This window comes from Canis lupus, chromosome X, assembly GCF_048164855.1.
Source record: "Canis lupus baileyi chromosome X, mCanLup2.hap1, whole genome shotgun sequence".
In the NCBI taxonomy this organism is placed as follows: domain Eukaryota; kingdom Metazoa; phylum Chordata; class Mammalia; order Carnivora; family Canidae; genus Canis; species Canis lupus.
The window spans coordinates 7761832-8050189 of record NC_132876.1 but is presented as its reverse complement, the minus strand read 5'-3'; the positions used below and the strand labels follow the sequence as shown (position 1 = coordinate 8050189).

The 288358-nt window shown below is 36.4% G+C and overlaps 1 long non-coding RNA gene and 1 pseudogene across 4 annotated transcripts; one reads left to right on the top strand and one right to left on the bottom strand.

Moving 5' to 3' along the window:
* Nucleotides 1-104334: 104334 nt before the first annotated feature.
* LOC140628397 (uncharacterized) lies at nt 104335-223170 on the bottom strand. 4 transcript variants are annotated; one of them, XR_012026648.1, is made up of 15 exons: nt 222911-223170; nt 217338-217387; nt 157600-157725; nt 156742-156889; nt 144933-145023; nt 143513-143700; nt 137804-137851; nt 137637-137681; nt 135809-136088; nt 126038-134961; nt 122722-122895; nt 120795-120896; nt 112731-112929; nt 108495-109838; nt 104335-104472 (listed from the first exon to the last, which is right to left on the bottom strand). It is a non-coding gene; the product is annotated as an uncharacterized lncRNA (long non-coding RNA). The 4 variants fall into 4 exon arrangements; XR_012026649.1 differs by lacking the exons at nt 217338-217387; nt 222911-223170 and adding exons at nt 178028-178110; nt 181609-181792; XR_012026647.1 differs by lacking the exons at nt 217338-217387; nt 222911-223170 and adding an exon at nt 178028-178236.
* Nucleotides 205549-206820, top strand: LOC140628396 (SWI/SNF-related matrix-associated actin-dependent regulator of chromatin subfamily E member 1 pseudogene; annotated as a pseudogene).
* Nucleotides 223171-288358: the final 65188 nt, after the last annotated feature.

Here is a 288358-nt window from a genome sequence, read left to right as displayed (position 1 = left end):
GAATATACAATTTTCTCAAGTTCACATGGTACATTTCCAGGACAGACCATATGTTAGACCACATAGCAGGTCTAAATTAATTTTAAAAGATTGAAATCATACAAAGTATCTTCTCGAGGCACAATGGAATGAAAATATAGAAACCAGGAAATTCACAGATGTGTGGGAATTAAACAACACAGTCTTAAACATCCAAGAGCTCCAAGAAATGATCATAAGGGAAAGTAGAAAATACCTTAACAACAAAAACTATATGGCAGAGCAAAATGCGTGGGATATGGTGAAAGCACTGCTTAGATGGAAATGTCAGCTTGTGAAAGCCTACATTAAAATTAAGAAAGATCAAATCAATTACCTACCATCACATCTTAAGGAACTAAAAATGAGGAGACTAAATCCAAAACTGTCAGAAGAAAGGAAATAGTGAAGATAATAGCAGAGATAAATGAAAGAATATAAAAACAATAGAATTAATGAAAACAAAAGTTGGTTCTTTGAAAAAAAAATCAAAACTGATAAATCTTTAGCTAGAATTATTCAGAATAAAAGAAGACCCAAATTGCTACAATCAGAAAGGAAAGTGGTATGATTACTACAAATCTTACTAAAATAAAATGGATTATAAAGTAATACTATGAACAGTTGTATGCTAACAAATTATTTAACCTATTTTAAAATAGGCAAATTTTTTTAAGCTCATATATGTTTTTAATGATGTGCAAATGTAAAAGGACTATAAGTGAGCCCTTTTCCCCTTAGTTCCCTTACTCTCTTCTTTTTTTTTTATAAATTTATTTTTTATTGGTGTTCAATTTGCCAACATATAGAATAACACCAAAAAAAAAAGACTAGGACTTTTACGTCTATGTTAAATAACAATGGTGAGAGTGGACATCCCTGGCTTGTTCCTGACCCTGTAGGAAAAGCCCTCAGTTTTTCACCATTAAAGTTGATGTTACTTTTGGGTCTGTCATATATGGTCTTTATTATGTGGAGATATGGTCCCCCCATCCCTACTTTGTTGAGAGTTTTTCTCAAGAATTGGTGCTGTACTTTGTCAATGCTTTTTTCTGCATCTATTGAGAGTATAATACAGTTCCTATCCTTTCTTTTATGAATGTGGTATATCATATTGATTGACTCACAAATATTGGACCACCCTGGAATAAATCTCATTTGATTATGGTGAAAAAAAAATAAAAATAAAAAATAAAATAAAATAGGCAAATTACTAAAAACACACAAACTACAAAAACTGACTTAAGAAAAAGTAAAAAATCCAGAGACTTATAACGAGTACAGATACACCTTCCAGCAAATAAATCCCTGGAGTAGAAGACGTCACTGGGGAAATCCACCAAACAATTAAAGAAGAATAAATACCAACCCTTCTCAAACTCTTACAAAGAATGTAAGATGAGAAAACACTTCCTAATTCTGTCTGCGAGGCTATCAATACTTCGATACCCAAACCAGGAAAATACGCCACAAGAAAAGAAAAATCTAGGTAGATAACCCTTATGAATATAAATGAAAAATCCTGAACAAAATACTAGCCCGCCAAATCCCACAGCATATTAAAATGTAACATGACTCACTGGGATTTATCCCGGAAATGCAATGGTGGTTCAGCATAGGAAAATCAACCAAAGTAATATAGCACATAAACAGAATCAAGGAAAAAACATTACACAAATGATGATTTCAAATGATACAGAAAAAAAAAAAAGCATTTGACAAAACCCAATAACCTTTGTGATGAAAAACAAAACAGCGCTCTGTGTACTAGGAATAGAAGTGAACCTCCTCAGCCATCGGCAAAAAAATATATGAAAAATCCATAGCTAACATTTTATCTAGACTACACTCAGCTACTAAAATAAGCAACAAGATTCCTGATTATGCCAAACAAACAAACAAATTATGTTACAAAACCAAACAAAGGTCTATGTTAAGTAAAATAAAATGAGGAAACGTGTATTTTACCTTACTTGGCATCTCATCTTTACACTCACCTCAGGTCTCCTTAGGCTTCTAGCAAATGATTGAGTACTGCTGGTTATTAATACAGGTCCATTCCTGTGGAAGGTGAGATTCTTCTAGCAAATAATTTGACTTGAGGATTCCCCATCAACCTGGGCAAATCTTTCCTAGAAATGTACTGGCTTATGAAGCTCCTTCCACCCACTTTCCGTTTCTTCCCCTTCCATGTCTCTCCTTCACGTAAGTCACACCTGCTTTGTCATCTGAAGCTCTCCCACTTACACCTGATTATTTTCCCCCAATGGCTTGGGAACATCTAAATGTGCCTTGGTGTCTACGTCTGAGAGGACCTGAACTAGTATACCCTGTGGGCTCCAAGAACACATCTCTCTATTATACATACTTCTGTTGTGGCATTTCTCATACAACACTCTAATGACGATTTCTTTATCCTCACTCTCAGTGCACTGCAACCTCAGTGAAAAAGGTACTGTATTCTACTCATCTTCCTAAACCTCAAAACCCAGCACACTGCCTATAACTATAGCCTGTATTTGCCTTTTTCCATCTTCATTTTTATTTTATGTTATTTTTTTTCCTTTTTCCATCTTCATATACCTGAAGGTTATGTTTGGATAACCCACTAGCTAAGTGTGAAGAATGGAATAGGGCAGAGGCACGTGGTACAAATGGTTTACAGGTGTCTGAATATATTGATGAGGTTAGTTGATTGGGATCCAAGGCAGCTGCGTCTCCTGGGTTGATTAAGTACCCCTTGCTGCCTTGTCCATTTATCCCAGGGGGCTATGGGGAAAGATATTATCTTTCTATTGTTGCCATCACGTGAAATGCTTTGGGAAAAACTGCCAGAGAACATACCAGAGTCTCTGTCAAGAGGCACTTCTGCAATTTGGAAAAAAAAATAAGAAGTTGTAGATTTTGATGTGTCCATCCCTTCCCACAATGGAAATCACTGGCTCTGTATATTGCAGTTGTTCATTAACTGGTTAATGAATTAAATATGAGTTTCTCTCTGCACAAAACATTTTAAAGTCACAATAAATAAATAGGTACAAGCACACAGTGGGTTTAATAAGCATTTGCTAAACTGAAAATTAAAACTGGAAAGTAGAAAATATTAGGATGAAAATGAGCTTCCCACTCTCAGATGAACTTTACAACTTTTTGTTATCAAATTATCAATTAATTGGCTCTGCCTTTAGAGAGATTTTCTGCTAAGGGGGGCTATTTCCACAAAGATCAAAGTTCTGAATAAGGTCTTAATGCAAACTGAAGAAAAAATAAATTTGCCTGAAGAAATTTATATGCATGAATAATCCATAATAATGAATTGGCAAATAGGATTCCTAGATGAAAACATGACTTTAGAAATTATGAGGCTCCTTATTTAATTTTCAATATGTTAAACCTGATTTCTAGATAGAATCGGAAAGCACTGAAGCTTGAAGGGCCTCAGAGATCTAGTCCCACTCTCTCATTTTATAGAGAAAGAAACAGGGACTTTGAGAAGTGGTTGGGCAAGGCCACACAATGAAATGGTGACATAGTCAAAAATAGAACACAAATTTTCTGAATCTTAGTCCAGTGTTTTGGTATGTCCTCCCAGCATTATTGTTCTAGAAAACATTCATACTTAGGATGATTGATAAACTGTCTCACACAGATGATGTCTGGATGTCACAAAACCAAATAGGTGGGGGAAAGGCAGAGACTAAATTAGAAAAGCAGGGTCACCTGGGTGGCTCACTGGTTGAGCATCTGCCTTTGGCTCAGGTCGTGATCCTGGAGTCCTGGAATCGAGTTCTGCATCAGGCTCCCTGCAGGGAGCCTGCTTCCCCCTCTGCCTATGTCTCTGCCTCTCTCTCATGAATAAATAAATAAAATCTTTTTTAAAAAAGTTGCTGTGGAGGAACCAGATTGTGAGGAAGGAGGAAAAAGGAGGCTTTGGTTCTAACTCTTACATTTTAACCCAAGAATTATATACTAGTATCTTCTTTCAGAATGCAGACTTATAGGTAGTTATCAATTCTTTTTTAAATTAAGGTATACTTTACATACAATAAAATTCACACCTTTGCATTATTGTGGGTTTTCACAAATGCACATAGTCATATAAGTATGGCCACGTTCAAAGTAGAAAAGAGTTCCATTACCTCAAAAAATGTACCATTTCCATTGATAATCAACATCTTCCACCTCCATGTCCTGGAAGCCACTCACTTCTTTTCTGTCCCTATACTTTTGTGTGTGTCAAACTGTCTCATTTTGGATCTGATTTCTTTGACTTGCCTAATGCCATTCAGATCCATCCATGGCCTTGGGTATCAGTAATTAATTCATTTTCATGGCTCTGTAGATTCCAATGTATGAGTATATCAAAACCTGTCTATTCCCCCAGATTGGGAACATTTGGATTATTTAGTTTTTTATTATGAATGAAGCCAGGAACATCCATGTGCAAGTCTTTGATTCACAAATGTTTTCAATTTTTATAAATTTTTATATTTTATATTTTTATAAATTTAATAAATAAATACCTAGAAGTAGAATGCTTGGTACCTATGGAAAGTGTACATTTCACTATACTAGAAACTGGCAAACTGATGGCCTTCTGAGCTCACTGTCTTCCTACCAGATGCAGAAGATAATCATGACGGTAAAAATAGCTCTTCTCCAAGGACAGCCACTCCTTCAAGAAAGCCAGCATTACAAGAGGGGCAGCATAATTTGGCCCTTACCACAGGCTGAATGAAAAACTGAATCAAAATCTGCCAATTCAGGATCAAGAGACCCGTGAGAACTTCACTCCAAGTGAAGCTAATAACTATACAGCGGGGGCCAGATACCTCAGATCTTCTGTATTCCCAGAAGCCTTAAATGGACAACCATGTAGAGACTAAATATTACAACAGAATACAAAAATGGTGATGAATAAAATAAAATCAACAAGTTGTGAAAAGACCTTCCTTCCAGGGGCTGTGTGTGTGTGTGTGTGTGTGTGTGTGAGAGAGAGAGAGAGAGAGAGAGAGAGTTCTCTGATGGTGAGGAGAAGAGGACAAATAGGTGTATGAATGTAATCCTGCAGGGGTGAGGACTATATCAGCAGGTTCACAACTAGCCAGACCCTGGGGGTAAGGACTGGGTGAGGACTGAGCATGGAAGACAAATTGCCTCCTCAGCACTAACACATCGACAACGTTGTGGTGACTCTATGTGTGTTTGGGTTAGGGGGTGACATCAGGGCCTAGCCTGCCACAACCCATATGGAAAGAGGGTTTGAGGTGTGGAAGGGGACAATAACACTCCGCCAAAAGAGGCAAGTTGAGAAATTGCCCACATGATCTACCTCGTAGTGATATTTGTTGCACCTCACAGCATGCTGTAAGCATCTAAAGACCCTCTGTGGGCTCCAAAAACCCACCCTTTCCAAAGTCACCGAGGACTGAAATAATGGTGTTGGAGAGGCACAAACCCAGCACCGATTAGACTGCGGTGGCCTCCCAAAGGTGAGGTGTGAGAGCAAAAAATCCTCAGTTCAGGCAATAAAGCAGAGCATTTTCTTCAGGCATTTTATTTTATTTTAAAGATTTTATTTATTTATTCATGACAGAGAGAGAGAGAGGCAGAGACACAGGCAGAGGGAGAAGCAGGCTCCACACAGGGAGCCCGATGTAGGACTCGATCCTGGGACCCCAGGATCAGGCCCTGAGCCAAAGGCAGACGCTCAACTGCTGAGCCCCCCAGGTGTCCCTCTTCAGATATTTTAAAGACAAGAATGAAACAGTGTAAAAAACTAGTCTTGTTTTTATTATACTATATTATTTCTAAATAATGTCAGTGTGTAAATGTTTCCCCTAATAATCTTTTGTTGATATAAATTCTAAGACTGTTATGTTTAACATTTAATATTTATTATACATAGCACAAAGTTTTATATATATTTGCATGTCATTATATACACATATATAATCATTACATATCACAGACACATAAAATTTATATATACATGAAATTATGCGTGTAAATTCAAATGACTATATTTTTGTACTTATCTTTAGTCATTGTTTTTTTTTAAGATTTTATTTATTTGAGAGAGGGAGAGTGAGAGAGAGAGAGAGAAAGACAGCAGGAGCAGGGGGAGGGGCAAAGGGAGAGGGAGAAGCAGACTCCCCGCTGAGCAAGGAGCCGGATGGGATGCGCAGGGCTGGATCCCAGGACCCCGAGATCATGACCTGAGCCAAAGGCAGTCAGTTAACCAACTGAGCCACCCAGGTGGCCCTTGTACAAGGTATTTTACTTGGAGAACTTTCTGTTAGACAGCTGGGCCCAGACACAGGCTTCAGCTGCCCTGCTCCTTTCTGAAGCACAGTGCTCATGATGGGGAACAGTTGAAGCTTGCTTCATGCACACTTCCAGTCTACAGTCCCTGTGGAAATGTATGATGCACACACACACACACACACACACACACACATCGCTCATATGCAGTAGCTTCTAACAAAACAAAACACACTGATTATATAAAAGAACCCTCAGGTTTTAGAGTTCTTTTTATGTAACCACTTCCTTTTACTTGTGTCTAAATCAGTGAAACAAGTATGAGAGCTGCAAGGTGTAAATTGAAGGGGCATGCAAAATTTTACTGGATTAGAACAGAAAGTGTTTTACTGAATGTGAACAAGATCTTTCAAAGTGAAATGTACTCTTCTTTAATTGTTAATTATGTTTTTAAAGCGCAGGACATAATCAGAAATGAAAACACTGCATTTATGACTTAGTAGTTACCCAAATTGTGCTATTTGCAGTCTTTGCTTTCCTTAAAAAATTCCTTGTTTTTACTACCACAATTATATATGAAACGTTCAATAAAGCAGTACTTACTACATCTTTCCTGATATTTTAATTCATGAGTATTGCAATTTTTTTTTCCTATTTAAGAAGATGTGTTAAAAAATACATCTCTCTGAGTGTCAAATACACTTTTTATGCCACTGGAGGGGGATATTTTATTGCCTAAAATCCTTCATGATTTAGCCCTCGTTTCTGGGTTTTTGTTTTTGTTGTTGTTTGTTTTCATTTTAAACGGCTTTATTGAGGTCTAATAGACTTAGAATGAACCACACATATTTAAATTGCACAGCGTGATAAGTCTTGATGTCTGTATGCACCCCTTAAACCATCACCATGGTCAAGAGAGGGAATACAGTTGACTCTTGAACAGTGAGTATCAGGCACATTGACCCCTGATTGTCAAAAATCTGCATAAAACAACATTACTGATAGCCTACTGTTGCCTGGAAGCCTTACCAATAACATAAACAGTTGATTAACAGGTATTCTGTATATGTATTCCATACTGTATTCTTACAATAAAGGAAGCTGGAGAAAAGAAAATGTTATTAAGAAAATCATAAGGAGAGAAAATACACTCACAATACTCTATAGTAAAAAATCCAAGTGTAAGTGGACCCACACAGTTCAAACCCAGATCGTCCAAGGATCAACTGTATTTTCACCACCCCCAAGAGTTTCCTTTGCCCCTCCGCAATCTCCCTGTTCCACTCCTTGGGACTCCCTCACACCCAAGCAACCATTCATCTTCTGTTGCTGTAGGATACATTTTCTAGAGATTTATATAAATAGAATCATGCAGTATGTACTATTTTATTTCTGTACTCTTTTACAGTGAAATTGTTTCAGTCAGTATAATCATTTTGAGATGCATTCAGGTTGTTGCATGTATCAATATTTTATTCCTCTTTATTACTGAGTAGTGGTGTTATATTCTATGGATATCCCAAAATGTGTTTATTCATTCACCTATTGGTGGGCACTTGAGTTGTTTCCCTTTGTTTTCTATTACAAGTAAATACTATTACAAGTATTCCCGCTTTGTGTGCAAGTCTTAGAGCGGATATATGCTTTCATCCGCCTTAGATAAATATCTAACCGTGGAATACCTAGAATCGAAGGTAGGTGTATGTTAACTTCATCAAAAACTGCAAAATATGTTTCCAAAGTGGTTGGGCCATTTTGAATTTCTACCGGCAGTTTGCAAAAGCTCCAGTTCCTCCAAATCACACTTGCTATGGTCAACCTTTTAAATTTTAGGCATTCTCATAAAAGTGTCAGTTTCTCCCTGTGATTTTGTTTGTATTTCCATAATGGCTAATGATATCCAGCACCCTGTTCTGGTCTTATCGACCATCTCTAGATCTATGCTTTCTCAAGTGTTTGATAGACTCCTTCCTTGACGCATCTAGGCCTGCATTAGCCTCAGGAAGTGGGGCCTTCTCCATGGTGCTGAACCTTCCCAGCTTATAGGATTTTTCTAATGGTTTCCAGCAGGATGGAATCCTACTCTTCTCCAGGAACACAGGGTTTTCTTCTGTTCCCTTCCCACAGTTGTAATGGGTCTTCACCTGTACCCTGAGGACAAAAGGGGTTTTTGCACTTCCACCAGGGGTTTAAGATTATGGTCTCATAGGGGACGTGAAATGGGAGGAAAGTCCAGTCAGGGCCCTGTGCCTTTCCCAAAATAGCTGCTGCTCTGCACCTCAGGCCTGCACTAAGAGGGAGGCGCTCTCCACGCTCTCTGCCTTCTCTTAATTCATTCTTGTAACCACCCAGAGAAGTTGTGGAGAGGACTCTGCAATTAGGTCTGCATTTTCATTGTGTCTGCAGATCCCAGGGGTTCTATACTTTCGTGCTAGCCCACGCTCTGCCTTTAGCATTCTTACAAAATGTTAGCTGGATTTCTCTTATAGTTTATACATGTAGCATCTATGCCAGGTAAGTAGTGCTCACAGCCTGGCTCTCCTTGGGGACACCTTTCCTTTAGATTTCAGTTAGTTGTTTGCCTATAACCGTCAGTTTTCAGGTGAGTTCAAGAGAAGGTGAAGACAATTACCTAGCATTTTAAGGTGGAAGCAATGCTCTTTCTAGCTTTCTGCACCCTAAGCAGAAGATAAAAAGCTATTCTTTGTTTTTTATATCTAATAATATTGCATTATAGTCAGTATATTTTGAAAGAGGTTGTTGTTTATTTGGAATTAAGTTGGGCCTAGTATATTTTTGAATGTTCTATTTACACTTAAAATATGCATACTGTTATTGATGGGTGTAAGGACATATATGCATGGAATCAAATATTCTATGACATATTATAACATTAAAATACCTAGTGTTTGTTAGACTTGTACTAACATTGCTACTTTTTCTCCATATTTACTGAATTTTGTGTTCTCGATCTGTCAGTTTCTAGAAGGCTGTGTTACACTCTGCAAAAGCAACTACTGACTAATTCTTTCCATAATTCTGTCAGATGTGCTTTATATTTTGAGTCTGTATTTTAGTTTCACAATTGTTATATCTTTTTGATCTATTATTTCTTTACAAGCACATGCTCTCCTTCTTTATCCTTTATGATGTTTTTGGTTTCATATCTTATTCACCAGATAGTACAATGTTTACCTTGGCTTCCTGTTAAAATGTTAGGATTTTTAAAATTCATTTATTTTCCTCTTCTTTTTTTTTTTAACTTTAATATTTGACCCTAGTACTCTCATCTTATGCTATGCTTCCTGATTTTTTGCTATTTTGATCTTTTACCATATGGCATCTTTTTATTTTCGGTCTCTGTATCTTTTTTACCTCAAATATGTCTCTTATAGGGGCACCTGGGTGGCTCAGTGGTTGAGCATCTGCCTGCCGCTCAGGGCATGATCCTGGGGCCCTGGGATCGAGTCCCACATCGGGCTCCCCACCGGGAGCCTGCTTCTCACTCCGCCTATGTCTCTGCCTCTCTGTGTGTGTCTCTCATAAATAAATAAGTACAATCTTTTTAAAAAATGTGTCTCTTATAGAAACTTCATTTCTGGGATCCCTGGGTGGTGCAGCGGTTTGGCGCCTGCCTTTGGCCCACGGAGCGATCCTGGAGGCCCAGGATTGAATCCCACATCAGGCTCCCGGTGCATGGAGCCTGCTTCTCCCTCTGCCTGTGTTTCTGCCTCTCTCTCTCTCTGTGACTATCATAAATAAATAAAAATTTAAAAAAAAAAAAAACTTCATTTCTAGATGGTATTCCTCCTCTCCTTTGCTTTTATCTTCCATTCTATTGAATCTGTTTTCCTCTGTTTGCTTAATGATATATGTTCTACTTTTTCTTGTATTGGTTACTTTCATCCTAAGACTTAGACTTCTGTTTATTGTTCATTATCAGTGTCTCAAGCTTGTGAAATGCCTATGTCTTCCTCCGAATAAGACAAGAAGTTCAGCACTTCAAATGGTGTTTTTCCCTTCTCCTCCTCCATGCCTATTTAACTCACATTGAAGCTTCCGCTCCCCTCGCCCATTTGATACCAACATACTTTCTTATGTCTTAATCTGCATTTTCCCTTCAACTTCTTCTGGTTCTTTTCCTCGTCATCTTCATCTTTATCTTTTTTCTTTATTATTTTCTCTAATCTGGCACTGATGGTGTCCAGGGAAATGTGTACAAAAGAAACAGCTATAAAGATTCCTTCCCCTTTTACCCCACACCCCCTCCCAACACCTCACATTCCACCACCATCTTAGTCAGCTTGGGCTGCTATAAGTTACCATGGACTGGGTGGCTTAAATAACAAATATTTAATTCTGGTAGTTATTACTCATAGTTCTGGGAAGTCTAAGATCAACATGGCAACAGGTTCAGTTCTTGGTGACAGCCCCCTTTCTGGTTTGCAAATGGCTGTCTTCTTCTTCTTGTCTTCACACGGCAGAGAAGAGAGAATGAAGCAAGATTTCTCTTGTCTCTTCTTACAAGTGCACAAATCTCAACATGAGGGCTCCACACCCATGATTTAATTAACCTCCAAAAGGTCCCATCTTTAAATACCTTCACATTGGAAACTAGGATTTTAAAACATTAATTGTGAAGGGACACTAACATGCAGTATCTAGCATCCCCCCCCCAAACACACACACACATGCACACACACATCCAACTATATTGTATCTCATAAACATCTCCATCTCTTTCAAGATTGGTTAGTTGCTAAATGCATCTATGAAATTGACCAACTTCCCTACCTCACCTATGCTATCTTCAGGATTGGATTAACAAAGTGAGGCAGTAGCCTGGGCTCATTCACCATCTTGCCAAGAGCAAGCTTCTCATTTATTCACTTCAACAAAAGCCTCTATGTCAGCTTTCTCTCCAGTTCCCTGAACATCCTCTTCTTCCCCTCACATCAGGCTTGGGTTTTGAACATTATATTTTAAACATATTATCAAACATGGGGGTAGAATAATGTAGTGGAAAGAATGTAGGCCCAGAAATCTTATATCCAAGTTACAACTCACCATGACCTTTATTCATTCTCTTGTAATGTGGGGAAAATAATGAAATCACTGCTATCCTAAATGGGATTGTTGGAAAGTACAAATCACATGATGGATATACAAGTTTTTGGATAAGGATACATAATATACAAATGCTATGAGCTGTATCAGTTTTTATTGCTATAGTCATGTGAGATGTGGACCTAGAGCTTTTCCTGAGCTTAGCCATAGACCTCCTATGAAATCCAACAACTCAAATGCTACTTTCACTGGGAAACCTCCTCATATCTTCAAGAAAAAATTGCTCACTTTATTGTTTGGCTGCTTATACTTAATTATTCTTCAAACCTGAGTTTAGTGCTAAATCTGGCCTTTCATCTCATCTGGATTATTAGCACCCTTCGTCTCTCACAAAAGTTCTTGTATTTACCTCTACTGCAGTTTGTATATAGCAAGGGCCTACTTTTTTCTCTCTGACTAAATACTCAGACTTCCATGACAAAGACCATGTATCTATATCTCTGATATCCAGGATAGTTCTTGGTCCCAATAAGTTACTGAGTAATTATTTCATGGCACTGATATAGAACAGAATTAACTTTTGAGGATGCTGGTTCTACTTTGTGTCTAACCTATGCAGCACTGAAAAGGTTTAAAAGTTAACTGTGGTAGGGAGAATGCACAGGTGGCTCAGTTGGTTAAGTATCTATCTGCCTTTGGCTCGGGTCATGATCTCAGAGTCCTGGGATAAGCCCTACATGGAGCCCCAGTGGGGAGCCCACTTCTCCTGCATTCTGTCTCTCAAATCAATCAATCAATCAATCAATCAATCAATCAATCATTTTTTAAAAAGTTAACTGTGGTGGGAAAATAAGGGCCTCCATGGACCACATACTAACCCATTTCTGAATCATCAGTGAATCCATTTGCCCTTTTGTTTACATCCAAATGCTCTGAGCAGATTTCCTTTCCTCCATAACTCTTCTCCACAATGTCTGTGAGAGTAGACATGAGATTCGTATCATAACAATTGAGGCTAATAAAAGAATATATTTCTTGGGAACATAGAGTGCCATTTAGAGCAATTAGCTGTAATCCAAAGGAATAAATTCATTTACTAATATTCCTGCTGATAGCACTGAAAGAACAATAATTTATTTTCAAATTACATTGTAAAATTCTTCTAAAATTGAAATAAATGAAATTATTTAAAAAAGAAAATCTAATAATGTTTCAGAAGACAACCTATATTAAGCATCATGCAAGTCAAATAATAATAGTCTCAAGGACAATGAAATTAGTATTTTTATATTTGAAAGCAATTGAGCTGGATGTTTTTAAGTACTCATAAATCTTTGTAGTTACAATTGAGTTGAATAGATGAAACAGATTAATTTTAACTGAAGATAATAGAATAATAGAGGGAAGAGATTATAGATGTGATCTGTTTGGAATAAACATGATTTGTTGGGGGGTATATAATGAAGGTAATGCTAAATACATTTCTTCAAGAAGTGGGTGTTGGGAAATTGAATCTGAAACAATGAACATTGCATAAATACCCATTTTTATTTTCAAGACATTGTCAAGAGGAATTTTCTTTATATTACATCTTGAAAACATAAGAACTTATCTAAATGAAAATAGATTATCTATTATATTAACAATAGATAATTACTGGGGATGGTTTTTACTGAGTCTTGAATAATACTATTTAATATGCTTGGTTTGTTGCTGTTAAATCTAGTACTTGGAAATCTTGAGCATTAAGCTTGTTTTGTTTAATACTGAAAATATGTGCTTCCTCAACCCAATTCAACCAAATATTTTCAAGAATGATTCTTTTGCCATGAAAACTGTGAATGCTTATTGAACCATCCTTAGTGATTATTTCTTTGTGAAAATAGTTAAATAAAAGTAATGATAATTGGTACACTGTATTTTGTGCCTTTTATGTGCAAGACTCTAGACTAGATGTATTATTTTCATGCATCCTTTTTAGTGGTAATGTAATGATTTATGCCATTTTGAAATTGTGACTCTCTTATTTGGTAGTATAACTACACATGCCAAACATGAGGCTTATTGGACCCTCCCCAGAAGACTAACTTTGGGTCTAAACTGTAGGATCCCCTATTTTGTTTGAGAAAACCTCTCAACAGGACATCCAAACACACCTCTCACATAATATGTGGCATGACCCTAATGTCCATGTCCTGAACACTATGCTAATTTCCAAAGTCAGCTCTTGAATAATCTTACCTGAACCCATACCTCATACCATATACAAAATATAACTCTAAATGGATAAAATATCTAAGTGTAAGAAGTAGCATGAAACTCTTAGAAGAAACCAATAAATTTAGATGTCACCAAAGTTTTTAAACTTTTTTTGCATGAAAGGACACTATTAAGGCTTTAAAAAGTTTAATAGTGCTGTATGGTGACAGATGGTAGCTACACTTGTGGTAAGCATAACAGAATATATAAAGTTGTTGAATCATTATGCCATACACCTGAAACTAATGTAACATTGTGCATCAATTGTTCTTCATCTAAAAAAAAAGAAAGTGGAAAGACAAACCACAGAATGGAAAAGATTACAAATCATGTATATGTTAAGGTTCTAATACCTAGAACTTATAAGAACCCTTAAACTCAACAATAAAAAGGTGAATAACCCAATTTAACAATGGGCAAATATCTGAACAGTGACATATCTCCAAAAAAGATATACAAATAGCTAACAAGCACATGAGATATTCAATATCATCAGTCAAAATCACAATAGGATATCATCCCACACTGACGAGGGTAGCTGTGATTTTTTCTAAAAAAGTTAGAAAACAATAAATGTTGGCAAAGATATGGAGAAATACAGTACTCATACATTGATGGTGGGAAAGTAAAATGGAGCAGCCACTGTGGAAAATAGTTTGGCAGCTCCTCAAAATTTGAAAGAGAGTTACCATAAGACCAAGTAATTCTACTCCTGCCTATATATCCAAAAGAATTAAAACACATGTGCACACAAAATATTTTCCATGGATGTTTATAGAAGTATTATTAATAATATCTAAAGAGTGGAAATGATCCAAATAAATGTCTATCAGATGATGCATGGGTAAACAAAAATGTGATATATGGATACAATGGAATAGTATTTAGCCATAAAAAGAATGAAGCACTGATACATGGTCCAGTATGGATGAACCTTGAAAATATTATGCTAGATGAAAGAATCCAGACCAAAAAGGTCATATATTGTATTATTTCATTTATATAAAATGTCTAGAATAAGAAAATCTATAAAGAGGGAAAGTGGATTGGTGGCTGCCTTGAGATCAGTGGGATGAGGATCAAGGGAATAGCAACTAAAGGGACTGAGGTGTCTCTTGGGTAATAAAATGGTTGTGAGATTAGAGAGTGGTGGTGGTTGCACCATCTTATGAATTTAAAAGACTTTGAACTATACTTCAAAATAGTAAACTTATGGTATGCTAATTATATAACAGTAAAAAAGTGAGGGTGAAATAAAGGCATTCCCAGATTTTTTAAAAACTGGGAGAATGTGTTTCTAGAAGACCCACTTTATAGGAAGTATTGAGAGAACTTTTTCAGGCTGAAAGCAAATGCTTTATTTGATAGCAAGGTGATCATTTGAATCCAGAGGAAATAACAGACCACTGGTAAAGCTGATTATGCAGCTTTAATACAATTCAATACAATTCTGTTTACTTGTCCCCTTTTCTGTGACACAGGCATTTCATGAATTATTTCAATATATTTTAAATCTCAAGATTATTTTTATTTATAAAATACATGCTATTTTAATCATCTCATGAATTCCACTTGCCATATGATGTCAGTTCCTTATTGAAATACAACTCTTTTCCACAACTCTCTGTTCTATTGTCAAATATATCATATTTCTTTTTATTTATTTTTTTTTCAAATATATCATATTTCTATATGCTATAGGCTCAGTCATACATTTATATACATATTGTTTTATAAATTGCTTTTGAAAGCCAATTAAGAGATGAAATAAGAAATATGCAATTATGTTATCTTTTATAATTACCTATATAGTTAGCCCTACCAGTGGTCTCTGTTATCTCCTCTGGACTCAAATAATCATCTTGCTTTTGAAGCCAACATTGCCCATTAAATAAAGACTCCTAGAATTAGGTAAACTGAGGTTAGAAACTCAGATCTATATAGATGAAAATAGGCTCAGAGAAGGAATAAATGAAGGTAAAGCTCAATCTTTTTTCTTATTCTTAATCTAAAAACAACTGCCTAGAGAAATAAGAGTAATAATGTATCATGTGATTGTAACACATAGACAAGTGAAATGAGTAAGAGCAAAGCCATAAGGTACTAAACAGGGGAATTAGGAATACTCTGTTATAAGGTACCTGCAATAAATATAAAGTGGCATCGTATTATTTCAAGGTAGACACCCATTAGTTGTAAATGCAAATGACAAACTGTAAGGCTGCAACTTAAAATATTTAAAAAGGAACACAAATATAGTATCTTAAGGTTCTGGAGGTCAGAACTCTGAAAACATGCTTACAGAATTAAAACCAAAATGTCAATAGATCTGCATTCTTTCTGGAGGCTCTAGGGGGGAATTCAATTCCTTGCCTTTCCTTGGTTCCAGAGACCAAAGCATTCCTTGTCTTGCAGCCTCTTCCTTCATCCTCAAACCAGTAGCATAACATCTCCACATTTCTCCCACACTGATCTCGGCTCAGCTCCCATAGTGACATTTCCTTCTCTGACATTCTTATCTTCCTTATATAAGGACTCTTGTAATTGCATTGGTTCTACCCAAATAACCCAGGAAATAGCTCCATATCAGGATCCCTATCTTAATCACATCTGCAAAGTCTCTTTTGCCTGTGTAAGCTAACACATTCACAAGTTGTGGGGATTAAGAAATGGAAATAGTGGAGGGACCATTATTCACATCACAATCATAGTTAAGAAAGGTAACATAAAAAAAAAAAAAAAAAGGAAAGGTAACATTACTAGGATTCTAGTATCCCGCAGTACCACTCTCCTTTCCAAACAGATTATCACTATCCTGTTTCTTGACATAATAATAGTTCTCTTGCTTTTCTCTACATTTCTGTCCCCTTAAGTGTTCCCGGAAAATAATTTGCTTTGTGTTGAAAAACAATTAGCAAGCACAAATCTAGCCATGTTAGAAAAGGGTAATATTGCCACTATTAAAGACTTCCAGAATTAGATAAGCTAAAAAATTAGGTTGTTTCTCTGAAAGGTTGTAAGATTCCCTGCTGGGGAAGTCCACGTATAAAGTCACTAAAAGCCTGGAAAGCATAGGCCCACCAAAGTCAGGGCATCTGCTAGACTTGTGTGTGAACCAGGTATTGAATGTCTGGCAAAGATATAGTTGGGTTGGAAAGGTGTTTCCTTCGTGATTTAGAACTCACTGCTTCCTTATCTTGACTCCAGTGGTACTTTTTGAGATTGTTGTAAATGTGAGTGCCTACTGAGGATTAAAGCTTGTTGAGTCTTTTGTACTTTAAGTTAAAATTATTTCCTAACTACAGCTGATTTATATTGCCTATCTACACTCATTTACAGTTGTGTCTTACATTTCTGCATTTATTCTATGTGAAACTTTAGGAATTATTATTCTAATCAGACATCGATTCTCTCCTAAATAATGCCTTGTCTATGAGGTTAAATGGATTCAAAGATAACAGCAGGCTATGTTATTTATTTACGACTGATATCATAAGGTCACTTCTCCTCGTCCTTGAAATACTGTTATTCTCCTATCCAAAAGTCACAAATATACTCATAGGTACGCTCATACACAACCAGTTCAAGCAGAGTTGCTGCTTATTCTGGACAACTGCTTCCAGCATATATAGAAGGTTAATCTAAAAAAAAAAAAAAAGAAGGTTAATCTGCTTTCCCCATAGGCTGGTATTCCCTGTGATCACTAGAGGGTAGCAGAAAACTAGGTGGAGATTAGAGTGTGCTGACTGAGAAACTCAGGTTAATTTCTTGTGGACAATCTAAGTTGGGTTTTATTGAGTCAAACCAGTTGCCTAGAATAGGTTTTTACGGAAGGCATCAAAAAAAATGGTGCAATGAAATCAGAGATGATTTCCAAGGACTGAATTTTTTAATTTTATATTATCCACGAAACATTATATTGAGAAAATAAAGCCTTTATGGGCCTTCTGGGACTTTTAAACAAGAACATACGTGCAAGAAAAAGTGATATGACAGACCGTTATAAAACTTTCCAATATCACTAAATAAATGAGGCTGAAGTAGTGGGAAAGATGTGGCTGTTTACATGGAACTACAGTACTTTATTAGCATTGATGGGGAGAAGAAAGCATATAAAAGTACATATCATGCATAGAAAGTACCTTATTTTTATGACTGGTACTGGTGCATACACTTCTATTAGCTCTTCAAGTTTCTTTAAATGGAATCAGAGAGGAAAGCTTGTTAGTGGAGTTCCACCATTTAAGTATATAAAATAAAAATGTCTTTAGGAATGAGCCAGATCTTCCGTTTCACTCTTTAGTCTAGATCGGTAAAAGCAAGGCAAAGAAATGACCTTGACCTCAAAATGCCACCCTATTAAAGATGGATGCCTATTTTTTTTTTTTTTTTTTTAGCATGAAATAATCCTCACCAGCAGAGCAAAAGGCAAGGAGACTGAAAAATATTTTCTGATATTTTCTTTCCCCCATATCATAGCTACAAAGTCAAAATTAATCCTGGCCTTCTTCATGGTTGGATAACTGAATTGGATTTGACTAAGCTACTGCCTTTGGGGCCACAGGCTTCCTTCTTAAAGCCCCTTAAAATATAATTATCTTCAGTTGATCGTTCACTATGTCACAAGCATTATGCTAAACATTTTTAAAAGATTTATTTATTTATTTTAGGCAGGGAAGGGGCAGAGAAAGAGGGAAAGGATCTTCACAAAGACTCCCCGCTGAGCATGGATGGAGCATGACGGGGGCTCCATCCCAGGATGCCAAGATCATGATCTGAGCCAAAACCAAGAGTCAGACAGCTCAACTGACTGAGTCACTTGGATACTCCTTTTATGCTAAACATTTTACATATACTACCACCCTTAACCACAATAATCTCCTTATGACAGAGAAATTCTCATTGACTTTATCCCTATTTAACAGATGATCATAGTTGTGTTAAATAAGGTAATTCACACCACAAATCTAAACTAAACCCTGATGGCTCTACTTTGAAGATTTATCCAGATTCCCACTATTTCTCATCATAACTTCTGCTACCAACATCATCCAACATTTGCTAATTATAATAGTCTTTTATCTAGTCTTACAATAATCTTATCATTTTCCAGTCAGGTTACTGAAACCAGAAAGGCTGAATGACTTCCACAGAATAATTTCAGCTGCTTATTACCTGAACCAGAACAATACATGTATTGCTATTCATTCCCAACACTCTGAAAGTTTTCTATAGCATCATGATGCTTGGAGTTCTAATGAAAAATATCTCATATGTGAAGTTGGTGTTAGAGAAATGATCTTTGCTTTGAGTGTTTTTTGCCTTTTTTATTCTTAGAAGACAGACACTCTTATGGAGTGATGTCCAACAATACTTTATATACAGATATCCTTTCAAAGATTCAGAAAAATTTGGCAGGAGATATATGCCTGGATGTTATTATTATAAAAATAGGTAAAAGTGAAAATTGGGCTATTGTGAGGTCAGATATTAGAAGCAATTATTTTCTTTATAAACCCAAAAGTACTCAAAAGACAGTTTTTATTACTCATTTATTAATAAATGTCTATGGAAAAATTAAGGGCATGTAGATTACAGTTAAAAGTTGGATAATTAAAGTGTATTTTATATGTATGTTAATAGAAATGTTAATTGCAATATGGATACAGTTTAAAGGTTGGTGTTATTTATTTTTCTAAATTCCACAGGGCCTCTCCTGTTCCACCCATGGCCTGCTCCACCTCCCTCAACCTCTCCCTCTAAGCTGCTCCCCACAGGGTCCTACAGCTGCTACTAGGGGGTCCCCATTAGCAGGGCCCCAGTCTCCTCCCCTTGGAGCCTTCTAGGCCATGCAAGTCAGTTCCTGACAAGACCACCCTCAAACCTTGGCATTTATAGTATATTGAGTAATACAGGGAATGAGCCACATACCTAAAATATATAATTAAGCATATGCAACTGATAAATTATTGAACACTACATCTGAAACTAATGATGTACTATATGTTGGGTAATTTAATTTAAATCTGAAAAATTAAAAAAAATAATTAAGCATTCAGCAACAGCAAACATAAATTTTTAATCCAGAAACCCATTTTCAAGATAGACAGAGGGACACCTGGGTGGCTCAACAGTTTGGCACCTGCCTTCAGCCCAGGGCATGATCCCGGAGTTCCGGGATCGAGTCCCACATCAGGTTCCCTGCATGGAGTCTGCTTCTCTCTCTGCCTGTGTCTCTGCCTCTCCCTCTGTGTCTCTCATGAATAAATAAATAAAATCTTTTAAAAAAAAACAAGTTAGAAAGGAAGTTGTACTGCTGGAGTACACAACTAACTCTCCTGTTTTGTTTTTGTTTTCATAATTCATTTGTATTTTTTTCACCCTGCTACCACTTATAACACTTTGTTGTCAGAGTTTTCCAGATGTCTGCCCTTGATTGTGCTAAATTGGATGACTATTCTCGTGTGCCAGAAAATGATTTGTCATCAAATCCCATGTGGGTATCAAATTAAATTTTATCCATTTTTTTTGGATATTATGTGAATACAACAGAAATTGGCAAACCATTAATTTTCTTATTTAAAAAGATTCATTTATTTATTTGAGAGAGGGAGAGAGCATGAGTGTGCTTGCATGTGCATGAGTGGGAGAGGGGCAGAGGGAGAAATTCTCCAAGCAGACCCCCACTGAGTGCAAAGCCCCACGACCACCATGGGGCTCATCCCATGATCAATGAGATCATGATCTGAGCCGAAACCAAGAGCCCGATGCTCAACTGACTGAGCCACCCAGGCACCCCAACCATTAGTTTCCTAAAGTAAGTGGGTGAAGACATAAATACCAAACAACTTTCACAGGTGATATTCTCACTTGGAGAACATGGTTTTAGAGGGAGAGAAATAATTCATAGAATTATCAGTTGGTTTTATATGCTAATTAATCTGGTTTTATTGAACTTTTTTGTTAGTAGAGGTTGAACTTCCTGTAAGAGTGACATATCAGAATAAAATTTCATATTATTTCCCAACTACCTAAAAGAATGATCTCCAAGGGTAATTGGCATCCTGCTCAGCCATTCTACTCTTCTCTTCAATCTGCTTGCAAGAATCATTTGAGGAAGTTGAATAGTGATATATACAGGAAAAACCACTGAACTAGAAGTGAGAACATTTAGATTCCAACCTTAGCTTTGTCTTCTAATATCTGTCAACTTGGTTGAATTACTTGCCTTTTTTAAAGCACAACTTTCATATCTTTAAAATGGGTATGCCAGCTATCTTATTATAACAGTATTAAGAGATAATATTTCCAAAAACTTCCTTGTGAGATGGTAATCACTGGAAGGCATTGAATAGTCCATTATTTGCAGATAACAGACAAAATAGGGGAAACCTACATCAGAGTTGGAAATTGAAGAACACTAGCATATACATTCTAAAATATTAAAGGGATCTGTGGGAGGGAGTGAACATGTTGCCTAAATGAAGAGAACACATACTCACTAGAATAGAAAAGACTGGAAGTAAAAGTGGACTAGAAACATAAAGGGATCTAGCTACCAAGAATTATTTCAATGGCTACAAATTGTTATCTGAAATCACCTAGTTACATCAATCACAAAACAAGCAGGGCACAATAGTTCATTCTGACACAATAACAGGACCTCAACCCAGTTACCTACTATACATGGAGCATATACAGTACAGTAAAACATGCAGCTGAACATGAAAAAAATGTTTTACTGATACAATTGATGATATAAAAAATTGCCCTCTCTCCTAAGAGACTGGAGTAACAACAACATCCAGGAGAAAAGTCAAAGGATCAAAGAAAAAACTACTCATGTTAACTCGAGTCAGTCACAGATCCACACATCTCAATTATTTTTCTAAGATAAGTAAACCTAAAACAAAACAAAACCAAAACGATATCTGCATTAAAGTGAGTTGTCCATACAATTCAAAATAGAAAGTGTATTAAGTATTATAGGAAAAAGAATGTGTACTTTTAACTACATCTCCTCTTAGACTCAGTATCAATCAAGAGCACTATTAAAATGAAAATATAAAGAATAAGCAACAAGATGAAATTTAAAGATAAAGAATAAATGGGAGGTAAAAAATTTAAAATGAGATGGAATAAATTCCACAAATTTCTGGAAATGAAAAATTAAGAACTGCATGTAAGAACTCCTACATTGAAGAACCAATGTGGCAGAAGATTAAAACAGAGTTCTAGAAGACAAATTTAAGAAACTTCCTGAGCATGCAGATGAAGAGTATAAACAGGTGGTAATTGTACTATTAAAAACACCTGGGCAGCCCAGGTGGCTCAGTGGTTTAGTGCTGCCTGCAGCCCAGTTTGTGATCCTGGAGACCCAGGATCGAGACCCATGTCCGGCTCCCTGCATGGGGCCTGCTTCTCTCTCTGCCTCTCTCCCCCCCACCCCCGTGTCTCTTACGAATAAATAACATTTAAAAAAAATCTATTGCTATGTTACAACTTTTTTTTTAGCTATGTTACAACTTAACTCAAAGCATAGCAGATTTAAAAATATACACCTTCATTAGCTGACAAAAATTGGTGGGCCCAGAAACTGGAGACAGTTTAGCTAAATCCTCTGGATCTATGTTTCTCACAAGGCTGCATTAGGGTCTGGTCTCACCCAAAAGCTCAACATGGAAAGGTTCTGTTTCCTAGCTCATGTATATGGTTGTTGAAAGAATCAGTACCTCAAAGGCTGTTGAACTGAGGTTTCACTTCCTTGGGAGCTACTGGCCAGAAATCCTTGATTCCTTGACCCATGGGCCTCTCCACTGAGTTTCTGACAGCATGGCAGCTGACTTCACCAGAATGAGAAAGTACCAGCAAGATGGAAGTCAATCTTTTGTAACCTAATCATAGAAGTGACAAACCATCACTGTTGCTATAATATCTTTATTAGAAACAAGCCACTAGGTAAAGCCTACACGCAAGGAGAGGAGGTTACACCAAGAGTCAGTATCAGGTAAGTCATTAAGACCCATGCCAAAAGGTGGTTTCCACAGTAATAATCCTAGTAAAGATAATAAAAGTAAGATTATATTTTTTTTTCTGGGAATGAAATAAACATATTATCAGAAATAAATGGGGGCACCTGGATGGCTCTGTTGGTTGAGTGTCTGCCTTTGGTTCAGGTCATGATGCCAGGGTCCTGGGATGAAGCCCCACATTGGGCTCCCTGCTCAGTGAGGAGCTTGCTTCTCCCTCTCCCTCTGCCTGCTGCTCCCCTGGCTTGTGTTCTCTCTCTCTCTCTCTCTCTTTCTCTCTCTCTGTCAAATAAATAAATAAAATCTTTTTAAAAGGGGAATAAGTAGAACATTGTTTTAAGAAATTTGTAATTCAACAACTAGTTATATGAGTATAGTTTTCATATATTTAGGTAACAGAAAGGCAAATACTCATAATTTTAACCAAATTATAACTAAATGCTCATAAATTATAACCAACCATTTAAGGCCTTCAAGATTTAAAAAAAAGTACAAGTGTAATCTAATCAAAATAGAAGCAAATTAAAATTAAGAGCTTAAAAATAAGAGAGGACTGATAAAAATATCTTGTCAATGAAAACAGAAAACATTTACACCTGTAATTAAGTTAAAATATGAATATATGACTGATTGAAATACAATATGCAAAATTCTTGATAAATAATGTAAAATAAAGAGAAGGTAAATAATGTAAAATAAATAATTTTAGATAATCAGATAGTTCCCAAACCCCAAATTATATAAAATAATTAGGAAATAGGGGAAGCATGAGAAAAAATAAAAAATGCTAAACTACTTGTTTCTACAGAAAGTAGTAATGTACACTTGTTGTGCTTCATCTTTGTAATAAAAATATGTAAGTTCAAGGCTGTTTTGAAAAACGTAAGCATGATGAAAATATAAGATCTATCTAAACTTCAAACATTTGATAATGTAAAAGATAAAACCATAGAAGCAGTATAGAAAACTATAATGAACTAAGAGTCAATGACTTAAAAAACAGTGAGAGATAAGGAGGCATAAAAATAGAGTTCATAAAACAGAATTATAGAATTTTGATCAAAAATAGCAATAATAATACTGAATATAAATGGATTAAATTATGCTACTAAAGAGTAAAGTCTCTCAGACTGAGAAATGACTAAATATAACATCTATATCATGTAATGAAACTTACAAAAAAAGTTTAAAGTCAAAGGTTGGGTGCCATGCACCTACATCTGACAAGCCGGTCCTCATACTAAAACCATAAAAGTGAAAGAATATAAATGAATGAGTCCCTGGCTCATAAAATAAGACAAAGAATAAAAAAGTGAAACAAAAGACAGTGCAAAAAAGAACGATAAAAGAATAATAAAGATAAAAGGAAAAGCAAATGAGGTGGAGAAGAGATACATATATATATCTAAATACATCAAAATCTTGTGCTTTTTTTTTTGAAAAAAAAATATAACTGACTACATAACATGATCAAAAACCATGGAGAAAGCACAAATTTGCAAAGTAAAATATAAAAAGAAAGAAATAACTATTGAAACATGACAATTTAAAAAAATCAAAAGAGACTAATCTGCAAACACCTTTGCAAATACATTTAAAAATTAGATAAAATGATAATTTCTTAAGGAAATATAAATTGCCAAAAGTTACCCTATTTTATTTTAAAATAGCTCAAGCAGATCAATTTCCAGCTGAAGAAATAGAAGCATTTATTGAGTAAACCAAAAGCACCAAGCCAAGGAAGTTGCACAGAGTAATTCTAGAAAGTCTTCTGAGACCAGATAATCTAATGCTCTAGAGATTATTCTGGAGCACTGAAAAGAAAAAATAAATTTTTCTTAGTTCCTATTTGAACTAAATATAAAACATTGTCCCAATTAGATGTCATAAAAACTAGACCAACATCACTCATGAGTATCAAAACAATAATATTAAATAAAATATTAGCAAATAAAATCCAATGCCACATTAAGAAAATACACCAGATGAGTTGGGATTTATTCTAGTAAAGCAAAGTTTGTTAAATATTAGACAAACCATTAAAAGCATGTACTAAATTAATAAATCTAATTAAAAGATATATTATTCTTTACATTGATCCTAAAAAGACATTTGAGAAGTCCTCACAATAAAATAAGATACTAGCTTTAGGATATATAAAATACATAGGATAAATATATCCCAAAGCCAGCATCTTATTTAATAGAGAAACACTGGAATTATTTCCATTAAAAGGAAAAACAAGGCAAGGATTTCTACTCTATCAACTACTGTTTAAAGTTGTATTAGAAGTATTAGCAAATTTAATTAGTCAAGAAAAAATCAATTACATACATAAGAATAAATGAAGTAAAACTAACTTTATGTGTAGATAAGTTAATATATTGAGAAATGTTGAGAGAACCTCAAACCGTAAACAAAAGTAAAATAATAATATACAATTTAACATAAAAATCAATAGTTTTCATAGACAGGATATAATGATAGAGGAAACCCTATTTACAGGAGTAAATGGGAGATTAATTCTCTTAGGAAATAATTTAACAAATAATCTACAAACTTATAAGAGAAAAAATTTAAAATACTCAAAAATAGACTGGAAAAAATGGAAAAGCATCTTTTGTTCTTAAATTAGGTAGCTCTGTGTTAAAAAGATGTGTAGTCTGGGGATCTCTGGGTGGCTCAGAGGTTTTGCACCTGCCTTTGGCCCAGGGCCCAATCCTGGGGTCCAGGGATCGAGTCCCGCGTCGGGCTCCCGGCGTGGAGCCTGCTTCTCCCTTTGCCTGTGTCTCTGCATCTCTCTCTCTCTCTCTCTCTCTCTCTCTCTCTATGTCTGTCACAAATAAATAAAAATAAATCTTTAAAAAAAAAGATGTGTAGTCTTATAAGTTAACTTATAAACTCAATGTAATCCAAATAAAAATATCCAGAAACTACATTATAGTGTTAGACAAATTGGTACTAAAGTCCATATGGGAAACAAACAGGCAAGACCTACCAAGAAATTACTGGGGAAAAAGAACTATAAAAAGGGACCACCCCCCCTTCCAAAAAAAAAAAAAGGGACCACCCCATCAGACATTAAATCATAATATAATGTCTGTGTAATTAAAGCAGCTTGATAATGGTGCATGAATGAACAGAGACCAAGGGAATACAGTGGAAAGTTCAGAATTATAGCCATGTCTATATGACAATTAAGTATATGACAAAGAAGGCATCTCAAATCACTGGGACAAAGATTAATTTTCTTAAATAAACTTTGGAATAATTGAGTAGCCATTTGGAAAAAGATGAAATTAGATTCAAATCCCCCAACCTAAACAAGAAAAATCTCCAAGTAGATTAATTATCTACACAGTAAAAATAATAACAATAGTAGCAATAACATAATAAGAATACTAGAAAACAAGGCATGAGTACATTCCTCTTTAATCTTAGCATTGGAAAAAGTTTTCTAACAATGACATGAAACCACAGATTTAAAAATTTGACCATATGCATACATACATGTATACAATATGCACATAAATATATACATGTAACATGGCAATAAATGCCATTAAAAAGGTAAAAAGACAGATGGCAAACTCGGAAAAAATATTCACAACATACCACAAAAAATTAATATCTCAAGTATATAATGGATTAAAAAAGAGACAAAGTCATGAAGCCCAATAGAAATAGGAAGAAAAGATAGGAACAGATAATTTACATCTATAAATGTACATAGAATATATACACTGCACATATACTCTCAAAGTTAGAGGAATACAAATTAAAACAATACTGTAATTTCATTTCTCACTTACAAATTGGTAAAAATTAAGTAGTGTAACAACAAATCTTGATAAGGCAATGGGAAAGCGGGCACTCATACATTGTTGATGGGAATGCAGACTGGCATGACCTTTCTAGAAGGAAATTCAGTAATACTTAACAAAATTAAACACACAACTTATCCTTGATCCAGAAATATGACTTTTGGGAAACTACCCTGAAGATACACTTCCACCAGAACAAAATACATATCCATAAGTTTATTCATCGCAGCTCTGTTTGTATTTGTCGTGTTTAGGAAATAATCTAAAGGCTCTTCCCTAGTAGTGAAATGGAATAAACTATGATCCATCTCCTCAATGTAATCCTAATACAGATGTAAAGAAAAAAAAAAGGTAGTGATTTCCTTCACATAATAATTTTAAAAAGCAAAGTACACAGTGTCTTCGGTAGGCTACTCTCCATGCCTGAAAGAGATATAAAAATATGCATGCACTTGCTTATGTGTGCACAACAAATACAAAAAGTTAAATCAGAAACTAAAGAAATGAAGTATTGGGAGAAGGTGTGAAAGAAGGGGAGAACAAGAATGAGTTAGTGGGGATGAGGACAAATAACATTTACCTGAACATTTCTGTATGTATGTATTTTTGTATAGGGATGACTCTTAGAACCATAGTAATGTTTCACATATCTCCAAAACACACAAACTAAAGTAAATTGGAATGTGGGGGAAAATAAAATGGAATAAGAACTGGAGCAAATAAGTATAGCAATATTAGAAACAACTGCACTGAAGGGTGTGGGGAAGAAATGACCTAAGCTAAATTGCTTCAGAAAACATCAGTTTTTAATTAAAAAAAAATAATTTATTTAATTGATGTATAGATGACACACAATGGTATATACGTTTCAGGTGCACAACAGAAAAAGACCCACAACTACAGAGAACAAACTGGTGGTTTCTGGTGGGGCGGGGGCAGAAGGATGGGTGAAATTGGAGAAGGGGAATGGGAGATACAGATTTCCAGTTATGGAATACATAAGTCATGTGAATGAAAGGTACAGCATAAGGAGTAAAGTCAATGGTGTTGTAATAGTGTAGTATAGTGACAGATGGTAGTCGCACTTGTGACAAGCATCGCATAACATATAGAGTAGTGGAAAACAATATTTTGAATGGATACTGTCAGGCTACAGACAAAAAAAGAATTGTAGATACGTATCACTAAATCTGTTTCCCCAGGAGCGTGGTTACCAATTCTGAAACTAAGATTGAAAAAATCTGTGAATGTCTTGTAGGTAATGAGAGCCAGGTGTGGAACGGGGGACTCGGGAGAGGTATTCTGAAGGGACACAGTGTTACCAATCTCTGTCCTCCACTCACGAGCTAAAACACTTGCCAATTATCCATGATCTCTTATGTCAAATGTAGGGAATTGACTCAACCAAATGAACATCTATTGCTCATCACCTTAGGGGGCTGAAAGACCTCTAATGTAATTGCTGATGGGACTGTTTTGTCACCATCAGTGCAAGCACTAGCATTGCTTGGCTCAGGAATTTCAAAAAGAAGTTCCCCTCTCCTTCTCTTTCTCCTTCTCTTCCACCTTTTCTTTGTCCTCCTTTATCAAGACATCTTATAAACCCCTTGCAGGACATCAGAATTTTGCCCAACCCTGGATGAGAAATGCTGCTCTTAAGGTCACCACTCAACATGGTAAAATAATACACAACGATCTCACGAGTCTTCCAAAGGCAGGTGCTGAGACGCAGTTTGGACACACGCAAATGCAATACGCTTTTGGGATCTGCAGCAGAGTTGTGGAGTGAGCACTTCCCAGTAGAGTGACCCACCTTGGACTGAGTTAGCTGGGCTTTTATACTCCAGCTTTGCTCAGTCACTAGATGTGGCCTGCCCCAGTGAGGACATGACCTTTTGGCAAGGCAGCTTCTGTAGCTAAGGCAGACCCTGAAGGGGCGGACAACCTGAGGTTCTCGGCTAACCACACTCCTCACAGCTGGGTAACTAGTCCTTTCTTGAAGAAGATTCTGAGTGGTGGATCTCCATGTTTACCACAGTCCATCTCACATACCTTCTGGATCCATTCTCCCACTTATATTTGGGGACCTTCTCCTCTAGGACTCTGGTGGGCCTCTCTTACTATAAAAAGGAAACTTAGACAAGGAAGGTTTAATGGAACAAACTATAGCCTCATTCACTGCAGTTGGCCTTTGGATCCACAACTGATACTCATTGTCCGTCCTCCAAAATATATTCTAGATTCTCCTGATGCTCAGCTATGGTCATTACTGGCCTCAGTGCCCAACCCAGACCCCCATTCCCAAGGGGCCAGAACCCTTGGTAACCATTTCCACCTTGAGCCAGGGATGTTTCACTGGTCCTTTTACAATCATATTTGGCCAAGAAAATAACCAAGAAGAAACTAAGTGGATCTCCAAAGTTTCATACCCGTTTCTCTCTGAAAGTATTCTATAGCAGCTTCGGTAGGCTATTTAATTGGTTTGATCCATCTCAATTATTCTTGATAAAATGGAAACTCTTCTTCTCACCTGCTGTACCTGGAAACAGGGAGTCTAACATACTTGGACAGCAGTCATATCTTGTAGTTCAATAGGATACTTGTATCCTCAGTTGAAATTGTGTTCCCTTTGGGAAACATGGCCTCCAAGCTTGAAGAGCCTAGAATAGGGAGGACAAGAAGCAAAATATCCCCTACTGGATCCATTCTTGATTCTTTTTGTTTTTCCTTCAAGTTTTTATTTAAATTCCAGTTAGTTAACATATAGTATAATATTGGTTTCAGATGTAGAATTTAGTGATTTATCACTTACATGCAACACCTGGTGCTCATCACAAATGCAAGCCTTAATCCCTATCGCCTATTTAAACCATCCCCCCATCCACCTCCCCTCCAGTAACTATCAGTTTGTTCTGTATAGTTAAGAGTCTGTTTCTTGGTTTGCCTCTCTTTCCCCCCTCCAATGTTCATTTGTTTTGTCTCTTAAATTCTACATATAAGTGAAATCATATGGTACTTGTATGGAACCACAAAAGACCCTGAATAGCCAAAGCAACCTTAAAAAGAAAAGCAAACCTGGAGGCATCACAACTTGGAACTTCAAGTTATATTGCAAAGCTATGGTCATCAAGACAGTGTGGTACTGGCACAAAAGCAGACACATAGATCAATGGAGCAGAATAGAAAACCCAGAAATGAATCTGTAACTATAACCCAGGAATGAATCCATAACTATATGGCCAACTAACCTTCAACAAAGCAGGAAAGAATATCCAATGGAAAAAAGACAGTCTGTTCACCAAATAGTCTTGGGAAAACCAGACAGCAAGATGCAAAAGAATGAAACTGGACCACTTTCTTACCACACACAAAAATAAATTCCAAATGGATGAGACCTATATGTGAGACAGGAAACCATCAAAATTCTAGAAGAGAACACAGGCAGTAACCTCTTTGACCTTGGCCATAGCAACTTCTTACTAGATACGTCTCCTGAGGCAAGGGAACCAAAAGCAAAAATGAACTACTGTGATTTTAGCAAAATAAAGAGCTTCTGGACAGCAAAGGAAGCAATCAACAAAAGTAAAAGACAGCCTATAGAATGGGAGAAGATATTTGCTCATGACATAGGGGATAAAGGGTTAGTATTCATTCCCGCTTCTGTTGGGAAAATAGTTATCATGTAACTTTCTGCCCATCTCCAAGATTACCTTGCAGATTAGTGCTGTAGGCCTAGAATATCCCCCTAATTTAAGCGGGCACTGAGCTATCACTTGGTCCCAGATTCTTCTTCCTAATTAGAAGAAACCTTTCCTCTATTCTGGATATGCAGTGAACTTCCTGGTTTTGCTTGAGCATGTGCTTCATAGGGCACCTGGCCGGCCCCACCGGTGTATCTGGCCATTGTGGGAACAGAACAGGGTCTTCGCCTGTGGCACGAAAGGGGTGCATGCTGTCCCATCACTCTGCATAGGCCATCAGGAGTGACCCACTGGCCATGGGAGACCAGTGCACACTACCAATGCTGACCTTGCTGTATCTCTTCTGTGTGTGAGGAAAGCCTTGCCCTAACCAGTGCCTTGAGTCCAACCAGCGTGTTGAGTCCTCTTTGATGACTCCAAACCTATAGAAGGGTACAATGGGCTGAGGTCTGTGGTCTCTAGCCTCTGGTGGTGGCCATTGTTATGATCTTTGCCATCTTTCATGATGGGAATCTTCATTTGGGATTGGTAGCTAGGTCTTATTAACACCCCTTGGTTCTCACATCTGTATATTCTTCCTATGGGAGTTGCAATGCTACATAAAGGTACTTTATGATGAAATGCATGTGTTCTAAGAAAAAACCCACCACATACATGCAGAATGTTTATTACAATGTGATGGCTAGGCCATGCATTCATCTGGCCATTCTTACACTTTTTCTGACTAGCAACTTCTGGGTAGTGTGGTATGTGTTATTATAAAAAAAAAAAAAAAAATCAACTGTCATGGGCTTACTATCACATCTCTTTTGTTCTAAAGTGGATCTTCTGGGCAGCCCCGGTGGCGCAGTGGTTTAGCGCCGCCTGCAGCCCAGGGCATGATCCTGGAGACCCTGGGTCGGATCCCAGGTCGGGCTCTCTGCATGGAGCCTGCTTCTCCCTCTGCCTGTGTCTCTGCCTCTCTCTCTGTGTGTCTCTATGAATAAATAAATAAAATCTTTAAAAAAAAATAAAGTGGATCTTCTTTGGCCAGTGGGTCAAACACTGAGTAAACCATGAACGCTCGTGCTGAATGAGGCCCTGTGAGCAGGAAAGGCAAACACCTATCTAGAGTGTGTCTTTTCCGTGAAAATGAAACTCTAACACTTTCAGGATGAAAGGGGCCCAGAAACTAAGCAAGAGATTGTATCTGTTTATTGTGGTGACCTTCCTTAATTTTATGGCCAATGCTTTTCGATTGCTTCTACTCGTATAAGGTGAATAGTACCCATCTGTTAGCTATGCTTCTATTTTATCCCTCAGCTTACTGGGTTCTATTAATCATCTACATTAATCATCTATTAATCATCTAAGTAGATGATCATCTATTAATCATCCCCCTCTTATCTACAATTTGACTTTCCGCAGTTTCAATTACCTGTGGTTACAGTGGTCTGGAAGATGATGCTCCTTCTGACATATCATCAGAAAGTCAATAGTACCCTAACATTGTGTTACAATGCCTACGTCATTCACCTCACTTCATGTCATCATGTAGGCATTTTATCATTATATCATCGCAAGAAAGGCGAGTACAGTACAAAAGCATATTTTGAGAGAGACCACATTCACATAACTTTTATTACAGTATATTGTTATAATTCTATTTTATTATGACTATGCCCAATTTATAAAATGAACTTTATCATAGGTACATTTGTATAGAAAAAAAAAGTCTGTATAGGATTTGGTATCATCTGTGATTTCAGGCATCCACTGGGGGTCTTGGGACATATTTGTGGGTAAGGGGAGGGACTACGGCATGATATTCTGCAGATCAAGACCACTTGTCTGCTACTCTAATCTTGCTAGTCATTGTGATAACTCCACCCTCTGGCTTCTGGAGGTGATGCAACACCATCACTACCCGGTCTCTGTTATCTCAGAGCACTATCATGGTTGTTTTTTTTTTTTTTTACCATCTTGATCACATTTGAGTATACAGTTCTATAGTGTTAAGTATATTCACCCTGTTATATGACGGATCTCCAGAACTTTTCATCTTGTAAAACTGAATTCTATACCCATTCAACAACACTCCATTTGCCTCTCCCCTCACCCCCTGGGAAACCATCATTATACTTTCTTCTTTTTAGGAGTTTGACTACTTTAGACACCTCGTAAATATAGAATTATACAATATTTGGTTTTTGTGTGACTGGCTTATTTCACTTAGCATGATGTCCTCAAGGTTCATCCATGCTGCAACATGGACCAGGATTTTCTATTTTTAAAAGATGAATAATATCCCAGTGTATACCTACATACCACATTTTCTTTATCCATTTATCTATTGATGGACATTTGGGTTGCTTTCAGCTCCTGGTTATTGTGAATAATGCTACAATGAACATGATATTTCAAATTTCTCTTTGAAATCCTGCTTTCTATTCCTTTGGATTTATATAGCAATTCTCTTTTTAATTTTCTGAAGACCCTCCATACTGTTTTCCATAGTGACTGCACCATTTTCCTTTCCTGCCAACAGTGCATAAGAGTTCCAGTTTTTCCACAGCCTTGCCACTACTTTTATTTTCTGGGTGTTTTTGATTATTTTTTAAATAGTGACCATCCTAATGAGTGTAAGGTGATATTTCATTGTGGTTTTGATTTGCATTTCACCAATAATTAGTGATGTTAAACATGTTTTCATATACGTGTTTACCATTTATACATCATCTTTGGAGAAATGTCTATTAAAATATTTTGCCTATTTTTAATCAAATTTGGTTATTGTTGTTGAGTTTTAGGACTTCTTTATATTTTATGGATATTAACCCCTCATCAGACATATACTTTGCAAATATTTTCTCCCATCCTCTAGTTTGCCTTTTCACTTTGTTGGTTGTTCACTTACATGTGCAGAAATTTTTAAGTTTTATGTAGTTCCATTTGTCTTTTCTTGCTTTTGTTGCCTGTATTCTTTGTGTTATATCCAAAAAATCATTGCCACATCCAGTGTCATGAATCTTTTTCTGTATGTTTTCTTCTAGGAGTTTTACAGTTTTAGATCTTACATTTAGGTTTGTTTTTTCCTTTATATTTTATTTTATTTTATTTTACATTTTTTAAGTTTAAATTCAATTTGCCAACATATAGTATAGATCTTTAATCCATTTTGTGTAATTTTTGTATAGTGTAAGGTAAGGCTCCAACTTCATTCTTTTGTACATGGAATTCCAGTTTGCCCAACATCATTTGACCTTTAAGATATTCTCCTTTCTCTATTGTGTGAATTTGGCACTCTTGTTGAATATTGTTTCACCATATAAGCAGGGTTATATATGGACTCTCTGTTTTGTTCCATTGGTCTATATGTCTGTCTTATGCCAAAACTACACTGTTTTTATTAGCATAGCTTTATCATATATTTTGAAATCAGGAAGTGTGATGCCTCCAATTTTTTTTTTTTCTTTTTAAAAACTGTTTTGACTATTCAGGGTGCCTTCATATACCATATTGAATTTTAGGATGGTGGAATGGAATTTTTTAAAAGATTTTTTTTGAATTCCAGTTAGTTGACATACAGTGTAATATTAGTTTCAGGTGTACAATATAGTGATTCAACATTTCTATACAATACCCGGTGTTCATCACAACAAACACACACCTTAATCCCAATCACCTATTTAACCCATCCCCCCTCTGAGTTCCTTAATATTCTCATGTTGAATAATCCTTCTTTCTCTCTTTTGTTGAGCTTCATTATTTTCCATTGTTGAGCTTCATTATTTTCCATTATTTTCTCTTCTGTATCACTAATTTGTTCCTCTGCTTCTTCCAGCCTTAAGCCTGTTTCCAATCTCGTTTCTTGCATTCTTCATCTCTTTTTAACTCTTTTTATCTCTGTGGTAAGGGTCATACTGATTCTTCTATTCTTTTCTCAAGCCCGGTAAGTATCCTCATGATTGCTGCTTTAAATCCTCCTTCAAGCATGTTACTTAAATCTGTTTCACTTAGATCTCTGGCCATTGCCTTATCTTATTCTTTAATTTGGGATAAATTCCTTCATCTTCACATTTTGTATATGTGTCTGTGTTGGAAAAACCAGTTATTTCTCCTTCTCCTGAAAGTAATGGCCTTAGGAAGAAGAGGTCATGTACTGCCCAGGGTCTGACACTTCAGGGAGTGTCTCCAGTGTGTGCTTTATGTGCTCTGCTATTGTATTTTGGCTTCTCTATCCTTCAGACCAGTCATCTGCAGAGGCTCCCCTTGCCTGGTGCGAACAGTGTTTGGTCCCTAGCCTGAATATAGCAAGTTTTAACTAGGTGTACTCTGGTCTGCTTATGAAATGAGACCTGACACCACCTCCAGAACTGAAGCCCTGCAGAACTCTCTGGTCAGGACATGGTGTGGGCATGGATTTGCTCTGGTCTTCTGGGGGAGAGGTCCGCCACATTGGGACTGAGGCAACCTTGACTGAGAAATAAGACTGACCCCATCAGACCTGGGGAGGAGGTGGCGGGGCGGGGGCAGTGTGGTTTGGAGCCTGGTATATGCAAATTAGGTAGTCTATATCTGCACTGGGTTGCCACTTGCAGGTGGCTCTGTGTTTATGCTGAGGGACTGGGGAGGGAAATGGTGTCAGCTGGCTCCTTTGTTCCTGGAGAGGCATCTCCATGAATGCTGCCTCTCAGGGACACACTCCAAGAAGAGTGAATAATCTCCCCACTGTGTGCCCCAGGCATTCCTCAGATAGCAGTTTCCACAACTGTCTGCCTGTAGGTTGTTTTCCTGTCTTCTCTTCAAAAGCCATGCTGTGCCCTCTGGGCTGTATCCCAGTCAAGCCTGCTGACCTTTACAGCTCCAGATTTTAAGACCAGTTGGGTGCAAGAACTCATGAAATTCAGCCCCTCTTGTGTTCCAAGCCAATGCCTTTAGGAAAACAGCCTCCTGGTGTATCCCCCTGTGTGCTCTTTGTCTCACCCTTCTCTGTGACCACAACTCCCTTCCACACAGCAACTGTGATCACAGCAACTGTGATCCTTTCTCCCCTAAACCACATCTCCACACTTTGTATCTTCTTCAATGTGGCCTTTTCTCTCCCTTTAGTTGTGGAATTCTGTTAGTCTTCAGGTCAATTTCTAGGGTATTTAGGATGATTTGGTAGTTCTCTATTTGTGTTCATGGGATAAGGCTAGTCTCGGGTCCTCCTACCCCACTGCCATCTTCCTCTCCCTCACTGGAATGGCATTTTTGATGTATTGAAAGAAAATAAAGAACTACTCAACTTAGAATTCTATATGCAGCAAAAACATTTTGCAAAAAATGAAAGAGAAATAATGACTATTTCAGATGATCAGAATAAGAAAGTATAAAACATCCCTCTCAATAGCTGATAGAACAATTTTTTAAATATTTTATTTATTTATGCATGAGAGACACACAGAGAGAGACACAGAGACACAGGTAGAGGGAGAAGCAGGGTCCATGCAGGGAGCCCGATGTGGGACTTGATCCCAGGACCCTGGGATCATGTCCTGGGCTGAAGGGAGGCGCTCAACCGCTGAGCCACCCAGGTGCCCCTGATAGAAGAAACTGAAAGGAAATTAGTAAGTTATACAAAATCTGAAGAAAACATGAAAACATTATAACCTACTTGATATGTGTTTCTGCACACACACATACATACACACATATACACACATCTCTCCATCATTTCATTCAATGATAACAGAATTAATGATGTTTTCCAATGCATGTGAAATATCTACCAAAATACACCATATACTGAGCCATACAGAAATCCTCAACAAAGTTCTAATGATTGAAATAATTTAGAGCATGTTCCTTGATCACGGTGCAATTAACATTCTATATAAATTTCTCCACACAGCATGGCCCTTGGAGTTAAAAGTAGATGTGTTCAAATGTCTATTCTGATGCATTATTCATTCATTCCCTTATTCATCTATTTGGCAATACTTTTAAGTGTGTCCTGGATGCCTTATTCTATGCATGACTCTGTGAATAAAAAAGACAAATATTATACAGTCTCTATCATCAGGGAACTTAAAATGTATTAAGGTACATTGGCTTTAAGGCAAACGTGGTATTCAGGTGAAATGTATTAATGTAAATTTGGCGTTGCCTCACTGAGCCTAAACTCTTTCTTTTGTAAAATGGAAATACTAATATCTAAAATATATAGAAGTTATGAGGGTTAAATAAATACAAAACACCTGCACAGAACAGGCATAATGTATGTGCTCTATCAATGATGGCTCTTCCTTTTCTTTCCCTTCACTTTCCACATTTTTTCTAAATAACATCATTGGTATGATAAAATTGGTGAATAAAATCCTTGTTTCTTCAGAGAAACTTTCCTTGTTAAGCATGTTGTGGCTTCACCCAAGATGCATTTCCATGATCAGCTCTTACTCATTCTCCACCTAATTTCCACTAACGAAAAATGCACCAGGATCCTGTTAACATGAGGCATCCCTGGTCTGTTTCTTAAGCAGGATGAGACAATGCGACAGCCCCCTGGAGTGTGTGTCCTTGTTATAGTTTCATGAATTCAACCAATGTGTTTTACAACAGAGCTGCAGAGCAAGTGTGTTGAGTGTCAGAATATTATAGCTGCTAGTTATGCACTTTTCCAGGACAAGCATTTCATCAGTAAAAGACTACAGTCGACCCTCTTCTGGATGTGCCCACAACGTGAAGGCAATTTACAAGTTGTCAGAAGTGGGTTCTGCAACTTCTAAGAGAAAACATTACATTATTACTGAGAGTCATAAATTTATCCTTCCTGTATTTTTACAGTTTACAGAATGTGTGAGCCATGTAAGAAATGAGGTGATTCATACAGCTAAGGTTTAATGTCATCACAAATAACTGAGTAACAGAATCTGTATTTCTTAGGCATAGGCATATCATTAATTATAACTTTACGTGCCTCCTGGACAAAGTACTTATGGCCTTTTCTCATTTGTTAATGTTGCACACCATCAACATGCCACCAAAAATAATTCCCTTAATCTTTTTCCTGCCCAAATACCAACGCAACATCTGTGTGAACCAGCTTGTCTAACCTAATTTTACTTTTCTGTCTTAGCCATACTTTGCAAAATTAGTATTTGCTTTCTTATTTTCCACAAAATTGCCTCTTGGTATTGATATGTGTCTCTAAAGAAAGATAATATAAATGGGAGTAATAATTTACTATGAATGAAATAAAATATTGATAAGATGATTATTAACTGTAATTATTGGCTATGCCAGTTTTCTACAGTCGCTCAAAACCCAGCTGTAATCTTCATTATATGTGCATGTTTTAGAGGTTTATATAAAAAGTATATTGATGAATAGACAAGAGAAAGACTTGTGTATTAAGAACATAATTTTTTCATTGCTTAATATTTACTTGGGGATATTTTCTCTATCAAATATGTCTTTATGGGGTGCCTGGGTGCCTCAGTGGGTTAAATGTCTGCCTTCAGCTCAGGTTATGATCCCAGGGTCCTGCGATTGAGCCCCACCATGGGCTCCCTGCTCGGCGGGGAGTCTGCTTTCTCCCTCTCCCTCTGCCCCTTCCCCTGCCTATGCATACTCTTTCTCTCTCTCTCTCAGATAAAAAAAAATAAATATATTTATTTATATTATAAAAAAATAAAATATTTTTAAAAATCCAAATATGTCCTTAAAGTCCATTTACATTTCATGAAGTTACAAGAATTTTAAGGAAGGCTAAGATAAGTATTGCAACAAATCTGACAGTTTTTTTTCCAGAATACACATTTAATTTATAAGATCTTGAACCAATAGCTAACATTGTACATCTGGATATAAGGACACATCACAGCTGAATTCCTGCCTGATTAATATTTAACATACATTGATTAGAAACACCAAACACCCTTCTAAGCACATTATATGTATTTACACAATTTGCACTCTTTATAGTCTATTAAGGAAGTACTATTATTATTTTTCATATTTAACAGATAAACTGAGGCAGATAATTTAATTGATTTGTTTCAACTAACAGAATAAAATAAAAATCAGTTGCTGGTTACATTTATTTACAAGTCAACAGTGCCCTAAAGAACATTTCAAATAAATGATTTTCTCTTACGTAGCTTATTCTATGACCCTGCAATTTAATTATTCTTTCTTTAGCCACTCTCTTTTGAAGCTCATCGCATCATCGCATATTCTAAATAAATTTATAGTGCAATGATTCTGGGTTTCTATAGTTCATTTTATGAACACAAGACCTCCACAAATATTGAATTAAACTAGAGATCACAAACTCATGTCATTTAAAATGATTATTATGAGGGCTAATTTTATGTGTCAACTTTACTGGGATAAGAGATATCTAGATAGTTGGTAAAATCATTTCTGAGTGTGTCTGTGAGGGTATTTCCTTTATTTTATTTTTTATTTTATTTTTTATTTATTGGAGTTCATTTGCCAACATATAGCGTATCACCCAGTGCTCATCCCATCAAGTGCCCCCCTCAGTGTCCATCACTCAGTCACCTCAACCCCCCCGCCCACCTCCCTTTCCACTACCCCTTATTCATTTCTCAGAGTTAGGAGTCTCTCATGTTCTGTCATCCTCACTGATATTTTCACTCATTTTCTCTCCTTTCTGTGAGGGTATTTCCAAAAAGACTACCATATGAATGAGTAGATTGAGTAAAGACCACAGTCACCAATGTGGGTGGGCATCATCTATTCCATTGATGTCTGCTTAACCTGCAACAGCCATCATCTCCTGCCCTTGAACATCAGTGGCTCCTGGTTCTCTAGCTTTTAGGCTCAAGCTAGGACTTACATCACTGATTCTTCTGGTTCCCAGGCCTTCAGGTTTGAGCTTGAACTACATGGCCAGCTTTTCTGGGCTTCCAGTTTGCAGATGGCAGATTATAGGCCTTCTCAGCTTTCATAATCACATGACTCAATCCCTCATAATAAATCTTTTGATATAACTATATATATATATATATATATATATATATATATATATATCTTATTTGTTGTTTCTCTGGAAAACTCTGACTAATACAATCATATGCTGTTTATATCCTACATATTTTATAGTGGAAAAAAAACTGGACTTGTATCAAGACAGATGAATGATTTGCAGCTCTATCCTTAAAATTTTTATGACCTTGTGGAAATGACTTAAAATGTCTGAACCCTAGGGCTACCACCAATGAAACGGGGAAAAAATTCTATGTCACAGATAGAATTTATAAAATATATATGATGGTACATGACATATTATATATGTTGAATGAATCTAAATAGTGTAATTCCTATTTAATCTCAAGACTTGATTTTTGTAAATCAAATTCCCTAAAAATTTACCTGAAGTTTTCCATCCCATTTTCTTGCACTTGCATATAATCAATGAATATTTAATTTTCACTAAGATCCATTAAATTATTATGACTAAAATTCTGGATGTTTGTACATAATTTTTCAGCAACTATTTTTGTTTTGTTTATTTTTGTTTTTGGTTGATCAGCAGACTTGCTGAATTGTTCTCATTACTCGATAATGTTCTGGGAGATAGAGTATAACTCTAACTGAACATCCTCTTTACCACCTTATGTTTATTTCTGTTTTGATTCAGTTATTTCATTAGAGGATAGCTTTAACATTTTTCCTCAGGTAAAGATGTATGGGTGGTATACACATGAATACACACATGTCTAAAAATGTATTTTCAAATTTTACCCTCCAGATTACTGCAGTTTGGGATGGGTATAGGACTTTAGGATCACAGTCTTTATCTTCTAATGGCTTGTAAAGGGTGTCTTACTCATTTCCTGTTTTTGGCATTACAGTTGAGAAAACCAATACTACTCTGACTCCTTTGTAAATCATCTTGGAAGTTTTTAAAATACTATTTCACTATTGGAATTCATAAATTTCCCTAGGGTATCTCTATCTTTTCTTCAATTCTTCCTAGAAGCCCTTTCAATTTGCTGATTTGATTGAACCTTTTTATTCATGAGTCCCTTTAGTTTGCTAAACCCAGTTTTTGGCTAAAGCTAAATTTTTCTATCATTTGTTTCATTTATATATTTCTTCCATATAATCCTTTCTATTCCCCAGGAATTTTTCTTTTCCTGTATATATCTTTAAAGTTTATTTTTCTTTTCATGATTTTTATTTTTGTATGTTTTTGCACTATTTTAGATTTTCTTCAACTTGATTTTTTTAGTCTACTAATTCAGTTCAGTTTTCATCATTGTTCATCTTCTCTTTCATTTTATCTATTGCAATTTTAGATTCAAAATCATCTTCCAAAGAAAATTTTGATATATTCTACATGCATTTCTTTAAGACCTCACTTCTACCTTTTTCATTAATTCTATTTAAATGAAGATCATCTGATTTCAAAGTTACATTGAATTTTTTCCTCCATGTTACTGAGACCCTATGAGTTATATTTCTCGTGACTTAATCACAGTTTCTATTCCCCTGCATCCATACGTCACTTAAAGGCTCTTTTTGAGAAGTGGCAAACCATGCAATATTAGAAGGCACTAGTTTTGTGAGTCACCATTGAATGAACAGAAAACCACTTGACAACCAAGATATAGGAGTTGAAAACAAAGAGCAGTTCCCCCAAATAAGCACATTCTTTAAAATAACTGCCTTTTCAATATGTATAATGGACAATAAGTTGATACAATGTTTATCACAACTCTCAGGAAAGAATGTTACGTAAAACACTGAAGGCAGGTCAGTAGAATTCAAAAAGAACATAGTTAACGAGGCTTTTTAGCTTTCTCCTACACTAATCAGCCACAAGCATAGGCAATATCCTTGAACTTCCATTCAGGATCCTTAGATTTACTCTCTCTGATATTGAATCCTGGGTGCCTCTTGGTGTAGCTTAGGTCTCTGTCAACCTTGTACTGGGAGCCACCCCAGTTTTACTGGGTTCACCAGGGATCTGGAAAGACAATCCAGCATTATATGCAGAAAATTAGTCAACGTACAAATTTAGTCCTTCTTTGAAGAGATTCCTTAGGAAAACCTGAAACACTGGTCTTTACCTCCAGGCTTTGAAGAAAGACAAAAATCTCCCTTCTGCTACTACTCCCTCAGCCCTCATCTGGCCTCAAGGAACTGAAATAATTTGGATTATCTCTGTCCAAAGATCTCAGGGAACCTGTTATTTTATTCAGATGAACCCTCCACGCTCATAAACATAGTGATTCTACTCACTGTTTCACTCCAAATACAAAATCAGAGGAAAAAAATGAGTCAGTACTGGAAGATCCACCTTCTCATACCATCAAAAGGGGCATGGAATACAGAGAGAAAAGTAACAGAAAATATTCCTTTATCAGCGAAATGGCCAAATTCAGATGCTTAGCCAATTGATTGAAAATCTATCATATTCATTTTTAAGATATGAAAATGGTGTCAGGGGAAAATGCCATTGTTTCTGACGACTGAATGCAGGTGTGTAAGTAGTCAACATCATTGAACCTAAATTAACCATGAGACTCAGAATACATTTTAAAGATGTTTATGATAAGTAGTCTGTTTTGATTGAATCTATTTATACTAAAATGCTGCACTAACCAATTACCACATAAGAGCATTTTTACTGAAATGCTAATTACCTACTACTGAATTTATTTGTAAATTATACTAATAAAAGAGCTCTTGATAAAGAAAAAAACGTGTAAATAGGGATGAATCCAAACAGAGTTAGTAATAGCAATATTAATTTCATTGGTGTCATGTTTTAAAATTGTTGAAGAATTCAGCTCTAACTTTTGTACTAAGTAGAAACAGAAAAGAACATGAACCTAGAAGAGAGTAGAAATAGGATGATGTATCCTTTTCATTTTTCCAGCTAAAATTTAGTTTAGCTTTCCAGGATATCCCAAGTCAAATAATATTTAATGCTTAAATCTGTTGATTGATTTAAATTTCCCAACAATTCCCATGGCTAGAAAACCCCTTGTTGGCAATATTTTAAAAAAATAAAACAAGGAAAATAATCTGTTCAATGTTAATTATAATTCACTTGTCTCATTTGCTTTCATTAGGAATGTCCCAGCAAAACATGGATCATAGCCATGAACCAGGCCTGAACATTCCAAGTACGTTCTCTGGGTTTGACCTCCATAGGAATGAGCTTTAGGAGGATGATGTTAAGAACCAGAGAAGTCATGCAGGTCATTGCCAAAAGCTTCTTTGAAATCACAAATATCCTATTCAACAAAGTATCAAAGGTAACTCAACGGAGAAATGATAGCCTTTTAAATAAATGATTCTGAAACAATTGGATATGCAAATTTTAAAAAGAATCATTATATACATTCTACAATTTCACGTAGATAATAGACCTAAATGTAAAATGCAAAATTATAATACTTTTAGTGGAAAGTAGTGGAGTTTTGTTTGTTTGTTTGTTTGTTTGCTTGTTTGTTTGTTTTTTTAGAGAGAGAGAAAGAGAGTGCATGAATGCAAGCAGGTGGAGAGGGCAGAGGGAGAGGGAGAGAGAAAATCTTGCTTAGCACAGAGCCTTACTTGGGACATGATCTCACGACCCTGAGATCACGACCTTAACTGAAATCAAGAATCAGAGATTTTCCTGATTGAGCTACTCAGGTGCACCAAGAGTGTAGTTTTTATATACAACACCGAAAGCACAACCAATAAAAGAAAAATTGATAGTTGGGCTTTTCTAAAATAAAAAAGAAACTTCTCCTTATGTCACAGACTGGAAGAAAATATTTGCAAACAGAGTTGTTAAAGGGCTTGTATCTAAAATAAAGATATTAAAAATAAAAAATAAGAAGACAAATTAAGATAAAGGAGAATTAATATTGTTCAAATGTCCATAAGACTCAAAGCAATCTATAGATTCAATGTGATCCCTATCAAAATACCAAGGGGGAGATCCCTGGGTGGCTCAGCAGTTTAGCACCTGCTTTTGGCCCAGGGCATGATCCTGGAGTCCCGGGATTGAGTCCCGCATTGGGCTCCCTGCATGGAGCCTGCTTCTCCCTCTGCCTGATGTCTCTGCCTCTCTCTCTCTCTCTCTCTCTCTCTCTCTGTCTCTCATGAATAAATAAATAAAATCTTTAAAATAAATACCAATGGCATTTTTCACAGAACTAGAACAAATTATCCTAAAATTTCTATTGGAATCACCAAAGACCCCAAATAGTCCAAGCAATCTTAAGAAAGAATAACAAAGCTAGATGCATCATGCTTGTGTATTTCAAAATATATTACAAAGCTATGATGATCAAAACAGTATGGTACTGGCACAAAAATAGACCTATAAATCAATGGAACAGACTAGAGACCCCAGAAATAAACTCATGGTTATATGGTCAATTAATTTATGACTAAAGAGGCAGAAATATACAATGGGGAAAATACAGTCTCTTCAATAAGTGGTGCTGGGAAAACTGGGCAGCTACATGCAAAAGAATGAAACAGGACCACTTTCTAAAAACCATATACAACAATAAACTCAAAATGGATTAAAGACTTAAATCTAAGACCTGAAACCATAAAACTCCTAGAAGAAAACATAGGCAATAGTCCCTTTGACATCAGTCTTAGCAATATGTTTTGGATCCATCTTCTTAGCCAAGGACAACAAAAGCAAAAAATAAATAAATGAGACTACATCAAACTAAAAAGATTTTGCACAGAGAAGGAATCCATCAACAAAATTAAAAGGGAGTCTATTTATGGAAGAAGATATTTGCAAATCATTTATCTGATAAAAGATTAACATCCAAAATATATAAAGAACTCATACACCTCAATATCAAAAGAACAAACAATCTGATTTAAAAAATAGGCAGAGGACCTGAATACATTTTTCCAAAGAACACATTCATATGGCCAACAGGCACATGAAAAGATGCACAACATCTTTTCAGGGAAATGCAAATCAAAACCACAATATTACCTCACACCTGTCAGAATGTCTATTATTGAAAAGACAGGAAATAACAAGTGTTGGTCAGGATGTGGAGAAAAGAGAACCTTCATGCACTGTTGATGAGAATGTAAACTTGTACGACCATTATGGAAAGCAGTAAGAAAGTCCCTAAAAAAATTAAAAACAGAGCTAGTCATTTGATCCAGCAATTTCACTTCTTGGTATTTATCTGAAAAAAAAAAAACAAAAACACTAGTTTGAAAAGACATAGGAACCCCTGATAAATCCCATAGGGGGTTTATTATATTTATTTATAATAGCTACATTATTTGTAATAGCCAAGATATGAAAGCTAGTTAAATATCCATCAACAGGTGAATGGAAAATGTTGGAGAGGATGTGGAGAAAGGGGAACCCTCTTGCACTGTTGGTGGGAATGTGAACTGGTGCAGCCACTCTGGAAAACTGTGTGGAGGTTCCTCAAAGAGTTAAGAGTAGACCTGCCCTACAACCCAGCAATTGCACTGTTGGGGATTTACCCCAAAGATTCAGATGCAGTGAAACGCTGGGACACCTGCACCCCGATGGTTATAGCAGCAATGTCCACAATAGCCAAACTGTGGAAGGAGCCTTGGTGTCCATCGAAAGATGAATGGATAAAGAAGATGTGGTCTATGTATACAATAGAATATTCCTCAGCCATCAGAAATGACGAATACCCACCATTTGCTTCGACGTGGATGGAACTGGAAGGTATTATGCTGAGTGAAGTAAGTCGATCGGAGAAGGACAAACATTATATGGTCTCATTCATTTGGGGAATATAAAAAATAGTGGAAGGGAATAAAGGGGAAAGGAGAAAAATGAGTGGGAAATATCAGAGAGGGAGACAGAACATGAGAGATGCTTAACTCTGGGAAACGAACAAAGGGCAGTGGAAAGGGAGGTGAGCAGAGGGTGGGGGTGACTGGGTGACGGGCACTGAGGGGGGCACTTGATGGGATGAGCACTGGGTGTTATGCTATACGTTGGCAAATTGAACTCCAATAGAAAAAAATAGGTGAATGGATAAATATGTGTTACATATAAACAAGGAATATTACTCAGCCATATAAAAAGAGATCTTGCCATTTGTGATAACATGGATAGACCTAGAGGGTATTTTGCTAAGTGAAATATGTCAGAGAAAGACAAATACCACATGATTACAAATGAACAAACAAAACAAAACAGAAACAGACTCATAGAAAACAAACAGATGGTCGCCAGAGAGGAGTGGGTGAAGGGATGGATGAAATAAGTAAATGGGATTAACAGGTACAATCTTCCAGTCATAAAATCAATATGACACAGGGAGGTAATGGATAACATAGGGAAGATAGTCCATGATATTGTAACAGCTTCATACGGTGATAGATGGTGACTAGACTCACTGTGGTGATCAGTTTGTAATGTATGTAAATATTGAATCACTGTGTTGTATATATGAAACGAATATAATATTGTATGTCAATTAGTCTTCAATAAAAAATTTAAAAGGGAGAAAGACCTGAACAGAACCTTACCAAAGAAAATATATAGATAGCGAATAACCAAGATCATGTCATAAAATTGCAAAGTAATCAACAATGGTATACTACTAGACATTTATTAGGATGGCTAAAATGTAAAAAAAAAAAATGGCAATAATATTTTCTGGTGAGGATGTGGAACAACACAAACTCTCATTCATTGCCGGTGGGAATCCAAAATAGTACAACCATTCTAGAAAACAATTTTGCAGGCTGTTACAAAACTTACCACAGTTTACCATGGAAGCTGGCAGTTGCGCTCCCAGGCATTTACCAAACTGATTTGAAAACTTGTATTTACACTAACACCTGCATGTGAATATTTATAGCACCTTTATTCATAATTACAAATATTGGAAGTGACCAAGACGTCTTTTTATAAGTGAATGGATAAGTGAATTGTGGAACATCCATTTGATGGAATGTTATTCAATAATAAAAAGCAATGAGCTGTCAAGCAAGGAAGACATGGGTAGAGCTGAAAGGTATACTGATGAGTGAAAGAAGCCAGTCTGAAAAGGTTTCAAACTTTATTATTATAATCATATGACATTTCAGGAAAGGCAAAAATATAGAGACAGTAAAAAGGTAAGTTATTGGTACAGGTTCAAAGGAGGGTGGATAAGTTAAGTATGTGAAGCCCAGGAGATGTGACCACTGTGGAAAATTGCATATAGAGTACGTGGGATTTCTTTGTATTACTTCTTGCTGCTGCATGGGAATATACAATTATGTCCAAATAAAAAGCTTAAATAAAAAATAGGCCAAGTGAAATCAATTGCAGTAATACATTTTATATAGCCTCATATATCTAAAATATCAGTTCAACATGTAATCAATATAAAATCTTAATAAGATGTTCTACATTTTTTTGTACTAAGCTTTCAAAGTCTGGTATATATTTTACACCAACAGCATATCCTAAATCAGATGCTTATTTTCCTCAGGAATGCTTAATCTACATTTACCTTTAATGAGATTTAATGTTGAAAAATTAGATTCATATGTTCAAGTAATCCCAAACACACTTAAATATTTCCAATAATTGACACAGCTACCAAAAAAGCATTTTCCTTTAATATCTCTATACACATGGCTAAAATCAGCTCATCTTTTTTAGAAAAATTGATTTGACTTTGAAGCAAAAACACATTAGTTTCGAACTACATTTGTCCAAGTGAATTAAATTCACTAACTGTGTCAGCTCAGCATTATTAACATTGAATTCAAAGGAGTATAAGTTGAATGTAACTCTAAATGCAACAATATAGGGCAGCCCAGGTGGCTCAGCGGTTTAGCGCCGCCTTGGGTCCAGGGCATGATCCCGTAGACCCAGGATCGAGTCCCGCGTCGCGCTCCCTGCGTGGAGCCTGCTTCTCCCTCTGCCTGTGTCTCTGCCTCTGTGTCTCTCATGAATAAATAAATAAAATCTTTTTAAAAATAAATAAAGAAATAAATGTAACAATATATAGAAAATGCTCTTTGTGTTTGTCTTGTAGTTTGTACATCAATGTATATAGTGCTGTCAATTATAATGAACACTTCCCATATGTGAATTCATAATAGGAAAAGGTGTAATGTCATTATTGATATGTATTATGAAAAGTTTCTATTTTGTATAAATTTTTTTAAAGATTTATTTATTTATTCACGGTAGACAGAGAGAGAGAGAGCGAGGCAGAGACACAGGAGGAGGGAGAAGCAGGATCCATGCCGGGAGCCCAACGCGGAATTCGATCCCGGGACTCCAGCATCACGGCCCTGGCCAAAGGCAGGCGCCAAACCGCTCAGCCACCCAGGGATCCCCTATTTTGTATAAATTTTTATACTTCTCTACCTAAGTCACAAGATTTTCCTTTGTTTGGAGCTTCTGTTCCTTCTCATTGAGAAGCAACGTAGCATTGGTGAGAAAATATAAATCATAGCATCAATTTTGTCTTTGATTATTGAATATTTGGCAAGTATTCTTTTAAAAAAAATTTGAACTGGAATTAGTGGTACAGTAAATCTTTATAAATCTCCACAGCTCAACCAATGAGCATTGGCACAGACCATAAGATCATGAAATTTGCTGTCTTCCATTATTTTTATCAGTTCCATAAATTGGTGATGATTTAAAATATTGCAGGTATATACTAAGCAATTTCACCACTGTACTCTTGATATAGAGTCTGCTTCAGAAAATTGATTTATAATATTATTAATATGTATCATGCAGGAAATAAAGTATCAAAGGAAACACCATTCAGTAAATCCAGACATCTTGCCTAAATAGCTGGAAACCACCTTTTGTGATACAAACTCTTTTTCTTACCTAGTCAAAATTCTTCTTTGACAGATGTAAAATACTTAAAACTGTCCCACGAGTTTGATTTTGGGGGCTGAGAATTTACATTTCGTCACAAATTTTCATGCACTTTGCCACAAAATATATTTAAAGTGTTAATGGGGCCTTGTTTCTTATAATACATGGATTGGTGACCTATGAGTTGAAACTTGTTTCAGTAGATATTTTGGAGTACTGTGTAGGCTCTATAACCAGAAGCATAGTGTAAACAACAGAAGAGTCCATGGTCCGGATGCATTGTATCCTAAACTGACCACAAATTTAATCCAAGAGCTCTCTAATGATTACAGCTAACTGAAAAATGGAATGTACTACATGGAAGGATTGTGAAGTGTTCAATTCCAGCCAGAGTTTTTACTTGGTAGAGACCCCTCTTGTTCTTTTTGATTGATACAGATTTTTCAGCAGCAGGCATAAAACCAGCAATATAACAAAAATGGGTTTTTCACCCTTGTCTACTTTCAGTACTAGCTAGAGACTGTGGATCTGGTGCATCAGAAAAAAATATCTTCTCAAAGCCTCCTTTTGCTTGTAGTTGTCACTGAGTACTTAATTCTAAACATCATCCATAATGATAGGATCTAGACAGAGTATTGTTTCTTATCATTTTGAAAATAATTCGTATCTAATTCTTTTTCCTATGTTCATAACAATTGTAAATACATTTAAATGCATATTTGCTCATGCTGCATATCTTCAGCTTCCTACATTCTCACACAAAGATTATGCCTCACACAACATTCCGTCAATTCATAGTACCTAAGTTCAACATAGCAAAACAGGCTACTCATGACAGTGAACACAATTGGTCTCCAGGGACAGGGTCATCAATCAAATTATCTTGTTTCCTCTCCCATCCTTGAGCATTTTGGGACCAGGCTATTGTCTTTAACAACAACAAAAAAATACACTTTGCTGGAAAACCAGTGAAAATATCAGATGTTACCTGTGTCTTTTCTTGCCTATGCAGTAATCTTCAACTCTTAGCTATTCTGCCAAACTGTTACCTGTGAGGACAAGTATGTATATATAGAAGGATATAGTATACTGCCTGGAAACTAAGAGACATCTAAAAAAAAAAAAAAACCAGAAAATATTATTAGTAAATCCTACTTTGCTATGGGCCGCACACATTTTAGAACAAGAAGTATCTCCTTGACGCTGAAACGGAATATTTGTTTCCATGTTACCAATATTTTATCACTAGAAAAGTCAATCCCCTCCAGAAATGTCCACAACTTAGTAAATGTCAAAGATGAATGTAAGAAATTTGGGGATTCTCTGCATTGCCTTTAATAGCATGCATTAGTATTATTTTTGTGTATAGGTTCATACTTTCAATGACTCACCAAATACTTGACAGGGATGCTGATCAATGCCTTCAAATGAGACAAAGGGAGAAAAAAGGCCACATATGGCCTTGGCATCATTAGAGAATAAAGAGAGAATCTGGCACATTTTGTGGGTCCCTTAAATTCATTAAAGATAAAATAAATGTTCACAAGTTGTTACATCATGGGCCATTTAGTAGAATCAACATCTGAACCTGTACGTGGGTATCTATCTATAGGCTATCTATTGTCTTTCTGAGTTTCTATACTTGCTAAGTATTGAAGCCACAGGCATATAGAGTCTTGTCTTCTTCCTGGAGTGCTCTCCTAACATCTCTCTGCTTACCTAAATTATATTTCCTCAGTTTAATTTCCTCCTCCCTGGAGAGGCTTCTTTGATGGCCTAGGCTTCAAAACTCAGAAAGTCTACAGCAATTTTTGTATGTGCCACTCAAGTGGTATTTATCATGTGCTGGTGCCAAGCCTCCTATCCTTTGGTGGACCCAGAACCTAACACAGGACCTTACAAATAGGAAGTACCTAGCACACCTATGCTGCTATACTCAGATAGCCTCTCACTGTTCCAGAGTGAAGCATTCCTTTTATTGGTTGGATAAAAAATTAGGTTGGAATATCATAGTGAAAGAGAATATTCTATCGTATTTGATAATTTTGAATATATGAAATGCTGCCTTATTCACAGCCTATGCCAGACCTAAATAGAGGCATACTAGCATCCACATTGCCAAAATAAATGTAAATGCATAAACAAACAAAACCCCTGCACAACATAATATTGGAATTGTTTTTAGAACATGACAGCAAGCTGTTTTTATCATTAGCCCAAGCTGACCATTAACTTTGCCTTGATTTCACTCCCTCAGAGTACAGTCTGAGCTTGGTGAGGACAGAGACTACAGTTTAGAAGCCTCTCTAACTTCCCACCACTCACTGTTTAACCTACAAATTTATACACAGTCACAGTCAGTGAATGCCTGCTAAATTAGTGGGGGTTTAATGTGATGAACATACCCTTGAAGTACATAGAGAATTTCTAAGTGGTCAACAGACATGGCTACCCTCTACCTCTTTATGGTAAAAACTAAATAAACTAAAACTAATAGTTTTAGTTTATTCTAAAACTAATGTCTCTGAATATACCTCTGGTCTAGGCCTCATACTGATTCTGCTTTCACATGTCCACCTCAAAATTGTCCTTCTCCCACTTTACAAAAGAAAGGCATCCAACTCATCCATCTGGAATGTTACTTTAGTGCCTTAGGTTATACCGGCAGCTTCTCAGGTGCCAAGCAAAGAAAAAATTTGGAATATTAGTGAAACTTAAACAAAGAATGGTTTAAAATGTGGTATTTGGACTTATATTGGGAAGTTCCAAATCCAGATATATTGTAGAATAAGGTAACGATGAAACAAATTTTTGTTTAATAAACTCTCTTCCTCCATATCCCAAGTATTTTTTAAAGAATTCATTGATCAGTAGAGTTTTGTGAGAGCAAAACAAAGAGAGCATTGTTAAGAAATATGGGTGGTGAGAATGCTTTATTTCAGATATGCGGCAAACTCAAGGTAATGCTTTGTGATTTAAAATTCAAAAGTTAGATGCAGTCATGGAGGCAGTATTAATACACTTCTATGAAATGGGAAAAAATGAAGTCGGACTTTTTTTGACAGTCTGATTGGTTTGACAATGAAGACTGCCTTTGGTAATTAGTTTATTTGACAAGTCAATTTCAAAATTTTGAATAAGCTAAATCTGGAGCCCCACAATTTTGAAAAGCAATGTATTCAAAGCTTGTGATGAGATAAATCACTTTATATAAAAAACATTTTCTTTTCAAAAGCAGTTGAAATTAACAATATTTTAATTCCTCAAAGCTTTCTAAGTATATAAAAGCAGAGGAAGAATACATTTAACTAGGATGCATTTACAATTTTCATAATAGTTACAGGCACGTATAACCCATGAAGGAGGAGTTTCTATTTTATTTGGTTCACTGTTCTATAATTTTAGCCTATAGCAGTGTCTGACACATAGTAAGTGCTCAATAAATATTTGCTGAGGAATGAATAAAGTTTTTTGTATTCCCCTGGTCCCCAGCATGTTGGAGAAGAAGCACTACATCAAATTTTGGAATCTTCTTTTACTCTTTCACAATTTGCCACTACGCAAAGTTGACACAATTGAACTTTTCAATTTAATTTAGTGCTGTTTAGTTCAGTCTTTTTCTCCTGAATTTTACTCTAAATTTGCTCATTTTTTTAGGTTTAAGGAAAGAAAGATTGGTGATATGCCTTTATTCAGTAATCTTAGAAATCCAAGGTTTGCAAAGACTTTTATGTCTCCCATATTTATTTTAAAAATGAAGACAAAGGGAAAATTAATGACTGCTCTTGATGGTGATCATAATGTGTTTCCTAGTGGACCAATTATCCCAATAATAATTGCATCAAAAAAATCAGATTCTTAGGAATAAGTTTAACTAAGGGGGTGAAAGAACTATACACTGAAAACTATAAGATATTGATGAAAGAAATTAAAGAAGACACAAACAAATGGAAAAATATTTCATGTTCATGGATTGGAATAATTAATACTGTTAAAATGTCCATACTACCCAAAGTAATCTACAGATTCAGTGCAATCCCTATTAAATTCACATGGAATTTTTCACAAAAATAAAAGAAACCATCCTAAAATTTGTAAGGACCACAGAAGATCCCAAATAGCCAAAGCAATCTTAAAGAACAAAGCTTGAAGCATCATGCTTCCTAATTTCAAACTATATTATAAAGCTATAGTAATCATGGCAATATGGTACTGGCATAAAAACAGACACATAGATCAATGGAAAAGAAGAGAGCCTTCGAATAAATTCATACATGTACAGTCAATTTATGACAAAGGAGCCAAGAACACTTGGTGGGGAAAGAATAGTCTCTTCAATAAATAATGATGGGAAAACTGGATAGCCACATGCAAAAGAATGAAACTGGACCATCATACACCATACACAAAAATCAACTCCAAATGAATTAAAGATTTGGACATAAGACCTGAAATCATAAAGCTAGAAGAAACATAGGAGGTAAACTCCTTGACATTGGTCTTGACGATGATATTTGGATTTGACACTAAAAGCATAGGCAACAAAAGTAAAAATAAATAAGTGGGACTGCTTCAAACTAAAAAGCTTCTGCATGGCAAAGGACATCATCAACAAAATTCAAAGCCTGCAGAATGGGAGAAAATATTTGCAAATCATATGTCTAATAAGGGTCAATATCTCAAATATATAAAAAACTCATACAACTCAATAGCAAAACAAACAATCCAATTGAAAAATGGGCAGAGGAAGTGACTACACATTTTTCCAAAGAAGATATACAGACGGCCATCATGTACATGAAAAGGTGTTTAACATCATTCATCGGGGAAATGCAAATCAAAACAACAATGAGATATTGCCTCACATCTGTTAAAATGTCTATCACCAAAAAACAAGAGAACCCTTGTGTACCGTGGATGGGAATGAATGTTAATTGGCTCAGCCCCTATGAAAGACAATATGGAAGTCCTTAAAAAATTAAACTACATATAGAACTACTATATGACCCAGCAATTCCACTTCTAGGTATATATCCAAAGGAAATGAAAGCAGGATCTCAAAGAGATATCTCACTCCCATGTTCACTGAAGTATTATTTACAAAACCCAAGATATAGAAACAACCTAAGTGTCCATCAACAGAAGAATAAAGAAGATACGGCATATGTGTGTGTGCGTGTGTGTAAAATGGAATATTGTTTAGCCATGAGAAGAAAAGAAACCCTGCCACTGGTGACAGCCTGAATGGGCTTTGAGGGCATTATGCTAAATGAAATAAGCCAGAGAGAGAAAGAAAAAAGAACCTACATGGTATTAATCTAAAAGACAGATTCCAACTCTTAGAAACCGAGTAGGAAAGTGGTTGCCAGAAGTTAAGGGATGTGGGAAATAGGGAAGTTGATAAAAGGGTACAAACTTTCAGTTAAAAGATGAATAAGGTCTGAGGATCTAATGTAAAACATGGTGAGTACAGTTGATATAACACTCTATTGTATAACTGAAATTTTCTAAGAGAGTAGAACTTAAATATTCTTACCAAAAAAAAAAAGAGATAAATATATCAGGTGATGGATGTGTTGATTAACTAAGTGGTGGGAATCCTTTCACAATTAAAACACAATTGATTGTACACCTGAAACTAATATTACACTGTATGTTAACTAACTGCAATTAAAAAAAAAAAAAAAAACTTAAAAAAAGTGGCCTAACAGAAACAAACCCAAGTTTACTACTCTTATTTGTGTTTTCTTCAAGTGGATTATTCAATAGTCAAACAAGAATTATATTGTTTGGGGCACCTGGGTGGTACAGTCAGTTGAGCATCCGACTTGGTTTTGGCTCAGGTCGTGGCTCAAGATCATGGGATGGAGCCCCATATCACGCTTCCTATGCAATTCGGAGTCTGCTTGAGACTCCTCCATCTGCCCCCTTCCTCCACACTCTATCTCTGTCTCTGTCTCTGTCTCTATCTCATATAAATAAATATTTTTTAAAAAATTATATTACACTTAAATTTTGTTGTTTAAAAACCAACAGGGATGCCTGGGTGGCTCAATGGTTGAGCATCTGCCTTCAGTTCAGGGCGTGATCCCAGGATCCAGGATTGATTACCACATTGGTCTCCTCCAAGGGAGCCTGCTTATGTCTCTGCCTCCCTCTTTGTGTCACTCATGAATCAATAAATAAAATAAATAAAATCTTTTTAAAAAAACAACAACAAATCTAAAATCATCTTTTCTGATACTCGGGGTAGGATCTGTAGAATTTCATAAGTAATACAAGTTATATGCTTTGTTTATTTTGAAATTAAAGTTTTGTGCCCAGATATGAATAGGTATTGGTACACTGGATTTTCTAAATAATCCCACCCAGAACAGTAAAGATCTTAAAATCATGCAAAATGAATAAAAGTTGAAACTTATGGGGCCCCTGGGTGGCTCAGTGGTTGAGCATCTGCCTTCAGCTCAGGTCGTGATACCGGTGACCTGGGATCGAGTCCCACATCAGGCTCCCCTCAGGGAGCCTACTTCTCCCTCTACTTAATGTCTCTGCCTCTCTCTGTGTCTCTCATGAATGAATTTTAAAAGTTGTTTTTTAAAAAGTTGAAGCTTACTAATTATTACCCTGAAAAATAGAAAATTCATGGTTGTTTTACAGCTGTCATTTTAAAATGTGAAAGATGGTCATTTGTATACTTCAATAGGACTTAGACAAAAATTACAGGAATTGTAAATTAAAAGGAATATTCCTAACAATTCGGGCATATAACTAGAGATATTCAATTCCCTAAAACTAGAAAAATTCAAATAACCTTTTCAAGGATGGTATAGGTTGTATTCACTTTTAAGAATAAAATTAGGTCTCTTTAATGCCTGTTTTTGAAGTAAAATCCCATAATTCTATGAATCCTATGATGCTACTACTAACTTGTATTGAACATTTATTATAGGTGCCGATCACTGACTGACAGTGCTATCTATTTTTTTCCTTTAGACCTATGTGATAAACCTTATTAACATCATTATTTTTAATATTAGCAAACTGAGGTATTTTAACAAACCTATCTATACTATCACAGGAAGCAAGTAGGCGAGCTAGGACTTGAAACACTTGCAGACTGCCTCCAAGTTTAGATTGACTGAAATAACTCACTTTTATTATCTTATTTGTAAGATTTTATTCATTTATTCATGAGAGACAGAGAGACAGAGACACAGGCAGAGGGAGAAGCAGGCTCTATGCAGGGAGCCCAACGTGGGACTCGATCCCGGGTCTCCAAGATCACGCCCTGGGCCAAAGGCAGGCGCTAAACCGCTGAGCCACCCAGGGATCCCCTATTATCTTATTTTATTGTAACAACAAAGTAGTTGGTGGTTGAATATAGTAAATCACCATCACCGTTTTAGAACAGGGAATGTTTAAATATGCAAAATCTATGTCAATTTGTCTAAGATTACATCGTTAATTACCGGCATCAAAACTGGACCTTGAACTCCAAACCCCCAACTCCCAGCATAGATTTTTACATTAAAAAAAAGTATAAGAAGGAAAAGCTAAACTCTAAACTTTTTTTTTTGTAAATACAATGAATTCAAAAACCCAATGACAGTTGATGTAGGAGAATTCTTTAGTATTAGCAATTATAATATTCTCACAGGGTTGAGCCTTCAAAATCTCTGCCTTTAGCCATGATATATGAACTGAGACAGGGAGAAAAAATAACTGAAGGGCTTTGGGAAGATTTATGCGGTCAGCACCTGTGCTAAACTATCCCATGGATTCTCAGGTTCAGTGAGTTTTATATTATGTGAAATTTTAAATCCCACTGCTGAACTTTACAGACATTTTTGTCTTCTGTCTTTGACAGAAATTGGGAATAAGTCATCTAAAACTTGCATGATAATCCTCATCCTGCAAACCTTACACAGTTTTAGTAAAGCCCAAAAAAAGCAAGGCGAAGTGCTCTGGAAACTTCCTACATCTACAGAAGGAAGAGATCATGTTACAAGAAAACAGCAAAAGACCAGGCCTCTTTCCTTAGGGAGTCAACAATTTATCAGTTATCTGTTTAATATGATTATATCTTGATTAAATGGTGCCTTCATTTTGTTTGCTCAGAATAAAAGAGATTGATTCCTTGGAGTGATCCTAGAAAGTCTGAAGACATCTTAAAGACATACTGACTGAATCAAGAGCTTTGTCCTCTTAACCATTGGCTGCTTGGCTAAGACATGTCCTGCTTTTCAGGGAATCATGTATCACATTAGCAATCTCTGAGATCTCCAGTCACATTCTCAAGATTAAGCTCTGAAATGAGAGTCTTGTGAAGGTTTATACTCAGCAACAAGATGCTACCCATGGAAAAGAGTGCACATGAATTAATCATCATCAAAACTCAGAACGTGATAATTACACTTCATTTTTTAAAAAACTCACAAGCTACATTTCTCAACACTGTTTGAAGCCATTTTGCTTAGCTGTTGATCGGATTTTTATTTTTTTATTTTTTTTTTAAACATTTTTTTTTAATTTATTTATTTACGATAGTCACAGAGAGAGAGAGAGAGAGGCAGAGACACAGGCAGAGAGAGAAGCAGGCTCCATGCACCGGGAGCCTGACGTGGGATTCGATCCCGGGTCTCCAGGATCGCGCCCTGAGCCAAAGGCAGGCGCCAAACCGCTGCGCCACCCAGGGATCCCTGATCGGATTTTTAAATTGTGGTTTTGCCACCACAAAATTTTTTAAAGTACAATAAATTAAATTTAGAATACTTGTCATATTGGAAAAAGAAAGGAGAGCTGTCAGTTGAAAGATCATATTACTTTTTAACCCACAATAAATATAGGCAAAATGCAAGCTGATAACAGTTTTAAATCTCTTCTAACTTTTGGTAAGATATAAGCTTTAATACTGCTGCTGCTGAAGGTCATGGGTCTCAAAGAAGTTGATAAACCAACGGCCTAGTGGTTAAAAGAAATCTGTCAAAAGCATACCTACCTTTTGTAGAGAAGTATTGTCATATAATGTCACAACACCACAGAGTGGTTGTTCCCAACACATTGGTGGTACGGAAAGAGCACAGGTGACAATCCAGTATGTCCTTTAAGAACAATGTATTGTCAATGGAATATTCCTCAGCCATTAGAAATGACAAATACCCACCATTTGTTTCAACATGGATGGAACTGGAGGGTATTATGCTGAGTGAAATAAATCAATCGGAGAAGGACAAACATTATATGGTCTCATTCATTTGGGGAATATAAATAATAGTGAAAGGGAATAGAAGGGAAGGGAGAAGAAATGGGTAGGAAACATCAGGAAGGGAGACAGAACATGAAGACTCCTAACTCTGGGAAAGGAACTAGGGGTGGTGGAAGGGGAGGAGGGGAGGGGGTGGGGGTGAATGGGTGATGGGCACTGAGGGGGGCACTTGACGGGATGAGCACTGGGTGTTATTCTGTATGTTGGCAAATTGAACACCAATAAAAAAGAAATTTATTATTAAAAAAATAAAAAATAAAGACTGAGAAAAAAAGAACAATGTATTGTCTTCTCTTTGCAATGAAGCTATACAATTTTTCTCTTTATTCAGTTCATTCACTGTAGGAATATGATGACAACTATTTTCATCTTTGAAAATAGCCAATTTTTGCATGAGCTTATTTCTTTCTGAAAATATTTCATTAAAATATTAGAGGTCTAAAACAATACAAATATAACAAACGCATGTTTAATTCTCCTCACCTCATCTCCTTGGAGCTATAGAAACAGTAGGCCTATGTTCTGCTTTCTAAGATCTAACAGGTCAGGATTTTATCAGCTATTTCCTATGGCATACTACATTGTATACATTCTAGTTTATCATATGTTTTCTCACCACCTACTGCTAGATATAAATCTATAATCTATGCCACAGATTTTAGTTGTTTGTTATAGAAGCTCTCCATTTTTGTGTCACTAGGTTTGTTAGGCAGAAAAGAAATGCTAGCTGCTATAACAAAAAGTAAAAGCTACAAGCTCAGTGGCTTAGCACAATAAAAATATATTCTTACTCATGTCGCAATCCAATAAGGTGTGTTCCAGGCTGGCAATTTCCGTTTGATCTTTCAGAGAATGAAGCTTTACCTATCTTACCAGTTTTCTCCCCTCTAGGTCATTGATGTCAACGTAATACAGAGAGTCAATAAAGAAAGGGAAAGAATATGATTACTCATGCAATTTTATGGACCAAGAGTAGAAGTGCTGTATATCACTTCTGTCCATATTCTATTGGCTAAAATTCAGTAGAAAATTGGCTTATAGTAGGAAAAATGTATCAGAGAAAAGAGATACATTTTGCTCTTAAGAAGATTATAGGTGGATAATACCAGCATATCATCTTGAAGGATGGATTCAGATCATGGAATTCTCCTTAAAAATCTTTGACCTTTAACTGATGCATCTACATATTTTGCAATTTTACATATTTCCTCATATGTATTCATAATAGTCAGGCACATTAGGTCCTGTATCTCTTAAGAATTTACATAAATAGGAGAGGAAATTTTTATGGCAAAATTTCCTAGTGATATCATTAATAGAGAAAATTACAGCAACAGGGTAACCTTATGAATTTTATGTTTTCGTGATTTATTAAAAAGTGAAGTAATCCTGTCAAACTCAAATAGTGGGTAATTTTTTTGAGGAAGTTCCATCAGGCTCCAAAGGTTACTCAAGCAATGTTAAAAACACTGAAAGTCAATCCCAGAATACCAAAGTGTTGCTTTCTCTTTTTTTAAGATCTATTTATTTATTTTAGGGAGAGAGAGAGAGAGAGAGAGAGAACGCATAAACATGAATGGGAGGGACAGAGAGAGAGGGAGAGAAAATCCCAAGATTTGGCACCAAGTGTGGAACCTGATGTGAAACTTGATCTCCCAACACTGAGATCATGACCTAAGTCAAAACTAAGACTTGGACACTTAACTGATTGTGCCACCCAGGCACTCCTAAAGTGTCTCTTTCATAAGAAGGTATTCCACATGAATTCAAGCCAGAAATAAAATAATAATAATGATAATAATAATAAAAGATAGTCTAGGGAAAATGAAACAAAGAAAACTGAAGGCAAATCCTTCATTAATATTTGACGAATCTTGGCTTATCAACTCCTCTGACCACACAGGCCAGTCTTTCTCTAAATGTTGACCATCACCCTCTTCCTGAAACTCATCCACTTTGACTTCAACAGACTAGTAAGTCCTCTTAGTTCTAACCTGTGACTGTCCTCAATCTGTTTCAACTAATTTCATTAAAAATATATTTAGTGCCTAATATGTGATTTCACTGTTAGTCTTGCTTATATGGAATCCTGTGTAGACTATGGTATTGGTTCCCCTACAAGGAATTTACATTTAATTGAAGAAATAGACATGCTCAGAAACAAGTAAAGACTACAATAGCAAGTAATTTTCCCCGTGCTTATTATCTTCTAAGAGCTCTTATAATTTACAGGTGTTCTCTTATATGACCCTCTAAAGTGCCATTTATCTGTGTTGTATTAAAACAACTTCATGAAGTATTATTGTTATCCCTAGTTTATAGCAGATCAAAATAAGGTAAAGAGAAGTTAAGAGACTTCTCCAAGGTCATGAATTTAGTAAATATATTTTTTAAAAGGTGAAAAGTAATAAAAAAATATAGATATACACGAAGTATTATAGCACAGAAAAAAAAAGAGATTTGTTTTGATTAGGGAACACAGAGGTGGCTTCCTAAAACAGGTGGCTTTGGGGCTGGGCCCTGGATATTGCAATCTGTTTTTTCTGACTGTTTTTTTACACAGCAGTTCACTAGCTCCATTTCTTTTTCTTTCTTTTTTTTTTTTTTTTTTAAAGATTTTATTTATTTATTCATGAGAGACAGAGAGAAATGTAGAAGGAGAAGCAGGCTCCCTGAGGGGAATCCGAGGTGGGACTCCATCCCAGGACCCCGGGATCATGCCCTGAGCCAAAGGCAGATGTTCAACCACTGAGCCACCAAGTGTCCATCACTGGCTCCATTCCTATTGCTCATCGATTAAATGTTGGCACCAAAGTTAAGCCAAGACCTTTTTCTATTTTTGTCTATTCCCTTCCTTTTCCATATACCCATGATAATCTGAAGTATTAGTGGAGTTTATTTCATTCATTCATTAACACTTTACCTCCCTAAAAATTATAGAAGACTCCAAAGAGGTTTTATTTAAGTGCGTCATCAATATCTTCCATATTTGAAATTAAAACTGGGAAAATTAATACTAACTTATTAAATTTAAAACAATAATAAAGTGATTACATCTTAACACAAATATTTCCTGAAGTGATTATACTTTCCAAAATAATGATGAAAGTAGTGAGAACAGTAGTATTCATTTTTAAAAATATCTTTAAAGTTTGCCTTAATAGAAGACTGTTTTTTTCATTTGTTCTGCTGTAATAAAATGCCTTAGTTGAAAAATATAAAACTAACCTCATGCAGATATCTAGTTAAAAAATGAAGGAATTTTTAATAGTCGTCTCAGATAATTAGATATTTCCATTTGATATTACATAGAAACTTAACAAGCAATGGGGTGTTGTTAATTGTTGAACAGAAAGAACTTTATTTGTGGATACTGAAATCATTTGCTGGCATATACAAAATTAGAGAAGTAAATATGAAGTATGCAAACAATGCTTTTTTTAAAGGTTAGTCACATTGTGGACTCTGAAGCCATATGGTTGAAATTTTCATCCTCAATTACATTAAAGTTCATTGGCCTCTCGCACTTTCAGTGCATCTTTTGAACATAGGTGATTTCTTAACATCATGTGTGGGTCATTTGAAAAATGTTCAGAGTTATGCAGATCTTCCAAATATTGAAATATTCCGAGATACAACATCAATAATCACATTCGTTAATACAATCATTAGTCTCATCAGAAAATATTTCATGTATTGAGAAGCTGTCAAACCGATATTGATAGATACATATTTTCCAAAATTATATTTTTTTTCATTTGAAAGCTCACATTTTACCATTGGGAATAAATGCTGTTATTTTCCTTGAAGCTATAAACTCACATATAATTTTCAATAAAATATCTGACAAATACCAGAGTCTGATAACCATAGCTTGTCTGTCAGTTGTTCTTTCAATAAAAGAAGGCAGCTAGTTTGGCTCTCAACTTAGTCACACAAGTCCTTTCTGTGAAGGGACAACTGTGATGCTGCGGTGTGTGGCAGAAGCAGTTGAAGCAAAAGACCTGGCTTTCAGTCCCCACCCTAAGAGACAAGTTGATGGAGGGAAGTTCCTCCCTTCTGGTGAGAGCCTTTGATGATGTCAGAAGCCTCAAAATGCCCAGGTGGAGACCAGTGAAAACTGAATGAGCCACGTAATAGAGCTCTATTTAGCTCCATTTAATCTCCAGGTTCTGACCAATGCTAGAAACTTGAATTTGGAAAAACAGCAGCAGCTGAAACCTGTCGAGAGGTAGACATGAATGAACTGTTCAACTTCCTGTTTTCTGCTATTGGGTTCCTTCCTTATAAATGTTCTGCTATTGGTACCTTCCTTATAAATGTTACTTACAGGAGAGCTTGAGACTCTCCGGAAGCTTTTGAATTTTTATTTTGTGGGGGGAGGTGTTAATGATAGTGTATATCCTATGTTTCAACCCACACTCAATATGTTCAGTCTTTTATTAAAATGCCATGTGCTTCCCTCATCAGGCCTTTAAAAAGTTCAATTGGGGGGATCCCTGGGTGGCGCAGCGGTTTGGCGCCTGTCTTTGGCCCAGAGCGCGATCCTGGAGACCCGGGATCAAATCCCACGTCGGGCTCCCGGTGCATGGAGCCTGCTTCTCCCTCTGCCTATGTCTCTGCCTCTCTCTCTCTCTCTGTGTGACTATCATAAATAAATAAAGAAAAAAATATTAAAAAAAAAAAAGTTCAATTGGGGACATATGTTATAGCATTTAAGTGCTAGGATATTGTATTTTCTTTAGTAAACCTTTATTACTTCAGATCATTGTAATCCTATTGCCCACTTTCTAGTCTCTCATATCTGCCATTGTGAGGTCATGCCACAGAACCATATTGCCAGTATTGTTCTAAATGCAGCTTTGAAAACATCCCTTCCTTGTTCATAAAGTTCTCTTTACTGCAGCTTGATAGAAACTCCCTCACTCGTCTTCTCTGCCTCATGAAATTAAAGCTCATTCTTCAAGGTCAAATATTTGCATTGCCTGAAAAACAGCAGTGCTTAATCAATGGTAATGATCTTGAAATTCCTAAGTTAAAATATTATTTTATTCCTGAAACCCTCCATGATTACCCAGTCTGTAAGTCACCTTAAAAAATACTGAATGGTTCATCTATAAAACACACTGTTCTAGCGATTCATAGAGCAATGAACAACACATATAATAATCCTGCCCTCAGGAAACTTTGTCTACTGCAGAGATAGTTAAGCAAAAAATAAATCCATAATATAATGTTGGGTAGTGATAAGACCTGTGAAGAAAGATAAACAAGTAACTGAGGGTTACAGTGGTAAGCTCACTTAGATGGGTGTGATAAGCAGAAAGCCAAAGAACCAAGTGGCTGGCTATGTAGAAATTCAGACATATTACAGTAATTCAGACAAGGGGTAGAAACGAAGTAGGTTGATAGATTTTAAATAACTTATCATTTTCATCAGCACTTCTAATAGCACTTTAGTTTTATGACAATTACCACATAATGCTTGACATATTGTATACAAATCAGGATTGCAAGTTACTTGAAAGCAAAAATCGCATCTTGTCTCTTTGTATTCCCAGTGCCAAGAATGGTGCCTGTCCGAGTAGGTATTTGGTACATGCTCACTCTTTAACTTCCTAAACCTTCTGGCTGCACAGATTTGTGACATCTGCATGAGACTTCCTGTATAGGTTGAAATCTATTCCAAGCCTCTCTCATTCTCCCCTCAGTGTTCTAGGCAGGCTTACAACACACCTTTGTAATAAATGAGCTTACACAGCCATTCTATTAATCACATAACAATTGTCAGTTCCAAATTAACTGCATGTGGAAAAATTAGATCCTCAAATAATTATGTGTAATCGGCTGCTTGAACTAAATAAGATTTAAGTGGTCATTTGCTCCAGAAACTAGCCCAAAAAGCCAACAGTTGGCTAATTTCATGTGTAATGAACTGTGTCTATTATTTCACCACCTGCAGCTAATCGCCTATAGATAATTATACCTTAAGAATGGAAAACTGCCCTGGGAAAGTTGAGCCTAAGTGGTGTCCAATATACTTTATCCAACAGGCCTCTTATTTTAAGCAAGAAAAATAATCAGTTCAGAAACAATTACAGAGTGATGAAGATTACTCAAGTGCCAGGGTCTTTTTAAAGACATTGGTGTTTCAAGTTGGTTTACATATCTGCATTTGTGTTGACCTAAAGTTTGTCTGAAAAGCAACAGCCATAGGTCATCTCTCAGCATTTCTACTACCATCTCTCATTCACATGATCTGAAGATGTATCCAGATGATTATGTAGAGTAAAAGACCACGTATTCATAAAATATAACCAACCTACTCACTGGGCTACCTTTCATTACTTCACTATTCCAATCAACCAACTGGGATTAAACATTCTCATGTCAAAATAAAATAGCTTTTTTAGCAGATGTCTGAGGAGCAAACAAAATAAAGAGGGATGTGGGACTCAAACCTTTGACTTTATATATTTGATAAACTATACCTAGCATAAATTACAGGACACACACAAATACTTACAGAACTTTAAAATGATGGCCAAAATAACTGCCTAATATTCCTAAAAGAAGTCTATGTTAATTACATACTTCATCATTTAGGTCTGAAACTTTTGCATGACATCTCACACCAACTTGAAATTCAATGCCAAAAAGTCATTTAAAAATGAATGGATTTCAACAGCATTCATATTTCAAAGGAGATGCCTCAATTCACTACTCATATAATGAGAAAGAAAAAAGCCCACAACCCTAAAGTAGTTTAAATTAACATCTCAGAAGTTCTTTGTAAATGAACAGTGCCAGTGTAAAGTTTTTTATTTCATTTTTAAACCAATAAAAAGAGTTCAATTCTGATTGAACTCCATCTGATTGAACACATTACCTTTGTTATTTGGGGCAAAATATTTAGCCCCTCTGAGCCACATCTGTACAATGAGAAGAATCTTGACAATTTACCAGAGCATTTGTGATAATTGAGATAAAACTATATATTTAAGTGCTTTATGAAATGTTATATCCATAGAAATGTAAGATATCTTATAAAGGTATGATAGAAATAACACTAAACAAAAAAAAAAAAAAAAGAAAGAAAGAAATAACACTAAACAGAATGAGAAGAGATGTTTTCAGGTCCTAACACTCCATTTATTGGACATGTTCTCTTGATAAATGTGTAGACAAATAAATGCATAAATGAATGAATGAATAAATTTCATTAACCATTATTCATTGAGTCACATGGTACTTGACATTCCAATAGCCACTGTTGATATAAAAGTATATCAGGAATAACCTCTTTCCCACAGGGAGCTGACACTCCAGGAAGAAAGAGTAACAAGAAAACAGATGGTTTGTTATGCAGCAATAGATAACGGTAACATTATGGAACACATTCACTGACATCAAACATTGAATCCAGTTTCACTTAACACTTTGATGTTAAGCATATCACTAGGGATAAAGTGTATACTAATCAACTATACATGAAGTGATTTAAAAATTATGAAAATTCCCACATACCAGGTAAAGGTAAAGGCAACGCATTCTAAAAGACAACTATCTACTGGTTATTATCACGTGTCCTGGGTTAAATGAAAAAATACAGACAGGATCTGGTAAAGTTGTAAAAATTAATAATATTGCAGAACAAAAGGAAAAATAATTAACCAAAGCATATCATGCCACAGATTCATTAGCCAGTTCAGCATGGCTCTTTCAATTAAATGTGAAGTCCTTTTCAACATAAACCTCAAATAAAATTTATCTTATAATTATTTCTTTTTCTTTGGACTCATTAATTTTAGTCCATTTAGGTTATTAATCAATACAATATACTACTTTACCTACCCATTGATAATTTCCTGTTTTAACACTTACATTTCTTCGTAATGAGAAAGAAATAATTTTGTGCAAAGTTACTTATAGTCTTTAGAAATTATAGTTAATTTCAAGAAAAGAGACGCTTGCTTTCTTTTAAATCCCAGATGGTTTTTTCCAGGTAATTAAAATCCAAGAACAGAATTTGAATACACTCAAAATGAAAAAAAAGTATGGTTCTTAAACCTATGAATGGCAAGCTGGGTTATATAATTTCCTCTGATTCTCATAGCATTATTATAAACATGGAGAGAACAGAAATTCATCTGCTACTTTAAAGGTTAATGCCTATATAATACGGGAATTGATAAAATGCAAGAAAAAGACTACATCTTTGAATATCATATGCTTCAGGTTTTTCATCTCTAACCATTTCTGCTCATCAGTATGGAGCAAAGATTCTCCTATCTGTTGTGAAGGAAGAATTTCCTCTACCCTTCAAGGTCCTCCTATCTGGACTAAGAATCAAATGGACATGAAACAGAGTAACAGGAGAAAATCAAATTTAATAGCATACACACAGGGAATCCACACAGACATGGAAATCCCAAAGACACTGAGGTAACATGATGCTTATATGAGCTCAAGAGAGGAGTAAGGTTCTGTGGCCACAAAGCAGACAAGAAAGACCATTAGCAGGAAGCTGAAGGGTGGGGTTTGGAAAGCATAGATTGCCCTATTACACAGATAAGTTTCTTAGGTAAAGAGGAATCTCTGTTACTAGGTCTTTTCCTGGTATCAGAAAGTATTTGAGGGGGAGGTGAAGAGCTTTTTCTGGATCTGCTAGGTTTGAACTGCTTTTAACTCAAATAATGTTCATGCCAAAGGGGCCCATATTGGGGTGGCCTGCCTTTAGCCCCTAAAGGACAAATTTTTTTTTTCCCTCAACAAAAACCCATTCCTATTCCTCCTGTATTTTTTAAACCAAAAACACATATCTTACTTTCCTTGCATACAGCATCGTTTCCTTTATTATTTCTAGTAATCTTATTTACTAGAAATCTTTTTTATAGATTTTTATTGAAGTTCGATTTGCCAACATATAGTATAACACCCAGTGCTCATCCCGTCAAGTGCCCCCACTCAGGGCCCGTCACCCAGTCACCCCATCCCCCCACCCGCCTCCCCTTCCATTACCCCTTGTTCATTTCCCAGAGTTTGGAATCTCTCATGTTCTGTCTTCCTCACTGATATTTCCCAGTCATTTTCTCTCCTTTCCCCTATAATCCCTTTCACTATTTTTTATATTCCCCAAATGAATGAGACCATATAATGGTTGTCCTTCTCCAACTGACTTACTTCACTCAGCATAATACCCTCCAGTTCCATCCACCTTGAAGCAAATGGTGGGTATTTGTCGTTTCTAATGGCTAAGGAATATTCCATTGTATATAGAGAACACATCTTCTCTATCCATTCATCTTTCGATGGACACCACGGCTCTTTCCACAGTTTGGATATTATGGACATTGCTACTATAAATCATGCTCATGGATTGGAATAATTAATATTGTGAAAATGTCAATGTTACCCAGGGCAATTTACACGTTCAGTGCAATCCCTATCAAAATACCATGGACTTTCTTCAGAGAGTTGGAACAAATCATCTTAAGATTTGTGTGGAATCCGAAAAGATCCCAAATAGCCAGGGGAATATTGAAAAAGAAAATCAGAGCCGGGGCCATCACAATGCCGGATTTCAAGCTGTACTACAAAGCTGTGATCATCAAGACAGTGTGGTACTGGCACAAAAACAGACACATAGATCAATGGAACAGAGTAGAGAACCCAGAAGTGGGCCCTCAACTCTATGGTCAACTAATATTTGACAAAGCAGAAAAGACTATCCACTGGAAAAAGGACAGTCTCTTCAACAAATTGTGCTGGGAAAATTGGACAGCCACATGCAGAAGAATGAAACTAGACCATTCTTTTGCACCATGCACAAAGATAAACTCAAAATGGATGAAAGATCTAAATGTGAGACAAGAATCCATCAAAATCCTAGAGAAGAACACAGGCAATACCTTTTTTGAACTTGGCAACAGCAACTTCTGCAAGATATACCTATGAAGGCAAGGGAAGCAAAAGCAAAAATGAACTATTGGGACTTCATTAAGATAAAAAGCTTCCGCACAGCAAAAGAAACAGTCTACAAAACTAGAAGACAACCTACAGAATGAGAGAAGATATTTGCAAATGACCTATCAGATCAAGGGCTAGTATCCAAGATCTATATAGAACTTATTAAACTCAACAGCAAAGAAACAAACAATCCAATCATGAAATGGGCAAAAGACATGAAGAGAAATCTCACAGAGGAAGACATAGACATGGCCAACATGCACCTGAGAAAATGCTCTGCATCACTTGCCATCAGAGAAAAACAAATCAAAACCACAATGAGATACCACCTCACACCAGTGAGAATGGGGGAAATTAACAAGTCAGGAAACAACAAATGTTGGAGAGGATGCGGAGAAAAGGGAACCCTCCTGCACTGTTGGTGGGAATGTGAACTGGTGCAGCCACTCTGGAAAACTGTGTGGAGGTTCCTCAAAGAGTTAAAAATAGACCTGCCCTACGACCCAGCAATTGCACTGCTGGGGATTTACCCCAAAGATACAGATGCAATGAAATGCCGGGACACCTGCACCCCGATGTTTATTAGAATTCTTAACTCTTAGAAACTTTAGTTTCTAGTAGTAACTGAGTAGTCGGCAATTGTGAGTTGTTTGCTATAACAGTATTCTTTAGCAAATTTATGAATGCATTTCATAATTTCTAAAAATGTGCTTCTTCATAATACAATCTTTCAATAAAGCACAAAACATGTTTACTAACAGATCAATATTTATCTTCCATTTCTCTGCAATAAGAAAAAAAGATAAAACAAGGCACCTGGGTGACTCAATCAGTTAAGCATCTGACTCTTGATTTCAACTCAGGTCATGATCTGAGGGTTGTGCTGGGCAGAGTCTGCTTAAGATTCTCTCTCTCCTTCTCCCTCTGTCCCTTGTTCCCTCTCTAAAAAAAGTAGATAAACTTATGTTTAATATTTAATGTTTCATTATTTTATCTTATTTAGAAGTGATCTAAATATTCAATAAATTTGGGATCCCTGGGTGGCGCAGCGGTTTGGCGCCTGCCTTTGGCCCAGGGCGCAATCCTGGAGACCCGGGATTGAATCCCACATCAGGCTCCCAGTGCATGGAGCCTGCTTCTCCCTCTGCCTGTGTCTCTGCGCCTCTCTCTCTCTCTGTGTGACTATCATAAATAAATAAAAAATAAAAAATATAAAAATATAAAAAATAATTTAAAAAAATTTAACCTAACTCATTATTTAACTTAGGAAAATTTTAAAGTGCCAGATTACCAAAGATTTTGAAGCTATTTAAAAGTTTTAATTACAGGGCAGCCCAGGTGGCTCAGCGGTTTAGCGCCGCCTTCAGCCCAGGGTGTGATCCTGGAGACTCGGGATCGAGTCCCACATCAGGCTCCCTGCATGGAGCCTGCTTCTCCCTCTGCCTGTGTCTCTGCCTCTCTTTCTCTCTCTCTCTCTCTCTCTCTCTGTGTGTGTGTGTGTGTCTTTCATGAATAAATAAATACAATCTTTTTTAAAAAGTTTTAATTACAAATGTTCTAGTTTTATTTATATCTATTAAATTTACTTGTTCTTAACAATTATGTTTGAATTACTGGCAAAACTTTATGAAGCATTAGACATAGTCAACCATTATTCTAAGTGGGTTTTTTTGACAAATTTTTGCAACAGAAATAACATGAACTCATTTGACTTTTGGCAAATACAGGTTGAATAAGTCTTATATTTAATTCTGAGAACTCTAAAGACATGTCTATTTTAATTAAACCAACAATCTTAAATTAGTTTTAATAACAAACATCTTCCCAGATGACATGAACTAGAAAAGCATTTGGGTTAGTTTCTATCATTGAGTCTTGCAATGCCCAATCATTATAAGTGCTTGCCTTCAAATCAACTAAATAGGGCTCTTTTACAAATTATCAATACAACCCAGAGGTAGAGAAAATATCTCACATAACATATATGGACACACCAAAGAAAAGATACAAACAAAAATCTTACAGCTTTTGCTTTTGCTAATATTTGTGGAGAGATCATTAAGGGACTAATTTCTAAATGCCTCCCTCTTTTTCTTTTTTTTTTTATGAAAAACTTATTCTTAAAGTTTGTATCTCAAAGAATGGTTCTTAGGTCCTAGAGAAGATGAGGGGGCAGAAAATTTACACCACAGAGACATAGAGAAATTATTCAAGTTTTCAATTTTTCAAGAAATTCTCCAAGGTGATTTGAAGCACAATTGCCAGTTGTCAGAGGTATTAGAGTCTGGGTACAAGAGTCCTTTTAGCAGTTTGTATTTTAAAAAGGCCTTTCCCTTTTTTTATTTCGGTCTCAATTCATGATGAGCTGGGTTTATATTTCAAAGACATGATAAGATTTATAATTTCAAGGGGTAGAGAAAGAATGCAAAGTTTCCCCCCAGAAGTTTAGGGTAATTGTTATTTAAAACTTACCTTTTTAAAAGTATAAGACAAAAAAAAGTACAGGATAATTTTGTTCCAATAGTCTGATCTTTTATAATATCTACAAACATGTTAAGAGGAGCATGTTTGATGATTGGTAAAGATAAATGGGCTTTGACTTGTTTCTAGAGTTGCATCTCTGGTTTTGTAGATATCTATAAAACAAAGATAGCTGTTTCAAATTCCCCAAAAGATCTGGATTACAGCCTGAATATCAAGGGATTGACCTGCCTTTTTAACTAAATTTACTTCTTTATATCAGGGAGATTTTATTTTAAAGATTTACTTATTTATTTGAGAGAAAGAGAGAGCACATGTTCCTGCACAAGTTGGAGGAAAAGCAGAAGGAGAGAGTCTCAAGTGGGACTTGATCTCTGGACCTATGAGATCATGACTTGAGCTGAAACTAAGAGTCAGACGCTCAACCAACTGAGCTACCCAGGTGCCCTCTATCAGGGAGATTTTTAACTAAAATGGGAATCAGAAAATTTACATCTTTGTAAAATGTGAATAAAGTATTTTAACTAAAGTCTTCTTTCTGTGCATCCAATTTAAACTTGGTTTCTCTTAGCCCCCGAATTTTGGCCTTTGGGAGGTCATTTGTAGGAGGGCCTAGGAGAAACTTTCGTCCTGTTTTGTCTGTGAAGGGGGACTATGAATAGTCATGAATTTCTTTAGTTTTTCTCTAAATTTGGTAGGATCTTCTCAAAGTACAGATAAAAAGACTGTAATTTAAAAGATTCTGCTGCTGTCCAGGGACACAAAGTGCTTTTCAGTGGTAGGGTCTAATATACACCTATAAGGAACATTGTATAGCAATGTTGATGTTGGCAGAGCCTAACTGTCAATCCCTAGAAGGTGGGAGCAAAGTGAGCCTTACTGCATCTTCAATTCCCTTGTTAAATTCATTTTCTGGCTTTTAGCATTTACATGAACAACCTATATACTTTGAACCTAGAGATTAGGCTAGAGTACTCCTTATAAATCTTGCAGGGAAAAAGAAGTTAAAACATGCAAATGAGACCTGATTTTAAGGGGACTTTATGTTGAATGTGCACATTTATTTTTTAAGTCTTAAGTTTAATTTCTAGGATTTCATCTTGTCAAGAGAGTCCCTAAGGCTAGACATTATACTAATAAGACAATTGAGAGCTCTCTATAAAGAATATTTTTTTGTCTGAAATATAGCCAATTTAAAAGGATCAATTGTCTGGCCATTGATGAGTAAGATCTTCTAATGATTCAAACTAATATGCATTTTAATTGCTTAATCAAAGACACAGGAGGCATCCAAAGAGGGCACAGGTGATACAGCCCCCACAATCCAAAAGTTTATTCCCAAAATTTTTCTAAGAAAGCAAAGGCTTTGGTTGTGGGTTCAAGATGGTCATGTAGAAAGACTGAACTCACCTTCTCTGTGGAACACACCAAATTAAAGCTATTAATAGAACAATTCCTACTGAAACAGAACTGAGGGCTGATTGGGCACCTGGGTGGCTCAGTGGTTGAGCATCTGTCTTCAGCTCAGGTCATGATCCCGGGGTCCTGGGATCGAGTTCCACATCAGGCTCCCTGCATGGAGCCTGCTTTTCCCTCTGCCTGTGTCTCTGCCTCTCTCCGTCTCTCTCTGTGTCTCTCGTGAATAAATAAAGAAAATCTTAAAAAAATAAAAAATAAAAGATATATGAAAGAGAAAAGAGAAAACACAGGATGCCTGGGTGGCTCAGTGGTTAAGCATCTGCCTTCAGCCCAGGTCGTGATCCTGGGGTCCCGAGATCAAGTCCCAGGCTCCCTGCATGGAGCCTGCTTCTCCCTCTGCCTGTGTCTCTGCCTCTCTCTGTGTCTCTCATGAATAAATAAATCTTTTAAAAAAATAACTGAGGGCTGACTGAACAGCTACTGAACAACTGAAGATGGAGGGAATGGCAAAAGAATAGCAAGAAAGATGGGGACATGGTAACAAAGGGAATCCTCACCCCAATGCTATGAATGGCAATGGGGATAGTACTGAAGAACTGGAAACAGATCCCTTTGTCCATGGGCACCAAAAAAGCCACACTTAAAAGAGCATATAAAAGAGAAAACACTAGAATTCTGCCAACCCTCAGAGGAGCCACAGGAAAGTTCACTAGGTCAGAGGGACTAGAGAACGACATGGCTTACACACCACAGTACCTTAAAAGCCAAGACCAGAGCAGGGTCTGGACACCATAACTGGTGGATCCAGTCATCACAGGGACCTTGTGATCTCAGAATGCCCAGGGCCCACATCCCACACCAGCCCTAGTAGTGCTGAGACACACATGCAAAAATATGGTCTAAGTTGGGGGAGGAACTGCTGCAGGTACATTCTCTCCACCTCAAAAGCCCAGACCAGAGCAGAGTCCATCTCACAGTGGACCTGTGACCTCAGGGAGGCCAACCAAGTCACCAAGTGCACACAGTCTATATAGGGGACACCATATGCAAGACCACTCCTTCAGCTTAAGGAGAATTAGCCATTTTGCCTGACCCATAGAAAGAAACACAGAACAGAAAGCAAAATGGGGAGACAGAGGAATATGCTCCAAAAGAAAGAATAAGAAAAAAAAAAAACTTAGAAAAAGATATAAATAAAACAGAGATAAGCAATATGTGTGATAAAGAATTTAAAGTAATGAATATAAAGATATTCACTGGGTTGGAGAAAAGAACAGAAGAATTCAATGAGACGTTCAATAAAGAGACAGAAAATAGGAAAAAGACCAGTCCACAGTGGAAGAATACAGTAAGTGAAATAAAAAACAGGCAATAGAGAGAATCCACAATAAATTAGAGGTTGTAGAAAAACCTATGAGCATTCTGGAAGACAGGGTAATGGCAAGCACACAAGCTGAATAGCAAAAAGAGAAAAGAAGTCTTAAAAATGGGGATAACATCTTGGACAACATCAAACAAACAAATATTCATATTATAGGGGTCCAAGAAGAAGAAAAAGGTGTAGAAAGCTTATTTCAAGTAATAATAACCAAAACTTCCCTAACCAAGGGAAGGGAATAGACACTGTGGCATATAATAAGTAAAATATCAAAGATTAAACAGAAAGAGAGAATCTGGATACCAAAATCAGATAAAATACCACACTAAAAAGAAAAGTATAGAACAATGTCCCTGATGAGCATAGATGTAAAAATCCTCAACAAAATATCAGCAAACCACATACAACAATGCATAAAAAGATCATTTACCAAGATCAGGTGGGATTTATTCCCAGAATGCAAGGATGGTTCCATATTTGCAAATCAATCAACATCATATATCACATCAACAAAATGAAGAATAAAAATCATATCATCATCTCAGTAGATGTAGAAAAAGCAATTGGCAAGATTCAAAATCTATTCATAATAAAAACTCAATGGAATGAGGTTACAGGGCACTTATCTCAACACAATAAAGTCTAAATATGAAAAGTCCCAGCTGATATCATCCTCAATGGTAAAAAACAATATGGAATTTCCTGAAAAAAATAATAATAGAAATATCATATTATACAATCATTCCACTATTGGGTATTTATTCAGGGAAAACGGGACCACTAACTCAAAAAGACATATGCACCTCTATGTTTATTATTATTTACAATAACCAAGACATGGAAGCAATCTATGTGTCCATCAATAGACAAATGGATAAGGAAAATGTAGTATAGATACACAATGGAATATTACACAACCATAAAAAAGGGTGGGATCATGCCATTTGATACAACATGGATAGTCCTAGAGGATCATATCCTAAGTGAAATAAGTCAGACTGAAAAAGACAAACATGATATGATTCCACTTGTAAATGGAATCTAAAAAATGAATAAACAAAAAGCAAAATCAGAACTCTAATATAGAGAACTGATGGTTGTCAAAGGTTTGGGGGATGGTACTGGGCAAAATGGGAGAAGGGCAGAGGGAGGTAGAGGCCTCCAGTTATGGAATGAGTAAGTCACAGGAATAAAAAGCAGAGCGTAAGGAAGACGGTCAATGATATTGTAATACTGAGGTAGCTATACTTGTGGTGAACATAGCATAATGTATAAACTTGTCAAATCACTAAGTTGGACACCTGAAAGTGATGCAACACTGTGTTTCAACTATTTTCAAATTTAAAAAAATATATATTAAAAAAGAAATAAAGTGGGCAAGAGAGAAATAAGAGAGAAAAGAAGGAAAGAAAAAAGGAAAGAAAGAAGAAAAAGGAAAAAAATACATTTCTTCATCTGATTTCTTGGCTGAAGATTTTAAAAGAGTATTTTTTTTCTTTTCCTATTCATCCCTGTTTAGAACTACCTCTTGTACAATTAAAATTATATATTTTATCTATATTGTCTACTCAAGTATTTGCGAATTCAACTTCCAAATTTGCAAAAACATTTTCATTTGTTATGGTCTTGTATTTATGTGCTCACAGTCAATAAATATTTCAGCTGTGGTATTATTAAAAAAGAATAGCATATAATTTTTTGAAAGCACTTTGAATATCTGTGATGTTTGTTTATCTCCTTGGAAATTAATGAAGGATTCATTTCCTCCCAAAATGATGGTCATATAACCCAGAACCTAAGTAAATTATCAATATCTTATCTAAATTAAAATCTATATTAAATCTTTAAAAAGGCAAAGGCCTTCATTGCACAGGTGGTAGGGATGGTGTAGTAAAAATGGTGTCTTCAGTCTCCCACAAAAACGTGAGATGTATCCAGTCACAGACTCACTATTCTGTGACACTGGGTGGACACTATTGGAATGCGACTTTCCAACACTAACAAGCAGCAAAGGTTGAGACTATAAAGTTCCTGTGGGCTGGAACCACATTGTTATTGAAACCCAAGTTTGGCTGCTTGTCACTTAGAAATCAACACTTGTGAGACAAATACTGGTTGGAAAGGAAAGATTGCTTTATTCAGGAAGCTGGTGGACTAAAGTCCAAAGACCATCTCCAAAGTTCTGCATCAAATAGGCAACTTTTTAAGAGGGAAGCCCCCGGGAAGTCGTGGGGGTTGATGTGCAAGGAAAATAGTTGTACTTGGTTAATCATTCTTAATTTGATCTTAAGCAGACCTGCTGACATCGGGGAAGGCTAGTTTCTACTGTGGTCCAGTTTGACCTTCTAGGAACATTGGGTTCCTTGTTTTCCCAGGGTCAGCGCTCTACTGAAATTTCAAAAAAGCTATAATTAGTGCAGTTATAAGCTAGAGGGAGGGCACAGATCAGTGATTTGCAGATATATAGTCTTTAGGCTTCTTGGAACACAGTTATATCATGACAAATACCCAAAGGGCTGGCACAGCCAGATAGAGAGAAACTGAGCTCCCTAGTCTATTTGACTGGCTGCCAAGGTTTGCTCCAATCAATGCACCCTACAGATGCTGGAGACCAAAGAGAATATTTTTAACGGTCACAAAGTTCTTGTTAGGATATAGAACAAGACAAAAGAAAAAAAAAAAGCCCATCTAGTTTTTCTTTTGGCTAAGCCTTGGTCTCTTATAGTCACACAAATACCTAGGAGGTATGAACAGTGGGGATGGGGACTGTATGTTGTTTTATAGTGTATCATATTGTACAGTTTTCTTGAGGTGGGTGGGTGACCTAGTGTCAATCTAACTCATTCTGTCACCAACTTATGCTATGGAGACACCATTTTCACTACTACTTTGCTTTTTTTAAAAAAATATTTAATTTAGATTTTTATTTAGATAAGCTTATAACTTGATTAATTATAGTTTCTTTGAAATTTCAACAGAGCCTCTCCACTTAGCAGGGAGTCTGCTTGGAGCCGAAGGCAGATACTTAACTGACTGAGCAACCTAGGCGCCCCTGGCAATTCCCTTTTATGACAAATAACAAAGAGGACATTACAAAAAAGAAAAACAAAGTCCATCTCTGTGAAGAAATGGAGCAATAACCAAAGAGTACCGTACTAAATTTAACGAAAGCATCACTAAGCCCAAGGAACTAGTTCCACAGATATTTTATCTTGGTACTCTAAATTTAGAGAGAAAAAGGACTCTTAACCACTCTCATTCCATCAGACTCTGCAGATAAAGATTCTGGGAGGCTGACATGGGACGAAACCTTACCTTCTGCCAGCTGAATGTCAGATTTCCCAAGGTTTCTCAGTTGCACCGGTGTCCTAGGCAAGTGCTGTCCAGTGAATTAACACGTCCTGTTTACTACACCAACTGTCAGGGAGCAAGAATTTCCTCTGCCCTTCAAGACCCGGAAGGACCTTAGTTGGACTAAGAATCAAATGGACATGAGACATAACAGGAGAAAATCAAGTTTAATTTTGTACGTACAGTGAATCCACAGAGGTACGAAATTCTAAAGGCAGTCAGGCAACATGAAGCTCATATGACATCCTGAGCTAAGGGTCTGAGGATACAAAGGGAAGGAGGGCCATTAGCAGGAAGATGAGGAGATGATCTGAAGACAAAGGTTGCCCTATGATACAGGTAAGTTTCTTAGGTAAAGAGGAATCTCTGTTAATAGGTCTCTTCCTGGTAAGGCAAGCAGTTGAGAAGGAGGTAAAAAGCTTTCCCTGAATGTTCTGGGTTTGGATTGGTTTTAACTCAAAATAATGTTCGTGGCAAAGTTGTCGGTATTGAACTGGCTTGCCCTTGGCCCCTACACATCCATCCTAGTCCCAACTCATAAATCTTGCCTTGAATCGAAAGCCTCAAAGAAGATGTCAGGAAATGTATCTATTTCAAAACTATGCTTGCACACAGTCTGCAAATAGGGCCTGAAGCTCTTTTTAAGGAGTGCTGTCAGTATGACAGAAGCACAGACCATGTTAGGGCTGCACAATCCTCTATTGCTCCCATCAAACCAGATGACTTTTCTCCTTGGTTTGACCCCAAGTCCCAGGGGCACCCAGAGTCACTGTCTTGTCTCTACTTCACTGTCTGTGCACTAATTTGTGCTTCTATTTTTGAATTTTCAATGTGGTATGAAAATAGAGCAGTGTTTCCTCTCTAGAAGGTGTACATGTTAGCATATTATTATTCCTAAAGTGAGCAACATGCTTTCACAAACATACTTGACTCTTGCTTATCCCTTTATGTCCTTGTTTTAAAGTTTTTCTTTATTTGTTTCATCCGTCAGACATTTATATAACATCTCTCATAGGCCAGGCACTATCATGTGCTTTATAAGTATTAACTTGTTTAAACTGAATAATGATTCTGAGGTAGTACTGTTATCATACAACAAGGAAACTGAGGCACAAAGAAGTTAAGCATTGTACCCAAAATCACAGAGCTAATAAGCAGGGTTCAAACTCAATCAGTCTGGCCCCAGAGACTCTATTTTAATCAACATGCATTCTATCTGAGAGTCAAATATTGTGCTAAAAACACAAAAGAAGGATGTGAGGGTTGTTTATTGTGCTGGTCTCATGTGGAAGTGGTTATTGATATTAGTTTAACTAATGTTAATTAATATGGACTTTTTGAGATGAGTGATAAATATTTTTCTCATCTCTGGAATGATAAATGATGAGTTTAAGAAAATGTAGGGTGTGGGGGGAGTACAAGCTAATTCAAATCTTGTAGCAATCTTTATCAACTTCTAATCAGAATTAACACTCTTAGTTAAATATAGAGTTTATTTCTTCAATTCTCTAAGTATGTGGTAATAAGTTATTGATGTTGACAAAAATCCTCTCCAGAAGTTATTGCACATTCCATAAGAAAAGTAATTAGAACTTTATAAATCCTATCAAATAGAAATATCTTTATTTCTGTATAGTACTATGTAAGACAAATTTGATCTCAATTTTAGAAGAGCCCCAAAATGTTGTTCTCTATCCATCTCTTAATAGTCTTTATTATGAGGAGTTGTATCTGTAAATCTATCTGGTGTATTTTTCTTGGGTTTAGATACCATTTAGAATTAATTTTATCATTTGTTAAATCCATCAGAGTATATAGCACATTTTATAAAATATAACTAAAGACAAGCAGCTCTGATTTTGAAGAGTATTAATACATGAGAATGATGGGCTCTTTCTCCTCTTTTTTGTTCCTGTACTTAAAACAAATGAAAATCCTAAAATCTTGCTTTGGAACTAAGACTATCAGAATTTTAAAATACAGAATTTATTTTTGGACAACAGCTAGAGAGAAACAATACTGGGGAGTGTCACCTAAAGTATGCTCTGTAAGATGCTAATAAATTTTCTGTAAAAATCAATCTTTTCCATACTCCCACATTTTGGCAAAAATACACATTATATGTCCTTTTTAGATATTTACTCTGCATGTTGGCATAGAAGTTCTGCGAAACCCTACGATGAAGACAAATCTAATTATGTTCATCCATAATTCTCAAAGAAGCAGTCAACTGAAATTTCTTAAGCATATAATGGGTACTGGGCACTCTACTAGGTGCTAGAAATACAGTGGTATAAAAAGAGGCGGCTTTTCTGGAGAGGAGAACTGGGTATACAGGGAAATGAATGTATAGTCTCACAGAAAAAACATGTGGACTCTACCACTCGGTAGTGTTCCACACAACCATTGCTCCCTGAGGAGATTTGATAAATCTCTGAATTAGAAAACTACAGCAGTTGTCTCGGAAAAATGTAACCCAGACCTTAACAAGAGTACTGGTAGCTAGAGTGCAAAGAAAGGGCAAGTATAAATGGCATTGTTTACATAGATCCCATAGAAATACCAAAATACTGACTATGAGAAGGAACAGAAGATTTTACTCAGTTTAAAATCTGCCAAATTATGTTCCTGCAAGTATCAATTCCTCAGGAAAAATTTCTCTGGTTAAATAATTTGGGGAAGTGTCAAAGTTTGTTCTCTTACAGACTGATAATGTACACTAGCATTTGCATGTAAAAAAGCATGTTTAGATTTATTTAAACTTTAACCCCTAAATATATGTGTCCACATAACCCCTTCTATTATTTCAGTATATTCAGTTGAATGGGGGATAATCTTTAATTGATTTTGTTCAAATAGCTTGAATTATATAGCAGCTTAGAACTAGAAAAGGCATAATTATCTCCAAGGAAATCATACCTCTTGATTTCCAGGCAGCATTTTGTTTTAAACCAATATAGTTCTACTTTTCTACCATAAAGATAGGGCTTAATGAAATTCCTCAAAAATATCCTAATTCATAATGGAATGAGGAAAAGAAGAAATGAAAAACCATCAATTAGATGTGTAGAGGCCAAGAGCAGGCCACCTCAAGATGGGCCACATTAACATGAACATTATTTTGAGTTAAAAGTGACTCAAACCCAGCAGATTCAGAAAAAGCTCTTCACCTCCCTCAATTGCCTGCTTATACCTGGAAGATAACTTATCTACATCCTAGGGCAACTTTTGCTTTCCAAATGCCCTCTCTCACCTTCCTGCTAGTGGTCTTTCTCCTCTTTGTGTCCTCAGACCCCTCCCCATCTCCTGAGCTCATTTGAGCATCATGCTGCCTCACTGTCTTTGGGATTTCCATGTCTGTGTGGAAATTCTCCATATGTATGCTATTAAATTTGGTTTTCTCCTGTTCATCTGTCTCATGTCAATTTGATTCTTTTTTTTTTAAGATTTATTTTTATTTATTTATGATAGACATAGAGAGAGAGAGAGGCAGAGACACAGGCAGAGGGAGAAGCAGGCTCCATGCAGGGAGCCCAACGTGGAACTCGATCCCGGGACTCCAGGATCGTGCCCTGGGCCAAAGGCAGGCGCGAAACCGCTGAGCCACCCAGGGATTCCCTCAATTTGATTCTTAATCCAGCTAGAAGGACCTTGAAGGGTAGAACAAATTCCTACACCCCTCCACAAGAGCTCCCAGAAGTGAATCCCAAGTGTCAATATAACTTTAACCACTGAGTAATACATAGAATTGTTGAATCATTATATGGTATGCTTGAAACTAATATAACATGTTAATTATACATGAATAAGATTTATAAATCTTTACTGACCTTCGGTTTCTTTAGTCTTTTTTTTTCCACTTCTCTGATGATTTAATGTTCTATTTCTTTTTTTTTTTTATTTTTTTTTAAATTTATTTATGATAGTCACACAGAGAGAGAGAGAGAGAGAGAGAGAGAGGCAGAGACACAGGCAGAGGGAGAAGCAGGCCCCATGCACCAGGAGCCCGACGTGGGACTCGATCCCGGGTCTCCAGGATCGCGCCCTGGGCCAAAGGCAGGCGCCAAACCACTGCGCCACCCAGGGATCCCAATGTTCTATTTCTTTTATAAATGATTAGCTATTCCCCACTGATGGCAGCAATGTCTAAGAATTTGGTTTTATGGTCTGATCATTTGGCGGTCTCCATAAATGGATTAACAGATTATAAAGTTCTTGTCTCTGGTGGGTAAAAGACAACAAAGAATCTGGCCTGTTAGCTTTTGTTTGTCTATTGTTTATTTTGAGATCAAATAAATTAAGAGTTTTGCACCCACTAAGAAGGAAATGGGCTCTTTGGTATCTGAACTGGTGAGTTTATTGTGTTTCTAAGTCTCTTGTGTTTCTGATGTTGAACTAAAATTGAAGAATTTTAGCAGCAAGTTCTTTCTCTACCTGTATGGTAACATGCCTGTAATGAAAATCTATTAATTCTCATTATGTTGAGCAAGCAATGTTTTCTTATCTCCAAAGAGAACTAACAAATTAGATTATAAGGTCTCTTAAATGAAAAAAGATCTGTTCTCATTGGTTTATACAGATAAATAAGTACACATAAAATCAAATATACCTAAAATTCCCAGAAAATAGACAAAGCAAACTTCTAATGCAATAAATAAGCTATACTTTAAAAATAATTATGCTTAGAGAAACTAACTCTGAAAACTTTTACAAATCCAATTTTATATAACAAAAGTAAATCCTTGGCAAACAAGAGTAGTTTAATAGATTTAGTTAAAACATCCATATCCTCCATGACTTATCAGCATTAAGTATATTACAAGCATTATTTTATTCCACTCCATTTGGATTTGTTTTTTGATCAAGTAAAGTAACATCACTCTTCGGCAATTAAGATTATGAAAACTGCAACTTGTGCTCAACAATACTGAATCATTATTCTGACAGACTTTATTTCAACAGTAATTATGTTTTGTAGTATGTCAGCTTGAGGATAATTGCCAAGGTAGTTTAATAACTTAAAACCTGGAACTCTTACTAAATTGAGCAAAAATATGAATATTGTTGAATATCTACATAATTACTAAGTAGAATATGGAAACATTGATTACTAAACATAATTTAAGTTTATATGGTTTGCCTCTTATTTTTATATGCTATTGAGAGTTTAAAATATGGATCATGTTAATGTGCTGATTTTTGTAACTTAAGAATCTGTGTAAAAGATATGTGTGGCTATAAAAAATACTGCTGAGTGTGCTCCTGAGCTTTGGTAGTTGACAAAAATTGTTCTATAATACAGTTCTCTATTATTACTCCCCAGTTTACTCTGTGAAATAGTATTTTGGTACAATAGTGAAAGACTACAATTAATATGCATAGTTGACACTGTATTTTGGAGCAAAGGTGATAGAAAAATAGAATTGCGTTTATCCTTTTGGAGGCATGAATTTGGACTTGCCCAAAGAGAAGTTCTGGCCTTTACACTTGGTATCTGGGAGCTAATCTCCAGGCCCTTGGAACATTTTAGGAATATCTGTTTTTGTTTGCCTAGGTGGCTTGGGTCATACCAGGTAGCCTAATGATGTAATTTTGTCTGGAAGCTAGCCACATCCATATAGCCATAAGGTAGAGGCTAGCCACACCAAAAAGACCAACAGTGTCATTTAGAGTGAGGGCTCTAGGTCATATGGCATCAGTCCACCTGGAAATTGAGATTAACCACTTGGGCAGTCATTCATTCATGCCTACACGATGATTCCCCTCAAAAATCTCTGGACACTAAAGTTCATATGAATTCCCCTGGTTGGTAAATTCCATGTATATTATAATTCAAATCAAGTCCAAGAGAGTAATATGTCCTGATTTCATGGGGAGAAAAAAATGGAAGTTCTTCACTTGGTACTTCTCCTGGACTCCGCTATATGCATTTTTTCTCTTGCCTAATTTGAGTCTGTATCCTTTCCCTGAAATAAACCATCACCATAACAGTCTTTGGTGAGTTCTGTGAGTCTTTCTAGTGAATTATCAAACCTCAAGCTGATTTTGGAAAATTCCTGAATTTGCAGATGTTGTCAAACGTGAGAGTGGTCTTGGGGGCTGTTTTCTCTCATTTAATAGTTGATCCTAGACTTCATTGCATTTCACAAAAATAAAAAAAAAAATGTCATTTTGTCTAAACCAGAAATTCTCAGCCTTTTTTGTTTGTTTGTGGATCTATTATATTCTTGGGCCTAATTGTACATTCCAAAGAGCTTCTATTCATCTAGATTATAAAAGTAAATACTGCATTAGAAGTTTAAAATTGAGAATTTAAAAAAATGCTTATTTATTGATTTCATGTAAAAATTGCAATAATTAATGTTTAGCATAAATAACCTTTTAGAATTATTTTGAAATTAGTTTTGACATCATGGACCCCAGAAATACATCCTAAAGTAAAGTATCACTTTGTTCCAGAATATAAAAGAGCATAATGAATGTGAAACCTTGGAAAGAATTTTTACCATGGTTTATAATAACTGTCACTGAAAGGAAGCTATTAAAATCTTAGTAAAGTTCACTCAGTTTTGATGGGTTTGCTTCTTTGGCTTACTAATTAATGTCTCAGCCTACTGTTTCTATATTTATTTTTAAATGTTTTTGTCACTTTGGTTAAATAGGCAACTAGGTAATTTCTTAGGCACCTATGGTCCTATCCTAATCTAGTGTCCAAATCTCCTCTTAACAACTTCAACAATTTTTTTCTTTCCATATCTTAAATCCTAAATAGAAAAACAAATAAAGTAAACTTTCAGGATATCTCTACACTGTTGGAGCCAAGGACAGGCTGCCCTAATGTGAGCTACTTTTGCAGGAAATACTGTTTTGAGCTAAAAGCAATACATTCAAGAAAAGCTATTTACTTCCCCCCTCAACTGCCTGCTTATATCAATAAAAGAGCTATTAACAGAGCTTCCTCTTTACCTAAGAAGTTTCTTTACACAATAGGGCAACCTTTTGTTTTCTAAACACCTCCTCTTTACTTCCTGTTAATGGTCTCTCTTGCTTTTGTATCCTCAGATCCCTACCCTTCTGCTTAGATCATATAAGCATCATGTTGCCTCTCCTTGAAATTCCACGTCTGTGTGGATTTCCCATAAGTACACTATTAAATTTGATTTTCTCTTGTTAATCTGTCTCATGTCAATTGGATTCTTAGTCTGGCTAGAAGGATCTTGAGGGCAGAGGAAATTTTCTCTCCCCAACAACCTAAAACTATACCTGTGATTTCATAAATGGAGAGATTTGTGTGTTTTTGTCTTAATATAAGAGATGCTTAAAAATAATTTGCTCAATATGTCACTCTTTGAAGTGTTACATGAGAAGAGCTGTCAAAATCAGAAGATAAGATCAACCTTCCCTAGGTTAAATTTGTATAGGTAAAATAGTATCAATATAAATATTTTAGAATAAAAAATAAAAAAAAATAACCAAATATTTTAGAAATTGTATACTTTATAGGAAGCCCTTGGAGATTTGCCTTCCATAATATGTTGTGACTTCAGGAGAAACATTAATCATCATTCTTAAGAAATAGTTCTGCCAACTTTTCCTGTATATATCAGAGCCCTGTTAGTATTTTGTCTGATGATAATACACAACAATGTTAATGTCACTACTCATACTTTTAATTATTATCTAAAATGATGATTAATTACAATTTTACCTCTTTAATTTGAATCTAGCATTTTCAAAGGCAGTAGTTTCCAACTGTAGATGTACCTCAGACTTAAATGGGGATTGTTATAAAAATGCAGATATATAGGCCTTACTCCAGAATTAATGAATCTTCTCATACTCCTATTATTAGTAAAAAATTATTTGATGTTACATCTTAAGATTTTTTTCCCTCTAAGTACTATGTCCATCCATTTTTATAAAGTAGTTCTAAGATTCGCTATCTTCTTTGAAATTGGACTTAATCATTTTACTTGGATACATTTTGTTCAATTTTTAAAATAACTTTATTACCTTTGTTTTATATGTCATTGAAACAACCAAATTTCCTTGTCAGTTGTATCATTCTCTTTAAGAATTTCATGAGAACTTTCGCTCTTGAAAAATTGTCAGTAATAAATTAACCACAGCAATTTTAAGTGTCTGCTTTCTACACATAATTTTTGCTTTCTTTTGACATGTGTATGAAGGCTCTGCTATAAGCTATAGCCCATAGTTTGTGTTTTCAACAAAGGGCAGTCTCAAAATCTATAAAAAATTACCAGAGATACTTCAAACTATTAACACTTGAAAATGAAATTTAACTCTTGTCAACTTTCAAACTGACATCAGACAACTTTTAAATCATACCAGTAGACTGGGTTAGGATATCTAGGACTCTTTTTAGTAGAAGAGTAGATGGCTTCATGGTCAAGATCCAGAAAAATGAGAATTAATTATGTATGACTGATAAACTTATGACAAGAGTCTTATTGCAGTTATTTGCTTGAAATATTGATATTGTTTAATGTTTTGAATATGTAATACAGTCTTCATAGGCTATCTCTAATCCACAAAAATTTCATAAATTCTGCTTTTGTAATGTGAAATTAAATATTTTAAAATATCTGATTTTCATTCATTTCCAGAATTCAAAACTTATCAAGTGTCTCCTCACTTTTCATTGCAATACTGGTATTTGTAAGTAAGAAAATGCAGTAAGAATATTCCTTCCTTTTTACCAGGACATTGTTAACAAATTAATTATATGACCAAGGCATTACCTGAAGTGTCATATAGGAGAAAAAAGCTTTTTAAATCAGGTAGGACAAACCAGTGTTAATGAACATAGGTTTGTTCTACCTTTGAAACCATTGCTTATAAAATTCTAGGAAAACTGGCCTACTATCTGCCTTTCAGGGTACTAGATTTAGTGCTCGCTTCGGCAGCACATATATTAAAAAAAAAAAGGGTGCTAGATTTATAGGCTTTAAGGAAAGAATCTTCCCATTAGGCTAGAACCCTTAAGACATGTTGAGAACATCGATGAAAGAGTAATTCACTCAATAATACACTCAAATCCATAGGAAATAGAAGTATAAACTGTTAGAAGGTTTCTTGGGACTTATTCCCTAGACTTGGGATAGCAAGATATAGAGTTTTAGAAACTCCAGAGCTTTTTAAAACTCAGTCTGAGATTAATTATGAAAATATCAGACATAGAAATTAATTTTGTGACCTTAGTTATTTTTTTTTCATTTTTTTTAACCTTAGTTATTTTTCAATACAGTATGGCTCTAGATTTGCAAAGCAAACTCAAGGAAGACTATGTGGTAAATTAACGCTATTGCTGTATGTATATAAATCAGGACTAATGTACTGAAATTAGCTTTATTTTGTGAGTAAGCATAATCTTTCTTTAAGATTATTAAAATCAAATAGGCAGCAATGTTACAAAAATTTTGAAATAGACCAAAAAGAATTGTGTCTACAATGTAAGTCTTAGATGTTGCCTAAACCTGGGTGTTCTGATTTGATGAGTTTTGCTTTTAAGCTTTGAAGAGTTCTTTACCTTGTAGATAACTGATAGTCATGCAAATGTATCTTGTCCATAGACATGCAAATGAGTTCTGTGCAGTGGAGGAACAATTTATTTCCCTTTGTGGGGACAAAAATGGATTTTTTTTGTAAATTAAATTCAGTGTTCCTGATTGACCTACATAGATGTGGCACTTTGAATTCTCCTTTGAATTGGTCATTACATCTTGTTGGTTCCTTCATTAATTAATTACTTAAATAAAATCACTAAAATGTGTTCTATTTATACTTGCATGAAAATCATGATCTTATAACAACAAAAAGCTATGTTTTAACAAGTTTTTTGAGTTCCTTAAGTCTGTCACTATACCTAGAATGTGAACTCATTCAAACCTTCAAATATGGGACAAAAAAAGTTTCCATTTTTGCTTGATATTTCTAATCACTGGATATATAAACTGTTCATATTTTTAGACAAAATACTGAAACATTTTATGAAATTAGGTAACATTCCTTAAGACTAATTTTCAGATCACCTCCTCCCAAATATTGAAACCTCACGATTATGTAATTAAAATCACAGATTGAAAAGGTCTGTAGAGATCTTCTAGTCCAGTATTTCTCAAATGCATCACCACTGGCATTTTGGGAGGGACAAATCTTTGGTTTGCCTCACTGACCTACATATTTGTGTCTATAGCTCCTCTGACTCTAGTGCTAAAATGCCAGTTCATAATCCACACACATTTTGAAAACCAAACAAATTTTCCACACATTTCCAAAAGGCCCTGGAGGACAAATGTCCTACTTACATGTTCAGAAGAACTGGTTAGGAAGTACTTACATGACCTTTCCAGAGGTTGTGTGGCATTTTATGTAGAGGAGAAAAATGTTCCCCTTCCTTCCTTCTGTGGAGGCCGAGAAAAATCAAGGCCATTCCACCTCAAGTTTAGTGTTAGCACAAGTACAGCCATCTCAGGCCCCCGTGAATAAGAGCTGAAATTTACATTACTTCAGTTACAGGAAGAAAACAGCTTACAGCTTAACATCCTAGAAAGCCCCATATTAGAATAAGAACACAGCCCAAGCCAAGGGCAGGAAGCCCCTATTAGAATAAGAACAGAGCTCAATGCCCTTGAAAGCCCCATATCAAAATGTAAACAGAACTTGAGAAATTCCTCCACCCCTTCTGAAAATCCCCTGGATCACCCTATTAAAAAACCCAGCTGTGGGGGCAGCCCTGGTGGCTCAGCGGTTTAGCGCCGCCTTCAGCCCGGGGCCTGATCTGGAAGAGCCTGGATCGGGTCCCACATCGGGCTCCCTGCATGGAGCCTGCTTCTCCCTCTGCCTGTGTCTCTGTCTCTCCTCGCTCTCTCTCTCTCTCTCTCTCTCTCTCATAAATAAATACAATCTTAAAAAAAAAAAGGAACTTTAAAAAAAATCTTAAAAAAAAAAACAGCTGTAACCTATTTCAGGGTCCAAATCCCAGCTCCACTGTGTCGGGTATCCTTGGACCCAAGCTCGAGCTTGTAAATAAACCCTCCTGTGCTTGCATCGGTGTCAGCTCCTTGGTGGTTTCTCGGATTTGCAATCTTGGGCACAACACTTCTAGGTTCTTTGGCTGGTCTAGTAATTAAATTGACGTCAGACAGATTAACAGGAAAAAGATTTAATCTCATGTATGGGAGCTCCAAAGATATGAGGCTCAAAGAAGTGACCAAAGCAGGCAGCTTTCATACCTTTCAAAGAAAGAACAAATTTGTGAAGAATTAGCCAGACAAAGAAGTACCTGCCTAGTGACCAGACAATCTTTCCAGTGAAGATAGGATTCTTCTTTTGGTAAGGTTTCTGGATGCAATAACACATTGAAATACCTGGACAATGAGAATTGTAATTGAGAATAGTTTTTGGAATGTTAGTGTATTTTTTTGAGGTTGAGTTGTTTATTAAAAATGAAGACCTTAGAATATATCAATCATGATTGAGGAAATTCTATGCTATTCAAATTAATATTGTTCTTTTTATTTGAAGAGATTAACCATCTAGTGTCTTATGTGGACTGTTATAGTGTTGTGCTGGGGTGTTCATATTTTAACTAATCAGTTAGTTATTGAATTATTTCTTCAACTCCTTAATGCAGTAAAAATATAGTAATTCTTTGAATCTCTAGATGAGTTAGAGTAAGTTGAGAACATGGTCCATTTTTCCACATTAGCAGCTTGGAAAGTAGTGTACAGATAGTTATGCAAACCATTCTGAGCCTAGAACTAGAAATTCTGCATGCTAGCAAAAAATTGACACAAATATCTCTTGAAAAGGAGCATTTTACATTTTACAAAAAACTGTATTTGAAAATGAAGTACATAAAAGATTTTTAATTCACAATAATACACAAATGGAAAGATGTCGATTTTTCAATCCCATTTGCACAGTGGGGACCACATTTCAGGGCAGAGACCCCAAAGTAAAAGTATCTTGTCTCTTGCGATCCTGTAAAAAAAAAAAAAAAAAAAAAAATGCTGTAATCCCACAAAAAAAGCAATTCAAACAATTTCAATGGTTAAGCTTTGAGCTGTTCTTTCTCGTCACATTATATGATGTGACAAGACTTTATAAAGCTTAATGGGATGTAAACACTGTTATGTCACCCATTTGCAGAAGAGAGACAACTCCATTTATGTTACATCTATTTTGTAACAACGAGATGTAATTGAAATAGAGCAAACACAATTATCTTCTTCCAGCCAGCCAGCGAAATGTTTCTCCCATATACAGAACATGAAGAAATGTACTGAAAAGTGCCAAGAAGAAAGAATTAGGCTTCACTTCCTGCTCCTGAGAGTATCAACAGATATTTCAACAAATATCTATTAAGTACCTATTAAGTACGTACTATGCACCAAGCCAGAGAGAGAGAGAGAGAGAGAGAGATGATGATGATGATGATGATGATGATGATGAAAGTACAAATACAAATCAGGCAAACATCTGGCTTTCACTCATTATCTGGTATGGGGGACAGAAAAAAAAGAAAAACTATACAGTAGAGGAATGTATAAAAGATTGGGGAGCACAGGACAACAATCAGTTCAGCTGAGGCAACTCAAGGAAGGCTCTAGGGAGGAAAGGATATTTGAGTTGAGTATCTAAAATAAGTAAAATTTCAATATGGAAAATGAAAAGAATCAACATTTCTACACTTTATAAACTTTCTTTTTTAATTTAAAATGTGTTTCCTATCAAGTAGAAACTCTCTTTCCTAGTTAGAAGAATCTGTTACATAACTTAGTTGTTTTTACTTTAATTTTGATTATTTGCTTTTGTCTGTCATATTTTATTGTATTCATTGAATATTGATTTTTCTTTATTTATTATTGGAATTGTATCTATTGGGAGGAATAGAAGTAAATTTATTTTTTTTCCAAATGGCTATTCATTTTCTCAACATCATAATTTAAAATCCATTTTTGATAAAGTGATTTATAGTAGTGATCTACTATATTGTAGACTAAATTTCTGTATGTAGTTGGATCAATTTCTGGATTTTCCATTCCTTTCCTTTAATCTTTTTGTCCACTTGTATGCTGGTACCACACTGTTTTAACTATACAGACTTCATTTTATATTTTAATATCCCATAGGGCTATAACCCATTATATCCCTTTATTTTAGTGTTTTATAGCTATGTGTATACACTTATACAATTCAATATTAACTTCTCTAGTTCCCAAAAGAAGTTTGTTAGTATTTTCACTATGATTACATTATATTTTTAAAGTAATTTAGAGAAAATATTTATCATACGGTTTTTTTATTATGTATAGTATTTATGTTCTATAAAGTTGCTATGAACAGAGAATTAGCAAATACTAAGCTATTGCTCCTAGGGAAAGTGCAAGTTTAGTTTCCCGTAAACATCGGGCCAAAACATTTTTATCGACTTATCAATATACAATATTGTTTTATAGGTGTTTCTGTTTACATTTTATTTAATATAGGATGTTGGTTAATTAATTTTGAACTCAGTCAACAGCAGTATAACTCATTCCTGAATGGGCATAATTTCACACACATATTTTTCATACATAAGATACATCACAGACTTTTTTCATTTAAGAACGTAAGACAATACTTAGCACTATACTTGTGGGCCATTATAAACAGCAAAATCACCCATAAAAAGCAAAAGAATTGAAAAATGTAGCACTGAATGTACTGCAAAAAAGATACTTGCTTGCAGTATGAGAGGTGAAGCAAGAAAGTAGAGTATCCCCTTATTTGCTCTAGGTTAAAAATGTGGATGTCAGGTGACTCAATTTTTTTTTGGCACTCTATGCATGATCACAAAACTGTAGTAACTACTTTTTTATGAATTACAAAAAAATAAAAAAAATAAAAAAATAAAAAAAAAAAAAAAAAAAAAAAAAGAATTACAAAAAAATTTTTACTAAGTAGGAGAAATCATAAAGATGGAGTCTAAGTAATAAGGATTGACTGTATATACCTCTGAATGTGTAATGAGGGATTGAGGTTTTAGTAGGATCAAGAAAAAGCAAAAGTAATCTGTGATTATACAAATCACAGCATTGTCTTCCTATTTGTGGGGCATTGACAAAACAAATTTCTGGGATGATGGAAATGTTTTTTAATATGAATTTGGATGGTGATTTGAGGTTTTAGTTTGCAAAACTCATGAAACTGTATACTTAACACTTGTATGTATTTCAGTAAAAAACATGGACAATAAAATAAACCTGTTTTCATCATACTTCTGTGGAGGCCGAGAAAAATTAAGGCCATCCCACCTAAAGTCTAGCATTAGCACAAGTACAGCCATCTTAGGCCCCTGTGAATAAGAGCTGAATTTTACGGGAAAAACTGCAGAATGTCCTCAATGTCCTCGGCAGGTAATCTCATAACAGAAAGACAACAGAGCCCACGCCCATGGTAGAAAGTCCCATCTTAGAAAGAGAACAGAGCTCAATGCCCTTGAAAGCCCCATATCAAAATGCAAACAGAACTTGAGAAATTCTTCCATCCCTTCTGAAAATCCCCTAGACCAGCCCATAAAAACCCAGCTGTAACCCACTTCGGGGGTCCAAGTCCCCGCTCCGTTGTGTCGGGTATACTTGGACCGAAGCTCGAGCTTGCTAATAAACCCTCGTGCGCTTGCATTGGTGTCCGCTCCTTGGTGGTTTCTGGGATTCGCAATCTTGGGCACAACATTTCTTTTCATCTACATCTTATCATCATGAAGTCCCTGGTGTTCAGCATATAGTTGACTAATTTTATGCAGTCTAAAAATCTTTTTCTTTAATTGGAGTGTTTATTCTACTTTCTTTTAATGCAATTCTAGGATTAGATTTAAGCCTATTAACTAGTTATGTTTTTTATTTCTCCCACCTGATATTTCTTAATTGAGTCTTCATATCTTGCCTAATTATGGACTAATCAAATATTTTTTCATTATTCCATTTTTTCTCTATTTGCTTTAAATTATCATGATCTTATGTTATTTTTCTATAGTTTCCCTAGTGGTTAAAATATGTAACAATAACTTATTATAGTCTAACGTAAGCAAATATTTTTACCACTTCTGGAAAGAGCCTTATAATACATATTATCTAAATTGAATTTAAATTAAGAAATTTTAAAAAATTTACTTCATTTATTCCTTCCTGTTCTTGGTTTCATTTCTGTCCTATAATTCACTTCCATATATAACATAAATCTTTTCAGATATTTTTGTATAATTGTTTTGTACAGATTTCATTTATATTTACCTACATATCTTCCTTTTCCATCTTAAAAAAATAAAGACAAAGAAGGATGTATTCTTTCCCTTCTAGTACCTCATTTCATATTGAATAGTTATATTTTTCTATAATATTTATGACCCTAACAAATACTTTTGTTCTATCCTTAAGGGCATGCAGATCCCTGAGAGTGAATTCTTGTATATGCCCAGCACCTAGTACACCCCTCATCCTAGAGAAGTGGGTGCACCGTCAATATCTGTTAAATGCCCTGGGCACTCCAGTTTGGCTTTAACTTCCCATGCCCACCCCCATAGTTTCATCAGCTCCCCAGGTTTGTGATGCAATCTCCACAGAAGATTAGAAGACTGAGGTGGAAGAGGGAGAGCAAATAGAGAGGACACGGTCCCAGGGGAGCAGTCAATCCCCACATGCAGGACAAAGAGGGTAGGGAAGGTAGGAGTCCTTCTGAGGGGTTGATGTGGTGGTGGCACCTGCTGCTTGTGGACTGTGCTGCCCCACTGGGAACAGCCTCTGGGGAGGTAGCTGCAATGAAGAGGTTCCTACAACAAGCCTCCTTGTAGGTCTTGGGAGGCATCTCCTTAGTACTTCTGCCCTCTTACATGTTAGCGAGATAACTTGTTCTATAGCCCAGAAGGGGGACAGGTACACTGGAATGAAAAAATATGATGTAACAGTCTCTTCCTACAGGGACTTCTAAAGAACAGACATCTGGAAAACTCAGCATCAGCGGGAAGGAAGGAGCTCCTTGGCTTCAACAGCCTCAGAGCTGCGCTACCTAAGGCAACACTTAAATTCCTCATGGACGTTAAGAGGGTTGGTGTGAATGGCCTCAGAAGACTATGCCATGTAGACTCCTGTTTCTCATTCACCATTTATGGTTAATTAGTTGGGCTGTTTTGTCTGTGAGACTCTAATGAGAGGATGGAACACCCCCTGATCATCTTCCCCTCTGTCTCCTGGTCCCTGCACATATTCACAGATTATTATCTAGATCCAGGGGTGAGAGGACTATCTCTTAGGGGCTGGGAGGTGTGGGGCACTGAGGGCTGTGGTGGGGGAGTCTGAGGGTCCACATTCCCTCTCAGGCCTGAAAGCCAGTGTGTTAAGGGTCAGCAGGTGAAAAGGATACTCAGGAAGAGGAAAGGAGGAGGGTGGGTGGGGAGGGTGAAGGCCAGATGCTTGTGTCCATTCCCACACTAATCACTCCAGGGGGTGAGATGAGAGTTGCCTTGGGCCGGATGGGCTGGGCTGGACAGAGCTGGGCTGGGCTTGGCAGGCAGGGCAAGGCAGGGCTGTGCAGGGCAGAGCAGGGCAGGGCTGGGCAGGGCAGGGCCTTTTTCCTCCAGGGGCTTAGTAGGAGCAAGATTCCTACCCTCTCCACCCTAATGACTCATAGGATCGGGTGGGTGTGGGGGGAGATACCCTCGGGGCACTTTTGAGGTCCTTCACTTTGTGCATTCAAGACCAGTTCCCCCAGAGGCTATACTAGTATTAGGAGGCCCAGATAATCCCTATGGGCTTTATTTACGCTTTTGTTGTGTATATGGAAAATCTTACTTAGGGAGAAGCGTGGATCCTGTGCCAGTGTGTTTACACATTCCAAAGGCCCCGCACAGGCTGTTTCCCATTCATAAGGAGCATCAGGGTCCAGTGTCCAGCTGTGGCTGAGATGAGAGGGACATCCGTGTCCCTTGTGGCTGTTTTACTCCTTCATGGCAATTGGATGCTTGCCTCTAATTTGCAGGGATTGGGGCCATGATGCAGATGGACAGCTGATGTGAAATAGGACCTGCATCCAAGCACCTGCACACATAGGGGAAGAGGAGGCTTGTACACAGACAGGTGAAGTGAAAGGAGGGCATGACAGAGATGGAGGTAAGAGCCCCTCCCGCCCCACTCATGAGGGCACCTGGGAATGAGGACCCCTGGGCTTCACATTCCAATTTCTCAGCAAGGTAAAGTGAAACCACCGTCTGTCCTCAGTTGCCCAGTTCCACTTGGGAAACATAATCGGGCCTTGTTTGTCTTCTCCCTCCCAGGACACAGTGGACACGGGGCCTGGCTCCAGAGGAGAATGTTCCCTCCTTCTCAGTGGTAAAGATGCTGTGTCTTATAGAACAGGGTGTTTGGGTTGTAGTGACAAATGGATTTCCTAGGCCAGCTGTGGGAGGGGCCCACCCCATCCTCCCCCCCAATCCTCCCCAGACATGACAAGGGCACCGCTGGAAGAATGACAACACGTAGCAAGAGAAATGGGGGCCTCAGTGTGGACAAGAAGGAAGAACAGCTTGAGAGACTAAAAAAAGGACCAGCCCAGAGGAAGGGGATGGTTGGTGATGGGCTCTGATTGGCCAGTTTTCCTCTGATGCTTATTTCATCCTCTGCCCAAAGCAATCTTGCAAGCTTCCATGGGGAATGATGGGCATTTCCATGGTGATGGTGATAATTCTTGATCTTCTCCCCCTCCAGTCGATTTGCTGAGGCAGCTGGTGAGAGTGGTGAGGGTGGGAGGAGAATGAGGCACAGGCACCTTGCCACTCTCTGAGTTCTTGTGCCCTTCCCCAGAGGGGCAGAGAGGGGCAGGCCAGGGGCAGGACTGGCTTTGCGTGGGGTGGGGTGGGGGAGGAAGGGCAGGTACGGTAGCCCTGGTGTTCTGTGTTCTCCTGACTCCCATGCCTAGCCTGGTAGCAGCTTTCTTTAATTTCTCAGTCCTGTCTTCATTTCCTCCCTTGCCGTTCCCTGAAGTCTCTGCTCTCAAACATACCCATGCAGGATGCCAAGAGAGGACATCTCAAAGCTGTCAAATAGTTGCTGCAGGGTTCCAGTCAGCCAGCTCAAGCTCTTGTCCTCAAAACCATCCCAACTCCAAGCCTTGTCACCACAAGGAAACCTGCCATGGGAGGTCACTTGTGTGAGCCCTAGCTGCTTTGGTCCTCACCACCAATGATGGCCACTGAAGACAGGGAGGGTAGGACTAGATGATTCACAGAACAACTAACTTCCTCCCTTGGCCAAAATGGCAACACATGAACCAACAACTCACTTTTGTCAACACCTATTATCTCGTCTTCTTGGTAATAGCCATTCTAACACGTGTGACGTGATATCTCATTGTGGTTTTGATTTGTATTTCCCTAATTAATGATGTTGAGCAGCTTTTCATGTATCTCTTGGCTATTTGTATGTCTTCTTTAGAAAAATATCTGTCAAATCCTTTGTTCATTTTTTAATCAGACTGTTTTTTTTCCTGCTGTTGAGTTGTATGAATTACTTATATGTTAGAGATATTAACCTCTTATCAGATATGTTTGCAAATATTTTCTTTCATCCCACATGTTGCCTTTTCTTTGCTGTGCAGAAGCTTTTTAGAAGAAAATGTGACCTAAAAATATGAGAGCAACAACAAAACCAAATACATAACGATGAACCCAATTCACACAAGCACACTTGAATACATACACAGAGGACCTTACACAAACGTACATGCACTCAGAAATATAGGCAACTGCCACAAATAGCCCCCAATGAAGTCTCTCACATGCAAAAACCAAGCTTCATGTTGAGTATAAGCACAAAGGCATACCAATTACTGAGAAATAAATAAAAACATCCAAAAGGAAGAAAGATTTATTCCACAAGCAAATAAAACAATCAAATTAAACACATACACAAAAGATGAAGACAAAAAGCAGTCTAGTCCCATAAAATGTCATATATAAATGCTACAAAAATAAATAGCTACAATATAAAATTTTATGAAACACAGTGTACAAAATAAAACACAGAAATGCATTGGTAAGGACTGAAGTGTGTCCCTCCAAAATTCTTCTGTTGAAACTCTTATACCCAGAGTGATGGTGTTTAGAAATGGGGCCTTTGGGAGTAGGTTTGGATGAGCTCATGAGGTGGGGGGCCTTCGCTATGGGATTATTGTTAATTCTACTTCTAAGAAGAGACACCAGAGAGCTTGCTCACTGTCCAGGTGCACACACTGAGGATAGGCCAGATGAACACACAGTGAGCATCTGTAAGCCAGCAGGAGCACTCTCTCAAGAAACCAATCACACTCATAGCTTGACATTGACCTTCTAGCCTCCAGATTATGAGAAAATAAATATCTGTTGTTTAATCCACCCAGTCTATAGTATGTTGTTATGTCAACCTGAGCTAAAACATGCATAAACACAGAAATGAAATCAAGCCAAATAACAAATGGGAACACATATCGAAGTGGCAAAGATGATACTTGAATTAGTAAGAAAAATACTCTATGATTTAACTCATATGTGGTATCTAAAAAGTCAAACTCATAGAAACTGGGTGTCAGAGGCCGAGGGGTGCCAGGGATGGGGAGATGTTACAGGGTACAAAATTTGTTAGAAGGTGAGTAGGTTCTGGGGGTGCAATGTACAGCACAGTAACTATAGTTAGTAACGCTATTACATAGGTGCTGGAAAGTTTCTAAGATTGTAGATCTTAAGTGTTCTCATTATACACACAGAAGATAATTGCGAGGTGATAGATGTGTTAATTAACGTGACTGCGGTAATTATTGCACAATGTATACATATTTATGTTGTACATCTTAAAAATATCACATCCAACCTACATATGTACAATCTTCATTTGTCAATCTTACCTCAATAAAGCTGGACAAAAATAATAAAATGTTTCAGTTTTGGAGAGAAAAATGGACTTCAAGGTTACACAGTAGAGGAAGCTGAGAGGCAGGAGTGTATTTTTGAAGCTCTAAAGGTCTTGCAAATGATAAGTTAGTTGTGAAAAAGTGTTAGGGGATTTGGCAATACAGAGGAAAAAGAAATCTCAGCTAACAAAGGAGGGCTGTATTCTCAATACAATGTATTTCCCACTGTAGTGAAGCCTCATTTGGCAAAAATATATCAATCTTTGAGGAATCTAAATGGAGGTGTTTTCCCAAGAGTGCACAGTTCCTATGTATGTATATCCTCTTATAAGGCTCAAAATGTCCCTTGAGATAGTCCAGCACTGAAGAGTGAATGCCCAGGCTCTAGAAATGGCATCTCTGTGTTGCAGCTACAACACCATCCCCAGGGCTACCACTTAGGCCCTGGATGTTGTACATTACTCTTCTCCATTCCTGTTCGTCCATTCATGTTTCGTCCACATGAGTGACACCTCCGTGTGAAAGGTTCTGTACACTGAATGGCTCAGAGTGGCAGCCTAAACCAAATAGTCCCATCCATGCAGCTTTCATTCAAGCCTTTAGAAGTTTCTCACTTTGTATGGCATTGAGAGAGTTGTGGGCCCATCAAAGGACATCTTTATCTCTGAAAGTGGTTTGTTGTTTCTTATTTATAACATTTCCTCTGAACTATTTCGTATAGTTTCTATCTCTGTGCTAAAATTCTCCATCTGCTCATGCAAGATGTCTCCTTTTTCCACTGGATGCTGAAATATGTTAATCATAATTATGGGAAAGTCTCTGATAGTTGTAGTATCTGGATTATCTCTGAATCTGGTTTTATTGATTTGTTTCTTGATACTAGGTTTGGTTGTCCTTTGTAAGTTTTTTATTTGATGCTGAACATCACATGCACAGCAGTAGAGAATAAGGTACATAATATTTGCACCTGAAAATGAACATGCTGCTTCACTGTCGGGTTTTTCTTATGTGATAGGGCAGTTGAGTCAGTCTGGTCAATTATTAGCCCGAGATTGGGTTTTATTGTTGTGGTATTTAGCTTAAGTGCATTACAGACTTCGAATTCCTCTAGCATTGTTTTGTTCTTAGGGTGATAGCCATGTTCCAGAGGATTTTTCTCAGTGCTCCTGCTTTACTCATTGACCTCTGACATTCAACACACCTAAACCACATAGGGCTCTCTCTCTAGGTCCCTGACCCTTTCATAGTGGGAGACTGCTCTTGCTTGTTCCTTGGGTGCTGGCCAGGATAGTACAATTACTTCACTTTCTCTGTCCTTGGTAAGCCATTCTCTGCATCTCATTTCTCCTTGGAGGGGCTATCTTCCCTTAAAATCAAGTTAATTAATAGATCTATAACATTGGATCTCTAAGGTATTCAAGAAAAATTATGAGTATGGAGTTTATCTGACCTTTTCATGTTGTTATGTTGAAATCCACACCTTCCATTGCTCTTCATACCAGGCAGAAGCAAAATTCAATGTATGCTTTTTTAGTTGTTGCCTCTTTGTTTTTCTTACATTTCTTTTGGGATAATTTTAGATTTACGGAAAAGTTGTAAATGTAGTACAAAGAGCTCTCATACACCTATCACTCAGCTTACTGCAAGATTACCATCTTATATAACCATGGTGCATTAGTAAAAACCCAGAAATGAACAGTGGCACAATAACATTATCAAAACTACAGACGTTATGGATTTCACCACTTTTTCCACTAAAATGTCCTTTTTCTGTTCCTCTGATCAGTAAAATTTCCCAGCCTTTTTTTTGTTTCATATCCTTTATAGTTTTGAAGAGTACTGGCCAAACATTTTCTAGAATGTTCCTCAAATGGGTTTTTCTGATGTTTTCTTTGGATTCCACTGGGGTTCTGAGTCTGGATAAGAATACCACAGAGATGAAGTTCCCTTCTCATTGCATTATATCAGGAGGTATATCCACATAAGCTATCACTGCTCATATTAACTTTTAAATTCTTGGTTAAGATGGTGTCTGTCAGATTTCTATACTGTAAAGTCACTACTTTTCACTATCCATACACTATTCTTTGGGAATGAGTCACTAAAACCAGCCCACTCAACTGGAGAGGTATTAAGCACCTCTTGGAGAAGGGTATCTACATATATTATTTAGAATTCTTTCTTGTAATAAAGTTTTATATCTTTTCCCACATATATTTACCTATTCAATAATGTATATCAGTAGGGACTCCTGGGCATTAAATTTATTATTTGGGTTTTAACCAAATGCTATTTTTATTGATTTTGCTGATAAGCTTTGGCAACTGGAAGTTCTTTCAAGTTCGGTCATCTGTCATGCCCAATCTTTTTTAATACTTCCTTAATTTCTGGTATTCCAAATTACTCAAAGCTCATTTTGTATTTAACCTAGAATCAACCATTTCTCTAAGGACTTTAAGTTCCTTTTATTAGAAAATGAGATACGAAAACCGAGATCTGGAGTATAAATTTTGAGATAATATTTTCCCATCGTTATACTATGAAAAATATGTTCCAGGGGCTATTTACCTTGACCAACTAAGATTGGGATATGGTGTAAGGATATACAACTGAGAAGAGTTATAGACATCAAGATAGTTTTAAAAATAATGTACTACACCCCCATCTCTCATACCATCAATGCCTTTTTGTTCAAGAAAGGCTCAAAATCCATCAATTTTCCAATGGCCTTAGCAAGTGGTTTGGCACAAACTATTAAGTAATAAGAATAATATCCTTCCCAAAAAGATATGGGTTGGGCTAGTATCAGGCTGCTAAGATGAAAGATGTCATATAATTGAAAAGACCATGAAGTTCCATAGTAGAGCTAAAGAACCTAACAGGTGGAGAAGCTCTATGGATAGTGGATTAAGTAGCTATTTGATGGAGTTTGCTTTATTGCTTGCATTTATGTTCTAAGGGTAACACATTTCAATTTTTTAGGAATACCACCAATCAATAAAGGGTTCCTAGTAAATTAGTTACTATGCATTGTATTTGTAGGAGAACTGAGAAAGCATGTGTGCACACACACACACACACACACACAAACACACACATATACTCAAACCTGGGGCCAATAACAAAATAATGTACTATGAATTTTGGGTGCTAATTATGGATCAGTGTAGGTTCATCAGTTATAAGAAACGTACCATCCCGGTGACTAATGTCAATAATGAGGAAGGCTATGCATGTGTAGGGGCAGGAGATATATGGGAAATTTCTGTTCCTTCCTCTCAATTTTGCTTCGAACCCAAAACTTTTTAAAAAGTCTTTAAAAATCAAAGAAAATAGTTTTAAAATTGCATATAGATGAAAAAAATAACATGCAGTAAAATTGAAATTTTGTGTATGTATGTAGTCCTATGATTTAAACACATGTGTAGATTCGAGTAAATATTATCCCTATCAAGATAAAGAGCAGTGGAATCACATTACATATTCTCCTTGTGTTATCATTTTCTAGTTACACGCACCCACAATCCTAAGCCTTGGCAATGATTAGTCTGCTTTACATTAATATAAGTTTATCTTTTCAAGAATATCATATAAATGGAACCATACAGTATATAACCTTTTGGGAGTGGCTTCTTTTAATCAGAAAAATGGTATGGAGATTCAACCAAATTACTGTGTATATCAGTGGTACATTCCTTAATATTGCTGAATAGTATTCCAATGAATGGATTTACCACACCTATTAAAGGAAATTTGGGTTTCTAGTTTCTTTATCATTACAAATAAAGTTCTCTAAAAAACATGCAAATGACAAGTAAGCACATTTAAAAATGCTAGGCATCATTATAATTATTAAGGAAATAACTATAAAATAAAATAAAATCATGATGAGATAGCACTTTATTCCCACTAAGATGGTTAAAATCAGAAAGATTAAATAGACTAAGTGGGACCCCTGGGTGGCTCAGCAGTTTGGCACCTGTCTTCGGCCCAGGGCATGATCCTGGATTGAGTCCCACGTCAGGCTCCCTTCATGGAGCCTGCTTCTCCCTCTGCCTGTGTCTCTGCCTCTCTCTGTGTGTCTCTCATGAATAAATAAATAAAATCTTAAAAAAAAAATAGACTAAGTGTTGCTTAGGGTTTGAAGGAACTAAAATTTGATAATATAAAATAGTAAAACCACTTTTGAAAGCAGATAATCAGTTTCTTAAAAAGTTAAACATAAACCTATAGTATAATCTTGCCATTCCAAAACAAATGTACACACACAGAATTGTACACCAATGTTCACTGCAGCATTATTCAAAATAGCCAAAAGCTTGAAACAATCAAAATGTCCGTCAGCAGGTGTATAGATGAACTAAATCTGATCTATACATATATTGGAATACCATTCAGCCATAAAAAATATTTGAATCATTGATACACACAACAACTTGGATCAATCTGCAAGTTATATAATTTTTTTTCTGAAAACCAAAGCGTAACAAAGAGTAGTTGCCAAAGCAACATATTTGCTTGAGGGGATCACTTGGGGGCAAAGGGGTAATAGGATATACTGCTTTTCCTAACATAGGTATATAAAGTATAAAACCTCAGTTTCTGCCTTCTGGGACCCTAATATTAGTAGGGACAACCAAAGAAAAATAAAGAAGCAAATGAAACCAATACAAAATCTCCTCATTCGTAAGAGTTCTAATCTAATACTCAATGAAATGGTAGCAAACCAAATCCAATAACATATTAAAACCAAACTAAAACATATAACAATAATACAAGAAAATATAAAGACTAAAAGCCATAAACTAAATATCAAAATCGATGCCATAAAAATATCCACACAACATAAGCACACTCACTTAAAATTGAAACCCTAAACCAAGATATATATATATATATATATATATATATATATATATATATATTACTCTTACCACTACCATATAAACATACCAAACTGAGAAAAACTTCAGAGTAGTCACTGTCACAAACAGGCACATGAGCCATGGTGAGAGTTCAGAAAGGGGCATGGAAGATATGGTCACTTTCCTACAACGTTAGGTGACAAAGAAATATTTCTCCATATAACAATCTAAATCTCCACACAGCTTGAAGTGAGGTAAATTATGTGATTATTAGATTTGGGCACAAAAATTCACAAACATATGTGTCAAAGCTAAAGTCGTTTAAATGAAAATAAAATAAAATAAAATAAAATAAAATAAAATAAAATAAAATATAAAATAAAATAAATAAAATAAAATAAAATAAAATAAAATAAAATAAAATAAAAAATAAAATAAAATAAAATAAAATAAAATAAAATAAAATAAAATAAAATAAAATAAAATTGTTTAAATGAGCTTATACCAGTTTGGAACACCTGCACCCCGATGTTTCTAGCAGCAATGTCCACAATAGCCAAACTGTGGAAGGAGCCTCGGTGTCCATCGAAAGATGAATGGATAAAGAAGCTGTGGTCTATGTATACAATGGAATATTCCTCAGCCATTAGAAACGACAAATACCCACCATTTGCTTGATGGAACTGGAGGGTATTATGCTGAGTGAAATAAGTCAATCGGAGTTTTGCCCCATTTCCCAACAGAACAATGTAATATGTACAATTTACCCTTCAGACATTGTTCCAATCCCGTGATCATGTCCAAAAGGGTAGCTTGTGAGCAATATTCTGTCTCTATCCTCATTCTCTTTTAGTCCTGTGTTATGAAGGAACAACCCAAGAAAAATTAGGGGAAGAAAGCCAATGGATGATTTATTCATACTCAAGAGAGCTACAATATTTATTCATATTCAAATGGTCCTTTTGTTACTTTCTCCCTTTATAGATAATATTTTAAAAACTTGATATTAGAAATGTTTGTGAACTATATGTAGCTTCCAGAACCATAACTACAGGTGAGTTTGGAGAAAGCACTGACCATTTCTTTTTTTTTTTTTAAGATTTTATTTATTCATGAGAGACACACACACACACAGAGAGAGAGAGGCAGAGACACATAGGCAGAGGGAGAAGCAGGCTCTCTGCAGGGAGCCCAATGTGGGACTTGATCCCAGGACTCCCAGATCACACCCTGGACCGAAGGCAGGTGCTAAACCGCTGAGCCACCCAGGCATCCCGTACTGACCATTTCTTTATGTTCACTACCAGTGGTGACTAATCTGCTTTCTGGGGGAAAGAGCTACCCTGAGAGTGTGCATAATTAGAATCTAAAAAATAGGGTATGAAGTTCTCAACTCAGAATTTACTATAGCTTTTCAGCACTGAGCACAAGTCTTTTACCCAGGTTTATCAGGGGAGAAAGGACCTCCCCCAAATTCTGAAACAGTCTAATTCTGCAATATCTGAGAGGCCAAATGCTAGTGAAGTGGTGAGCTTTGCATGAGATGGGGAACTGAATGATCTCAAATGCTGGGGTCTGGTCCACGTGAACAGTTCTGAAGCACTTACTTCCATCTCTACCAAGGGAGAGGCAATTATTCTCTATTTTACCATATGATCACAGGTAGATAACTAATAATCAAATTAATCCTTTAAAACTTTTCCAGCTGATCAACAGATATTTTCAAAAGAACTGTTAAATACTAAAGTCCTCAAAGTCCCTTGGAATTGCCCCTTCAGGCAGCCCAGCTATACCATCTTTCCCCAAACTGTGGACTTTCTCACCCATTTCATTTTGTAAATTATACATGTACACATTTATGCACACCATGACATTATGCAATTATATGTACATATGTATTAGATGGAATATATTCACATTATACACATATCTGTGTACGTGTACAGATATATGTATTCATTTACTTATGTGTGTGTGTGTGTGTGTGTGTGTGTGTGTATTTCACCTGATTCAAGTCACAAACTGAAGTTTTCCTCTGACATACTCTGGGAGGCTTCAAGCTTTGCATCTCCCTCTTATTTTTTTTAAAGATCTTATTTATTTATTCATAAGAGACACACAGAGAGAGGCAGAGACACAGGCAGAGGGAGAAGCAGGCTCCATGCAGGGAGCTCGATGCAGGACTTGATCCCAGGATCCCGGGATCATGCCCTGAGCCGAAGGCAGACGCTCAACCACTGAGCCATCCAGGTGTCCCTGCATCTCCCTCTTAACCTGCCAAACCCTCACATCAAGAAGCAGCATAGTGTTGTGGTTTAGACTGCAGAATCTGTATGTTTTCTGGCTATTTAGAAAAACAGCTCTGTCATTTAAAAAGTGTACAACCAAAAAAATAATAATAATAAAAAATAAAAAGTGTACAACCTTGAGTAAACTGTGTAACTTCTCTGTTCCTCAGTTTCCTCAGCTGTGTAATAAATAACAGTAGTTGAGTAATCAAATGAGTTGATACACTGAAAAGAGCATCTGACATATGGTAAGTAACCAATACGTATTTTATTTTATTTATATCATAATCATCTAGACTAAATTCATGAAATATATCATTAAAAATAAAACACAGATTTGCCACAAGTGGCTGATTGCTCCACTGCAGTTTCTTAAAAATCAAGATGCTTAATCTGTCATTTGTTCAACAAAAAGTTATTGAATGCCCAGTAGGTGGCCAACACAATGCTAATCTTGATAGATAAAAATAATGAATCTCCTAAAATAGTCTTGAGGATCACTGGGTAGCATTTATCACTTTTATATTTCTTTGTATTATCAACTCTTTTATTGGTAGTAGTCACAAAAGCTCATAAAGCTGCTTTCAGTTACAATTTTACATACAAAATTATACAGGCATGCAGGTATACTGTTGTCTCTACATTTTCTCCCTCCTTTCAGTTGGCATGGCTAGTACGACAGGCTTCCAAATGTTCAGAGAAAACAGTATAAAATCATTATTCTGCTCCTAAAGTGACCATCAACTACACAATAGCTATATTTGTAGGTATAAATACCAATTATTTCTTATTGTTCACATTTCAATATGTGTCATAATTTCTCAAAATCTTTGTAGAGAATAACATGGCAGTAAAACCCTTAAGTGATTCACCTGATATCCTGGCATGAAGATTCTGCTTCACGGAGACAGCCTCAGGCCAAGAAAGGGACTAGAGAATTGTTACAGCTGACATTTGGAGTATATGATCAAAATAATACTTTATTGGGGAACACATTGAAATATTCCCCAATTTCCATGTTGGTCTCTAAGGGGGTCATAGCATTAAACACAACTGGGTAATAAGCATCTCCATCTCTTGCCTTCAAGTATCCTGAAAGATGTGACTCACACCTAACCAACCATTATAACTCGATCACCATTTCTCTTGAATCTAGGTAATGGCTGATAGGCAGTGTCAGAAGTCACGAGAAGACATGCTGCTCCCAAGGCCAAGAGACACACAGAGCTCTGGCCAGGTAACAGGGTAGACATTGTGACCCCAAGGACACCATGAGGCCAGTTGGGGAGAAGTACGGCCTTCCTCTTAACTTTTCTTGCTCATGGAAGAGATATCTTTATATATATTATGTTGATTCTCTCCCCACTGTTATATATGTGCATTAACAAGTGGTTTGCATCCCACCCCCCCACCCCCAATCCAATAGCTAAGCAGGAAATACATTCCATCTTACTCCTACCTGTCACCATAGATCTGAGTCCCTCTCCCTGAGTTACTTACCTCAACTCCTGAGACCCAAAAATAAGCAGGTAAAACACAGAATCCTGGAAGCAAAGGATGAGAGAATAATCAGTAGTTGGTGAGATGAAGACAGTAGAGATCATTTTTCCTCCTCAGACCCTGGAGTGAAAAAAATACGAAACAAAACTTTTTTCTTTATCAGCAGTGCGCAACAATACAGAAAATGTTCTAGGTGCCTAGGGATGCCCTTATTCTCCTCTCAGCTCCTGGTTTTTGTGAACCTTTTATTGGATGCATATTTGCTATGAGCAGCATATTTCTGCATTTTCGCACTCTGTGACACATGCTACTATTAGGTGCCTGTGTTTCCCTCGACAGATTGAACCTGAAAATATTAGAAGGAAACATAAGGGAGAATACTAGACTGAAAGCAAGTTTGATTTAAAAAACTGGGTTCTAGAAGTTCTTGTAAAGAGAGAAATAAGAGGATTTGTGTAAGTGAATTTATCTAATACAGATATAGTAATTTAATATTAGTTACATTTATTACTTTTGAAATATAAAGTAAGGGTGAGGAAAATGTAATCTGGATGTCCCCTGGTCCTCCAGTCTATATGTGTTTCCTTGCCTTCAACTGTCCATAAAATAAATTCCCTCCCTTAAATGCAAGAAATGCCACACATTTCCTAAAATTTCAGTGTATTACAGGAAGACATCATAAACTAGGACCATAAATTTATGCTCTTAAGGGAAATTCCCAAGACAAACAGGCCTCCTAGACTCTGTTTTCTTTCTTCCTGGTCCTAACTCTAGATACATGACTTTCTTCCTAATTTCCCAAAGCAGCCCTAGTAGAAATAATAGAATACAGTAGAGAGATACCCTAGCTAATGTAGAAACTATAGACATGATGAAACTGCATTGGCAAAAAGCCGGGTAATATTCCCTCCTTCCAAGCATATACTACTGGGCTTGATCATTTTGCATTTAGTTTAGTAAGGCTAAATGATTAGAAGCATCTTGCACAGTAGCCATGTACTTTTTTACATTGATATGGAAAAATAATGATGATTTTCAGTATCAGATATACCTGTGCACCATTTCCATCAGTCTATTAAATGTCTACAACCCTCAATAGACTGAGAAGCACACAGCTCAGTCTCAGAGATTAGTCATAGTCAAGGAAACGTATTTCAGGGGACAAAATAATTCCAAATAACTTGATCCTTTCCTTTAAATTTGTTGAATTTCATGAATAGTAACTGAAGCCTGATTCTACAGAAACATTGACATATATCAATTTCTCTTTTGTCTGCTTCTCTCTTCCTTGAAGTATTTGGGCCCTTGACGTAGCTCTCCAAACTTCTCAACGGAAAACAATAGCACCTCAGAACTGTTTCCTTCAACCACCAGCATCAGTATAATTTTTTCTTCTTTGCTTCACATACCCCTCAGTAGCTTCAAAAAAGTCTTTGCAGCAACCTAACACATAACAGGAGACTCTAAGATCCATTACCCCATGAAATCACAAGCACACAACCACCGTGTGCCAATGTAAAAGAGGTGCCATTCTATTTCTGTCTGTGTCCCTCTCAAAAGCTGTGGTTTAAAAGGAGATAACTCCCAAAACCTAAAGGAAAAAAGCCCAATACAATATTTCCTAATTTTCAAGAGGTCTGAGTGGGACGTTTCTGTGCTTGCCAGTGTGACTGATCCTGAGTACCAAGGAGAAATTGGACTACTACTCCCTAGTGGAGGCAAGGAAGAATGTGTCTGGAATACAGAGGTCCCTTAGGGCATCTCTTAGTTTTAGCAGCCCTGGAATTAAGGTCAATGGAAAACCACAACAACCCAATCCAGGTAGGATTACTTATAGCCCAGACCCTTCAGGAATTAAGGTTTAGGTAACCCCATCAAATAAAGAACCAGAACCAGCTGAAGTGGTTGCTGAAGGCAGAGGGAATATAGCATGGATAGTGGAAGAAGGCAGTTATAAATAATAGCTACAAACATATAACCAATTACAAAAATGTGCAACTGTCATGATGTCATGCACACTAATGTCATGTCTTCCTTAACTTATGAATATATGTATGTATACTATATAGCAAATTTGTTTATTTTCTACCCTCTCTTGTCACCTTATCATGTAACATAAGATGTATTGACTTCATATCAGAGTAGTTTAATATTTTAAGTGTTATATCATATTTCAGTTAAAGGATATCAAGGGGAAGAGCAAACGTCACTGAAGGACTTTACCTCCTCATCTTGGGAAGAAGTTAGTGGATTTTCAGTTGCACTCAGGATAAATGTATCATGTTGGGCAGGGCTATGTCTTCATTTGGAGATTAAGGAGGCTTTAAGGAGATACATATGGGTTCCAAGTTGACAAGGAATGGACTTGTGACAGTTAATTTTATGTGTTGACTTGACTGGGCCACATTGTATCCAGATGTTTGGTCAAACATATTCTGGGTATTTCTATAAAGGTGTTTTTGGAAGAGACTAATAGTGAAATTGCAGACTGAGTAAAGCAGGTTGCCCTCCCTAATGTTGGTGAGCCTCCTGAAATCAGTCGAAGGCCTGAATAGAACAAAAAGCCTCACTTTTCACTGAATAACAGAGAATTCTTCCTACTTGACTACCTTGAGCCAAGATCCCAGTTTTTCCTGCCTTTGGGCTTAAATATCAACTCTTCCTGGGTCTTGAGCCCACATGCTTTCAGACCAAAACTACACTATTGGTTTTTCCTTGGTCTCTAGCTTGCCAGCTCACCCTGTGATTTAACAACCTCTCTAATAATATGAGCCAATTCTTTACCATCGATTCCTCTCTCTGTCTCTGTCTCTCTCTCTCTCTCTCTCTCCCCCAATATATGAATATCTTATGATATGATAGCATTACCATGAAGTTACACAAGCATATTCAAAGGAATTGGAGAGCATCACTCCATGACGCATGTAATTCAGCAAGGGAGGACAGAAAGGTATTTGGGCTTCCTAAAACAGAAAGCTTGACTATTGGGAGGAAAGCAAAGAGGTATCAAGTTTTTGGGAGTTTTGAAGGCAGGGTGTGTATTTGTTGTGCATTGAGGAAAAACTAACCTATAACCAGAGAAGGGGCATATCGTTCTAAGTGTGGTTGGTCCTTTTGTGGACAAAGAGCTATAATTACTTGAAGAATCTACACAAGAGAATTTTCCTAGGGGGTCCTTTAATTCTAGATTGAGTTTCACAAGAGGTGCTTCAGAGAATACTCGGTGGTGGCCTGTCACTGAAGGTACCAGGGCTCAAGGAAGTGTGGCTCTGTCACTAAAGTTCCACCCACCATTGCCAATGCCACCACAAATGTTGTCCTCATTGTACATTACCCTACTCAAAAAGGTGCCATTCATATATCAACTTATGTGAATGACGCCTCCCTGAGTAGGGCACTGAACACAGATAAGCCGAAGGCAGCAGGCCTGACTTTTTAAAAAGAAACCTACAAATGAGGTTTTTCCTGGGACACTCCCTCCTTAGATTTTAGAGGGCTCTTTAAAGGGCCCCATGAGTTGAACCAGCAGGTTCTTAGAACCAGGTGGCTCTAAGACTCAAAAAATGATACTAGTGTGCAGCTATTGCCTCTTTCAGGGCCAGCACTGATGTTGTACCTGTTGCACATTGCTACACTCAAAGAGGTGCCAATCATAGGTTTTAGCTACATGGATGGCACTTCCTGAAGTGGAGCACTGCACACACCATAGGTAAAGGTGGTGATCCCGCACAAACCCCAACACCCTCATCACTATGCTAGGACAATCAACGCTTTAATACTCTCAATGAGGAATCAGCAGAATACAACCAAAAGGCCTGGAAAGCAGCCACTATGCTCCCCTCTCATTTGCCTTCCCCTGAGTACCTACCTGTGCACTTGCTATGCATTTCACGGGATAGATTTTAGGACTGAGAATAAGGCTTCTTCCTTGCCTTTTCCCTCTTCCTCTTAGATTTAGGATACTTGCTGCATTATTCTACTTCTCAATTTAATATAGTTGGCACATAGAAAAACCACTTTATTTCCCCAAAGTCAGTTTTTAAGTAGAAAGGATAATTTAACTCACTCATTATACGCAGATATTGCAGATCTAGTAGAGCTCAATTAGAACAGTGCTGGACAGAATTTTTTTTTTCTTTACACATTGATTCTTCTTTATACAACCATGTGAGCTTTAGCTTGGCATCCTATGAGAAGAGATGGAGGTCTGAAGCAGCAGAAAGGAACAGCATTATGTACTTAAAAATCAACACACAGAAAAAAGTAACACATACAAACACATACAAATACATGCAAATAAACATGCAGATAATGAAACCAAAAAAGAAAAACAAAAAAAAACAGCCCCAATCCACACAAAACAGTACAGTGCAATATTCTAAATAACACATTATTTTTTAAAGATTTTATTTATTTATTCATGGGAGACACAGAGAGAGAGAGAGAGAGGCAGAGACACAGGCGGAGGGAGAAGCAGGCTCCATGCAGGGAGCCCAATGTGGGACTCGATCCCGGGACTTGGGGATCATGCCCTGAGCCAAAGGCAGACGCTCAACCTCTGAGCCATCCAGGCATCCCAATAACACATTAAAAAAAAAAAAAAAAAAAACACCACCAGCAGGAAACTAAAAAGAATGTATAAGATACAAAGAATTCAGATACACAAAACCCACAGGAAACAAACCCAAAAAGCAAACAAGCAAACAACAAAAAAGAATGCACCAACTAAATTTCAATGAACAAAAAGATCATAAAAACAAAAAAAGAATTCCATAAATAAAAAATACCCCACACCAAAAAAAAAAAAAAAAAAACAAAGAACAAAAAACCATCGAGTATATCCTTACAAAAATACAAAACTCCAAAACATACACACCAAAAAATGACTTCACACCAAAAAATGACTTCACTCCTCAATAAAATCAAAAGCTGTGAGCAAACACGAGTCCCTCTTACAATCCAGCACCTATTAGGGATAAATGACCCTTACTGCACAGGGAAATTCTGAGAATTCAGGAAAGAGAGAAGTGGACAACACCATACGAAGTAAACAGATGTGGTGCCCTGGTAGCAATGTTAGAACACAAAGAAGAAAAATTTCTCTCTTCTTCGCTACAGCTGAACTTTCTTCATGGCTTTGGGTGAGGCTTTTGGGTTATATGACGTTACAGAGATTGACAACAAAATCCACAAATGTCAGTTGTCAACTCAATACCCTGATGATTTAAGAGAGATTACCTGAGAGGTGATACGGCACAGGTTACCAGGTTCTATCCCATTCCCCCACATAGAAATGTAACATTTATACCTTGGCTCCCAGGTTGTTCTTCAGTCCAGCAATGATCTTCAGGGGTTGGTGCTTGCTCACTCTCTTGCTCTCTCCTCTGAGAGCCCAGAGATATGAGTGACACTTAAAATGAACAAGAGAACTGGCATAAAAACAGACCCACTGACCAAAGAAACAGACTAGCCCAGAAATAAACTCATACACATATGATCAAATAATCTTTGGCAAGGGTGTCAAAAACAGACAATGGGGAGAAGACACTAAAAGTTCAATAAATGGTGCTGTGAAAATTAGATATTCATATATATATAAAAGTATATATATTATTATACTTATATTTATATTCATATATATGAATATATGTTATTCATATATATAAGTATATATATTAAGCCATATAAAGAAGAAAATTGCCATTTGTGACACAAAGTGCATTATGCTAAGTGAAATAAGCCTAAGAGAGAAAGACAAATTCTGTACGGTATCACTTATATGTGGAATCGAAAAGAATTTTTTAGATTAAAAGAAATAAGAGCAAAAAGCCAATACAATATTTCCTCATTCTTGAAGGTTCTGAGAGGTCAATGATCACATCTTGTCATGCCTTTACACAAAACTTTACAAAAAAGTAAATCTATTTATTGCATGAAAATTTCTGCATGCCATCTTAGTCTCCTACTGATATGGTGACCAGAGAAAAATGTAAAATGATATTTAAAGGAAGATAGAGGGGGGCACCTGGGTGGCTCAGTGGTTGAGCGTCTGCCTTGGGCTCAGGTCGTGATACTGATACTGGGGTGCTGGGATGAGTCCCGCATCGGGGTCCCCACAAGGAGCCTGCTTCTCCCTCTGCCTGTGTTTCTGCCTCTCTCTCTGTGTCTCTCGTGAATAAATAAATAACATCTTAAAAAAAAAAAAGAAGAAGAAGAAAAGAGAGCTTCTAGACCCTGAAGAAACAGCTAGGTTCAATCCATGAAAGAGTAAAGAGCTTCGGAGTTCAGCAGAGGGGGATTCTAGGTACGGTAGAAAATGAAGGAGAAGGCTTCTATGAGGAAATTTGAAGGTTGAGAGCAGAGCAGTAGCTTTGAGCACAGGAATTTCTTCAGAAAGAAGGAATTCTGGGTAGCCCCAGTGGCTCAGCGGTTTAGCACCGCCTTCAGCCCAGGGCCTGATCCTGGAGACCCGGGATCGAATCCCATGTCGGGCTCCCTGATGGAGCCTACTTCTCTGCCTGTGTCTCTGCCTCTCTCTCTCTCATGAATAAATAAATAAAATCTTAAAAAAAAAAAAAAAAAAAAAGAAAGAAGGAATTCTGAGACTATAGAGAGGGACCCATCTCCAAAATTCCCTCAAATTTGGTCAGGCCTTTCTAGAACAATGGGGTGGTGCAAATCCCTAGAGAAGGTATATGAGAAGATTTTCCAAGAACCCTCTTTTGCTTGATCAGGCCTCTCTAGATGTGCTTCTGAAATAGCTCAGCCCTGAGGAGGTGGCCCCTTACTCAGAGGAGGATAGCTGTCCTTGAAGCTCCACCCCACCCCCAGGACTACCACATGTTGATGAACATGTTGTACAAGACTCCTCTTCAAAAAGGCAAAATTCACAGCTTTGTCATGTGAATCACATCAACATGAGGAGGGCACTGTATACAAAGTGGCCGGATGTGGCAGCCCTGTTCAAAGACCTGTCTCATGAAGCTTTTTTTTTTTTTTTTTTTTTTTAATTTTTATTTATTTATGATAGTCACAGAGAGAGAGAGAGAGAGGCACAGAGACATAGGCAGAGGGAGAAGCAGGCTCCATGCACCGGGAGCCTGATGTGGGATTCGATCCCGGGTCTCCAGGATCGCGCCCTGGGCCAAAGGCAGGCGCCAAACCGCTGCGCCACCCAGGGATCCCTCATGAAGCTTTAACTCCACTCTCACACCTTTAAGCCTTTGAATAGACACCGACATTTGACCAAAGTGCCTCTATTACCCCCATGCCACTGCTCTTCTTCTTGTATCCTCTGGGTATCCCTCTGGTACTGCATCCTTAATGAGCCAGGTTTCAGGAGCAAAGTAGAATAAACTCCCTCCACCTCCTCTTCCTTAGGAAGAATAATCTATGTTGGCATTGTCCTGTTGATTTTCTAATTATTACTGATATTAAGGATGGTTCATTAAAAACTATTTTGCTACTCCCAAAGTAATCCTTTTTTAAAGTTATTGTTTTATTTTATTTAAATTCAATTAATTAACATATAGTGTATTATTCGTTTCAGAGGTAGAGTTCATTGATTCATCAGTCTTTCTTTTTAAAGGTTTTATTTATTTATATGACAGGGAAAGCACAAGGAGGGGGAACAGCAGAGGGAAAGGGGGAAGCAGGCTCCAGCCAAGCAGGGAGACTGATGCAGGACTTGATCCCAGGGCCCCAGAATCATGACCTGAGCCCAAGGCAGATGCTTAACCAACTGAGCCACCCAGGAGCCCCTCATCAGTTTTATAGAACACCAGTGCTCATTACATCCCACGCCCAAAGTAATTATTTAAGTAAAAAAGTCAAACACCTCAGTCCTTCAGGCTTCTGCACTGGAAACCAGGTACCGAAGTCCAAATAAACAATTATTACTAAACAAAAACATCTGAAAACTCAAACCAAATTCAAGCAATGCAATATATGCATGAACCAATCAACTAGTTTATGAACACCAACACACATAACTCTCACGCCTTTTCAAAAATAAGCACAGAATCAAATTGAGAACAATTTACAATGGCATCACTGTCACTGCCTGGTACAAATCTGAGGGTGTGAGACTTTCTGCCCAGAGAAACCCTTAAAGCTCAAGAGAAGGGAGCACACCTCTTGAGCATTTGACACTGGTTGTATACAGGTAATAATGTAATAATATTGGTAGATAAATTAGAGGAATTCGCTTCCTCTTGGTCATAATCTAAATTTTCCTCAAGATTTGGAGTAAGACATATAACTGGTTTGAGATGACAGCAAAATTCCACAAACTTCCACTTGCCCATTCAATGTGCTGATGCAGTGTGGTTTGTGGGAACTCATTTGGAAGGGGGCATCATTATGGCAGCTCCCCAGCTCCATTTCCCAGCACTATAGTGGATACAACCTGCTTCCCAGTTACTTCTCCAGTCCTGCAGATCATCTCCAGCAGTCTAGTGCCATCCATTTTTCTATGACTCTTGCTTTTTCTTTGTGAAGACCTTGAATTAAGAAGGAACAACTCAGGGAATGTAGAAGGGAAAAGACAAAGTTACATGTCTTCATTCTCAAGAGTTCTGAGATAAGTACTTTCTCCTCCCTTCATCTTTTTGCAAAATTAAAAAATATAAAACATTAAATACAGAAAAAGGAACTAACCACATTAAATGTTCTAAGGACATTCTTCACCCCTATGGTTATGGTGAATTCAGAAAGAATTGTATGGCTATACATAAACATGTATTTTAAGTAATATTTAGATATAAGTTCATATTTATATACATATACTTTGGAAGAAAATGTGTATACTTTTCTGTGTGTGTGTGTGTGTGTGTGTGTGTGTGTGTATACTTTTCTAAGTAGGGAAGTGTATCTAAACCCCTGAGAAAAGACTTGTCTTCAGTGCTAGACAGGAGAGAAGTTTTGAGTATAAAGGGAAGCTTCTGAGGCAGGAGGGAATTTGAAAAGCCCCAAAGGAAAAGGGAAAGGCTGGGGTACTATATGGAATGTTACTAGGAAAAATCAGGGGGTCATAAAGAGTTCATGGGCTCTGCCTACAGTAGAAGCTCTGCATGCACAAAAAAGGAAAGCCATATCCTCACTACAAATTTTTATACCTGCATGGGCATACCTCTCATAAGGGTATACCAATCCCTGGAAAACCTCAATGGGTGATTTCCCAGGAGTCCCCAGTCTCTAAGTTTTGCTCCTCAAGACATGCTTATGAGAGTCCCAGCAGTGGGAGGATGGTGCTTGGACTCAAAGTAGGGCAGCTCTGTGTATGCAGTTCAAACACTCACTACTATAGCCACCATATAGATTGTATATAATGTGCATTACTGTACTCAAAAAAGGTGACAGTCATGTTCTAGTATCTATGAATGTCACCCTCTCAAGTAGAGCACTACACTCAGCTGAAGGTGGTGGCTCTGCCAATCACATACACGCAGTTTTCATCTGATACTTGGACTCAAAGGAGGGCAGCTCTGTGTATGCAGTTCAAACACTCATCACTATAGCCACCATATAGATTGTATAAAATGTGCATTACTGTACTCAAAAAAGGTGACAGTCATGTCCAGTATCTGTGAATGTCACCCTCTCAAGTAGAGCACTACACTCAGCTGAAGGTGGTGGCCCTGCCCATATACATACACGCAGTTTTCATCTGATGCAGAACTTCTAGCATGTGAATGATGACACCACTGTCCTTCTCTTACCTTCCTTTGAGTGAGCATCCCCTGATTTTGCTGCATATTTAATGTGCTGGTTTAGAAGCTGAGAGAAAACAAGCCTTCCTCCCTTTTTCTCTTCCTCAGGTGAGAAAGAACCTTATCAACATTTTCCTGTTGAATTTCAAGTTGTCAGAAGTGGCATATTAAATATGGTTTTCTTTCCACTAAAGCTAAAGCTTCTCCCAACACACCCACCACATCCCTCTGTGCCCCAACCTTCCCAGTCCTTTGGTCAGAATTCTATTACAACTTAACTCCAATACCTGAGAAGAAGCAAGGTAAACATGCAGGAAACTCAAAAGAGAAGAAAAGACAATTTAAAGGTGGTGCTAGAATTCATAGGACAGAAATCCCATTTTCTTCACCATTCCTGGATAAGTTATAGCCCATTGACCTTTCTGGGAATCAAGAGAGAAGATAGGCTTAGGGCCTATCTTAGGGCCCAGGAGTGTACAATTTTTCCTTCCCAGCTCTGGATTTTCTCCACTTTTCTTAGAGTTCCTGCTGTTGAGAGATCTTTTCCAATCTTTCCATTTGGAGGCACAGGCTTCCAGGTGTCCCTCTTTCTCTTTAAAAAATGAGGCTGAAAGATGGTGGAAGTAAGTAGGTGAAAGAAATCCACACACACCCCAAGTCAGTTATACTTTAAGTGCTAGGGAGATGAGTTTTACAAGAGTCTGTAGAGACAGAGATGGGTGTATTGAATAAAATACACAATTGGCTAAATTACTTGCCATGGGGAGGGAGAATAAGCTGAGGGACATTTAATCTGGATGGGCCTAAGTCCCCGAACATTGAGACTAAAATTTTATTTAGTCCATATACTACAATGACTCAAGTCTAAGTCTCAAATCCAGTCTCAAATTCAGTTTTGATTTATTAACATATATTAACATAATATATAATATTAATATAATATATAATATATAATTCAGTTTTGATCTCTTAATATATAGTAATATATAAAGAGATCAAAACTGAATTTAAAAGTATTTTTTAAAAATTTCCAGTCAATAAGCACAAAGAAAGATTATCAAGATCACTAATCATTAGGAAAATGCAATTGAAATCACAATAAGATACCACTTCAAATCCATTAGGATGTCTATCATAAAAAACAAAAACAAAACAGAAAATAACAAGTGTTGACAGGATGTAGAGAAATTGGAAACTTCATGCACTACTAGTGGGATTGTACAATGGTGGAGCTGCTACAACAAACAGTATGGTAGTTCTTAAAAAAAAAAAAAAAAAAAAAGAATTACCATATGGTCCAGAAGTTCCAACCCTGAGTTTATAACCAAAATAACTGAAAGCAGAGACTAGAACAGATATTTGTACACTCATATTCACACAGTATTACTCACAATAGCCAAAAGGTGGAAACAATTCAAGTGTCCATGGTGGATAAATAGATAATATAAAATGTGGTATATAATACAAAGGAACATTCTGCCTTAAAAATGAAGGAAATTCTGACACATGCTATAACAGGATGAAACGGGAAGGCATTAAGTGAAATAAACAAGACAGAAAAGGACAAATAATGTACAATTTCACTTCTATGAGGTACCCAATATAGGCATATTCACAGAGAGAGAAAGTAGAATAGAGGTTACCAAGGGCGGGGGATGAGGAGATAAATGAAGAGTTACTGTTTAATGCAAATAGAATTCCACTCTGGAATGACTAAAAAGTTCTGGAGACAGATAGTTATAACGGATGTACAACAATGAGAATGTACTTAATGCCACCGGATTGTACACTCAAAAAGGGTTAAAATTTATGTTCTATATATTTAACCACAATTGTAAAATTCCCCTTCCAAAAAATCCCAAATACATAACATGCACAAAAACATAAACACCTTGGCAAAAAACACCAGCAAAACTAAAATGAGAAATAATTTAAAAATTATAAAACCCAAAACAAAAGTACTCTAATTACATACATGCTGTTCAATGTTAGCAATGCTAGTACATAAAATAGTGTTTTTCTTCCTCCTTCCTCCCCAACCCAAATTTCCTCGTTTAAGGTAGGCAGCAAATTTCCCTAAAAAGAAGTCGATTCAGCCTTCAGTGTAGATTAAAGGAGAGGAACATCAGGAAGCCCCCGTTACCCCAAGAAGAAATGTAAAATGTGCAACCTGATTCTCACACACTGCTCCAATCCTGAGGCTTTCAGGCTTATAGACCTCTCAATCTCTCTCTTCCCCTCTTCCCTCTCTCTTCCATCACCCGTTCCCACTGTCCCACACACGAGGTTAAGAAGGGACATAAAAGTGGGATATAAAAACCAACTTAATATTTCATCGTATAAGGCTCTCTGAATACTGGTTTCTCCTTGCCCTTCCTCCTTTCACATATATATATGGGGTGGGGGTGACAAGAATAAGAGAGTCTTAAGAGAGTAAAAGTTCTGGATCATTTGGTAATGTCATATAATATCCAAAAGTATATCCAGAAGAATGGAAAGACTTTTAGGTTCATAAAGAAAGAAGTAGCTTCCATCCCTGAGTTACAATAAAGTTTTGGTTCAGCTGTGAGGGAAACTGAGAAGCAGAAGAGAATTTGGGGAGCAAGAAAGGAAAGTTTTGAAAATAGTGAAGGGAACTGATAGGTGAAAAAAGATTAAGAGTTTGGGGGGGGTGAAGGGAGAAAATTCAGAACTACAGAGCAGAAAAGGACTCATAAAACAGAAGTGAGGGCTATGTTCTTCTAGCAAGTCTTATTTCCATCTGGTCAGGTCACTTTCAGACACAGGAATTTAAATCACTATAATAATCTATAGATGATTCTCCCCTAGAATCTAAATCTCTACATTTTGCAATTTAGGAGGCATTTAAGAAAGCTCTCTGAGGCAGCCCAGTATCGAAGTGTGGGAAGGGTACCTAGACTCAAAAGAAAGCAGCTCTCTGAATGCTGATAAACATTTGCCAATTTTAGAGCCAGCACCTAAGTGTGCATGTTAGCCAAGCTGATGTTACAGGAAACTAAGTTATCCTCTCACCTGAAATAATGAAAAATACCTGCCAAAATATAGGAAACAATAGTTTACAAGTTACCAGAAATCAGGCATTGAAAGACAGTGATCCTGAGAGATGGCAGCAAACCATAAGTAGTATCTCTATATACTAGCAATGAACAATTATAATTTAAATACTTTAAATGGTACCATAATGTAGAACAAAATTATACACTTAGCTATAAATAAAGACATATACTGTTCTCATGTATTGGAAGTCACTAAGGTAAGATGTCAGATCTCTCCCACATGGATCCATAAATTCAACACAATCCAAATCAAAATCTCCTTGGAAGTTTTTGTTAATATCAATGATGTGCTTCTAAAATGTATAGGGAAAACAAAAGAACCAGAATAGCCAAATCAATTTTTATTTCTATTTTTTAAAAATATTTTATTTATTTGAGAGAGAGAGAGAGAGAGAGAAGCAGATTCCCCACTGAGCAGGGAGTCCGACATGGGACTGGATCCCAGGACCCTGGGATCATGATCTGAGCCAAAGGCAGGTGCTTAGCCAATTGAGCCACCCAGGTGCCCACCAAATCAATTTTTTAAAATAGGCACAAAGTTAGAGAACTAACACTGTCTGATTTCAACACTTAGTATCTAAAGCTTCAGAAATAAAGAAAGTATGGTATTGGTGAAAGAACAGATAAATAGATCAATGGAATAGAACAGAGAGTTCAGAAATAGACCCATATAACTAAAAATCAAAAGTTAAAATGTGCATCAACTGGAGATATCAGACATTTCTGGTGGTAGTGCAAAATGGTACAGCACTTTGAATGTTTGGCAGCTTTTTACAAACTTAAACATACATTTGTATGTGGCTCAGCAATCCCACTGCTAGGCATTTACTCCAGAGAAATGAATACAAAAAGCTATATTCAACTGTTTATAGCAGTTATATTCTTAATTGCCCCAAGTTGGATAAAAACTAAGTATCTTTCAAAGGTGAATGGATTAAAACCACTGGTATATCCATACCATGGAACGCTACTTAGCAATAAAAAGGAGCACACACAACTTCATGAATAGTAATTGTATTATGCTAAGTAAAAATAACCAAACATATAAAGACTACATTCTGTATGATTTCATTTACCTGAAATTATGAAAAAACAAACCTATAGTGACAAAATGTAGATCAGTGGTTTTCAGGGTCCAAAGGGAAGGGAAGGGGATTGATCACAAATGGACATGAAGGAATTTGAGCGGCTGACAGAAATTTTGGGCTGTTAGCTACATTATTGAATATGTTTATAAAAGTTCATTAAATTACACAACTAAATATAGTAAATTTTATCATATGTAAATTTTACTTCTAGGAAGATTATTTACAAAACTTCACAGAGTTTTCCCCAAAATAAGAATATTGTTCTTCATCGATCCAAAGCCCAATACCATTTCTTCTGCCTTGCCCCATCTTTCTCTCTCTCAGTAACCTCAAATTATTCATTTCAACAGCTTTATACATTTCAGGGACATCTGAAACTAACTGCCAAGAGAAACCATAAACAAAAACTCGGAAACAAGCAAATGACAATGACAAAAAACAAAGGAATGAACCCAAACTCAAATAAAAGCAAACGAATCCTCAACACATATAAAGACCATTCTAGCAAACAGAAATACAAAAACAAATCATGACTCAGATAATCATATACACTCACGGAATAAACCCAATTAAAATGATAATAATAACAAGAAAAAAATTGCAAATTCCTAAGCACACACATGCACACCACACAAATCAAATAATCAGTAGCAAAGAACATAAAAAATCCAAATATAGGGCAGCCCGGGTGGCTCAGCAGTTTAGCACCACCTTCGGCCTGGATCGTGGTCCTGGAGACCCGAGATCGAGTCCCATATCAGGCACCCTGCATGGAGCCTGCTTCTCCCTCTGCCTGTGTCCTACCTCTTTCTCTATCTGTGTCTCTCATGAATAAATAAATGAAATTTAAAAACATCCAAATATAAATTCACACACACAAAGTCCTAAAACAACAAAAAACAAACACACAAACCAAAATATAAATGGACAACAAACAAATCAAGACCAAACAAGAATCAAATCCATATATCAAAAACACAAAAAATGAACAATACGGTGTACCCTCACAAACACAAGAGTTCCAAAAACATAGGTGCATACGTACACATACACACACCCTCCCAAATATACCCAGTTTGAGAACAGATATCAAGTAGTCACTTTCACAGCCTAGTTCAAATCAAGAGTATCTGAGACTCAGTGTAGGAAAGAACGGAGCAAACACTCAACAGCAGACACATATTGTGCATTCGTAAACATATTTAGAGCAATTTCTATTCTCTTCATTACAACCTAAATTTCCACCAAGGCTTGAGGTAAAGACAAGCAGCTGTGGGGAAATGGACAGCAATATTGACGAACACCAATTGCCAACTCAATGCTCAGTTGTAATTCAAAGCCTGAGGACATCAGGTTATACTAATTTCCCAACGCAGGAATATACAATATGCATAGTGCTTCCCATGAATTGCCACAGTTCTGGAATGGTCTCCAGGACTGTGTTGCTTGCCGTCTTTTACCTGTTTGTTTCTCTAGTCTTCTAGTCTCTCTTTGAAGAAGCTTGATTAGGATGGGATCCCATAAGAACAGAGAGAAAAGTCTACGCAATATGTCTTTAGTTCCAAAGGTCTGAGAGGCAAAACCTCTTATCGTTTCAATAAGTGTTTATATTTCACAGAAGACACAAAAAGTAATTAAAATAAAACGTGTTAAGAGACTAACTAGGGGATCCCTGGGTGGCTCAGTGGTTTAGTGCCTGCCTTTGGCCCAGGGCACGATCCTGGAGTCCCGGGATCGAGTCCCACGTTGAGCTCCCGGCATGGGGCCTGCTTCTCCTTCCTCCTGTGTCTCTGCTTCTCTCTCTCTTTCTCTATGTCTATCATAAATAAGTAAATAAATAAATCTTAAAAAAAAAAAGAGACTAACTGTATGAAAAGTTCCAGTCACCATCAGAACTGCTACTGATACAGTGATATCAGAAAAGATATTAAAGTAGGAAGAGCTTCTAAGGTCCTAAGAAAAGTGGCTTTAATGTACAAGAGGAAATGGCAAAAGAGAAGGATGGTGATGGACCCAATCCAAATCTCGTTCCAAGGTCTCAGGCCCTTTTTCAACAAAGATATGTATGTCTTTGGAGAAACTGAATGGGAACTTTTCCCTAGGGCCCTCAGATCCTAGGTCTGTTCTTCCAGAGGCATTTAAGAGTCTTCTGAGAGGATGGTGATTTGGCCAAAGTGAACGCAACTCTGCACAATCATGACACCTCTTCCTAGGGCCACCACTTGTGGTTGTACATGTTGTGAATTACCACACTCAAAAAAGTGCCAATCATATTTTAGTATACCTGAATGGCACCTTTTTGAATGGGGCACTGCACAAAGTTTGGTTAAATGTGGCAGCCCTGCCCCAACGTTCCCCAGCCAGGTTAACCTTCATAATACCTGATGCTTCCAGCCCTCACAGGGCACCCAGGATTTATCCAAAAAATCTATGAAACACTTACCCCAATGCCCTCCCTCTTCCATCTCTCCCTGGATTAGTATCACCTCACCTGCTGCATGCTTGACTTGCAGGTTTTCAGGCTGAGAGAGAATGATCCTTTCTTCTTTCTTCACTCACTCAGACAAGATATATCCTCATTTGTGTCAATCTGCTAAATTTTAAGTCATTAGAAGTGATGCTTTATATATTATTTGTTTTCCTCCAAAGCTGAAGTTTCCATCAACACACCCACCACATCCTTCCCCAGCCCAAACTTCAACCTCAAACTTGCAAGTACCTTTGTGGAAAGCAGAATTCTAAGATAGCATCACGATGAGTCCCTATGCACGTGCCCTGCATACTCTTCTCCTCTTTTGTGCAAGCAGAACTTTTGAATTTTATAGGATATCATTAATATGATTATATTATGTTTTATAGCCAAATGGATGTTACAGATGTAATTAGGGTCACCAATCTTTTGAATTTGATTTAATCAAAAGGTAGATTATCCTGAATAGATCTGACCTAATTAGGTAAGCTCTTTAAAAGAGGGTACAGTATCTCTTCACCGACCTCTTTCTCTGAACATGTTCATTACCATTAGGATATTTTGGACAGCTGGTATGGTTCAAGTAAGTGGGGATAAGAAGCTGCCAATATGTTATCAATATCTTGAGCTTAAAAAATGTGTCTTTGGATTATCACCAGAATGAAAATTTGCATATAATTACCCCCTTTCCATCTCCTTTTTGATGAAATCATTAAAATGTGAGATGAAATAATCTAATGGGTTGTCTGAATGTTTTTCCTAGCCCTGTTGGAAATGACTGATCCATTGGCCCATCACCATTACCTCTGAAAAGGCAGTAACACCCACCTCGTGGGGATCCCAGGTGGCTCAGTGGTTTAGCGTCTGCCTTCAGCCCAGGGCATGATCCTAGAGTCCCGGGATCAAGTCCCACATCAGGCTCCCTGCTCATGGAGCCTGCTTCTCCCTCTGCCTGTGTCTCTGCCTCTCTCCCTGTGTCTCTCATGAAAAAATAAATAAAATCTTTAAAAAAATAGCACCCACTTCGAAAAAGGGGGGCTAGAGACTAGAGAGAGTGGCCTTAAGAAAGCAAATTGCTGGGGATCCCTGGGTGGCTCAGCGGTTTGGCGCCTGCCTTTGGCCCAGGGCACCATCCTGGAGTCCCAAGATCGAGTTCTGCGTTGGGCTCCCGGCATGTAGCCTGCTTCTCCCTCTGCCTGTGTCTCTGCCTCTCTCTCTCTCTCTCTGTCTATCATAAGTAGATAAATAAATCTTAAAAAAAAAAAAAAAAGAAAGAAAGAAAGAAAGCAAATTGCCGGGACGCCTGGGTGGCTCAGTGGTTGAGTGTCTGCTTCAGCTCAGAGCATGATCCTGGGGCCCTGGGATCGACTCCCACATCAGGCTCCCCGTGGGAAGACTGCTTCTCCCTCTGCCTATGTCTCTGCCTCTCTCTGTATGTCTCTCATGAATACATAAATAAAATCTTTAGAAAAAAAATAAAGCAAATTGCCATGTTTTGGATAGAGTCAATGGCAAGGAACAACAGAGCTTCTCTAAAAAGTTAGAGTCTCAATTCTATAGCTGAAAGGAAGTGAATTTTGCCAATTTTGAAAGAGAACTTTGAGTTCAGATGAGATCACAACTCTAGTCAAGACCTTTATGTCAGCCTTGTTAGATTTTGAGCCAAGTAAACAGTTAAACTGTGGATAGATGGACTGCTGACCTATAGAAGTTACAGGATAATAAATATGTATTGTTTTAAGCTGTTAATTTGGAGTAATTTGTTATATAGCAGTTGAAAATTAATACACCCTTATTGGGAGTTCCAAATCTTAATGACAAAACCACAAAAGAAGAAGAGAATACATGCATAAATAATGTCAAGGGAGAGAAGGAGAGAGACACTGGTAGAAAGTAGAAATGTCTTTTCTCCTCTTACCCCAGAGAGGAAACAAAATGTTTAACTTACCTGGATTAATTTCCAAGAAAGAAAATAGCTTAAACCCTAGAAATGCACTGTTCCATCTCTCTGAAATTCTCCGCTTTTTATCAGAGGTCTTGTTGTAGAGAGGATCTTTCCAAATTTTTCATTGTGAGCCACAGGCCTCCATGTGTATGTATTTTTTTGGCCTAGACAAACATCCTAAGATAACATAGAAGGAAGTAGGTAAATAGATTTCCAGACCAAAAAACATTCTTGGTTTAACAGTGTGAAAACCAGGTTACCAAAAAGATTGTGGATTAGGAAGGTGAAAATTTGGAAAAATATAAACCTGTCTATGTTATTCACTACATGGAGAGAAAGTAAGTTAAAACTAAATTTTAAACTTAAACTGGGTTTCCCCAAGTCATCTTTGGCACCCCAAGTTGATTCCTATTTGTGGTCAGAGCCCCTTCTCCTTTATTCCCACTAGGGATATTATCAGATGGAACAGAGTAGACAAGAAACTTGCTCAATATCTATGACTCTGAAGGTCTTAGAGAGCTGCCAGGCAGAGAATTTAACATCAATCCCTCCCAACCACCCCCGCTCAGCCCTTTACATTCACATATGGTATTAGCTTAGTCATTTAATTCATCAGGAAGAGAACTGAACACTTAACAAGAAAAAAAAACAAAAGCTGTGGATTTGTCTCTATCTATCTATCTATCTATCTATCTATCTATCTATCTATCTACCTACCTACCTATCTACCTATCTACCTATAAATAAGGAGATTATGGTGGTTTCAGTAATTTATACCAATTCATATCTACCATTACCTATTGTAAAAGGAAAAGAGGCAAGGATGAAGCCTCCCTCTCTAGCAAGCCAGGGAAAGGTGAGTGTTTTCTATTTGTTGAGACCTAGACTGCCAATGCCTGAATGTCAGCCAACAACAAGAATGGTATTCTAGGTTTATTTATTTATTTATTTATTTATTTAATTTTTTTGGTATTCTAGGTTTAACCTACATAAAAATTCACTACGCAAAGATGGGAACATACCTCGACTTCAATCTAGATCTGGTCCAAGATACTGTCTAGTAAACCAACATTATTTAAGTATCTCAAAAACTTTTTTTGCTGTTACTTTGTTGAAAACCCTGATGGAAAGATTTTACTTGTAGTTCTCTGTGCAATGTTCAAAACTTTCAACTTTCTTCTCTATCTCATTCCATTACATCCAATGATGTAATCCCAAGGAGAAGCTGGTAGGCAAAACATAATAAGACATCCTAGTATCCTCAGATAAGAGTTAAAGATCCTGGATGCAAATGTACCCCATTCCAATCTAGGTCATTTCATATTCAGGCATGAGTATTTGCGAGTTTTCTCAGACCTCCTTCACCTTGTGATCAAGGCCATTATCCAAACTCTACATAGGAGACTACCTGCCTCAGATGTTCAATACATACTACTGCTAGATTTAGAATCAAGGGACTTGAAGTAGGGCCATATATTGACTTAAAGCTTGGATACTGGAGAGTGTCTGATTGGCTTCAAATAATACTTTTGCCTCTTGCCAGATGTGTAATCTTAAGGCAATTATTAAACTTCTTTTTCCTTTTTTTTTCTCACTAGTAGAATAAGGGTGATTACACCAGTTCCCACTTTAGGGGGTTCTGGTAAAGACGAGCTGAATACATGTACATTAACAGCTTAGAAATATTCCTGGCACATAGGAAATATGAAGTGAAGGACATGAAGCATTGTGCAAATGTCTGTTTTTACCATGATTATTGTTGTTATCATTCTATTCCAGGTTAGCATGTTTCCTTAGGCAAATCCTTCAGCTGTCTTTGATTCAGTTATATGACATGTGCTATGAAGATTGTTATGGACAAAATCCCCATGGGGATATAAATGTAACAGAACGTATGCAGGACCTCTATACTGAAAGCAGCAAAACACTGATGAAAGTATGAAAGTAATGGAAGAAGATATAAACAAATGTAGATATGTCATGTTCATGTATTATAATAAATATTATGAAAGTATTATTCAGAGCAATAGTCTATCATATGCCCTAAATGTCCCTGCATGCCTTTACTGAGTATGACAAACTGCAAGTATCAATGCCTTCCGAAACTGAGAAGTTTCTCCAGCTGATCACATAGGCAACTAAGTAGGTCAAAATGACTATAGCATGACTAACTTGCAAATATTTACCCATGGGAGAAGGGGACTTGGCTGCTGCTTGCTACAAAACATGCTAAACTGCTGTACTTGTGTTCCTCAGTTGCAGCAATATCCAAATGATACACAACCATCTGGTCTACTATATCACCTAATAGTATTCAGGGGCAAAAGGAAATGGGGCAATCATGCTGACACTCCTGCTATTTGCTATGTTATGAGAAATGAACTTGTTCTGTCCACTGTGTATTATTACCACTTAGGGAGTTATAGTGTGGTTATTTCTTGTTCTTCTCTACGAGTTTGGGGTTCTTCTATGACAGGTATTAATTCTCCTTTAATTCATCTACTAATTCATTTCAATCCCAGTTGGATTATATTGTAGATATCCACATACTAATTTTAAAACTTATTTAATGATATACGGGAATTGGAATAGCCAAAACAATTCCAAAAAATAGAATTTCAAGGACTCACACTACTCAATTTCAAGACCTATACCAATGTTCAGGATAGTTTTTTACTGACAAAGGGATAAACATAGACATAGGGAAAAAAATAGTCCCATAATAAACTCACAGAAATATAGTCAATTCATTTTCAATAAAGATGGAAGGACAACTCATTGTAAAAAAGACTGGCCTTTCAACAAATAGGCTGGAACAACTGGATATCCATATGTAAAAAAATCAATCTTGAGAAATACATCACACTGTATATAGAACATAAATAAAAATGGATTAAAGACTTCCATGTGAAAAGTAAAATGTAAAAATCATAAAAGAAAAAAAGAGAAGATCTTTGTGACTCTGAGTAAGGCAAAGAATTTTCAGATATCTCATGAAAAGCACATCATAAAATTTAAAAATGATAAATTATACTTGCTCACAACTGAATACTTTTCCATTGCAAAACATACTGTTATGACTGAAAATAACAACCACAGACAGAGAAAATTTTTGCAAATCACATTTCTGCAAAGGACTTGTAATCAGAATATAGAAAATCCACTGAAAACTCATCAATAAGAACTAAAAAAAAAAAGGAAAAGATCTCAATAAACACTTCATCCAAATAGATAGGTGAATAATAAAAAGTACAGGAAAAGATATTTAACATCTTCAGTAAATAAAATAATGCAAATTAAAACCACAATGAGGGAGCACCTGGGCAGCTTAGTCAGTTAAGCATCTGCCTTCAGCTCAGGTCAAGATTCCAGGGTTCTGGCATAGAGCCCCACCTCAGGCTCTCTGCTCAGCAGGAGTCTGCTTCTCCTTGCTCATTCTTTCTCTCTCGATAAATGAATAAAATATTTGTTAAAAAATCACAGTGAGATAAAACTATGCAGATAATAGACTGAATAAAAAAATAATATGTGTTTATGGCATTGATTATGATGATAATTTCATAGGTATATAATTATCTCCAAACTCAAGTTTACACATTAAATATGTACAGCTTTTTGTGCATCAATCATACCTCAATAAAGTCGTCTAAAAATAACCATAAAACAAAATAAACAAAAAGGCTTATAAACACCTAGTGCTTATGAGGATTTGAGCAACTTGATCTTTGGTACATTTTTCCTGGAAACCCAAAATGGTAAAGTCATTCCGGAAAACAGTTTTTATTCAGTTTCTTATAAATTTGAACATATACTTTCCACATGACTCAGCAATTCCACTCTTAGCTATTTACATAAGTGAAATAAGACATATTCACACATGCATCTATATCTAAGGTATAAAGCAGCTATAGTCATAATCAACAACTGGTAACAACCCAGATTTCTTTTGCCTGTCACTGGAATGTTAGTCAGAAAAAAAAAAAATATATATATATATATATATACATAAATCTCGACAAAAAAAAATATTGACAAAACTCAAATGTATTTTTTTAGGATACAGAAGCCAGACCCATGAGCTACATATTATATAGTTGCATCTATATGACATTTTGGAAATGACAAAATATTAGGATGGAAAACAGAGCAGTAGTTTCCAAGGTTTAGGTTGGATGGGGGTTGGCTACAAGGAACATGAGAAATTTTAGAAGTGATGGCACCATTCTGCATTATGACCCTGGTAGTAGATACAAAACTAAAGGAATTTTTAAAAACACATTGAACTCTACACTATTAAAGGAGTGTTTTAATGTATGTTATATTTAAAATTCATATTTCTAAGGATCAGTGTCCCAAGAGTAAAATTCTGTCTCTGTGACATTGTGGAAGACAGGGAAAGCCCTGGGGCATGCATCTGTTTCATATACCAATTGCTTTGAAAAACAAACAATAACAATCAACTAGTCAGTAATTCAAAATTAAAATAAGAAACCACCTAAAAAAGCACATTTCATACCCAAACCCCATACATAAAACATCCAAAGCAATATAGCTTTCCTCAAAAACATGCATGAAAAATAAATCAAATGGCCAAAAATGGAAAAAAAATCATACAACAAAGCACTGTGCCCAGTAGACATAGGTAGAGGAGGCATAAAGGCAAAAGACAAGAGAAGGCAATATCCTGTCTCTTGGTAACTATAATTTTCCAAAGTATTGAATTAGGGTATACATATAACTTATTAATACACACAAAATATCACAAAGTGTTGTTTCTGATTCAACTCCTTCATCAGAATTAGAGGAGGGAGGCATCTGGTCATCTCCCTTTGTTCAATATAAGAATGTAAAATCAGTGTCTTATTCCCCAGACATTTCTCCAGTCCACATGATGCTACCCAGGCATATGGTGCTTATCATCTTCAAACCCCTTCTCTTAAGAACACTAAATGATTCGTAAGTTTTAAAATAAACTAAATAAAATAATACTGAAGAGTAAAATTGTCTGGGTACCTATGCATAATCCTTAATAAATTAGTGATGTATTGAAGATTTAAACATATTTTCATAAGACTGAGTGTCTTCTAAGCCTGTGAAGAAACTGAAGTTTCAATACCTGAGATAAAAAGGACTTTAAGCTTCAGCAGTGTAGGTATCCTTACTGTTTAAAGGACAAGACTTGAGAGGCTGGGAAGATGGCAAAATAAGAGAATCCCAAGCTCATTTCATCCCATGAAAACCACTAGATAAATTTATACAACTAGTGTAACAAATACAACTAGATAATTTATACAACTATTGTAAAAAAAAACCATAAAACAGGGAGGCGGGGCAAGATGGCAGAAGAGTCGGATCCCCAAGTCACCTGTTGCCATCAACTTACCTACATAACTTTCAAATCATCCTGAAAACCTAGGATGCCCTCAGGCTCCCGGTGCACTAACAGAGGAACTGTGCCCCGGGGGAGAGCACCCACACACCTTGGGCCGAGTTGCCTATAAGGCTGGACCGTGTGGCTGGCGGGACCCCAGGAGCGGCTCAGGTGGCACAGGTCCCAGAGCCCAGGGCACTGGGGGACACAGCCCAGGATCCGGTGCCCCCCCAGGGACAGGCGGAGGCCAGGAGGGCCCAGGACAGCAAGGAGCCCAGGACAGCAAGGACGCTCCTGCCGACGGGCAGCCCTGAGCTCTGCAGGTCCACGCCACCACCCCCGAGGCATCCAGGCCCCTACAGACTGGGAGACTGCAGTTACTAGTTACTGCAGGAGCTGACTCTAGAGATGGAGAGCTGGCCACCACCACTGTCGTTGTTCCTCCTGGTGTTGCCTTGTGCCTGGGACTGAGCAGGGCGACTAGGGAGCAGGGGCCTAAAAGGATAAACACCTCCCACTGAGCTGTGCACCTGGCAGGGGACTGGGCAGCTCCCCCAGGTGCACACACCTGAGAATCAGCACAGCAGGCCCCTCCCCCAGAAGACCAGCTGGAAGGACATCATCAGGAAAATGCAAACCAAAACTACAGTGAGATATCACCTCATGCCTGTCAGAATGGCTAAAATAAAAAACAGAAGGAACAACAGGTATTGGCGAGGATATGGAGCAAAGGGAACTCCTGTGCTTTGTTGGTGAAATGCAAACTGCGGCAGCCACTGTGGAAGACACTATGGACATCCCTCAAATTTAAACATAGAACTATCTTATGATCCAGGAATTGCACTACTTATCCAAAGCATACAAAAACACTAATTCAAAGGATACATGCACCTTTATGTTTATAGCAGCATTATTTACAATTGCCAAGATATGGAAGCAGCCTAAGTGTCCAATGACTGATAAATAGATAAAGAAGACGTGTGTGTGTATGTGTGTAATGGAATATTATTGAGCCATAAAAAGAATGAAATCTTGCCATTTGCGACAGCATATGGATGGATCTAGACAGTATAATGCTAAGCAAAATAAGCCAGTCAGAGAAAGACAAATACCATATGATTTCACTCATATGTGGAACTTAAGAAATAAATGAACAAAGGAAAAAAAAGAGATAAATCAAGAAATAGACTCTTAACTGTAAAGAACAAACAGGTGATTACCACAGGGGAGGCAGGTAAGGGGATGGCTGAAAGAGTTGAAGGGGATTAAGAATAATACACTTACCTTGATGAACACCAAATAATATATGGAACTGTTCCATCAGTATATTGTATTTTACACCTGAAATTAATAGAACACTGTATCTTAATTACCTTGAATTTTTTTGAAGTGTAATCAGTGGCCTGAATTTTTAACACCAAGAGAAAAAGACTTGAAAATGGGAAGAGAAGCGGATAGGTGAGAACATTTTTATCATATTTGGGGTTTCGGATAGGATAAAGGTTCTGACAAAAATAAAAAATACAGATAGAATAGAAAACCATGAAAACACTGTAAATCTTATTCTCAGTTACCAAGTAACTTTGGTAAAATGAACGAGTCCCATAAGAAACTCAATGGGAAGCTTTTTTTCTAGGGCGTTCAGTTCCTAGGACTTGCCTCTGAGAATTCATCTAGAGAGTTTCCTGAGCTAGTCCCACACAGGGGAGGGTGTTAGAGGAAATGCTGTACTCTAGGGAAAGCATCACTCCATAAACAACTGGACACCCTCAATGCACCCACAGTGGCATCACATGTTGCACGTTGCATGTGGCACGTATTATTCCACACATAGAGGTGTCAATCACATCTAATTACAAATGATTGCCACTCTCTGGCATAGAGTACCACACAAAGAATGCCTAACGATGGCAGTCCAGCCTAATCACCATTCATGTTCCTTTTGAAAACCCCTCAATGTTTTCAGGCTGTGAGCTGCCACTGGCATTTGTACAAAGGACTTCTATACACCCACTCAACTGTCTTTCTATATCCATCCTTTCCCGAGTGTTGTCCATTCACATTTTAGAGTCTTTTTCAAGGCAGTTTCTAGAACTAAGAACCATTAAGCCCTCCTGTTAAGTTTTCCTGGTCATTGAAGAAACGTCTTTGTATGCTTTATCTTGTTTCTTTTATTATTGCTAGATAGATGATAGATAGATAGATAGATAGATAGATAGATAGATAGATAGATAGATGTCAGGGGTACTATTTCTACACTAAGCCCACTATCACAGGGTGGAAACTCTGCTGTGGTTGTGACAGACTAAGAATACTATATCACTGATCATTCTTGTCTGAGAATATATATATATATAACACTAACAAGAAGTTTGCATTCTCCAAATCCATTAATTAATCAGAAAATATGCTTGATATTCCCAACCTATGCTTGTCACCTAAAGATCTGAGTCTTTATACCTGAGTACACATCTCAACTCCTGAACCACAGAATAAGCAGAGAAAATACACAATGTCCCAGAAGCAAAGAATGGGAAAATAATCAGCAGTTGGTGTGATGGGAAGAGTAGAAATCCCTTTCCTCCTCAAATATAAGAGTGAAAAAAAGCCCACTTTACTTACCAGGAAGGATCTGCAAGCCAGAAAATATGTTAAGCACCTATGATGTTCTTATATTGCTTTCAGTTTGTAAAATTTGAGCCTTTTCCTCAAGCAAGATATTTTAGAGCATATTTTTGCATTTTTCCTTTTGGAGACCTGCAACTAGATACTCTTGTCTACCTGGACAGATTAGTCTGGGACACCAAAATATATAGACACAAATATGATAACTGGATGCCAGAGGCTGGGAATTGGAAAAATGAGGTGAGTGTAGCCTATTCTATGGCATTACCTCCCCTGAGCTCCCAGTCAAGGATTATAATATCTTCACGGAAGGAGAAAGTCACCAGCATTTCTTATATGCCCCACTCCCAGCTTTGCATTGTTGAGGGTAAATACCAGGTACATGTGGTGAGATGTCAGGGGTACTATTTCTACATTAAGCCCACTATCACAGGGTGGAAACTCTGCTGTGGTTGTGACAGACTAAGAATACTCTCTCACTGATCATTCTTGTTTGAGAATGACTGTCAGGCAGTTTCAATACTAAGATAGACAGGTTGAAAAGACCAGAATCTACACCACTAATCAGCACCCTGTACATATGGCAGGAGTGTCATCGTGAGAGAAGCAAGGCAAGCCACTGCCCATACCCCAAGCTCCAGAGCAGTGAATTGGAGATTTCTGCCTCATGTGAGAAGATGGTCTTAATAACAGAGAGCATTAAAATTATCTTTAAAAATATGACTTCATTTGTAACATACTGTAAGAGAAGTCAAGCCTAATGGCACCCCAGAAAACAATGCAGATTTGGGGGTAAGTAAATAAGATGAGGATGGTAGCTGTATGTAAGTAACAAGCTAACCCATGACCTAGCTTTGTCTACCAGAAAGTACCAGGTAAAGAGACAGCTAATAAGAGCCATCCTAATATCAAAATAAATCTGAAAGACTTGATTTAAAAAACTACTTGTTCAATGCGATTCATGTTATTTTTATTTAACTCTGAGGGAATTCATTTTCCCTATGACATTTCTGAAAACCATAGAGAAGTCAGCCTTTGATTAGGAAACCTAAGAGCTGGATATAATGCACACAGGGGTAGACAGCTAGACAGAGATATCAGGAAAAGAAACAAAGAGAAATCTACTAAAACTAGTGTCATCTCAGAGTAACTATGTGTCTACAGAAAGCTGTGCCCTCTGGGGAACAACATAAGAAAACTCATTCCAGATGAAGTAGACTTCACTAACATATCCCAGCCAATTCAATAAACAAATTAAAAAGTAGACAACAATACAATTCCCAGGAGGGTATCAGTATCCTGAGTATAGGATGTGCTGTTTTATAGGAAATTATGAGATATGCAAAGAAAATATAATGTAACTCTTACACAGGACAAAAAAAATGACAAAAAAACTGCCCATGAGAGTGCCCAGAATGTTTACATTAACATTCAAAGATTTTAAAGCAACTATTATAAACTTTTTCAAAGAAATAAAAGCCATGTTTGAGAAGTAAAAGAGATTATGATGGTAAAGTCATCTAAAGTGTATAAATGGCAAGAGTTCATTCTTTATTATGGCTGAATAATATTCTATAGTATATGTTACATATACCACGTCTTTTTTACTCATTCATCTATCAATGAGTCCTTGGGTTGCTTCCATATCTTGGCTATTATAAATAACACTGTAATAAACAGGGGCACACATATCTTATCTTTTCAAATTAGCATTTTTGTTTTCTTTGGGTAAATAGTAGTGGAAATACTGGATCATATGATAATTCTATCTTTAATTTTTGAGGAACCTCCATACCGTTTTCCATGAGGGCTGTATCAATATACATTCCCACCAACCGTATACAAGGTTTCTTTTTTCTCCACAACATTGCCAATTTGCCAAACACAACACTTTTCTTGTATTTTTTTTATTTTAGCCATTCTGACTGGTGTGAGGGGTATCATATTGTGGTTTGATTTGCATTTCCTTGGTGATGAGTGATGTTGAGCATCTTTTCATGTGTTTGTTGGCCATCTGTATGTCTTCTTTAGAAAAGTGTTTATTCAGTTCTTCTACCCATTTATAATTGGATTATTTATGGGGTTTTTTTTGGTACTGAATTGTATAAATTCCTTATATATTTTGGATATTAACCCTATATTAAATGTATCATTTGCAAATATTTTCTCCCATTTAGTAAGCTGCCTTTTGGTTTTGTTGATATCTGGAAAAGAAAACTCATTGCATACAAGTGATCCTTACATTTAAGAACTAAGTGAAATAAGTCCATAGTGAAAGACAAATACCATTTAGCTTCATTCATATGTGGAATTTAAGAAACAGCAAATTAACAAACAAAGCAAAAAAGAGAGACAAACAAAAAAAATCAAATTCTTAGAACAAATTGATGGTTGCCAAAGGGGAGGTAGGTTAAAGGAGGGATGAAATCCATAAAAGGGATTAAGAGTACACTTATCTTGATGAGTGTTGAAAAATGTATAGAATCGTTAAATCATTATATTGTACACCTGAAACTAATATGACACTCTATGTTAACTCTACTTGAATAAAAATAAATTTCAAACAGTAAAATAAGGCAATAAAAAGGTAGGAAATATTTTTTCAAAGTAGGAAAATCTGGATTTTAAGTGTATAATGGGGGGTGCCTGGCTGGCTCAGGTAGTAGAGCATGCAACTCTTGATCTCAGGGTCTTGGGTTCAAGCTCCACGCTGGGCATAGAGCTTACATTTAAAAAATAGTAAATACAAAAAATTAGTAAATACACAATAACTGAAGTGAATAAATTCAACAGAGGTTCTCAGCAATAGATTATAGCTAGCAAGAAAAAAAAAGATTCCACATAGATTGATAATGGTAGTGCATATAAGAAAAAAAGAGTCAATGGAATTAATAAAAATTATCAGAGCCTTAAGAAAAGTGGAACACCAGAAAGTAAGTGCACAAAATAAGATTTATGAGATAACCAGCAGGAAAGGAGAGAAAGGACAAAAAATGTAATAAGTGTTTTGGAAAATGAATATGTTCTAAATTTGTTGAAAAATCTTATACATACAATAAGTGCAACAAACTCCAAATAGGATAAACACAAAGAAGTTCATACCAACAGGCATTAAATTCTGCCTGAGAAAAAGAAAGACCCTTGATACCTGGAAAAGAAAAACAACTTATTGCATACAAGGGATCCTTACAAGATTTAAGAGATAACTATTCATTAGAAACCACGGAGGCCAGAAGGCAGTGGGAGGATATATTCAAAATGCTGAAACAAAATGACAGTCCAGGGATCCCTGGGTGGCGCAGCGGTTTGGCACCTGCCTTTGGCCCAGGGCGCGATCCTGGAGACCCGGGATTGAATCCCACATCGGGCTCCCGGAGCATGGAGCCTGCTTCTCCCTCTGCCTGTGTCTCTGCCTCTCTCTCTCTTTCTTTCTGTGACTATCATAAATTAATAAATAAATAAATTAATTAATTAATTAAAAAAAACAAAACAAAATGACAGTCCAACAAGAGTCATATTTCTTTTTTTATTTTTTCTTAAGATTTTATTTATTTATTCATGAGAGACACACAGAGAGAGGCAGAGACATAGGTAAAAGGAGAAGCAGGCTTCCCGTGGGGAGCCCGATGCAGGGCTCGATTCCAGGATCCCAGGATCACAACCTGAGCCAAAGGCAGATGCTCAACCACTGTGCCATCCAGGTGTCCCAAGAATCATATTTCTAAGACTAAAACCTTGATAATGCCTTAAAAGAACTCATAGAACAAAAAATGATAAATTGTACTTAATCAAAACTGGAATTGTTTGCCCTTCACAACATACTATTAAGAGAATGAAAAAACATAACATAGACTGAGATGTATGAGCAAATCATGTTTCCATCTAAGATGTATTCAGACTCTATAAAAATTCTTAAATGTCATTAATAATAAATCAAACAATTGGAACATAAATGGCAAATAATAAGAGATGGTCAACATTTGCAGTCAACATAAAGGGGCATATTGAAACCATAACAAATATCTATACAAATAAAAAAAACAAAACTACACAAATATTAGAATGGCTATATAAAAACAAAACAAGAGACACCTGGGTGGCTCAATGGTTGAGTGGCTACTTTCGGCTCAGGGTGTGACCCCGGAATTTTGGGATCGAGTCCCACGTTGGGCTCCCCGCAAGGAGCCTGCTTCTCTCTCTGCCTATGTCTCTGCCTTCTCTCTCTTTCATGAATAAATAAATAAAATCTTAAAAAAAAAAAAAAAAAACAAGACAAAAGCTGTCAATATCCCAGGTACTGGTGACAATATGGGTAACTGTAAAAATTTGATACATTTTTTTATGGCAGCACAAAATGTTAAAGCAGTTCTGGGAAAAAGAGCTTTTTTTCTTATTTATTTTAAATTAAACTTTATTTGCCATAAATCCTACAAACTCCACCCTCAGCTTTTTGCATAAGTAAAATGAAACTTGTGTTTATACACAGGGAGCTGAAAATGATGTACAGGGTAAGAGGAACTGCTATAAATAGGCCTTCAGTAATGTAGTGGTGAGGTTGTGGGGGGAGAGGAAGTGTTCTATAGTCCTATCATGGGTTTCTGCTTTTAGTAAGCATATGCCTCTGGACTGTGAACTTCATAAGTTTTTTTCTCAGTGTTTTCCTCCTCTCTTAGGTATGACTAGATGGCTAGAGTGGGCTGAAACTGGGTTTTCCCTTCCCCAGATCCATTATGCTCTGACAATATCCTAGCAGATTAGGCTCTGGTTAACTAGACTCTTTTGAGGGGAGGCCTTGTTAAGAAGAGTAGAGTACTCTGGTTTATTTTATTTTTTTTTTTCTCTGGTTTATTTTAAAGTGGTTTCTTTTCCCACCTCCTGCCAGAAGGCCAAGACGATGTTTTTCTGATATTTCCTGCAGGAATCCTGTCAGTCTCCTAAAGGTAAATCTTACAAAATTAGATACCAACAGGCATTAAATTCTGCCTGAGAAATTAATAAATAAATTATGCCCCCTCATGACCCCCCTAAAGTTTTTAATTCTCAGAGTTGTTCACACTAAGTCTGCAGAAACTCATCAAGTTCAGGTTTGCCTACCTTGGCGCTGGCTCCCATAGTGGTTTCCACTTCTGAGTCTCCAATTCAGTAAGCTGAGATTCCCGATATTTGCTTGTTTATCTGTCCAATCTTGGGAGTAGTTGTTTGCTCTGTGTCTTCCCCTCTCTTACAAATTCAAGAAGAGTTGTTGATTTTTCAGTCCCTTTGTTGTAAAGATGTAGTGGCAAATTCTGAGCTCCTTACTTGCAGAATCAGAAACTGCGGTTGACATTTCCAGATACTTACACAAGTAAAATGAATCTTGTGTTCACATTCACATCTGTATGCAAGTATATAGAGTAGCTTTATACATAATTGCTAACAACTAGAAAAAACTCGGATTTCTATCACCTCTGGCTGGTACCCTGTTCAGTAAAAAAAGGAACTATACTGATCTATTCATTCTGTTTCCTCTCTCCCTTTTCCCTCTACTCTTTCCTCACCACATTAGGAAAGGACAACAAAAGGAAAGTAAGAGAAAAATTAAGGATATATATTTTTTTAAAACAGTGACAGCAAAAATATATCAGAGAATATAAGTTTCTCAGAATGTTGCACAAACCCTAATAAATTGGTGACGTACATAAATGGGGAAAAGAGCTAATAGATGAGAACAGTTTAACAGATTTGTTCATTGGGACAGGGAATAAGCTCTGCAAAAAAAGAATACTGTTTATGCAGAATAAAACAACACAATAGCACAGAAAGCCTGGTTCTTATTTCTATCAGGCAACTTTAGAAAAATAGGTATGAGACTCAAGAACTCAACGGGATATTTTTCTGGGACCTTATGTTCTTAGGCATTGCCTCTGAAAAGGCACCTACGAGAGTTCTCTGAGGTAGTATATAGCACAGGGATAAAGGGTGTGTAAGAGGGGCATACTTGCTCTCTAGGGAAAACATGCCTCCGTAAATAAACACTTTCAAGGCACCTGCAGTGTCATCATATATGATACATGTATTAGGTGTTACTCCACTCACAGAGGTGCAAATCATCTTAAATTATATGTGATAGCCACTCTTTGTAGTAGGGTACCACACACAGTGTGTTTAGGGATGGCAGTCATCCTTAAACACATGCTCATGAATTTTTTTGTCGTTAATTTCTTTTGTTTTTATTTAAAAAGAGAGACTTAATTTGGGGCACCTAGGTGGCTCATTAAGTTGAGCCTCTGACTCTTGGTATTAGCTTCTGTTGTGATCTTTGAGTTCTGGGATAGAGCTCTGCCTCCAGCTCACGTTGTCTCTCATGCTCCTTTCCTCCTCCCCACGCTCACATGTGTGCTTGCTCTCTCTTGTCCTGGTCATTTTGATACAGGAGAGCTTGGTTCTTGTCTCACAGAGTCAAAGAATGAATCTTGTGGATAATAGTGAGCAAAGTGATAGAAGTTTATTAGGCAGACATACAGAGAAAGCTCTCAGCAGTGAGAGGGGTTCAGACAGGGTTGCCCACATGCTCATGAATTTTTGAAACAACCCCCCAGTGGTAAGATGTGAGTGATTGGTGGAATTCATACAAAGGACCTCTACAGCACCCACTCCACTGTCTTTCCCCTACTTCCTACCTAGGTGCTATCTATCCATGTGTTGGAGCTTTCATACGGTGGTTTTCAGAACTGATAAATATCAAATCTTACTATTAGGTTCTGTTGCTCATGGAAGAAATATCCTTGCATGCCTTACCATGTTACTTTTCCCATTGTTATTTACAAAGCATAAGCAAGCAGTTTGTAGTCCCCAGATCCATTAATTAAGCAGTAAGTATACTTCGTATCTTCAACCAATGCTTGACTCACCTGATAGGAGTCCTTCTATCTGAGTTACCTACCTCAACTCCTGCAAAACAGAATTATCAGAGAAAGCACGCAGGATCCTAGAAGTAAAGGATAAGAGAATAAACAGTAAGTGTTGAGGTGGATAGAGTAGAAATGCTTTTCCTCCTCAGATCCATTTTACTTACTAGGAGTGATATACAAGATGTAAAATATCCCTAACCTGGATGCTGTTATATTCCTTCAGCTCTTGGGTTTTCTGGATCCTTCCCTGGAACAAGATTATTTAGAACATGTTATTTCATTTTCTATAGCATTTCCATGCTATATGGTGCCTGCATTTCCCTGGAAAAAACTAAGTCTAGACACCACAATATAGGTAACAGAGATAAGGGGCATGGATGCCAGAGGCTGGGGTTTGAGTATTTAAGGTGACTATGCCCAGAAAAAGGCCATAGAATCTCCCTCTAGCTCCCAATAAAGAGCTACAGTGTATTCATGGAAGTTGCAATCCTCCAGCATTTCTCATCCACTCTACAAACTCAGCTTTGTACTTCAGAGGCTAAATACCAGGTGCATATGGTGAGAGCTCAGGGGCACTGTTCCACCACTTAGCCAACTATCATAGAGTGGAGGCTCTATTGCAGGTGCAACATCTGAGAATACTGAACTTCTAATTTACTCCACCCTGGCTCAATCACTGGGTGAATGCTCCATATCAGGTGGGGCAAGCTGAGAAGATCAAGATCTATTGTCATGGACAAGTACCCTATTTATTGCAAAGCAGAAATATCACCCTGAGGGATGCAGGCCACTGCCATTAGTGCCAGCTCCAAGATTAGTGATTTGAATATTTTAGCTATTGTGAATGGCTGGCCTGAATGACAGAGAATATTACAGCTCTCTGTAAAGAACATGGCTTTATTTGTAGAAGAATATGTGAAAGTTCAAAGCTAACCACACTCTCAAAAACAATGTAGATTTTGGTGGTCAGTAAATAAAATGGGACTGTGGAACTCTGGGAGCAATAAGCTAAAATTTAGTCCAGCTTGTTTACCAGAAAGAAACGGGGAAAACAAAAAGAGCCCTCATGCTATCTAAACAAACTTCAAAGACTTTCCTCAAAACTACCTGTGCAAAAGAATCTGAATTATTTAGATCAAACTCTGAGGCAATTATTACCTATAGCATTTTGAAAACTACATAACAATACCTATAATTAGGAAGTCTAAAGGCTGAGTGTGATACAATGGAGGGAGAGCTTGACAAATCAGAAAAAAGAGTCTACTGAAAACCCTGTCTTCTAAGAATGACTGTGCGCATGCCAAAAGCTGTGCCCTAATAGGGAAAACACAAACTGCTTCATGATGCAGACAATACGTCACTAATACAGTGTTGCCAAGTCAATAAACAAATAAAAGAGCAGAAAACAACACTGACAACGAAACAATGCAAGAGAAGGGGAATCATTATCCAGAGTTGTTAGTTAATTACCTAAAATGTCCAGCTTTTATTAGAAATTATGAGACATGCAAGGAAAGGAAAATGTGTTCTGTACATAGGAAAAAAGCAGATAAGAGAAACTTCCTGTGTAGAGGTTCCAAGTATAATTTTTTTGAAATGTTTTAAAGATTTATTTATTTATTTATGATAGACATAGAGAGAGAGAGGCAGAGACACAGGCAGAGGGAGAAGCAGGCTCCATGCAGGGAGCCCGATGTGGGACTCAATCCCGGGTCTCCAGGATCACGCCCTGGGCCAAAGGCAGGCGCTAAACTGCTGAGCCACCCAGGGATCCCCCCAAGTATCATTTCAATAAAGACTTTAAAGTAAACATTATAAATACTTTCAAAAAGTAACCATTATTTGAAAAATAAAGGAAGTTATTATGATGTATTTATCAATATGTACATCTCATCAAACATGTATATCAAAATAGGTAGAAAAAATTTTAAGGAAAGAATACTCTAGAGTTTTAAAGCATAATATCTGAAATGAAAAAATCAATAGATGGGCTCAACAGTAGATTTGCATTAGCAAAAGAATCAGTAACTTGAAAACAGGTTGATAGTGATAAAACCTTACAAAGAATAAAATGAATGCAGAAAAATGAGTACAGCCTCAGGGAAACATAGAACATCAGAAGGCACAATAAAATATACATAATGGAAATACCTGAAGGAGAGGAGAAAGGAAACAAATCTAAAAAATCATGAATCCTTGCACAACAGAAATGTGTGACAAATCCAAAGTAAGATAGACTCAAAGAAATCTAGTCTGAAAGACATTATATTCAATCTTGGTGCTAGGGTAAAAAAAAAAAAAAAAAGAAGGAGCGAGGGAGAGAGATGGAAGGAATGAAGGGAGAGAATAAGAGACTGAGAAAAATGAAATTATTTTTAGGGAATTTTGAAAGCTATAAAGGAAAAGGAACTCACTGCATACCAGGAAGTCTCAACAAGATAAACAGATGACTCTTCGCCAGAAACCATAGGGGTCAGAAGACAGTGCGGTGACATATTCAGAATGCTGAAAGAAAATCTGCCGACCAAGATTCACATATCTAAGACTAAAGTGCTTAGATATTGCATGAAGGTGCAATATAAAAATTTAAGGTTAATAGAATTAAATCAATAAACCACAGAGAAAATATATGCAAATCACTTTTCTGTCAAAAGAATTAGAATATATTAAAAAAACTCTGAAAATTCCACAATAAAAAATAAAACCAATAAAATGGGAAAAAAATCTCAACAGATTCTTTACCTTAGAAGATTATGGATGGTAAGTAAGTACATACAAATGCTCAACGTAATCAGTCAAGAAAGAAATAAAAGTTTAAGCCAAAATATGATCAATCTACAAATACTTCAGAACATTTAAAACTAGTTAATTCCAAGTGTTGGTGATGATTTGGGCAACTGTTTCTCTCACAGAATCACAAAAGAGTAAATTCTTTCTGGAAAACAGTACTTTTTTTCAGTTTCTTACCAGTTTAAACATAAACTTTGCATAGACATAGCAATCCCACTCTAGCTATTTATACTATTTATAGTGAAATGAAACTTGTCTTCACACATATATCTGTATGCAAAAGTTTCCAGTAGCTTGATTCATAATCACCAGCAACTGGAAATAACAGATTTACTTCACATTTCACTGTAATACTATGTAGCAATAAAAATAAAGAGAACATTGATTCACATAAAAACATGGATGAGGGTAGCCCGGGTGGCTCGGTGGTTTAGTGCCGTCTTCAGCCCAGGGCCTGATCCCAGAGACCCAGGATCAAGTCCCACATCAGGCTCCCCAGCAAGGAGCCTGCTTCTCCCTCTGCCTATGTCTCTGCCTCTCTCTCTGTGTGTCTCTCATGAATAAAAAAACAAAATCTTAAAAAAAAAAAACATGGATGGATTTTGAATGTCTTTGTTAAAGGAGTCAGATCAAAAAGCAACATATTGTAAAATTGTATTTATATGACATTTTGGAAAAGACAAATACTAAGGATGGAAAGCAGAGCAGTGGTTACCAGGGGTTAAGTTGGGGTGGAGTTTTACTTCAAATGACAGCATGAGGTAATTTGGGGGACAATGGACATTGTCTGGAATTCAGGGAGGACCTTGGAGTATGGGACTGTTTTATATATCAGTTATTTACAGACCAGACAAATCAATAACAAATGCCTCAAAATTAAGCAAGAAAACATGTAGAAATATTCACATCCAAATCCCATATATGAAACATCAAAAATAACTGTCTCCAAAAACACAATCTTGCCATTTGCAATGATGTGGATGGAACTAGAGGGCATTATGCTAAGTGAAATAGATCAGTCAGAGAAAGATAATTATCATATGATTTCACTCATATGTGGAATTTAAGAAACAAAACAGATGAACATAGGGGAAGGGAAGGACAAATAAAATAAGACAAAATAAGAGAGGAAGACCAACCATAAGACACTCTTAACTCTAGAAAACAAATAGGGTTGCTGGAGGGGAGGTGTGGGGGAGGATGGGATAACTGAGGGAAGGGCGTTAAGGAGGGCATTTGATGTAAACAGCACTGGGTGTTACATGCAACTGATGAATCACTAAATTCTACCTCTGATACTAATAATACACTATATGTTAATTAATTTTATTTTATTTTATTTTATTTTATTTTTTTAATTTTTATTTATTTATGATGGTCACACAGAGAGAGAGAGAGAGGCAGAGACATAGGCAGAGGGAGAAGCAGGCTCCATGCACCGAGAGCCCGATGTGGGATTCGATCCCGGGTCTCCAGGATCGCGCCCTGGGCCAAAGGCAGGCGCTAAACCGCTGCGCCACCCAGGGATCCCTGTTAATTAATTTTAAATTAAAAAACATATCAGGAACTAAATCAAAAGACAGAAAATAAAATGAAAACCACAGAGTATTATCATCGGTATCAGTAAGCATTTCTAAAGTGGCCATGACAGTAAGAGAAAAGAGAACAACATTTCCAAAACTAAACTTTTACAAAGAATTGAAGGATGGCACTCTATATGGCTTATTAATACAGACAAAATACCACAAAGGCCCATTTCTACCTCAATTTTCTGATCAGGATGAAAGGAGGGAGGTGCCAGCTTATCTTTCTTTGTCCAACACAAGGAAGTAAAATATCTGTCTTGCTTCACAGACACCTCTACAGTGCAGAGGATAGCACCCAAGCACATGATAGCATCCAATCCCCTCCTCTGCACAATAAGAAAAGATAATAACTTCTTAAAAAATAAAAAAAAAAATTGTATCAATGAGTATACTTTTCTGGGTATTATGCACAAAACCTCAAAAATAGATAACTTCTAGAGGATTCAAAGGTATTTTTGAAAGAATGAAGGACTTCTGGGCTCATGAAGAAAGAGAGCTTCAATACTTAAGATTGTGTTTTTGGAGACAATTATTTTTGATGTTTCATATATGGGATTTGGATGTGAATTTTTCTACATGTTTTCTTGCTTAATTTTGAGACATTTGTTATTGATTTGTCTGGTCTGTAAATAACTGATATATAAAACAGTCCCATACTCCAAGGTCCTCCCTGAATTGCAGAGAATGTCCATTGTCCCCCAAATTACCTCATGCTGCCACTTGAAGTAAATAAAAAAAAATGAGCTTCAGAAGGGTAGAGAATGAGAATAATTGGGGGAATTTAGGAAGGCCTAAAGGAGAGCCTTAAAAATAGTGAGGGGAGCTGATAGGAAAGAAGAGGTTAAAGGATTTGAGATGGTACAGGAAAAAGTTTCTACAAAAAGGAAAAATACTCCACGGGCAGTAAGGAACAACATGACCACAGTGAAAGTTTTGCTCCTAATTTTGTCAGGCAACTTTGGTGAGATAGCTATGAATCCCAGAAGAAACAATGGGCAGAGTTTTCATGGGATCCTCATTTCCGGGTCTTACTTTTGAAGAGGTACCTAAGAGTTCCCTTGGTGGAGGCCAGCACTAGTGGGTAGGTTGGGTGGGCAGCAGGCCTGCACTCAAAGGAAAGCACCTCTCTCTGCACATAACTAAACACTCCCAGTGTACCCCCAATGCCATCATCTGTGTCGTACATGTCATGCATTACTCCACTCACAGAGGTGTCAATCACATATAATTACAAATGATTGCCACTCTCTGGAGTAGGGTACTACATAAAGAATGTCCAGGTTGACTGTCCTGCCTAAATATCCACCCACGCATTTCTGAAAATAAATCACATGATGTTTTCAGGCTATGAGTGGCTGCTGATATTTGTCCAAAGGATCTGTGCAACGCCCACCCCCTTCCTCATTTATCCCTCATAAGTGCTATCCTCTCACCAGCTGCAGATTTTCCATGGCAGTTTTCAGAACTCAGAAACTATAAGCCTTTTCCCCAGGTTCTCTAGCTCATGAAAGATAGATCTTTGCATGCCTTACCTTGCTCCTTTTTCCATTCTTATAATAAAGCATTCAACAAGTGATTTGTAGTCCTCAGATCCAGACAAGCAGAAAATACACTCCATCACACCAACTCCAGCCTTGTCATCAAAGATTTGAGGCCCTCTACCTGAGTTACCTATGTCAACTCTAAAAGCACAGAATAAGCTGTGAAAACACACAAGATCCTGAAAGCAAAGAAGGGGAAATGATCAGTTATTGGTGGGATGGAGAGAGTAGAAATCTCTTTCCTTTCTCAGACTCTGGAGTAAAAATATTGTTTTTACTTATGAAGAGTAAGCTATAAGACAGATAGGATTTTAGGGCCTCAGGATGCCCTTATATTCCTCTCAGCACCCAGGTTTTCTACCTTAAACTGGAGTAATGCCACTTTGAGCTTGTTTTTGCATTAAAAAAAAAATCTAAGACGTAACACTAGGTTCCTGTGTTTCTCCCATGCTACAGAGTCTGGGGCACCAAAATACGGGCAAACAAATATGGGGGAAATGTATTCCAGAGTTTGAGAACTGAGGGAATTTCTGACTCTAAACTGGTAGGATTTTTTTTTTTAATATGGTGCTACTATTCTTTTTTTTTTAAGATTTTATTTATTTATTCATGAGAGACACATAGAGAGAGAGCAAGGCAGAAACACAGACAGAGGGAGAAGCAGGCTCCATACAGGGAGCCCGACATGGGACTCGATCCCAGGTCCCCAGGATCACACCCTGGGCCAAAGGCGGCGCTAAACCACTGAGCCACCCGAGCTGCCCCTGGTGCTACTATTCTATATCTTGGATTTTGTCCAAACTTTTATACAATTTTCATTTTCTTTAACTCACAGAAGTGTTCTGTGAAAAAAAGCTGCACTACTGTACACAAAATTAAATATTAAATTATATATATTAAAAATGGGCTCAAGAATGTTGGAAGACAGTTCAGATGAGAAGATTCCCAGTCATAAATTGGAGTTTGTTCTACAACTTGACAACTAGGGGCTGAAAGGTCTTTCAAATCGGGGCAGGTCTAGTTTATAAATTTTTACTGAAACAATAATGAAGACTGAGATAAAGGAAATCATCTTGATGTCCCGAAGTTTTAAAGTCTCCCTTCTTTAACAGTAAAAATCTGTGACCCATATTCAGAGCTGCAAGAACCCCTACATTTTACAAAAAAAAAAAAAAAAAAAAAAAAAAAGTACCAGGAGCTCCAAGAAGACTTAAACTCTTCTTAACATAATTAGCTCCCATACTCCTGTTCCCAACCAAATGTCTTAGGGCCTACTGGCCACTTTATGTCTCTGTTCTCATAAGTCATAAGGTAAATCATAGTAGAAAGATTTCAATCTCCCATTCACACTGCAGATGTTATCAGAGACTTTGACTGCAATCTGTCTGTCCAATTCGACTTTCCCTCTTACCACGATGTTGTCTTGTGGTCATTCTCGATTCAGTCTAGTAGCGGTGCAGAAGTACGAACATCAGCCATCATAGCCATGTACTGGTTTTACGCTGGTAGAGGATAGAAAGTTTGATTAATTCCCAGACATACCTGTGCACATCTATCAGTTCAACAGGCAGCTCCTCTAAGACAAGAAACTGGTATCTCTGTCTCTCTGATCTGGATTTTTGATGGTCAAAGATAATCAGTACCAGCAAAAGCATAATTTTAAATGTCTTCAATTTCTTTTCTTTTTTTCTTTTTTTTTTTAAAAAAATACATTCAATTTCTTACTGGTGATTTTTGGAAACCTCCCAGGGAAGAGAAAGCCCCTCTACATAAAGTATCATGGCAACAGTTGCTGTTTTCTTATTTCCCTCAATTCCTATTCTCCTGTCTTGGGGATATATTACACAGCTTGACAGCCTCTTTGTGTGCTCCCTTTTCCTTTTCACTTCTCAAAGCAGAGTGACTCAATATTCTCATGAATTTGCATCACAAAATCCCTTGGAACTGGATGGAATTATGTGGACTGGAGGTGGGTATGGACAGTAAGAAAGGATCAACAGGAAAAACTGAGATTCCCTTTCATTGCTAAGTCAGACAGGAAGTCCTGGATTGTTGAGACTAGAGATTGATTCTATCCCTTACCTAATACAGAACTTTGTTCAAATAGTGCCTTCTCTTATCACTCTATTTGATATTGTCACATCTCACCCTTTCTGGACTCTCAATACACTTTGCTGCTTTTCCCAAGGTCCTCTGGGTTGTTATGCAGAACTCACATTCTACCTATTTACTATTATTGATGCGTACTAATAACATATCAGCTTCTTGGAGATAGTAAGTTCTGCTTTCCTTGTTGTCCTACTATATTTGCAGCACTTCATAGGTGGACTGCCATACAGTATGTGCTTGGTGATTTTCCAGTTGAATAAATCACTGGATATTCCATCTAGTCTCAATATGCGGATCTGTCTCCATTCTGGGATTTCCAGATAACCTGTGTGTATATGGGACCTGTCTAGAATCGCGTTGAAATTCTGGGAATTTCACAACATGAGAACCCTGTTGCTCCTATGAAGATGGAGTGGAATTATATTGCTGAGTATAGCGAGTGCCATGTTGACTAAGTCTTGGTATTGTTTACATCAGGGAGTTTTGCCAAGCAAAATTTAGGAAGGGCTATATCATCAGTGCAAGTTGTCTTCTTCTTATACTATAAAGGGTTATAGACAACTGAATGAGTTATTTGGGACGAATATTTCTCAGGGATTTCAGGCACCACAGAAGTTGTATTTGTTGCACATTACTCCATTCAGAAAGGCGCACTTCATAACATAAAATATGTGAATAGCGTCTTCCTAATAGGGCACAGCATGGCTGAAGGTGGCTTCCCTTCCCTATCCATCCTATACTAATGTAGCTCTTTTCATATCCCCAATCCCCACCATCACAACATGACATTCATAATTTTTCCATAAGAACTTTGCATATCTGCCCAACTGCCTTCCAACTTCCTTCCATTTCTCCCTGAGTAAGTTTCCTCTTATCTCCTCTATGTATTTTTGGATGGTTTTCATGCCCCAAAGAGAATAAGCCTCTTCCTGATCTTCCCTTCTTATTGAAGAAATATTTTTATTCTCTCTAACCTATTGGTTTTCAAGTGCTTAGGAACTAAGTATTGAAAACACTTGCTTTCCCTCAAAGTAAACCAAACCAAACCCAAACAAAATAACAAAATACTTACAAAACTCCTACATTCTTTGGTATCTCAAAATTTCTTCATTTCAAATCCACATAATATTAGCAAAAACACATGAAAACTCTTAGGAAGGAAAGGGGAGATCAATCAAGGAATGCAAATATTGGGATGGCAGAAAGTTCATTTCCTGTATCTCTTGAGAGGAAACTAACAATTTAACTTTTCTTTGTTCATTTAAAAGAGAGAGATGAACTTAAATCCCAGAAATGTCCTCTTTCCTTCCTCTCAACTCTAGATTAACTTGGGCCTTGAGTAGAGGTTTGGTTGTTGACTGTTTTACCCCCACTTTTCAATTCTGTGCTCCGAACACTCTGACTCTATGAAGACCAACTGAACCTAACAAGATGAAAGAGAGCATAAAAAGGTGGTAAGACACCATGCACAGTCTAAGAGAATGGGAACCATGTTAAGGAAATCATGAAGACAGGAAAGGGAATTTGGAAGTATATCTCTGGCTAATTTATTTGCCATGGAAAGAGAAAAAAAGACTAAGAAGAGGTATTTTTAAAGATTTTACTTACTAATTCATGAGAGAGAGAGAGAGGAAGAGACACAGGCAGAGGGAGAAGGAGGCTCCCTGCGAGGAACCAGATGCAGGATTGGATTCCAGGATCCCAGGCTCACACCCTGAGCCAAAGGCAGACGCTCAACCACTGAACCACCCAGGCGTCCCAAGAAGTGATATTTAAACTGGACTTTCCTAGTCTTTTTCCTTTCAATAAACTAAAAAGTAAATCAAGTTCCTATTTCACAAAATTGTTAGAACTTTCATTTTCAATAAAAATATCTGAGCCATCTGTGACCCAAGTATCTGGTCTTTGTGGATTATTTATCCAAGAGAAATGAATACCAATCAGAAATGAAAATAGAAGATAGAATTCAAATTACAAGTAGTGGTTACCCACAATACATAAATACATTTTGGAGCAGTTTAAAGAATTTTGGGTTGTATTTTTCTTTATTTGGCAATATTTTGAAAGGCTTTTCATTCAAAGGTAGACAAAATGAAATATAATGCTGTACAATTACTTAGTAACTATGATGAAGGGAAAGAGTCAATCTGTACATATTATGTAAAAGATAACACTTTCTGAAAGGGTAAGTGGGAAAGAGGATGAGGCACAGAGAATGTTGGTGAAGATTATCTAAAAAGTTGCCTCCATTTCCTGAGCTTGAGTTCCCAATTTGCCTCCTTATATATATGTTCTTATAGTCTGGCTTTTGGGAAAAAGTATAATTTAATTGCAGGATCATGTCACAAATATTTGAACAAAGTGAACAGTGTATGATAGTATTCCCCAAGGTTTAGAAATGGAACTTTCTCTTTTTTTAGTTATTTTTTATTGGTGTTCAATTTGCCAACATATAGAATAAAAAAAAAATGAGTGGAACTTTCTTATAAATGAAATCTTTTGAGTTCCCCAGCTAAGGTCTCTGGGAAATTGCAGGGCTTAACCCATTAAGTTACACCCATAAGGTTCTTTTATCTACTGTACAAGTTTATCACTGGTGAATTCACTGTAACCACTTTATTTGAAAAAGATTTGAAAGGCATAAATAATGTAAAGGGAAAGAAAGGATAAGATAAGAAAAATGAACATGAACGCTTTGGTTAGAAACCAAATTTCACATAAGAATGCCAAATCATTGCATGCATTTTTCCATTTTTAATTTTTAATGTTCTAAAAAGATGTGTCAACTGTTTAAGCCTAATTCAAGATAATTTTATTTTATCTTTTACTTTTTCGTGTGATTATGACCATGGAGAGCCATTATATCAGCTAGTTATGCACATTCCACTATATCAGGGGCCAAATAACTTTTTCTCTAATTCTTCCATTCAACAACCATTAAGTGAGCCACTGAGTGTCTAAAGAATGTTATGGCTACTGTAAAAGCTAAGACACATTCACAGTCCCTGACCAGCCTACCACCACCACCTGATTCATGCGATTCTTATTCCCTAGCCTCTATAAGACATCTGGTTCTTATTCTGATTCAAATGATTTTGAGCCTCTTTTTGTTTACCCTCCAATTGACTCTAGTTTCATTTAGTGTGAAATTATATGATGATAAACAGCAGCTTACCTTTTTAAGTCTATGGTATGTCGGTGGTAATTGCAGAAGTGTAGTAGTAGACCAGGACAGCCACTGAAATTATTCATTGTTAGAAATCAAGCTTTGATTTGTCCCTGAAGATTAAATTAATGTTTCTCATGCAGATATCATAATGATTCCACAGTAAAGTAAGAAATTACAAGCTGCAATTCAGAAATTATAGAAACAGGAATTTTCTCTCCAAACCTATCAATAACCTTTTATAAAAAGTCATTCCATAGAAAGATTTCTGGGATAGAAATGACAGATACTGACTATAGCTAACTCAAGGATCTCATGAATTTTCATTTTAGTTACAAATGAACACCTGCTAACAAAAAGGACTAATTCATTAGCAAATTGCAAATTAGTGATTGCAATTGCAATAGGGGTACAAATTTTCATTTGCTTAATTCTGTTAAAAATATTTTTATAAATCAAGCCTTTTAATATCAATACCATCATATTTTCATCACTTTAAAATTGAAGGTGGCTACCTTGATTCTGAATTCCTACATAAAAGCCAAACTGAAATACAAAAATGAAAATAAAATTATGAAGTAAAGGTATGCTGCAAATGCATGTAGTTGAGTGTGTGTGTGTATGTGTGAAGGAGATATAGTTAGCCTTGACAATGGTCTCATAATCTGTTTTTTCAAAGTTATACTTAATTTATCACTGGGATGTGTGAGATTATTTCAATTGCCATATTGACAAACACTGTAACCTATTTGTTTTATTTGAATGTATATTAGAAGGAACTAAAAAATAAAATATTTGGCTTTAGGGATATTATTTCTCAGAAGCCAAATACAAAAAAATGATTTAATGTAAAGCATATAAGAAGCAAATAATAGTAGAGATAAAAGATGAATAGGCAAAATTGTGGCTATGGTACACAGTCCCTGAAGTTTAGGATACAGTGATTTAAATCACACTGCAAAACAATATGAATGGAACACAAAAAAAGTAGCTTTATATTTATATTTGCATTTATCCACAAGATCAAGTTCTCTCCCTTGAGGTAATAGTGAATGAATTATGACAAAATAATGTTTTACAATGTAATTGGCATTATGCTTACACCAATGCTATTGTTAACAAGTGATTTCAAATGCCATATTATAAGCATGAGAATAAAAAATCATATGAATAAGCTTAGTCAGGTATACAGTAAAATACTATGAAAAACAGTCACTTCACATAAGCTGGAGAAAGAAACAGCTGTGATGTTGCAGCTTCTTAAATGATAGTATTGGAATACAACCACTCAAACATGAGGATTGAAATGGATCATTTGATAACTCATTGGGAATGAAGATGCACACACCAAACTTTATTACATTAACTCACATGTTACTTTCTCTGATTATGTATTTCTATAGCCAATCTGAGGTCAGGAGGTTTTACAGAACTCACTGAATTTGGATCATTAAGCTGGATTTTTTTAATTGTTGCATAATGAGCCAGAAATTATGTTGGGAATCGGTGAGGATGAAATGTACTGACACATTCAGAATGAGAAATCAGACAAAACACGGCCTCGCATACTTGGCAGTATCCAGTTATATTATCTACAGCTAATACGTAATGTAGACAGAGGATTTTGGTAACTTCATTTGAAAATTGTCACAGCATCATCTAAATTTGATTTCATGAGCTATACAAGTCTTTACAGCAATCTGTTCCTTAACCACGCCCACTACGTGTGTTGGCCATAAACTTTTATATCTATAAAAGACTAGTACCATCAGGATGCCCTGGCTCTTAAAGCCTGTACACAGAGAATGGAATGTTTGATTCATTTGTGGTCACCACTTATCATTTAAGAAAGCTCAGGGAAAACTTCACAATACCAAACAGCATGAGTTAAGGAATAGACTTTATTGAGGAGAAGGGAAAATTGCCAGAACCGAATCAACAAGAGATGAGAAGACACAAGTCCTTCATTATTCTGTTATTCTCCAGAAAGATGAGTCAGTGTCTGAATCTGTTTGCCACACAGCATGAGCTAAGTTAAAATAGAGAGAACTCTCATTGTTACCCCTTCTTATAGGCACATGAGAATGTGACTTTGCCAGACAAAATAAGGACTCCTAGGCACAAGGCCCTTTGCTTTCAATTGCCAGCCTTATATCGGGGTTAGGTGGGAACTCCAGAAATCCAGAGTCAGGAGAACTTGGGCTCCTTGGGATGATACAGTTTCCCTTCTCCATTAAGCACTGAATATGAATGCAACCTCTCCAGCTGAGAGAAGCAGCAGCCTGAAGTCAGAGATAGTTTGCTGTTCAGGTGAACGACAATAAGCCCCTAGGTTTATTTTATTTATTATTTATTTATTTATTTATTTATTTATTTATTTATTTATTTATTTATTCATGAGAGGCACAGAGAGAGAGAGAGAGAGGGAGAGACACAGGCAGAGGGAGAAGCAGGCTCCATGCAGGAAGCCTGACGTGGGACTCGATCCCAGGTCTCCAGGATCAGGCCCTGGGCTGAAGGCGGCGCTAAACCGCTGAGCCCTGGGCTGCCCCCAGGTTTATTTTAAACTTACTAAATCTCCCTTCCTCCCCTTCCTTTCTCATGTATGTTTATTTGTGTATTCAATTTTATTTTCAATTCATTCATTATTTGATTTGATTTTGCTATATATAAATAACATTATTTGTACTTGTTAATGTGGTATATAAAATTATATAATTATATTAATATAATATACTGATTTGTATTTATTACATATTGTATTTTATTTTAGTATATGATATTATATATATTGTGATTTTATATATATATATATATATATACATATATATATATTTATATCCACTAATACTCCCTAAAACAAAGCTTTTAATACATATCTCTTAATGATACAGGGCCCAGATGGCTCCATTGGCACAGTTACCCATTAAAGAAAGAGGTCATACCAATTGCACCCAATCTCTTAGAGAATGTAGGAGGAAATAACATCCTCAACTTATTTTTGAAGGCACCATTTTTCTGGTTCTAAATCCAAACATGTGCCTCAGAAGAAAAGAAAGCTATGAACTAATATTTCTCATAAGCATCAAAACAAATATCTTCAAAAACAATTTTTTAAGCAAACCAACCCAGCAATATATAAAAGGATAATACATTATAGCCCAGTAAAGTTTGTCCCAGTAATGTAGCCTTTTCATGATAAATTCCTCAGCAAACTATATCAGGGAACTTTATCTTGATAAAGGATAACCACAAAAAAACTCCAAATAAACAAAATCAACAACAATTAAAAAAAAAAAAAAACACAGATATCATTATGCTTTGTGGTAGAAAAACATGAATGTTCTCTCCCCTAATGTTGGGGAGAAAGTAAGGATATTTGCTCTCATTAATTACATTCAATGTTATACTGGAGGCCCTGGCAAAAGTAATAAAGCAAAATAAATAAATTTATTAATAAAGGCTCACTGATGGTGAAGGAGGAGGCAAAATTGTCTTTATATACAGATGGCATGATCGTCTATGTAGGAAACCCTAAGGGATTGAGCAAAAAGTTACTAGAACCAACAAGGGAGTTTAGCAAGTTTGCAGGATGTAAAAGAAAATTACTTGCACTCCTCTGTACTAACAATGAACAATTGGAAATGGGGGGAAAAGGCCACTTACAATAATATACAAAGGTGGGAAATATTTAGGATATTTTAGCCACTATGCCTTATTCTGAATGAGGTTATACTTTTATTATACCTTCTTTCGTGAAGTTAATCTACAAATTTTCTATTCTTACATTTGGGAAAAAAGCTAAACTTCTCCTATTTACTTTATATCTTATAAACATTGCCTTGCACTCACTGTTTACTTTGTAAGCCTTGTAACAGCCTTTAGTCAAAAGTGATAAACTTCTTTCAGTAGGATTCTATTAAATTAAAATTATTGGCATTTATTAATATGTATAGGGAGACATAAAGCTTAGCCTAGTGTTTATCTGACTCTGAGCTCATGCATTCAAGAAAAATATTAATCTAAGTGCTCCTTTTATGTAAAATTAATATAATTCTATAATTTGAAGGGAGGCTTATAAAAATCATTATAGAGTTATATTTATATGATGGGTGACAGGCACTGAGGGGGCACTTGACAGGATGAGCACTGGGTGTTATTCTGTATGTTGGCAAATTGAACATCAATAAAAAATAAATTTATTATAAAAAAAGAGTTATATTTATATGATTGCCTCACCCTTTAAATTAAATGGATTTAAAGAACTTCAATCTGTTAAATATTAATATTCTATGAGAGAAGTAATTAAAGCAAAGTAGCAACAGAGATTTCTCAAAATAGTTACATTATAAAATAATCAAGGTATTTTTGTATAATTTCACTAAATTCTTTGCCACTAACATTTCAGGGGAAAGGCTACTTTCTATTGAAATATTTAATAGCTGTACAGTGTACAATGAGGGAAGAGACTTGATTTAGTTCACTGCTGTACTTGTAGAGCCCACCACTATAATGCCTGCCGGAGAGTAGCAGTCAATAAAAATTCATTAATGAAGTAAATTAATAACAGTTTTTTTTTGCATTTACCTGTTGAAGACTTCAATAAAGTTAGAGATCTCTGATTAAAAGTAAAAAACTAAAGTAGTTTTCAAGGAAGAGAGAATGACAGTTTTCTAACCTATGGCCACTTATATTACATTGATAACAATAATAAATAAAATAATAAAATAGTAAGGTAAAGGTAATGGGATATATTGCATTTTTATTGTAACAAGGATAAAGGGACGTATTATTTTTCCTTTTTCTGTGTAGGATTAAATGCTAGTACATGTAAAGTACCTATTACAGTCTTTGATGCATAGTATAGGCTCAATAAATTATAGTCACTATAGAGAACAGGTACAATAAGAAAACCAGAGATGCAGAGTCCAAAGAAATGCAGGGTGAGGAAATTCTTCACCAGCTCTCCTCCAGGAGAGTCTCTGGGCATTACTCACAATACCCTGAGACCTTCTTCTCTGTCCTACCTGCCAGTCCTATAGTTGGCATTTTAATTCAAGAAATAAGTCCTCAACAACCTACCACTAATATTACCTTGAAAGTCTGTTGCTGTAGGTATAGCTTATCAGATCATGTCTCAAAGTCATGTTCCAACATGCAGGGTTTTCTCTCCCCTTGTACATTTATATACATATAAAATTTGAATATATATTAGAATATTGCATAAATATGCTATTTTGAATTATCAAAACCCAGTAAAAGGAGAGCTCTCTTACGTATTTTAGCAAAAAAAGTGACTTTTTTTTTACATATAAGATTTCACTTCAGCCTCAGAGTGTGTGAACATGCCATGTATAGTCTTTGATTTGTGACCTTCAAAACAGTGACTTAAGTTTGAGAGGGGTTTTAGCTAGAATAAGGTGATTTAAGTATTCTGAAGTCCTTTCTCTATTAAGTTAATGAGATTGTTCCAACATTTCCTTCACAGAGCTGACACCAGAGAAGTGAACAACTCATGTACACTTGTTTGAATAATTTATCACAACATTTTTAGAAAGTTCAAAGATAGCCCTTGGTTCAAGCCTGCATAATCATAAATGATTTTTGTGTTTACAGAAAGTATGTTTTCTTCTTTGTAGATTGACATATGACTTTAGAAAGAATGCTTTCCACATAGTGGTTAGTCCATTGCAATGTGCCCTTTAAAAGGTTGCACAGGGGCCACCTGGGTGGCTCAGTCGGTTATGTGTCCGACTCTTGATCTCAGCTCAGGTCATGATCTCAGGGTGGTGAGTTCATGAGTTTGAGCCCCATGTTGGGCTCCACACTGGGTGTGGGGCCTACTTAAACAAAAATTAAAAAGCTGCCCAGGCAGCCCGGGTGGCTCAGTGGTTTAGCATCACCTTCGGCCCAGGGCATGATCCTGGAGACCTGGGTTCGAGTCCCGCATCGGGCTCCCTACATGGAGCCTGCTTCTCCCTCTGCCTGTGTCTCTGCTTCTCTTTCTGTGTGTGTGTGTGTGTGTGTGTGTGTGTGTGTGTGTGTGTGTCTCATGAATAAATAAATAAAATCTTAAAAAAAAAAAAGCTGCCCAGGACTTGGTTGTTGCATGGGTGACAGTGTCTGATGGAATGGCACCAACATACATAGGTCCAAGTTTATTTAATGTAAGTGAGCTAATTCATTTTACTACATAGGAGAGAGAACTCAGAGGATCTACTGGCCTCTTTCCAGTCACAATAAAACAATTTCTATGTTTTAAAGTCCCTATGAGAGTCATCAGCTGCTAAAGGTACTGCCTAATCAGAAGTGGAGTAGGAATGATCTTATCAGAACCTTCAAGAAAGATCTTTATAACTCCTGTCCCTTCATAACTACAGACTCTGATTAGGCAAGTATCTATTGCAAAATGCCTCAGCATATTCCTGAGGGGCCACTATAAAACATAGTGAATGAAAGAGCAAGTACTCTCATATTATGGATACTACTATTGATGCCACTTGGCGTTGAGGAAACTGAAGCTCATGGAAGTTGCATTACTTATTCACCGTCATATATCAGGAAAGTGGCAGAGAAAAGACTTAAAACCTAGTCTGTCTGCTCAAAATCCCCTTGATTTTATAGTATTGTGTAGTTTCTAAAATGTGCTTATTAGTGTGACTACTAAAGTGAGGAATCTCGAAACATTTCTTGAATAAACAGGATAACTATTTAGAGTAAGATTGAATGAACAGTAAGAATATGCATATGCTATATATAGCTCCCTTTGTACTTTTTCTGTAAATTTCCCTGGGTAATTTGCATCAGGGAGTCATACATCCATTTTCTTGAACTTTTAGCACTATGTAAATATATAGGAAAAGTCCCCTTATCACAATGCTATATTTAGAACTATAATTGATAAAGTATATTATATAACATCAATTGAGCTTGAAGTACTGAGACTGTAGATAGACACAGAGAATTCCTGACAGATCCCTGAATGCAAACTATTTCCACAACATCCACTAGCCAAGTATGGAACTGTATGCTCTTTTGCTATTCAAACATCCTAATTGTCTCCTCACTTCACTGGTACCTCAATGTGCTGGCTTTGGTCCTCTCCATGAAACTTCCCCTCCAGGCTGCCAGAGATCCACCCTTTAGGCTTTCAATATACTTTCTGTAAAATCATTTTTGCACTCCCGTTGTGTAACACAATGTTTTTTAATCATCCTTGAGATCTAGGATTCCCATCATTGCTATCCCTGACCTACATAAGATCATCCACTTCTCTCAAACTTCTCTGATTTATTTATTTATTTATTTTAAAAGATTTATTTATTTGAGAGAAAGAGAGAGAGAGAAAGACAGAGACAGAGACAGAGAGCAGGGGGAGGGGCAGAGGGAGAGAAAGAGAGAATCTCAAGGTGACTCCTCACTGAGTGTGGAGCCTGACACGGGGCTTGATCCTAGGATCCTGAGATCATGACCTGAGCTGAGACCAAGAGTTGAACACTTAACTAAGCCACCCAGGTGGCTCCTGATTGATTTATTTTTTAAGCAATATTTATTGAGTGCCTACAATAAGGCAAGGCACTGGTGACACAAATTACACATGGCACAGGGCGTTCTTGAAATTGTTATCTATTGGGATTGCTTTCTTTTTTAGGGGGGAGGGGGATTGCTTTTTATGTGTTTTGTCATCTTCTGTCCTAGGACTGTCATAGCTGTCAGTAGATCTAGATTATACTAGATCATTATACATGATCTAGATTATATCATGGTCTGGGCCTTCTCATTCACTGGCCTTAGCACTAGAATTGCAGTCTGTTTTTTACTTTAGCTTCTCTGTAACTGTTTGTGGGCAAGGGCCAATTCTGTTGACAGTTTTGTCAGTTTAAAGATTTTACAAGTCTGTGTCTCATAATATTATGTTTAAATAATGTTGATAAAAGTTCATTACCTGCCTGAAGTGGGTTCTCAAATTTCATCGTAAAACTTCACTCATTGCAATTTATTCATCCATTCATCCAATATTCTTGAGTGCCTATCATATCCCAAGCACTGTCCTCAAAATCGATAGAACTCCAATTTCAAGTTCATCATATCACCTATTCTTAGACATGAAATGGTATATGGATATAAAGGAGATTGTAAACAATAGTGTAAATGAGACCATTTCCTTCTCGGCAGCACAATACTAAATTACCTCATGATATCCTGCTTCCTTTTATTATTAGAAATGAAATCAAAACCATTTCGTATTCAAAACTCAGCAGACCCATGTGCTGCAATGCCCAGATGTTTATGATTTTATTATCTGAAACTCATTTCTGTTATAATTCATTGACACAAATAAATGCATAGCCAATGTCAGTGCATGTATGCAGATAAAAATACATACTGACAATGTGAATGGAGAGATGATTCTCTAAATATTACCACTCTAAATATTATCATTTAAATTTAGGTGGTTTTCATCTGCAGTTGCTCTTGTTTGGCTATATACATTATGCAGATACATAGCAGCCATATGAGTTATTTCTAGATACCTGGTTTATAGCATATATCATGTAGTAAACCTTATTTTCTCTAATTTTTTTTTCTCTAATTTTTTAAAAGAATTTGTAAATCCTTTTTGAACACCATGGGAACAGTGTTGCAGATACATGCAAATTAGCTCAAAGCTTTATATAAAGCCTTATTTGTCTTGCTAAGTTTTCCCAAATCAAACACTCTTCAGAAGACAGGAGAGTATTACAAAATTGAGGGAAAATTTACTCAAAGCCATTACAGTACATTGCACATGATAGACTCTTACCATTTGTTGATTTGATGAAATGAGAAGCAACTCAATGTGACCAAAGATATGCCTCATGTGTCTATTTCATAGTATATATTTAAGCCAGGGAGAGAATCCACAAGAATCTTAGGAGTTGATTCTTTCCTACAATTAAAGAGACAGTTACAAAGTCAAGGTTTGGGTTATTTTTGACAGAAAGTCTAAATGTACTAAAAAATTTACACAAAATTTAATAAAGGGTTTGGATCAACACCAATCAAATCTTAGCACTCTAGAAGAGACGGGATTATGGTTGAGAATAAATCTCTATTTGTAAATAAGGAGTGTTCATCTCATTCCTTGCATTATGTAGGAAATTTCAACGAATTACCTCTGATTAATGAGAAACTCTTAACCCCACAAATATGGAATTTCTATATTCAGAGATTTCAGTTGAATGTGTACTTGCGAACCTTCTTTTACATTAGTAGATTTTATCCTTTGATTATTTGGCTGTCTGAAAAAAAATAGTTTTCTTATGAAGATAAAAAAAATCTTTGTTTTGAATGACATTTTAGTCTCTTTTAATGCCATATGTCATTTACTTGATTCACAGGTATTTTTACTGATTAATACCAGCTCTGCTTCATGCCTGAATGCGAGACTTCTATAATTTCAGTCATTTGCTTATTCATTGATTTGTTTTCATCCATTTCTGAGTCAAATATTTACTGAGAACCTAATATGTTCAGAGCCCTGCACTAAGCACTTATACACATAAATCTTCCATGTACCATGCCATTTCACTAAATACTTTGTTAAGTTTGATTTCCCAGTGACATACAAAGGGGTCATATTATTGTGACATTTTTAGACATCTCCTTATAGTTTATCACTATTTAATTTTTCTACCCCACTGTCTGAATCATGGAACCAACACTGTCTACCAGATAAAACCCTCTTGATTTTCTTTGCAACTGTGGTAGACAGAATCAAGGATAACCCCCAGTTGACTCACCCTTTGGTAGCCATACCCTTTTGTGATTTCACACTTCTGAGTGTGGGTGGGACTTGTAACTGGATTCTGACCATAGCAAAAGTGATGGTGCTGTATTTCTGGGATTACACTACATAGGAATTTGTCTTCTGTCTAAAATATTCTCTCACTTACTAGCTTTGATGGAGCAAGTGGCTATGTTGGGAGTGCCATGTGTCAAGGAACTGCGGGTGACTTCGAGGTAACTGCCATCAAGAAAATGAGGCCTTCAGTCCAATAATATTTACAGGAAACTAAATTCCACCAACAACCATACGAGTTTAGAGACAGATCCTTCCCCAGTTGTTGAACTTCCCCAGTTGTTGGGTTGTTGAGATAAGACCACAGTTCCAGCTGACACCTTGATGTCAGCCTTGTGAAACTCTAAAGCAGTGGACCCTGCTAGCTGTGCCAAGACTTCTGACCCACAGAAATAGTGAGACAATAAATGTATGCTTTTTTAAGCCACTAAGTTTTTGGTGATGCTCTTATGTAACAATAGAAAACTAACACCAATGGTTCCATTGTAGTGTTCTCCAGTGGTTCTACTTTTCTCCATCCTCTCTTTAAAAACACATGTTCCAAAGTAATATACCTCAGATATCCTAGTTTCCTCTTCCTAATTTCTATGGGCACTATTTTTATAAAGCTATCATCTCTTGCTTTTACCTAATAAATTCCAATTAAATTCCATAACATCTCTCCATTTTCGTCTAACTGCCACCTCGTTTTCAGAACTGCTATTTCAAAGATCAGATTATGCCATTTCCTATATTTAAAAAGGTACTTTCCTTCCCAACTCATTTGATGAAACTAGTATTACCCTGATACAAAAGTCAGCTAAAGATAGCACAAAAATAAATAAATAAATACAACATACCAATACACCTCATGAACTTAAAGTTTCTAAAACCCTCAATAAAATATTAGCAAATAGGGATCCCTGGGTGGCGCAGCGGTTTAGCGCCTGCCTTTGGCCCAGGGTGCGATCCTGGAGACCCAGGATCGAATCCCACGTCGGGCTCCCGGTGCATGGAGCCTGCTTCTCCCTCTGCCTATGTCTCTGCCTCTCTCTCTGTGTGTGACTATCATAAATAAATAAAAATTAAAAAAAAAAAAAAAATATTAGCAAATAAAATCTAACAATGTATAATAATAATTATACAACATGACTGTGACCAAATGGATTTATTCTAGGTTTACAAGTCTAGTTCAAAATTTAAAAATTAATTAATATAGGGGCACCTGGGTGGCTCAGTTGGTTAAGCAGCTAACTCTTGATATCATGGTCTCAGGGTTGTGAGATCAAGACCCACATCGGGCTCCTCACTCTTTGGGCAGTCTGCTTGAGATTCTTTACCTCTCCTTCTGCTCCTTCCGCCACTTGTGCACTCTCTCTCTCAAATAAGTAAATAAATCTTAAAAAAACTTAATATAATCTACTATATCAACAAGAAATAGAAGAAAAATCAAAACATCATATCATTTGAAGAAGAAAAAAACATTTTAAAAATCCAAAACAAAACAAAACAAAAAAATCCAAAACATATTCACAATACTTTTATCAAGTTAGGAATACAGAGAAATTACCTAAACTTGATAAAGAGCATCTACAAAAAAAACTTGCAGTAATATAATACTTAATGGTAAGACACCACCAAATTAGGAGAAAAGCAAAGATGTCAGCTATCACTACTTTTACTCAATATAATACTGAAAGTTCTAGCCACAAAAATTATGCAAAAAATACATAAAAGGCATAGAGACTGGAAAAGAAGAAATGAAAATAATCTGTTTGCAGATGACATGACTGTCAACATAGAAACTCCCAAGTAATCTATAAAAAAGAAAAAACTCCTAGAGCTAAAAAAGCGGAGTTCAGTAGAGTTTTGGGATACAAGATCAACGCATGAAAATCAATCATATTTCTATACACTAACAATGAACATATGGAAACTGAAATAAACAACAAAATATCATTTACAATGATACTTAACAAAACATGCACAACATCTGGATGCTGAAAATCATAAATGTTAATGAAATAACAAGAAGAAAAACTGAATAAATAAACATGGAATATGTTCATGGATTGAAAGACAACATAGTTAAATGTACCACATTTCCCCAAGTTGATTTATAGGCTAATGCAATTCCTATCAAAGAAAGATTCTTGGTAGACAGATATGCATAAGCTTATTTTAAAATTTATGCAGAAAGGCACAAGCCCTCCAATAGCTAAAACAATTTTGATAAAGAAGAAAAAAGTAGGAAGAATCAATCTACCATATACTAAAACTTTGTGTAGCTCCAGGAGTCAAAACAGTATGGAATTGGCAGAGAGATAGACATATATATCAATGGAATACAACAGGAAACCTAAAAATAGACCCACAAAAATATGTCCAACCAGTTTGGAATGCAGATCTGTCTTAATTCAGCACTGATAAACTTAAAAGTAATACTTCTTCCCATGGAAGGAAAACAGACCATGATGAAGGCAATGGTCACGGAGGAGGAGAAGATAGAGGAGTAGTATGAATGGGTGTAAAGAAGAAGGGGAATCCAGATTCTTTTTAGTGTTGGGGTGTTTTATCTAGGCTGCAGATGAGAACAGCTCCTTGAGACAAGACATCTTTAAGGTGGAAGATTCAGTCCTGGTTTCCTTTACTCAATTCACCAAGCCACAATTAATCTTTTGTTTTCTGCCCTGGGCCTTCTCTGACGTCATGAGTTGAAACAACAGTTAGAGCCTACTAGTCATGTGTGAATGTGTACCCCAGAAATGCAGAATAATTCTTCCTTCCTGAAGGCCACTCTCAAACAATGCATGATAGGAACGTGTTTAAGTGCTTCTTCCTGTCAATCATGGGGCAGATAATTCTGAGGAACAGCTTTATATTTTCCTCTGGATGCCCTGATGATCTAATGTCTTTTGTTTTCTCTTGATTTTTGACAATGTTTTCTTTGGTTCTCAAATTTTTCAAGGTAAGTTTGGCTTAAAAAGTCTAATGAGAAGCTGACTTTCCAGGATGCCTGGGTGGTACCCAGCCTACCTTCAGCTCAGGGTGTGATCCCGCGGTCCTGGGATTGAGTCCCACATTAGGCTGCCCGCAGGAGCCTGCTTTTCCCTCTCCCTATGTCTCTGCCTCTTTCCCTATATGTCTCATGAATAAATAAATCTTTAAAAAAAAAAAGAATCCGACTTTCCCTCTTTCTTAAGAAACTTGGTATTTTTGCCTAAATACCTAAAAGATTATTTTTATTTTTTCCCTTTAAAATTCAAGAGATTTACTAGATATTACCATTGTGTTTATTGTTATGGGTTACTTTTCCCAGGTCTATATTGTGCCCTTCCTAATACAGTATTCAGGTCTTTTAATTTCATAAAAGTTTTATTGAATTACATTTTTGTTTAGAATTTATTCTTCTTAATTGCTTTTCTCTCTGTAAATCCTAATTTATGAATATCATCAATAGCAGTGTTTTATGCCACAAGACAATGGCAAAACTAATTTTTAAAAACTCAAGAAAAGAAATATGAGGAAATATTTTATATCAAGCCAAGAGAAGACAGAAGAAATTGAGGGGTTCCTTTGTTAAGAACAGCTAAGTATTTGCGGGAACAGGCAAATCTAAAATTTCTTGCAAAATATGCAGGGCCTATTTGAGAATGGCAGCTGAAACCAGAAGGAATTGATGATGTGCAGGGCAATTTGACCCAGAATTTGTCACTTTGGCATGAGAATCATTTTGAGCTGATGACAATAAAGTTCCCACAGACTCAAGAGCTTTTCATCTCTCCTGATAACTGCCTAAAAGAATTTAGATAGATACAGAGCCTGCACCAGGCAGTGAGTCATTACCAAAGTTAACTTTTTTAAAAACATGAGCAAGATTTTGCATGACACGCAAACATTTGCTTACCAAACATTTATTTTTTTCACCTCCTTGTGATTCATTTTCCTCAACTTTGAAGTCTCACTCCCTTACAGCTTTCTCCCTGGTTCAGGATGGCATATAAGCTTCAATTGCTTATGGGTGGTTCTCATATTTTTATGGGGCCCTGTATTATTACATAATTAAATTTCATCTTCTTTCATCTGTTTTATGTCAATTATAAAATTAAACCAACCAGAAGAATCTAGAAGGGTAAAAAAAAATTTTCTCCTACAGGATTTTTGCACAATCTGTTTTGTGGGGGAATGCAAGAAGCCTGTTGTAAGGTCTGAAAAGAACAGAATAGTCTGGGTCCTATGAACTCTCAAAACAAACCAGATGAACTTTCTCTTGAATTCCTTTTATCTTTTCTTCATTTATTTAAGTTTATCCCTTTCACATTTTATCTCCCTTAAGAAGTATCATCTGTAATGTTTATTTGTGCTTATAATCCATCTAATCTTTATATCTGAAATATCTTTTATCTGTAACTACTTTCTAAGTACAATCACATCATCCTGAGTTTATCTAATTCAAATTTGTATTGTTCTTTCATATCTTCTATTATTTTGTTAATTCCTTTTAACTTGTTTTGAAATATTAAATAACATATTGTATTTGTTTTGGGGATATGTCTTTCTACAAATGCTTTTATTGTCTGTGGTGATATTATTCTGCTCCTTATTCTACTTTTAAAATTATACATTAGTATAGTATTCTTTCATGATAATGTTCTAATTCTTTTTGCGTTAAATTCATTTTTCTAAAGAAAAGTCCCACTCTTCTGGGGGGCGGTGATGGGTTAAAATAGATTTTCTTACTTTGTGGCTATGAAGTTCTCTTTCTTTGATTTTTACAGTGTTCAAACTGAATGAGTATGCATTTTCAGTAACCTCCTGGCTCTCTTTCCCCACCGCTATATAAACTATCTTTTTCCTTTGTCCCTAATGTCCCTGTTTTTCTTTTTTTTTAAAGATTTATTTATTTATTTTAGAGTGAGAGAGTGAGCATGGGGGAGGGGGGCGAGGAAGAGGGAGAGAGAATCTTAGACTCCACACTGAGCATGGAGCCTGATATAGAGCTCGATCCCATGATCCTGGGATCCTAACCAGAGACATAACCAAGAGTCAGACTCTTAACCAACTGTGCCATCCAGGCATCCCTACTCTTATTTTTCTGAATTGGGATTCTATTCCCAGGGATTGCCCTTCAATTTAGGGCTTTGTACTGACTAATACATTATGGATGTGTTTTTAAGTTAGAACCAACAATATTTGCTAATCATTAAGTGGAGTGTGAGAGAAAGTGGGTCAATGGTATTGACTCCAAGGTATTTATTTGGCTTGAGAAGTAGAAGTATGGAGTTTGCTTTAATGGGTATGGAGAGGGATTGAAGAGCAGATTGAAGTGCATGAGGGATGGGGATTGAGAGTTCAGGTTTAGGGATGTTGATTTTAAGCAAAACATTAGACATAAAAGTGGAAATATCAACTAGGTAGTGGGATCTGGAATTTTTGGAAGCTGTCAAGCCTGAAGATACATATTTGGGCACTGAGAATAAATATACAGTTTTAAAACCATGGGACTGGATGACACAAGGGGGTGAATGGAATTTATATTATGTAATTAGATAAGAGATCCCAGGACTAGCCTTGGGTCACTCCAAAGAAAAATAAGAAGAAATCAGTGAAACAAGGGAAAACTACAAATGTGGCACCTTAGAAGTTAAAGGTAAAAAAAGTTTCTCTAGGACAAGTGATCACCCGTGACAAATGCTGCTGATACCTACACATCAAATAAAGTGTATCTACAAGCTCAATTATGCTCACTTTATCTCAAATTGTGACCTCTCATACATCAATGAGATATTGTCAATATACAGATAGAGAAACTGAAGGCCTGACTAGAGAAGTATCTGTTGCAAAGTTTTAGAGCTAGTTAGAGGCAGGCCTAGTGTTAATTAACACTAAAGTTACCTTACACCCAACCTAGTGAACACTCAGCATTAAATCATACAGGTTTCCTTCCTGAGATGTCTTGCATTATATTAATAAATTGGTATTTTCAAAACTATAAAATCTTTAGTGCATATTATTATGCATTGTGTTTAACACAGTTTATTTAAATCTAGGGCAGGTGGAGAGGGGCTCTCATGAAAGCCCTCCTTAAGAACTCGAACAAAAGGATCCTAGATCATCTGGAATCTCGTACCACCAGATACCCAGAAGACCAGGGTGCAGTGAATTACAATAATCAATTCTAAAAATAAGGAGAAAAAGTACTAATTAGCCAGTCACATCTTTTTTGAGCACAGGTCATTATCTGGTAATATTGTAAAGACGGTGAAAGCATGTCTTAGTGTCAGCTGTAAGATAGTTATCAACCTACAGATACAAAGGCGATGGTGCTCCAACATGGATTTTGGAATTCAGAGATGGAAAAACAAATAGTAAAAACAATTGCCTCTAATAAAACCCTTCCTGACACTGCAAGGATTAATCAATAATTTTTCATAAAGAGAAAGACTTGAAAATCTCTTTGGGTCCATTTGAAATACTTCACTCTTCTGTCAATGTAGTTAACCTTCCAATTGCATGTGAATTCACATTTACACAGGCACATATTTCTTTACCTTTGCTGTCTTATGCAATTCACATACCACTCTGAAATTCAAGATATTTTTTTTTCAATTTGGAAATAAAAAGGTTAACAATGTAAAAATACAGAGATTGTTACAGCAAACATTTACCCCTTGCCTAGAATGTGACAGATAGTATTTTGCTATACTCATATTATGTTTTTAAAATATAAGCAACTTTTCTGATAACTGTTGCACCTAGAAATTCCTCCTCAATCCTATTCTCCTACCTTAGCCCCTCCACAAAAGAAGTCATGTATTTTGTATTTATTCTACCAATCCATATTTTATAGACAACGTATTTATCTCCATAAATGCTATATATTGTTTATTTTTAAATTACATAAATGATATCCATACTATGTGTATCTTCCTGCAAATCATTTGTTTCCCACAGCATTAGATTTAGAAAATCTATCATTTGATGCATAGAAATCTAGTTCATTATTTTTAACTGGTACATAAAATATCAGACTTCATGAATATACCAAACTTTGTCCATTTTTCTTTTTTTTTTTTTTTTTTTTTTAAAGATTTATTTATTTATTCATTCAGAGAGAGTGAAGAGAGAGGCAGAGACACAGGCAGAGGGAGAAGCAGGCTCCATGCAGGGAGCCCGATGTGGGACTCGATCCCGGGTCTCCAGGATCACACCCCAGGCTGCAGGCAGCGCTAAACCGCTGCGCCACCGGGGCTGCCCTTTGTCCATTTTTCTATTGATGCACATTTATTTCCAATCTTTATCACAAATTGCGCTGCACTGATGCAATGATACATGCCTCTTTGCACTCAAATAGAAGAGCTTCCCAGGAATTATATCTAGAAGTAGAATTAGTATAAGTACAAATTCAGATTTTCTAGCTGTTTCTTAATTGCCTTCTGCAAAAATGGTTGGCTTAATTTGTATACTCACCAGGAGTATATACTTGTTAGTGCCAGAGTTTATAGTTTTTGCCAATCTGAAGAGTATGAAATGGTATTTCACTGATTTTTATTTATATTCCCCTGATTATTATGGAGGTATAGCAGTTTTTTATATATTTATTTGTCATTCAATTTTTTCTACTGTGAATTACCTATTTGTATGTATTGCCTATTTTTCTCCTAGTTTGTTCATACTATCTTTATTCTCTGGTATAATGTCTTCATATATTTTGGATTCTAATTCTTTCTCCATTGGATATGTTAGAAATATCTTCTCCTAATCTGGTGTCTTTTAACTTTTTCATGGTATTTTTTTTTTCGTCACATGAATGTTTTAAATTTTGATGTTATCATTTTAATTTTAAATAAATCTTTTAGAAGAGATGCCTGGGTGGCTCAGCAGTTGGGTGTCTGCCTTTGGCTCTGGGCATGATCCTGGGGTCTGGGTATTGAGTCCCACATTGGGATCCCTGCAGGGAGACTGCTTCTCCCTCTGCCTATGTCCCTGCTCCTCTATGTCTCTCTCTCATGAATAAATAAATAAAATCTTAAAAGAAATAAATCTTTTAAGAGAAATTCTCTTTATTCACAAAATCATGAAAATATTTTCTCATATATATTTAAATATGTTTAAAGTTTTTTTTGTTCACATTTAAGTCTTACCCAGTTGGAATTTATTTTCATGTATGGGGCAAAGTAAGGATCTAATTTTAGGCTTTGTGTTTTTCACTTAACTGGTAACTAACTGCCTAAGCATCACATGTTTAACTGTCCTTTTACCCTGATAAACTCTAATACCACCTCTGATATATAACAAGTTTACTTATATGAGTTATTGGTACATCCACTTTTGTAAACTATAAAATTGCAATATTAATATATTTATCTGCTTTATTATAGGGAATTCCTAGAAAGTCTGTCTCTGTGGGCTAGGAGGGAGAAACTGCAATGCTTGAGTAAGTCTTTGGATTATTTTTTTCTGTATTCACCCTCTGGTTTCAAGACAACTATCAAGTTGATAGAAAACTTTACTGTAGAATGATGAGAACTAATTCAGGGTAGGAAGCGATAGGAAATGCTCATTATACTGTTGGGAACCCAGGGTCACTCGTAAAGGATATAAGCTACCCCTAGATTATAAACCAAACAATGGTCATTGACCAGCAGTGTAACTCTGAGCAAGGGAGCTAATATTTCAGAGCCATTTTGTCATCTATTAAATGGTCATAACAATACTTCGAAGGCAGAACAGATATGAGAAATGAGACATTATGCAAAATGGTGAGCATGGTGCCTGGTATATCACAAGACTTTCATAAACGTATGTTTCCTACTCAAAAAGGATGAACACTTACAATCGGACTAACAATTTTGTTCACTCAATTTCATAACTTTATCTCCATTATTTTGGCAGTATCCTCTTCCTGCTTGCTGAGCAAGTTCTAAAATGTAAGAATTATAGAAACTAACAAAGGAGTAGACTTATCATGGGATGCTGTCTACAGCTGCACTGTTGGAAGAGAAATGTAGAAATGTCTGTAAACACAGTCAGCATCTACTCTTCACTCTCAGAAGGTATAGAGCAGAAGGCTAAACTAGCAGTGATTCTCAAATTTTATCATTCATCAGTGTCCCCTGAAGGACTTAAATACTCTGGGCCATGATCCCAAAGTTCTGGTTCTGTAGACCCAGGTGGAGATCTTGGAATTTGCATCTCAATAATGTGGTCCAGGGAATGCTGGAGTTCCTAGTCCAGGGGCCACACTCTGAGAACCACTGTTCTATAGTGTCACTACATGTGTGTTTTTGCCATTAAATACTTCCTGATGTTGTTTTCTTTGAAATATGCTGCACTGGAGAAATTTACTTACAACTTGCTATGCAATAGCCATATCAATCAAAAGAAGATTTTAGAAGAACATATTGTACGATAATTATGTTATTTCAAGTCAATTTGTGACACTGTTTGTAGAAAATAACTATAAAACTGAGACACAAATAAATTGTTGAGTTTCCAACTGGGTAGAAAATGTAAATTCTTTTAACACTACATTTGTGCAACTCATGTGGTCAAAGAAACCACAATGACACATTCAATGTGCTATATATTTTTATCATAGCAATCATATTAATATTAAATCTCCAATGGAATCACACAAGCAAAACAACTGGATTAGGAGAAATGCCTGCTGGGACTAGTTTTAGATAATGGAAAACAAAAGAAAATCTGTTTCTGGTAAAGCATAAAACGCTGAGATCTAATCAGTTTAAGAGACAGCTTGGGCATAGTTGAAAAAACTTCGCACATGGAATCAAAGACTGTCTAATTACCCAATATTCCAGTAACTAGCCATATAAACTTGGAAAGGCATCCTAATCACTGTTTTCAGCTTCCTAACCTGTAAAGTGGGGATGAAAACTCCCACTTTAGGAGCTCCTTATAAAGATCATGCAAGATATATAAATCTACTTTCTAAACTCTAACGTGCTATCAATATTAGAGTATCATCTGTCAATCAGAGACATGCGAGGCAGGTAGCAAGGAAGTGATACTCAAAACATTCTCTTCCATAATAATAAGTGAGAGAAGGAGCAAGTAAAGCTGACAACATTAAGTCGCCCAATATTAGGGTTGCTAGATTTAGCAAATAAAAATACAGGATACATAGTCAAATTTAAATTTCAGTTAACCAAGTGATTTTTTAATACAAATATTTCCCATACAATATTTGGAATTTATATATATTAAAATTTTTATTTTATTAGTATCAATTCAAATTAACTGTGTATCTGTTGTAGGAGGTCATTGAGAAAATGAGGCTGCTGGTGGACCCATAAACTAGACTCAGGCAATCTGAGGTTCATTACCCCTTCCCTTGTCCTTGGAACATGTATCCCCCCTTGCCTTCCCTGCCCAGAAGCTGCCCCAAGGACACAGACATAGCCTTGAGATAGTAATGTGGTGTTGAGACCATCTGGAGAATAGATGTGACTGAACCTTGTAAGGCCTCTAATATAAACTCTTAGGAGTCTCGCAATTGGGTAGAGATCTACTGATTTTTTTTTTTTAAGATTTTGTTTATTTACTCATAGAGACACAGGAAGAGAGAGAGAGAGGCAGAGACACAGACAGAGGGAGAAGCAGGCTCCACGCAGGAAGCCTGACATGGGACTCGATCCCAGGTCTCCAGGATCACACCCCAGGCTGCAGGCAGCACTAAACCACTGGGCCACTGGGGCTGCCCAAGATCTACTGATCTTGCAGCCATCCAAGATAAGCTTTGAATGTAAGTTCCCTTGTTAAAACTGCCACCCACCAATCTGGAATGGCCTGCCTTTCTTATGGTCTCTCCTTGCCCTCTAGGTACAGGTTTCAGTTTTGAATTTCACCTGGGGAACTCCCAAGGTCATGAACCAATAGTATCCACTATTTTATCTAGTAACTCTACTCAAAAATATTTCATTCCTAAAGATCAGGGGGAAATGATCCAATGTTTCCATTCTCTTTAAACATCCAGGCCCTTCTGCAACCCTAACCCCTAATTCCTGCAAGTCAATGACCTCTTTCAGGGCAAGGGTTATTCCCATTGCATTTACACCACTTCAATGGACATGTCTGATTCCAGGAATTCTCCATTTGTTCCTACTGCTTCCTTAAAAGAAGCTAAGTCTCTGAAAATTAAATGAAATACACAATATTGGGCCGAGCAAGAACTAAATGTCTTTTCTTGAATGTTTACCTGGGCTCTTTCCGTTCTACTCACATTCCTACCCCAACCCATGACACCCTACCCACTGCTACCACCAGAAAGAAGAGGAAAAAAAGGAAGGTATTATCTGGTCATATAGGTAGAAGTGAATTAAGAAATCAATAGGCATTAATATGCATAAATGAGAACTAATAAAATCAAGGAATTGATGGTATTTGACATAATGCCTCAAGGTAAAACAAATCCATCCATTTCAACTAATGTATCTTCAAGATTCAGAAGACGCACTTGAGGGCTTCCACAATTTTCCATGGCACACCTAACTTGCTCATATGGCCAGTTCATCATGAATACTGTAGAAAAAACAGCAGGGTTTTCAGTAGTCAGCATAGCAGTAGGTTTTTTACATTTGTGCTTCCAAAACTCCGGTTTTGTTTGTTCAGTATAGAATTTTTAATTATCCTGGTACAGAAAATATGTATATGCCAAAATGGAACCAAAATCCAGATGGATTTCAAGCCTTGGCAGAGCATTTCACAAGCAAGTCTCAACTACATCCTTGATGGTTTGTCATTGTCTTTCCTATTATCTTCTCTTTTTCATATGATGATCACATAGCAGAGAGTTCACTCCTTCGAAAAACCAATATTGCCATTACCTCCTGTCTTTTCTTTAATTTCTCTTAAATTCTGATAAGGCAAATACTCAAAGTCTAGTTCATACATTAGTAGAAAGATGTGCAAAGAACATATAAGTCCTGTATAGTAGTAGTTCTCCAAATTCACTGAATAATAGAATAAATTTGGGGAGATTTTAAAACAATGATGCCTGAGTCCCAACCTCCTTCCCTTTTAAAACGTAATTGCTCTAGGGTATCCAGGTACCTGGTCATGCAGGTATTTACTTAATGGCTCCCTAGGTCTTTAAATGTGCAAACAAGTTGAGACGCACTAATTTAGGAAAGCTTGGATACAATTAGAACCACTTGGGTGGTTTGGGGGAGTTCTTAAAAATCCCCAATTCTCAGGATAGACCTCAGAGCAATTAAATAATATCTGAGACTGGGACCCAGGCATGTAATTTAAAGTTGTCAGGATGATTCCAATGTGAATCCAAGGCTGAGAACCACTGTTTTAAGCTGTAGTGGCTTTTCATGCCCTTCCCTTGGCACTTCATTCATTGGAAGAGGACAGAGGGCAATGATTTGTTCATCTCTTTAAGCTTACATTTGAACACAGTGAGTTCTGACTCATCCTGAGTGCTTGGAAAGTATTTGTTTAATGCATGCTGATATTTAAAGATTTTAACACATTGAAGACACAGGAATTCTAACACATAGTTAAATATACTGTCCTGACATCTTGGATAATAAAATATCATATCTCATTCTATCTATCTATCTATCTATCTATCTATCTATCTATCATCTACAGTATCATATATACTAGACATGAATGACATTAGCTATGAGTATATGATGTTAATGCACACATTCTGCATCTCTGAATTTTACTTTTCATATAACTGCTAAGATTAAATGGAAGTGTTTGTACATGCTCCGTATAGTTTCATCCAATAGTCAAAACAAAACTACATGTAGGTGATACTCTATCTTTGTGACCAATCTAGGATTGTCATATTTGGCAGGAAAACAAAGAGAAACAGAATCTAAATTAAATTTGAATTTCAAAAGAACAATAATCAATTATTTTTAGTATAAGTATGCAATATTTGGGACATACTAGAAAATGCCTGCCTTTTGTTTCTATGAAACTCAAATTTAACTGAGTATCCTACATTTTATCTGGGAACCTGAGACCAGAGTGTTAAGCATACAAATATCTTTAAAATAAAAAGCAAGAAAAGTAAAAATACTAATAAAAATGTAACTGATGGTTACAAAACTGCCTAGGTACTATCTTTTAAAAGCCACCTTGCAGTCACCTTATAAAAAAAGAGATTTTAGTTATAAACTTCTATTTTAAATTATAAATGTCTAATGATTTTATAAACCTATCAAGCATAAGGCTTCTAATTTAGGACATAGTTAAAGTTTCCTGGTGGTAATTAATCACCTACTGAAGCACTGTCGTTTTCAAAAGCAATGTACTTTAGGTTTTCACGCTACTTAATGTTCAGTATATTTGGGAGTAGATTCAGGAAATAAGTATCAACCTTACTTAATCATCAACAGAATTATAAATGGAATATCAGCAGACAAGAGAGAGCTAACCATAAAATAAAATGTATTTAAAAACCATTGATGAAACTTACTTTAACATAACAAAATGATACATAACTCTTTCAATGGGTTCATATATGTTGATTATAATTTCTTTTTTAAAAGATTTATTTATTTCTTCTTGAGAGATAGAGAGAGAGAGGGAGGGAGGAGAGAGAGTAGGGGCAGAGGGAGAGAATCTCATCAGATTCCCTGCAAGTACGGAGCCCAATGTGGGGCTGGATCCCACAAGCCATGAGATCATGACCTGAGTCAAAATCACAAGTTGGACGTTTAGGGATCCCTGGGTGGCGCAGCGGTTTGGCGCCTGCCTTTGGCCCAGGGCGCGATCCTGGAGACCCAGGATCGAATCCCACGTCGGGCTCCCGGTGCATGGAGCCTGCTTCTCCCTCTGCCTGTGTCTCTACCTCTCTCTCTCTATCTCTCTCTCTGTGTGACTATCATAAATAAATAAAAAAAAAAAAATTAAAAAAAAAAAACAAAAAAAAAAAAACAAAAAACAAGTTGGACGTTTAATTGAGTGAGCCACCCAGGAGCCCTGATTATCTATTTTCTATTTTAAAACATCATTGATGTGGGCAAATACAAAATACAAAACACTACTTCAACAACTTAAACACAAAGAGGACTTACTAATAAATTTGAGAAAAGGGCTTAGGCTACTTGCCTTTGAAACATACCCATTCTAATAAGAAAAGTCACATGAGAATACAGATAGACTGAGTCTAGGACTGACTACCCCAGTGGTTGGGGACTAGCAATATGAATTTCACTTGAGAACCTGTTAGAAAGATAAATTATTAGGCTTCCACCTCAATCTACTGAATCAGAAACTTTAATCCAGAAAACTGGTTTGAGAAGACCTGCAGGGGGTTGCTGTTGCATACTAAAGTTTGAAGATAAAGATTTGAATCCTGCCTCTGTCATCACCAAGCTGAGTAACATACAAATCCCAAATGGATAGAATTTCAAGCCCATCACTCTTAAAGAAATTAAAATCTACATTGAAGGCAGACTTGTCCTGAGAATTCATAGAGATAACAAACATGAAAACACTTTGTGAATCTAAAAGACTGTAGAGAAAGGGAGACTGAACATGAGAGACTCCTAACTCTGGGAAACGAACTAGGGGTGGTGGAAGGGGAGGTGGGCGGGGGGGGGGTGGGGGTGACTGGGTGACGGGCACTGAGGGGGGCACTTGATGGGATGAGCACTGGGTGTTATGCTATATGTTGGCAAATTGAACACCAATAAAAAATAAATTTACAAAAAAAATAAATAAAAGACTGTAGAAACATGAGTAATCTATGATCTATCATGTGGAAATTTAAAAAAACAAAGCCTTTGAAACTCATAATGATACTTGTTCAATATATGATCAAGTATGTACGTTTGTTCTTATTACTTTTGGTCATTTTTATTACCAAATAACAGACACAATAAGGAAAAAAATCAAGATTAAAATGATCTTGGGACTTAAGCTATCAATTCTGTCTGCTCAAAGCATCCTATTTAATGTTAAATGTTTTACCCAGACCTATATCCCTTATTATCATTTCTAAGTGGAACAAGTCTAATGATGATTTTCCATATATGTGAGGACATAGGGGGAGAACTTATAATGGGGACTAGGTTTATTGGGCTCAAGAACTGGCTTTGCTGTTCATTCACTGTGTGATTTTAGGCAAGTGATTTAGGCAAGTGCCTGCCCCTCTATACATACTGATCAGTTTAACAAGATGAGCTCTGGGGCCTCTTTAAGCTCTAAACACTATGCTAGGTATGTATTAACATCTTAATACTTCCCATCTTTTTTTATTATTTTATTTTATTTTATTTAAATTCAAGTTAGTTAACATATAGTATAGTATTGGTTTCTGGAATAGACTTTAGTGATTCATCACTTACATGTAACACCCAGTCCTCATCCCAATAAGTGTCTTCTTTACTACCCAGCATCCATTTAGTCCATCCCCCTACCCACCGCCCTCCAGCAGCCCTCAGTTTGTTTCCTAGACTTGCGTCTCTTATGGTTTGCCTCCTACTCTTTTTCTTATTTTTATTTTTCCTTCCTTTTCATCTGTTTTGTTTCTTAAATTCCACATACGAGTGAAATCATATGTTTGGGTTTTTCTGACTGGCTTTTTTTGCTTAACATAATATACTCTAGTTCCATCTGCATTGCTGCAAATGGCAAGATTTCACTCTTGTTGATGGCTGAGTAATATTTCATTGTATATATATACAGCACATCTTTGTCCATTCATCAGTTGGTGGATATTTGGGCTCTTTCCATAATTTGGCTATTGTTGACAATGCTGCTATAAACATGGGGAGCATATGCCCCTTCAAATCAGCATTTTTGAATCCTTTAGCTAAATACCTAGTAGTGTAATTGCTAGATCATAGGGTAGTTCTATTTTTAACTTTTTGAAGAACCTTCACACTATTTTGCAGAGTATCTGCAATAGTTTGCATTCCCAACAGTGCAAAAGGGTTCCCCTTTCTCTGCATCCTCACCAACATCTGCTGTTTTCTGAGTTAATTTTAGCCATTCTGACAGGTGTGAGTTGGTATCTCATTGTGGTTTTGATTTATGTTTCCCTAATGATGAGTGATGTTGAGCATTTTTACATGTGTCTATTGGCCATTTGTGTTTTCTTTGGAGAAACGTCTGTTCATGTCTTCTGCCCATTTCTTAACTGGATTATTTATTTCTCTTATCCCACCCTCTCCTATTGGCAACCAGCAGCTTAGTGAGAATTACTCTGATCCCATTCAACTTATTTTAGATTTTTAAGGAATCCAAAATGGTGTATCTTTCTTAGGGTCCAGGAATTATGAAAAAGAAACAAATCTCTAAAAAAACATTTTATCTACTTTTAAAATTTTTTCAGTGTATGTAGACCAAATATTTTATCTGACCAAATTCAAAACATAAAGACTTAGAAAAATGAGCTTTGGGGTGCCTGGGTGGCTCAGTCAGTTAAGTGCCTGCCTTTGGCTTCGGTCATGATCCCTGGGTCATGGGATTGAGCCCCACGATGGGCTCCCTACTTATAGAGAGTCTGCTTCTCCCTCTCCTTCCCTCTCGTGCTTTCTCTCACTCTCTCTCTCTCTCTCTCTAATAAATAAGTAAATAAAATCTTTTTAAAAAAGAAGAATGAGTTCTCAGTTCAGTCCACCACAACTGTATCACTGCTTCTGAAACCTAATCTCTACTTCATGTAGACAGAAGGGTCTATTTAGTAGGTGTGTTGTTTTGTCACTTAGAGTAATAACTCTAAGTAAAATATACTTTAGATGGCTACTTTAAGCAAGAAAATTTCAAGGTCAGAAGTAGAACTTTTTCAAGAGATACATAATCAAAAATCAATATTTCAAGCAAAATATATTGACTTTGAATGTGCAGAGGAATAAAAATTCAAAAGTATTAATTAATGTATAGGCATCTCTCTAGAATATTCATTGACTAGTAGAGGAGTATCCATTTATTGTTCTAATAACTTCAGGGAGTTTTTAGCCCTTAGAAGATGCAGAAGGATGTTGAGATCTATATTTCAACTTTTAAAGTACCATTTTAAGAAGCTGTACATGGTAAATTTTCTCCTTAGAGAACCATTTTTTTAACCATGTACTGTAGTTCACTTAAAACTGAAATATAAACTACAATTAGCATATGTCTACAGAACACCAGCCATGTCACAAAAAGAAAAAAATAAAAAAATAAAAAAAAAATAAAAATAAAAAAAAAAAATATATATATATAAGCATTATCCATGTAGATTTTCTATATGATACTATTAATTTTATTTATTATTTATGCTCACATCTTCCTCTAAAAGAATCCTAGGAGATAGTAAGTTAGGTAGACAATACATGTTTATTGAGTATTAACTGTGTGCTTAGTCCTATACTTGGTGTTATAAATGCAATGCTAATAAAACATATATGGTCTTTCCTGTCACTAAGCTTATAATCACTTCAGAGAGAGAGAGAAAAAAAATTAAAAATACACAAATAGATTAATACAGAAATAAAGTCACAATAAGTTAATTGAAGGAAATAGAGGGTATAGTAGTAGTGAATTGAATAGGGATCTAATTAGAATGGTCAGGAAAGAACTCTCTGTGGATATTGTTGAGGTGAAACATGAATGACAAGGGGAAAACAGGTTAGGTATAGAGTAGCCCTGGGAGAAAAGAACAAGGTATCTTTCTGGATGAAGAGAAAATTGACTAGTAAAAATAAAAACTAAAGGAATAGAATAGTGAATAAAGTTCCATCCTTATCCTTCCAAAACACATAGTCCTGCAGGGAGTACAAATATTAAACAGATATTTACCAGTAAAGGTAAATAAGTCAGCCACGTAATGTAATGGAGAGTTACAGGGCACTTTGGGGGCATCAAATAATAGTGTCAAAACTGGCTTGTAGAAATCATGAAAGTCTTCTTAGAAATAAAGGTGTTTAAATATGAGAATTAGGGGTCAAACTAATAAATTACACATATAATAGAAAAGAAGGACCATAAAAATGTCTGTATAAGTATAGTATAAGGTTTCAGGAAAGAACTACAAAGTAACTGCAAGTTAAAGGCTGGCGTAATCATTAGTATTCTTCTCACTGTGATAATTTTACCAGCCTCCAAATTTTGGTTATAATTTGGCCTTGGTGGAAGATGAACACATCGACTGATGTCAGTTGAAAGTCCCCCTATATGGTTAATATTCTCACTGTAAATTAATATAATTTCCCTTTAATTATAAAAATTTCACTCAAATATAAAAATTCTTGTCAGGATTAGCTATGTTGGCAAAGGAACCTTTTCCTTAGAATCTCTAGACTATAAAAAAGTAATTCAGAGAATTTCCAAAAACAATTAATTTCTATAATGGAGGCACCATGATGGCCACGGGAATTTTTGTTTTTCTGAGGACTTACCTGTTTTTAATAGTTTTTCTTAATCCTCATAATACCTATTCAGTCCCTGTTTGTGGGTTTCTTTTCTTTTTCTTTCTTTCTTTTTTTTTTTTTTTTTTTTTTGTGTAGCTTCTTTGGGCTTCCTCTTTCCTTTACAGAGTTTTTCTTAATCAATGTAAAATATACATAACATTAAAATTTCCATTCTAGCCATTTAACAATTCAATGGCATTAATCACACTCATGATGATATGCAATCATCACTACTATTTATTTCCAAAACTTGTTCAGTGCCCCAAAGTGACTTTTGTAATTATTAATCAATAACTCCAAATTTCCCCCTCCACCAAGCATCTGGGAACCTCTGATCTACTTTCTGTTTCAATTAATATGTCTATATCTAATGTAAAATATTTTTATAATTGTAGGTAGCTGAGAGCTTTTTATGTATAAAAAGATTGGAACGGTCTTATTGATATATCTCTGAACACTAACTGCACACAGTTGCTATTTGACCAACTTTCTCAAGACTGAGGATGAATACTTAAACTATAAAATTCTTAGAGTAAAAAATTCATACTTGATATAAGGAATAAAGGACATAAAACATATATAGTGTAGTACAATAAAGGAAAACAAGAGTTTGGGACTGAGATGGAACTAGACTTTAACCTGACTGCGCAATTAGCAAAATATCTGTATATATTTGGGCAATCTATTTAACTTCTGTGTCTCTTTCATCACATGCATAATGGATAAAATTGCTGATGAGATTAAGAGGGAAAAATACCAAACCTATCATCATGGAATATTTTAAAAATTAGCTAAAGAGAAGGGCAGAGAAGTCAGTGATAAGTTTGATCATCTAAATCTCTCAGTCAAGTCCAATAATGCCTAATTTTACTTGCCACTTAATCTCCTTAACAATGCCCAAGAATTTTAGACCCATAATAGGGTCGATTACAGTTTCTGAGAAATCCTTTCTATTAGTTACTACATAAAATTTCTGTGACAAAATGACTACCGTGACTGGGTTGCAGAAAAACTGGACTTACGGTTTCTCATTTCTTTTGTCTCTGTATTCGTTTTGTGACCTTGTCCGGGCCAGCCATTTTCTTTGTAAAATGTCCACACTGTTCTTTTCACAAAAGTGAAATGGTTATACAAAGTAATAAAACGTTAAAATGTACTGGAGGAAAAAGAAAATCATTGTTTATTTTGAAGACAAGAATATTATGTATGATATGCTTAATACAAAAATCAAAGCATGTGAAAAGTTTGGTTTATAAAACAAAATTTAAATAAATAAATAAAACAAAAAAACAAAAAAACAAAATTTTAAGACATTGTAACTAATATATATTAAAAGGATAAAGATAGATAAAGAAGAGCTGTTAGTTTTAATTTTATCTTAATATTTCATTCTACCAAAGTACTCACTAGCAAAAGAAGGATATCCAAAAAGCACTCAAATATCATGGAACTTGGGAAGAGAGCTTGTGTTTATATAATAGCAAGAGCAATAAATAGATTCTTAGCAGTGGTGTACTGGAGCCAGCTTGCATAGGGAAGCAGGAACAGACTGTTCACGTCTCTTCCCAATTCCACATTCAGTGACATCACACAGCTAGTTTGAAATCAGCCATGGTGGGAATATTCACGCCAAGAAAGCTGGTAAACTATGGGAATCAGGGCTTTTTTTCCCCCCAGAAAGTTACTACCATATAACTGGTTCTTGGCCACAGTTACTTGATGGCTATTGAAGGAAGAAAGGTGGAAACACAAGTCCTTTCTAGGCCTGAGATTGTGTGCAAAACTTTTTCTAAGATCTGGGAACACTTTTAGTAATGTAAGCACTTCTCACACTTTAACATGAGTAGAAATCACTTAAGGATCTTGTGAAAATGCAAATCCTAATTCAGTATGTTTGTGATTATATATATTTTTACACTCTCCTTGGTGAAGGCTATGCTGCTGGGCCAATGGTCATATGAGCAGCAGGGGTTATGGGATATCTAATTAATTTCCTTTAGACAAACAAGACCTGGGGAAGTAGGGGGATGGACTTTTGCCATAAAAAATTTTTAGTTATCACTGTGGAAACCAAGCTCCTGAAGATCATCTACAGAAATGATTTTTGGGGACAGCCCTGGTGGCACACGTCAGGCTCTCTGTATGATGTATGATGCCTGCTTCTCCCTCTGCCTGTGTCTCTGCCTCTCTCTGTCTCTATGAATAAATAAATAAAATCTTTAAAAAAATGATTTTTGGTTATTGTTTCAGTGGTAGAATATACAAATATATATATATATCTCAAAAGTATATTCTATTTCTTTTACAAAATATGGAAAAATTCCTCTTCCCTAAATAATATGCTGTTTATTCTACTTGAAATTCTATTAAAACTAATACATAATCTCTAGTTAAAAATTGAAGAGTAGGACAGCCTAATGTGGGACCCAAGAAATTTAACAAAAATCCCCTACCCCTGGACAAGCAGAGTAGGACTAACTCCATTTTGTGCTACACTCGCCATCTCCTGTATGACCCCCACATGACCTGCTTATATGCTTAAGGCGCTCCCCCACCCTAGTCAAGCCGCTGAGCACACCCTTAGGGAAACAGGCTCATATAGGAATGCGAAGCCCCTAGCTGCCAAAGAATGTAAACCCTGCCTTTTGCCTGCCAAACCTGCGCACCAATTCTCACCAGAGTGATAGGCTAGCTCAAAAGGTCACTATAGGGTAAATTGTAATTCAATTGGCCACCTGCATATGGACCGACATGACTGTGCAACTTTCTGTGTGTGTTACAATCTCATTGGCCACTGGCCCCTATAAAACTGCTACGCCTCTTAACCTCGGGGTCCAAGTCCCTGCTCTGCTATGTTGGGTATGCTTGGACCCAAGCTCGAGCTTGTTAATAAACCCTCGTGTACTTGCATCGGTGTTGGCTCCTCGGTGGTTTCTTGGGTTCGCAATCTTGGGCACAACATATTCTACTTGAAATTCTATTAAAACTAATACATAATCTCTAGTTAAAAATTGAAGAGTAGGGCAGCCCTGATGGCTCAGCGGTTTAGCGCTGCCTTCAGCCCAGGGCATGATCCTGGAGACTCCGATTGAGTCCCACATTGGGCTCCCTGCATGGAGCCTGCTTCTCCCTCTGCCTGGGTCTCTGCCTCTCTGGGTCTCTCATGAATAAATGAATAAAATCTTAAAAAAAAAAAAAAAACCTGAAGAGTAATGTTATTTTACTATTCTATTCCATTCTCTCAAAATCTGCCAAAAGCATAGAAAGAACAGGGTAGAAACTGTGTGCGCATGTGCATGCGTGGGTGCGTGCATGCTAATATGTATGGGGGGGGTGGATTTGTGCTCAAACTCGTGAGGAAATAACCACTACATCAACCCACAAGTTTTGAAGCCTGTCTACAGAAAAACTATGAAATATGAATAAAATCAAGGGACAAGATTCAGACATAAAGTATATACCTCTTAGCTCTTCACAAAAAAAAAAAAATAATAAAGTATATACCTCTTTACACTTTGAGGATTCAGAGTTCCTCAAAAATAATTAGTGCTATCCCTAGTGTTACATTCAACAATCTTTCAATCACACTGATATAACATGTTTATCATGCTCTAACCTGCTATCCAGCTGGGACTGCCAGAGGTAAAATGCAGAAGACAGAATGACAGAAGAGAAACACTAATCACTACAGTACACAATGGAGAACCTATAGCTTAAGGGATTTACTGTGAATGACCAATCACGTGTATGCTAGTAATTGAGAGAAGATACAGCACTAGCTAAAAAGGATAGACATCGGGCAGCTCATGTGGCTTAGCGGTTTAGTGCCACCTTCAGCCCAGGGCTGATCCTGGAGAACCCGAATCGAGTCCCATGTCGGGCTCCTGCGTGGGGCCTGACTCTGCCTGTCTCTCTCTCTCTCTCTATCTCTCTATCTCACATGAATGAATAAATAAAATCTTAAAAAAAAAAAAAAAAAAGGATAGACATCTGTGGTGAGAAGCTGGCCCAGGAAGTGAACCTATGTCAAAGACACTGGCATCTTCACATCAGTATTTTTGTCCCCACATCTAAAGTATGGCTGACATCATTAAAAGATAAAAATAATCCAAAGCAATAAGAATTAAATTATCTAAAAGAAATTGAAAAAAAATTATGTTTTAGTTAAACAAGGTATTAAACACACGCAAAACAGAAGAGAATAACATGTATCATAAAGACAATTATCCAAAAGAGAAAATTATCCAAAGAATCGGAAGATGGGTTCAACAATTATTTCTTCATAGTCTCAAAAATAATTACAAATAGCATGAATTGGATAACAAAAAACAACTACAATAAGAAGGCAGAGGATCAAAACTTATATGATGATGGAAACAAAAACCTAGTAGAACCCAGAAAACAAGTGGAAAAGAAAGATCTAAGCATTATAGACATAAGATCATATTAAAAATAACACAATTATATATAAACATTATTGAAAATATAGTGGAACTTAATGAAAAAGCACGAATGTATTACACTAAATAAAAGCTAAACAAAAGCAAGCTTTTTAAATACTAAAAACAATCCCCAAGAACCAGACCAAAGATTTCCAACTCACCCAGAACTGGTAATTCTGAAGAATAAAGCAAGACACACAAAGGCTAAGAAAGGCTTGACTATGCAGATGAAAAGGATATACTGTATCACAGGGGGAAAGAACGTACAGAACAGTCCGCAATGAGAACCGATCTCGAAGTTGCTGAATTTCAAGGATAAAGGAAGATACGTGTAGGCATTCAGGAAGAAGTAACAAGTCAATTACAAAGAGGGTTCTATTTTCCACTTGCAATGACAGATTAACTGATACTAAACCTCCTCTCCTGCTGTGAAACCAGAAAACTGGACAGAATATATGACACAATTGTTTCCAGACGGTGGACAACAATCAGTTTAGGGCTGTGAGTATTTCCTTTCAAAAAAAGATAAACTGAGCCCCAAGACCACCACAATTGTATGCCTTTCTGGACCACAGAACAAGGATGGAGAAATGAAACTAAAATAGTGGTCTTGCTAATTTAAGGAGGCAAAGATGTGAGTCTGGAGAAGATGAAGCATCTAAAAATAATAGAGTAGATACCTAGAGAAGTTATACAGAACAAGAACTGCAAATTTCTGCATAGAGATCCCTTGAGATTTTGGCTATATATTAAGCTATGAATGTATAGTATAAAATTCCAAAAGGGCAAATAACATATCTTGGAGATTAGAAAATTTAACAATTCTTAGAGTTTACATAGGATGATGGAGGTTTTTAAAGTCTAATCAGCCAGGATGGAGAGACTATGTTAAATGCCCAGAGCATTGAGTAGAGATCCCAGAAGGATCATGCTTTGGAAGTAGGCATAGAATAACCCTAGAGTAAAGATTACTATTAATATGATGGAGAAAGCCTAAATATCAGCCTCTGAAGGAGAAGCAGGCCTGTAAGTAACCTAAATCATCGCCAAAAAAAAAAAAAAAAAGGCAAAGACATTCTTTTAGGGAGGAATAAAAAATCCAGACACTCAGCAATGGAGAATGACAATGTCTAGTGTACAATAAAAAGTTCCTATACATGTGAAGAATCAGATAGACTCATGATTGGGAGAAAAAACTCAACAGAAACAGAGCCAGGTATGAACAAGATGATGAAAACAGCAGAAAAATAGATTTAAACGGCTATTACAACAATGCACCAGTAGTTAAAGGAAGGCATAAACATGATAAATAAAAGATGTTAAAGTAAATAACATTGAATTTCTAGAGCCTCAAAATACAATTCTTGAAAAATTCATTGTATGGATTTAGCAACAGATAAGACACTGCAGGAAAAAAAAAAAGTAACTGAACCTAGGGGCACCTGGATGGCTCATAAAGTATCTGCCTTCGGCTCAGGTCATGATCCTGGGGTCTTGGGATCAGGCTCCCTGCTCAGCTGGGAGCCTTCTTCTCCCTCTCAGTCTGCCCGCCGTGTACTCACTCTCTCTGTCAAATAAATAAAATATTTTTGAAAAAGTAACTGAACCGAAAGATATGACAAGAGAAACTATTGAATCTAAACCACAGATAGAAAAAAATGCTGTAAAAATATGAACAGTGTCTCAGCGATGTATAGGGAAATACATAAAAGTCTAACATATGTGTGATTGTTGATGGAAAAAGATAAGGGGCAGAAAAAATATTGAAAGAAGCAAAGGCTAGGTTGTCAGCAAAAACAATAGTAGAATAAGAACCTATAGAAATTCTCTCTTCCATAAAACCAATGAGAAAACTGGCAAAAAATACCAGCATCAACAATTTCAGAACTCTGGAAACTAATGAAATGCTTGCAGCAATCCAGGGAACACTTAGTCAAGAAAAATGGCCAAAACTCTTTAAGGCCAATCCTCTACAAAAGCAATAAAGAACACTGGCAAAATAATCTGACATAGTCAACTTTAAATAATTCTGGAAATTAACCAAAGGCTTGCAGCAATCTAAGGAGCTTTTTTTTTTTTTCCAAAAAACAGTGAAATATTGGTAAGAAGAGCGTTTTTATTAGCTCTATTCTCATAGAGTCATGTATGCAAATATTTATAAGTTACTAATAATAACCAAAAACTGCTGAGGGGGACAAATGTTTATCATGTAATAAATAGATAAACACATTATGATAAGGCTTCATTTTCACATATACATGGGTACATATTTTAGTCTCTCGTGTATTCAAAATAAAGGATAAAAAGAAGAAAACCTTTCCTCATTGACTAAAATTCTCTAGATACTACCTTATCTCTCTTCCTTATTGACAACTTTTCAAGATCTGTTTACAGTGGCTTTCTCTTCTTCACTTTCCATTTATTCCTCATCCCACTCAGTTTGATTTGTGCCCACTCACTGTATTGCAATGTTCTTGCTAAGTTAACTGATGCCCTGTGTATTGTTAAATTCAGTAGAAAGGTTTGAAATATGGTGAGGTCTCAACCTCTCAGCAGCATTTCCATATGTTAATTCAAACTGTTCTAGTTATTATTTTAGTAAGCAACCTTTTTTCTTACAAGTGAAATCATTAGGATTTTTTTTAGTATTGGACTTAAAATATAAAATCTTAAAAATATAATATACTCATAAAAATGCAGTGTCCTCATAATATGTTTCACCAATTACTACTGCTAACATGCCTTTCAGGTAATATGGATTATGTTTTTGAAAATTGAAAGTTAATAGGGTTGATACATTAAATCCTGCATCATAGCAAATTTCTGGATTTAATCCCATTGTGCTATAATTGGATGTATTTTGAATTTATTATATTCAGTGACTGAAGTAATAGAAAAAAAGATTAAATGTGTTTACATGCCTCTAAAAAGGGCACAATGTCTCTTCTTGGCCCATTTTTAGAATGTATATAACCTGAAGCTATATTAAAATCGAGAATGCTGTATTCCGATTGAAACTGTTTTGTTTAAATTATATCATTATTCATGTTATTTACCACATTAAAACCTTTAAGAATAAGCTGTCTTCTTTATAAAATGATATATTGCCTTAAAATATTTTAATTATAACTATGATGATGATTATCTTTTGTAAAGATGAAGACCTTACAAGTTATTTTGCACCAAGTTGCCATGAAGGAGTCCTGTCATATTCCCCGTCTGGAGTGGTTCAGCTCACTTGGTCTGTCCATGATTGATAATAAGATAGTATTTATAATTATTTGCTATGCCCACCCAATTCAGGTTTCTCTCCTAAAGTAGTATTTGAAGTTTATTGTTGTTTGGTTGTTATCCTTTGAGGTGATAATAAAGACAAGACATATTTGCTTTTTTGAGAAGTGTATCTGCTCCTGATCAAGAGAATAAGAGCGATCAGGATCAAGGTAAGGTATGGACTTCTGCTCTTCAACACCAAGCTCTCCACTCCTAAGCATGGGCAAAATCCTAACCTAAAAGGGTAAAGAAATGTTTCCATGTTAGTCCTGGATTAATTCCTCTACATTTTATAATAGTTTTAAACCATTGTCTTTTGATATGTCAGTATCATTGATTAGTCCAAAAAGTCATTTTTTGTCTTTCTATCGTATGAAGCTTGCCTAATTTAACTCCCAGCAGAAAATTTATTTTAAAGGTCTGAGAAATTCCTCACTGCCATCCCAATGTACAAATGAATTTTCTTCCAATTCTGCAAAATATTTCATGAAGGTACCTCTGTCTAGATATGCCTTACTATAAATCATCTTCTACTGCTGCAGTGAAGAAGTTTCATAGACCTTCCTTTCTTTTATCAGGGATGATAACATCTTCCAATTTGAAAGCTAAATGGAAGAGTAAGCCTCTATTCTGAAATAATTTACACTATGATCACTTCCTGTCATGATATCAGTAATCCATCCACCCCATATCCTACACCAAATAGCAGTAAATCTGACTCAAACTTTCTATGTACTCAGCTGATCATTTTTATTTTTTGTTTCTATACTTTTAGCCTTTTATGTTCAACTATATGTACATTATGCTGAAAATTCAACTGCATGTCCACTGCTTACCTTTTCAGATCTTGCGTGCTAACAAAATTGAAATACGTGACCTTGGAAAAATGGCCTAACTCCTATAAATTCAAGTTCTTCACATGTAAAGTAAAAGTGATAGTTGGTAAACTTCCCCTATCCCCTGTAGAATTGTTATGAAGACTGAGCAAAATATCTATTACTCACTTAGCACAAATATCTGGGATATAGTAGACACTCATTAAATAGTAGTTAGTTGATGTTTTAGGGTGCTAATATATAGCATGCCTTCTTTCCATGTGTAGTAACTGAATCAATAACTGAAAGAGACCAAGGAATCAATAGATGAACAACAAAGATGCCCCTTAATACTAATAATACTAATACAGAAGGATGTGGCTTAGATGTTTGTGAACAATAGGCTTCCCAATACTCTACTCCAGAATTAGGCAGACTTACCCTGGCCAGTCCTAGGCAGCATTGAACAATCATAGGCTCATTCCTACAATGGCATCATATAAAATTTATGGCATGGAAAAACAAGACATAATTTGCCCTCTTTATAATCAGCCTTACTACTAAAGGGAAACACTATATGTCACCTCAAAACATGCATCTTTGACCTAAGCATTATCTTGAACTGGTTATTTTAAAAACAGACAAAGGAAAAGCTCTTAAGTTACTTACCTTTTTGTAAAGGAAATTTATATTTATAAAGGAAATCTCCATTTGTAAGAGTGTCTCCTTCTCTGTCCTGAAGAGAATAGGATGACCTTAATCCCCAGAAACTCTTATTAATGGAGAAGGCCCCCAACTCAAATTTATATAACAACTTCACCATTGTCTGTTATGCTTTTCTTGGTTACCTCCCATTAACAAGCTTCTCCCAAAACCCCCAAATCTTATGCCTTTAGCTGAAGAAGGTGTTTACGGTGATAGCTTGGACCATTTCAGAGTTATTCAGTTTTCCTGGATCTCTCTCATGCATACAGGAGTTTACATCTTATTAAACTTCTGTTTATTTCTCTGTTGTTAATCTGTCTTTTATTACAGGGGGTATCAGCCAAGAACCTAGAAAGATATAGGGAACACTATTTTTCCTTCTCTACACTACCAACAAGGGTAAGGAAAGAAGGAAAAAATCTATACATGTCCTGTTCCTTATCCCAAAAACTCTTTTCCTCCAGGTTCCAGTTTCTATATGATCTCTTCACAAAATCCTTTCTGACATTTCTACTCAAATAATTTTTATCCTCTCTGAATCTTCCTCGGTCAGTATGTGTGCCTCTCTTAAAGTACATTCCATTAAAAAAAATTTAAAAATTTAAAAAATAAAGTACAGATCATATTATTCATGAAATGATCACTATTATTCATACCTATATTGTTTTCACTACTGTTCATCCAATTATGTAGCAATTGTTCCTTGATCACTCTCAAAGTATCAGGCAATGTGCAATGTGCTGTTGGGGAGATGGACAATAAGTTCTTTGATGGAATAATCTGTATCTCTTCTCTTCTTTGTAGCCCCTTGACTCTTACTATTTGCTCAATAAAATTTCATGGAATGAAAGAACAAATAGTTAAAGGTAAAAGTCACTATTTTCCTCAGTGCTGGAAGTCAAAATGAAAGCCACCAAATTCTCCATTTGAAGTATCACTATTTGAAATTAATAAGTACTCAATTTCTACACGAAGTATTTGAAATACTAGTGATTCTGCAGAATATGTTCACTTACAAAATACAAAGTGTTAATAAACACAACTAAATTTCATTAACGTAAATTCATACACACAGCATTTGATGTAATAATTCCTAGTCAGGACCAGCTGGCATACAGCTGGATATCTTTTTACGTTTAAGAAGATACCAGTACCAAAGAGATGAGCAAGTCATTGGAAAAACTACTGCAGTATAGCTTGCAGACAAATCCAACAGTCTGAACAGTCTCACCATTCCCAACTTGCTGAACAAGTCTACAAGATAACTGTTGAAATAAAAATCTTGCCCAATATTATAAAAATTTAAGATCTCATGCAATATAAAAGTACAATCCAAGCTCATTTATTTTCACAGTAAGATATAATCTCAACCATTCAGACTTTAGTGCACATATGATTTACCTAGTAGAAATTGTTTAAATGTCCTTTCCTGGGCTCCACCCCAAAGGGCTCTGATTGCTTTAGTTTGGGATAAATCCATAATATCTGGATTTCACTGACATGGAAATCCTTTCACAAGTGGTCATTTGACCATACAATTTGAGAAACACTGTTATAGATTAAGATTCATTTTCAAAACATCTAGACAGATTTTCATATATTTTCTTCTAACCTTAAAATAGAACTCTGTTATATGTAGAGAAGAAAAATAATTTTCCCTTTACCTTTTTAGGATATTAGTTGAGATCTCCCTGTAATAAAGAGACACATTAACAGGACAGAAGTTTAATAACATGTATACCTTCTGTAAGCACGGGAGAGACCTAGCAAAACTGAATACCTCTCCCAAATGACCCAAGCCACCACCCTAAATACCATTTCCAGCTAAAGACAAAAGAAAGATCTGGGGGGTTGGTGGTGACAATTATGAGAGGCTAGCAGGTAAAGCAAAGTAAACAAAGGTAAGGTTGTTATGCAGATTTAAGTTGGGGGTCTTCTCCATGATAAGATTTTTCTGGAGATTTAGAGACTCCCCTCTATTCCTCTATTTCCTGTCTCCAGAAAGGGAGACACTCTTACAAACAGATTTAAATGTAAATATCTCTTACAAAAGGGTATCTTCTGCTTAATCTTCAGAGTTTCTTCTATATTGGTTGTTTCTTAAAAATAATACTTTTGGGGTCGCAAATTTTATTCTGCTTCACATAGAAGAACCCTTGAGGCAACTGATATGTAAATATACTATAAGGCAGGGCCTCTCAAACTTGATTATATATTGAAACTAAATGAGAATATTCAAAGTATATCAATAATTAGGCCCCTTGCCCCCAAATTCTGATGTAATTGATCTGGGGTATGTTTTGAGAATTATGATTTTTTAAAAATCTCAGGTGATTTGCATGTGAAACTGAGGTTAAGAATTCTTGGTATAATCAATGTGTTTCTCAAACTTTAATGCATATATAAAAACATTAGACACACTATTAAAATACTCTTGGTTTGATATGACAGTTTAATCTTTCCAGAAACTAATCTTCCCAGTGATAACTATAAACTTTATAAAACATCAAAAAAATGACAATAATAATATACTATCAGAGGATGATGAAGAGAAAAAAGCAGATTATGGAGGGGAATCAAAACTTGAAGAAGCAACAGAGGATCATGAGTTTTCTTTTTTAAATTTTTTTTTTTCAATTTTGTCCCAAGAATGCATCACAGTACCAGATAACATTAGAAGCAATTATAACTCTGATAGAAACCCTATCATTTTTCTGGCTGGAGAAACTAAAATGAGGAGTCTGGGAAACCATGCCCAATCTCTGGAAAGCAAAAGGGGAACCCAAAAATCCTATATATAAAAATGCACATGTCTCAGATTAACCCCTGAACAATGCACATTCAAGACTGATTCAAAGCAGCACAAGAAAGACTTGTGGAACTAAACTGATCAGCCCATAGGAAATGAGGTAGAGCTTAGTTTGAATCTAACCAGATTAACTGACACCAAAACCAAAATCATCAACCATCCTCAGGTAGTCTACACAACACAAAACTTATATTGTCTAGGATAAAACTGACAGTAACACACTGTAATAATAATTAGGAAAATGCAATTCTTTAACGAGGATAAAATAAGCATCAGAGGTGTACCCCAAAATGTTAAATATTAGAAATATCAGAGACAATTTTTAATGTAGCTATGATATCTATGTCCAATGAGATAAAGAAAAGAATAATCAAAATAAATACAAATAGGTAACAAAAGCACTGAAAAAAAATATTAAAGGAAGTAAATGGAAATTTTAGAATAGAATGCGATATCTGGAACAAAAATTTTACTGGAGGAGTTTGGTAACAGAATAACAGTGATGATGGAGGAATGGGCCAGAGTATTTGAAGATAGATTAATAGAAATTATCCAATCTTAGGAATAGAGTTAAGAGATAAACAAGGAGACAAAACAGAGTCTCAGGGACCTGAAGATTCCCAGCTATCCCTGAGAATAGCCTAGGACAGTATTCCTAGAATTATTAGAAAGAGAGAATGTGACCTTAAAAATATTTATAGAAATAATGGCTGAAAATTTCCCAAATTTAGTGAAAGACAAATTTACAGAATCATAACCAGCAAACCTCAAACACAATAAATTCAAATTCCATACCTAGACACATCTTAAGTGACTGCTAAAATAAGAAGAGAAAAATTTGAAAAAAAGATACAAGAAAACAATACAGAAATCAATGATTCAAATGACTAAGAACTTCTCATGAGAAACAACAGAAGTCAAAAGAGAGTACAATAATATTTTTGAAGTGCTCAAAGGAGAAAAAAAGAAAAACTGTCAGTCCAGAATTCTACAGGAATAAAATTGCTTAAAAATCACCTAAAGGAAAACTAAAACAAGATGTTGTTAGCAGACCTATACTATATGAATGCTAAAGGAAATTCTGGTTGAAGAAAAATGACACCTGAAAAAATATGGAACTTCAAGAATAAATGAAGATTATTGGGAATGATAAATATCTAGGTGAAGGTAAAATGTTTATCTTAAATTCATTCAGATTCTTTAAAAATAACAATATTTTCCCATGTTTTTTTATATGTACCATATATGACTTCTATGACATAAGACATCAAGAATGGGGCACCTCCGTCGCTCAGTCAGTTAAGCATATGACTCTTGATCTCAGCTCAGGTCTTGGTCTCAAGTCATGAGTTCAAGTCCCACATTGGGCTCCATGCCCAGCATGGGGCCTATTTAAAAAAAAAGACATCAAGAAGGAGGGGTAAAGAGTAAAATTTGTAGGAAGTTCTGTATTTTATGTGAAATAGTACAATGTTAAACTCAAATAAACTATGAGAGGTTAGAAATATATATATGGCAATTCCTAGAACAACTAGTTAAAAAGAAATATATAAAGAAATATAACTAAAAAACAATAGATGAAATAAAACTGAATGCTAAATTACTTAGATCACCTGAAATTTGAGAGAAAAGGATGAAAAGAGGAAAACTAAAGAGATAATGGCAAACATGAAAAAATAATAAATACAAATACAAAAATAATTTAATAATTTTGAGTGTTCCAATTAAAAGGCAGAGACTGATGTAAAAGCAGAAAACAACTATATCTCACCTATAAGAGATGCATTTTAAATAGCCACAGATAAATTGAAAGTAAATGAGTAGAAAAACATACGCCATAGAAACAATAAGGATAAGAAGTCTAGATTGACTATATTATTGTCAAATAAAATAGTTAAACAGGCCTTATGACAAAGAGTGTTACTAGAAATAAAGAACTTTTCATAATGGTAAAAGAAAAATTCATCAGGAAGACCTAAAAGTTATTTGCTATGAACCTAATAACACAATTATTCTCAAAATAGATAAAACAAAAATTGGAAGAATTACAAGAAGAAATAAACATTACCAGAAGTGTAATAAGAGATTTCAATATCTGTCTTTCAACAGTTGATAAAAATATTACACAGAAATTATCAATGCATATAAGATTTAACAACATTAGCAACCACTTAACCTAACTGCTGTGTATACAACATTATACCTAACAAGTACAGAATATACATTCTTTTGTATTCACATTGTACATTCATCAAGAGGGACCATAAGTTGGCTCTAAAGCAAATATCAATAAATAGGATCAACACATTGCAGAGTATATTTTATGATTACAACAGAATTAAATTATCAATCCCAAATAATATTTAGGAAACCCAAAAATTTTGAAATTAAACAACATACATCTAAATAATTATGAGTCAACCAAGAAATCACCCACAAAAAATAGAAAACATTTTGAGTTAAATTTTAACAAAAATAACACACCGAACTTTTTGGAATACAGTCAAAGCTGTGCTCAGAGCAGATACTTAGAAACCTAAATGCTTTCAAAGAAGAAATATCTAAAATCAATTAAAGAATGTTCTATATTAAGAAACTAGTAAAAAAAAAAAAAAAAAAAGAAACTAGTAAAAAAAAAAAAAAAAAGAAAGAAAGAAAGTAAACCTAAAACGAGTAGGAAGAAATTATAAAGAGCATAAATTAGCAAAATAGAAAATAGACAAACAATGAGGAGATTTAATAAAACCAAAATCTGGTAGTTTAAAAAGATCTACAAAATTGACAAACCACATAGCTAGACTGATCAAGAAATAAAAAGAAAAAACACAAATAATGAATATCAGAAATAAGAAGGTCACTATCACTTTAGATAATCACTATAGATCTTAAGAGATCAAAACTAAGACAAGGTAATATTATAAAAAAAATTATTCCAGAAAATAAAAATGTCAATGAATGCACCAATTATTTGAAAAATAAAAATTCAGAAAATGACTTTTAAGAATAAAATATCTGAATGTATTTAATAAAGAAATATAATTTGTTATGAAAAGCTTAACACAAACTTCCAGACCCAGATAATTTCACTGGTGATTTCTACCCAACCAAATTCAAGGAAGAATTCTTACATAAAACATTCTATTTTCAGAAAATGGAAAAGGATAAAAACCTAAACAATGGTTTAAACCAGGACAAACCTGTCACCAAAACCAGACAAAGACATTGTTTTTGACAAACCCATGACCATCATGAACATAGGCACAAATAAAATCCAATATATAAAAACATAATACAGTATGATTAAATGTATTTTATCCTGGCAGCTCGGGTGGCTCAGCAGTTTAGCGCCGCCTTCAGCCCAGGGTGTGATCCTGAAGACTCAGGATTGAGTCCCACGTCAGGCTCCCTGCATGGATCCTGCTTCTCCCTCTGCCTGTGTCTCTGCCTCTCTCTGTCTCTCTCTCTCTCTCATGAATAAATAAATTTTTTTTTAAAGTATTTTATCCTAATAATGCAAGATGAGCTTAACATTCAATAGTTACTCAAAGTAAATTATATTACATAATGTAGGAGAAAAATATGATCTTTTAATAGATGCACCCATTCATGATTTAAAACAAAACTCTCAGTAACATGAGGATGGGACTTAATTCAATAAATAATTTTAATGAAAAGCCAATAGCTAACATCTAACATCAAAATTAATGAAGAAAAATTGAATGATTTCCCTATAAAATTGGAATTGAGGCAAAGATATCCACTTTGCTACTTGTATTCATAGACAAGAAAAAAGCCATGAAGATCAGAAAGGAAGAAGGAAGTCACGTCTTACTATAGATGATATAACTGTTAATACAGAAAATTCCAAAGATGCTACAGTTTCAACTGTGAAAAATAATAAGTGAACTTGTCAAGATGGCAAACTAAATATTTATATATCTATATATCAGCAGTGAATATTTAGAAAGTACAGTTTCTAAAAAATAATTTACAATAGCACCAAAAATAAAATACTTAGGAGTTACTCTAATAAAATGTGTCCACAAACTCTACAAAGAAAATTAAAACATTGCTGAAGGAATTTATAGAACTCCTTAATAAATAGGGAGATTATCTTCTTCATAAATAGGAAGGCTCAATGTTATAAAGATATCAATTCTTCCCAAGTTTACCTGTAGATTCAAAACAATCCCAATCAAAATTTCGGGAGCTTTCTTGTTTATTCTTTTTTGTAGAAATTGGTAAGTTGATGCTAAAATTTATACAGAAATGTGAAGGACCTAGAAGAACTAAACTTTTTTTTTTTTTTTTTTTTTTTTTTTTTAAGAAGAGGAACCAAGTTGGAAATTCCCCCTACTAATTTTAAGACTTATTATAAAACTATGGTAATCAAAACAGTTTGGTATTTGGGAAATAAAAGATGTACACAAATGGAATAGAAGAGACAAACTAGAAAGAGACTCATACATACATGGCCAACTAATTTTTTACAAAGATATGAAGGCAATTCACTATTCATAGCAAAGTCTTTACAACAAATGATGCTCAGACAATCAGATGAATTTAAGGAAAAAAACTATTTCAATCCAACATCACACCAAACACAAAAGTTAACTTGAAGTTGTTCATAGACCTAAATGTAAAACCAACCACGAAATTTCTAGAAGAAAGCATAGAGAAAAAATCTTTTGAATTTGAGTAGGCTAAGATTTCTTATATAGGACATTAAAAGTATAAGCCAAAAAGAGAAAACTTTGATAAATTGGACTCGATCAAACTGAACTTTCTGCTCATTGGAATATACTGTTAAACAAACAAACAAAACCCCTAAAGGTTACAGACTGAAAAAAAAGATTCAGGACATACATGTCAAACAAAGAACTATTATACAAAATATATCAAGAAATATTATAATAATTAGAAGAAAAACTATGCAATAAAAAATAAGCAAAAGATTTAAAGAAATATTTCATAAAAGAAGATCTATTAATGAAAAAAAGATATACAAATGAAAAACACGGGAAAAGATGCTGAACAACATGAATCATCACTGACTTGTAGAGCAAAACCATAATGAGATACTGCTATATGAACCTTAGAACACCCAAATCAAAAAACAAAAACAAAACAAAACTGAAGACATTGAGTTTTGATGAAAATGTAGAGCAACTTCAACTCTCATACCCAAATGGTGGTAATGCGAAATAATACAACCACTTTACAAAACACGTACTTTGCACAAGATTCCCACAACCCTACCTCTAAGTATTTACCCAAGATAAATGAAAATGTATGTCCACACAAATGTCTGAGGTGAATATTTATAGTCACTTTATTCATGGTTGCCCCAAACTGGAATGATCTAAAAGATCCATCAAGTATTGAATGGATGAATCAATTATGATATATTCATACAATGGAATATATCTCAGCAATAACAAGACATGAATTACTGATGCACCCATCAACACAGAGGAATCTCAAATGGATTATGCTAAATGAAAAAAGCTGGATTCAAAATATACTATGTAGCTCCATTTATATGATATTCTGGACAGGATGAAACTAAAGGATAGAGCTGTGGTTTCTATGGATTTGGAGTAAGGGAAAAAAAAGATTGACTAGAAAAAAAACACATCAGAACCTTTTCAGTTTGATAAAAATATTACATATTTTGTTTACATTTATCAAAGCTATACAAATTAAAAGGGTAAATTTAAATTCATGTCATTTATTCTACATGTAAATTACACTTCGAGAATCTGACCTTAAAAACATATATATCCAGTAATTCCATTCTAGGTATACATCTAAGAGAAATGAGAACATACATCTGCACAAAGACTTGTTCAGAAATGTTCATGCCAGTTCTTGTGTGCAATAGCAAAAACCTGAAAACAATCCAAATGTCTATCAATGAGTAACTGTATAAATGAAATGAAGTATATAAATACAAAGAAATGCTACTCAGCAAAAGAAAAAAAATAAGCTATTGTCATAGAGGGGGTGGGGATGGCGCAAAAGGCACAAGGAAACTTTTTAGGGTGACGGATATGTGTGCTCTCTTGATTATGGTGATTGTTTCATGGGTGTATAGGTATGTTAATATTCAACAAATTTTACATTTTAAACATGCATAGTTTGTTGTGTATAAATCAATATCTTAATGGAATAAAGGAAAGATTGTTTCAGGACGTGTAGGATGAGGCTGAGATCCTGCGTTTCTAACACGTTCCTAAGCATCTGTCTTCCTGGTCTCCAGACAACACTTCGAGAAGCAAGACTGTAAGAGATAAAGTAGCCAATCATTCATCTCTAGTCTCCAAGTGTTATCTTTAATAATCCTAGAGGTTACAAACCGTAATCTTATCACTTTGTCTCTGATCACACAAAATTTCCTTAAAGATGAACAATTTATGATTATGCCATCAGCTTAAGGATCTCTACAAAATAGCAATCATATTATGACTATTTCTTCCTTTGGGAGAGTAAAAACATTATTCTACTGCTCAATGTCCATTATATTTAAAGGACTAAAGGACAGATTCCTTCTAGGTTTAAGGCACAGAAACAAATTTAATAACCCTCATAATGAAATGAAAGTTCTGATGTTCATCATTTTGGGGGAACTTCAGAAGCAATGCGTGTGTAGAATATTTTCATTTTCTTTCATCAGGATTTGGCTTTGCATGTATGCATGTATGTGTGTGCACACAAGTGTTGGGGTGTAGCGGGGGAAAGGGAAAGTGTATAAAAATCTCTCCCTTTGTTTTCACACAATTTCTTGATTTTTAAATTTATTTTATTAAAATCAGATAGTTTTTTAAATCTGTATTTTCATTGTGAAATGACTCATATTGTTTTTGGAAGTAAGGAAATAAGTAATGAATAAATCATTAAAAAGGCATTAAGCTAGGTATCAGATGTTCCTCGCTTCATTTAAGTTAATTCCTCTTTCCTAGGCTGTCTAACTTTGAAGAGAGCCTTGGTTATCCTAATTTATCAAAAATCCAATGGCCACTGACATTAACACAGTAAACTCTGCTATCATTTTATTATTCCAATCCCTGAATAGTCCCTAAGGGACTGTATTTCATATATATGTACACATACATGTATATATATGTATATACATATATATATATAAATACACATATATTTTATATATGCATATATATGACATATTTTATAAATACATATATAATATAGTCTATTTGATAAATTGATATGCCCATTTTGACATCATCTATAACAGGCAATTACTGATATAATCAGATATGATTATATTTATCTAACTAAATTGATTTTATCTCAAGGACCCATTATCCTTGATAGCAGAAAACTGTATGTAGGATTCCAGGTAAATTCAATCACTTCAGAGTTTTCTCGGTAATTTTAGTATACATAATGGCCATAATTCAGCGTTGCCTGGAAATCCATTAGACTTGTCCCTCTTCAAGGCAACAGGATATAGATCAAAACTGAAGTCCCCTTAACTTTAAGGTCCTCAAACTTTTGGGGAAGTTCTATTAGTGCTTATCTTAGAACTAAACCCAAAGGACTAAGGCATATCTTGGGGTCTCTTCCCAGAGAGATCTCATCTCTCTTCCTTTCCCAAAAATACTGCTCTTCTCCCCAGCTGGGAAGATCCTATCTGTTCTAATCAGAATGAAAGACATTCTTCTATGTCAACTTTTAAAGCCAGAACCTCAATTCTTGCTGCTGAGAGGTCCCAGGATATGGCAACTGAAAAGTCTTTCCTTTCATTTGGGGAATATAAATAATAGTGAAAGGGAATATAAGGGAAGGGAGAAGAAATGTGTGGGAAATTGCTAACTCTGGGAAACGAACTAGGGGTGGTAGAAGGGGAGGAGGGCGGGGGGTGGGAGTGAATTGGTGACGGGCACTGGGGTTTTTTTTTTTTTTTTTTTTTTTTTTTTTTTTTTTTTTCGGGCACTGGGGGTTATTCTGTATGTTAGTAAATTGAACACCAATAAAAAATAAATAAAAAAAAATAAAATTTACATCTTATATAGTGGAATATTACCCAACCATTAGAAAGGACGAATAAGCACCATTTGCTTCAACGTGGATGGAACTGGAAGGTATTATGCTGAGTGAAGTAAGTCAATTGGAGAAGGACAATCATTATATGGTTTCACTTATACAGGAAATATAAAAAATAATGAAAGAGATTATAGGCGAAAGGAGGCAAAATGAGTGGGAAAAATTAGAGAGGGTGACAAAACACAAGAGACTCCTAACTCTGGGAAACAAACAAGGGATAGTGGAAGGGGAGGTGTGTGGGGGGATGGGGTGCCCCGCAGTGCTTGTCACCCAGTCACCCCATCCTCCCCACTCACCTCCCCAATTAATGAATAAATATTAAGAAATTCCTCTTTGGGTACTTGATGGGATGAGCACTGGGTGTTATATTATATGTTGGCAAATCGAACTTCAATAAAAAATATATATCTAAAAAATATTTTTAAAAATAAAAGTTATATCTTCCAGAGACTTCAAGAGTTTATTTGGAAATCACAGGATGAGCACTGCCTGTCTTTTTTTCTTAGGATTTCTTAGGATACAGCTCTCATCTCTACCATTAAAAAATGTACTATGGAACAAAAAAAGACAACTAGGAGGATTGTGAAGAGTAGTCAAAACTTGGAGAAGTGACCTGTATGGAGATCAACACCCCTGTCTCTGTTGCTCTTCTCCCCCTCCCTCTCTCTTTCCTACTGCACCCCTCTCCCCTCATCCCCTCAACTTCGCCCTGAGGACAGGCCTTATTCATGGTGCAAATGCAGGCCTGGCAACTGGATCAGCAGCAGAAACCACACTGACTTTCTAGAGAAATTGAGGAAAGGAGTGCCAGCAGGGTAATGAGCAAGGGAGAAATACAGAAAAGAGGACCAGAAAAAAATAAACTCCTCTTCGTGGGCATGAAACCACAGAGGTCTCCACATCGATCCTAAACTGTGTGCATAGTACAAACCCAAAGCAGTGTAGTAAAGGCTAAGAAAACTGAAATTATATTTGAATTAGTCATAAAAGTCTCTGCCTAAAACCTGAAGCAAACATCATCAACAGAAAGGATTTTTATAACTGAATAACAGGAAAACGAACATCTCAATAAAAATGGCAAAGTATTTAAACAGGCCCTTCACAAAAGATATACAAATGCTTAATGAACACATGAAAAAATGCTAAATATCATTATCATGGAAATACAAAATAAACAACAACATACCACTACATAACTATAATGTATAGAGTTAAAACGACAGAAAATACTAAGTGCTGGTGATGGTGAAACAGCAGGAACTCTCATACACTGCTGATAAAATCACTCTGCAAAACCAGTTTCAGTTTATTTTTCTATACAGTTGAACATACATCTACCATGTGGCCTTACTATGCTACTTCAAGGTATTTAACAAAGAAAACTGAGAACACATGACCATACAAAGACTATGCATGAATGTTCATACCAGCATTATTTTTTCTAGACCTAAAACTAGAAAAAAAAACCCCAATATCCATCAAGAGATGAAGAAGAGATAAACTATGGTATGTCCAGACAGTAGAATACACTCAGCCATAAAAAGGAGTAATCTATGGATTCATACAACAATTTGAATGAATCTCAAATTAATACACTGAGCCAGAGAAATCAGATCAAAAAATATATATATTTGATTGTGCCATTTACAAAATATTCTAGAAAGTACAAATTAATCTATAGTGATATAAAGCAGGTCTTGTGTTTGCCCTGAGTTGAGTATGGGGGACGGGTGATGAAACTATTTATTATCTAGATTGCTATGAGTATTTCATGGTTGAACACATATGAAATTGCACACATTAAATATGCACAATTTGTTGTCACTTATACCTCAATAAAATTGTAAAAAAAAAAACAGCAAATGCACACATTTATGTATACACATACAAATATACTATTCAGAATACATAAAACATTTGACATTTCTTTCTTTTTTTAAGATTTTATTTATTTATGAGAAACACACACACACAGAGAGGCAGAGACATAGGCAGAGGGAGAAGCAGGCTCTCCACAAGGAGCCAGATGTGGGACTCGATCCCGGATTCCGAGATCAGGACCTGAGCCAAAGACAGATGCTCAACCACTGAGCCATCCAGAGTCCCCTTGGCATTTCACACTGATTATTATGCACTATGGTTAAGGGCGGGGCCTCTAGAATTATTTGCCCTGAATGAGAAATCCAACTACTTATTAGCTATGTGGCAGGGAGCAAGGTAATTACCCTGTCTGAGCCTCAGGTTAACTGTTTATGGAATAGGAATAAAAATGTTACCCACAAAAAGTAAACTACAAGTTTTAATTGGATTTAATCTAAAAACCACTTTCCTTAATATGACTTACAAAGACCTGCATGGCCTTTCCTCTTCCTGTATTTTCAGCTTCATTTATCACCATTCCACATTTTAGTCCAGAGACATGCCATATTCTTTTGTCCTTCTGTGCCTTATCTAAAACACTTGGGACCAGTTACTGTGCAGAAGTCACAGAGTAGATTTTTGTAAGTAACACAGAGCATATATTACATATTATCTAATACCCTACTGGGGTTTGGAGAAGCAATCTCTAATCAAACACACTGATGTTTAGGTTTAAAATCATAAACCATATTTAAATATTTACCCATCAGACAAATAGACCATAAAAAGCTTCTCATGTGTGCCAATAGGCTTTAGCCGTTACATATGTCAGGATCAGTTCAAGTTCTCCTGACAAGTTTCTCAAATATATCTTCATGGTTTTGACGATTTCACAATACCTAATACAAGATTGTCCACCTATCTTTCTTTCATGTCGAGTTCCTTGCCCCATAGGCCTTCTCTCACTTCATATTCTCTATCTAGTCTGGCTCAGCCATGACCAAATTTTTGGTACAACCTATGTACATAGGATCCTAAATTTTTACTTCTAGCCTGAAATTCACTCAGTATATAAGTGTTTACTTGGCATTTCTACACAGAAGTCTCATAGATAGTCCAACTTTTCATATTCAAAACTAAACTCTTGATTTCCTCTGCCCATCCTGCTCCTCTTCCCATCTTCCTCATCTTAACCCTTGAAACCTCCATTTGTCCAGGTGCTCAAACCAAAATGTCATAGCATCCTTGATTTCCTTAGTGGTCCGATCTGAAAATGTGTGTGATATCCTTGATTTTTCAAGTCTTCTTCCAAGCCATTATTCACATAATGGTCAGAGTGACCTTTCTAAAACAATTTGAATTCTATCATTTCTTGGCTTAAAACCCTTCAATAAGTGTTCTAGTGCCTGCTGTCCTCTCAGCTCCCAATTTGCCTTCTAGTCATGATTGTCAAGGCCACTGGCTTTCTTTCTTTTTTTCCCTTCCCCACTTGACTAACTCCTCTTCTTCCTTCTTTTGTCACCCTAATGCTCACTTCCTTAGGAAACTTTTCCTGACATCCCAATACAAATCAGGACTATGATATAGATAGACCCCCCAATGCTTTCTCCTAGAATGCACATATATGTAATAGCAAATAGTTCAAACAGTAAGATACCAAAAATAGTTTTAGTGGTATTTTTTAGAGAACCATTTTAGTGATAAAAATCACACTTTTATTCTATTTTCAGAAAATTCAGAAGAGAACACTTCAATTCCTTAGCAACTTCAGATTTCCCTCTAAAAATGTTGAGATATGCAACTGGGAAGAGATTAAAGTTTTAGTAGAAGAAACTAATGGATAAAACATTAATAGATGACATGTGAAAAAGAAAAGGAAGGGGGAACGCCTGGGAAATCTAAGCAGGTTACTCTACTGCTTGTTGACTCTTCCCTGAGAATAAAGACCATTGTATAGTCTCAGAAAGCTGTTTAAATCCATGCTTGACACTATTTTTGTGCCCCTCTCCCAAACGTCTAACCCAGGGGCACTTGGGTGGCTCAGTCAGTTAAGCGTGTCTGCCTTGGGTTCAGATCATGATCTCAGGATCCTGGGGTTGAGTTCTTCATCAGGCTCCCTGCTTAGCAGGGGGTCTATTTGAAGATTCTCTCTCCCTCTCCCTCTGCCCTGCCCTCCTGCCTGCTCATGACTGCTCGCTCTCTCTCTAAAATAAATAAATAAAATCTTAAAAAAAGATTTAACCCATTTGTACCTTACTTTCTTCATGTTTAAATGGATGGTTGCCATCCATCTGATCTATTTCCCAAAGTTATTCTGAGAACCAAAAAGGATAACAAATAAAAAAGTAATCCTAATTGTAAATTGTAGCAAATTGTGAATTAATCCAGTGACTCAGAGTGAGGACATCATAATTATAAGAGCTAACATTAACTATTCCAAATATCTATCTCTGGGGCAAGAACATTGCTAAATTTATGCTTATTCTCAGTACATTTTGTATATAAGGTGTCAGTAAAGTCTGAAATGCCTCTCCCACTTCTGCTCTGTATCTGAGAGCCTGTCCCCACTTCCTGGCCTTTCTCCTAGGATGGTCAGTATATGCACATCATAAATGATTCCAGAAGGACATCTGGGTGGCACAGTCAGTTGAGCATCTGCCTTCGGCCCAGGTCATGATCCCAGGGTCCTGGGATCGAGTCCCACATCCCTACATCAGGTTCTCTGCTCAGTGGGGAGTCTGCTTCTCCCTCTGCCCTTCCCCTGCCTGTGATCTCTCTCTCTCTCTCTCTCTCTCTCAAATAAATAAATAAAAATCTTTTAAAAAGTAAATACATGATTCCAGAAGAAAGAGCAAAGCTTACCATTTCTTATGTAGTGCCGAAACATGTTAAGCATGCTTTTGTGGTTGTTTTTCATAGAATTGTGATAGGATGCTATATAGTTTTCTATTGCTGCTATAACAAATTAACTTAAAACAACATCCAGTTATTAAATGACAAATTCTATAGGATGGAAGTTCAACATGGGTCCCACTGAGCTAAAATTGCGATGTCAGCAGATCTGCGTTTCCTACTAGGGGCTTGAGAAGATTCTGCTTCTACGTGTATTGGGTCTATTGGGAGAATTCGGCTCCTTGTATTGTGCTTATAAAATTTTGGTTCCTGGCTCAATGCGGGCTGTTGGCTGGAGGTTGTTTTCAGCTTCTGAAGAGCAATCACATTCCCTGGCTTGTGACCCTCTTCTATCACCTACAAAGTAAGTCCTCATATTTAAAATCTCTCTGACTTTTCTTTCTGCCCCAGCTCTTCTGTCTCTGGTGAGAGAAAGTTCTTTGCTTATAAGAGCTCATGTAAGTGAAGTGAACTCTCATGGATTTTCTACATAATCTCCCTATCTTAAAGTCTGTAACCTTAATTATATCTATTCATTAAACCATACATATATGGGACTCCTCTATATGAATTCCTTTTGTCATGTAAATTAACATATTTACAGGTTCCAGGGATTACAGCGTGGAAGTATTTGGAGAGCAATTATTTTGTCTGCCACACAGTTTCTGTATTATATGCTTATGAATTTTTCCTACCAAATGGGACATTATTGGAAGCAAGAGTACATATATATTTGAATAGATATGTTGATATTGCATGGATGATGCTGACAGCAAATACTCAGCTCTTTGATTTATTAAGTCCATGCCAATGGCCTGTATGTGTGCATGGAGACAGAAAAGAGAAAGCATTAAAGACTTGGCCAGTTCTCCTGGAAAATGGAATGAGTCTATTTTTTATTATTTTGTGATTAGTTGTAAGTTCCTAAAGTTTGTATTCAAATAAGCAAGGCAAAAGGATATTTAGTTTTAAACTTTCTTATATAATAGAAAAGAAACAGAGGACTTCTCAGCTCTTTTGATTCAAGAATAACTTTTAGGAATTACTTTGTGTGTACAAGTCACAGTTTGTGAAAGAAGCTAAAGGAAACATAGGAAATAAAGAGATAGGCACTTTGATGACATAAAAGGAACAGAGCTCAAGGAATGCACCTTTGAAGAGAAGTTCCTCAGGCCTGATATCTAGAACTTGTAATATTTATTAGCAACAATAAAATTGCTCGCTTGGAGCCCAAGTTAATATGGTTAATCCATCTGATCAGACTATAAACTCCAAGATTGTGTGCACATTCACAGCAGGGCTCATGTAATGGGGAAACAGCAAAGAAAAATAAAAGTATATATCCTGTAAATGATAAAATAGGACAATTGAATGTGCCTAATCTGTATTATGAGATAGAAAACTCAAGAGAAAAGATACTTTGCAGAATTCAAAGAAGGGAGAATATTTCTACAGAAGTATTAGGAAATAAATTTTGCATGGTTGGTAGTTTTGAAAAATGTATATTATGGAGCACCTTGTTACTTACTTTGACTTTGGAGTTCAGAGTTTAGACCCAACAAAATAGTCTGTCCATGTGTATTTAGACTTTTAATGTCTTTAAGAGAAATTCTCTGGTTTTTATTTATTCTTAAAATAAGATATTTCATCTATAAGAATAGCATTTATATTCTATTGAACTGTTCATGTATCCAATTTTTATCATGTCGTTTTAAAAAGTGATGAATTTTTTATGCATGATTCCATTTAAAAAAACCCATATCTATAGGAATAGAGAGGAGAAAATGAAAACATGGATTTAAAGAATGACCTTGCCTGAAAGTCTTCTACACCATTCTTGGTACTATATATTTGTTGAGAAAATAACCCTTTTTATCAGACCTTTCAAATTTATTAGCCTAGAATAGTACATACTTATTATCATTTTTTTAATTTTTGGCTACAATACTGACCTTTAAAAATAATGAACCTTATATATCTTTACTCTTTCATTTTTACTGCATCTTTAAACCTATCCTTTTATCTTTCATCGCAATTTTCAAAACCCAGATCCCTTTATTTAGTGATCTCACAATTTTCTTCTATTGGTAATTAATGAATTGCTCTGATATCTTTTTCAAATCTTACTTTCTGCTATCCTTTAAGTTTCTTTTATTTCCTAGCTTTTTGAATTGAATGCTTAATTTATTTTCAAGTTTTCTTGCATGAAAACATTTAAAGCTATTGATTCTTCTCTAACTACAGAATTTGTCACATTCTCTATGGTTTAAATTGCAGTGTAATTAATTCCTGTGATTTCCTATAGAGTCAAACATTAAAGTTTGGGTTACTCCTTTATCCCAAGAGTTATTTAAAAAGATTTTCAAAATTTCCAAGTGGTTTTGTTTTATATTTGCTGAGTTTTTATTTGAAACTCCGTTGCTAGTTGCATCTTCTCTATGGGTTCTGTATGATTTGTGTTAATAGTATTCCTTTATGTTTTGTCGTGTTGCTGCTATGGGAAAGAGAATCTATCCTTCTGCATTTTCTGAATAGTTACCATCAGCATGTAGACAAGCTCTTGGTTTTTATATATTAACTTTGTGATCAACCAACATACTAGTCTAGTAGCTTTCAGTTGATTAATATTTTGGATTATCTAGTATATATTCCCATTATCTGCACATGATACTTATTTTCTGTTCTCTTTTCTAATGTTTACTTGTCATTTTATCCTCTTGACTATTTGCTATTTGCATTGACTAATACTTTTAGAACTTTCAGGAAAACTACATAGCATTGTTGCCTCATTTCTGATTTCAATGAGAATGTTCTGAATATCTCAGAGATGAATGTGTTAAGGAAGCATCTATCTATTCCTATGTCACCAACAATGAAACATACCTGAATTGACCTATTAATATGGTGAATTACATAAATATATTAATACTTTCCCCGTGTTAAATAATCCCCACATTCTGAGTAAATCTTGTTTAGCTGTGGTAAATTAATCTTTTAATGCACCACTGGATTCTCTTACTAACATTTTATTTGGGATTTATATATTAAAATCTTCGGGGATTTTCTTTCTTGTCTTCTATTTTTGAGTCTCAGCCTCTTGCCAATTTCCTAAAATGAAATCAGCAGCTCTCATTCTCTTTCTATGTTTTGGAACAGTTTAAGTAGTATCAAAACTATCAGGCCTTGGGGATCCCTGAGTGCCTCAGCGGTTTAGGACCTGCCTTCGGCCTGGGGTGTGATCCTAGATTCCCGGAATCAAGTCCCACGTCGGGGTCCCTGCATGGAGCCTGCTTCTCCCTCTGCCTGTGTTTCTGCCCCCCTCTCTCTCTCGCTCTCTCTTTCTATGTGTCTCTCATGAATAAATAAATAAAATCTTAAAAAAAAACTATTAGGTCTTTACATATTTGAAATAATTCACTATGAAATTAACTTGACCAGGGAATAAATTTAAGGGAAAGGAGATAGTTATTGAGATAGATTCTGTCTCCGATTTTATGAAACCCTTACCAATATTTGGGCCTAGCTAAGAAGAAAATAGAAAATTTTATCATCTTAGTGATTTATTATTTTACAAAATTATTATTTGTCAAATTTAATATTTATTTGCCAGATCCGAGGACTTCTTTTCCACTGAACGTAGGAGGTAACAATCAGAATCAAATATATGGAGAAATGAGGCCGGAGCTGCGGGCCCTTTTTCTGCCCATGGAGTCTCAGATTCATTCTTAAGGAACTGAGAACTTAATCTTCCAAAATGTCAAAAAGACCATCTTATGCCCCACCTTCCACCCCAGCTCCTGCAACACAAATGCCCAGCTCACCAGGGTTTGTGGGATACAATCCATACAGTCATCTCGCCTACAACAACTACAGGCTGGGAGGGAACCCGGGCACCAACAGCCGGGTCACGGCATCCTTTGGGGGATTCCAAAACCCCCAAAGCCACCAGATAAGCCGCTGATGCCCTACATGAGGTACAGCAGAAAGGTCTGGGACCAAGTACAAGCTTCCAACCCTGACCTAAAGTTGTGGGAGATTGGCAAGATTATTGGTGGCATGTGGCGAGATCTCACTGATGAAGAAAAACAAGAATATTTAAACGAATATGAAGCAGAAAAGATAGAGTACAATGAATCTATGAAGGCCTAGCATAACCCCCCCTCATACCTTGCTTACATAAATGCAAAAAGTTGTGCAGTTCGACAGAGACAGTCTCGCATGGAGAAAGGAGAACCTTACCTGAGCATTCAGCCTGCTGAAGATCCAGATGATTATGATGATGGCTTTTCAATGAAGCCTACAGCCACCACCCGTTTCCAGAGAAACCACCGCCTCATCAGTGAAATCCTTTGAGTGTGGTGCCAGACGTTCGGTCAGTTGTCACAACAGCTAGAATGCAGGTCCTCAAATGACAGGCCCAGTCCTTAATGGTTCATCAGCGAAAACTAGAAGCTGAACTTCTTCAGATAGAGGAGCGACACCAGGAAAAGATGAGGAAGTTTCTAGAAAGCACAGATTCATTTAACAATGAACTTAAAAGGTTGTGCGGTTTGAAAGTAGAAGTGGATATGGAAAAGATTGCCGCTGAAATTGCACAGGCAGAACAGGCTCGCAAAAGGCAAGAGGAGAGGGAGAGAGAAGCAGCAGAGCAAGCTGAATGTAGTCGGAGCAGCACGGTTCCCGAGGAAGAGCCAGCTGCTAGGGAGAAGGAGAAGGCCGAGGAAAGCATCCCTATGGAGACAGAGGAGACACACCTTGAAGAAGCAACAGAAAGCCAACAGAATGGTGAAGAAGGCACGTCTACTCCTGAGGACAAGGAGAGTGGGCAGGACGGCGTGGACAGTATGACCGAGGAAGGGACCAGTGATAGTAACACTGGCTCAGAGAGCAACAGTGCAACCGTGGAGGAGCCACCCACAGACCCCACACCAGAAGACGAGAAGAAAGAATAAATGTTGCCTTGTATTATGTGTTCTAAATACTTTTTTAAATGAAAAAAATATATATATTTTTTGAGTTTTAATGGTGAAAAAAAAGAATCAAATATATATAATTAAAAATGTATTCATTTAACAAATATTTTTTGCAGTTCTTACTAGACATTATGCTATATGGCAGAGACAAAGTGATTAGATATGACCATTGTCCTCATGAAGGTTAGAGTCTAGTAGAGGAGACAGCCATTTAACAAATATCTACACAGATATTACCAGTTGGTAGAAATGTGAATGGAACATTCTTATCTTATATAAGATAAGAACATTCTTATCTTAAGGAGAATCCTGGATTTGCAAGGTAAGTTTAGGATTGGTTAGTCAGGCTTTTCTTAGGTGAGTAAGTGACATTGAAGTTGAGATTTACAATTGAGAGTTTGGGAAACAAACGTGTAGGAAAGAGTACTCCAATCAGATGTTATAGCATGGGAAAGGCCCCACGCTGAGAAACAACTTGGTATTCTCAAGGAACTGAAAGGAGTCAGAAAGACTCATCACAATGAACAAGTACAAAATCAAGAGTGGTGTTAGATGAGGCTAGAGTCCTAGGCAACGGGAAAGCCTCACAGCTTTCCTCTCCCTTCCTGTGACCTAGGGTTCCTGATATTTGCCCCTTGGCAGACAGTCAAGAGGTCAAATAAGTCCACTCTAGGGAAGTGATATTTAAGCTGAGCACTCAAAATGAACAGAATGTGTAATTCTTTGTTGCTTTGGAAGCTTCTGGTTAATTGGAATAATGCTTCTATTCTCTAACCTAAATGACTGTTCGTGTTAGGAACCCATAAGGACAGCATCAGGTACTGTCCAGGTCAATAGAATGCTAAGAGGTGGAGTTCAATACTCATTCGCAGTGCTTGTACCAGTACACTGATGTGTTGGATTTGGATCCCCCAAACTATGCAACATTCTGCTCTCTCCTCTAGGCCCTGCTGCTCTGAAGCTGAGGCTGTCTTAGGCTTCTGCTTAGTGTCACGGAGACTTAGGGGCTGCATTGTTCTTCTCTCAATCTTTTATGTACTGTACTCTGAAAAGAATACTCAATGTTTCTTTCTTGTGGATCATACCTTTATGTACTTTATATCCCTGATATTTCTTCTCACTTTTATATTCCCTTTTTTAGTTTAACAGGGATTGGAAGAGAATAGTTAAGCATATTTATTCAGTTTGTTATTTTGAACTGAAAGTCTGAAGTGCATCAAATTTGAAAAGATATATCATAAAAGAAAAAAAAATCTGTTCTTGGTTCTCAGTTAAATAAGAGAAAGCATATATTCTCAGAAGCAAGAGATAGAAATTGAGATGAGACAATAGATTAAGATGCATAGGACACTGGATGAGACAAGCGATAAACGTGGGTTAATTATAAATGCCATAAAAGAATTTAAAACTGCCTAAGTTTTGGCATGAACCAATATTATCACTGTAAAAAATTGAATCAGTCATGTGGAAATAAGCCTAAGAAGCAAAAATGCAGAGGAATCGTACAGAAAAAAGAATATGACAAGAGGGAAGATTACAAAAGTGGGTGGAAGATAGAGAAGGAAGCATCAACATATGAATAATTTGTTTTCCTGCAGAAAAGCCCACCATATAAGTTATGGAATGAATTTGGATTATTCTTATAACAATAAAAGTAAAAATAAAGTATTTTTTTAAAAGAAAGTATTTTTTTAATGTTTTATTTATTTATTTAATTTTTATTTATTTGTGATAGTCACACACACAGAGAGAGAGAGAGAGAGGCAGAGACACAGGAAGAGGGAGAAGCAGGCTCCATGCACCGGGAGCCTGACTTGGGATTCGATCCCGGGTCTCCAGGATCGCGCCCTGGGCCAAAGGCAGGCACCAAACCGTTGCACCACCCAGGGATCCCTAAAAGAAAGTATTTTAAGCAATGCAATAAACATGGGAGAAAAGAAAGAAAGAGGGAAGGAGGGAGCAAAAGAAGACAAAAGGAAGATATAGAAACTAGATCTTCAGTGAGACTCTTAGTATTAATATTCTATTAAAGCAAAACTTACATTATCAGGTTTTCAAATTATGCCCAGATTATCAGTTTTCTCTAGTTGCCATATTTATAAGTTTACTGAATATTGTTTGTTTCATTGGAAAATTATTAAAAGTATAATATATAGAATAAAAATGATCATAGTTCTAATTTCTGTCCACTCTTTCTTTGTATATATATCTGCAAGTAGGTTGAGATTAACCTGCAAATATAATTTTGTATTCTGATTTTCAGCTTTCTTCATTTTGCTGTCATAAAAACTGTTTACAATGGCTCGTGATTTTTCCATTGTGTGTATTTACCAAAACTTAATTAAGTTATTCCCCTAATGCTTTGATTTAAGAGGAAAAATGATAACATTAGCTTCCCTTAAATTAAACACCTACCTTAAGGCAGCAGTTGTTTTCTGCATCAGTAGAGGAGCTTCTGTTGAAAGTACAATGGGAACATGTATACATAAGACTAATGATTAGAGGGAAATAAAATTCCATCAGCACGAATCAATGCCCATAGAGTTAATATGATATAGTTTCCTTCAGTGATAAATGGGTAATATATGTCAGGCAAAGACAATGGTCATATAACCTTGTTTCATCAATTTGAATAATTTACATTATTATTCATTCAAATTGTGATTTACATCTATAATCGTATCATGGGCTATAACATGAAGAGGTCCTTTGGTAGACGAGAGCATCTAACTACAGAGCTGCAAGGGAAGTGTTTCATGTAAATTAAATAAGCTAAAACATGGGGCGCCTGGATGGCTCAGTCAGTTGAGCTCTGGACTCCTGGTTTCCGCTCAGGTTAGGATCTCAGGGTCTTGAGATCAATCCTGCCTCTGTCCTGGTGCTCAGAGGGAGTTTGCTAGAGATTCTCCAGGGTCCCTCTCCCTCTGCCCTCCTCCCCCTTGCTCCTATGCACTCTCTCTCTCTTAAATACATACATACATATTGAAATATTGAAATAAGTGAAAATGGAAACTTATCTAATTTTCAATGAAATAATCCCAAACCCAAAGTCAACATCTGTTTGATACCTAATAAATTAATGGAAACTCAGGAGTACATGTGATAATTGTTAACTACAGATTTCCTTTGAAATCCAATTGTAACATTTTAATGGTTATGTTCCAAATAATTTAAACCTGACAATTTAAAATGTATCATTTTCTTCTCAAAATGGTATTGCAGTTGAATAAGAGATCTAATATTGCATCTTATCATAGGCACGATATTTACCAAATAGAACTGAGTCATCCATACTTGTGGTTAGAGTCCCAGTATCACTACTTTACTATTCTATGATGTATGGAGAGTCATGTGAATTTTCTGAGAAGATAGCATGATATACATAAACTGTGAAGGCATGAACACCTATATTCTACTTCAACCTTATCAACTAACAACATAGGAGATACCAGGAAAAGTCCTTAACCTCCAACAGTCACATTTTCCTCATCAGCAAAATAGAGATAATAATTGTTAGCCTAAGGGACTGGTACTATTCCTGGAACATAGTAGATATGTACTACTAATGGTCTCAGTTTCCTAATCGGTAATTAGTCACACTGGAAGGATGAATAACAGTATTTATAATAGCTTTAAAAATGCTAATATAGTTTAATATCATTGCCATAGAAAAGCACACATATGCACACACATCCGCATTTAGAAAGGCATGCACAAAAATCACCCTGTATGAACCAGCATAGTTTCGAGCTGAATAAACAGCTCTGAATATGCAACTGAAAGTAAGAAAGACAACTGAAATGCATTCACTGAGCCATTATCAGTTATCCTTGCCTGTTACATCCATTGCCTAGATATCTTCATGATGAATAGCCATGTTAAAGGAAATTATAGATTGAGAGCAGCAAAAAGACAGTTAGATATAGTCCTTCATTTATTTTCCATTCTGTTGCCTAGACATCTACTCCTTGGAATTTCTAATGTAATATGACTTACTATTGCCACATAGCCTTCCAAATGGGGGGAAGGGAAAATTAAAGAGTGGCAAGCAACAACTGAGGTTCTATTGAAAAGTGAAAATAAAGGATTTTTTTCTCCACTAAGTGGAAAACTTCTAAAACAAATACTGTTTAAGTCAAGATATGTCAACTCACACTCAATTTTGATTTAAAAATTCCAATTATTTAACACTTCATTAGAATTTACTTATTTTGGTTCATAGTAGCTTAGTCCAGACTTTTGACAACTGCACTCAGACTGCATGCAGTCTAGGCATGTTGTACTCAATTTATAGTATATCCTCATTTTTTACGACAAAGCCACAGAAACATGTCATGCTAATTAACTTCAAAATGCCTATAAATTTTACTTATGGTATAGGTAGTACATTTATCCTCACAATGTATTTGTAAAACACATTCTCCAAATGTTCAATTCTTTGATCATCCTACTGTCCATTTAATTTCAATAATGTTAACTGTGGCCACATTGCTATTTGCGCATATTGTTCTCTCTGCTCAGAAAATTTTTTACTCATGTCTTAATCTGGCTATTTATTACATGTCCTTCAAATCTCAAGTGACATGTCCCTCTCTTAGGAAAGATGTCTATGACCTCCCTGTAAATAACAATTCTTCATCATGTATTCTTCGGTCTCATAAAACTCATTGCAATGTCATAGAAATTTGTTTTATCATTTGTTTAAAGTCTGTTTCCAACACTAAGTAGTAAGTTCTATGAAGGTAGGAACCCTGCCTGATTTAGCTGAACTGTTGTATCCCCAGAGACTGACACAAGTATGTCATAGAGTTGGTAGACATATGACAAATATTCAATAAATGAATGAACACATGAATGAATAAAATAGATATTAATCTCTGTGGAATTCAGTTTCCCTGCCAGTAAAGTAGAAATAGTGATACCCACCTCATAAAGGTTTTCTTATGATTGATCTGGCTCTAATAAATGTGAAAACATAGCAGAGCACCATGTGTAGCATATGTTAAATAAATGGCAGCACTCATCAACCTCTTCACTTGTGAAGTTCACAGCTGAATAGGTAAGGCAGGAAGTAAACAAGCTATTGCAGGTATGAGAGAGTCAGAGGGGAAGTACAGAATAAGATGCTATGGTAGTTTACAAGAGACATAATTAATCTAAGCAGCGGTGGATCTCCCTAAGAAAGGAATGAATCGTAAATGAATAAATTAATAAAAGAATAAATGAAGACAATGAATACTGGGTACCATGCTAGGTTAGAGAAATAAAGAAATAGTCATGGTCCCTATACTGAAGAGATTATAGTTTACTGATTTTTTATATTGACATTTCCTACACAAGTTATCTTCAAAATATAGTAACTAGTAGAAATATCTTCTAAATGAAATCTCACAAAGCCTACTCTTAATTTAAGTTGAGAAATACAGTGTTAAATTAGGTAGCTTATTTTGACAACGCATTGTCACACAATTCATTTATCTGATCTTCCACTCTTTTTGCTGTTGGGTAGTCACAGACTTTAACAAACTCAGCACGTTGATAGCTACATAATTCTTGGGAATGATAAAAAAAAACCTCCAGAACATCATTTTAAGGTAAAAATTTAGAGAAAATTGCCTAGTCTTGGATAGAAATTTGCCTCTATATATTATGGACTGTTTATATCCTTTATCATGCTGACTAAAAACATTTGAAGTTTCAGAAGAGCAAACCAGTAACCTTTCTTAGACTGTTGAGTATATTAGGCACAAATCCTTGCACTTAGTGCTTGATATATAATATATAGTTTTGTTTATTTTAATTAACTAGATCAATATGCATTTGTTAGATTAGAAAAAATGAACTCCTTTATTAACTCTCAATTTCCATGGAGCATTTTATTATCGTTAAAAAGGAGACAGCAAACCCCAAGTGGAGTCACTTATACTGAACCCTATGCCAGCAAACCCAGACTTGATACCTAATCAAATTATAATTTCAATCCCTCAGGAATGTAACCTTTAACCAGTCACCCTGGACTTACCTGGTTAGCATGAGTGAGGTAATCCATCTAACAGGCTTTTCTGTTCCCCTTGGGAAGGCGACCTTGCCCCAAACAAAGCATTTTTTGCTAATATTTTCCTTGTTCTACCCCCTTTATGCCTTTAAAAACTTTTGTACAGCTTGTTGGCGCTCCTTTCTATTGCTAGATGGGATGCTGCCCAATTCATCAATTATTGAATAAGGCTATTTGATATTCAAATTTACTCCATTGAATTTTTAACACTGTAGAAAGTTGATATTCAGATGCTTTTGGGAAAGGAAAGAGGAATGTACATACCTACATGACTGAACTTGCTTCATTTGGATATTATTTAATACCAACATATCTTGTTCAGCAACACAAGAAATCCATCTGTCATGGTACCATTAGATGAAAGCTCATTTGAGGTAATTTCTGCAATTGTTGATTCTATCAAAGGTGTAAACTTTTACCCCTGACATTAAAATTGCTTCTTAGAGGAGTAGGGCAAGGGGATGCCCTTTTTATATTGACCTATATGATGAAGAAGAGTTATTTCTTAACCTATGGGAAAACATTGAAATGATTATTACGACTGTGGTTATTATTAATACTATATTTTTAAAACTGAGGTACCACTCAATGTGCATAATCACTAATTCACCACAGCTCCTTTAGAAATATAGCAAGAATATTCCCACTCCTTACCTCATCTCCTTTTCCAACCCAAGTAATATATCAAAATTAGAAACTTACTTATATTAACATAAAGCAAACTTCCATAATTCACATTAGATGCTTGAGCATTAAATTAGGTGATTCCAGAATTACATCACATTACATCACATGAGGGTACTTCCTCAAAGGGTACACTGAAAAATGATGAATGTTGAAATCCCACTCAACAAAATCTCTTAACTAAAGAGAAAAAAAGTGGTCTGAAAGTAGGTACATATCTTTAAACCTGTATATTATTATTAAACCATGAAGTAATATAATCATTTAGCACCATTTAGTCATCACCAATAGCATCATTTAGTCACCATTCCAATGTAAATACAAGCCTGGGGTCCTGGAAATATGAATGAAATGAAACATTGTTGAACTTAAAATGGAACACCAACTATAATCACATGCTAGTCAAATATATATTTTTAAAATTTTATTTGTAGGTTTTTTTTTAAATCTGAAAAATTCTCCAAGTCCAGATGAATTCATTGGTGAATTCTACCAAACATTTAAGAGATAATACCAATTTGATATAAATTCTTCCAGAAAATTGAAAAAAAAAAAGTATACTTCCCAAGTCATTCTATGAAACTAGTGATACTGTGATACCAAAAATTTTTTACAACTTTATAGATTTTCCTCAACTTACAAGGGTTTGATTTATAATGGTTTGTACAATGGTGTGAAAGCATTATCTGTTCAATAAACACTGTACTTGAAATTTTAATTTGGATCTTTTCCTGAGCTAGTGATATGCAGTATGATATTCTTGTGATGCTGGGCAGTGAGCCACAGCTCCCAGTCAGCTCTGCAATCACAAGGATGAACAACTGATACACTTAAAACCATTTGTCCCTACACAACCATTCTGCTTTTTACTTTCAGTACAGTATTCAACAAATTACATGACATAGTTAATACTTTATTACCAAATAAGCTTTGTGTTAGGTGTGTCTGCCTGGCTCATTCAGTAGAACATGGGACTCTTGATCTCAGGATTGTGAGTTCGAGCCCCACGTTGGCCATATAGAGCTTACTCAAGAAAAATAAATAAAAATTAAAATAAAAAAATAGGCTTTGTATTAGATGACTTTCTCCAAGAGTAGGTTAATATAAGTGTTCTGAGCACATTTAAGGTAGGCTAAGCTAAGCTATGATGTTCAGTAGGTTCGGTATATTAAGTGCATTTTTGACTTATATTTTCAACTTACAATGGGTTTATCAGGATGTAACTCCTATTGCAAATAGAGGATGATCTGTATGCCAATATCCCTCATAAATATAGATGAAAAAATTCCTAATGAATTTTGAATAAATAAATTCAGCAATATATAAAAAGTATGTAACATTATGACTAATAGGCTTCATCCCAGGAGTGCAAATTTAATTAACACTAAAATATCTAGTATGTAATTCACCATATTAACAACAACAACAAAAAAAGACAAAACCATAACACCATCTCAATAGATGTATAACAAGCATTTGACAGAATTCAACATCACCTGAGAGCAAAAGTGAGCATACCACGAATGGAAGGGCACCTACTCAACTTGGTGCAGAAAATCTATAATAAATCTACCACTAACATATTTAATTTTGTGTAAAAGACTGAATGCTTTCTCCCAAAGGCCATTCACTAATAAAGATGTCTACTCCTATCACTTCTGCTCAAGATTTTTCTGGTAGTTCTATACAGCTTAGTAAGAAAATACAAAATTAAGGACATCTAGCTTGGAAAGGAAGCAAAACTATCTTTAATTATAGATGACATAATGGTATCTATGTAGACAATCCTATAGATGCTTCAAAAGGGCTATTAGAACCAGTTAGCGAATTTAACAACTTTTCAAGATAATCAAAATATAAAACACATTAATATATGATCACTATACCACATTTTATATAACCTTATATAACCACAATTGTTCATTATATAATCAATATTGATCTGTATAAAATCAATATACAAAAATCAATTTTATTTCAGAGGTTGAATTTTTATAATTACTATGCACCATCAAAAATATGAAATACACGGAGATGAATATCACTAAAGATATAGAAGATTTGCACATTAAAAACTATAACACATTGAGAAATTTAAAAAGACCTCAATAAATTAAGCAATACAACATAACCATGGATTGGAATACTCAAAATTGCTAAGTGCCAATTATTCCCCAAAGTGATCTAAGAATTCATTGTAAAAATCCTAGCAGTCAAAATCCTAGAACAGTTTCTATAGAAATTAACAAGGTAAATCCAAAATTTACATACAAAAGGTCTAGCAGAGCAAAACTTTGGAAACGAGGAACAAAGTTGGAGGACTTACACTATTTGATCTAAAGTCTTATACATCTATTACAATCAAGACTCTATGACGTTGGAATAAAGTTAGATATACTGTTGGAATCAACAAAAAAGTCCAGAAATAGACTCATATATAAATTATCAGTTGACTTTTGATAAAGATAGTTAGGCAATGCTATGGAGAAAAGATCATCTTTTCCACAAATGATACTGAAATAAGTGCATAGCCATATACTGAAATAAATTAATTTCTACACTTACTTCATATTGCATACAAAAAAATATCAAAATGGGTCATCGATTTAAGTGTAAGAGCTAAAACTACAACTTCTATAAGAAACACTGGAAAAAAACCTTAAGACACGTGAGTTTGGCAAAGAGTTCTACAATATGACACAATATTTTAAAAAGATTTTTTTAAAGAAATTGGACTTCATCAAAATTAAATAATTTGGCTCTTCAAAACACACCATTTAAAAAATGAAAATGCAAGCTATATAGTGAGAGAAAATACTTGCAAAATGGATATCCAACAGTTTGCATTTAGAATCTATAAAGAGCTATTAAAGTTAACTAATAATGAAACAAAGAACTTGATAAAGTATGGACAAAAGAGGTAAAAATAAAAACACTTCACCAAAAAAGACATATAAATGGCAAATAAGTATTTGACTAAAAATCCCTAAAATTAGATAGAGAAACTTACAAGGATGAGTAGCAACTGAACCTGTTGTATACTACTTATGAGGATGTAAAATGCCGCAATCACCTTGAAAACAATTTGTTTTTTTCTCTTAAAACGTTCAATATATATCTACTTGGTGATCTATTCATTCCACCCTTAGGTATTTACGCAAAAAAATGAAATCATGGGTCTATAAAAAGGTATGTTCTAAAATTTTGATTATCTGCTTTATTCATAGTAGCCAAAAATTGGAAATATCCCAAGTGTCTATCAATAGGTGAAAAGATAAATACCTTATGGTATATCCATACAATAGAAAACTACTCAGTAGAAAAAAGATGAATGCAAATATGGATGAATCTCAAAATCTTCATGCTAAGTAAAAAGATCCAGACAAAAAGGAGTACATACTTGATTACATTTATATAAATTCCAAGAAAAGAAATAAAAACTAATCTATATTGTCAAATAGCAGATAAGGGGTTACCTGAGAGAGGAGAGGAGTGGGAGTGAACAGTAGGGAAGGATTATAAATTGGCATGAAAAAACTTTTAGTGGTGAAGTGTATACTCATTATCTGGACTGTGGCGATTGTTGCATGTGTATATGTATGTGTGTATGTGTGAAAATGTATCATATTATATACCCTATATATGAACAGTTTATTAGAGGCCAGCTATATTTAATAAAATTGTAAAAAGTAATCAACAATCGACTTCATCACACACAGTCTAATAAAAGAGAGAAAATTAACAAAATTATACTTACAGGCCACTAACTTCAGGCATGTCATCTTTTCCGAACTTCATTTTTCCGACCTTTAAAATGGGGAAAATAACAGTGAATCTCCATGATATTGTTAGTTGTAAAAATGATCTAAAGCATGTAAAAAGCTGATCCGTATGTCAGTTACATAGTACACTGAAATAGTAAATGCAAGCCATATAGTGAGAGAAAATACTTGCAAAACGGATATCCAACAGTTTGCATTTAGAATCTATAAAGAGCTATTAAAATTAACTAATAATGAAACAAAGAACTTGATAAAGTATGGACAAAAGAGGTAAAAATAAAAATGCTGGGCAGCCCGGGTGGCTCAGCAGTTTAGTACAACCTTCGGCCCAGGGTCTGATCCTGGAGTCCTGGGATCGAGTCCCACATTGGACTCCCTGCATGGAGCCTGCTTCTCCCTCTGCCTATGTCTCTGCCTGTTTCTCTCTCTCTCTCTGTGTCTTTCATGAATAAATAAATAAAATCTTTAAAAAAAAATGCTTCACCAAAGAAGACATATAAATGGCAAATAAGTATTTGCCTAAAAATCCCATTTCGGTGAAATGCTTGCATTTCATTTCATAGTACAATAAAATGTTATTTTTAATTTAAATATGGCAAACATGCATAGGGGTCTGAAAACATAACGTGCCAAGCTGAAACTGATTCTGTAACTGCTCTAGAGTTATAAGACATGTGAATATTAATAGCCAAATAGGAACAGACTACATGTACACCTTTTACATACACAGGTGAGAAATAAAAGCTGAGATCCATGCTTATAAAGCCCGCACTCTCTAAGTAATAGATGCCCCCCTGCAGCAAAAATAACAAAAAAGAAATATTTCTGTCTCTTTATGGCCTTTGAGTAGGAAATTCTTCCAAGGCTTGGGAAACTCGAAGCTAACAATTAACTTAAAGGAGTGAAGATTAGTTTTTGTTTTGACCCTAGAGTAATTAGTAGAAACAAATGCAAATTCTGCACAAATGGAAACCTCCTCAAGCCAACACTGTTGGGATTTCTATAACTCCCTGCTAAACATAAGCTCACAACTCATACTTAGAAAATACATGTAAAATCAAGCTACCATGAGCAGGAATCAGAAAATAAACAGCCAAATTTGAATGATAAAATTGCTTGAAAAAAAAAGGTAAAAGAAATAAAACACAGAAAGGAAAGATGTATATCTTTGAAAATAAAAACTCCAGTCCTCATGGACTGGTTACTTAAAGAAACAAAGATAGACGAAGAGAGATTAGAAATCACAAAGAATGTCCATTCATTCTTATCACCATAAAAACATGCTATAATAGCTTCTGTATTAAAAGAAAAAACAAAATAAACACAAATAACAACAATTTCCCACTGGTCTTACTGTTTTTGCCCTTGCTCGCCTACAGTGTTTCTTCCCTAAGGCATCAAGGGTAATCCTTCTAAAAAGTAAGTGCAGTCATATCTACCCCCTACTTAAATACCCTCCAATGCCTTCTCATTTTATTCGAAGAGAGGCCATCCTGTACCAGGGCCCTGGCTCTTTGCTACTCCTCTGACCTCATCTCATACCATTTTCCTCTGGTTTGCTCTTCTCCAGCTCCACTGATCTCTTTGCCATCTATTCTTGGATAATGTCAAACACACTCTCATCTCACTGCCCTATTTTTACATACTGTTCCCTCTGCCTGAAATGTTCTTCCCATGGTTATCCATTTGGTTCCACTCTTCACTTTCTACAGGTCTCTGGTAGTACCTTTTTAAAAATGATTTTATTTATTCATGAGAGACGCACAGAGAGAGGCAGAGACATAAGCAGGCTCCCTGTGGAAAGTTTAATGTGGGACTCAATCCCAGGACCCTGGGATCATGACCTGAGCCAAAGGCAGATGCTCAACCACTGAGCTACCCAGGTGCCCTTCTGGCAGTTACTTTTTAAAGGGGGGGGCCTTCTCTGACTACTCTATGTAACATAGTACATATACATCATGGTTCCTCATGTTACTTACATACTGCTTTAAGTTTTTCATAAAGATTTTCACCCTCTGTCATATTATATTTTTAATTTTACCTTTCCATGTAAATATAATAAAATAGTAAAAATTCATATAAGGTAATTATAAGCAAGTGGTATGATATTTAATGTAATCACCATCCAAATCAAGAAATAGAACTTTGCCAATATCCCAGAAGATTCCAACTATCTCTTAGAAATCATAAGCCCATCCATCTTCCCTAAGGTAAAAAGTACATTGATGTTTTATAAAAACCTATGTTTGGCTTTTATTTAGCTTTTCCAGATGAATATGTATCTATAAATAATAGTTTAACTTTGTTTGATCTTTTATAAATCTATGCTCTATGTATTCATTTGTATCTGGCTTTTACTCTTTCAACATTATTCTAAAGATTCTAAATCTTTCAACATTATTTCATTATATAAATATAGTAAAGTTTATTGATTCATCTATACTTTATGAGCATTTATGTTACATCCAGGCTGTAGCTATAATAAATGATGCACCTACATACACTCTTATGCATGTATTTGATGCATATATGTCCACATTTCTCTAGGGCATTTACCTAGGTGTGAAATTTCCAGGCTTTTAAAACACATATTTTCAATTTTACTGGATAATACAAACTGTTTTTCAAGGTGGTATACCAGTTTATATACTTCCATATGCCATGTATGAGAATCCTTGTCATTATACATCATTATATATTTTTACTAATCCTAGATAATGTCTGGTCTTTATTAAGAATGAAGTTTTGAAGCAAGAGTTAAGAAGGTTAATCTAAAGAACATATATAAAACTGTGCCTCAACTATATTAGAGAAAACATGCAGAGCTTATACAATAATTGATGAGGCAAAAGGCCATAAAGTAAGTCCCAATAAATTTCAGAGGATCATTATGTAGACCAGGTTCTTTTATCATAATGCAGTTGAGATAAAGGTAAAGGGATAAAAGGATTAATAAAAGAGACTAAAAATTTGGGGACTTTTAAATACCTCATGGGTGAAAGAAGGAATCATAATGGAAATGGGGAAATCTTTAAATCTTAAATAATGATAAAAAATAATGATAAAATCGGATAACATAGGTTTTATCCAATGATAAAATAGGATCAGCTAGTTCAACAGCTACTTATTTAGCAGGAATAGTGAAATAGATAAACCTCTGAGAGAACAAAACAATATTTAAAATTTAAAATAAGAAAATAAAATAAAATAAAATTTAAAATATGCATAACCAAAATATAGCAGTTATTGATAAAATGATGATCAGATTTTATTTTTAACTCTATAATAGTCAAAGCTTAAACAAATGAGCAAGTTCTTTGAAAAATATTTTATTAACACACTTATATACACACACACAGACTCAAGTAGTTATACCTGTGTAATCTACAGCTATTCAAAAAATATATGTAACATGTATGTTACGTATGAGAATCAAAAAAGAGGGAACAATTTAATCCAGATAGCATAAACTTAATACCAAAACCTGACAAGGACATCCGCAGAAAGAAAAATCACAGGTCAATCTCTTAAACAAAGAAACAAAATTCTTAACTAAAAATAAGATGAAATTAGTTTGTACCCTAAGAGATCCTAGGAGTGCAAGAATAGTTTTAACATTGGAATATCAGTTGAAAGATAAATGGAGAAAAGCCAAATGATTGCACAGACTTAAAAAAGCTAAGATTCTTACATCATACCAGGTGCTTTACCATCTGAATCCATAATCTGGCTCCATCATTAATATTAAATCTGTCCTAATTACTGATGTTACTTAACATTATTGTCATTATTTAGTTATTACTGTCAATTAGTAGTATAAAACTAATAGTTCACAAATTGGTGGATTGAAATTTTATGAATACCTTGATCTCACTGATAAAAACCAATATTTGCCTTGTGAGCTACAAAAGCATATATTAATATAAAATCCTTCATTTTATTATTGATAAAATAATATTCTTTGCAGAACATCAAATTCTTAGTAATATTTTTTCATTCTTAGGTTGAAAAGGACTTAATAGAAAGAAAAAAGAAACATCCTTAAAAATATAATATAAACCTATGTCCCCAAGTAAAATACACTTGCTAAAGATAACACTTATTTCCCAGAAAACACAGAGCGGTTTACAAGAACATCCACCTGTTACTCTATTTTCATCAACTGTTCTCTCTCTTCCTCCTCAAAAGTCTGAGTTTCTACTTTATATAAAATCACATTTAACTACATAGTGTTATGCAAATAACATAATTGTTTGGTATCTGTGAATTTTAGAAAAAAATGGATTTTGTCCTTTGAACTGGAATTACAGATTCTTTGCTCAAATAAGAAAAAATGTATTTTTAAACCAATCTTCTATAGTAGATAATATCATCTTTATAACCAACACTGTGCTTCACTCTGGTGTTGAAGTTTCATCTAAAAGATGTTCTATGCTGGTTTTGTCATAATGGTCATTTACCTTGAAGCAATTTTTAGATTTCAGCTCTGTACACAGCCTGGGAACAGGCAGATTGTAATACCTTTTCTGAGATTGGTAATGAGTATTAGAATTAAAGAAGCACGTTAGGAGGATCAATTACTTTCTTATACAGGATTTGATTTTCTTTAACTTGAACCAAACTCAACAAACCAGAACATGTGTGTATTGCTGATATCAGAAGACAAGGCCAATAGTTGTGATAAAAGCTTTCAATGTGACTATAGTAAAGGGCACATGATTTCGGGCTGTCTGGGAAACAGAATTCTCTTCCACAATAAACTACAATAGAGTTGAATATTTAAATTATAATTTCCTTGTGCCACAAATCAAAACCATGAATAAAAACAACTCTTCCGATGACCTGAGAAAAGAGGTCAGTAAATATTACAATTTTTTGTATAAATGGCATTTAAAAGTTGAAAAATATTTCCTTCCCAAGTAATCCCCATTTCACATATGAGAAAATGGATGTTCAGTAACATAATTAACATAATACTAGTATTGCTATAATGACTAACATTTATTTTTTTTAAATTTTTATTTATTTATGATAGTCACAGAGAAAGAGAGAGAGAGAGAGAGAGGCAGAGACATAGGCAGAGGGAGAAGCAGACTCCATGCACCAGGAGCCCGACATGGGATTCGATCCCGGGTCTCCAGGATCGCGCCCTGGGCCAAAGGCAGGTGCTAAACCGCTGCGCCACCCAGGGATCCCACATTTATTTTTTTAAAATTTTTATTCATTTATTTGAGAGAGAGAGCGAGAAAGAGAGCATGAGCAGGGGAAGGGATGAAGGGAGAGGGAGAAGCAGACTCCCCACTGAGCAGAAAGCCCCATGCAGGGCTCGATCCTAGGAGCCTGGGATCATGACCTGAGCCAAAGTCAGACACCTAACTGACTGAACCACCCAGGTGCCCCTAACATTTATTAAGTGAGTCCTTACTCCGTGCCTGGTAAGTATCCATAAACACCTGCACATAGCAGGTGCTAGTTTGGTTTGCCACGGTTCCATAGATTTGACCAATAAGGAAAGATCAAGTAGAAATAGATCTACTTTATTACTTACACAAAGAGCAAAAACGAAATCAGCATGGTGTCACCTTCACATGTCCCTGGATTCTCAAGATGATACTGAATCAGAGGAGCCAGATGACAAACGACTGGGGTGATGGTTCGCTCTTTTATGGAAGAGCCAAATAATTTTTTAGACTTACACCGAAGCTTGGAGTGGAGCAAAGCTGGAAAGTCCTGTGCCTCCTTAGAACTAGAGAGAAAGATGATGAACTGCCTTATAGAAGCCTTCCCCCAAGATGGGGAGCCTTCCAGAGATACAGAGCCTCCCACAAGATAGGGGACCTCCCACAAGATAGGGAGTCTCCCACAAGTAAGGGAGGCGGATGAGAAACGAACTTGTGACAGTGTTCTCAAGGATCCCATCTCACCATATTCCTGGGAGAGTTACAGAATGTTCTGCCAAAATTCAGGGCAAACTGTAGTCAAGCCTTGCCCATATGGCCTACGTGGAGACATGCAAGGTCACCAGGATGCTAGGGTTGAGCCATTCTTCTACACATGCATTACCTAGTTTAATCCTCAGAAAAAGATAATATAATTATCTCTCTTTTACCAATAAAGGCTCCAAGACCTAAAATGGTTAAATACTTATATGTCCAAGGGCACAGTTTACGACTTTGGATTTGGGGAGCTATACGTAAAAGAATACCCAATTTAGGGAGGCTTGAACACTGGAACCATTTAACTTCTGAGACTTGGTGATTCCAGAGTCAGTCTGGAAGCTTCATTAATGTCATTAGGAACCTGTATTCTAACCTTAATGCTACTCTGTCCCCTTTACTGTGTGAGCTTTTTGTCCTCAGGCTTGTTACTTCATAGTTAGAAGATGGCTGTAGCTCCAAATATCATATCACCACAGGATAGTGATCAAAGCAGAAGGAGGGAAGGTGCTGCCCAAACGAAGTCAGACTTCTACTAGCAAGGAAGGGGGAAATGGTCAGCGGGTTAGCAATGAAGGAGCAATGTCTGCCACACACAACTAATTATACTGGAATAAAACTAGAGGAGGAACTAATATTTTTGCAATTTAAGTCTACCACTGCCAAATATAACACTTGCTTCCTACATGCTTATTTGCAAGAGGAAAATCTGGTTTCTTCTATCACTCAATGAATGGATAAAACAGATTTTATTATCAACATACCTCAGCTTGTAAGTAAATCTCTTAGGTTTATCCCTGCCTAAGTCTGCCGACAGCAAAATAGATGCCCTTGGGCTCAATTGGAAAGTTCTCGTGTTTTCAGTAAGTGATCAGGATCAGGCTTTTCTTTTGCATAAAATGTCAGTGGACATGGCCACATGGCTTCTTGTCGCAGGTGGAACGTGATTAGATATAGTGTGTTTACCTCTGAACAGACTCCTTTAAGACAGTGTTGGCAAACTTTTCCTGTAAAGGGCCAGACAGCATTTTGGGTTTTCCAGGCCACATATAAGCTGTCACAGCTATTCAATTCTGCCCTTGTCGTATGAAAACAGCCATAGACAACACACAGACAAATGAGTATAGCTGCATTCTAAGAAAGCAGACACTGGGCTGGATTTTTCCCACAGGCCAAAGGGGCCAACCCCTGCTTAAAGAGATCATGAATAAATCACATGGTCCCTTCCTGGTGTCCAAAATCAGAAGTGATGTTCCAAAGAGTCCAGCAGCCTGGATTCCTCAGTGAGGATGATGTGGAGCTCAAAGCCCACTAAACACGAGACAGATGTGTAGTAGGACCAAGAAATAAACTTTTGTTGAAGTCCCTGAGATCTTTAAGTTGTTTGTGACCACAGCATGACCTAGCCCATTTTGACTAATCCATGTTTATCCCTTATTTAATTTAGTTGAGTTATATTCTCTCAGTAATAAAGAGAAAACAATAAAGAATGGAATATCTAAAAGTAAGAGAAATATGCAAGCTTCTTAAGTTGCCTACATCCAACATTAAATGTTTACCTGTCCTGTAAAAGGATGCGATTCATTAGTATTTTGGCCTGACCCAGTTTTTCCATTTTATTGTCAGATTCCTTTTTGACTACATGAATGACACGTATAATATCATTTAATATTTATAACTTTATGGGTAGGTAGTCAAGTCTCTCTGACCACAGAACACATGTGTAAAGAAGGGAATGTTGAAGAGATAAATGAAATCAGATTATTAAGAAAGCAGGAAGGAGTAGCAACCACAGCGTAGGCAGAGGCATCAGCCTTGAATTGGAGAAGGAACCCCATGGAGACCAGGAAGAAAGCAGTCAAACCCAGCAATAAGTATAGTTGATGTTGAAAACTTTAGATTAGCAATCATATTAGCTTATATTATTCATAACATTCTCTACTTATCTATAATCTTCACAATAACTCTGCAAATTCAGTAGTATCCTCCTAAATGTCCTTAAAGTTAAGGATGGCATGTCTCAGAAAGGTTAAGTAACTTACCTAAAGCGGTATGACTAGTAAATGGCACAGTAAAGATTCAAACTTGAGAAATCTTAATTCTAAAGTCTGGGTCATGAAATCATTCAATAGTAAGCTTCTTGAGGACAAGGGAAGTGTTTTATTCCATACTCTATGCCACTGGTCCTCAAACGGGATAATCATGTGCTTCAGGGGAGACATTTTTGGTTGTCAACAACTGGGTGTGTGAGGGCCATTACTGGTATCCACTGGGAAGGCCATGTATGCTGCCTAGTATCCTATAGTACACAGGATCATCCCCCAGTAAGAAAAAAAAACCAACTCAGCCAAAAATATCAGTAGTATGGAGACTGAGAACCCTGCTCTATACCTCATTTCCCTTTGCACAAATCCGTACAATTGCAGGTGCTGATTGTTGAATTGAAAACAGCGGCTTCTATTTCACAGAATAATTTTTAATTACTGAAAAAAATTGATAACTGCCTTCCCATGCTAGATTTACCAAAATGTTAGCCTTCAGACACTACTTGGTAGCACCATTGTTGGATCACATCCAATTTTCCTGGTAGTACATAAACAAACAAAACAACTTGACCTGGCTCCCATAAATCACAAGAGGGACATATGTTTTATTTACCATTCCTTGCCAACGTTCTCCAGGCACTTTTGTATTCAGACTCTTAAGCATTTTAAGGCAATTAAAATATTTAAATGCAGCAACAGACAAATAATTTTAAACTTAATTTTAAATGTTCTCACAAACTGAGTATTCTGAATACCAATAGCTTGCTGGTGCTGCAGCAGATCCCCATAGATGCAATGCATTCTGACCCTCGCTGAAACATGATTATAATTAGCAAACACTGGGGAATCAGTTCATTCGCACCTCTGTAAATACCTATGAACTTACAGAGATCAAAAGAGAAAATGTCAGCGGTAGCTGTGATAAAAAAGGACTCTGTAGGCAATGGGATAAACCTGACCCAAAAGCTAATATAAACAAGGTGCATTGAAAATTCTGAACAACTAAGATCTGGCTACTTCCAGGCTCTCCCTCCCTATTCCTTCTACCATATCCACATCCATGTCTTCCATATCCATCCACCACAGTGTGGCTCGACGGATGGGATTGTCCTAAAGTTCAAAAGTGACCATGTCACTTATTTGTGTAATGTTCTGCCTATATAATAAAATACAAACACTTGAGGCTGGAATTCCAGGCCACTAACAACTGGCTGTTTCCTACTGCCCTTAGCCCACTTTATGCTTTAGTCAAAACTACTCATTTTCCATCTATAAACCATGCCTCCTTTCCTGACTATTTCCTTTACCCAGCATACTTTTCCCTCTTCAGCCAGGATTTTCTCGATAAGTACCTGTCCAACATCTCGGGCTTCGGCACTCTTAATATCGATGAATCCATTAGAGAAAACTGCTGTACTATTTGTCCTTGTTAATGGTGACCTTAACAGACTGACACATAGGAGGCACTCAGGAACTGAATTTTTAAATACGTAAACAAAGTAAGGAGCTATAGAATAGAGGAGAATAGAATCATTTATGGACAGATTACGGTATCTCATGAGCCAATGAGTATGATTTAATCAATTCCGTGCTTTTGAGCTCCATAAGAAAAAGACAAAATGCAAGAAGAAAAGAAAGACATTTCCCCATTGTTTTAGCTATTGGAAGGTCATGAAAACTGCAGTCAGGGAAAAACAGAATGAAATCAATGTTTTTGAGATGCCATTCTTTGCATAAAGAGGCAGTGAGTGAGTGAGAGTTACTGAATTAGAGGATATGGGATAATTTTGAGAGGCACTCAAAGAAAAATAGACCTTAAATTTATAGCCTAATTAGAGAAGAATTAGATATGAGCTTCTAAAGTTTAACATTTTTATTAAACATCAAGTGCTTTTTCAGCAAAAAGAAACTAAAATCAATACTAAGGATTATAGTAAGTATTTTTTCCCCTAAACATCAAAATTTCTTGTAGAAAAAAGTACAGAAACTGGGAAAAACAGCACATTCAACTCAAATATATTTTATCAGTTAAAAACAATTAAAATTATATTTTAAAAACAGGGGTGCAACAGAAAAAAAACAACAAAGTGAACTGATTCATTAGTACAATGCCACACATTGACAAAAATTCTTTGCTTAACCAAACCTCAGGCTCTGGAACCTTCCTCTAAGCCCATCTGAGCATTTTCTTGCAAAACCCAGTTTTAGCAGCAACCCTGTTAAGTCAGTTTAACCAGCACACTCCACCCTAGATATCTGATCACCCTTGATACCTGATGTCTGACCACCCTGGCCTGTCTTCAGCAAAGAATCCTGTTTTAACCAGAACCCCCCTATACTGAGAGTGATGGTCCTGAATCAAGTCTGCTTTACCAACTTTAACAAATGTAATTGAATATTTTTTTCTTTAACGACATTTCATGGCAAAAAAAAAAATCGATATTCTCAATTTTTATAAGAACATGAACAGGCCCATTTGTAATTGTTATTAAGTCAGCCAAGAGTGGAGGTTCCTCAAAGAGTTAAAAATAGACCTGTCCTACGACCCAGCAATTGCACTGCTGGGGATTTACCCCAAAGATACAGATGCAATGAAACGCCGGGACACCTGCACCCCGATGTTTCTAGCAGCAATGTCCACAATAGCCAAACTGTGGAAGGAGCCTCGGTGCCCATTGAAAGATGAGTGGATAAAGAAGATGTGGTCTATGTATACGATGGAATATTCCTCAGCTGTTAGAAACCACAAATACCCACCATTTACTTCAACGTGGATGGAACTGGAGGGTATTATGCTGAGTGAAATGAGTCAACTGGAGAAGGACAAACATTATATGGTCTCATTCATTTGGGGAATATAAATAATAGTGAAGGGAATAGAAGGGAAGGGAGAAGAAATGGGTAGGAAATATCAGAAAGGGAGACAGAACATGAAAGACTCCTAACTCTGGGAAAAGAACTAGGGGTGGTGGAAGAGGAGGAGGGCGGGGGGTGGGGGTGAATGGGTGACGGGCACTGAGGGGGGCACTTGACGGGATGAGCAGTGGGTGTTATTCTGTATGTTGGCAAATTGAACACCAATAAAAAATAAATTTATTATTAAAAAAAAGAAATAAACACATGGTTGAAGTGAGTTTCGGCATTTTAATGTATCCCCACTTTCGAGGAAGAAGCCTAATATCAACACAAGGAAATATATAAAGCGCATATTTTCCATAGTGATTCAGTGTATTCCAATCACATTTCTCAAATGGAAGTTCAAAAACTTGTGTTGACAGTGAACCATAAGAGGTGCAGGCATTTTTGAGGATCTTTTCACTTTTCTTTTTTGTTTCAATTTTGTATCATTCTCTCCTGCAAAGAACTGAGCATCTTTTTTCAAAGTACAGATAGTTGACTTCATATACAGATACCCCAGCCTTCTAGATAAATGGACATTAAGGTTGTTACTGTTTCTGAAGTGGACACACTGCCTAAACTGAAAGAAGGGCATTTACTGAAATAATGCTGACATGATCAACACATCCAATTGCAAATTTTTAACACGTCACTTATCATCCACATATTTCTCTACTCAATACCATGTCTAATACTATAAAGAAAAAAAATAACATTTGTCCTTGCTGATTAGTTCCCAGATATTAACATCCTACTTTTACCATTACATGATCATTTATGGAAAGGATGTTTCCACATACACAAAAATGAAAATATTTGCACTCTTTGTTTGTGACCATGTGTTTGAATTATAAAAGTGTTTGTACATAGTTAACTCAACGTTCTTTAACATATTTTAAAATTGCTCACACGTTTTCCATAAAACATAACTGTTGTCAACATGGACAGACTAGTTGCACAGCTTCTGTGACATATACTTGATTTAAACCTCCCAGCAAAATCAATTTAAATATAGACGCAGCTCAAATATTTTATGTGATTTGAATGTTCCACTAGTCTGAAACTGCCAAAAAAAGGCAAAAAAAATGTTTTTAAAGCTTTACACTAAACAGGAAGCATCACAGAGTAGATTATTTCAAAGTCAGAAAGATTTTCCTTTGCATAATAGATGTGCAGATTTATTTTATTGTGGTAAAATGAACATAACATAAAACCTAATATCTTAACCATTATTAAATATATAGCTTAGTGGTATTAAGCTGTGTAGCCGTCATCACCATCCATCCCCAGAACTCTCTGAGTGGACTATTGAGCTCCTATAACAAATCACTCATAAAGTAATAGATTTTAAACTAAGCCAGATAAATAGTTGTACAGAATCTAAAATGGAGGAAATGGCATGCAAATAAAAATCTATGAATCATAAATTTTGCTTATGGAATAAGGTACTTCTATCTGTATAATGGTCACTTAAAATAAGGTCTACAAAAGTCAAACAATGGTACTGAATGGAGACTGATAATCTTTCACACACAATTTCAAAACCATATACAGCTAGTGAGCTTCTGCAACACCCAGGAATAGTTAACTCGCGTGTCAATATGGGTAACTATTAGAACGCCTGAGCGATGAAGGGCCTTTGCTTGAACTGATGCATTTTTTAGGAAAAATAAAATGGAATTATCTACCACAAAATCTGAGAGAAGAATTTATTTTTTAAATGCTGTCTAGACTATTAAAAATAAAATTGATTTAAAAATGCAGGGATGTAACAATCGAAATATCATGTACAAATAAATCTGGGCCCAAGGTACTCTAGATAGTGAATATAATTTTGAATGTCTCATTAACCCTTACTCTCTACCGTCAACTATGTTCTTGAAACGCATCTAAAATCTTGTTTAACCACTTGCAATAGAACAACTATTTCCACATTTCCAGAGTAAGGTAGGCATGCTAGGTGGACAGCACAAATACATTCTTATTTTCTGTGTGTATATGTACGGAGATGGGATTCCTAATTATAGCATTGTTAATAATCATGGGTTTCATGGAATCACCAAATATCAGAATTAGGACCCTCAAGATCATTAAGTGCATTTCTTTTCGGATTTCGTAAAGCAACAGAATGAAATCTGTCACAAAACCCCCATATTTACTAGTGATAAAAGTAGAATGATTGTACTGAGAAGCCCTTCATAGGTAAGTGAAGTTGTGAGCCCTTCATATGTAATTGGAAACAAAACTATTTCACTAAAGAAAACAAATCTCCTGATCCATCCTTTCCGACTTTAAAAATCTAGCAGTCTATGCAGATTCCATGCTGCATGTCTTGGAATGAATTATGGATTTCGCAGCCTTAAGGAGAACAGCCAATTTACACCAGCATGTTATCAGTGCCAGGCTGCATGTAGGACCGGCTGCCCTAGGTACCGATCATCCTTGATGCAGAAAGAGCAGCCCAGGAAAAGCAGTAATATTTTCACATGCATACATAAATACTTACACACATAATTCTGCACCACCCATCCCACCCCCACATAGGTGTGTAGAAATTCATCACACTTGTTGTATGACAAAAATGGCTTTCAGGGGCATTATACTAAGAGACGAGTCCGAGAAAGACAAATACTATATGATATCACTTATGTGGAATTTAAACAAATTAAACTTGTAGAAAGAGACAGTAGAATGGTGGTTACCAGAAGCAGAGTGTAGGGGAATCGGGAAGATACTGTTTAAGGACACAAACTAAGAGACTAAATCTTACCTGTTTTCAACATAAAAATGAAATGATCAATACGTAACATGATAATGGTACTACTGCAATCATTCTACAGTATATAAATACATCAGGCCAACAGGGTGTACACCTTAAACTTACATGATATTTTAGGTTGATTATGTTTCAATTTAAAAGTTGGCTTTCAGGGATTCCCACTTATTTGACTTGTCCAGTCATCATTCATTTATTATCTACCATGCTCAGAAAAAGTGAAAGACATGGTCCCTGATTGCCCATTAGTTACCTTCTTCTTTGAGAACTGTCCCTTAAATACACCACTACAATCAATCCATGCTGAAGAGTTAAATATAGGTACCTCACAATCCTACAAGATACCCCCAATCCTCCAGTTGATCAGTATAGGACAGAAGTCTACGTTTAGCTGACTCAGAGGGAGGTAATATACTGATTGGCCAATTAGTAAGGTTTTTCTCCTGAGTCTTGAGACACAAAGAACAGAGTCAAATGATGGTGGTGGCTTCATTTGAACTATCTGAAATAGCTTGCCTGGGGAGGTGGTGGGGAGGCATTTGGCAATCCATATGCTGATGATAAAGCACAGGGGGAAAAAAAAAACAAGGAGTCTACAGGAAGAAGCAAGAGAATGGCAGAGAAAAAAAGAAGAAATAAAGACCACAAGACCCCAGAGACACCATGGGAGAAACTTTTAAATCTGTACTTTATTTGTGTTAGATTGAATGAGCTCATTTTTCTTGAAGCCAAAAGAATATAACTAAAGCAAATATAAGAAATATGCTATCACTCTTGAATGGTGAATTATTGATAACATGGCGATTTTTATCTTATGCAATACAATTTCTACATTTTCCAATCTTTATGCAGTGATCTTCTATGGCATGTATAATTGGATAAGTGTTCATTCATTCACTCAACAAATATTTATGGAGTATCTCCTATGCGTCAGGCCCTGTCCTAGTTTCTGAATCTATAACATGGGAAAAAAATGGACAAGGTCCCTGCTATCCTGTAGCTCATATTTGAGTCCTTGATTTACCACATTCCTTCCTCATGCCTCATTGTTGAGGCACACAATTTTCTAGAGAAACCAAATGACTTCAAATTACTTCATCTGGCTTGATTGGAAGAGTTTTATGTGTGTGCATGCTTCTTAACATGGAGCTTTGGGTAAAATAGGCAGCTGCAAACTAAAATTTCTCCTAAAAGGTCATAAAATTTTTTGAAACAAAATTATAATAATAAATACATAAATAAAAATAAAACCATAGACTTTTTAAAAATATATGTTTATTTATTTATCTTAGAGGGGTGTGAGGAGAAGGATAAGCAGACTCCACACTGAGTGCAGAACCTGACACAGGGCTCAATCTCATGACCCTGAGATCATGACTGAAATCAAGAGTCAGATGCTTAACCAATTGAACCACCCAGGCTTTCCAATCATAGACTTTTTTGGCAGAAGCCCTATTCAAGTTTACTCAGGTTGCCTTCCATCCTTGGTTATTTGAGTTGAATTCCTATTGATGAAAAATATGGTTTACCTTCTGATAGGCAGAAAGCAGTATATATAATATACTATATTAGACCAATATCTTGGGGGATTCTTAATCATACACTCTGCTTCCTACCCACACCCCAACCCAATTTTTTGGTAATATTGTTTTCTATCAACCAGTCTGGCAATATTTTTTAAAGGCAGCTGTAGCTGTTTCAAATACATTGCAGATATTTCTCTTTGAAAAGTGTAGACAAGAACAGAACAAAGACAGCCTGTGAAGATCTAAAACCATATCTCAGGAAAGTTATCAGCCTTGGAAAGCTAGAGTTTGCTTTGTCGTAATAATTTATTTTCAAGGACAAAGAGTTCGCACAAAAAGATATAATTTGCTAAGTAATATCATGAAGAGTGTAAAGTGTAATTATAGTTTTATCAGCCAAGACATGATATTCTTCAAATAATTTTGAAAGTAACCACAGGATTCTGCTTGGCTTTTTGATTCATAGTGTCCTCCAATACAAGCAGTTAACCTGCAATTGTCTGCGGGCATATGCGTATCTAAAGAAAAATACTGCAAAAAAACTATTGAAAATGAAATACACCCATGCATAATATGCAGCAATTTATCTTGAAATTGACCCAGAAATGGGGTTAAAGGTTTATGTGAGGTTTTTAAATGTAACTCACAACTCCCTTTCCTCTCTAATTGCAGAGAAAGGACAAATTCGATGAGTTTCAGTTGTATTTGTAGTCAAATATAAATGCAAATACTACATACTTTCATCTCTCAAGGAAGACATATGTACTGTGAATGTTCACTCAATATAAATTCACCTGTTTAAGATTGGGACTTGGGTCTTGTAGGAAAAAGTCTCTCCTGAGTCACTGCCTGTGAATATCATTTACCTAGCAGTTTTGGTTTGTTATAAGAGATGGAAGAAGAGGTATAAAAGCAAGAAAAGAGCCATTTGTGGAACATATAGTGTGTTTTGGGCACTCTATGGTCCACCTGACATCCATTTTCTCATTGGATCCTCTCAGTAACCCAACTGTTCCAGTACTTTTGGCATCCTTGTTTTATAGACAAGTGAACAGAAGGTAACCTGCCCAAGGTCACAAGGCTGATATATGGAAAAGCTAGGATTTGAATCTCCAAACCCCTATTCTAAACTACTATACTATGCGGATTAAATGTAGAAATAACGTACTTCCAAATTGATTCATTATCTATTTGTAGACTACTCTTCTCTACATACCAGACATCGGACTGGGTGCTACAGAAATGAATAGGATATATTCTCTGCCCTTGAGGAGCTCAGGGTCTCTGCAGGTAACTAATATATTAACTAATTAATATGAAGTGTGATGATCATAATAGCTAAAGGTATGTAGAAATACTGATAGGACACCAACTGCTTGATGGCTGGAGAAAGACTTCGTAGTGGAGAGTAACATTTGAACACTGCCTCGAAAGAACAGTGGTTGTTCAACACATAGAGGATAAGAGGAGTTCAGAGGAGTGGTGGTAGGGAGGATGCACTTTAGGCAGAGGATATGCCAAGTGTGAAAATATCTCTTCGGTTCCACTACTCCAAAACTATTTAGTGGAATAGATCACTGAAAGCTTAGTGGCAGAGGTAAGTCTAGAATGGTCCACAGGTTAGGAAGGGTACAAAGCATAATGAAAAGTTCCCTTGAGATAAACTGTGCTGTTTACCACTTGGTTACAGAATCCGTCATGTTTTTCCCCATTTCAAAATTGAGTGTTAGGTTGCCATTGTTTTATGAACTTCGTGTGAGTTTTCTTTGGGGAAGGAGAAGTAAAAGAAAGCAGAGGGAAATGTTAGGAACTGTCATTAGCATGTTTATGGTATTCTAGAGGTCAGCTGGTAAGGTTTTCAAAACAATAAGCTTTCTAAGAAATGGGTCCTGTCACCAAGTTGAGGAAGACCCTCTACAAGGTGAGGCTATGATTGATCACACTGCCAGCTCCAAGGCAAGGCCTCAGCATTTACCACTTATATGAGCAGAAAGTCATCAGCAGCTTGCACTGCACAGAAGAGAATAGTTAAAGGGAGAGATAAGGAAAAGCTCTATCAGTTGAAGTAAGTTATTATTTTGCAAGCTAAAAGGACACTTGCATTATTTATAGCTTATATAATAATCCACCTACTCAGGATAGCAAGTAAAATTCTGGAACTGTTGGCTCCAAACTATTCAGAATATTTTTTTCCTGTTTGGGAATATCTAGATGTAAAACATACATGTGTGCACAGACATGCGCTCTCATGGGCTCATGTGGACACATAGACACACATTTCCTTCAGAAGAGAAGGGCCTCAATCTTCCTAGTTTATTTTTTTCCTCCAAAGAAAAGTGAAAAGTTTGCCACTTATAAGAGATCTCTATTTGACCTTGGGTACTTCCCTTTGCAGCTCGGTGAAGGAGTTGCCATGGTTATATAACGGGGAAAACATTTTTAAAGTCTATTCCCGTAGAGTTATGTATGGTCAGCAGGAATTCTTCCTTGGTGAAAATGAACTCAGGGCTGACTGTGGGGTCATGAGGTGAGTTAAGTTTTCTGTTCTTCATTTAACTTTTTCTAATTTAACTTTATTTTGTTATCTAAATTGGACTACAAAGGGTCATAAGTGAGTCTTGGTGTAGATTTATTCTCAGCTGTTTACAAATAAAATTTAATATTTTTTCATGACCTGGATGTTAATCAGAGTGAATAGAACAAGCTCAACATATCCTAAGGAAAAGATGGTCTCTGGCTTAGAAAAAAGTTATGCTAATGACTATATTAGCAAAGGTTATTTTAAAATCTGTCAATTTCATAATAAGTGATTAGAAAAAAAGTGATTCAGCCCTTTTAATAGCTGAGTGCCCTCCTGGGGCTCCCAAGAATACTACAGAGCTACATTTTTATTAACATTTACACAATTCTTCACACTCTAATGGGTGTATTAGTCCAGTCCTGAAGTAGTCAGTATAGACTGATTGTTGTAATACACAGTTAAAAAATAATAGACAATAAACTATTGTGATCTGCTCCACACAGTCAACAAAGATTCAAGGCTTCTTCCATTGAGTGATTCCACTGTTCCTTAAGGCCTAAGAGAAATCCACTTTATCCAATTTCAGAATGAAGGAATATGCGAAAGATCACATGGGAATTTTTTGGAGTCAGCCCTAAATGTGAGGTCCACCACTTGAGTCCACATTCCATTTTCCAGAGTTCAGTCAAATGTTTCCAACTGATTACGGGGAGAACAGAAAATATAGTCTAACTATGGGTCCATATAGAAAAAGAAACAGAATTTGATGAACACATAGTATTTTCCCTTGTAAAGTCCCTTTCTAGTAACTGCTTTGCTTTGGGGGCAGGTTATTAGATACTAAGTCAGTCAGTTCTGGAAATCTACTAAACAATATAGTGCCTATAGCTAACAATACTGTATTGTATCCTTAAAATCTATTAAGAGGATAGATCTTATGTTAAGAGTTCTTAACACACATGCACACACACATACACACACACACATTGGTAATAATAGAAGAGAGCAAGAGGAAACTTTCGGAGATTATGAATATGTCTTTGGCTTTGATGGTGGTGATGTTTTCAGGGATGTATATTTAACCTCAAACTCATCAAGTTGTGTGTAGTAAATATGTACAGCTTTTTATATGTAAATCATACTTCAATAAAGTTCTTTTTTAAAAGAAATTTTCACTGAACATTCTTTGCTATTTATATATACTTACCCTGGCTCAAGAAGAAAAGTCAACAATAGGATAAATTTCACCTTTAAAATCTAACAATGCCATGCTATGTTGAGATTTCATATGCAGTATGAAAGTCTAGTAGAATTACAGAATTTAGGCTAAACAAGGCAGAAGTTATAGTACCAAATATGGGAAAAATTCATCAGCGGCTTCATCAGAATTTTAATATGAATTCTTGTAATCATAAAAAGAAATATATAGAGCAGTGATTTTGTTTTGGTCACACATAGATTGTATGATGAATTTGATGATAACTGTGGGTTCTTTCCCCAGAAATGTTCCCTTCCCATAAATTTATGTCTATGGATAAATTTTGCATATATATTGTATATATGTATGTATATGTATATTGTATATATGTGTATATATATATATACGAAATTACTGTATATTAAATTTCAAGAGGCTAGCATACCTTCATTTAAGAACTGTTGCTTTAAAAAAAAAAAAGAACTGTTGCTTTAGACCGTTTACCAAAGCACTTTAGAACACATACATTTTCTGTGGCCAATGCAGATTGTATGGTAAGGGGACTTACCTTCTCAGGACACTATCTTACATGAACACTAGTAGGGAGAACATTTTGATACTAGTCCAGGAAAAGGGTCAGTAAACTTTTTCTGTAAAGGGCCATATAGCAGATATGTGAGTCTTTCTCTGTCACAACTACCTAATTTGTACCCTTGTAGCATGAAAGCAGCTATAGACAATACCTAAATAATTTAATGTTGCTATATTCTAATAGAATTTTATTTACAGCAGCAAGTAGCAGGCCAGATTTGATCTGTGTGTCATAGACCCCTGGTCTAGAGCAATCGCCCTTGGATGTTCTCAAGTCCTTTCCAGATGATCAACCAAAGCTACATTTGAACATCTCAAGGGTGGAGAGATATCTCCAAAGAAATTTCTTTACACATTAGGACAACACTGAATATTACCAATGAAAGCAACTTTGCCACTCTTTTCTCAAAATATCAAAACTTATGATTAAACATTGCTTTCATTCAAAAATATTCTCAGGCCTAGTATGTGCAAGGTCAATATAGCATTGGAAGACATAGTTTTGTTATTAATTGAATAGTCTCATTTTTAACATAGTATATTCTCATAATAATACTTTCCCATTGAAAATAAATGTAGCATATATTAGAAAAATGGCTAATACTGTGTCAACTGTTAGTGCTGATGAGTAGGCTGGCAATTTAGTTACAGGAAAGGATAAATATATCCTAATGTGGAGCTTCTGGGAAGCAGTATGTACAGAAAGAGACAGAGATCTAGACATACATGTTGCATGGAGGCTCAACACACTATAATGATGGACACACTATATGCGCTACACATTTCTATCCAAATGGGTATTGACAAGGGATGCAACAAAGCAAATAAACCAAGGGTCTATGGACACTCCAGCAGGAATAAGACATACTAGGAGAATACTTATTCTCAAACACAGTAGAGAAAAATAAGTATTTGTAGAAATAAAAGAAAATGGATCTAGGGTAAAGCCTAGGAAGAAAAATATCTAGAGAGGATACATGGTTATGAAGGCTAATGTCATATGGTTTGTAATTCCATGGATGAAAGCCAGTCAGGAAAAAAAAAAAGAAGAGAAAATTATGTACCAAGAGAACTATAAACCAGGTATAAAGCTCTGCTTATGGAACATGAGTCCAGATTCTCTGGAGAAGTGGTAGCATAACTCATACAAAATATCAAAAATGAAAAAAAAAACCTTAATGGGGGTGGTGTCACATTACTATTCCCAAGAGGAATAAAGCTGCATGACTTTTGGCAAAAGCGTCTATTTATAGACAGAAGGAGACTTTTAAATAAACACCTGAGAGAGGCAGAAAATTCTTAGACTGAATTGGGAAGATCAGAGAGTAGACAAATGATGGTACACTGTGCAATGCGACCATAAACTTTCCACAGGAATAAGCAAGGAAATGGCTCAGAAACAGTACTTTTGGCCTTTGATGCAAAGGAATAATAGATAAAAGGCTGTTTTCCAGGAAGATTAATCTGACAACAGTGTAAAGGCCATATTAAGGGTGGAGAGTCTGGAGGCAAGAAGGTGTTTCAGAAGACTATTGTAAGTCCCACGATGTGAGGGGATAAGGATCTATGCAAAGGGGGTTACGGCAGAAATGCAAATGAAGTCATTGTAGAAGATGACGTGCGAAGCTTAGAGCTGTGCTAAACATGAGGATGATCAGGGCAGAAGGACAGGCTCTTAACAGCCTTCATTGAAATATCTTGTACATAATAACCTTAGCTGACTTGGCACATGATTAGAAAATCCACTGATCCCAATTCTTACTTGGCTCAGGTATACAGGATTACAGAAAGACAAGGAGCTACTGAAAACTACGATCACATTCGGATTTAGAAGTGTGAGCCACATTAATTCCAAGTTGCTATATGCCATAGCCCATGCATCTCTCAGGTAGTCTTTCTCTATATTAGGCTCACATTCTTTCACTGGGCGTTGGCAAATCTGACCACACATAAATGAATAACTGTAATTTAATGGTGAAGTTCTACTGCCAGCCATCAGTCCTTTTTTTTTTTTTCCCTAGGGAAAAGAAAGCAACTGGAAATATCAGAATTTGGAGGAGACTCAAAGGAGTAACTTTAGCAGTTAAGGAAATCTTTTGTTGTGCTGTGGCTGTTATGCTAAAGAAAAATATATATGAGGCCAGGTAGTATTTGCAAATTCAGAAGAGAAATACATAAAGAAATTTTACAAGGTTAAATTATAAAGCCAAATTCATAAAAATCTATTGTAAATTAGGATCCTGAACGTATTTTATTGGCTGATCACAAAACTAGATGCATTCTCTAATATATGTTGCCAGATTTTTATTGCCAAATAATTATTATTTGTAATTGCCAAACAATTACTCTGGATGTAAAAATGCATTTCACTTTGTTTTAATGTATTTTATTTATTGTCATATATGTTCTCCAGACTTACCCTCAATCTTTAAAAAGAAGAAACAGGGACAGAGAGGTTCAGTGAGTCGTAAGAGATTTAGTAGTAGTAGTGAATTACTTAGAAACTAGGTAAGCCTGCAATACCCAACCCCCTTCCTCAGAAAGGTGTTGGGTGAACCAGCTCTAGCTGGTTGTACTCATTGGACTGGCAATTTAACCCTGGATTGCTTACAGAGCTCTGATCCAGAAATCCCTTGAAACAAATGCATCTAATAACTGCTCCTCAGCTTCACATATCATCACCGTCAGCAAGCAGAGTGAACCGTTAGAAGCCAAGTCTCCAAACATTTTTCCAAAGACTGTTTTATTGCGAAGAATTCTCTTTGGTTCTTTTTCAAATTTGCTGGTCATTTTGTAAACTCTTTCATTGGCTGCTAACTTTGTGGCATCCATCTTTTATTTCTTTAAACATTTTCTAAATAGTGACTTCATATTATATATGCGTGAAGTCTAAATGTGTTGGAGGCATGTATGTGTGTACGTGCAAATTCTCACTTGCATCACTTGCTTCCTCAAGTGTTTGATGATGCTTTACTGTGACTGAAATTAATTGTTTGGAATACTGAGGATCTATACTGGAATTGCCTTTCTCCAAAGATAATGGGCATCTCATTCTGCCAGAAGACAAGGAATACTCAGAAACCCTTGGCACCGTAGCCTTCTTCGGTGGTGCGAATTAATGCAGAAGTCTCATTTTTCATCTCCCACCTCTTGCAGGGGCAAGGGGATGTGGGGGGAGGAAACTGTCTCAGTTCCAGAAATATAACTGACTTTTGCTCTCAAAGCAACTCTTTCATATTTACTTACCACTCACCTTTAGAAGTTTCAATTCACTGATTTTTTTTCATTAATCTCCTCTTTGAACCCTTAGAGGCTTTCAATGCATTCATGAAACATGGTGGTTCTTTAACTTTTAGAGTGTTAGAATTTATCCATAATCTACTTTTATTTTATTGAGAGAACCTTTAAGAATATCTAGTCCTTCATACTGACCAAAGTAGAATTTATTCTAGAATTTGGGGTACTCTGAATTTTATATGCTTACAACAACTCATAAATGAGTTATACTTCCTTGGTAGATGTCGGGCTTTGGGGAAAAGGCTTAACACTAAGCTTATAAACACAAAGCTGAGGAGATGAGTCACAGGATTTGGCCTCACTTCCTACCATTGTTAGATGGTCATAATGGTATTTATGTCTTTTACTTGGTTAATGCTATAATTTAGCAATATATGAACCATCTTTAAGGCATATATATTTTTCTTCTTTCCTTATTTTTTTTAACTGCCTTGTAGTCTATGTTCTTGCATGAAGTGCAGCTGCAGTATCTGGTAGTAATATATAAGAGATAATGCTTTTATGACATTCTCTATTCAAGGACATGCCAGACACAAACCTAAATAATTCTGATATAGGGCTGGCTATGATAAGTGCTATGATAGCAAGTATATAAAGACCAAATGGCAATTTGGGAGAGAGAGAAGTTCACCATGACTGATGATAGCTAAAGAAATGTGTTTTCTTATATTTTATTCATTTCAAAATTTGGGAATACATTTTATTGATTTTTTTAAAAAATGAAATACATCTTTCATCTCTTCCTCTTAAGCAAAATTATTGTGTAGATTTTTTTCTGAATGAGTTTTTACAAGTTCAAAATCTGTTGTTTTTTTCTTTTAATCTACTTAAAATATCAATAATTCATCAGTGACTAAATATATGACTTGAACCAACTCCCTCCATATTATAAATGTTTTGTTTCTAACAGTGCAATGAAGCCTATAATACAGTATACTAATGATTTGAACAGTAACGCTTTTCTAACAACACTTTTCTGAGTTTAAATGATGTTTGTATTTGAGTACTACAGACCTTAGCATCATTACAGGTGAGATCAAATGAGGATTGGAATACAAATTGGACTCGGATCTTATTACTAGAAGCTCTACATTGAGGCTTTCCTTTGTAATCTGCAGAAAGGCCAGAACAGGGGCTGGACCCTAAAATGGAGGAAATTGTTGTCCTTTGCAGCCATAGAATCATAAATTTTCTCCATCTCAAGTCTTCTCTTTCCTCATTGAATCCTCAGATTTTATGTGCAATGTCAGTGTATTATATGCCATGATGAGAAAAAAAATCAAAAGAACATATCTATAAGAAAATTGCTGTCCTTTCTGATGGCTAAGCAATATTCCATTGTAGATATACACCGCATCTTCCTTATCCATTCATCTGTTACCATTTACATTGATGTGGATGGAACTGGAGGGCATTATGCTGAGCAAAATAAGTCAATCAGAGAAAGACAATTATCAAATTGTCATATGTGAAATATAAGAAACAGCGCAGAGGATCATAAGGGAATGGAGAGAAAACTGAATGGGAAGCCATCAGAGAGAGAGACATACTATTAGAGGTTCTTAACTCTAGGAACAAACTGAGGGTGGCTGGAGGAGAGGTGGGTGAGGAATGGGGTAACTGGTTGTTGGGCATTAAGGAGGGCATGTGATGCAATAAGCACTAGGTATTATATGCAACTGATAATAACTGAACACTTAAAAAACAAAACCACAACAAACAAAAAAACAAAAAGAAAATCAGTGTCATAATTTTTAATTATATAGTAAAATATAAGGATTATAAACCTGATTATCTTCTACAACCCTTTTTATATTTCAATTCTTAAAAAAAGGAATCCTAAAATTTCTTCCCTTTGGTTCCATGGCTCATACTTAATCAACTACAACACTGAAGGACCATTGTATCTCCCAAAATAAATTTGGATGATGTAGCAAGAAAAGATACTGGTATGCAATAGCTCTGGCTCTGTTTTCCAGTTAGTTGCATGTAACCAAGTCAACAAGGCTCAGTGGATCATAAAAAAACATTAATATCTAATATTTATTAAGTGTCAAGCACTTTGGGACATTAAATACTTATTCCATTTAATACTCAGCAAAATCTCTGGAATAATTGTTATTATTTTTTTATCCATTTAACATAAGAGAAAACTTAGTATCTGAGAGAATAAGAAATTCCCCCATGTCCATTTGGTCTAATAAACAATACTCTCCAAGTAATGCAAGAATCAAGAAATATTTAATAGGTCAGTATCAGAAACACATGGCTTCATATTCCATGAGAGAGAAGCTCACTGGGATAGAAATTTAGTTCAGAGAGAAGCACTGAGAGGCACTTTTACCACAAAGTACATTTTCCCCTCACTGCCCCAGAAAGGTCATATGTAATCAAAGAATTCAAAATTTTAAGGATCACTGCAGGCACCATTTAGGGTATATGAGGGCTGTACTGTGAACACCTATGTTTTGGAAGCAGATTGACCCAATTTCCTGTCACAGCTCTAGCCCTTAATAATTATGTGAACTTGTTAAGATATTTAACCTCTCTGAGTTACAAAATGGAAAAAATATGGACATCTATAGTTTTCAAAGACTAAGTGTCCTTAGCTGCAAAAAAGCAGTAAATGATATTTATTTTTAGGTTGTTGAAAGGATTAAAATAATGCATGAAAAGTGTGTAGTACTGTTAGACATATGAGCATTCACAAAATGAATGCTACAGTTAGTCTTCAGCCTTCAGATATTTAAATTCCATATATACTAAATTTGCAAGGAGGACACACTCAGATCCTTATCCCAACTTCCCTGTATTAACTATAAAACAAGTCAAAATCCATGCATAATGTTTGACTCCTCCCGAAGTAAACTAACAGCCTACTGTTGACCAGAGGACTTACAATAGCATAAACGGTCAATGAACATATATTTTGTATGTTATATGTAATATATACTGGATTCTTACAATAAAGTAAGCTAGAGAAAAGAAAACAGTATTAAGAAAATCATAAAGGAGAGGAAATACATTCATAGTACTATAGTGTAAAAAAAATGTTTGGAAGTTGGACCAACACAGTTCAAACCTGTATTGTTCGAGAGTCAACTGTATTTCGGGCACCTGGGTGGCTTAGTGGTTTCACGTCTGCCTTCTGCTCTGGTCATGATCCCGGGGTCCTGGGATCGAGTCCCACATCGGACTCCCTGCAGGGAGCCTGCTTCTTCCTCTGCCTGTGTCTCCCTCTCTCTCTGTGTCTCTCATGAATAAATAGGTAAAATCTTTAAAATAAAAAAAAAGAGTCAACTGTGTTTCAATTTCACTTGATTACATGTTGGTATCTTTGCAAGACAATCAATGCAGTTTGGTTTCTATACTGCCTGTCTATCCATCTGTTTGTCCATCTATCCATCCATCCTTCTCTCCATTTAAAAGACATGCATGGGGGGATGCCTGGGTGGCTCAGCGGATGTGATTAAGAACCTTGAGATGGGGAAATTGCCCTGGATTATACAAGTGGTTCCAAAATGTAATCAGGGGATGCCTGCGTGGCTCAGCAGTTGAGTGTCTGCCTTAGGCTCAGGGTGTGATCCCGGAATTCCAGGATCAAGTCCCACATCGGACTCCCTTCGAGGAGCCTGCTTCTCCCTCTGCCTGTGTCTCTGCCTTCTCTCTGTGTCTCTCATGAATAAGTAAATAATATCTTAAAAACAAACAAAAAAAAGACATGCCTGGGGCATCTGTTACATACTAGATGGTGTCCTGCGCATTGGGAATTCAGGAGTGGACTAAATGACCTGGTTTCTGCCCATAGAGAACTTAAAAATCCACTAGAAGAACCAGACCCTTAATGAACAACAACCTCTGAGAAATTTACAATAATAGTGGCAAGAGCTATGCAGAAATATTGCACGGATATGGTAGGTAATATTATACACATAGTCCTTGCATTCATAGAGACAACAGTCTAGTAGAGAATATATCAATTTAAAGAGCAGTGACAATAAACACCTCGTGAGAAGTACTATGGTAGGAGATGTATAAAGTGCTTGGGGCAGAGGATAGCAGAAACTGGCCCAATTTGGAGAGAATCCAGGAATTAGGCAGAGAAGTTTCTCACCATGGTGTTTAACCATGACCAGGCAAAGAAGAAGGGAAGGAATGTGCTAAGTAGAGAAAACTATATGGGTGAAGGCTGTGAGGCCAGAGAGAGCCTGGTGCCTTTAAGAAACTGAACAAAGTTTAATAGAAACAATGGTTAAAAGGTGATTGAGGAAACGAGGAGATACTGGTTGAAGAATACAAAGTTTTAGTTATGCAAGATGAATGAGTTCTGAAGATCTAACATACAGCACGTTGACTATTTAACAATACTGTACTGCATCTTTGAAAATTGCTAAGAGGTTGGATATTCGATATTTTAACTCCAAAAAAAGAAAAGAAAATGGTAACTACATGAGGTGATGGATATATAAATTATCTTGATTGTGGTTATCATTTCACAATGTATACATATATCAAAACCTCAATTTGTATTATATATACATATGTATATGCATATATTATACATATATTACACATATTATACATATTTTATTACATGTATGTGTATATTATATATACATAATACACCTATTATATATATGTATATATATAAAACATCAATTATGCCTCAAAAAAGCTGGGAGGGGAGGAAGAATATTGAATAAAATGAAGCGGTGCAAGGGATATGAGGATCCTGGTGAGAAAGTAGTTGAATTGATGACCTGCAGAATTTAAGTTGGATAAAAATCACCCAAGGGAGTGAAATTTGAGATAAAATTTGAATTTGAATTTTATTTCAAATTTCACTTGATGTTCCAGTGGAGGCAAAGAGCAGGTATGGTGAGAGCAGTTGAATGAGACAGCTGGAAGGGAAATATTTTTTTTAATTTTTTAAAATAAATTTATTTTTTATTGGTGCTCAATTTGCCAACATATGGAATAACACCCAGTGCCCATCTCATCAAGTGCCCCCGAGAGTGCCAGTCACCCAGTCACCCCCACCCCCCGCCCACCTCCCCCTCCACCACCCCTAGTTCGTTTCCCAGAGTTAGGAGTCTCTCATGTTCTGTCTCCCTTTCTGGTATTTCCCACTCATTTTTTCTCCCTTCCCCTTTATTCCCTTTCACTATTTTTTTACATTCCCCAAATGAATGAGACCATATGATGTTTGTCCTTCTCCAATTGACTTAGGGAAAGATGTTTTAATCAGAGAATGATATGAGTAAATTTATATCAGAGTTTAAGAAGTTGTGGGTGATAACAAGATCAAGAGGAGGCCATCAGAGTGGGAGGCCGCAATGGAGGCGAAGAACAACAGACTGTTGAGGATGAAGAAACAGGCCAAAGGGTTGATAGAAGTGAAGTCCTCTAGGACTATGATGCCCACCTCTTGATGTAATTATCTAAATATTTTGCTTTCATGTGCTTTATTATATTGTAAAGATGAGTAGAAAATGAAAATGCTGATACTAATATTAATACAAGTGTGACTTAATTGACATAATTACCTACCTCCAGTTATTGTTTTGTTTTTTCAAACAGTTTAAACCTATCCCTTAACTTGGGTTCTCACTAACACTTCATACTTAAATACACAGATCATCTCTTGCCCCTAAGAAAGAGAAGTCTGCAGGTAGTTTCTAGGAGGACCCTCAACTTCTCTGTCACTTCAGGGATCATTGTCTTGCCCTTAGTATTGGTGAGTGAGCTGGACTGGCCTTTCTTTCCACTCAAGTGATAACATCTATGTCTACATTAAGCTTAAGGAGACGAGGCCAAGTCAGGTGCATAACTCAGATAAAGGAGTTCTCTCCACTGCTTAGTTTAATTTTTTAAAATTCGGGGGGTGGGGGTGAATGGGTGACGGGCACTGAGGGGGGCACTTGACGGGATGAGCACTGGGTGTTATTCTGTATGTTGGTAAATTGAACACCAATAAAAAATAAATTTATTATTAAAAAAAATTTTTTTTCTAAAATTCTCTGCATTGGGAGGTGGGGTGGGGGAGAAGCAATGTAGCCATGGTCACAAGAAAGTTCATGTTCCCTTGATTTTCACTCTTAAAGTCTTCCTATTCCATCATTCCCAGGATGAAGTAAAAGAACGCAATAAGGGAAGGGGGAAAACTGAGTGGCAAAAAATTAGAGAGGAAGACAAATCATGAGAGACTCCTAACTCTGGGAAGTAAATAAAGGGCTGCAGAAGAGGAGGTGGCTGGGGGAATGGGGTGACTGGATGATGGGTATTAAGGAGGGCACGTGATGAGATGAGCACCGGGTGTTATATTGGCAAATTGAATTTAAGCAAAATTTTAAAAAAGAATACAGTAAACAAGAGCAAAAATGAAAAGTTGGAAATAGATTGTTCAAAACTGTCTAAAAGACAAGGTGTAGTACCATTGGAAATGAAAACATTGAATTATCAATTGAAGAATCAGAGTTAATTGTTTAAATCCAGCCATCCCTGCAGATGTCCTCAAATCCATAGAGCTTTGAAGGTTCCTTACTGGTTCACTAAATTAGAATCTCCGATAATGGGGTCAATGAATCTGCATTTTTAACACATTCCCCAGGCACTTCTTAAGTCTACTAAAATGTGACAATGCTAACCGAGTCAAAACTGGCCATTCTACTAATAAGGCATTTGAGACCCAGAAAATCTTGGTTAGTTACTCAAGGTCATATAACCAAGTAAGTAGCAGACTAGGGCTCAAACTTGGGCCTCCCAGCATTCACTTTAAGGCTATTCCCAATGACAGCACACTGTCTTTCCCATCCCATTGTAGATGTTGATCTTCCCTAGTGGAGTCTATAATTTCTCTAATATTTTTGACAGTTTTTTCAAACTGCTTCTTCATGCTGGACTAGAAATTTACGAAAGAATCCTGGAGATTCAGAATGGAAAGTTATCATAGAAATATTTTCCTTCAACAGGGCTTTAGAAGGAATCTCCTTTACAGCATCTTCATCAAAGGATCACCTTTTCTCTACTTAAGCATATCCAGCCACAGCGAGTTCAATACTTCCCAAGGCAATCCATTACCAATTTTATAGAACTCTGGACTTTCCAAAGCATTTTTTATTTGCAGTTCAAATCTGTCTTCCTGAAACTTCCACCTATTCTTTTTATTTATGTCCTAAACTAATCACAGAGAACAAGTCACTCCTTCACCCATGACAGTCCTTTGCTGTTTGAAGGTAGTTCTCAAATTCCACCACTCTGTCCCCATTGTCCCCAAATCGGCCTTCTCTTCAGTCTTGAGACAGTCTAAAAGTTCTATCTCTTCCAAATATTTTTCACGACGGTTTACAGAATCTTCAAAGTAAACATCACAAAGTGATGGCCAACGGAATTCTGTTTTACATGCACTGTGTTTTAAGAAGTTGTGACCCAGCATTTTTAAAATCAGTAGATCACCCACACACATTATTTTTGTCCTCTTTTCTGTAAAAGGACAATTGGGTCCACATCCCTGTGCTGTTTCCATAGGACACATGCCCACCAGTCCCCCAGCCCCCCACTCACAGAGTGTTTGCATGTGCCCTCACACCTGGAATACTTCTCTCATCTACATTACTTGTCTGGCTCCTGAAAGCAGGTGTATTTGCTACCCATGCTTTAGGCATATGTCTGTATATGTATCTTTTATGGTGTCATACTCAGAACTGAACACAAAGATCCAGATGTAATTTGTCCAACAGGAAAAAGAGTGAGCAGATTACCTTCCTTATTGTGGACACTATATTCTAGTACATCTACATGCCAATAAGTTATCTCTTACCTGGCCTTTGGCGTGGTCATGCAAATTCAATTTCCTGAATTCCATCTCTTTCTACCTTGCAATCAGCCACCAAAGAAATTCCTCAAAAATATAACCCAGATAATGTTACTTTTCTGTTTGCAAATCTTGGATTGATCCTAATTTCTCTTTGGCCTGCCATCCAAAGATCTTTACACTTTAATTTTGTATATGAATTATTTACAGGCCCAACTCCCTATTTGTGATTTCTGTGAAGGTGGCACCAAATGGATCTTACTCCTATTTTTGGATAAAGTGTCTTTGTTCCTAAACTACTCCCTTGTACCTATATATAGGACTATATCGTTTGTATATAAAATCTATTGTTATTGTCTGCAGGACAAATCTCCGTGGAACGGAACTGCACACCCTATACATGACTATATTCTGTTACATGCTGAGTTTTAAATAAGGTATGTTATTAACTCATATCTGAATATTTATTATTTCAGAAATGCTTGCATTTCAAATTAAAATGGGAACAAGTTTTATGAAGGCAATACCTATTCTCCTGAGATCAAAGTACATTTGTTTCTAAATGAAAAATAATTATCTTTAAATTAAGTTATTGAAAAATCTCACAGAAAGGAAATTATGTGTAAGTTAAATGATCTACCAAAAGGTATGAAAAACAATTATGAATGAATTTGAAAAATTAGCCAATTATGAATATGTAATGCAATCTAGCTAGTAGTCCCTGAACCCAATGATAAGTTCCCATATGCAGAAATCATCCTTAAAAATTAAAAAAAAAAAATCACTGTGCTCTGAAAGTAATAAATATCAGGCATTCTTTGACTAAATTTAAGATACTTTACCAGACCAAAGTGAGAATTCCATTCTTAGATTGGGATTTTCCTTCTACTTTCAACATTGGTAGAAATGAAGGCAGATGGCATTTGAAAACATAAAATCCAACACACCATAACTGAAATAATTTGAATATAATCCTCTAGGAGTAGCATGATATAGTGATAAGTATAGTGGACTAGGAGTCAGGATCTGGATTCTACTACTAGTGTAGTAAACTTCTGACACTCCACATTCTTCAAATGACTTCCACAAATTAAGAAATAATAGTATATGGAATAATCAGTACCCAAAAGTAGGCCTCCATACTGCAAATAATGAGCTATTTCCACTATATCATATGCCTATAAAGTCTAAGTTTTTTCTTCATATATTGATAAGGAAGGGGTGTATTCAGATTACAAAATGGAAGCAACCTAAGAGGACTTAGAACCAAAAGATCTGGGCTAGTATCCAACTTTTCCATTTACTAACTTTTTTATGTCCTTGGTGACCCACTCAGAGGCTGGATTTTTCTCATTTGCTAAATGGGGATAATGCCACTTACACCACAGGGTGTTTTTGAGAATTAATAGTGCCTCATCCTGGCTGATCATGTGGTTGATATAAACTCAAACGACAATAGGGGCTCTAGAAATACTTTCAAAGATTTTAATTTGTCTTTATATTAGCCTTGCATTAAATTTGTTTCATTCTAACCATCTGGCCCCAATAAAAGTTGAAAAATTTAGAATCACATCAATTACAAATTTGAAAATTTAAACGTGAGTGGGTTGGACTAGTGATGTCTGAGGTCCATTTTACAGAAAGTAATTTTGCCCTCAGCATAAATTAAATGATTCCAGTCTTAAGTTAGAATGCCAGGGGCATAAATTCAGAGCACCACTTTGTTTCTTTGTCCCCAAAGGACACTTTGGTGTCTGAACTACACAACTGGATACAAACAACTATGTACTGTGAATTAAAATATTTCTGTAAGTGATTTATGGGGAAGTATCTAACAGTTCTGCAACCCAAAAACACTTGTGTTCTCATTGGTATTTATAGTATATTTCATTACTACATAAACTAATTGAAATATTAAGACAACAATCCAGCCCTATCTGCCTGTTAAGTTAGAAACTTGAAAGATCTGAGATTGGGGATCCGTGGGTGACTCAGCGGTTTGGAGTCCCGGGATCGGGTCCCATGACAGGCTCCCGGCATGGAGCCTGCTTCTCCCTCTGCCTGTGTCTCTGCTGCTCTCTCTCTCTCTCTCTAATAAATAAATAAATCTTTTTTTAAAAAAGATCTGAGATTATATTCATTTAATTTTTTTAATAAATAAAATGTATTTTTTGTATTTTTTTTATTGGAGTTTGATTTGCCAACATATAGCATAACACCCAGTGCTTATCCCATCAAGTGTCCCCCTCAGTGCCCATCACCCAGTCACTCCATCCCCCCCCGCCCACCTCCCTTTCCACTGGTACTGGTACAGCCACTCTGGAAAACTGTGTGGAGGTTCCTCAAAGAGTTAAAAATAGAACTACCCTATGACCCAGCAATTGCACTGCTGGGGATTTACCCCAAAGATACAGATGCAGTGAAACGACAGGACACCTGCACCCCAATGTTTAAAGCAGCAATGTCCACAATAGCCCAACTGTGGAAGGAGCCTCGGTGTCCATTGAAAGATGAATGGATAAAGAAGATGTGGTATATTATCTCACTTTTAAACTAATTAGTATATATATACTCATATATGTATGGATACAAGATATCATATATATGATATATATTATATATTATATATTATATATATATATATATGATTCAAGACCTCCAGATTGGAGACAAAGACCATTCATTACTCACAGCAGAAGCAGTTGTCAAAGCACCAGTTTCTTGAGTCCAAATCTCCATGGGGTGACACAGCAAGAGCTGGATGACACTTGTGTATGTAATGGTTTGCATCAAAGGAAAGGAAGGCCAAACTTAAGAAGTTCTGGTCTTCTACACAGCTGCTGGTGATCCTCTCTTTCTGGAGAGAGAGAAACCTTATCATAATTCTAGGTAAGCAAATGTCTCCCAGGGAAAGGAAGAAGACATCTTTATTACTCTCAACTTTCTCCAGGGAGGGAGATGTCTTTTAACTTTACTGTCCTACAATTTGTCCTCATACAAACGTTCTTAATTTGACTACAAATGATCGGAGGACGTGAACCATGCAGAATCATGAAATATTCATGGAAAATTGTTTCCCCACACTCCTTTCTACCCATTCACTATGTTAATCCAAAGAGAACTCAAATGTTCAATCTCAAAATAGCATACCTGTACTTTAGCTCCTTCTCTGGGGTTTTGTATATATGATGTCAAAACAAAGAAAGGCTAATTAAGGCAATAGAGAAAAAGATATAACTATGGAGGCAGCTCAGTAAAAATACTGGCCTGGAAGTCAGGAAATCAGAGATCTAACTCTGACTCTGATACTATCTTACTGTATGTTCTCGGCTAAGTTACCTCTCTCTGGGCCTGAGATTCCTCATCTGTAAAATTGGAATACGGAAGACGTTTAGACTAGTTCATTTCTAAGTCTCCTTTCTGCCATCACAGTCTCTTCTTCTACTAGTAAATCAAATCAGTTGACTGACATCATGTACCCTGATGTCTCTAACTTTTCTGCATTAAGAACACGAGCAGATTTAATGTTGTGGCTATTAACTAGCTGTTGTTTGCACCTACATACTGCCAAAAGCAATGACTTTTATGGGAAAACTGTAAATAAGTATTTCTTGAATAAATGAATAAAAAATAAATGAAATATATTTCACAAAATCTTATGAATGTGTATACATGAAATTATTTGAATACTTGGAATAGCATTTTGGACAACTGAAAATTCTAAATAAACAGTTCTAAATATCACATATAGATGAATGATTTTTTCCAATTTTGAAATGGCATAAATATATTTGGCATTAAATTATTTTGGATATAATGGTTGATCAAAAATATTTAATGATAATGAAGCCAATGACCGATGTGCTATATAAATATTGTGATATGGAATAATTTCATGTGGCACAATTTTGTGATAAGTTCCAGTCTTTCTTTTTTTTTTTTTTATAAATTTTTATTTATTTATGATAGTCACACAGAGAGAGAGAGAGAGAGAGAGAGGGGCAGAGACACAGGCAGAGGGAGAAGCAGGCTCCATGCACCGGGAGCCCGACGTGGGATTCGATCTTGGGTCTCCAGGATCGTGCCCTGGGCCAAAGGCAGGCGCCAAACCACTGCGCCACCCAGGGATCCCAAGTTCCAGTCTTTCAATGCTCAACTGTCCACCCTATACTTTCACAGGTGATGTCATCGTGAGAGTTTGACTAACATACGGTAAGCATTTAATAAAGTAAAGCTTAAAAGCTACTTTATCCCAACCATATTGTGTACTTCTTAAAAATAGGTATCTTTGAATATGCTAAGTAGATTATAGGACAGCTAGCATAATACTGTGCCTTTGAAATATACTCATCAGGGATCCCTGGGTGGCGCAGCGGTTTGGCGCCTGCCTTTGGCCCAGGGCGCGATCCTGGAGACCCGGGATCGAATCCCACGTCGGGCTCCCGGTGCATGGAGCCTGCTTCTCCCTCTGCCTGTGTCTCTGTCCCTCTCTCTCTCTCCCTCTCTCGAATAAATAAATAAAATATTAAAAAAAAAATGAAATATACTCATTACAACATGGCACACATTTACTGAATTTCCACACTTTGCTGAGGGTGCAAAGATTGTCCTGAGATAAACCTTACATGATCTCACAATTTTGATAAGTTAATTAGCTATTTTAGAAGGAGGACTTCCTAAAACGCATATATCATATGTACATACCATGTAGCTACACATTTAGTATTAAGTAAATACTCTGATTTTTTTCAGATATAATAGCATATATCCAAAATTAAAATATAGATTGCAGTAGATTCTGCTGTTTCACAATATCTCAAGTCCTTTGAAAGCCAAGAATGAATGCCAGATGATTTCATACTTTAGGATGAAATCAAGATGATAAAAGATGATAAACTTTCTTTTAATTTTGCCCAACTTCCCATATGTATGGATTCATTTTAAAAAGCCATTGTACTTATGTGGCTCAAAATATATTCAGGTAAATACTTTTAATTCCAAGGCTAGATCTAGGATTCAAGAATAAAACTATGCCAGTGAAATGACCAATTCTATAGTATTCCTTTGGGATCGCATCACTAATTTATTATTGTACATAAACTTTGGGTAACTAGGTTTGTGGAATGTATTGCTGCTGAGAGTAATTTGACAGCTTCTGTACTTACTGGAACTAGTGACCTGGCAAATTTATTTTGCCTTTGCAAAAACAAAAACAAAAACAAAAAACCCAGAATACGAGAACTAGCTTTCTTTCCTTATCCCAGATGCCCTTCCTCTATCCAATCTTTGATTCTGTACTTCAGTTTCATGTATATGCTTTAAACACACACACACACACACACACACACACACACACACACCATTAAAAATGTCAAGGTCGGTGCTAGATATAGTGCTTAATACTCACGCCTTGATTTTTTTTTTTTAATGACTTAACTAAATCCTGTGCATGTGTGGACTGTGAGTATATTGGATTCACACGAGCCTGAAACAATTTTACAGATAAGGAAAGAGTTCAAGTGAAAGGAAATGATTTGCATATGTTTCTATAAGATTTCTGGGGCACCTGGGTGGCTCACTGGTTGAGCATCTGCCTTAGGCTCAGGTCATGATCCTGGGGTCCTGGAATCGAGTTCTGCATCGGGCTCCCTGCGGGGAGCCTGTTTTTCCTTCTGCCTGTGTCTCTGCCTTTCTCTCTGTATCTCTCATGAATAAATTTATAAAATCTTTAAAAAAAAAGATTTCTGGGACAGCAGCATGATAAAACCCATTTCGTTTTGTGTTTTTAAAATCTAATTCTCCTTCTGCTATGGCATACTATCAAAATTCTTTTTCTCCATAGTTCAATACATATTTAAGAGTCTTGAACTTTAGTTTCAAAGATACATTGTTCATGTAATTATTATCTTGCATTGAAACTTCTTAATGATATAGGTTAAGTTAAAGAAAACTGCTATATGATGCTACCTCAGGCAGCTTGTATTAGTTTATTACTGTTGTAACAAATTATGATGAACATAGTGACTTCTTTTTAACAAAAGGAATTTATTGTCTTAGAGCTCTGAAGGTCAGAAATCCAAAATTAGTCTTATGTAACTAAAATCAAGGTGTCAACAGAACCACATTATTTCTTGGAGGCTGTAGGGAAGAATTCATCCTTTTTACCCTTCCTAAATTCTAAAGGATGCCTGCATGCCTGAACTCATTGCCCTGCATCACTACAGTCCCTGCTTCTGCCATCACATATCTCTGTCTCTGACTCCTCTGGTCGTCCTACTTTAGTCTAAAGACTGTTGGGATTACCAACCCAGAAGTTTCCAGATAACCCTGTTGTCTCAAATTCCTTAACTTAATCACATTTGCAAAATCCCTTTTGCTATGTTATGTAACATGTTCACAAACTTGGGAGACTAGGGGTGGACGTCTCTGGGGGCCATTATTCAGCCTGCCACAAAGTTCTGGCGTAGGGACCTGGTGCAAGTCACAGAGATGGGCCTGGAGAGACAGATTGTGAAGAGCCTCATAGGAGATGCTACAGAGCGTGAGATGTACCCCACCAGCAAGGAGGACTTAGTAAATAGAGTTTTAAGCAAAGGAGAGGCATTATCCAATAGATATTTTTTGAAAAGTCACTGGAGTGTGGAAAAGAGTTAGGGAGATGAGAGTGCAGGCAAACATTTCTGAGGAGGATTTTACTGACCTTGAAGGCCACCTACATTTAGAGCGAATTGTCAGGGGAAGGAGCTGCTACTAATTGAGGATGTGTTAGAGATAATCACATGGTGTGTATGTTTATAAAATTCTTTGTGGTATGGAAAAAGAAATCCGAACATAATATTTACACAATGGTGGGGGGGGGGGAAGCAAAGTTTTAAAAACACTAGAGCGAGAAAATATCTTAATAAATCTCTTTGACTTATTTTCAAGATAAGGAAACCGCAGCACAGAATGGACAAGCCTACATAACCACCACATACAAAGGGCCAGTTTCCTCCAGTGGTTACAGAATTTTCAGGTCAAATTATAGCTAGTTTGTCACTATTGAATTTATGACTTCAAGGACACTAATTTTTTTTTTTACTGTTTAGTTTAGCTTGCCTTTTTTCTCCCCTGCAGAAATTTTAGTGTGTGTGTTTTACGGACCCTACTTTTAAAATACTGCTCATATTGTAACATGATTTATACCTAATGACTCAGTAGTCGAAATATAATAGGATGAGAGTCATAATAATTTTCTTTTATAAACGTTGCATAAGTCACAAGATTTTCAATGACAGAGCTGAGCAAGATCTCAAGCCTGGATCTCCCAATGCCTGGGCTCCTGGTATATCCCACTTTGGCTTCCCAAAGCCCATGTTCCTAATCAGTAAAAACGCACAATCAATGCAGCTTCTTTTTCTCCTCTTTTCCTCCTCAGTGTCACCTGTGGAGTTCCAGAGTAGGGAGAGAAAGCACCAAGATCCTCTCTTGGAGCAGGCTTCTTCCAGTTGTACTACAGCTTTTAGTGGTGCTCTTTTCTTTCAACTCTCCTGAGCTTCCTTAATTCTCTGGTGATTCTGTTCAAGCAGGCATTAAAACCTCCAGCCCTGGAGAAAGCAATTTTCACCTTACACCAATCATAGATTTGGTGTAGTTGGAAAGGAAATGCAGGAGATAGGCAAGTGTGCATGAGGGGGTGGGGAGGTTGAGAGGTGCACAGCTGGCTCATCCTTTGCATGGAAAGGACTGTGAATGCTTACACATTCCTATATGCAATGATGGGACAAGTTATGAGGAATCTCGTGTCATTTCCAGGGTAGGTGAAATAGGCACAAGCTGCCATGCTGTGTGAACCAATTGCTAAATAAAGTGATATGGAACTACCTTAGAAGATCCCAAGTAGCCAGCAGTAAGTAAGTTTTTTTCATGGACTGCTGCCGAACTCATAATGGGTATAACACCAGTTGCTGCGTGAAGATACTGACCAAAAACCCAGGATAACATCATAGATAGATAGAGGTCACTTTTTAATAATAGGATGTTCCACCAAATAAAACCCAAGTGGAAATCACTAAAAATACACAATTTTCAAGTTACAGAAGGACAAGTTTTCTGTGTGTTATTTTGGCTTTTGAACATGCAAAGCACAGATGGCAAGGTGGCCAAAAAAGAGAGAGAGAGAGAGAGAGAGAGAAGACGAAAGAAAGAAAGTAGAGAGCAATATTTCCTGAAGTGTGTTCTACAGAATGCTACTCCAGTGACGTATTCTAGAGGGAAAAGTTTCTATGACTGGGTTTCTGGAATATTTTAGCTGTAACTGCAGGAGGCATCACCATCATTATCATGATCGTCATAATGAATAGCAATACTACCCATTTTATTAAGGGTTTACTACTTCCAGGCATTATGCTAAGCAGTTCATATGCATCATCTAATCTAATTTGTGCAGCAATGCTGTAAGTCAAGTACGATCATGTCCCTTTTTTACAGATAACAAATCACCACAATGAAATAAAGTAATTTACCTAAAGTCACATACCTCATGCTCAGTAGAATTCATTAAAAGCTCTAGAAAGTTCTTCAGAAAAGAAGCCTGCTCTATTTTGCCCAGCATTTCACAAACTTATTCGCGTCAAATCCACATGTGAACATGGGGAAGCGTTGTTAAACTAGACCACTCCCTTGCACCATACACAAAGATAAACTCAAAATGGATGAAAGATCTAAATGTGAGACAAGATTCCACCAAAATCCTAGAGGAGAACACAGGCAACACCCTTTTTGAACTCGGCTACAGTAACTTCTTACTGGCAAGATACATCCACGAAGGCAAAAGAAACAAAAGCAAAAATGAACTATTGGGACTTCATCAAGATAAGAAGCTTTTGCACAGCAAAGGATACAGTCAACAAAACTCAAAGACAACCTACAGAATGGGAGAAGATATTTTCAAATGACGCATCAGATAAAGGGCTAGTTTCCAAGATCTATAAAGAACTTATTAAACTCAACACCAAAGAAACAAACAATCCAATCATGAAATGGGCAAAAGACATGAAGAGAAATCTCACAGAGGAAGACATAGACATGGCCAACATGCACATGAGAAAATGCTCCGCATCACTTGCCATCAGGGAAATACAAATCAAAACCACAATGAGATACCACCTCACCCCAGTGAGAATGGGGAAAATTAACAAGGCAGAAAACCACAAATGTTGGAGAGGATGCGGAGAAAAGGGAACCCTCTTGCACTGTTGGTGGGAATGTGAACTGGTGCAGCCACTCTGGAAAACTGTGTGGAGGTTCTTCAAAGAGTTCAAAATAGACCTGCCCTACGACCCAACAATTGCACTGCTGGGGATTTACCCCAAAGATTCAGATGCAATGAAACGCCGGGACACCTGCCCCCCGATGTTTCTAGCAGCAATGTCCACAATAGGCAAACTGTGGAAGGAGCCTCGGTGTCCATCGAAAGATGAATGGATAAAGAAGCTGTGGTCTATGTATACAATGGAATATTCCTCAGCCATTAGAAAGGACAAATACCCACCATTTGCTTCAACGTGGATGGAACTGGAGGGTATTATGCTGAGTGAAGTAAGTCAATCGGAGAAGGACAAACAGTGTATGTTCTCATTCATTTGGGGAATATAAATAATAGTGAAAGGGAATATAAGGGAAGGGAGAAGAAATGTGTGGGAAATATCAGAAAGGGAGACAGAACATAAAGACTCCTAACTCTGGGAAACGAACTAGGGGTGGTGGAAGGGGAGGAGGGCAGGGGGGTGGGGGTGAGTGGGTGACGGGCACTGAAGGGGACACTTGACGGGATGAGCACTGGGTGTTATTCTGTATGTTGGTAAACTGAACACCAATAAAAAATAAATTTATTTAAAAAAAAAAACAAAAAAACACAATGGTACAGAGCATTCACATGTTCATATTTTTTTTTCTAGGTCATAATTTTTTTAAGAACTTGAAATATTTAAAACTGCAAGCTATAAGCTGAATAATGTCTGAAGCTATAGTGTAAAACACAGTGGGTATAGTTGATAACTCTGCACTGCATAATGGAAATTTGCTAGGAGAATCGAATGTGCATGTTCTCTCACACACGAAAAGGATGAATACATGAGGTAATGGGTCTATTAATTAGATGGCGGGATCCTTTTATGATATATGTGTATATCAAAGCTTTAAATACCTTATAATTCTATGTGTCAATTATACCTCAATAAAGCTAAAAGAAAATAAATCAAAATTAAAATGCAGAACCTAATAAAAACAAAACTCCACATTCCTATCATCCCAAAGGAACAAAGACTCATGGCAGAGGGACTATTAATGTTCACTAAACAACTCTGTGCTTTTTAAAACATATTTGCCAGCTTCCTTACAGTTCTGCTGGGACCTTGTGACTACTCCCGGTAAATAAAACATGAGTAGAAGTGCCAGGTAGCCATTTGTGGTGAAGGCAGTAAAGAGCTGGTGCATTGCTTCCATCTAATCCTTGCCCTCTGTGCTGATCTTTCATATCCCACGTGTAATGTAGAGTATTTAACAGGTGGAAGCAGCCCGTGTCCCTGAGCCATGAAGGGCAGCAAGCCTCAGAAAGCTGCGAAGGGAGGGGAACAATATCTCAAGGGTCAAACCAGTGACATTTATGGATGCTTTATCCATGCAACATACACTAGCCTACTTGGACCAATACACTGGAGTAACTGTCACGGGTCTTCTAAGGAATTACCATTCCAGGTAAAGTTGAAACGTTTTACGTAACCACTACTGATTTAACCTTTACTTCTTCCTCAGGTACAATCCATATCTTGATTTCTGTATACAGTCCGTGTTTGGTACACTGTTGTGACATATATACATCAACAACCAATATGTACATTTTTATTAATTTTTAATCTGTGTAAATGGTATCAGACTCTATATGTTGCTACATATATGTCTAATTAATTCTTTTTTTTAAATAATAAATTTATTTTTTATTGGTGTTCAATTTGCCAACATACAGAATAACACCCAGTGCTCATCCCGTCAAGTGCCCCCCTCAGTGCCCGTCACACATTCACCCCCACTCCCCGCCCTCCTCCCCTTCCACCACCCCTAGTTCGTTTCCCATAGCTAGGCGTCTTCATGTTCTGTCTCCCTTTCTGATATTTCCCACACATTTCTTCTCCCTTCCCTTATATTCCCTTTCACTATTATTTATATTCCCCAAATGAATGAGAACATATAATGTTTGTCCTTCTCCGACTGACTTACTTCACTCAGCATAATACCCTCCAGTTCCATCCACGTCGAAGCAAATGGTGGGTATTTGTCGTTTCTAATGGCTGAGGAATATTCCATTGTATACAGAGACCACAGCTTCTTTATCCATTCATCTTTCGATGGACACCGAGGCTCCTTCCACAGTTGGGCTATTGTGGACATTGCTGCTAGAAACATCGGGGTGCAGGTGTCCCGGCGTTTCATTGCATCTGAATCTTTGGGGTAAATCCCCAGCAGTGCAGTTGCTGGGTCGTAGGGCAGGTCTATTTTTAACTCTTTGAGGAACCTCCGCACAGTTTTCCAGAGTGGCTGCACCAGTTCACATTCCCACCAACAGCGCAAGAGGGTTCCCCTTTCTCCGCATCCTCTCCAACATTTGTGGTTTCCTGCCTTGTTAATTTTCCCCATTCTCACTGGGGTGAGGTGGTATCTCATTGTGGTTTTGATTTGTATTTCCCTGATGGCAAGTGATGCAGAGCATTTTCTCATGTGCATGTTGGCCATGTCTATGTCTTCCTCTGTGACATTTCTGTTCATGTCTTTTGCCCATTTCATGATTGGATTGTTTGTTTCTTTGGTGTTGAGTTTACTAAGTTCTTTATAGATCTTGGAAACTAGCCTTTGATCTGATACGTCATTTGCAAATATCTTCTCCCATGCTGTAGGTTGTCTTTGAGTTTTGTTGACTGTATCCTTTGCTGTGCAGAAGCTTCTTATCTTGATGAAGCCCCAATAGTTCATTTTTGCTTTTGTTTCTTTTGCCTTCGTGGATGTATCTTGCCAGTAAGAAGTTACTGTGGCGAGTTCAAAAAGGGTGTTGCCTGTGTTCTACTCTAGGATTTTGATGGAATCTTGTCTCACATTTAGATCTTTCACCCATTTTGAGTTTATCTTTGTGTATGGTGAAAGAGAGTGGTCTAGTTTCATTCTTCTGCATGTGGATGTCCAATTTTCCCAGCACCATTTATACATCAACAACCAATATGTACATTTTTATTAATTTTTAATCTGTGTAAATGGTATCATACTCTATATGTTGCTACATATATGTCTAATTCTTTTTTTTAAAAGATTTTATTTATTATTTGAGAGAGTGAGAGAGCAAGGGGAGCAGCAGAGGGAGAGGGAGCAGCAGACATCCCGCTGAGCAGGGAGTCTGATGTAGGACTCTATCCCAGGAGCCTGGGATCATGACCTGAGCTGAAGGCAGACGCTTAACTGACTGACGCACCCATGTGCCCCTAATTCATTCTTTTAACTGTTGTGTACTGTGAAACTACCACGATTTATTATGCTATTCCCTCAGTAATGACATTGGGCCTATTGGTGCATTTCACTACTAAAATTTTCCTTTCAATTGAGAGTTTTTCCATAATATATACATAGACGTGAAATTTCTGGGTTATAGACTGCCACCTTCAACTCTAACAGGTATTCCAAGTTGTTCTTCCAAGTGGGCTTGCCAGTTTAATTCTACACCAGTGGTGTATGAGAGTTGTGGGTTCTCTACATTATCACTGAGGATCATATATCTTAAATTTTTCTTTTTGCCAATCTCATGGTGTAATTGGCATCTCATTGCTGTTTTAATTTGCATTTTCCCAGTTACTGGTGAAGATGAGCATAAGACTATGTTAGTTGGCTGGTCTGTGTTCTGTGAATTTTCATTCACATTATTTGGCCATTTGTTCTACTTGGGTTATTCATCTTTTTATGATAATTTGTAGAAGACATCTTCTCTATTTTATAGCTCCTATTTCACTTTCTTCACAGAGCACTCATAATTTTGGTGTAGTCCCATATATTACTCATTTTTCCTTGTCATTTTCAAACTGTGATGAAGCAAGATGCTGTATTGGAGAAGCCTGCACGGCAAGGAATGGAGGACAAACCAATGGTTGGAGAGGAACTGAGGCCGCAGTCCAACAACCAGTGAGGAAGTGAATGCTGCTAATAATCATGGGAGTAGCTAGGAAGTAGAACTTCCCCCGGGGGTATCTTCACTGTAGTCCCAGCAAACAGCATACAAGAGACCCTAACACAGAGAATTCAGCGAAGACATGCCCATAAGTCCTGACCTTCCAAAATATTGAGATAATGGAGATTGTTGCTTTAATCCATTGAGTTTGGGATAACGTGTTATACAGTAATTGGTAACTAATAAACAAATGAAAATTAAGATATTCTCAGATATTTTCTTTGGTTTCTTTTTCACATTAATTCTTTAATCCATGTGAAACTTTGGTATGATGAAGGAATCTAATTTTTTTCACATGAAAAGCCAAATGTCTTTTCTCCACATATTAAATAAAACACACTTTACTCCCAGGTATTTATACTGTCACCTCTGATATAAGCCAAGGTCCCACATTTACGCTTTGTTCTGTTTTTGTGCTTTCTCCTTCTTGGCATTGATCCATCTTTCTATCTCTGCCCAATATCATCTTTTAAAAATTACTGTGGTTCTATCATAAATCTCAGTGTGTAGAGAAATTTCCACATTTTTGTTCTACTTTTCTAGAATTATCTTTACTATACCCTATGAATCTTTCAAGTTTTTCAAGTTTGGTGAAAAATCTTCTAGGGTTGTTTGAAATGAATTTCATTGAATTTGAAATTCAATTTGTACAGAAGTGATACTTTTATTACATTAAGTCTTCAATCCTGTAAACAAAACATCTCGCCTTCCATTTTATTCATATCTGTTCATATTTCCTTAAAAATATTTTCTACTGGGGAGCCTGGGTGGCTCAGCGGTTGAGCATCTGTCTTTGACTCAGGGTGTGATCCGCGGGTCTGGGATCGAGTCCTGCATCGGGCTCCCTGCGGGGAGCCTGCTTCTCCCTCTTTTTGTGTCTCTGCTTCTCTCTGTGTGTCTCTCATGAATAAATAAAAAATACTTTTAAATAAAAAATACTTTGTACTTTCCTCTGAAATGGACATATGCTCATGCGTATATATATGTATATACTTAAATTTAGAGAAAGAGATCATCTATTAAGTCTAAACAACCCGTAGGAGGCCAAAAAAAAAAAAAATCAAGTTGCTTTGTGATTACATCACATAAGTTAAGCCTGTTCAATGCAATAGTATTATATATTTTTTATTCTACACAATACTGTTTCCGATTCTATCAGTAGACTCAAATCTTTCTTCAGTTTTAGAATTTGTCAGCTATTCTTTCTTTGAATATTTGTTAACCAGTATTCCCTCTTTGGCTTTATTCTGGTAGACCTATTAAATCTTTATAAAAGCCTCAGTCCATTTTTCATTTCTCTCAGCTACTCTGTTTCAGTTAGAATTGGCTTAATAGTGTGGCAGAGAGTGTAGACAGAAGCAAGATCCTCCTCCCCCACCCTTACCTCTGTCCTGGTTCTGGAATTGGAATTAAATCATCTCTTTAGACTTAGACCCTATGACTCAGGCATAACTAAGAGGACACTGGTATTAATAAGACACCTCTGCTAAAAAGCTGTGTGCTGTCTTCAGAGTCAGTTACAATATCTGGATTTGTCTCCACAAGTCTTGGTTCTGCCAGGGTGACAGGATCTGTTTGTTCTAAGCTTCCTCTTTTGTTTTGTCATTCCAGGCTTAATAACTTGTCTATCTTATTTACCATTACTGTCCCAAAGCATATCATTGAGTCAGCACAAAATAAGTGCACAATATTTTTGTGAAATGATTTAATTACATGACTGGATCTTTCTACTCAATCTTTAAGATGAAGTCTAAGTATCAATTCCTCCAGAAAGCCTTTTCTGACCACCCTTACCCCAAGACTTAGATAACTGTTTGTCTTCTGTTCCCTCCTATATACCTCTATCACTGCCTCTATATCACATTTGACCCTTCAGATGTTAAGCAAATCATGGAGCTAGAGTCACTATAGTTCAGCACTTGCTGTATGTCCTCATATGGTGGTATGTGCTTTCACATACACTGACTCATTTAATCCTCATGAAAGTCCATGTACCAAAGAAGAAATTGAGGCGCAGACAGGTGAAGTCACCAGTCTAACTGGCAAGTAGAAGAACTGGTATATTAGACAAGATTCTCTATAGAGGGGAACCCTGGGTGGCTCAGCTGTTTAGCGCCTGCCTTTGGCCCAGGGCGCGATCCTAGAGTCCCGGGATCGAGTCCTGCATCGGGTTCACGGCATGGAGCCTGCTTCTTCCTCCTCCTGTGTCTCTGCCTCTCTCTCTCTCTCTCTATGTCTATCATAAATAAATGTTTTCTTTAAAAAAATTCTCTATAGAAACATAACTAATAGAATATAGATATAGATATGGATATAGAGATATTTATATATGCGTATCTCTAGATATAGAGACCTAGAGATAATGATATTCAGAGATATTGATACATATTAATGTATATCTGTATCTATTTACCTACCCACCTGCCTGCCTAGAGAGAGGAAGAGAGAGAGAAAAAGATTTAAGAAATTGGTTCACAAGATGGTGAAGGCCGGCAAGTCCAAAACCTATACAGCAAGCCAACAGACTGAAAACTCACATAAGAGTTGATGGTGCAGTCTCGAGTCTAAATTCTACAGGGCAACAGGCTAGAAATTCAGGCAGAATTTCTGTCACATTTTAAAGGCAAAATTCCTCCTTCTTCAGGGGACCACACTCTACTCTTAAGGCTACCAATTTATTGGACCAAGCTCACCCATGTTATGGAAGACAATTGACTTTACTCAAAGTCAACTGATTTAAATGTCGTTCACATCTAAAGAAATCCCTTCATGGCAATACATAGACATGTTTTATCACTGGTGCTTGACTTAGCCACATTGACACATAAAATGAACTGTCACAGTTCAGACTGAAACACAAGTATGACCTGGAGGTTTCTGCCCCTAATCACTATATTTTGCTGCTCCCCTGAGGACAGAGTGTGCCTCAGTCATCCCTATGTCTCCAGTGCCTAATGTTGAATCTAGTAAAGTGTAGGTCCTTGATGAATATTTATTGAATAAGTAAATGAGCCTCTATTGAAATAACATTCTGGAACTTCAAAGGAGTTTGGAAAGAAGCAATGAGTGAGAATGATATTACAGATTGAATACACTGAAAATTTAAAAAGGAAAATACAACAGGTATATAATTCACTCAGTACTGGAGGCAAAGTGCGGTTTATAAATAAAAAACTGGTAAGAACAAAACAAAGAACTGGAAACATATTGTAGATGTTTTGGTTCCAAAAGTAATAAAGGAAAAATAAATCCAGACAGAAAAATAAACAAAAATGACAGCAAAGGGAAATCACTAAGTGACTCTTAGAAATAGCCTAGTAGGTAAAGCTCTGTAAACCCTTCTGTGAAAATCAGTTTTGATCCTATTTAGATTGGCCAAAAAATATTACAGGTGATAAGATGCAAAACATCAGACGGTCACTTATTAGCTCCTGTGCAACATGCAACTTTCCAGCAAAATCCAAATACATCAGCCAACAAAGCTTACGTACCGCTGTTAAATAATATCAAAGATCTTTAGAAAAAAGATAAGATAAATGGAATATTAGCCCCTGAGGAGACACATTGAGTGATGAAAGTTATTGTCACCTGAAATCAATGGAGACAGTAGATCACAGAAGCCCCAGATGCCTGAGCCAAATATTCTTTCTGATTTGTTTGAGCACAGAAACTCAGGGGAGCATGCGGAAAGAATTTCAAGTAAACGTATCATTAAAAGTATTATGCTGGCAGATGGCTTATGTTTAAAAAATTGGCCATGACTCACAGAACTGCAAACACACACAAGTCAAACTTTCTCCCTTTACTGGATTCCAAATTTAAATTAGAAATTTATTGCACTTTTCTTATCCCTTGCCCATATTAATGGCACAAATAAAAGAAATGTTGCTTTCTTGTTAATTGAGGTCAATAAAACACTGTGGCCTACTTATGTCAATGTCTAGAGCATCTTAAGTCAAACCATAGAAGTAGTGACAAAGTAGTTCCTTGCATAATTATCACTGCTTTCATCCTTTTATCAGAGACAAACCTAAGAGCAGATATTCTGGCTCTGTTAAAACCAAGCCATGGCAACAGTCCAGAGATACAAAATGAGATTAATGCCAGCCAAGGAGCCCAGCAACAAATGTCCGTGTTCCGATAAGTATAAAATTTATAAGCTAACAGTATCTACTAATTACATGACCTCCTTTAGTGTTTTATTTCCTTTCATTAAAACTTGCGTTATGGAAATTAATTAGCAGAGATTGGCTTCCTAATCTCTATTGGTCAGAGGAAAGTTAACAAAAAAATTGGTAGCCTGGTTAAGGAGAAAACCACTCCCTTTGAAAGGTACCATTTTTCCTCCTCATGCACTTTTCTGAGGGTTGACCCATATGTGTGACATTCTTTTCCCGTTTTTGTGAATGTTCTTCCAATCTTCATTTCTCTACATTTCAGAGATTGGACTCCTTAGTGAATATCTCAAGTCTTAAAGTCATCCTCAGAAACACTCCAAAAGGACATCATAGTCTTTTACCTCCATCCAACAATCTTTTGCCTTAACGTAAGATCTTCTCTTGACTTGCCTAGCACTATTAAAGATGCCACTGTCCTTCCATTTGATTAGTCACAAATATTGGGACCATCCTTGTTGACTTTTGCTCCTCCCCCTACCAAATCCAAGGTGTCGCCAAGTTCCATTGATTCCATCTCTCTTACATCTGTTGTATCTGCACCTTGCCATCACTACTGCTACCACTTAAAAATTACCAATTTTTTGACATCTAATTGAAGAGTTATTCTTTCTGTTAATATTGGTAAGCCTTTTTCATCAACTAATGTGATATCTTCATAATACAAAAGAAATAGCCTCTGTTTCACAAGACTGTTTTAGGAGATTGTATGTGTTCTATGATATAACTAGTTTTTGTATGTATTATATATATATACAGATTATAGAATATAATCCTAGAATATGTATACTAAGACATTATATTATACTATCACTATTTTAACAATTTCCCAAACATATCCATTTTCTGTTATTTCCAATCTGTTACTGATTTTGCAGTTATAAATACTTGAGTAAAAAGAGGCCTTTTTCCCTTTTGAGTCACTTTCTTGAGCTATGTTTTCAAAAATGAGATTCCTGGATCAAAGTATATCTATAATTATCCATGAGGTGGTTTTTGTTTGTTTCTTTCAAGTTTTTATTTAAATTCTAGTCACTGCTGGGGATTTACCCCAAAGATACAGATGCAATGAAACGCCGGGACACCTGCCCCCTGATGTTTATAGCAGCAATGTCCACAATAGCCAAACTGTAGAAGGAGCCTCGGTGTCCATCGAAAGATGAATGGATAAAGAATCTGTAGTCGATGTACACAATGGAATATTCCTCAGCCATTAGAAACGACAAATACCCACCATTTGCTTCGACATGGATGGACCTGGAGGGTATTATGCTGAATGAAATAAGTCAATCGGAAAAGGACAAGCATTATGTGGTCTCATTCATTTGGGGAATATAAAAATTAGTGAAAGGGAATAAAGGGAAAGGAGAGAAAATGAGTGAAAATATCAGTGAGGGTGACAAAACATGAGAGACTCCTAACTCTGGGAAATGAACAAAGGGTGGTGGAAGGGGAGGTGGGTGGGGGGTTGGAGTGACTGGGTGATGGGCACTGAGGGGGGCACTTGATGGGATGAGCACTGGGTGTTATGCTATATGTTGGCAAATTGAACTCCAATAAAAAAATTTTTTAAAATAAAGTTAGAATCGTCTTGTGAAAAAAATAATAAATAAATAAATTCTAGTCAGCATGAGGTGTAATATTGGTTTCAGGAGTAGAATTTAGTGATTCATCACTTACGTCTAACTTGCAATGCTCACCATTAAGGAGTAAGTGCTTTCCTTCATGCCCATCACCCATTTTGGCCATCCCCCCACCTACCTTCCCTTCAGCAACCCTCAGTTTGTTCTCTATAGTTAAGTGTCTCTTATGTTTTGCCTCTCTTTTTTTCCCCTCTTCTCTATGTTCATCTGTTTTGTTTCTTAAATTCCATCCATGCTTTTTGAATTGCATATTACCAAACACTACACACTGAAAAGATTGCAACAATTTCTAAACTACCAGAAAACTCTGTGTATTCCATTAATTATAGTCTCTTTGTAGGGTTTCATGAGTTTTACTTTTTTGTTAATTTAGTAAGTATGTGGTGATACCAACCTGTATCTCCCAGTAGAATCTAAATTCCCTGAGAGTAGGGGCACCAGGTGGCTCAGTCAGTTAAGTGTCTGCCTTCAGTTCAGGTCATGATCCTGGAGTCCCTGGATCGAGCCCTACATCAAGCTCCACATTGAGCCCCATGTCTGGCTCCCTGCTCAGTGGGGAGTCTGCTTCTCCCTCTCTCTCTGCCCCTCCCCCTGCTCCTTCTCTCTCACACTCACTCTCTCAAATAAATAATAACATCTTTAAAAAAAAGAGTCGACTGTATTAAATAAATAAATAAATTCCCTGAGGGTAGTAATAGTGTTTAATTCACTATTAGATCCCTTTTATCTGATATGTAATTGGTATTCAATAAACATTTATGAAATGAATAAATTATTGAACCTTAGTTATTTCTATTTGCATTTCTTTGATTATCATTATTGGACTAGTAAACATTTCTGAAGTAGCAGGGCAGTAGGTACAGTAAGTATTCTTTTGATCCCCTCTACTAACCTCAAATTAGATCATGTAACAAAAAAATTTAGACAAATTAGATGACAGATGATTATAAAAGGAAATACAGATAATGTAATTGTCATAGTAAGAACTGAATCCGGAATTTTTTTAACCCCATTTTGTTTTCTTGTTAATATTCACTATCTCACACATTCTTTGTATAGGACAATTTAAAAATGTTGCTAAAGTTCCTATGTAGCTTTATTCATATTTGGAAGTAACCAGAAGTTATTGTGTCAATACCACATACTCCCCTTTCTCAGTATGACCCCTTGGCTAACTCCTACCAGTCTCAAAAGAAGCAAGATGTTGCAAAATAAGAGCATCCCAAATAAGCATGAGTCTTTTCTCCCAAAATTCCAGAAAAGTAGAATTCTGATCTAGGGTCGGTCAGTATTTCCAGCACATTTCATTGAGAATTGAGCTCATTTTATTGCTCAGGGTCAAACATAACAACAGATAATCATCCAGCAAGAAGGCCACCAAGGGTCCAGGTCAGAATTAACAGGCTGAGGCCAAATATTGGTAATAATACAAATTAGACTCTGGGAAAAGTATACATAGCAGAGAAAAAAGTACAGCCAAGACATTGGGTAGCATTAAGAGTAATTGAGGAAACTTCAAGGATCATGGCTCACAATATTGACGATGGTCAACAGGGCACAAAAGAAAAGTATTCAATTTTTATGTGTCCACTATGTTCAGAGAATTTTTCTTGGTTTTGGAGACATAGAAGTATATTATATAAACATGGACTCCGACTTCATAGAGTGTACATTCTAATTGGGATGTCAGACAATAACCAAATATGCACACAATTAAATAAAATAACTACAGGGTTGAATACAGGCTATGAAGGAAACAAATAAGAATTTTTATTTATCTTTATTTTAAAGAATAATAACAGAGAGGAATCTGTTTAGATATTACAATTATGGATAGCTTCCCTGAGGAAGTTACAATTAAGCTGACCTAAAGTAACAAAAGAAACAAGCCCAAGCAAAAAAAAAAAAAAAATGAAAAAGGGAGCATTCCAGGAAGAAGACACATCATGAGTTTTGAAGCAGAGAAGAGTTTGGCATATTCAAGAAAGGGAGAATAGATCCGTTTAGCTAGAGCTTTGTGGATAAGAGGAGACTGGTAAAAGATGGAGCAAGAGTTATGTAGGTGAAGGCCTATGCTTGCAGGGATTGTAGGCCCTGATAATAAATTGGAATTTTATTTCAAGAGCAAAAGAAAATGACTATAGAGAATTTTGAGAAGTTTAGTAACATGATCATATTTGCATTTCTAAGGATTACATTGTATATTTATTCCATTCAGGCTACTACAACAAAAATATCATAAACTGGGCATCTTATAAACAAACATTTATTTTTCACAGTTCTAGGGTCTGGGAAGTCCAAGATCAGGGTGCTGGCAAATGTGGTGTCTGGTGAGAAACTTCTTTAGGATTCTAGACTGCCATCTTCTCACGATGTCCTCACATGGTAGAAGGGACAAGGGAGTTCACTAGGGCCTCTTTTATAAGGGCACTAATCCCATTCATAAAAACTCTGCCTTCATAACCTAATCACCTCCCAAAGACCCCACCTCCTAATACTATCACCTTGGGGGTAAGGCTTTAACACATTAATTTGGAGCAGATATAAACTTTAATATGTAGTGCTCTGCCTACTGCATGGAGAATGGATTGCAAGAAAAGAAGGGGAGAAACCAAGTAAAGGGCTATTATAATATTATAAATAACATATAACTTTTGAATAAGGATATTGCCAATGGAAGTAGAGAAAAAGATGTATATTCAAGCTCTCAAAATATTCAAAATACTGGAGATACACACACACACACATATATATGTATAAAATAAATTCATATATAAATGTAAGTAAATTTATACAATTTTATATATTTATACACATAAATATATATAGTATGTGAATATAGGTATTCACATACTATATATAATACACACTATATATACACATATATACATATACACACATATATGTATAAAATAAATTCATGTATAAAATTATATAAATGTAAGTAAATTTATATATACACAGGCAGATACACACACACATACACTATATAGCTATTGGGTTATTGGATTAGTTTGAGTGGTGTGGAATCTAGGAATGTATGTTTGATGGTGTCGTCTATTGAGAAGGGTACCCCAAGTTGGTGGGAGTAGAGATAAACTGATTAGCAAAGGCACACACCAAGCCCACAGTCTGGTAAGTTTGAGGTATCTGTGACATAGCTAAGTGGAGATGTCAAGAACAGCTGGATATGGAAGTCTGGTGGTCAGACAATGTATCTTCATCATAAAGAAGAGGATGAAGACAACTGTATTAGTGTGCCTGGGCTGCCATAACAAAATGCTACAGACTGAGTGGCTTAAACAACAGAAATTTATTTTCTCACAGTTTTGGAGGCTAGAAGTCTGAGATCAGGTATTGGTAGATTTGGGTTCTTCTGAGTCCTCTCTCTTTATCATACAGATGACTACCTTCTCTCTGTAGACTCATATGGTCTTTCCTCTATGAATGCTTCCCGGTGTCCAAATTTCCTCTTCTTATAGGAACAAGAGTCAGATTGGATTAAGACCCACCCTAATGGCCTTGTTTTATTTTAATCACCTCTTAAAAGGCCTACCTCCAAATATACTGATGGTTGGGACTTCAATATATGACATTGAGGAGTCACAATTCAGTTACTGTGATTGATGCAATAACTTTAGGAAATAAATAAATAAATAAATAAATAAATAAATAAATAAATAAATTCCAGACTGAACCCTTAAGAACTCCAATATTTAGAAGAGAAATTGTCATCAATGTGACTAAGATTACACAACCAGTGAGACGATCAGGACAGGATGGTTTTATAGAACTGAATAGTGGATAATGTTTCAAGTAGGGAGTATTCAACACTGACAAATGATGCTCAAAGATTGAATAAAATGGGATTGACATGTGTCCTTGGGATTTGATGACAAGGAATATTTTTGTGACTTTTGACCAAACCAGTTTTAAGAGAGTAGTAGGGGCATAGAGATGACTAGGGCAGGGAGATGATTGTAATGGGTTCAATATGCAATAGATGGAAATAGAGACAAGAAAGTGTCTCTTTTTTATGATAGCTAAAATTTTTATTGTAAAAATCAGAATCTTTATATGATAAAAATGATAAAGTAAAAATGGAGGTATTGACAATTGACGCAATAAAGCCTTGAGAAAGCAAGTGAGAATGGGATCCACAGTACGAGTGGAGGAGTTGGTGTTTGATAAGAGAAAGTCATCTTTATCTGTTGCAAGGGAAGAAAGAAAACAAGGAAATAGCTGCAGATTGTAAGTATTTTTGTAGGCAATGCCTTAGATTATTTCAGTTTCCCAATGAAGTTTAATATAATGTCATCAGCCAAGAGTGAGGGTGGGAAGGGTGTAGGTGAGAACTGAGGAGAAAGAAGGGTATGTGGACGCATGAAATACCTGTCTCTAGATGGTAACTGGTTTCCCAGTCTCTATTTCACACCCTTGTGGGCTTAGTCTTACATGTGGTGCCTACCTGCTTCCCTGTAGGGCACTGAAACTCCACAAATTGGTCTTCGGGGTTGTCTAAGTGGAGAGAAAAGCTTGATTGAGCACCTTTAAAACAACTAAGGTAATAAAAGGAAAAAAATCTTTAAAAACTTTTATTACATTCAAAACCAGTAATTTCAAAAGCAATTAAATTGAAAACCACATTTATTGAGTTAACAAATCATGAGTTAAAAACAATTTAATTTTTAAAGACTTTCATTGAGTTCAAAAAATAGTGAAACTATTTTATTAATTTAATTGTTTTGAAGTCAATGTTTTGGAACTCAATAAAAGTGTTTTTATTACTTTCATTTTCCTAAGCTTTCCTCCAGACTCAGTCAGGTCCGCTTTGCCAACAGAGCTGGCCCAATTGTAAACAGGGCAGATTCTACATATGAAGGTAACATTTCTCATGTCCTTTTCTGACATTTAAATTTTCTTTTCTATCTCATTCTCCAAAAGTCTTCTTTGTTGGTCAGTTTATTTTGACCTCTATCATATGCCACGTGTGTGTGTGTGTGTGTGTGTGTGAGCGTGCAAAATGTATCAGTCAGGGTCCATCCATGTCAAATATAGAAACCACACTGGTACCTTCATTAAGGAAAGTGAAATATAAATAACTGTTAAGTAGTTAGGCATGGCTAACTACTATGGGGGGGTAAAAGAAGACTCTAGAGTTGAGGGAGATAGAAGAAGGCAGGAACTTAGAAACTTAGGGCCCTCCCCAAGACAAGATTCAGACCTTCAAAGGGAATGATGTGACTACACAGGGACACACGGAATGCCAGTGGGGACAAACTTGCCAGAGGCCAAAAGCTACAGATGAACCTCAGAGGCAGCCCATCACTGGCTGGAGTAGAAACTGGCTGTAGAGCATGGGCCTCCATGTGAGGACTGTCGCTGTGGTGGCAAAGAACCATGCCAGAAGTAGGTCACTGCAGAACAGCGAAAGCTACTAAGGTTAATGCTATCAGCATCGTGACACTAATCCCAGGGGAAAACAGCACAAAGAAGGATCTGTCCTCCTTCACTAGCTCTGCAGTGTCTCTCCAGCGCCCTCTATTGGTGCGGCCTAGCAACAGGCCCGCCGACAGGGAAGAAACCTCTGCAAAGTCCATCTCCAGGATCCTAAAGGACAACAAACAAATCTCTGTGTGGATTCAGAGATGAGTGACAGTAAATTAATAACCATCACATTAAGCTGTTGTCTTGTAGCTCCTAATCCACTCTGCTATGCTCTTGTCATTTGATGGCTGAGGCTGGGGTTCTCCTCTGCCAGATGACATGTAAATAAAAGATTCTGCAGCCCGGGTGGCTCAGCGGTTTAAGTGCCTGCCTTCGGCCCAGGGTGTGATCCTGGAGTCCCACGATCGAGTCCCACGTCAGACTCCCTGCATGGAGCCTGCTTCTCCCTCGGCCTGTGTCTCTGCCTCTCTCTGTGTGTGTCTATCATGACTAAATAAATAAAATCTTAAAAAAAAGGTGGGGGGGGGGAATCCTTGGGTGGCTTAGTGGTTTAGTGCCTGCCTTTGGCCCAGGGCGTGATCCTGGGGTCCTGGGATCGAGTCCCATGTCGGGCTCCCTGCATGGAGCCTGCTTCTCCCTCTGCCTCTGTCTCTGCCTCTCTCTCCCCTCTGTGTCTTTCATGAATAAATAAATAAAATCTTTAAAAATAAATAAATAAATAAATAAATAAATAAATAAATAAATAAATAAATAAAAGATTCTTAGGGATGAAAGGACCGTCTAGACTCGCTGCCTCCCACCTCCATTTAAACATGACTAAAACTGATATTTAGGTAAAGTGACATGTCCAATAGTTCACTATTTTTTATTAGAACAGAGGATTTTCGGATCCCCAGCACCGTGGTCTTCCCAATGATCTTCTCTTACTGCCCTAGTAAATTGACATTTTTAAAATATCACCTAATATGTTTATACCCCTTTTTCAATATCAGTAGTTCTTTCAGGCATCTACTTAGGGCAGTAAATCTAACTTTTGCAAACAAAGAGGTACAAAACACACTTTGTAAATCTTTTGGGAAATTTCCCATAGCTGCAAGAAAAAGCTGTCATTGTGCTACATCCAAACATGTTTTTAAACTTTGGAAGGGAAAAATAAAGTTTTTATAAAAAACACACTTAGCTAGGCAGATGAGAATTGCCAGCCTAGTCAAGAAGTGATCTTAAGTGGTTTCTTGTAAATTATTTTCAATGTACAAGGAACTTCAAGAGTGAGTTGTACAGCAGCTAGCAAAGGTTACTATGGCTGCAAAAGTAAACTTTATCCTAGTTGGTGAATGGCAGGTGATGTTGAATGTTTGCCATTGTGTTCCTCCTATAGGGATTTTAAACTGTTTTCAATAACCAAGGGAGAAAACAGGAAGAGGATAAGATTCAAGGCTTCAGCAGGTCTGTCTGCAGAAAGAAACAGAATTTGCTGAGGAAAGCTACTTCTGGTGCTCATTAGCAGAGAGGCAAAGGGATACACTGCCTTGATAAAACAGTCAGGATGAAAGCATGCCTGCAGGGGTTTTTGAAAACCCAGAAGCAGCTGATCTGAGCCAAACTGGAAGAAGGGAAGCAAGCCAAGGTGACAACACTTCATACTGAGGCTGCTCTGTCCCCATGAAAACCAGACCCTTGTGTCAGCTCAGCTGGGAAAGATCTTTGGTTCTACGCACTCATTGAAATCAGATGTCTGGTTGGGGTGGGTAGGGTTCCCTTTGCAGTTAAGAACAAGATGAATTCTTCCCCTTGATATCCTCCTTCTCCCCTGCTCAGAGAGAATCCTGTTTTTTCCTAGGTATGGTTCAGGAGGCCTTCCCAGAAAAAGCAAGGGTTTTGGAATTAGGCAGATCTGGATTCAAATCCAGACTCTACAAATGATTTACTGTCTCAATTTCTTTATGAACAAAGTCTAACTACTAGTGCCTACTTGTAGGTTTATAGGGAGATTAAATAAGATGGGGATGTAAAGTGCCTAGCTCCAAGCCTGGGCGTATCAATGCTTAGTAAATGGTAGTTGCTGGTGCTATTGTTGGACCAGTAGTCAAACAAACAAAAACGCTATTTTCTTAAAAAAAAAAAAAAGAACCATGACAAAGCTAGCTAATAGAGCTGAATCTCTAATATTTGGCCTTCTATCTCTCGTGCTTGGGGAACAGGCTGGATTGGGCACAAACACACATGAGCCTCCATCATACTCCCATCCTACCCCAATCTCCATGGCCATTTACTATCCTCTTAAGCATAAAAGATAGAGAATCTGTGCTATTTGTGAGACAAAATAGGCTCTTATAACAGAAAGCAACAAAGATTCAAAAACTAAAAGTAATAGAAGTATCTAAAACTAATAAACACGAAATTCTAAGTAAAAACAATGGTTTTAAGATGACCCCTTTTTTTAAAACAGGGTCTACCGAGAGACTAAATTAAATAACAGAACACACTTGAAGAGTAAGAATGATAAAAATGTTCTATAAAATAAACAGTACAACATGGAAATAAATCAATAATACTTAAAAAGTCAAAGAATAAGCAAAATGTATCATTAGCTACAGGGATACGCTAAAGATAGTGTCAAGGAAAATGAAATAGTTTACAATAAAGAATTTGTGACAATACCATGCAATGTAAAAATATACCGAAACCAGCTTAGGACCAAATCTATCTGGACAAAGAGCCTTTTTTACATGGAGGACTGAGGCACATCTTAGAAAAGGTCACACTACAAGGGAAGACAGGCAAGGGGCATAGATCTTGCCCAGAGGTAATGGTCCAGTCAGTGAAGGAATAATTCTGAGCACAACGCACACCATACCCCTCGGCTCTCATATGACAGTGGGAATACCTATTTTAGGGCAATTCCTATTAAGGGTTGAGTTTAGGCTCTGCCAAGAGATAGACGTGGGTTCATATCTGGGCTCCCTCACCTACAAGTTGTGTGAATTGGGACAAGTCATATAATCCCTCTATGTCTTGATTTTCTCCTCTATAAAACATGGATATGAATAGTCCACCATAAGGTAGTTGTAAAAATCAAATGAGATCATCCATTCAAAGAGCCTGCCACATTAGCATGGACTCAATAAATGGCAGGTGCTCCTCTTGCTAGTATCAGTTTAGGAAACAGAAGTAGTGCAGGTTGGGGTAGAGCCCTTTAGAAGATAACACACAGCGCCCTGAGCCACCAATCAGACTGGCCAGTGATATAATGGAGATAAGGATAGGCAAGAAATTCATGCCCAACACAGGCATCTTCAGCATCAGAGGAAAGGAGGAAAGTGACAAATGCCACAGAGAATTTGAAGGAAATAATCAATGTACATGAGACACGCTCCCCTATGAGTATGATTACACACTACAGGACAAATTTGAGGAGTTCCTACAGATTGGTTAAGGAGAGAGCCAGAAATAACACTGTTTTATGTCTGCCATGGATATATTTGTGCCCCCAGCACACTGCAACCTGGGGAACATATTATGACAGCAATGGCAGAGTCCAAGGATTCACATGGAGGAAGACCTAGGGGCGAGAAGCTGCAGGCCACCAGAAGGCCCTTGTATAATTGCCCTCTCTATAATGAAGTTCTCTGCAGGAAGTGCTTGAGAATTAAGTCCCTTGTAGCTATGCCCAAGATGGAAAACTTCTGCCCAAAAACTTTTCCATTGTCACTGATATCTTTAACACAACTGAGAAAGGTTTCCAATGATCTACTAAAAGAACACCAGTGAATTCCCTGTAAGTCCCCAAACGTAAGCCAGTACACATTAGGCAGACATGCCAAATTAATTCTAAAAGAGATAAGCCTGACTCTATATGTGTATCAAAGGGACTTTATTTTTTTTAAAGATTTTATTTATTTATTCATGAGACACACACACACACACACACACACACACACACACACAGAGGCAGAGACACAGGTAGAGGGAGAAGCAGGTTCCATGCAGGGAGCCTGATATGGGACTCGAACCCAGAACTCCAGGATCATGCCCTGAGCTGAAGGCAGACGCTCAACCGCTGAGCCACCCAGGAATCCCAAAGGGACTTTATGTTATAAGGATCACGTTATGGTAGATTAGTTGTAATCTCAGGAAGGCACATGGGCACTATTCCAAGGTATGATCTTTTTAAATATCATTAATTCAAATTATTTTTCCTTTGAGGTTTTTTCCGTCATTATTATTTTTTAATCTTTTTAAGTGAAGGATATTCACACACAAAATTACACATATACTAAGCATGCAATGAATTTTCACTAGCCAAATACACTCAACATCCATCACACAAATAAAGGTATGTACTTGAGGGAGGATTCTAATAGTTCCCTTCATGCCCTGCCGTGGTTGCCACTCTTCCAAAGATCACTGCCTTCCTGAATTCCTAATAACATAATTTTCTGCTGTTTTTGTACTTTATATAAATGCGATCAGATAGTATGCATTTTCTCCTTGGTGACTTCTTTTGCCCAGAATTATGTTTTGAGATTTCACCACATTGCTGTGAAAAACTGTAGTTCATTCATTCTCGATGCTGTCTGCTATTCCATTGTGTGACTACATATTTATCCATTCTAATGTTGAGGGACATTTGGATCACTTCCAGTTTGGGGCTATTATGAATAGAACTGCTATGAACATTCTGGCACATGTCATTTAGTGATTGTATGTATACCTTTTTGTTGATTAATTACCTAATAAAGGAATTCTAGGTCCCTTAGGCTTTTAATGTTTCCAAAATTGGCAATACTGGATAAATTTTCTATCTAAAAGCAAAATTGATGGAAGAAGCTTACTGAAGTGTGAGCATGCGTGAGTTTGTAACAGCATTGAGGGTACATTTATCCAGTGATCCAAAGCTACTTCCAGATTGTGAGTTAGCTGAAAGAAATAAGCCTTATTTCAAAATAAGGGCTTATTTTGAAAATTCAAACTAATTCACTCACTCCAAATGTCTTAAAGATTACTTTTTAATGTCCAAATGTATTATGAGTAGCCACATATTAAAATCATTGACAGACAAACACATTGATAGACATCAACTCTATGTTCCCATACTAAAATTACAAGATTGATTTTGGTACTTGGTTTCTTAATTTTTCCCAAGGCTTGAGTGGACCATATCCATATCATTTCTTTTTCATCTTTTTTTATTTTTTAAAAAATATTTTATTTATTTATTCATGAGAGGCAGAGACACAGGCAGAGGGAGAAGCAGGCTCCATGCAGGGAGCCCGATGTGGGACTCAATCCCAGAACCCCGGGATAATGCCCTGAGCCTAAGGCATACGCCCAACCTCTGAGCCACCCAGGGGTCCCGTCTTTATCTTTTTAAAAATAATGTTCAACGAGCCTGTTAACTCTATGAAAGGGAAGAAAACACTGAAGAAAATCTGTTTACGTTTTTTTTTTTTTACTGAAACTACTTTTTCCACATCACTTAAAATGTCCAGTCTGATTAAAATACAGAAAGGTTCTCAAAACTGTGAAGCTGCAAGGATTTGATGGGAATTAACTCAATAGCATTTTTAGTAAGATAAACGTTGCATCTGAGAAATAAAAGTCTCCTGATGTTCAAAATGTGATTAGCAAGGTCCACATCCTAAAGGAGCACTTCTGGTCTAAGCTGATCATACAGCTCAGGCACCTTCACCAGTATTTATGGTTTTATCATTTTCAGTAAACCACTCATACTGCTTCCTAGAATCACATACCTTCAGAGCATGAAGGTCCCTGAGAGACTGTCTCTAATCTACCTCCCTCCTCTATTCTTATTTTACGGATGAAAAACTGAAACCCAGAGAGAGAAAGGAATTTGCCCAAGCTCAACCAGTGTATTTTCAGCAAACCTGCGTTGGCAAACCTATGACGAGACCCAGCTGTCTTTGTGTACCACACTCTCTTATGCCTACCCTCATTTATGAGTATTAATTACTCTTTTTTTACCATGGTGGGTAACAATAACGCACACAACATTCCACATATGATACAATGTCTGTGCATAATGAAATATTCCTTGTCATATCAGGAAAGACCTCATCATCACATGTGCACATGCACCTTGGTAAGGCAACCTGTGAACATTTATTCACTTAGGCATTCATTCATTCAGCAAATACACTGAACATCAATTATATGCAAGACTTTATACATAGAACTTGGAAAAAAAATAATCAACCAGTATATCTAACCTTGAAGAGTTTAAGATTAGTTGGGGCTACCATCAGAAATACCAAATAGCAAATCAATGAGATGAATTTACAATAAAAATATGTGTAAGCTTTAATGGGGGTCATGGTCCAAGGAAGTGGGAACTAAATCTGTCTTCCAAGGAAAGGAATAGAAGGTTTCACTGAGGAACTAACGCTTATTCTGAATACTTTAGAATGAGTAAGAAAGAAGCTTGCCAAGGGACAAGGACAATAGGAAAGAGGGAAAGGAAAGCGTAGTCCTGACAGAGGTGACATCACGCAAACCTCAACACATATGAGATCATAATGTATGAAACTGGCAGAAGAGACCTCGTTTCAGAATGCCTGGAGGAGAGGTGCACAAGGAAGTAACTAGAAAAGTAGGTGGGAAGATTACAGTGGGCTTTACATGTCCTACTATGAAGTTTGGATTCCATCCCATAGATAATGTAGAACCCCTGGAGGATTTTAAGAGGCGGGCAGGACCCAATTTTCATTTTAAGAAGATCACTTTAGCTGTAGTTTAGAGACATAGTCACAGGTTAAAAAACAAAAACAAAAAACTAGACGCAGAGACCAGTTGAGGAGATCCAACCGAGATACAATAGTGGTTTGACACAATATAAAGAAAGTGCTTATTAAAAGTAGGCAACAATACAATGAAGAGACTTTACTCTGAAAGTAATGGCAGCTTAAACCTAAAATACTATGTGGAATATTTTCATATATCCTTTGAAAAGAACTTCTTAAAAACATTCCTTAATCTCATCTTTGATGTCCGTTACTGAAAATATACCTAATAGCATGAGACCACTACTCATTCCCTATCCCCACTTCCACTAGAGAATCTTCCAAAAGTTGACTGGGGAAATACTCAGGATGATAGCCAACTATTGATCTTGATCTCCTGCCCCATGTCCTTTTATAAAAATGCAGGGGTGCAAAGATACAGATGCGATGAAACACCGGGACACCTGCACCCCGAAGTTTCTAGCAGCAATGTCCACAATAGCCTAACTGTGGAAGGAGCCTCGGTGTCCATCGAAAGATGAATGGATAAAGAAGCTGTGGTCTCTGTATACAATGGAATATTCCTCAGCCATTAGAAACGACGAATACCCACCATTTGCTTCGACGTGGATGGACCTGGAGGGTATTATGCTGAGTGAAATGAGTCAATCAGAGAAGGACAAACATTATATGGTCTCATTCATTTGGGGAATATAAATAATAGTGAAAGGGAATAGAAGGGAAGGGAGAAGAAATGGGTAGGAAATATCAGAAAGGGAGACAGAACATGAGAGACTCCTAACTCTGGGAAACGAACTAGGGGTGGTGGAAGGGGAGATGGGCAGGGGGTGGGGGTGACTGGGTGATGGGCACTGAGGGGGGCACTTGATGGGATAAGCACTGGGTGTTATTCTATATGTTGGCAAATTGAACTCCAATAAGAAATACATTTATAAAAAAATGCAGGTGTGGTTTCTACAGTGAAAACAGCATAAGATCTGGAATGCAGTGACAAAGGTTCAAGTGTCTGATTCACTATTTGCTTATTTTGGGACTTTGACTAACTAGCTCTCTGAGGCACTGAATATATAAAATGGAATTATTGAGTATTCCTGCTTAAGTCAAGAGTTTCTTATGGGGACCAAATGAAATAAAAATGTATGAAATTACTCTGAAAACTAACATGCTATTTACTTTTTAGCTGCTAGCATATATACCACAGGTCACAGTCCTGAACATGAAACAATGGACAGTAATTCTTGCTCTCTGCCATAGACATAAATCACAAACACAATCAACAAAAATCCGAAGAGCTTCTAGATTCTTCTAGATTCCTCCATTATCACCATATGACTTGACTCAAAATCTAAAAGCAAATTCCTGCTCAATTCTCCATGCTACCTCATTACCAGAAAACCCAGCAGTAAAGATTGGAATGGTGGCATTCATTTGACTTGCCATAACTCACAAAACATTACAAGGAAACTATTTCCTTTTCTTAAAAGCAATGCTCTCCTCCCCATATGTCTGTAGGTTAGTGTGTCAAACTGGGAAGCATATGAAGTCATGAGCCCATGCCATCTCATGCATTATGGCCACTGCCATCAGAAGCTGCTCCAACACACCTGAAGTCTAGGACACTTGTACAATTCTGAAATGAAGTAGCAGTACCTCTAGACACATTGCCTATACCCCGATCACAGTCAAGCATGACCAGTCTGCATCTGCACATGGTGGAGATAAGGATTAGAGACAGTAGCACTGAAGCAGCACCACTCAGGAAACAACTGTGGCTTAAGGAGAAGGTGTAGCTGGAGCAACCCAGCGGCCTCTATGCTGATCAAATTCCAAGCTATCCAAAAGGATTCATATATACAGAGTGGATTTTACACAAGTTTTGCAAATTTTGCCTCAATAAATCCAGTATGATCTGTGATGAGAAGCACTCCTTTTATGCTGTCCAGGACGTGTGAAATGACAATAAATTGCTTGGCATGTAGTACGGGATGAATAAATATGTCTTTGTTGTTGACTGACGTCCAGGAGTAGTCATAGTATCTATAGGGCTCAACTAGAACAGCCAGTGGTATTAATGCAAACCATCCTGCAGAGGTTCTTTTAGAAACTGCCTCTAAAGAGCTGAATCATGGGTGTAGCAGACAGCTTTGGTTTGCTGCCCAGCATCCATTTCCTCACCCTCATGGTAACAGTAGCCTCAACTTTCTCTACTAGATGATTTGTTCAGGATTAACCTTACTTTCAACCTCTGCAGGTAAATTCTGAATAGCTTAAGCCAATTAGCATTTTCCTAACATTTGAGTACAATATTATCACTGGGAATGGCAAGACACATCCATTCTGTCTCCTGAACAAGGAAGTATTGTGTTGCTCATAATCATCTGTGACCTCAAAAATAACTGGCCTTAGGAAATAAACCAGGTCCTTGGTGATCTTGTTTGGTCACTAAATCATACTATCTAAAGGTCACAGTTTCTCTGAATTTTTCAGTTACCTGAGTGTACAAATTCCCTTCATTAACCAATTTTGAGTCAGGTTATATGTTATTTGCAGCCCCAACACCCCCATTTACACCCTAGCAGTTGTGAAAAGAAATCGAAACTGGCACTCAAGCTAAGATTTATTTTCTGAGTGACACAACTGAAAAAAAATGACAAAAGTTCTGCCTAAATACTTGTAAATCCATGGAGTAGTCTCTGAAACCTGATTATACCACCAGGAGGAAGTAACGTCCTTTTTCTACCCTCTGATGAGTTATTCCTTCAACTATTGCTTAGGAATAGATCTTAAATCCTTTCCAGCATGCAATTCTGGGAGCCTAAGACAGATTCCATTGCTTATAATGCACTGACCTGAATGTACTTCCTTCACATCACTAACTTCCTTAAGACTCCCCTATACATGTTGTAATACCGTGAAAGTATAAATTAGGGTCACTCTTAAGTTACAGATCTATGGAGAGTGATTACTGGATATCCAATGCTATTCCTAGAAGCACATATGACTTTGGGCTATTTTCAGTTAGTCTGAAGAAGAATCGGGGATTCTTGGATCCAGGAATCCAAGTTCCCTGGATATCTGATGTAAGGTGCACAATCCCATAAGCAGAACCTCTCAAGAAACACAATCAGAGTCTCCTATATAACAAGAATAAATCAGGCTCCTGCATTTTCAAAACAAAAAAAAAATACTTTCCCCACGGCAACTTTTGGTTACTAAAGCAAATGGTTCCATGTCCAGAATTTTACACAGAATATCTAAACTCTAGGAACCTGGTCTTGATTTGACTGCTATCTTGTTCTTGACAAAATCTTAGCTAAATGATACTGGTACAAGAATTGACAGATTGATGGAATTTCATAGATTTCATAGACTCAAAATCAAGTTTAAATAAAAATGGAGTGGGTGATAAAGCAGCATAATCCAATGAGAAAAAAATGAGGGGGAGCTAGTCAATTAATTTTGAGATAATTCCTTACGTGGCAAATGACAGATCTTTAAACTATATACCAAAATAAATTCTAGATGAACCAAAAGGACAAGTGTAAAAAACAAAACTTAAAAACGAATATATAGGTGAATAATCTCTCAGTAGAGGACAACTTTTTAAATATAAAAGAAATGGAAGAATTTGCAAAGAAAAGGACCAATTTGATTACCTAAAAATTTAACACTTTAACATGCCAAAAGAAGTTTTAAGGAAAATAACAAGTTGGCAGAAAAAAAAATTCTCAAAAAAGGAAATATCTTAATATATTTAATAGACAAAGTGTTCTTAATAAAATAACAGATATCTATGCTCTAAAAGAAAGACAGGCACAAAATGGAGGAGACTTCACACAATAAAAATAAATGACATCAAAGGATGGCTATCAGAATGGCTAAAATTAAAAAAAAAAGTGACAATATCAAATACTGGTGAGGATGTGGAGATACTGGGTCATTCATACATTGATGATAGGAATGTAAAATGTCACAGTCACTCCAGAAACTGTTTGATGGGGTTTCACAAAACTAAACATGAGGTAATCCTATGACTCAGCAATTGCACTCTTGGGCATTTACTCCAGGGAAATAAATATTCATGTTCACATAAAAATGTGTACAAAATTGTTCACAGCAGCATCATTTGTAATAGTCAAAACATGGAAACAACCAAAATATTCTTCAATAGATGACTGGTTAAGCAAATTATGGTCCTTCCACTCCATGGAACACTACTCAGCAATAAACAGGAACAAACTATTGGTTCATGCAAAAACCTATGGATCTTTGAGGGGTTCTGCTAACTGAAAGATGCCAACCTTAAAAGGCTATAAGCTATATGATTCCATTTATATAATATTCTAAAATTAACAAAAGTATAGAAATGGAGAACAGCTTAGTGGCTGCTAGTTGTTAGGAATGGGAGTAGATGGACAGGTGTAGCTATAAATCATTATAAATTGTTGTGCCCACCAATTCAGACCAAGTGGCTAGCTGATGGGGACATTTGGATTTGGACTTAGGAGAGGGAAGGTCTGCATAAGCCTTGAACTTGAGCCTGTGGCTCAAATTCCATTTTATCAGGAAGGCTCTGAAGCAGTATCTTGATTTTCTATTTGTCATTGTTCCCTCAGTGTATGGCACTCTTGGATACTCCATGGGGAAGATGGAAGACTGGCAAGGCAGGATTTGGGCATTTTGGGTCCCATGTGAATCCTATCGAATATAGTCCCAAATTCTACATTGCACTTCTACTATACCTTAAAAAGAAAAACATCATATGTATTCAAAGATTTATGTATAGGGATGTTTACTTCAGTATTAGTAATGAGAATAAAAAATTAGAATAACTAAGTGCTATGAAGATAGTAGATAATTGAAATAAGTGAGATATAGTGGAACCATTATAAATAATATTTTTTAAAGATTTTATTTATTCATGAGAGACAGACAGAGAGAGACAGAGAGAGGCAGAGATACAGGCAGAGGGAGAAGCAGGCTCCACGCAGGGAGCCTGATATGGGACTCGATCCCAGGACTCCAGGATCATGCCCTGAGCTGAAGGCAGACGCTTAACCGCTGAGCCACCCAGGGTTCCCTAAATAATACTTTTAAAGGGCAGTTAATAAAACTGTCAAATCTTCAAAAAATATATAAAATATAAAACTCAGGATGAGGGCAGCCTGGATGGCTCAGTGGTTTAGTGCTGCCTTCAGCCCAGGGCGTGATCCTGGAGTCCTGGGATCGAGTCCCAAGTCAGGCTCCCTACATGAAGTCTGCTTCTCCCTCTGCCTGTGTCTCTGCCTCTCTCTCTCTCTTTCTGTGTCTCTCATGAATAAATAAATAAAATCTTTTTTAAAAACTCAGGATGAGCGTAAATCAAGGTAAAGTAAAATGTCTATTTTTATTATTCTATGGTTAAAATTATGAAAGTAAATCTACATGCAACTTGTAGTCTCTAGTAGCATACATCTATGTTATAATTGTTAAATTACAATATATTTTTGTAATATTTCAAAGTGGTCCTAAAATAATTGGCATTGCCCTAAAAAAAAGATACTGTAATTTTTAATAATCATTTTTTCAATTATATTTACTTATTAAATCTTTTATTACTATGATCTAGATATAAATGTCAGACTTTTAATCACAGGAATCTAGTTTTTTAGAGTTAAATTTACTGGTGTCAGTTGTAACTAGTCATGGAAATGAAATTCTTGCTTCTTTAGAAACTGTTTTGGTTGTATATTTGGCCTGAAATCTTCCTAGTCCCCCTTTCCTTTTCTGAAGTTAAAGAAACCTACATCAAAGCTATATCAAAGATTATGCCTAATGACTTAATTTCTAAATCTTCAAGAAAATTATACAAAGGAAAGCTCCTTCTAAATCCAAAGTTCTATGATTTTATTAGCCCCTTTCAGAGCAGAATGCAGGAAAAACAAGAAAAATAATAGCATCAGCAGGAACTCTAATCTACTTTCCATTTGTTACTGCCATGTAGTTATACTTCAGGTTTTTCCATCAACCTCCAAAGCCTTTCCCAAACTATTCCTGGGGAGAAGGCAGGCAACAAAAGTGGGCAGAGAGTGGAACCTCTTGCGGTGGTTCTGAACATCAGAATGGATGAAGCTCCAGCCACATAGTACACTTATTTGTATTTTATACGGAAGATTAATGTATCTAGCTCACATCATTAAAGATTTAAATATTACATGTATTTATATTTTCCAGATTTAAGCATTAACTTTTCCACTACCAATTTATAGCTACAGGAAGCCTTATTTTGTGATACATTCTTATATTCTTAAAAGGCTAATACTAAAGCTAATTCAACTTTTTAAAAATAATCAGTTTCAACGTGATGAACATTGGCTTTGTCATACTGATACACTCAGAGGTTAGTGAGCAGTGTGTGGCTGTTTACTCTTACCACAAATGGTCTCTGAATGATACGTGTTTAGAAGGGTCTGTTTCTTTCCACAATGTTTGTTATCATATTTTAGGGATAGCTTTGTGCCCTCTCCACTTCTACTCTTACACTGAGGCAGTCTTAGGATTTCATGTCTGTAAAGGCATCTCCTATCAGGACGCTCGTGCCTAAGGTGACAACATAAATTATTGCTCAAACCAGGATACTTTTAAGAGTGAAAAAGAGTGCTATTAATAATTATTCAATAGCAACATGAATAAATGAGGACTACCCCAGGCACACTGGCATGTATGGTCACCCCACTCATGCCTCAAGTAGTCATCAAAGGCAAGCTCAAAATCATAGGGTTTGACAGATGCCCCCTAGGCAAAATTAGTTTCAGTGCTCATTTATCTTTCTGGATTCTCAATTTAATTCCCTTTCTCTCCTCTAAGGATTTTACTTAATTTTTTAGTGAGTTCAGTGATGCAACATAAAAAATATATTTTATTATACATATTTTATTATGTATATTAAAATATATATATTTTTAAAAGATTTTATTTATTTATTTGAGAAAGAGAGAGAGAGAGAGAGAATGCATGAGTGGGGGGAAGGGGCAGAGGCAGAGGGAGAAGCAGATTCCCCACTGAGCAGGGAACCTGATGTGGGGCTCAATCCCAGGACTCCAGGATCATGACTTGAGCCAAAGGCAGATGCCTAACTGACTGAGCCATCCAGGTGCCCTCATAAAATACGTTTTTAAAAAATATATTATCTAGTGGGTGCCTCGGTGGCTCAGTCAGTTAAGTGTCCGAATCTTGATCTCAACTTAGTTCTTGATCAGCGTTGTGAGTTCAAGCCCTGCATTGTGCTCTACAATGGGCATGGAGCCTACTTAAAAATTTTTTAAAAACTATTTTATTTAGTATTTGTAGTTGTTTTGCCATAGGAGGACAGTTCAGGGTATTATGTTTCCCACTCAGCTATAAATAGAAATCCTGAAAGCCAATTTTAGTGTGTATAAACATACAAACATGCAATACAGAGAAATGCAATTAGAAAATAAAAATGTCTGGAAACAAAAACATAAAACATTAAGAGTCACAATTTATAGGAAGCAGGAATGTGGGTGATTTGTGGGTTTTTTTCTTCAAAAATTTCTCTAATCCCTAGTGCTCTACAGTGAATTGTTACTTTTATATAAAAGGAAAAGAAGCTGAGATAATTGATATTTGAGGCAATCATTAATGCTCTGTTACTTGAGATTCAGTAAGCTCTATTCTTATATAATCACAAAGCTCTATACCTCAACTATGGTACTTTACTTCCCTTTTAAAATGCTTTGATTATGTTATTCACAATCGCTTTGCCCTCATTTTTTTTAATCAAAGACCATTATATAAGAAAATATCATTTGAAAAACATCTCAGAATGTCCTGTAAGACTATGATGGAAGATACTACTCAATGTGGTGTTCAATGTCTTTATATATAAACATTCATGTGACAAATTTCTCAGAGAAAGTTTACCATCTATCATAGTTTGGCATGGTTGCTTTTTTCATCACTTATGGCTATAAAATATACTTCTTTTGCCTAAGTGTCAGTATCTTCATCTATAAAGTACAGATAATCATCTACTTAGGAGGGTTTTTTGTGAAAAATTTCCCAGCATACTTTATACAGAGCACCTACTACAGCTCCTAGCACAATGCTAAAAAAAATGCTGCTCTTTTTCCCCTCATCCTGCCATTTTTCTGTATTAAAAATCAAATGCAGCCCTCAATTAAATTGTCTTAGCTTTGTTTGCTTTTCCCTTATTTTCACTGCAACTGAGTCCTTCCTTATATGACCGCATTCTTTTGGAAAGTAGGTAAATATAAACAACCTACAGAGATTGAGGAAGTTTCTAATAAAAGGGTTATGCAACATTTTTACCATCGCTGGGTTCATTTATCTTTCAAAAGTGCCATTGATTCATTTAACGTCATTTACTAGTTAAGTAAATATTTGCTTCATATCTACTATATTCAAGACACTTCTAGACACTGGGGATGGAGCAATGATTAGAGTAGACAAAGCACTTGTGCTCATGCTGGTCATGGTAAGTGTCATGGTAAGTGTCATGGTAAGGAGACAATAAACAAGGCACTTATAGAAGTTGATATACAATTTGATTAAAATATGCAGGATAATGCAATTTACTTTTACGTTTTTTAATTAAAATTCCATTAATTACCATATAGTGTATTATTAGTTTCAGAGGTAGAGTTTAGTGATTTAAAATGACTGAGTGGGGCAGCCCTGGTGGCGCAGCAGTTTAGCGCCGCCTGCAGCCTGGGGTGTGATCCTGGAGGCCCGGGATCGAGTCCCACATTGGGCTCCCTGCATGGAGCCTGCTTCTCCCTCTGCCGGTGTCTCTGCCTCTCTCTCTCTCTCTCTGTCTGTCATAAATAAATAAAGCTCGTTAAATTTTTTTTTAAATAAATAAAATAAAATGACTGAGTGGCTGTTTAAGCAGAGTATGAGGGTTAGGGAGATGACATTTGAGCTAATCATCACTAACATTTTTTACTTGGGTCAAAAGTATTTCTAAGCACTTCACATGTAAGTTTATTTAATTTTATAACATTCCTACCAAGTAAGTATTATCATCATCCACATTTTACATGAAGAAACTAATACTTAACAAAGTTAGGGGGTAGATACAATATTCAAATGTAACTATTTTG